Source organism: Hemicordylus capensis, chromosome 1 (assembly GCF_027244095.1).
Source record: "Hemicordylus capensis ecotype Gifberg chromosome 1, rHemCap1.1.pri, whole genome shotgun sequence".
Taxonomy (NCBI): domain Eukaryota; kingdom Metazoa; phylum Chordata; class Lepidosauria; order Squamata; family Cordylidae; genus Hemicordylus; species Hemicordylus capensis.
The window spans coordinates 75,725,292-75,984,620 of NC_069657.1; the positions used below are offsets into that span (position 1 = coordinate 75,725,292).

Consider the following 259,329-nt stretch of genomic DNA (forward strand, 5'->3'; position numbering starts at 1 on the left):
GGCATTCTCATAAATTCAGCAGCTAAAGTTTAAAATTCCCTTTTGAACTGTGGGGCTCATTAATAATAATTTATAGCACATTGTGTGTCTTCAGAGTGCTTTACATAAATCTCAGTGGCTGACATCCTGACTAAATTTACTAGATGAAGTCTTGTTGAAATGTAGTAGTCCTTTAAGAGGAACTCTTGACTAGTACTACTAAATATTATAGTCAGGAAATATATCAGTCAGTAATCCATACAAAAAGCCCTGAAACAAGATAGGCCACTAATCTTAGCCATTGTTTGCAGATGACTGGCTGAGGCAGTGGTAGCTTCCTTAAGGCCAACTTGTGAGCCTTAAGCTGAAGTGAGATTTTAACCAGGAGGTTCTCTAGCTCATTACACCGCCTTTCAAGTGTGTCACCTCTTATCATTATGAATGTTGGCAAAGGTGACTAAATGGGTGGCTTCACATAACCACTGTCAAGTCAGTAAGCTGGGAACCAGAGGTTCCCAGCAAGTGCATGCTCCTGGTGGGCTTGTCATCTGAAGCTGCCCAAGTCCAGTTCCTGCACCACGTTAACAACGTTCTCTGAACCCTACCCTGATAAGGAAGAATGATGGGGCAGCTATGAGAGGCAGGCAGGTGAGGCAGCCATCAGGTGTCACCTGGGTAGTGGGAAGCGGAGCAGGATGCTCTGCACTTGCCTCCTCTTTGCACACCTGTGCCTGAGGCAGTCACCTTGCCTCATCTCATGGACAAGCTCCCCCTGGACAGCACCCTCCTCATGGACAAGGAAAGCCAGAAGGCTTTGAAATCACACTAACAAGGAAAATAAATTATTAAATAAAGGCCTGTTTATTTCTCTGGTGATTAATTTTCCTTAGCAGTTGTCACAGGCGACTAGAAGGAAGGTAAGAAGAACCAGAGAGAGGAGATGCTGAGGTAGATGGAGCCTTCATCCTTACACTAGCTAAAATTGGGTCGGTTGAATATTCCACACAAAGACTAATGTTGGATTTGTAGGCGTGATGCACCTTATACTTCATCATCCCAACTTGATTTGGAAGGGGTGATCCTGTATACAAGGGTCTCTGTGTCCTCACTAATGGAGCAGTGGTTGGTGCTGGGTTAGACTGTTAGGCACAAGCTAGTGCAGTTGAGAGAGCGGGCAAATGTTAAAACTGGAAGATTTGTGTCCTTTCCCTAGATGTGTGTGTGTGTGTGTGTGTGTGTGTGTGTGTGTGTGTGTGTGTGTGTGTGTGAGAGAGAGAGAGAGAGAGAGAGAGAGAGGTATTGTTCAAATTTCACCTTACTTGCACCTTCTATATAGCTGAGCCTGGAGTGAGAGTGCATGCTGCCTAGCCCTAGTAATGTTACTAATTAATTAACAGGCTCTCAGGGATAAAAAATACTTAAGCTGAAACAGGCACAGAGCTCCTTCAGGCAGGTCAGAAGAGGGTTCATTATGTGGCACAGCTGCCACCTTCTCAGTTTCCTGGCTGCTAACAGGAGTACATTGACTTGTGGTGAGCAGAATATGATCCTTCCTCTTTGTGTCTGTATGCCATTCCTTTCTCCAACCTCTTCCTGCCTATCTGGTCTCCAATACTTACTTCTAGGAGAGACAGCACTAATAACCCCATAATCTTTCTTACCTTTACATGAAAGTGGTGTTCCTGTCTCTTACTAGGCAAATAATAAAACTGTATTTCCATTGTTAGATCAGGTTCATTTTAAACCAGCTGAGAAAAACTCTTGCCATTATATGTGAAATGAAGACACCATATATCAAGTATAAATTTTTGCTGTCTCTCCATGGTCTTAAATAATTTGATGTATGGGCTAATAACTGTATTCCCTAATTAGCTTTGAAAGGTAATAACATTCTTCATCCCTGATCTAATCTGATGAAAGTGAAGTCTTACAGTGGGGTGGAGATGACATACCTGTACCTTCTCTTACAGATATCAAATCAATGAATGGAGATTTGGATGCAATTAGTCTACCATAAGTAAGATACAGAAATAGAAAACTCAGGTGTGTGTATGCCCTAGAGGGGGGTGAGCTACCCCATACATGTTTGCAAGATGATAGTAAATGGCGATGGAAATGTAGTGTTTCCTTACAAAAGGCCACTGTAGTGCACTGATTTTAAGAATGACCCGCCCCTTTAAATGATAATGCCCAAGGTGGTAGGTTGGTTACACATTGGTTCCTAAGGACCATCCACAAATGGTCAAAGAAAAATCAGCCTCAGAATAAAAAGCATATTATTAAGAACCAATGTAGTCCAATGGCCATTTGGAAAAGTCTTGTCATCCCGAATGATAATGCCAGAGTAATGGGATTGGCTGAATCATGTATCCTGCCTTCCATATCTCAGAATAAATCTGTTAAAACGATCCTTCTGATTGTTGGCATTTAGCTGCCTGCTGAGGTTTGTTTGTTAATTTGTAAAAGTGGCAATATGTACACTATCTCCCTGTCTCATAATTGCACGGGATTTATCATAATCCCTTGCATGTATTTAAATTTAAATAGCATGTGAGATGTGGACCACTTCCCTATGTAATTATACAGTTGTGGTACAGCATACCAGGAAGCTGGATGTGTGCCATGACCCCAGATCTAGACCCCCTCAATGCGAGGGGATGAAGCAGGGTGGGAAGACCCTATGACTCATACTCTGGGTTGCCGCTGGGAACCCCCAGGAGCAGGGAAACCCAGGGCAGCACCTCCACCACAACCCAAGGACACAGCCCTGTTTTCTTTCTCTGACTTGCAGAAGTTCCCTGGGGAAGTGTCAGAAAACTGGGCAAGGTATCTTTGCCTTCCCTAGAGAAGGAGTGGGGCCCATTTATTATGCTGGGCAGCAGCCATAAAACCACCTGTCTGCTCCAAGTACTGTAGCTGTTGGAGCAACAGCATCCCTAGACTCAGATCTTGCGGATTCCTGCTTGGAGCTAGCCAAGGTCCTGACCCCTTCTAGATCCCTGCCTTGGTTGACACCCCAGTTTGTCCTAGATAGAACAAATACTGTGTTAAGAAAAGCAGGGTTTATTTTGTAAACATTAGAAGATTAGAGTTAGGCTCAATGCTTAAAACCATTGTGCTGAATTTGTCTAGCTCCTGAGTATCCCCTATACTTTCAATTTACACAATATATTAAGTTATCATTTCTTAAAATACATTCAGAGAGGCAGATCTCTGAAATGTTTAGAAACTGACAGTACAGAAATAGACATCTACTCTTTCCTCCCCACCTTTGTAGTTGTGGATTTAAATGCAACAGAGAGTGATTCTGGCAGCTACAGGACAAATCTAATTTAGAGTGATTAACCTGGGAACACAGAGTAATCTGTGCAGTCTCTCCATTAGTTTGCAAATTATTATGAAGAACTGAAAACAATAATTATCCTAATGTAAACAGCCAACAATGACAAGCAATCACAAATGTCTGGAGAAATTGCTTTATTAACTACAGAGGCCTTCCACATTTTTCCTTTTAAAAAGATTACTTTTAATTATTAACCAATAAATAATAATAAAATATATTTTAAGAAGAAAACACAAGATGAAAGCAGACTTGTATTATAAGCTTCAAGTGAATATATATATATACACACACACACACACACACACACACACACACACACACAAACACCAGAACAAACTTGAGACATTCTCAAGTTTCTGCACCTCAAACTAATTTAAAGGGATAAAAGAACAAACCCACACAGTTAATTTCCAATAACACTAAGGGCATATATGCACTATGAATTTGCAACAGTTAGTGGTCATGGCTTTCTTAAAAGGATACTGGGAATTGAAGTTTGGTGAAATGCTGATAATTATCCATTGTGGTACCAAGTGTCTCCTTGAACTACAAAAAAGGGCAGCTCCCCTATGAGGCAAGGTGAGGCGATGACCTCAGGTGGCAAGTGTGCCAAGTGTTGGCACCTCGCCCCATCCTCCACCATGGGCTTCACCCACCTGTCTGGTGCTTCAGCCCAGCCTCAGCTTTTTTTCACCCTCAGTGCCTTGGCCCCTCAACACCCCACCCCATCTTCCTCACGGGCTCTGCCCCTGCCTTACTGGCCCTGATGTCACCTCTCTTCCTCCTTGCCACTGGCCTCATCTTTCAGGACACATCACTGCTTAGTAATGTAGGCCAGTGGCAGGACAGCATGCACAGAGCTTGCATTCAGCAGTAGCCTTTCATATCCGGTACTACTATTGCTGCACCAACAATTCAGTCACTTGCGCTTACATTATTGCTCCCCTCCAGCAACAAACGTTTTTTTAAAAAACAAGTTTGTTGCTGCATTTGTGCAGCAGTGACAACAAGGAGAGGCTGGGGGTGGATGCAATCTAAGCCATGCTGCCTTGCTGCTGGTCTACATTACCAAGCTGAGGCATGCCCCAGAAGAGGGCAGAAGAGGGGGAAGCATCAGTAGCAGGCAGTTCTAGTCCAAGGAGCAGGGGAGTTACAGGCAGCTCGTTGCCATTTGCCTCAAGTGGCAAACAGCAATTAGCTGGTGCTGATTACAATTACTATTGAAACTTGTAAGACAATAGTATTACTACAACAAGAAGTTATTATTCATAACTTGTCTATCATGAAAATGTTCCCTTTTCCTACAGTTTCCCCTCACAATTTTATCTTAAAAACTTCAATGTACTAAATTTTTTTTAAAAGATGTTTTCTGTTTCCCACCAGAAAAATACAAAGATTGGCCCTGATGGATTCTGATTCTAATTCTAATTTACCCTACACCTAAAACAACTGGACACCTCATCATGGGTGTCCACAGGAATTTTTCAGGGGACGGGGGACAGAGAGAGAGAGAGAGAGAGAGAGAGAGCACAAAGCAACTGCTCCTCCACATGAATCCAACCATGAATCTGGAGGGCAGGCTGCCCTCTTTGTCCCCCGGCAGATACTCATGTACCTAACATAATAAAATCCCTGCCTACAGGCTTACAGTCTACTAGATGTGGCATACAAAAAGAGAAAAGAAGAGATTGGGAGAGTATATTAAAGACATGCCCATTGAAAAATATACTGTACAAGGGAAAATAAGTTTCCTTTTCCATCCCACCGTTGCAGCTGTGGATTTAAATGCAACACAGAGTGAATCTGGCAGCTACAGGGCCAATCTAATTTAAAGTGATTAACTTGGGAACTTACTTGGCAGTTGCATAACAGCTATTGTGCACACAAAGCAAAAGGTGTCTGTCATACAGCAGAATGGAAAGACCAAGTTGATGATGATAATATACAAGACTAAAGTTTTGAATCAGGTGTCTGACAAAAACCTGTTGCAATGCTCTTGGAATATGGTCCAGTCTGGTGCTGACCTATTTACAAAGGGTTCGGACATAGTAGCCCTAAGTGCACACAACAGAATTCTGAAGTTTCAATAGAATTTGCAATAGAGTTCTGAAATTTGAATGGGTTGACTAGAACTAGACAATCATTTTTGTTGATAGCATTTTGAGAGAGGCAGCACATCCCATGGTGTAGCTATATATTTCTTGTGTTCCATGGACACTTTTAGTCTAAGAGGTTTTGCAAAATGTGTTTACCAGAAGTGAAGGTGGGATGAGTGTAGACATTATGAGTGGGAATTCCTCTTTCAAATTTATTTATTTTATTTAAAATATTTATACTCGGCCCCTCCAGTACATTACTGCTCAGGGCGGCTCACAACAAACTGTTCCAACTGTTTCCATCTCTGGAAAAACACAACTCAAAACGGTAACTGTGATAATTCTGCCCCCATATGATTCTTTTATTAGAAACCTCCTTTATAGTGGTTTGAATGAACCCATTCACCCAACCTTCCTGTCCTACCAATGTTTGTTTCTGCTCCTCCAATGAAAATTTCTCACTATACCCCAGGGCTCCTCTACCCTTAATAGATGTACAGAAGTGGGGATATCAACAAATCCACCATTGCTCACTTCTGCCTGACAAACTGCACCTGCTGAACTTCCCTCCTCACCCACACAACTACTAAAAGTACAGGAGCCCTGGTCTCTTTTACACCTGCTTATACCACTCACAGGATTATTTTGAGAATGAATAGGGAGAACTGTAATGCAATGGTAGGTGCTTTCGAAATTATTAATAATGTGTTCCTTCTAGGCCTTGCTCTGTTCCCTTAAAACCATGATTGCCCATGGCAATCATCAATATACTCTAGGGCTGAATTAATCCTCCTCATGAGAACGATTCCGTTTCTGTTTATCTGTTGACAACTGGAGGTCGGTCTTTCAGCAGGCAAGTCCAAACAACCCCACTTTTACCTAACAAAAAAGTAAAGTATGTGCCTCATCCCCACGCCCCTGCCTCCAGGAGCTTGTGCTGCACACCAGACAGACTCTAACTCCTTCAAAAGCAAAATTCCTGTAAATTGTTGGGACTCTACACATCTCTAAGCAAACAAACAAGTCCACCAGCATAATGGGGCAAAGTGGGGAGGGGAAGGTCAGCTTTAATATTGCCAATTTACAAATTAAAATGCAACTCGGAATAAAATATTACACCCCTTGGCCCTACAAGTTTCTTTGTACCAGGAGACAGCAGACATATGAAAGAAGCCCATTCCTAACCTCCAACCTGACTATTACAATGTTAAACTTTTCTTCGCTTGCTAACCCTGTACGACTATGTTATATGTATAAGGATGTTTTCAGATCGTAGATACCCATACGTACTGTCACACATAGCACCTTTCCCCTGGAACACCCCACTGCTGCCCTTTCAAGCCAGACGTTGAGATTCTGCAGGCTGCCCTAGTCCATCACAAACCTGGGTGGCTTTGAGGATCTACTGTGGGAATCAAATGCTAAAACGTTATGCCACCCACCCAGCCCCACATTAGGGCCACCTGGATGTGCCCACCAGAATACAGCAATAAAACACTGCAAACAGCCTTATTTAGATGAACATAATTTTTAGAAGGAGAGAGCAATGGTGAATAAATAAATAAATAGTTTACCCCTTCTCATTTTGTCCAGTCTATTTTTCTTTTAATGTGTACATGATTTTAATATGCAGTTATCCTGACCTAATTACATCAAAATACAGTGACACGGTTTTAAAACATGCTAAACGCCTCAGAGCTTTGGTTCTAATACCAAGTATTTTGAATCGCTATGGCAACAGAGATTTAGCCTGAATCATAATAGAATTCCTATCCCTGGCCTGACACGGTTGCAGCACCTAGTAGATGCGACACTGAGGCTGATGTGACAACACTCCCTGCATGTCTCAGTTAGGCATCAGGATATTAAAGCATTGCAAAATGAGATAAGCACAACAATAGCACAGTACACATGTTTTTTGAGGGAACAATGGCTGATTGTGAGGAAATGGTCCATCTTTCATCTTTGAAAATCACAAAACCACACAAGCCCATTCCTCTCAGCAGGTCAATGTCAAGTTGGTTCTTTTAAAAATATATATATATTTCCTGGTATATACTTTGTTTAGGTTTCTTTTCACAGGATTTTGATTTCTGACAGAAAGATGCAGAATAACAGTAGAAAATATTCTCTCGAAGTGTTGAAATTCAGAAACATCTCTTGGCACTGACAGTCTTGTGATGCATATACTCCGCTGCACTTTTCTTGCTTTAACTTTATCTCCATAGATGGATGTTAACCTCCAGCCTAGCCATGGATGTGCAGAAGACCTGGCAAATGCTGGTTTAGAGGTGCCAATGCATTCTTCTGTTTACTATGGTCCAAGACTTTAATTTGCTCTTATGTCTGATGTGGAAATACTATACTCCCGCAGTGTGTGCACAGACACATTTCCTCCATGTGCTGCTTCACAGCTGTCGGTTCAGCTTTTGTGCTTGCCGTTCCTTGGCCTCAAAGGCAATTTTAGTGTCCTGAAGCTGGGCAATGGCCTCTTTGGCTTCCTTCAGGTCCTGGCAGATGCGCTCATACTTCTGAGCCAATTCCTTGTTTTCGCGGCGCAGCTCCTGAACCACTTGGTTGACTTCTTCTGTTTGTTTGGTGCAGTGAATTTTTAGTTGCTCCACTTCAGAGAGCATAATCTCCATGTTTTTCACAAGCGCTTCCAGTTTCTCCCGAGACATGGTGTCTGGTCCGTTCCCGTTCACTCGCCCAAACCCAAACCCAAACGGAATAAAAAAAGCCACCTTGTGTGATATAAAGTCAGGAAGCCTGGAGCTCACACTCTTGCTGTCTGTTTTATACAACCTGTCCCGTTCCTCTGTCCTGTTCCTCCTCCTCCTCTTCTCTAAAGTGTTTCTAATCTTCTTTGCTGAGATAATCTACTTATGTATACTGCAATGCAGAAATCTACTAAAGGGCTGAACACTCTGAGGTAACACATGTGCTGCATAGCAAAATGTTCAAAAAGTGTGTGCGTACGCACCACATATCAGACACACGTCAGATTTACCAACCTATTAACTGAACATGTTAAAAATGGCACACACATTATACAATCTAGCCACAATTAAGTAAAAAATTTACATTTTTTATTTCAGTGAGACAGAATTAAGCATTATGTCCCATTACTGTTAAGTCCGACTGAAATACATGAAGCTCAGAAGTTCTTAATTTTGGCTGTATTGTACTCATAGTTAGGGTTATATTTATTCTTCACCACTGTAAAAAGTTATCCGTTCCATGATAAGCAATTTGCATATTGTACATCAAAAGAAAAGAAGGCCTGTTAAAATGATGAAAGTTGGATATTTCCTTGCATAATATTACCCCAAACATAGTCTTCAATTTATATTATTTGTTTGGATGTGTGTTATCCTGTGTGTTCAGAATAGGAAATTATCCATGGGATCTTCTGTGGCTATTAAGTTTGTTTGTTAAGTATATTGTTTCCTGGACATTGTGTTCCTGCCATGAAGGGCCTTAACTATACCCATAACATGATAACTTGCTGCTTTCCCTTTGCCTGGGCCTGGGTGTGAAATTCAGACAGTCATGGTACCTACATTTCTCTTTAGCATCTTTGTCCTCTTCCTTTGTAACATTAACTTTAGGGCACTGGCTGTTCTGGGTAATAATTGGCACATGACATCAGCCTCCAGCCTCCCAGTATCCTCTAGGCTTGACTACTCAGTGCTCTGGGAATTTGTAACAGATAGAGCAGTACATGGTTTATTTATTAGAGTTTTTGATTGTCAGTATTTCACAGCTTATACCCTCTGAAGGCCATTCCACAGCTTACCACCTGCAGACACTTTCAATAGCAGTAGAATCCTCTAGAGTCCAATTAATATACAGCACTCATGGACTAAGACAGTGGTTCCCAAACTGGGAGCCTTCAGATGTTGCTGAACTACAGCTCCCATCATCCCCAGCCACAATAAATTGTAGCTGAGGCTGATGGGAGTTGTAGTACAGCAACACCTGGGGGCTCCCAGTTTGGGAACCACTGGACTAAGACACAGCAGTCATAGCATAAGGGTATGGTGGACACTGCTATCTCCATTAAATATCCACATAATTCTAAGATGATGCTGTGATGTAGCAAGTGCAGGCTACTACAAATAAGCCGGCTACTCTCATTGCTTTGCCGGTTAATCTAAAGATGAAGACCACCTCAAGAACAAATTGGCGTGGAGGCCTATGAGGCAGTAGGTAGATAGTCCACACACCTTTTGACCACACTCTGCCACCAAGCTGGCTCTCTCTCTCTGTGCAGCTCCAATTTATGCGTGGTGACTTGAAAGCAAATGGGCTGGTTTCAGTATAGGGGTAACAATGGAATGAACTCCCAGTCTAGTGCTTTAGGACAACTCTTACTCATTCACTTTGACAAGATTTTAAGACCTCTTTTAATGCATAGGTAAAGCAGATCAAAACAAAGTACAACAGACTTGAGCAAATCCGTTTCAATGTTAAAACATCATTGTCAATCCTCTATCTCAAACAGCTGGAAATTCTTGAGATTAAATACAGCAACTGAAACTAAATAACCAATCCAAGAACAGGGGAGAGGAGGAAGGAGGAGATGACTCCACAGAAGAAATTTTTAACACTTTTATAGACCAATACATTTTGTTACATCTTTCATTCTTCCCCAACATTAATAGTTGGTTGCAGCTGTTCAATACACATGACTTCTTTAATCTTATGCCCACATCATCATCATTATATCATCTTGATCAATTTGAGCACAAGTTTTTTTAATCCCTAACAAATGATGACTGCGGAAAGGTAATTTTCACTGATCCCGCACTTCCCTCTGAGGCAGCCCTCTGTATCTCCTGAAAATGTGTCCCAGAGGCTTTTGGGACCCTTAGGGACACATTTTTGGGAAGCACAGAGGGCTTCAGAGGAAAGGTGAATTGGCAAAAATTGTCCCTTTCCCATTGTGTTTGCAAAATGCTATTTGGCACACAATGTTAGGCTGGATGTTGGCCAAAACCTTTTACTCTGGAGTAATCTATTAAGAAATAGAGTTAACTTAAGTAATGACCAGCAAATTAACAGATATAATTACTTTAAACAAAACAACATATTATCAATTTAGGCTTTTCTCTGAGAAATTTACAGTGTGGACAGTGATTTCAAGCATCATTGTTATGCCTGATCAATTGTAGCAACAATCTTACACATTAATTAGACTATTATCCTTCCCATCCATGGTTTTTTTAAATATATAAAATGAAATTATAATATTATTTATCTGCAAGCTTGTTACTGTAATTGTGGGGCGGGGTGTATGCCCCTGGCCCCTGAGGGAGGAGAGCCCACTGGCTAGATGACAATTTGCTCTTTCCTCTCCCCCCACCCTGCTCCCAGCACCTCTCAAAAAAAGAAGGTGAGGTTCAGGGGTGCATCTTCCCTTATCCCAGGGTCCACTCCAACCTTGCTATGCCCCTGTTTTTCTGAGCTGCAGGGAATGGGTTAGCAACAAAGTTGTTGCTGTATATTATTTTGGAGAGTCAGATAAATAGAACGTAAGATGTCTCACTTCCTCAGAGTTGAGCCTTTCAACACTTCATGCTCAAAAGTAATACCTCTCCTGCTTTATACATGTGCTGTCAGGATGATTATGTGCATGCATGTGTGTGCGTTTTGTTTTTTCACGCACACTCTCCCACACACATGCAGTCTCATCTCACACCTAGTGCACTCTTGAAATATCTTCAATCACCAACCCTTTACAACTGCTCACCAACATTCTATGCTCTCTCGACCCCTCTTCTCTTGTGGAATGCAGCAGGCCAATTGTGACAGAATACCTTACATATTTCTGGATGCTCTCCCTCTGAGCTCAGTCTTCTAGGTCAAGAGTGGGAAGCTGGATACGTTACAGTTTCCATATCACTCATTGCCCAGACCTTTTCAAGACTATGAAGAGAACACTTCATGCTTGCTTTCACCCCAAATCAATTAACTTGTGAAGAAGCTCCCATGTTTAAAACTGTACATCAAAACTACCTCTAAAGGCATCACAAATATGAAGACTCTAATCCACAATGTTCCACCACTGCTCCAGTCTAAACAAACTCAACATGTTCAGTATTTGGCACAACTTTGTAGGATAAGTGGTTCTACAACTGTGGAGCAGCAGAACACATCTGCATTAATCTGGCTCATGCTATCTCCCCCAGACCTTTAGAGGATCAATATAAACCAAAACCAATGTTATGGTTTTTGCTTAGAACAGGAGTTCCCAACTTGTGGTCCCTGAGATGTTGCTGAACTACAACTACCATCACGCCAAGCTACAATTTATTGTGGCTGGAGATGATGGGAGTTGTAGTTCAGCAACACTTTGAGGACCACAAGTCGGGAACCCTGGGCTTAGAATGCCCAAACCTTTAGTGTACAGTATTTATTGTTGAGCAGAGCATCCTGTATGCCAGTAGTGGACTGAGAAGAAATAGATTATGGCATTTATACTGGGCATGCACTAGAGAATATAGACACCATAGTCTTCTTCGCCCATAGTAATTTATACTAGACATTTACTCCTTTTCCAAAAATGCACAGTAGTTATAACGTGACAGAACTGGTTTTGGTGAAAGCACCAATTAGCAACTTTGCTTTTTCAAGTCCACAACTGGTTTACCATCATCCACATAATTACATTTAAATTTTTAATGCTGACATTAACATTCCTGCCAACTTTCTCGCTGAGTGTGCATCTCAAACCGCTCCTCTTGTTACCTCTTCTACAATTTTCCATCAACAGCAGCCAAAACCACCTGTTTATTTCCCATCCACATTCCTGTCTTGTGATGTGCTTGGGCTGACAAATAACCAACCGCATTATACCATGTTTACTTTCCAAATGCATTTTAAAAGCATGATGTCCCACGCTATCTACAAACATTTAGGATTATCTACATTATTGGTTAGATATTTGTGCTTTTGTATAGCCCATTTCCAACGGTACAAGTGCTTTGCATACATTATCTCAGAAGATTTGTTCTAGTTCTCATGCTTGCAAAGACAAGTTTTGAACATGTGGTAACTGTAGTGCTCATGAGGCAAGCAGAAGGTTCATGTGATGTGAGCTCTCTGACAGAATTCAGTAGCCTTCTGTGACAGACTTATAGTGTTTTTGATTTGCAGGTTCAGAAGTCATACATGCTCCAGGTCTTGTTTTCTCATCTACTGATCTCATAGTCAGGTATCATACAGGCACATGAGAATATGCAGACAATGAGGCGAGTCTCACGATCAGTGGGACCCGCCGAAATGAGGTCTGCAGGGAGAGCGGACTTAGCCTGCTCTCCCCGCAGATGATCGCCCACAGAGCCCTGAGTGGCCGAATCGGCCGCCCACACGACTGCCGGCTCTGTCACAGAGCCGGCCGAGGCCGCAGGGATCGGGGGCCGCGTAGCCCCAGAAGTTCCAGGATGCCCCACACAAGTGTGCGGGGCATCCTGGAGAGACTCCTGAGCCTGGGAGGCTGCTTGCAGCCTCCCAGTGGGGGTCTGCTCATATGTCACCACGACGCGGAGCCGCGCCGTGGGGGCACACGATCCGGAAACCCAGGGGTCATTAGGGAGGGGTCATTAAGAGGGCTAGCTGTCGGGAGCTGTGCGGCTCCTGTTGCAGCACACGACTGCCAAAAAGCGGGCTAGGGTTCCCGTAGCCTGCTTTTTGGCAGTCGTGAGAATCGCCTCCATGAGATTTTATTAGAACTAGCACTTCTGTGGTGGTGTTGTTGTTGTTTTTAACTATTAACAATAGCCATGGGAGGGAGGGAGCAAATACTTCTCAGGATTGTAGTGGGAGGGGAGCAAACTTTAACTCTCGCTTCCACCCTACTTTGGTCCTGATCTGGACTGGGCCTCCCATGGGCACCGAATGGGAGCTTTCTTCCCAGAGAAAATAACAGTCACATGGCAGGGCAATCCTGAGTGGGACCATGGTGATGGGAAATAATTAACCCCTCCTTTGTAATGGCACTGTCTGATCCTTAACCCTCCACTTCTATTTACAGTTTTTAAAAAACAACCCCATAACACGAGACATAGTGCTGATTGCACACTTCTTGTAATGTCTAGTTTGACCCTAACTTTATTGTTTGCATCTTCAATACAAACTGGGTCTCTATAATACCAGACTAGGTAGGTAAGGAATAGAAAGTGCAGGTGGGGGTGGGAGTGGGAGTGGGGGGACAGGGCCAGAATGTAGGTTTTAGAAACCCCTCATAAAGCTATAAATTCTGACTATAATATGTCACAGCTCTGCTGTTCTGTAACTATATATGTTCAGTTCCCATTTGTTCAGATCTATGATTTGGGTGCCAAATAGAGATGACTGATCCAAATACTTATGGCTAGCCAAATAATGTTTCTGAATCAAACATTTTCAAGAAAGAATTCATTTCAGAATTTAAGGCCCAAAGAATGCCTGCTGTAGTAACTGGGGCTAGAGATGCTGCCTGTGAACCTTGGTTTGCTGTTATGAGCATCTTGTAGGAAGATAGGAAACAAGGGGGGAAATGCTGATACATCAATACAAGTGGGATAACTGCTCAGGGTTGGGAGCCCCTAGGGGGTGTGGAGGCCAGGGGAAAGAGCATTTCTGCATGCAGGTTAGCTGTAGCATTCAAAGTGTGTTTTCAACATGGACCTGGGTGAAGAACAACATGTTTATCTCAGGTCTGCCCTATGAGACCTGGGACCCCTTTGGAGATGGAAGATTATTATTATTATTACTACTACTACTACTACTACATTTATATCCCGCCCTTCCTCCAAGGAGCCCAGAGCGGTGTACTACATACTTAGGTTTCTATTTCACAACAACCCTGTGAAGTAGGCTAGGCTGAGAGAGAAGTGACTGGCCCAGAGTCACCCAGCAAGTATCATGGCTGAATGGGGATTAGAACTCGGGTCTCCCCGGTCCTAGTCCAGCACTCTAATCACTACACCACGGTGGCTCTCAAGATGCTGGCTGTAACGCAGGATGGGGTCATGCTGAGAGCACACCTGATCTGTCATCACAGGAGGATGTCCCAAGGGTGTTCCTTAATCCCTTGAGAGGAGTGGTCATCTGAATTACCCCTCTACTTGTGCTCCAAAACTTAGAGCACTGTAGAGGGGCAATTCAGATGAGCCTCACACAATTAAGGAGTGCCCCAACAGCTCATCAGGATATCCTCCAGTTACATCAGGGCAGGCGTACTCTCAGCACAACCCTATCCTGATCGTGTGTTGCAGCCAGCATCTCAGCCACTGATTTCCCCCTCTTCATTCATAATTTGTTCTATTCTAAAAACAAGATTTCATTATTTAACTGGAAGTTATCATGCCACACACTGAAAAAACCTCAATTTAAGACAATTGGTGGGAATAATGAATCCATGCTTTAGGCAGGATGAGGCACTCATTGGCCCCACCCCGGAGAAAGGCTGTGCCTGCCTCTTTCTCCTGACTGGTGGCTCTAACTTTGGCAGTCAGATCCAGGGGCGTAACTACCATTAGGCAAGGGGAGGCAGTCGTCTTGGGGCCCCACTGCCTCGAGGCCCCCCCTGAGGCACATCACATGACTCCCCACCCGCCCATGTTGCACCCCTTATGAATTATGTTGAGTCTCTTGGAGATCGGCAGGAGCAGAGAGTAAAAAAACTAGATTCAATGTGAACTAGATATTCACCGTATTCATAATGGGGATGTGAGTGTGAGTGCACGTGAAGTGTGTTTGTGTGTGTATATCAGCGAGGGGCCGATTTTAAAATCTTGTCTCTGGGCCCACTCCAACCTTGCTATGTCCCTGGTCAGATCTGAATATTTTTCAAAGGCTTGCAGAAGGGAATGGATGTCTTTATATGGAAAGGGAGGGAGCAAGGAAGGGGGAGAAAACCATAATGAAAATATATGTCCTCAGTGCCCTTGTAGAATTGTTTGTGCTGGCTGCAAGCCCAGACCTTGTGTGACATAGCAAGCAATGGAATAGGTTGGGACATGTTGCAACATTATGAAAGAACAGTGCTTTATGGGCGAAGATTTCTTCCCAGCATCCTTTTATTAGGATACAGCATAAAGAGAACATTGGTCAGAGATGGTTTGATTAGATCTTCAGATTTGATATGGTGTGTACACAGTTTCTAATTCGAGCTTGAATTCATTTTTCATGTAGGAGTCTGGCATTTGGCTGAAATATATTATTTTCTAGTTTGTCAGATGTAGTACACAGGTTGAACATAGAGGGAATAATCTATTTCAGAGTGGAAGGATTGCTGTTGATGATGCAGAAGATTTAATGCACTCTGCATATTAGGAGGTGCTGTACAGAGCACAAAGGGGAGAGAGAAAGCATCTTCAAGACCAATCTTACAGCCCATTAACTTGAGGTTTCAACATACCAAAAAAAAAAAAAAGCTAAATGAGATTAATGCTGGAAATATGTGAATTATAGCACACCTGGGCAGCAACAAACCCTCAAAAGAGGAGAGAGATCCAACATGATAAATTAACTGATGAGGAGAAGGGAGATATTCTAAACAAAAGAAGACATTTCATCAGGGGGTGGCGGAGACGGAGACTGAAATTTTTTGTGCTTTATAACATATCACTGGGAACAAATATAATTTACCCAATAATCATTGCTTTTATAACCAAACAGTATAAGACTTTCAGGGTATATTTTCCCTGATACTGCTAGGTTATAAAAGCAGTGATTATTGGAATATCAGCTTTAACTCAGAGTACCTCTGGCAAAGCAGGGAAGTAACTTGCCTAGGGAGCAAGAGGCTGCTGGTTTGAATCCCTGCTGGTATGTTTCCCTGACTATGGGAAACATCTATATTGGGCAGCAGAGATATAGGAAGATGCTGAAAGGCACCATCTCATACGGCACAGGAGATGGCAATGGTAAACCCCTCCTGTGCTCTACCAAAGACCACCACATGGGTCTGTGGTCACCAGGAGTCGACACCGACTTGATGGCACAACTTTACCTTACCTCTTACCACTGGTTTTGATTTGATTGTTGTTTTATTATTTTAATAGTTTTAAGTGGTCATATTGTATAATGTGAAAATTTAAATGCCACAGTTCTAACTGAGCAAATAGCCACTTCTTAAAAGTGGCAGTTCTCTCTGTTTAGCAGGGGGATAGCAACTAGCCCTATCCATCCGCAGGGCGCTTTCCAGATTACATGCTGCAATGGGGTAAAATGCTTTGGCTTGGCAGGAAAACAATCCCCAGAATCTCAGGCTCCTACAATGGGAAAATACAGCTATTTTTCTGCAATGGACTTGCAACGTTGTAGCACTATAACACAAAGATAAAATCCAAAATAAGGTATCGGAAATATGAATGGCACCTTGCTGTCAGTGCAGGGACTGCGCTGTCACAACAAAGGAAGTACGGAAGCACACTTAGCAGATCCATAGTGACCCGGTTGAAGGGTTTAATCTGGAAAGCACCCAGCATAGTATCTCTCCAGTGGCTGTTGCTGTTTCTATCTTACTTTTTTTTTTAAGATTGTGAGCCCTTTGGAGACAGGGAACCATTTTATTTATTTATATTTATGTAAACCACTTTGAGACCTCTTGTTGAAAAGTGGTATATAAATATTTGTTGCATTCGCATTCTAGTAATACCTTTATTAGGACCGACCAAAATATTAAGCAAGACCCCTTTCCCAATCCACATTGGGCAAGCTGTGCTGCAATTGTGTTTTAGGACTGAACATTCTCTAAAATAAGCTCTGAGAAAAGACAGGACAACACTGGAATGCAACAGAGTGGCAATGAAATCATCTGCAGGGGCCTAATGTCCTCTGGACAAAGGGGGACAATTGTCCCCAGACCCACAGGGTCTGGGGGCCCATGGCCCCTCGGCCAATCTCCCTTGCCTGCTCACCCTCTCTCCTGCAAGCTGCTGCAGCTCCTCTCATATCCACCTCTCAGCTGTTTGGTGGGTGGGCAGGGCTTCCAGAGAGGCCTCTGTGCAGGCCTCGCTGAAGCCTGAGCTCTAGTGCTGGCTGGCAGGCAGGCAGGGAGGAAAGAAAGGAGAGAGGGTGGCCAGAGCTGGCCAGCAGAGCTCCCCAGCCTTAGTAATGGAGGTATGATGCAATTTCCTTTTTGTGGTTATTCCCCCCCCCTTCTTGGATATTTAAGGATTGGCTTGCCAGAGGGCTTTGGTATGGGGGGGTGGATGTAGGGCAGATTGAGAAGACTCGGAATATTTTATTTGAAACAGATTGAAGAATTTGCTGGTGTATGTGTAGGCACACACACACACACACACACACACACACACACACCCCATCAAAAAAGTCCTATTGTTTCATGGCAGAAAATTACAAAAATGTCTGGAACTGAAGCCCCGTCTTAGACCATTATTCTATCACACCCCACACACCCCTTTCTGCCCAAGCCTTTAAATCACCTGGAATGACTTGGCATAGGGCTTTGATATTGAGCTGAGATATAGGGCAGGGTGGGAGGAATAAGTATATTTAAATTGAGGTGGATTGGACAAATTGTTGGTATTTAATTTTTTGTAGTTTGAAAAACCATCAAAGAAGTCCCATAAGTGGCTTGGAAGTGAAAATGTACTTCCAGCTAAATGTGGTTAGATTTGCTGCCTGAGGCTGCAATTCTCCACACACTTACCTGGAAATAAACTTGACTGAATTTAGGATTCGGATTTCTGAAAAAAACTCACACTGCATGGTTGATAGTCTCCTTTGTTAATCAGCAGCGAGGGGCCCATTTTAAAATCCCATCCTCAGGCCACTCCAACCTTGCTATGCCCCTGATCATCTGGATTCTTTGTGAAAACAGAGTGAATGAATTATGTCAATGTTGGAGAAAACAGCTAGTGCGCAAGAAACCCTCCAGCATGAAACTGGAAAAATAACTTTCAAGACAAAAAAATAAAGGGAAGCGATAAAGCATTTAAGCACAGTGAAAAAATGGTACTATGACTAAATATAAAGAAGACTAAACTAATGACAACAGGTACAGCAACCAGCGTCCGAACTGATAATGAAGACACTGAAGTGGTGGATAGCTTCTGCCTTTTAGGATCAAGAAATATGCCGCAGACTAGCATCTGGTAGGGCTGCAATGAAGGCCTTGGAAGGGATATTTAGATGCCATTATGTGTCTATACTTACAAAGATTAGAATCGTTCAGACAATGGTTTTTCCCGTGACACTCTACAGGTGAAACTCGAAAAATTAGAATATCGTGCAAAAGTTCATTAATTTCAGTAATGCAAATTAAAAGGTGAAACTGATATATGAGATAGACGCATTACATGCAAAGCGAGATAAGTCAAGCCTTAATTTGTTATAATTGTGATGATCATGGCGTACAGCTCATGAAAACCCCAAATCCACAATCCCAGAAAATTAGAATATTACATGAAACCAATAAAACAAGGATTGTAAATAGAACAATATCGGACCTCTGAAAAGTATAAGCATGCATATGTATTCAGTAATTGGTTTGGGCCCCTTTTGCAGCAATTACTGCCTCAATGCGGCGTGGCATGGATGCTATCAGCCTGTGGCACTGCTGAGGTGTTATGGAAGACCAGGATGCTTCAATAGTGGCCTTCAGCTCTTCTGCATTGTTTGGTCTCATGTCTCTCATCCTTCTCTTGGCAATGCCCCATAGATTCTCTGTGGGGTTCAGGTCAGGAGAGTTTGCTGGCCAATCAAGCACAGTAATCCCATGGTCATTGAACCAGGTTTTGGTACTTTTGGCAGTGTGGGCAGGTGCCAAGTCCTGCTGGAAAATGAAGTCAGCATCCCCATACAGCTCGTCTGCGGAAGGAAGCATGAAGTGCTCCAAAATCTCCTGATAGATGGCTGTGTTGACCCTGGACTTAATGAAGCACAGTGGACCAACACCAGCAGATGACATGGCTCCCCAAATCAACACAGACTGTGGAAACTTCACACTGGACTTCAAGCATCTTGCATTGTGTGCCTCTCCATTCTTCCTCCAGACTCTGGGTCCTTGGTTTCCAAATGAGATGCAAAAGTTGCTCTCATCAGAAAAGAGGACTTTGGACCACTGAGCAACAGACCCGATCTTTTTTTCTTGAGCCCAGGTAAGATGCTTCTGACGTTGTTTGTTGTTCAGGAGCGGCTTGACAAGAGGAATACGACATTTGAAGCCCATGTCCAGGATCCGTCTGTGTGTGGTGGCTCTTGATGCACTAACTCCAGCCTCAGTCCACTCCTTGTGAAAGTCCCCAACACTTTTGAATGGCCTTTTCCTGACAATCCTCTCCAGGCTGCGGTCATTGCTGCTGCTTGTGCACCTTTTTCTTCCACACTTTCCCCTTCCACATAACTTTCTATTAATGTGCTTTGATACAGCACTTTGGGAACATCCAACTTCTTTTGCAATTACCTTTTGAGGCTTTCCCTCCTTATGGAGGGTGTCAATGATGGTTTTCTGCACAACTGTCAAGTCAGCAGTCTTTCCCATGATTGTGATTCCTAATGAACCAGACTGAGAGACCATTTAAAGGCTCAGGAACCCTTTGCAGGTGTTATGGATTGATTAGCTGATTGGAGTGGGACACCTGGAGCCTACTGTTGAACCTTTTCACAATATTCTAATTTTCTGGGATTGTGGATTTGGGGTTCTCATGAGCTGTACGCCATGATCATCACTATTATAACAAATTAAGGCTTGACTTATCTCGCTTTGCATGTAATGCGTCTATCTCATATATCAGTTTCACCTTTTAATTTGCATTACTGAAATTAATGAACTTTTGCACAATATTCTAATTTTTTGAGTTTCACCTGTATGGATATGAAAGTTGGACTTTGAACAAGCAGAACAGAAAAAGTATTGACCTTTTGAACTTTGGTGCTGGAGAAGATTTTTGAGAATACCATGGACAGCCAGGAACACAAACAATGGGTCATAGAACAAATCAATCCAGACTTTTCACTTGAGGCACAAATGACCAGGCTCAAACTATCATACTTCGGACACATTATGCAAAAACCGAGCTCCCTTGAGAAGTCCATAATGCTGGGAAAAGTTGAAGGAAAGAAAAGAGGAAAACCAGCAGCAAAGTGGATGGACTCGATTACGACAGCAATCAATGCACCTCTGAGAGACCTAAAAGGCCAAGTTGAAGACAGATCATCCTGGAGAGAATCTATATGGTTGCTAAGAGTCGCCACTGACTTGACTGCACTCAATCAATCAGTCAATTAATCATCAATCAATCATCAAAGCATTGTGCATTGGTAGGAGGGCATAGTATAAGAGCACATTGGCATGGGTGTGTGGCTTGCTAGTGTGCATCTGTTGGTGCAGTATCTGGATAGATTAGAACATCCATGGTTTGAGAACTTCTGAACAAGAGTATATACTGGAATACAGGGTACAAGGTTTTACTAGTTTATACCAGTGATGGGCTATCCAGACATTCTGATAACCTGTGGAATACTGGAAAACTTGTTGCTCATAGGGATGTTTCAGCGATTATGACTACAAAGCAGTTTCAAATGTTAATTAAATTTATTGATCAGCAACAGGCACAGGACAAACAAATGTTCACACAATACATAATCAGTTTGTCAGGGGTTCCCAATCTGTGGTGCTCCATATGCAGCTGAACTATCCCATCATCCTCAGCTAAAATTTATTGTGGCTGGGGATTATGGGAGTTTAGCAACATCTGGAGTACCACAGGTTGGGAACCCATGCCTTATGGTATACATTGTCACAAGAATGTCACAATGGCTACTACGTTAAGTTTATTGTTGTAACCACAGTTCATAACACACATATTAAAGCATAATATAACAACTTAAAACAGAATAGCTAATACATCATGCTTAAAGAAAAGGAGATGACATAATATGACAGTAAGAAACATAATAACTATCTAAACAACATGCATGAAAATAAAAAGAGATATAATCCTACATACCGAACTGTAGTTACAACTCTGTAGGTACAACTCAAATAAGAGAGCTAGTCCTGGAACTACATGCAAATATATATACTTTTTAAAATTTTAATTAAGCACAATCAGTTCATGCTGTTACCTCTCGTTTTCCGGCCTTTCACATAATCTACCTCTGATGATTCCAAAGGGGATAATCAATGACAGCTTCCTCTCTGCATACGACTTCTCATCACATATTACATCACCACAAAAGTGACAGGTAATATACTCTTTGCCCTGTATATGTATATACAGCAATCAAGAGACAGGAGGTCCATCTTTGGTTCTGGGTGAGTGGCCTGATCCCCATCATCTGCCATCTCTGCTATCTCTTCTTCCCCCTCTCCTTCTCCATGCAAAACTTAGTGTGCACTGCTGGCAAACTTCATCTTCTCCAATTGATCTGGAAAAGAGGTGGCAGCAGATTTTGGGCTGGAGTGTGTGTGTGTGTGTGTGAAATAATACTAGTGTTTTCTTTAAAGCGTGCACATGTGCACACACCAATGTTCTCTCTATGGTGTGTGCATGTGTGCACACTCACATGTTTTTTGATGTCCACTGAGTCAGTGTTAGATCTTGCTCAGGTTGAATCAGGTAAGTCCCACTCTGAATTCACATGCGCACACACTGTCTTAATAATGCCGCCCAAAACAAAACAAAACTCATTAGGTGCACAGATGGTGGGGGGAGAGAGAACACTGGCTCACACACACTGGTTTTTTTTAACTGTCTGCTCAGTTAATTTTAGATCTCGCTTGGGTTGGATCAGGAAGGCCCCATTCTGAATGCATGTGTGCGCACAGCGCTTTGATACTGTCGTCCAGAACAAAACTTATTCTCCGAACAGATTAAAACAATTAAAGGGAACATTGCATGGCAACTGTGACATCATCAGGGCCCATGTTGTGACATGAACAAGCCCTACCTCTTGAATCTGAGATTTGGGGATGTCTTTGACCTGGCAACTCTGTCAGGAGATCATCTCCTAACAATAGCTCCTATTAACAGACTTCAATGGACCATTCTGTCCTATTAACCAGGAACATAGGAATTTGCCATATACTGAGTCAGACCACAGACCATAAAGAGACCTCAATGGACCATATACTGAGTCAGACCAAGCTCAATATTGTCTATCCAGACTGGCAGCAGCTTCTCCAAGGTTGCAGGAGAGAATCTCTCTCAGTCCTATCTTGGAGATGCCGGGGAGGGAACTTGGAACCTTCTGCTCTTCTCAGAGTGGCTCCATCCCCTGAGGAGGGATATCTTACAGGGCTCACACATCAAATCTCCCATTCATATGCAACCAGGTGGACCCTGCTCAGCTATGGTGAAAAGTCATGCTTGCTATCACAAGACCAGCTCTCCTGTCCCGGTCATGGTCATGTTCTGGCTGACCATGAACAAAAGGCATGGTCAGCCAGAAGCCCCTAGCATAGTTCTCTGCCAGGGTCACCTGCCTCCAGTATTGACTTTGACCTTTGACTATCCCACATTCTATAATCTATGACCCCCTTATGAGCCTCGAGGTCTTATCATAGGATGCCACATAAAGGAGACTTTCCTTCCATCCACATCTCCTTGAAGCAGCACTGGAGCCGTGTCCTTGCACTGGTCAGCTTTGCAGCTTTAGAGAGTCAGAGAGCAACTGCTAGAGCAGGGGTGGGGAACCTTGGCCCTCCAGCTGTTTTTGAACTGCATAGGAACATAGGAAGCTGCCATATACTGAGTCAGACTATAGGTCCATCTCGCTCAGTATTGTCTACACAGACTAGCAGTGGCTTCTCCAAGGTTGCAGGCAGGAATCTCTCTCAGCCCTGTCTTGGAGATGCCAGGGAAGGAACCTGGAGCCTAGATGCTCTTCCCAGAGCGTCTCCATCCCCTAAGGGGAATATCTTACAGAGCTCACATCCTAGTCTCCCTTTCGTATGCAACCAGGGTGGATCCTGCTTAGCTTAAGGGGACAAGTCATGCTTGCTACCACAAGACCAGCTCTCTTCCCATCCCCAGGCTAGGGATAGTAGGAGTTGTAGTTCAAAAACAGCTGGAGGGCCAAGGTTTCCCACCCCTGTGCTAGAGGAACAGCATCAGTTGTTGTGGAAGAAAGGAGCCTTGCACCTAAGCCTATATGCTGTTTTGCCAAAGCAACATGTTATAAATCTTCACAATCTTTCAAGGAGGGGCCATTTTGGCAAAAATTTTTTTTAAAAAGTTCAGTGTGAGAGCAGTTTCCCACTGTGGTGATTTCTGCAAGGGCCATACTTTCCCCATCACTAGGTGAGGGTGGGGCCTTCAAGAGAAACAGAGCTCTGCCAAGCCCTAGCACCATCTTCGAAGGTGCTCATGAACAGCTGGGGAGTGTAGTCCTTCCTAGTGCTTTCCCCATAGTCTCTACTGGGAAAGTGCTGGGGGGGACTACACCTTCCAGTGGCCCCTGCACACTTTTCAAGATGATACTGGGGCTCGAGGCTCTGCTTCCCTTGAAGGAGCTCCACCAGTACTGGGGGAAGCATAGCACTGCATGATGGGTATGATCATGTCCACACAGTGCCTGGGAGAAATGTGTAGAGTATTTGGCTTCAACTGAAACTTTGCACAGGTCTAGTAAACAATTAGTCAAGGAGCTGCACTTAGGGTCAGTGGGAGCCGCCACTGGCTCCCAGGCAGGGAGATATACTCCCAGACTATTTTGCGCCCTAGGCAAGGCTAAGTACTTGTACCCCCCCAAAAAAAATTTCAACTTCGATTTCCAAGAACAGATGTTTTGTAGAAAAAATTAAAAGCACAAAACTTGAAACTGCTAAATTTATTTTACATTGCAAGAATAGGTAATACATCAATTTTTGATGATCTTTCTCAAATACAAAAGAAAATATTTTGGCACACAAATAATTTTGATTGAGTTCATACACTCTGCGCCCCTCTGAGGTCTGTGCCCTAGGCGGCTGCCTAGTTGGCCTAATGGTAGCACCGGACCTGCTCCCAGGCATTGCAATGAAGAGCCCTGTTTTAGAGTCAGTCCCTCTGAGTATTGTAGACTATGTGCAACATGTACTCTCTAGGGGTGTGGACACACAAATCACAGTAAAGTGCTGCGAACAGGGCCGGTTCAAGTGGTTCAAACGCAAACTGGATCGTCATTCAGGAAGGGGGCCTGATCCACAATCGAATCAAACCAAACCCGGTCTGAAGCAAACCAGTTTCGCAGTGGCGCCAGGGACGGCAGCAGTGAGAGGCATCTTTCAAAGTAAATGAGAAGATCCTTACTAGTAACTGGAAGCTGACGACAGCAGCTTGGCTGGGCTCTGGCACTCACTGGCCTCCGTGCTTGCTGGGTGGGGAGTGCCACTGCTACAGGCAGTTCCCAGGTACCATTAAGGATCTTTTCATTTACTTTGAAAGATGCCTCTTGCCTCGCCCACCCCCGGTCCTGCCCTCACCCCTTTTGTCCCCCCAAACCTAGTTTTGGAGACCTAGTGTTTGGTCTGAATCACAAAACTCATTCAGGGCACATTTTCTGTGATGATGAAAATACAATGGTAACATTAATTGCAGCTAAAATACCAAGATTAGTTGAAGTTCTAGACAAAAAAAAGTTTGTCTGTGTGGATGATAGTGATTGCCTGATTAAAATTACTGGCGGTTGTGCAGCAGTGATGCTTGGTAACTGAGCTTTCTTACATTTCAGTGTATAGTCTATATAACAGCTTGAAACATCATAGCAAATAAACATGTTTCAGTCAGATATTGAACAATTAATTTATAAAGGCTAATCCGTCCTGCTCCTCTGTCAGTAAATATCAACTGTGTAACAAACATCTTGCAGTGTTTCCATATGATGCTGAAGCTTTGGCCAACTTTGATCCACATAATAATTCACACATTCTAAAGATAATATCTTGCAGCTCCAGAGGCACAACATCTCAAACCATTTTTATAGAAAACAGTGCCAAATGCATTTTACAGGTTAAGATTTTTGGCACTGGGGCATCTTTGCTTTTGGAAATACGAATCATGTTGAGTCATATTTGCTATTAAGTTATTAGACAGCCATGTGTCAGTGTTTAGAGCAGGGCTGCTCAACTTTGGCCTTCCTACAGATGTTGGCCTATAATTCCCATAACCCCTTGCTATTGGCCACTGTGACTGAGGATTATGGGAGTCGTAGTTCAAAAACAGCTGGGGGGGTCTAAGTTGAGCAGGCCTGGTTTAGAGCGTTGGACTGGGCCTGGGGAGACCTGGGTTTAAACCCTCACTCGGCCATGATGTTAGGTTAGGTCTGTTGCTTTCTGTCAGCCTAGCCTAACACACAGGATTGTTGAAAGAGTATAATCCGAGGATAAACTTGTATACTGCCCTGCATTCTATGGAAGTAAAATGGAATAGAAGTGTAATTAGGAAGAGCAGCTTCGAGTTGTAGGCATGGTCAGATCACACTGCTACCTCTTGCTTTTGAGCCTCTCACAGAACCTTTGATGATTCCAAAGTAGATAATCGAGGACCGCTTCATCTCTGCAGGAAGTGAGATTAAAAGGGTTTACTGCTGCTATGGCAACAGCCAAATTCTACTCTTAAAATAGTTTGGAAACTGTAGCTGATGACTGGAGCTTACGTATGACTCACCTAGAGGATTCAGCACCAGTGACCTAGAGCTCTGTGGTTCATATCAAACAAAGCACATCACTCTGCATTCACTTCCTTTCCTAATGCATTTTTTTTCTGTAATTATATATTTTAGGGAAGGAATGCTTAGAATAGAAAGCTGAAATCTAGTGCAGTGGAACACTTTTGGGGTGTGTGTGTGTGTGTGTGGCACATCAGGCCCAGAGCTATACAACTCACTACAATTAAAATGAGGTTTTGCATAGATTCCTGGTTTGCCAAGCCAGCAGCGATCATTTCCAGTTTGAAAAGCAGAGTGTGAAAAATGGCTAAGACTGGAATCCTAAACCTGCTTACCTGGACACAAATTCCATATCCTCTAATGAAACTTGCTTCCAGCTAAACGTGGTTAGGCTCAAGATGTGTGACTGCAATTGCTCACCTAGCCTACATATAACAAAATTGGCTGCAACAACCAAAGATCAGGGAAATGTATTATGATGAATAATTTCTTAGTACTTCAGTGATGCAAAATGCTTTATAGCTTGTATTTTGCCTGAAGATTGCGATCATTCTAGTATTATATACAGAGATTGCTTGCACATTACAAACATTCCACTTTTTGCATCAGGTTTTTGGGCAAATGTGAAATAATTTATATGCCCCGTAACTTGCAGCATTCCACCCCTTAATCCTGTGGTAAGCCCTGCTGTCTGGGAAAGGCCCTGCAGAAGGCTTGGCTTCTTCACTGCCATAATCTAGCAGTTTCTGCCTCTTCTATGCTGCAAAGATTCCAGCTCGGTGGTTTCAAGCTTTCTGCTGCAGTTTGCTTGTCTCTTCATGGGTCCAGCTCTGCTTCTGTCTCTGAGATGTCTTTCTGAGTTTTACTCCTATTTGGGTCTTATTCCAAGTTTAACAACCCTTCTGCTGCAGCCAAGCCTCCTTTTATTCCCCCCCCTCCAATTTTGCTAAACAAACCATCAAAACTGCTAACTGGGCAAAGAGGCACCTTTTACCGTGGTGATTCTCTTTATTTAGCAGGGGGAGAGCAACTGGCCCTATCCACCCCCAGCACAGTACTTCCAGTGACTGTTGCTGGTGTGTGTCTTATGTTTCTTTTTAGAATGTGAGCCCTTTGGGGACAGGGTTCCATCTTATTTGTTTGTTGTTTCTCTGTGTAAACCGCCCTGAGCCATTTTTGGAAGGGCGGTATAGAAATCGAATTATTATTATTATTTATTATTAAGTTCCCTCCATTTTTTAAAAAAACAAACACATATCTAATCTAATCAAACCCCCTTTTCCCTCAAAAAATCAAACAGTAAATCCAAACCAAACTGTAGAACAGGAGCTGTGAACTTTTGACTCCTGCAACAGCTTCTTCTTAACACAGAAGAACAAAGGGAGTAAGCAAATACATATGCAATACAAACACCTGTAAAACACACACATTCCTTCACATACCTCAATCTGGGTTCTTTTGGCTCACTTTTAAAATGTACAATCATTCACACAAAAACGTGTGCATGTGTATAGACACCTGTATGCACATGCAGCATAATGTCTGAATAGGGCTCCTGTAGGGCAATTCCATTTGTCAAGTTTACCTTTAGCCAAAAGAGCAAATGCTCTCTCGGATTTTTAAGTGGTGAGGGATTAACTATTGCAGAGTACACAAATAAAGGAGGTGTGGAGTGAGTGAGTGAGTGAGTGGAGTGTGCGTGCCTCTCTTGCTAAACTCTCAGGAAGTTTGTCTTAAAGCAACACTCTCAAGATACCACACTTCTCCATCCTATGTGATATGGCATAAAGCTTCTGCCATCAATAAAAGGGTTTCCTCCTGGGAGACAGCCTTTATGATCAGAAAATGCATGCTGACATCCGTGGCAACCAAGCATAGGTATAAAACCTGGCAACTTAAATTTTCAAGTTCACCACACTTAATGAAAAATGTCTAATTACCACTAACCCGCCCCCCCCCCCCTATAAAATCTTCGTTAACAATTTATGAAAACCATGGTCCATTTTCCAAGATCATGGCAAGACTAAATTTGACAACCTAGATTTGCTAATTCAGAGCACCTTTCCCATGAATAAACAGCTGGCCCCTCCCACACCAAATGTCCACATTTCCCAGAAATCTGACTAGTCTGGATAGCACTGTGATGTTAAGATTTGAGGCACTTGAGCCCAGGCTGGGGCCAGACTGATCATGGTGGCTGGCAATAGGTGAAGGAGAAGGGGGAGGAGGACAATAGGTATCTTGTCTGAGCCCTGGGCTGGATCCTCTCGACAGCCAGACTAAGGCAGGCTTGCTGAGAGATCTCTTTTATACAGTATATGCCAAAGCAACAGTACCCCACAGGTAGTACCACATTCCAGGCCATTTACTGAACGTTATTTATTTAAAATATTTCTGTACCATCCAAAACTTTCATCTCTGGGCAGTCAGGTTTTTGGGCAAATTTTAAATCTCTGATATACGCCCTGCAACTTCACCCCTTAATCCTATGGTAAAGCCTGCTGTCTGGGAAAGGCCCAACAGGAGGCTTGGCTTCTTCACTGCCACAATCCAAAGAGAGCCTGTTTTGTAGGAACAAACTAACAAAGATTCTATCTGCCAACAGGTTTACCGTATTAGGCAGTGTTAATTACATGCTTCCCCGGGCTCAGTGGTCTTGTAAGACAAATGTACTTAAGATGTTTTGATTCCATTCTGTGTGTTGTTGATCACCACCTACACAAAAATGAATTAATGTACTCCAATTTGAAATCACTCATATATATAAACTGCCCCCCCAAATGGGAAACTCCTCCCATATTTTACTACTGTGCAATTGTAGACAGAATTTAACATCAACAGGTTGCTTATAAGGAAGCTTTTCCCATCTAGTGACCTGTATAGATTTTGACCAAAGATTACTATTTTTGCAGTATATTGCTTTTCAGTATTTTTGCACAGCCTTTGTTTTGCTTAGTTAATTATGCCTCCTGTGGCTTCAAAATAATTGGCCTTGGCAGGGTTTAACAGACTGTGAAAGAAAGCTTTTATAAAGGGATTTTATAACAAATACGTTTTTAACCTTTGCTTGCTTGTGACCATGTTTAGTAGTTGTTTTTAATGCGGGACACAGGCATTTAAAATGGAAAAGTTGAAGTCTGATCTTAGGAACACTATCTAATAAGTCTATCCCACTTTTTGATCGTAATTATGTTCAGAATTGCAATCTTTCAGTCCTATCTTATGTTGGCTTATTTGGAATTTATAGGATTTCAGTGGCTGACAGAGAGCAGCATATGGCAGGCACTCCTAATATCCACTGGCACACAGTGCTAGTCCTGTGCGATTGCATGCATGGGTACTTTGGTGCAGAAGTAATCTATTAGAGTGATGTGTTTCCACTCTAACAGAGCACTTCCAGAGCATGGGCGAGCTTCAGAAAGTATTTGCCTTTCGGGGGTAAACATGCAACAACAGCACAGGGTCGAGTGCGGTGTGTTGCCAGATGTTAGGCAAGCCTGTGGTACGCTGCTCCAGTCCAGATGATGGTCAGTTACATTTATTCTTAAACAAGTGTGCATATAGGTGGGACATAGGCTACAAACCAGAGGTGTGCTCAACATATTTTTGTGATTTGATTCAACCTCAACTCAAATAGCAAGAACACACATTGAATTGCAAATTCATGAAAAACATGAGAATCATTGATAGGGAACAATGGAGAACTCTAATCAATCCCATTGTTCCCCAAATATGAAGACAAATATTTATATACCACTTTTCAACAAAAGTTCCCAAAGCGGTTTACATAGATATCTTCTATATTATTAATTCTCCAAGATGGGCCATGCGTGGGGACGTAGTAGAAAGGAGGCAATTGGCTGACAGAGTTTGCAAGCAGAAGCACCTGATTGGGCAGTGGGGATTCCATATGCAGATAGGGAGGAGACTGTGAGAGCAAAAGCACCATGGTGATTGGGCAGTGGGGATTCCATATGCAGATAGGGAGGAGAAACCTGTGGCACTGTGGTGATTGGGCAGTGCGGATTCTCTATGCAGATAAGGAAGAGAAGCCTGTGATGGTTAAGGTCAGTTGGAATGCAACTGTTACTGTTTGGAAGGTGTTCTTGATTGTAGAGGAGAGGAATCTATCTATATATAAAAGGATAGTGGGCAGGGGTCTGCGGAGATTGGTTGACAGAATTTGCAAACAGAAGCACCTGATTGGGCAGTGGGGATTTCCTATGCAGATGGGGGGAGGAGCCTGTGGCACTGTGGTGATTGGGCAGTGGGGATTCCCTATGCAGATAAGGAGGAGGAGCCTGTGATGGTTAAGGTCAGTTGGAATGCAACTGTTACTGGTCGGAAGATGTTCTTGATTGTAGAGAAGAGGAATAGTGGGCAGGGGTCTGCAAAGAGAGGGATTGTGTGGGAGAAAAGAGCCCCTTCAGGAGAAGGAGGATGCTGTTGTGTGAATTAGATGAGGAAAGAAGATGAACAAAATCTGTTAACTCAGGGAGGGAGGAAGAGAGCGAGGAAGAAAAACCATGGAGAAGAAAGAAAGAGTGGGGAAGAGCGAGTGGAGAAGATAGAAAGAGAAAAAGAAGGGAGAAAAAGAGAGACAGAAGGAAAGGCAAGAGACGGGCCTGAGCCTGTTAGCAGTCTGAGGGGAATGAGCAGCCATGGCAGCACTAGCAGCAAGGAAGGGCCCAGTCAACCACTACTGCTGTTTGGGGCTACCGAGGTCATTGTCAGAGGGAGGCAGGCAGGCAAGGGACGGGCCTGGGCCTGTCAGCGGCCTGAGGGGAACGAGCGGCCATGGTGGTGGCAGCAGCGAGGAATGGCCCGGTCAACCACTGCTGCTGCTCCTGGGGGGGGGGGAGGAGCAGGAGCAGGGCTCGGGTGTGGGTGGGGAGGTCTCTGCGGATAAGGGCCTGCAGCTTGGCCAAGAGGCGGCAGCAATGCTGCAGCCACGAACAAGAAGGGTGAGGGAGATGGAAGCAACAGGATGGAGGAGGAGCAGGAGTGCAGCTCAGGTGAGGGTGGGGAGATCTCTGAGATGAGGGGAGCAATCAAGAACTAATGCTCAGATACTCTAGAGCAGGGATCCTCAACATTGGGCCCCCAGATGTTCTTGGACTTCAACTCCCATAATCCCCAGCCAAAGGCCACTGGGCCTGGGGATTATGGGAGTTGAAGTCCAAGAACATCTGGGGGCCCAACGTTGAGGATCCCGGCTCTAGAGCATGCAAGAGTTCCAGCACTGAAGCGGAGAGAAATAATGGGGGCGGTGAGGATGCAGAGGTGGAGGGCTGGCAGGTGAAGCTCCTCCGGCCAGAAGACGTGGGTGGATGGTGGGCGAAGCCCCGCCAGCCAGGAAGAGAAGATGGTGGTGGGAAGAAATAATGAGAGCGGCAAGGAGGCGGGCAGACGGCGGGCAAAGCCCTACCAGCCGGGAGGAGGAGGTGGCAGCAGGATGGCCTGGCCCTGGCCCGCCCACTGGGAAGAGCCGCTGTGGGGGGAGAGCGCCGAGCACGCTGCAGGGGGGCAGACCTAGCGCGAGCGCTGCGGGGGGGGGGCAGACTGAGCATGAGTGCACGCACTGCGGGGGGGGCAGAGCGAGCGAGCGAGCTGCGGGGGGCAGAGCGAGCGAGCGAGCTGCGGGGGGGGGCAGAGCGAGCGAGCTGCGGGGTCTCACAACTGCACAAATGCTCTGTGAAGGGTCAGCTAGTAAATAAATAAAATGGCTCCCTGTCCCCAAAGGGCTCATAATCTAAAAAAGAAATATGACAGACGCCAGCAACAGGAGGGATGCTGTGCTGGGGATGGATAGGGTCAGTTGCTCTCCCCCTGCTAAATAAAGAGAAGCACCACTTTTATAAGGTGGCCCCATGGTTAGGACCTAGGGACACCAAAGTGGGTTGGGTGGTAGGGCATGATGGATGCTACCTACCACCCAACCCACAAAATAAACATTTTAAAGAAGTTTAAACACATTTTAACCCCCCTCCATCGATCCATCCATCTATTGATTGATTGGCCCACTTGCCCATTTCTTTTGCTGGTTGGGTGGTAGGTAGTACCCAGCATGCTGTACCACTCAACCCACTTTGGTGTCCTTAGGACCTACCCATGGGGAACAATGGCGTAGTTCAAGTTCCCCATTGTTCCCTATGGACAAAACAAGCAGAATGCACACATTTTGCAACCCTGACTTACAAAACACAACACTGCAGAACAGAAGCACACATAGTCCCTCCCAACAGAGAACACCCTATTTTATTTATTATTTATTTATTTTACATATTTTTATACCACCCAAAATGTATGTCTCTGGGCGATTTACAAGATAAAAACAACATTAAACATATCGGCAGCCAGTGTAACTCCTTCAACACAGGAGTAATATGGTCTCTCCTAGAAGACCCAGAGACCAGCCTGGCTGACGCATTCTGAACCAACTGTAGTTTCCGGACTACGTACAAGGGCAGCCCCACATAGAGTGCATTACAGTAATCCAGTGTGGCAGATACCAGCAGATGTACCACTGTTTTGAGGTCGTTCATCTAAAGAAACGGACACAGCTGTCGTATCAGCTGAAGCTGATAGAAGGCACCTCTGGCCACTGCCTCAACCTGGGACAACATGGAGAGACTTGGATCCAGAAGCACCCCCAGACTGCATACCTGTTCCTTTCTGGTGAAGTGGGACTTCATCCAGAACAGGCAGGTCAAAATCATCTCCCGAGTTTTGACCCCACACAATGAGTACCTCCGTCTTATCTTGATTCAGTCTCAGTTTGTTATCCCTCATCCAGCCCATTACCGACTCCAGACAGGCATTTAGGGAGGTTATGCTCTCTCCCGATGATGCTGACATGGAGAAATAGATTTGGGTGTCATCAGCATACTGATAGCACCCTGCACCAAATCTCCTGATGATCTCTCCCAGCAGTTTCATGTAGATCAGTGATTCTCAAACTTGGGTCCTCAGGTGTTATTGGACTTCAACTACTATAATCCCCAACCAAAGGCCACTGAGGCTGGGGATTATGGGAGTTGAAGTCCAATAACACCTGAGGACCCAAGTTTGATTATCCCTGATGTAGATGTTAAACAACATTGGAGACAATATGGAGCCCTGAGGGACACCATACAAAAGTTCAGATTTTGAAGAACAACAGTCTCCAAGGGACACTATCTGGAACCTGCCCGAGAAGTAGGAGTGGAACCACTGCAGAGCAGTGCCTCGCACTCCCAACCCCCCTCAGATGCTCCAGAAGGATACTATGGTTGATAGTATTGAAAGCCACCGAGAGGTCCAAAAGGACCAACAGAGTCACACTTCCTCTGTCAATTCCCAGTTGGAGATCATCCATCAGGCCAACCAAGGCAGTCTCCACCCCATAGCCAGCCTGGAAGCCAGTTTGAAATGGTTCTAGATAATCAGTTTCCTCCAAGACTGTCTAGAGCTGTTTTGCCGAACACACAGTCCAAAGATGGCAAAAAAAGAATCACTGACCCACAATCCACTGCCAGCCACAGTGCCTGTGTTGCAGTAGCATCACTGGCACAAGTTGCTCTCTCACACACCACTATGACTCTGTCCTCACTTGCAACAGCTGCCACAGTGGCACCCTTAGCAGCCAGTAAGCACAGCCATAAGCTCAACGACAGCAATGTGATGTTTTCAGCCACATTTTGACTGAGTGAGGACACCTTGCAATGCAGGATGCAATGCAGAGCAGAGCAGAGCAGAGAGGGAAGCACAAAGTCATCTCTCAAGGTCAGACATGGAGCTCATCTCTTACCATGAGAAGCAGTCTTCTTTCTTCTCTTCAGTATAAACATACATCCCTGCTTGCTTGCCTGCCTGCCTGGATAACACACCATGGCCTCAGATTGGTGCCGGGCCCCGGCTGACAGCCTAACACATGGCTCAGGCACCAGTCCATATCTCATCACCAGCCATGGTGTTGGCATGCATGTGTATCTGCATATGTCAGTAGCACTAATGGGCAGACTGTGACTGGGTTTGGGGTTAGGCAGGGTAGGGTGAACTGCCAGTGGTGTTGCAGTGGGTGGGGTTGGAGTTGACCATGAATTACTCACACTCCATGGCCAACTTGGGAGGTTGGCCTTCAGGAAGACCAGCCACTCCACCATCTCAGCATCCAAGACTGAACGATGGAGTGTCACCACACCCAGGGCCATGGAGAACACCCTCTCGCACTGGACACTTCTTGGTCCAGTGTTGGCACGAGAGGAACCGTCTTGCAAGCCTCACCAAGTCCGGCTGCCTTTAGCAGACTGCTGCTAGGGGTTGAGTGTGCACTAGGAGTAAGCAGTAAGTCTTCTCCTGGTTGCAAGCCAGCCTCCTATCCTCAGCAACCAGGAGGTCCCTCCACCTGGTCAGCTGGTCAGGGGTGACTGCTTTGCCCTTCACCCTTGGTTCACATAGGAAGGACAACACACGATTTACTCAAGGGTGTCCTGAGCCGCTCCACCACTCCAGTCCTCAGCTGACCTGCCAAGGAGATTGCTTCCTCAGTGGTCAGCATGGGCTGGAGCTCACCCTTCGTCTTCTTGAGAAGAGTGGCGGGCAAAGCCTGGCTCAGTGTTGCTGTTTTTGCACACAACCTGTTCATGGCAACAAAGAATGGCTCAAGTGCCAAGATAGCCTCGCAAATGAGCACCGAAGTCCTGGTTGGACAGGTCACACACTTCCAAGCCACACCTCCTTGCCAGGGCGTGGCTGGCTGGCTGCCACTTGCAGGTGCAAGAGAAAGGTGGAGTTCCACTGGGTTGGAACATCCTGGGGGAATATCATGTGTTCAGGTAGGCCCAGCTCAAGCTGCCACTGCCGGAGTATACACCTACCCTTTTCACTCCAGTGGAAGCTAGCTGCTATCTTGTGGCACTTCTCCACAAGAGCAGTTGTGGCAGCAGCAGGATGGCACCGAGCACCTGGCCGCAGCCCCAGAAGGGCTAAGCGCACCCTGCATGGGTTCAGAATATGCGCCACACCACAGATGGACACAAACTGACCCTACTCAGCTGCCTATGTTTGCAGCATTGTCAGTGACCATGAACCTTTGGTGAAGGTTAGGCTGCCCAGACAGCCATTCCTCCACCTCTCCCACAATGGCCAACCAGATGCCACCAGGAAGCCCATAATCACATGATAGCAGTCCTCTCTCACTCCTGCTCCTCAGTAAATGGCATTCAGTCCTCTGAACCAGGGTGATGACTTATAGCCATCATTATTAATAGCCTTGACTTGTGTCCTCCATGAATTTGTTTAATTCCATGTTAAATCCATCTGAACTTTTAATCTCCACTTCTTGTGGCAGTGAATTCCATTAATTATGTGATGTGTAAAGTACTTTATCAGCCTCTCATCTCTTGCCAATCAGTTTCACTGCATGATTGTTGACTCTAGTATTATGAAACAAAAACTTCTATCTACTCTCTTCTCAACATGCAGATTTATAAAACTGAATCATTTCCCCCTTAGCCACTTTCCCCCTACCTACACTGACATTTATGATGGAAATGTAAACTTTCCTCATTTAGTTTTTCCTCATCCAAGCTTATTAACTGGAATGTGGTTTCAAATTGCTTAGAGGTTTTCATTTGTAATGTGTTTTAAACTGCCCAGAGATGGAGCTTTGGGGCGGTCTACAAAATTGAAAAATAAATAGTTGTGCTTAAGGTATACATTTTGGAGATGGGGAAAAGAGTTTCCTTCCAGGTCACAAAATTCTAAATTTACTTCCAACTAAAGCAAGTCCCACAACTTACTTGAGTCATCTAGAAGTTTAAAAAACAAAATAGGTGTACTGGCAGCCACAGAACTACATCTGAAGCAATATTAATAATTTATATTTTGTAGTGTTTATACCCATATTGATTGGATGCCCTTCAAGTTTGCATCAGCAGCTCCAGAATACTAAAAATGTTCACAAGTAATGAAAGACAATCTAGGATCCATGCATTCTTTATTTTTAATAATTTGATAAATACAGGGAAAATTGCAATAACCTATCAAAATTATATCTTATAGGAAAGGTGTTTTAAAAAGGCTTATTCACATTCAGTTCAGATTATGTACAAACCAGTGTCTGTTAAAAAAAACACAAATGCTGAAGTGTTAAAGAATCTGCTTCTTGTCCAGTTCTAGTATTTCCATTCACAGACCAATATGGTGAGACAATATCACCCCACTGTACTGATAAAGTACTGTAGCTTTCTTGAGAATGGTTTTTACATATATAGCTGCCAAAATAATTTTCCAGTAAAATTGGAGACATTTTCTTCATCAAACCTGAAATCCCCTCTCAGATATACTTGCAGTACTGTATTAGCTTCTTACTGTATAAATTAACAAAGCGACTATCATGTATGGGTATAGCACTCTATCTTCAACATCAAGATCTTATGAGCCAAAGACAACTACAACTGTGCTTTGTACTTTAAGACGACTCAGTTATTTTCAGCTAACTACAGCCCTTAAAGCTTTGGTAATCACAAGGGTTTATACAGGCTGCATCTTAAATGCCACTTGGGCCATAAGTGGCATTGGAATTTAGACATGCTTCATTCTGCATTTCTCTTTCCAGTTTATGATAAGCACTTCATATAGCTCTTAGATTTTTTAAAAAAATCCATTTGCCTGTAATAAACTCCAATAAAAGAAACAGCATTTGCACAATTCTGAAACACTCCTGTTCACACTCAATGCTTGGACTTAAAATTCAGTTAATGAGCAGTTCCTTAAATTATGTGTGCAAGATGTGAGACGGTTATCAGCACTGACAATATAACCCTGAACTACAATCACTGTGTTAAGAATGCTTCAGTCAAATTGATGGGCTTTTGGACAAGGCCAACAATATACCAAGGGGAAGTTGCCTTTTCAAAAGGGCACAGAATGCATTATCAAGAATAGCTGAGTTACTGAACTATCTAGTCCATCTTGAAGAACTACTGCTACCAAGCAGCCTCTTCTGGATTGGCATAATTGGGTCTTCTGAGATGAAGACTGAATGAATACAATCCCTTGAACCCAAATTTTGATTCCTGCTGCTGTCCACAAGCCACTTACTTTAATGCTGCCCTCAAGCTGTTAGTGGGCTGTAGTCAGTCCTGTAACATCCTGCATGATACAGAAGGTGCTCACAGTTCCAACTCTCCTGTGTTCTCTTATGTTATAGGTGGGATCAAGACCCAATGATGTAGCTTATGTAACTTTATTTAAACTTTGGTGCATTAGCTAAAAGTAGCTTTCTATCTTGAATCTCCTAACTTGAGAACTGAATAAAGCAGACTCATGTTTGAATTTTTTTGGATCTATAAGCATATCTATCCTATATGACACCAGTCTAATTTCTCAGTGAGGTGGCGAGCTGTGTTTGGGCTGTACCACTTCCGGCTGCAAGTTGGGGGCTCATGTGATGGAGTAGTCTACAAAAAAAATTTCCTCCAATTTAAAACACACACACACGTCAAGGAGAAGTGATTATTTTCTCTGACATGCTTATCTTATGTGTGGAGGGAATCCTCTTCCTCCCGGACGGTGAAATCTTCTATGTGGAGGGATTATTTTGTACGGAGGAGCATTCCATTATATGAACCCCATCTACATCTGAAGTGGTAACAGTCCCTAGATTCAGGTTTGCCACCTCACTAAGAAACTTGATGCAATCAGTTTGAGGCAGTGGAAGACTGAAATTGTGTGTTCATTCTAAGCAATTATATAAGAGTCTGTTGAAATTCACAGAGAGACTTTGCTTCTGTGAGAGCTAACAGAAGTGCTGGTTTCTGCAGACAACACTTTACATACAAGATGGATCTTTCTATACTCCTAACAATTCTGCTGAGACTCAGCTTCTAGGATGTAAGCTACTAAAGGTGATATCAGATTTTGGCAGTCTTCTTTTGTAGTTAAGTAGATTGATAGAGGGTTTTCCCCCCTCAAATATGAAAGCTGATGTGAGGAAAAACATACAATACAAACAAAATATCAACAGCTTAAGAAGCTGACACTCAAGAATTCATTTCAAATCCTACACCTCAATCAAGGTCTATTGGGAATAGTGAGCTATTATTTACACAGTGAATTCTGGCTTAGAGTAGACTGGGGGCCATTATGTGATTTTCAGTGTATTAATGCATTTCCAAATTAAACTCAAAAGGCAATTGTAAGCCACTCAATGCTATCCTATTAGTTGGGCAAGTACATCTTATTTCAACAAAAATGTTGTGATTTCTAAATGACAGCATAGTGCAGCTGACACTCCCAAGGGCACTCAAGATGAGGCAGTTGAAGGAAACAGAGTGATTTAGTCTTCCGAGAATATGTGTGTAAAATTTTAGGCCTTTTTCTGAAATAACATACATTTCCATGGAAGTACTTCTGGCATGATTCTCAATAGAGAATTTAAAAAACCTTACTCAAGAAATGGTTACCCACATGAACTTTTCTGGAATGATCCCATGAGCAAGGTCTAACAGAAATCTAGTATTTTGTTTGAAAAACCCACAGCGATGACCAACTCAATGTCAAATTTTTCACATGCATACTTCTACAAAGACTATAAGTGTCTTGTGAAGGTAAACATTATGTGGGAATCAGTCTTCAGCCATAAGTTAAACATTCTTCAAGACACAGCCATCTACAAAGGTAGTGTTTTTTAGAAAGAGAGATTGAATCTCCTGGTACTAGTATCATTTCTTGGAAAGAAGTCCAACATCGAAAGTAAAACATAATATGCTCTGGGTAAAGCTTCTCCTCATCACCTCTAAAAAGACCTCAGATGTTAACAATGGCAATTGTACAAACACAGGCTCTTCAGATAATTTTTTTCTTTTATAGTAACACACACACACACACACTTCTATACAGTGATCCTGCAAAATACTAAACAAGTATAAGCTTGAGAACAAAAGAAGAAGATGAAATCCAAACATTCATCACTTTGATAAAAAAGAAAGAATAACTAGAAACATTTTTGATAGCAATGTCTCCCATTGCTATTTTGTAGCTCTTAAATCATCTCCTTTGTCATATCTTAATATTTGAATTATATTTTTTTCCAGCACTCATAATGCTGAAAAAGAAACACCAAACTTTCAGAATGTGTGTGTGTGTATGTTGCGGGGGGCAGGGGGAGAATTCTAGAAATGGGTTACACAGTTCAGTGAGAATTAGGAATATCTTGGAATTGATCTAAACTCACTCTCATGACTAACCTGTTGCAAACAGAATCCAAGAAACATTTGGCAGCAAAATCAGAAAATGTGTGTTCTGAGCTGAAGAATGTTGGGAAATTGCAAATTCTGCACAAAGGCTATTGTGCAAGAGTGACAAACAGATTTTTTTTAAAAAAAAAATCTTACATGAAGCCCATATAGGCATATAGAGAATAACTTGCATGATTTTTCTTCTCAGACAAAATCCTCTCATTCAGAGCCCAATTGTTGCTATTTAGGAAACATTCAGCAGGATCAGAATGTAAATATTGATAGCTTGATATTTTGGATTTACCAGTTCCCTTTGTTTAACCTCATCATAGTTTTCAACACTCTTCAGCAGTTGAGGGTGATGGTGGTAGAATCACGGTGCTGAGTAGTTACATTGCTGGTGGAAACATAGGCATCTTTTGTACATATGGTCCTGTCAAAGATGTATCGCTCAGATTGCTGAAGATTTAATGTCCCATAATGCATTCAATTAAGAGACCGCTTTTTACAGAGATCTGTATTAAGAAACGAGATGAAAATTTCTCCATCCCATATTTGCTACAGTCAATATGAATGTCCAAAGGAGGTCATTTTAAAGTGTGCTAGATATAAAATTGATGGAATGCTAGCTGGTCCATAAAGGGCTGCACCAAGTAATCTGTGGCAAAATAGAAAATGAGCCCAAAGATTATAGAGATTGGAAGAGCTGGTAAGGCCTTCTTAAAAATGGCAAGGAGCAAGAGGGTAAGGCACAGGCCCTGGGGGGAAAAACACAATAGGCACAAAATTAGATAGTGGAACTCTTAACCTACAAAGTATTACAGGCTATATTTGCCTTGTCCCATGAAAAGCTACCTCCATTTGATGATCTGCAGTGACAAGCTATGTGGTAAAATGTTCTTCAATGATAATCCCTACAGGATTAGTCACACGCTTTATCTTCTTGAATGATTACTAACGGGGGAATTCCAATGTGGATAAACTGCCACAAGACAAAACATTACTAGCATGTCTAGATTCTGCATTGAATTTCCCTCAACTCCACCATTAAACATCACAGTCTGCTCTTGGTATCTACAGAAAGGAAAGTGGGGTGATAACCAGGAATCACCTGCAAAGAAAACTTATGTCATGTTTCATTACTTTCTATTACATGTACTGACAAATGAAGGAGAAATGGGAAACTATTGTAGTTATCCCATCTGTTTTTGAAGGAGGGAGGAAAAGGTAGTACATATTCATGAAGTGTTGTTCTTGCAGAACAAAAACCTGGAAGAGAGGTGATGAAGCTGTTCAGCTGGCAAGGCATACTGAATCCTACTCTATGAAACTGTCTTCTGAAGTAAGATCTCAAGAATCCTGCAATTCATTAGTAAATGTTTGGCTTTGCTATTAAGGAATGAAGGAGAAAGTTGCCATGTTTATATACTCACAATTAAAATGGCTACAAAACAGGCTAAAGTTGTGTTCCAGTCTCCACTGGCTGTTGCTGAGACTTTGCCAACTAGAACACTGTAGAAAATGAAGTCTCCCAAGCCAAGCTTAACTCCCCCTGCAGAAGAAAAAAGAGAAGTACTAAGCAAAAACAAAAAATGACTTGTCACTCAGCCTTGAAATTAAAACCACTGTATGCAGTAACTTTTGTTTAGTCATTATCCATTTCATAAGCCAAAGGAACTGATGGGACACCTAAAGGTCTGCTGCCACAATGCATTTCTTATTATTTTTGTCAAATATAATACAAACAGTATTTTCATCTCAAGCAGATGCAACTGAAGAAACCCGAGGCAAACATTTTGAAGATCAGAGATTTCAGTAGGACAATGTTACTAAAGAACCAAAACTTTTAAAAAGACAAACTATTCTTCAGAAGCTGACTGAGAAAGATGGTCAAATGCACTGCCTGAATTTAACATCTGGGAAACCCTGTCCAAACAGCAAGTGCAGGAAGCATGTGGAAATTAAATTGGGTGAACAACTTTGAGCTGCGTTGAAACAGGTAACTGGGAATTGCTTGAGAAAAAAGCGTGTGGTAGCTGTAACCAATGGAGAGAGGCAGACAGGAGACTGTAAGGGAAGGGGGAAATTGCACTGGGTTTAATTGCGTAATCAGTACAGAATACTGCCCCCCGCCCCAACCCCAGATGGTTACAATCACCACACAGTATGCTTTTAAGGTGGTTACTGCATGCTTCTTAGTAATCTCTTCCCACCTTTCAAGTGCTGTTATCAAAGATATACAGTGGTCCCTCGACTTACAAACTACTCGACATAAGTATTTTTCGAGTTACAAACGGCAGTTTTAGATCCGGTTTTAGATGCGGTTTTTTCGACTTACAAATTTTTAGATGGGGTTTCCTCGACTTACGAATTTTACATGCGGTTTCCTTGACTTGCCTGCCTGTTTACTGCCTGTTTATTCTTGAAAAGAAATGTTCCTGTGCAGTTTGCAAGCCTTACTGGGGGTCTGGGTCTTTTTTCTAGGCTCCGGAACGCATTAATCCGTTCCCAATGCATTCCTATGGGAAACCGCTTTTCGACTTACGAATTTTTCGACTTACAAATGTGCATTCGGAACGGATTAATTTCGTAAGTAGAGGGACCACTGTATATCTGGGAAATTCAGTGGAACGCAATATAACCGGTTGAAAACTGCTGTCCTATTTGATTACAACTTTCTGGCAAAAAGACAACTGTTTTCCTGCCTCGAGCGCAGACAATTTGCTTAGGAGTTGGCAGTTTTTGCTTTAAAATAATAGTTTGTCAATATGCAAACCTACATCCAATGTCCTATGTCTCTTACCAAGTTCTTCTTATGATTTTTTAAGAGACACATATGTTTTAATTATGGTATATCATCATGATTAAACTAATGTTTACGGTTCTACTGTATGAGCTGTTAGATATATTTTGATGATAATGACTGGCTTGGCAGGGCTTTTAGCAGTGAAACATTCAATTAACAGAAAACAGGAGGGTGTCTGTATTTTCATCCCATTAAATAAGACTCAAACAGTGCCTTAATGTTCTTTCAGGCCTTCATGTTACAATCATGGCTATGAGACCCTCACTCCCAAAGCCAGTGGTCCCCATTAAGTGTTCACCAGTGTTTTCATCCTTGAGTAACCTGACTGTTAGATAGCAGATGCTGCTGCCTGCAGCCCAGTACTGTTCTTTGCAAGGTCCATTTAACTGACTTAGATACAGGCGAAGTGTTTCCCTATACTCCTTGCCATAGCTGTATATTTAGCAATGACAAGGTTGCATGCATGTACAGAATCACGGTTCTGCCAATTACATACCTTACTCCCCTGCTTTCAGCTGAGCATTCCAAACTAGTGGGTGGGAGAATCTACGGCTGGGACTCAAAAGGGTTTGGAATACCCAGTGAGATCTTTGACTTTAAAAAAGCAGACCCGTATGCTATATCATAAACTGCTTTTGAAAGCATCCCCAGCTTCAAAGTGGTTTCCTATGTGGCATATGTGTGTGTGCGCTATTCAAGAAACCAAAGCCTCCTTAGGCCTGTGGAATGAGTTATGTAGTTCCTTGTATCTTGGCCTATATATCCCAATATATCCACACTACAGCGGTGGGCGAGTGTCTCAAACATTTGGTGTAGTGCACAAACTTCTTCCCTGCCTCTATCAATTTCTGTAAATTTCTGCAATTGAGGCAAGGCATCAGAGTATGAAATTAAGCCTTCTAATACATTCAGTGCTCTGTACAAAGAGCAATATACAGAATATTTTGCACTAATTACAGGTTTGGGGTAAAAACTGAAAGCACACTTCCAAGCACGGTACTAAGTCTGTAATGACAGCACCATTAAGGTCTGAGTTTGTGCTGCAGAGGGAGGGACAATGTATCTTCTAAGAGCTAATGAGCTTTCCAAGCCTTTGTATCTTCCTGGATTGTGCAGATCTAGTATCCACATGTGGGACTGAACAGAGGACAGGATGAACAACCTGCAAAAACTATTACTGCCTCCTTGTAGGCTTGATTACAAGCGAGCAGCAATGGAAGAATCTGTGTTTCATACTCGGCTACTGAGGACAACACTTGAAAACTATTTAAAGCAGAAGGCAAGATATGCACTACATCTCATCTCTCACTGGTATAAGCTTACAGTTTCATTTGAAGAGTGGCAGCCAAATGGATTCTAGTGGCACCACAATATATTAACATATTGCTCTTCAGTTTCTCAGTGTATTAGAATACTACGTGTCTCCCTCCCCGTTTCTGTCAAAGTTTACAGACTGATCAACAGCTGCTGCTTTGGCAATGGGCCCCAGTGTGCCAGATAAGTACAATCTGACAGTAGCTCTGAACACTCTTAGCTGCCTGGAAAGTTAACACATGTTTATCTGGAACTGTTACTTACTCTCCTCTGGGTCCTCACTTGCTATAGAATGACTGGGGAGAGCTTGAACAGCTGCTCGTGTTTCAGGGGTTGATTCCAGAGCCCCTATCCTATTATCCCTTTGTTGCTCCCATTCCTGATTGAAGCCCCCATCATCGGCACCAACATCTTCATTCTGGGTCTGATTTGATGCAACTGAAACACACAGAAACGCTTATGATTACAAATAAGTATAACAATGTAAGTTCCCATAGCAAATAATATGAAATAAAATGAAGATGGTTTCCTGTTCCAAAAGGTCTCACAAACGAGAGAGAGAGAGAGAGAATGAATGAGAGTGTGCAGCAAACAGCCAGACTGTGCTGTGTTGAATAAGGACAGTTGCTCTCTCCCCGCTAAATGCAAGAGAACAATGACCACTGTGAAAGGTACATCTCTGACATATTAGCAGGGTTTACTCCAATTATATTAAACATCAGGTCCACGCTTGATTTTAGATTTAGGCTGCACTCTGCTAAGAGTCTACTAAAATCTTGTTAGGTTCTGAATCACTGTTCTCAAACAAGATGATAAATATTGGAAATGTGGTCATTCTGGAGCCAATCGACTGCATCTTTTTGGACATGCTCAGCACTTCATAACCGCATAAGTTCTGGTCAGCAGTCATAGTCAGGATCAACTTTACTCTCTCATCTTGACTTAACTTTGAGCCTGTAACCATACTGTTAGGATAGATTCCTAGTAATTTGAATTTGTCAAAGGGGCAGAAAACATGGCTACAGAGAGATTTATTGGTTGCCAAGAGGCTTATTCTCCAACACTGGAAATCACCCGCTGTTCTTGGTGCAGAAGTTTGGATGTCTGATATGTTGCTAGGGAGCGAATAGCATTTTTAAAATTATAAGCCAACCAGAAATTCCCAAATATTTAGCAACAATATTTAGATCTTTTTGCTAATTGCCTACCTTTAAATTTTACCCGATGCAGGTAACAGAATCGTGGATAATGTGGCATTAGGTCAATGGGATTTGGGGGGGGGGGTTAGGTTCCCAGAGGCTTCAAAAATGTGGGGGGAAATGATAAAAAGGGGTGGAAATAATGGGAACAAAGTGCCCAACCATGCTTTGTGGGTCTACAGAAATATAGTTCCTTTGTCACCCCAAGGCAAATTAAAAACAAATTAATTTTAAAGATTTTTTGTTTTAAAACTACAACTAAAAACCATCACACACAGATACAAAACAGAAAGGAAGTCAGAACAGCTACCCACTAGAATGAGAAGGGCAGTCATCTGTCACTTCTGAAAGACTGGGAATGAGGGCGCCATGTAGGTCCTAACTGAGACAGAGTTCCACAGCCTGGAGGCAATCAGCTAGAAGGCCCTATCCTGCCCAACAAATGGGCTTCAGAAAGGCACTGGCATGTGGAGCAGAGCTTGCTTGGACTCCCTCACACGCAAAGGGGGTGGGGCAAAGGAACCATGGATCCACGGAGCCTGAGTGAGCTCTCCGGAGCTCATTTCTAGGCAGGCAGCCCTCACTGCAGGGATTACGTTCATTTCGAGGAAGTGACATGAACATTATCCCTGCAGCGAGGGCTGCCTGCCTAGAAATTAGCTCTGGAGAGTTCCCTGTGGTGGCAGCCCCCACCGGCTTGAAATTGGGGGTTTTTTTGGGGGGAGCTTAATTTGTACAGACCAACACTCAACTCCTCACGGGCCTGTGGAACGGCAGTTGAGAAACATCAGTCTAATATATGTACTGGTAGCTGGCTCCAGATCTGTACTGTGCATTGATGATATCAAAGCCCCAAACTCCAGACGATCTTCCCAGCATTTTCATGTTGATGTTGTACGACGGGGACAAGATCAAATCCTGTGGGACCCACAAGCCAGCAGCCATGAGGCTGAGCACTAGCCCCCCAACACACCTCACCTGACCCTCCAAATAGGACTTGAACTATACAAAGACTTAAAAGCAACTTTCAAGTTAACCCCGCTATGCTTATGAATATGATGGATATTTATATACCACTTTCAACCAAAGTTTCCAAAGCAGTTTACATAAATATAAACAAACTTGTAAAAAAACAGGGAAGGAGCTGTTTTTGCTGATTACCCTTCCCTCTGCAGTGCTCTGTGTGTCCCATAAATGTGTCTCTAAAGCAGGGGTAGTTCAGATGTTGCTGAATTACAATTCCCATCATTCCCGGCCACAGTAAATTGTAGCTGAGGATAATGGGAGTTGTAGTTCAGCAACACCTAGAGAAACACAGGTTGGGACCCCTGTTCTAAGTGTTATGGGACAGGGCTGCAGAAGGAACAGGAACATAAGAAAAGCCCTGCTGGATCAGGCCAAAGGCCCATCCAGTCCAGTATCCTGCCTTACGCAGTGGCCAACCAGGTGCATCTGGGAAGCCTGCAAGAGGAGAAACGAGGTGCTTCCTAGCACCTTCTATGGAGATCCAGGAAAAGAACATTTGCTTCATGCATGCAACATCATACCTTTTCTGTGTCTAGGCTCAAACAGTCTTGCAAGGCAGGAGAAATTTAGCCTATCTTGCAAGACTGGCTAAATTTGGATGCCAGCAAGGGTGACTTCCTCTGAGCTAGGAAGATAGTGAGGGAATTTATTTTGTTGGCAGCCAGCTCCGACAGTCAATAATTTAAGTTAAGATTTGTGCCTGCCCTTTGGCCTCTTCCTATTTTTTCAAGACTTCAGCCCAGTGGATCTGGGAGGGAGGTCAGTGTTGAAAGGCATTAAGTTCTGCATATCTTGTGGTTTCTCCAGGTATGTAGAAACTTTGCTTTTGTTTGCTGGTGGCCCTGCTTTGCTTCCAAACCAACTGGCACAGGGCCACTGATACTGCTATTACAGTCCTTACCTTGTTTATCATAGGTGGAGCTTTTGGGAGCTCTCTTTTGGGCTTCAGGATCTTCCTCAGCCATGTTCACCAGCCATATCATTGTTGCTGTTGGTGTAAGAGGGAGGTTCAAAGGGTGTGAAAACGCAAGATGACTACAAAACTAGGCTGGTTTCTCTGCTTCAGTGCCCAGTTATTAAGTCAGCAGCCAATCTGGCTGAAATTTTGACACATTCTAGCTGTGAAATAAAACCTTCTATTTTACAATACCGTATTATTTGCTTGAAACAATTTTTTAAAAAATCAGTTTACTTTGGTGAGGTTTGTTTTTCAAATTTAGCAGTAGCCATGTGAAGACAACAAAACAGTAGAATTAGTTTCATTAAGAATTAGTTGAAAGGAAAATTAGTGGACAGAAATCAGACCTACTTACAGGCCACATACCAAATCCAAATCCACAGGTACTGTATATTTGGTTTACTTATACCTCAATCCTAAAATAATTCGGGCCACTATATCTGCATCTGCATGCAATGGCAGAAAGAGATAAAGCATAATCCTGCACTAGAGAAATAGCTGGTACACTCCATCCTAAAAAGAAACTGACAGAGTCAATAGGTATAGTTCTCCTAAATCACTCAGACACATTTTCTGATTTTCAGTGGCAGTGGTAAATGAATATCTTCAGAAATGCTGTAAACTGAGCAATTGTTTCTAACCAAGAAGTTTGGCCTTAGGTTCATTGTACTAGGGAAGCACACTATAAATATGATATGTTAGATTCTAAGTGGTTCTTGCACAAACAGAAGGCAGTTTACCTTCCCCCTTGCAAATATCAGCACCCCATACCATCCCGTTCCAGAGGTCTTTCAACCTCCGAAGTAGATTTACTGGGAGATGGTGGAGGGGGTTGCTGTGTTTAATGAGTGTGTGGTGAAGTTTGCTTGCATGAGATTCCTTCCACTTATTTTATTTATTTAAAATATTTATACCCTGCCCCTCCAGTACACTACTGCTCATGGCAGCTGACAACATTATACAATAAAAGTAATAAAATTAATCAAAGTAAACAAGTTAAAAGTCAGGTCAAAAACCACAATCAGTATTAAATTTCAAATTAAAAGTTAGTTTAAAAGCTAAAAATTAAGAATTATAAAGACTAAAAACCAAAGAACCTACCAGATATAACCAAAGACGGAGCATTAAAAAGCCTCTTTAAAAAGATGTTTGTAGTTTTTTTAAAGACACTGAGGAAGGGAGCATGGCTAAGCTCTTCAGGGAGGGCGTTCCAAAGCCGAGGGGCCACAACTGTAAAGGACTTGTCTCTAGTCCCTGCCAAGAGGATCTCTGTTAGTGGGGAGGCCATGAGCAGGGCCTGAGATGATGAGCAGAGGGCCCTGGCAGGTTCATATGGGTAAATGTGGTCCGACAGGTATCCCGGCCCCAAGCCGTGTCGAGCTTTAAAGGTCAAGACCAGTACCTTGAATCTAGCCCAGAAGCGGACCGGTAACCAATGAAGCGGCCGCAGGATGGGTGTGATACTCATGAAGTAACTTTCACCCATGAGCATCCTTGCAGCAGCATTCTGGACCAGCTGAAGCTTCAGAACAGTCCTCAAGGGCAGCCCCACATAGGGTGCATTGCAGTAGTCCAACCTGGATGTTACCAACACATGAGTGACTGACATCAGGTCTGACTTCTCCAAGTAGGGTTGCAGCTGGTGCTCTAGCTATAGTCGGTAAAAGGCACTACTGCACACCGCCGCCACCTGCACCTCCAAGGACAACATCGGGTCTAGAAGCACCCCAAGCTGTGGACTTTGTCTTTCAGAGTGCGTGTGACCCCATCCAAGACCAGATTTACCTCATTACTCAGATGATCAGTTCTACCAACCCAGAGCACTTCTGTCTGATCTGGATTTAGTTTCAGCTTGTTTGCTCCCATCCACTCCAGAACATCCACTGCCTCCCTGCTGACTTAAAAGATAGGTAGAGCTGGGTCTCATCAGCTTATTATGCCAAATGCATCCGTTTCCTGAGATGAATGACCTCAAAACAGTGGTACATATGGTACATATGTGGTGCATATGCTGGTAATCTCTAGGCTGGAATACTGCAATGCGCTTTATGTGGGGCTGCCTTTGTACGTAGTCTGGAAACTGCAGTTGGTCCAGAATGTGGCAGCCAGGTTGGTCTCTTGGTCATCTAGGAGAGACCATATTACCCATGCTGAAAGAACTACACTGGCTGCCGATACATTTCCGGGCAAAATACAAGGTGCTGGTCATTACCTATAAAGCCGTAAACAGCTTAGGCCTTGGGTATTTAAGAGATAGTTAATATCTTAGAAGGCAGAATCAAGATTCCATCCAATCTGATCAGGACAATGTAGTGGGTCGAAACCAACAAAATGAAGTTCAACAGAGACAAATGTAAATTAGACAAGAAAAATCAAATGCACACATATGGAATGGGGGAGACCTTGTTTGGCAGCAGTACATGTGAAACAGATCTAGGTGTCTCAGCGGATCAAGAGTTGAACACGAGCCAGCACTGTGATGCAGCTGCTAACAAAACTCAAGCAACTTTAGTCTGCATTAACAGAGGCATAGTGTCCAGATCACAAGTAATAACAGTTCCACTCTGTTGCTTGCCAGACCTCACTTGGAATGTTGTGTCCAGTTCTGAGCATTGAACTAAAGGGCACTGATAAACTGTTACCTTCCTCTGAACCCATTCCAAAGATGGTAAGAGGTATTGAAACCAAGTCCTATGAACAACTGGAGGAGCTGCGTATGTTTAGCCTGGAGAAGAGAAGACTAAGGGGAGATATGATAGCTATCTTCAAATATCTGAAGAGCTGTCACTAAGAAGCAGCAACAGAGTAGTTCTCTGTTGGCCCTGAGGGCAGGACTAGAACCAATGGGTTGAAATTACAAGGAAGCAGATTTAGACTAGACATCTGAAAGAATTTCTTAATTGTAAGAGCTGTTCAACAGTGGAACAGTCTGCATCATGTGTAAGTGAGTTTTCTTCCAGTGTTTTCAGAGGCCAGGCAGCCATTTGTCAGGGAAGGTGTAGTCATTTCCTACACTAAGCAGAAGACTGGAGTAGAAAACCTCCAACATCCCTTCTAACTCTATGATTCAATGGAAAAGCATTTACAGAAGTGTTGTTGGGCTTGATCCATTTCTTTAGCCATGTCAAACAGTTTTAGTCTTCCTTTTCTTCCATTTTCAACAGCACAAATTGTTCTTTTTATCATGGGGCATCTTATACAGCATGTTTCAAACTTTTGAGCTAGCAGAGATCAGTCCCAAGAAAATGAAAACATGATACAGAGCTGTGCATCTAGCATCACACACTTCAGCAGAAAATCAGATGTATCATTTAAAAATGTCCCTAAATTGGAACAGACATCAGATTACAAATCTTAAATACCTACATGAATAAATGAGTGCTGGGAACAAAGTTTCATTTCTTTCTTGAGCCGTTTCAACCAGCATACGAAGGGGCCCTTTAGGACACAATACAGCAACCATATCTGAAAGAAAGACATTGTAGTTTAAAAAAAATTAAGAAAAACCCAGAAAAACCTGCATTTTGGCAAAACGTTTTTTTAACCAATACTGGTAAAGCTTAGATAAACCATTCTAAACATCAGCTGGTCTAATAAATATAGCACCATTTGCCTGGTGTTTTTTTGTTCTGCAGGCTATGAAGTTTTGGTCTATAGTTTTGGCTACAAGGATCAGTAAAATGACACCACAGAAAATTGGACAGAATCCAGCACAGTTTAGCAGTAATATGACCTGTGTATGAACAACTAGTTATAAGTAGAACTAATTAAGCCTACTTTCTTCTTTTAACATGGTGACTCTTACCTAGGAATCCTCCATCAGGTGCTGTGAATTTGGTTTCTAACCATCTGTCAGTATGTAGATTATAAAGAGATTCTGTATATACTTTGAGCAGCTGCCATCTTAAATTAACATGGCAGATGGGGATAGAGAAGTAAAAAAGAGACAACCCCCCCCCCCCCAATGTGCTCTATGAATTTGGTTTGTATTGGACTGGTGTAAACACAAGATCATGCACACACAGTAATTTTATAAGCCTGCTTCCCTTTGGAAATAGGCTAAAAGCCAACTCATCTCATATTCAGACTAATATTGCATTTGTGAAGGACATTCTGCTTGTACAAGAGGTGGTGTGATTTTCATCAAAAAATAAAGGAATAAGAGAAGTTCTAAATGGAGTGCACAATTCAGCCACACGTTCAAGTCTCCCTCTAGAATTCCTATGCTCTCTTATCAGGTTGTCTTTACAAAATCGACATCTAAACTAACCCTGTGGTAATGAGTCAGGGTTTTCTATAGCGTGAGAGGCCTCTGCAATTTTTAGTGATTCCTCCTTTCACTCTGCAACTGCCTGTGTCTCAGGAAATTATATTCTTATAAGTCCCCCAACGCTCAGGGACATAGTTTCAGGATGCACAGGTGACTGCAGAGGGAAGAGAGAATTGATGAAAATCGTGCTTCCTGCCCTGGCATGCCAAGATTTTCTGACATGTCAGCCTAGGCTTAGTTGGATACAGGAGGACCTAGGCAAACTATTTCCTAACACAAAAATTAATCAGGAGTAATTGCAATGTAACAGCTTGAAAAATTGTCAACTGCTGCTGAACAAAACTTCCCTGCTGTAAGTTTTATGCAGATGCAAATGTACATTTCCACGCAACTTGGCAATTTTCCTTGGGTTGAGATAAGATGCTACCGTATTTACCTGAATTTTACCATATTTATCTGAATAGAAGTCAATCCTGAATTTAAGATGACCCCCTTAAAATATGGGTTAAATATAGGTTATACCAGTGGTTCCCAAGCTGGGAGCCTCCAGATGTTGTTGAACTGCAACTCCAATCAGCCCCAGCTACAATTTATTGTGGTTGGGGTGATGGGAGCTGTAGTTCAGCAACATCTGGAGGCTCCAGTTTGGGAACCACTGGGTTATACTGAAGAGGACCCTGAATTTAAGACAACCTCCCAATTTCTAGCATCAAAGAACTCAGGAAAAACCTAGTCTTGGATTCACAAATACAGTAACAGTAGTTGTGTACATTTTCTAAGGTTTCTGTATGCAACAGATGGCTTTTCAGTGTAAAATCTGAACTACGAAAAAGAGTTCCATGATGATACTGCCAATACCACAATCTTTGGACATGGAGCACTGACAATCTGTGTTTCTTCACATCTTAAGTAGCATATTTTATAAGGTCACTTGGATTATCTAAACAAACACCATTTGAGGAAAAAGCACATGGCATTCACAAACCTGTTCTATAGTGCATAAATCTTGAGAGACTGCCAAGCTGCCTGTTTTTACTTGAAAAGCTAAACCATATATGAGCTGGTTGCAAAAACTAGAGTTATTTAGCACTAACCAAAACATTTTCCCCTTTACTTTTTGCCCTTTATTATTGAACTAGCTGAACCCACAGAGAGCATCTGCGAGATAGTACACTGAGCATCCCCCCTCTCCCCCACCACATCCCTCTCACCCCCGCTCTCCCCCCCCACACTTGGCCCTCACCCTTGGCCTGTCGGTGGCCACTTCTCCCCCCACATCTCTTGCACTCCCACTCTCCCTCCACACATCCTTCTTGCTCGTGCTCTCCCCCACACAACTCGCTTCACTCGTTCTCCCCCCAACTTGGCCCTCATCCTTGGCCTTTCCTTCGGTCTGCTGGCAGCCACTCCCCCTCAGCCCGCTGGCAGCCCAGCAGCAGCCGCTTCTCCTCAGGGCACTGACTGGCCTGGCAACAGCCGCCTCCTCAGCCCGGGCCCGCCACTACTTCCTCCCGCCTGAAGCAGGTGGGGTTTCTCCCAGCTCCCTGCCAGGCCGCTTCTCCCCCCACTGCCACCGTGCCTCCTCCTATGCCCACCAGCTGCCTCCTCCGGGGTGGCGGGGCTTTTCCCGCCACCCGGCTCCCTCCCTGCCTGCCAGCCAGGGCAGCCATTTTGGGGTGGCTGTGCCGCCACCATGTCGCCTCCTAAGTACGTTGTCTGTCCTGTCCTGAGGAGCAGCTCCGCCGCTGCCTTTTCATTGGTCATGGCTGCAGTGGGGGTGTGGCTTGCCAAACATCCCCACACAGTTCTCTCCTCAATTGGCTGTAAGAGAATTAAATATATAGAGGAGGAGAAAAAACTGCCATGAATTAAAAAAACAGAAGGAAATTTTCCCTTACTTAAATTGGGCTCTACACACACACACTTGGCTATGCTGATTTAGGTTTTGGTCACCTTAGCAACAGCAATAGCACTTACATTTATATACCGCTCTATAGCCGGAGCTCTCTAAGCGGTTTACAATGATTTTAGCATATTGCCCCCAACATTCTGGGTACTCAGAATGTAGTACCTTGGGACTTGGCTGCTCCAATGTGTGCCATTCTGCAGTCTAGTACAACAAAGACATCCCAGCTCCAATCAAGATCAGACCTGCGAGAGTTTGCACAATAATTTTCTTTTTTTTGAATGAGAGCAATTTCCTAAGGTGCAGCCAGCCCCAATCCTACACAGCAGTGGTTTACAAACTATATTCTAGGGAATCCTGAGGTTTCCTGAAAGCTCAACTTGTCTATCATGACTGATCTTCCCTGCAACGTGCAATCACATGAGGGAATTGGATGTATTCAATGGACACTCGTTTTACACAGACTATAGTGATAACCTGTGCACAGCCTGGAAGACTCCCTGAAATCCTCTGTAACATATTGCACTTCCAAGGCAGATGAACATAGAAAAGGATTTCCTGAATTGAAACATTTTAAAACCACCAGTAATCTGTGCCAACACAAGGGGGTAGATGAGTTGGGAGGAACTTTGCCGGTTTGAAAGTGCATATTCTACAGATTCAAAAGATGGGGGAGTGCAGAGTTTTTTTTTAAAGCTCTTGAAGAGCTGGGACTTTACATTATATTTCCTTTTAAAAAGAGCAACATAAGCACTTGTGTGCTCACACTTTACATAATAATAAGGTAAAAAGATCACTACGTGCCCTTACCTCTATAAACCAGCACAAAATGGCATTAATGCTAAAGCACTAAATAGCAAGCCTCATATCAGATGACAACCATTCCACCATTCTGTTGCTGTTCATTGGGGATGAACAGTCCCTACATACTACCAAATCAAAAACTGCACATGTGTGCACTCCTACCCTTTCCTGCCCAAATAATCATTCCCATTGGGTTTTCCACACTAGGAGAAGCCATACATTCATCCAATGGTGGCTCTCCCTTACAAATCTACAAAGTGGAGGTTGATGCAAAACAAAAAGCGGTAAATTCCTACTGGTTAGGAGGGACTTTTCATACCATGTAGTCATTCCAATTAGCACTTACATTTATATACCGCTCTATAGCCGGAGCTCTCTAAGCGGTTTACAATGATTTAGCATATTGCCCCCAACATTCTGGGTACTCATTTTACCGACCTCGGAAGGATGGAAGGCTGAGTCAACCTTGAGCCCCTGGTCAGGATCGAACTTGTAACCTTCTGGTTACAGGGCGGCAGTTTTACCACTGCACCACCAGGGGCTTAAAGAACATCTGAATGCCTGTACAGTAATTTTGAATCAAACACTATATACATGGTGTGGGATTAGGACTTCATCAGCTCACCTTTCCCTCATGACGAAAATCCCTGTCTATCATTTGACTTAACGTTTGCACAGGGGTCTATATGCACAGTGTCCAAAGATCACTTTCTGGTTTTTCGTTAGGTTGTTTTGTTTTTCTAATATTTATAGTCTTAATCTTGTAATGTTGATCTATTTAGATTTTTGTGAGTTGACTTGGGCACCTATTGATTAGGTGGACAGGAATGATCCATCCATGTCACCTATACATATCCATTTTGTGATGTACAAGTTTGTATGGACTAACCTTACGCACATGAGGCTCTTCACACACAGGCCCCAACACAAATGTTAATTGGAAGTAGAACAGGCATGCCATTGGGGAGAGGGAGGGATCAGACGAGGCTACATTAGATACAATCTTCTACAACATGTGCAGATTACATGGGGCTAAAGTGTATTCCAAATTCTGTAAGAATATCTTTTGAAACATGGTTCTACAAAATGCTTTAAAGTATAGTATGCTACATGAGTGTTGTTCTGCAACAGTCATATTCTATACTCAGAGCTTTAAAGTGGAAAGAATGATTTTCTATCACACGGAACCATTTCAATTTGCAAAAACAGAATCATTCTAAGAATCACTTTGGCCATTATGCAGATAGGTCCAAAGACTGTTTTTGCACAAACCAACAGGTGGCATGAAACAATAGAAAAATTAAGTGGATTATCAACCGCAAACAAATCTTAATTACTAGATCTTTCCTGGGAAAAGACAATGGGGCAAAATATATTTTGCAATGACTGCATGACTGGAAACTTTGGAAATTTCCTCTTTCTAATTGTGTTAATTACAAATTTGTTTTGTAAATCTAGAAGACACTCATGTTTTTATGGACTGTAGCAACACCCAAAAACCAGAACACTGTAAAGTTATATTTTCTTTGTCAGAGATTGGATGTAGGGAATAACATGCATCTTCTTTAGTATCTCTTACCCTATTTCACCAGAGACAGACTTTACTGCCTAAAGTTTCTATATGGATTGGAGGCAAAGAAAACAATAATGTGAAAATAAACCATTCTTTACTTATCACAGAAAGATACACACATGAAAGCATAATCAACAGACTCTCAATAGGAGTGCTCTCATATCAAAAGGACACATTAAACAGTCCTACACTAGATTCAAATTGCTCAGTACTTTTGTAAGTAAAGTGCCATTGAGTACCAACATAAAATTGGAGAAGAAAAGCAGAACGATAAGCCATGGTTGTTTCTAGAATAGTATTTGGCTCCAGGATCTTACCGTACAGAGAAATTGCTGCCAAGATGAGCCAGGTAGTCCATTCTGGAAGGTATTTGATGAACACCAGGGCCATGAGAGCACTTATCATAATGAGATAAGCTTGCTGGACCCGGAGAGGGCCTTTCCAATGAATGCTGATCATTCCCACCACACCAAAATTCCAGATAATAAGAGCTAGGGTAATGTAGTCCATGGCAACATTATAGGTCTTAAAAACCTCCCTATGTAACAGACAAAACAGATTCTAGATGTTACTCAGACAATGGTTAAGAGAGAGGAATCAATGAGAGCAATAGTTGAAGACGACAATTAAGTCTGCTTTTTGTGTGTGACAATCTCTAAAGCAGCCTTGTAATTTTAGCTCCGAAAACTTACCTGCCTGTAAAAAAAAAAAATTATTCAACTGCTTTTGGTGAGGTAGAGGAGATTAACCCTTCTTGTTGTGGCATTTGTGGGTTTTGGGGGGGGGTTACACCTTTAAGGAGAGGTGCAACTTCAGCAATGCTGATAACATTTCTGTTAGCCAACTCCTGATAGTCACTATTTTGATTTTCCTCTAGAATGTACCAGGAAGTGAACCTATGACATGATGTAGGGCAACTTCCTGGACCTTCTCCTACCAACTGGTAGGATTCAAGCATGAGGAATGTTGTTAGCATTTCACTGCTTCTGCTGTAGCCACTCCTGCCTGCAGAGATGTGGTGTGTGTTAAAAAAAAAAAAAAGCAAGCCCTCACAATACCAGTCTCCTAAACATAAAATTCCAAGTTGCCAGCGGCAACCAGGTGAGTACTTAAAGAGAAGACTCCTCTCTAAATAATATTTTAGTCCTAAAAAAAGAATGCACAAGCCACACTCCCCTTGGTATTCTTTATTCCTGATAATTTTGGAGGTGGTTCTTCTTACAAGGGGCAAATACTTGATAATCCAACAAAAGTAAGTGCTTCTGCTTACTGACTTTAACAGCAATAAAGATCAGGTATTTTGCAAACTTACCCTAAATAAATGAATGAGAAGAAGAACAGCAGAAAGAGCGAAGAAACGATAAGCCACCCATGGATCACCTGAAACACAAACACATCAATACAGATTTCCTTGTCAGATCTGACATTAAAAATTACCACATTTCAAAAGTGACTACTTGAAAGAGACCAGATTTCAGAAGTGAACATTGAGCATATTGGTCAGGATCCAAAAGGTCACACACAGTGTTCCATGAAGGCACCGGGAATTTTTTTGTTTCCCTCCCTAATGCTGTCACACTGTGCCCTCAAAAAGCTCCTCCTAAAGATTGGTATCATGGAGAATGGAGGTCTCAGGGAAGGACAACATCATTCCAAGGAAGAGGGAAACACTCCCTTAGAAGGGATCCCTTCTGTGGATGATGAGCCCATAGCCTCTCACACAAGCGATACTCCTCCAGAGGGTATGGGGCCTCATAGTAGTGGGCGATTCTATCATTAGGGGTATAGATAGATGGATCTGTGACCTGCATGTAGACCACATGGTGACTTGCTTGCCTGGTGAGAAAGTTGAGGATGTCACGCAGCCTCTAGATAGGCTGTTAGGCAGTGCTGGGGAGGAGTCAGTTGTCGTGGTGCACATCGGAACCAACAGTACTGGGAAATGTCGATGGGAGGTCCTTGAAGTAAAATTTAGGCTGCCAGGTAGCACATTGAAGTCCTGGACCCTCAAGGTACCATTCTCAGAAATGCTACTTGTTTCACGTGCAGGGCCAAATTAACAAAATCACCAGGACCAGATGGCATCCATCTGAGAGTCCTTAACGAACTCAAATGTGAAATTGCCGACCTCCTTGCAAAAATATTTAACTTTCCCATACAATCAGGCTCTGTGTACCAGAGGACTGGAAAGTAGTCAATGTAACACTGATTTTCACAAGGGGATCCACGGGGATTGGGGAAATTCCAGGCTGGGCAAATTGATGGAAAGCATTCTCAAAGATAAAATTGTTAAACATATAGAAGGACAGGCCCTGCTGAAGGAGAACCAGCATTGCTTCTGCAAAGGCAAATCTTGCCTCACCAACCTTTTGGAGTTTTTGAGAGTGTCAACAGCTGTGTGGATAAAGGTGATCCAGCTGACATAGTATACTTGGACTTTCAAAAAGCTTTCGACAAAGTTCCTAATCAAAGACTCTTGAGAAAACATAGCAGTTTTTAAATTAAATTAAATTTAATTTACATTTTATATCCCGTTCTTCCTCCAAGGAGCCCAGAGCAGTGTACTACATACTTACGTTTCTCCTCACAACAACCCTGTGAAGTAGGTTAGGCTGAGCGAGAAGTGACTGGCCCAAAGTCACCCAGCAAGTATCATGGCTGAATGAAGATTTATGTGATAAGGAGACAGGTTCATGTCTGGCTTGGTGGTTGGTTGAATGACAGGAAACAGAGGGTAGGTATAAATGGACAGTTCTCTAAATGGAGAGAAGTAAGAAGTGGGCTCCCCCAGGGATATGTACTGGGACCATAAATGATTTGAAAGTTGGGGGAAGCAGCAGGGTGGCCAAATATGCAGATGATACCAAACTATTTAGGGTAGTGAAATCCACAACAGATTGAGAGGAGCTCCAAAAAGATCTCTCCAAACTGATGGAGTGGACAACAAAATGGCAAATTTGGTTCGATGTAAGCAAGTGTAAAATTATGCATATTGGAGCAAAAAACCCCAATGTCACATATATGCTGATAGGGTCTAGTTGGCGACTGACCAGGAGAGAGATCTTGGGGTTGTGGTGGACAGCTTGTTGACACAGTGTCGACACAATGTGTGACAGATGTCCAAAATGTCAGTTCCATGCTTGTAACCATTAGGAAGAGAATTGAAAATAAAACTGCTAATATGCCCTTATACAAGTCAATGGTGCAGCCACATTTGGAGTACTGTAGGGGTGGTGCATGGAACTGATTACGGTGGTTTGGTTTGATTTTGAGCCAGCCTGCTTGTCCACAAGCCAGTTCAAATCATACTGGCCCCCAGTTCGGTCCGAGGGTTGAACCAGTTCAAGGGAAATGTTTGTAAAGGGGAATCTGATGAATTCCACTTTACAAGCAAGTGGGGGCGGGGCGGCCCTGCCTGCCTTTAAAAATACTCCTAATAGGAGGCGGCGAGAGGGTACTAAATTTCCCAGCCGTCAATTTCATTGGATAACCTCTGATTCTAGCATGGTGTTAGAGAGAAAAATTTGTCCACTCTCTACTCCATGCATAAATGTATACACCTCTTTCATGTCTACCCGTAGTCTCTTTTCCAAACTATGTTGTAGCCTTGCTCATAAGAAAGGCGCTCCAAGCCCCTGATCATCTTGGTTGCCCTCTTCTGCACCCTTTCCAGTTCTACAATGACTTTCTTAAGATACGGTTACCAGAACTGTATGCAGTACTTCAGATGTGGCCACACCACAGATTTGTATGAGCATTTTTATTTTCAATCCCCTTCTTAATGATCCCTTGCATGGAGTTTGCCTTTTTCACAGCTGCTGTACACCGAGTCAACACTTTCAATGAACTGTCCACCACGACCTCAAGACCTCTCTCCTGGTCAGTCACTGACAGCTCAGACCCCATCAGTGTATATTTGAAGTTCGTTGCCCACTCACCCAGTTTGGAGAGATCCTTTTGGAACTCCTCACAATCTGTTTTGGATTTCACTACCCTAAGCAGTCTAGTTTAATGTGATTTGCAAATCAAGCCACTTTGCTGGTTATCCCAACTTCTATATCATTTATGAACAAGTTAAAGAGCACTGGTCCTAGTACAGATCCCTGGGGGACCCCACTTCTTACTTTCCTCCATTGTGAAAACTTACCATTTATTCCTATCTTCTGTTTCCTGTCCTTCAACCAGTCACCAATCCACACATGAACATGTCCCCTTATCCCATGACTGCTAAGTTTGTTCAAGAGCCTTTGGAGGGAAAATTTACTGTATTACTGGAACTTTCACTAGTACTACTTAGGAGTTACTCTGAAGGACTTCTAAATTTCAATAGGAGTTTCTCTAGTAAATTTAGTCAGGATGTCAGCCACTGTCATCAGGCCCCTATGCTTCCTACAAAGCTACTTTCAGGAACTGGATAGAAATGAATAACTGCTAAAACTGGATGGAGCTCTACTTATGAAAGAAGCCTCCCCAAATTTTTGGCAAATCCCCCCCTCTGAAGCATCTCACTACACCCCATTCCTGGGTGTTCCCTGACAAAGTTCCCTTGTGCAAGCTTCCTGCTGTTCATTCAAGGTCTGGATCCAACCTGAGGGCTACAGCAGTAATAATAATTTAAACCTAGGTTTCTGAGAAACAACCTCATGAACTACCTTGTTGCTGGCACAAAAACTAAAAAATAAGACATGGTTATTTGTAGATCAATAAGACAACAGAAAACAGAGCTATAGTAGATTTTATCCCTATGGTCCCTTCTACACTACACTAGAACATATACACACACTAAGGAAAATGTTACTATTCAAAAGGTTCACTTGCAATAGGTACTATATTTTACACACCCATTCCATCATTTGCCTGTGTCACATGTGCATTTCACAATACACTTTACACAAAGACAAAAAGTTGTCAACATACTTCATAACAGCATGTCAAGGGACATCTCTAGAGTTTTGATTAAAGTATTCTCATGTCTCACTTGACAACTGTATCACACTAATTGATTTGTTGCTATAGATTCCAGTTTGCCTAGCAAGGCTTTTGAATAAAGCCTTGCTACCAAAGTTATCCTAACACAGAGAAAGAAATGTTGGTCTTACCATGAAAAGTTTTTTTCACAGCCGAGGAGGTCATCCTTCAATTGTATGGGTTGTGACCGAGTATGCTCTGAAGATAGGACCAATCTTAAAACTGAAGGTGTGGCTAGCTTCCTGCCTGGGAGGAGGCAAAACCCCAGTTCCAGGACTAGTGAACTCAATAAGATGGAACTAGTCACTAGTTCTGGGACTAGTGAACTCAATAAAAAGGAACTGTTGCCTCCAGAAGTTGCCTCCAGCCCGAAAAAGACTCTTGGCCCCCCTCAAGAGAAAAGAGCCAAATGAAAATCCCTGGGTGGGCTGGATGATCTCCTCAGCTGTGAAAAAGAACCTTTCATGGTAAGACCAATGTTTCTTTTTCCACAGCCCGAGGTCATCCTCCAATAGTATGGGACATACCCAAGCAAATCAAAGACGGCGTTTTAAGCTGTGAGCCCTTTGGGGACAGGGATCCATCTTATTCATTTATGGTTTCTCTGTGTAAACTGCTTTGGAAACATTTGTTGAAAAGTGGTATATAAATATTATTATTTGTTGTTACTGAATTAGACTACTTGTTGGAGAACAGTATGCCCAAGGGCGGCTTGAGCCATATGGAAGGAAGTGATCTTATAATGTTTAATAAAGGGTGTGATAGAAGACCATGTAGCTGCCCTGCAGATCTCCAACAGGGGAGCATTAGCTGAGAAGGCCGCCAAAGTAACCACACTGCAGATGGAATGTGCTGTCATGCCACAAGGTATGGGCAACTTGAGAGCCTCGTAGGCAAGAGCGATGCAGGATTTAAACCAACTAGACAGGGTGACCTTGGAGATTTTACTGCCCAGGTTGGACTGGCAGGACATGAACAGAAGGTCAAAGCAGCGGATGGCCTTGGTTCTACGAAGGTAGATATGTAAGGTGCGCCGAACGTCAAGAGAGTGCCATACCCACTCTTTAGGGTGCGTTGGAAGCACCACGTCCCGTGAATGACAAAAGGTGGAATTCACCTTAGGTAAGAACGTGGGAATCTGCTTCAAGATGATGCCATCAGGCTGAAAAATGCAGAGTTCCTTGCAGACCGAAAACACAGTGAGTTCAGAGACTCTACAGGCTGAGGTAAATCGCCAGCAGGAAGGAGAGGAAACGGAGGTCGACCTCCAAGAGTTCAAATGGGCTCCTGGCGAGGGCACTGAGCACCTTGTTTAAATTCCAGGATGGGGATCTATGGATAGTAGGGGGAGCTAGGTTAGTAGCTCCCTTGAGAAAACTCCAAAGATGAGGATGCAGCTGGGAGAAGTTTCCTGTAGACAGATGGAGGACCGAGGAGAGGGCTTACATTTGTCACTTCAGGGTACTGGGGCGAAGACCCATGTTAAGGCTGGCTTGTAGAAAGGAGAGAATCTCTGGCACGCTGGCAGACCGTGGGTTAACATGTTTTCTTCATGCCCACCTAAAGAAGGCAGCCCAGGAGACATGGTACATGTGGTTTGCTGATGGCTGCCTAGAGGCTAAGATGGTGTCTTCAACTGATTTGGAGTAGCCCTTACGAATTAGGAGTGCACACTCAACCTCCAGGTGGAGAGTTGGGGCTACTGGGGTTCTGGATGGAGGATGGGTCCCTGAGAGAGAAGATCCGGCCATTGGGGCAGAGGCCCTGGAGAATGAACCAATATTTGTTGGAGGTAGGAAAGAACCAAGGCCTCCACGGCCAGGACAGGGTGATGAGAATCAATTCTGCTCTTTTGACACTGAGCTTTTAAATGAGTTTGCCTAAGATCGCCATCGGGGGAAAGTCGTACAGGAGGCCTGGTGGCCAAGGAGACTTCAGGGCATCTCTGGGGAGTGAAGAAGGTGGTTGTGAGGGAGGCGAACATGCCCACCAGGGGACTCCTAAAGCAGTGAGTGATCTGAAGGAAAACCTCCAGATGTAGGGACCATTCCGCTGGGTCTATTGCCTGACAGCTGAGCCAATGCGCTGGGGAGTTTGCTATGCCCTGGATATGTTCCGCCACAATGGACATGAGGTAATCCTACACCATTTGAACTACTTGTCAGCTTCAGTCATGAGGACTCGAGAATGGGTACTGCCATGGCAACTGATATGTGACTTTGTGGTCATGTTGTTGGCTCGACCTAGTACATTCATGTGGCAAATGATGAGAACTGAACGAGAGCCAGGGGTACTGCATGCAGTCCCAACCAGTTTATGCTCTGGAGTTTCTCATAGGGTGTCCAAGTGCCTTGAGCATATTGGCCCTTGCAATGAGGGCCCCAGCCCAGGAGGCTCTCATCCATTGTGACTAAGATCTGGTCGGCACGATCAGGGGCAGGCCCTGAAGCACTGTGGAAGATAACCACCAGTGCAGAGAGAGGCGAACCCTTGGTGGAAGGTGAATTTCCCTGTGAACGCAGGCCATGATGTCCTCCTAGAATGGGAGCAGGCACCACTGGAGGGGATGGGAGTGTCAGCATACCCAAGGGTTGCACTCCTGACAGGCTATCACAGACCCTAGCAGTTGGGCTAGGGTTACCGAGTCTGTAGATTAGCTGTGAAGAAGAGAATGGATGAAGTTGCCTGAGAGGTGTAGAATACTGCTCCCAGATGTTGGAGCGTTTGTGACAGAATGAGGTGGCTTTTCTAGTCATTGATGAGAAAGCCGTGACTCTCCAGGGCTGAGAGGGTCTGTTGAACCACCCTTTGTGCTTGGTGGAAGGACGGCAACCTGATCAACAGGTCGCCCGTTTATAGGAGAATATGCTGACCACCCTGAGGTGGGCGGCCAGCGCCAACATCACCTTGTTAAAGACCCTCAGGGCCGAAAAGAGACCAAAGGGGAGGGCCCTGTATTTATAATGTAGGCCGTCGTAGTAGAACCTGAGGAAATGCTGATGAGCTGGCAGGATTGGGATGTGGAGATAGGTCTCTGCAAAATCAATGGAGGTCAGGAGGTCTTGGGGGACACTGCTTCTCTGATAGTGTGGAGAGACTCCATGTGGAACTTTGGTTTGTGAATGAAGCGGTCGAGACATTTCAGGTCTGGAGCTGCCCTCCATGACCTGCCCTTTTTTGGTACCAAAAATAAGAGCAAATAAATGCCTAGCCATAACTCGATTGACAATACAGGTTAGATTGCTTTGATCTGGACCAGGTAGTGAATGGCTTGAATCACCCCAAAATGTTTGTGCGGATCCCTCAACTTCGGGGATCTGGTGATGTGGTCTAGAGTGGGGAGGCTGAAAATCTAAGGCTTAGCCTAGAGTTGAGGTGGAGAATACCCAGCAATCCTGGTGGTGGCTTCCCACTGTGGGTAGAAGTGGAGAAGCCTGCTTCCCACTGTGGGGTAGTCATTGTTTACGGGGGGGGGGCTAGGAGGAGGGGGGAGGGACAGCCTCTGGGTGCTCCTCCCCCACCGCTGCTGCCATTGGCTGTGCCAGGAGGGGTGGTACGCGTTGCCCTGAACCTCCCTGGGAGAAGAGGCAGACCCCCTAGAGAAAAGTTGGGTTAATGAACCTAAATGGCCTGAGGAATGAGCCCCACTGGCTTGTTAGAAGTGGGAGCAGCCCATTCAGCCATCATGACCTCTTTGAAGAGAAAAGGGAAGGGAACAGTAGCAATGTGGGTAGAGTTGGAACGAAAAATATTATGATCAAGCAAAGACCTAGATTGAGCTACATCTAAAGGAGCAACATCGCACGCTCAGCCTTAGAGAGGCTCACTTCAAAATCAGAGGAAGAGAAGATGCGTGTGGAGGAAGGAATAGAAGCTGGCACACTTATCAGAGAGTTCTCCCTCCTCCTCATCAGATGGAGAGGCATTGTTAGCATCACTTAGGACTGCCTCGTGGTCGGATATAGTAAGACGAGTCCTAGAAGGATTAGCATGAACCCCAGCGAGGACTGCCACCAGGGTAGGAGGAAGGGGTCTGGCAGGAGGTGGCGGATTAGATGGAGATTGGATAAGAGAGGGGAGCTGGATGCTTAGGGGAAGGGGCCCTCTCAGATGATGACGATAGAGATCGAGCCCTCCTTTTTCTCTGTGCATCCTTGGGGCAAGGTTGAATACGGCCCCTTTCATTACGTGGGATCAGCTGCCACAGTGGGCTAGAGGCTGGAGATGACGATCTGGAGTGATGCCAATTAGCCCTGGGTGCACAAGGGAGAGAGGGAAGAAGGTAGAGGGTTGGATGGCAGAGTAAGCTGAGCTATGATAATGGAAGTGCACTGCCGAGTTTATAAATTCCCCAACGAAGCCGCAATATCTGGCGGGAATGGGTCCACGCCAGGAACGGGAGAGGTCCCCATGTTTAAAGGTGGCTTAGGTGGAACTCTCAGCCCTGCCAGTTCTATGGGATGCATGGGCTGCTTGGGTACAGGAGATGCCAGGCGCAGAGTAAATGGCGTTCCGCAGGTGGTTCTCAACCAACGTGGCCAGGAAGGCAGGAGGCAGAGTTAAAGGGGGTGGGAGGGGAGCCGCCAGGAGCACAGATGCTCCCCTTTGACGTGAGGCTCCAAGGTAGGAACAGGCAGCTCGGCAGGAACGGACTCCATTGTAGAGGCTGAAGTCACCATCACTTCCTCAGGCATAGTGAGTGGAGGGATCGGTGGCTGCAGAGGCAGACTGCCCTGCTCTAAGGGCTGAGCGATGTCACCCTCCATGGGAAGTGGCAAGCGGTAAGGGAGACACTCCTGGCAAACTGCTTGTAGCAGCAGTCTCTCACTCAGGTAAATGGCAGGAGCCAGCACCGAGTGTTTCTTTAAAGATGACCCGGTCGGCTCTTTTGCAATGTCTACATGTCTGGACTTCTTCTTGGCCTTTTTGTGAGCCTTTTTTGAGGCTTCCTCAGCTCTGCTGTGGGCTACCAGGGGAAATGCAGCACACTCCTGAACAGGTGAAGTGGAGCGGGGTTGTTTGCCACTATAAGGAGGGTCTTGGTGATGGGACCTGCTTCTGGATTCTGACTCTTTGGAGAGAGAGCCCTCCAAGGGGGCTCTGGTGTGAGGATGCAGTATCATGCAGCAGAGGAAACAAGCTCAAGGCAAAAATGGAAGATAGATAGATAGAAACTTTATTTATGGCCAATGGCCAAAACAGCAAAAACGGAAGTAAAAGTAAAATTCGGCCCAACTGGGCCGAATGGAAAAGAAAAAGTGCGTCTAAAGTTTTTAAAGATAAAATTCTGACTTCCTTCCCACCTTGGCACAATGCTAAGATAGGGGAGGAAGAAAAGAATACAATTTTAAGTGAAAATCTAGCCAGTAGAATAGACATTTAGTGAAGGAAAATGAGAGCTATTTTACAGACCTGTTTACCAGAGAAAGACAGGATCGGAACTGGGGTTTTGCTGCCTCCCAGGCAGGAAGCTAGCCATGCCTTCAGTTCTAAAATTGGTCCTGTCTTTGCAGCATGCTCGGTCCACAACCCATACTATTGGAGGATGATCTCCTTGGGCTGTGGAAAAACTGATGAGTTTTAGTTCTGGTAGAACAACAGACTTCATTCAAATAGACTGAAACCAGACAATACAAACAAAATAAAAACCTCTCAAACAAAACAAGCAAGCATAAACTGAAGGGCTGTGACCTCTTATGGTTGAAGCAAATAGTCATCGCCCCAATGCAACTTGATAAATACTTCCTATTTCCAATAACACATGCTCATTCAGGTGGTGACCAATGGCAGGCAAACACGGCAGAGATGTAGGCAATCCCTTCCCCTCCCCAGCATCATGGTCTTGTCACCCAAATAGCAGCTTTCAAATGAAACAATGTGTGTTCTTGTTCGTCTGTCTCTTTCTATAGTTTCAAAGTCAGATCCGGTATCTGGCAATTTTCATTCCTGTTTTTAACAGATTTTATTGTTTTGGATAGTTAGCATGCATGCAACTCAGCCCCCAATTTATACAGTCAATGAAATACTTGCCTAACACTCCCTCCCCCACCCTTTTCCCTTCTGATAAGCTGTATAAAATAGAACATGACAAAATATTATTGCTTTCCCAGAATCAAACCATTTTGAGGAGGAAGTTTGGCAACAGCATGCTTTATTTTAAAGAATCGACTATGCAGAGTCCTGTTTGCTTGCACTGGTTAAAACAAACTGAAGAACAGACGTGTCTTTGTCAAATGCAGGATTCTCACCACAACAAAGGACACTTCAGAGAAAAGAACCTCAGCATGCAGGTTCTTGGATTTTGCAAGATCATCTGCAGAGTTTTATACTAGCTTCAATTAACTGATTTCTGGATAAGATCTGACCCTAGCTTGGCCAAGACCAACATACAGGTGAAACTCAGAAAATTAGAATATCATGCAAAAGTCCATTAATTTCAGTAATGCAAATTAAAAGGTGAAACTGATATATGAGACAGACGCGTTACATGCAAAGCGAGATAAGTCAAGCCTTAATTTGTTATAATTGTGATTATCATGGCGTACAGCTCATGAAAACCCCAAATCCACAATCCCAGAAAATTAGAATATTACATGGAACCAAGAAGACAAGGATTGTAGAATAGAACAATATCGGACCTCTGAAAAGTATAAGCATGCATATGCATTCAGTACTTGGTTTGGGCCTCTTTTGCAGCAATTATTGCCTCAATGCGGCGTGGCATGGATGCTATCAGCCTGTGGCACTGATGAGGTATTATGGAAGACCAGGATGCTTCATTAGCGGCCTTCAGCTCTTCTGCATTGTTTGGTCTCATGTCTCTCATCCTTCTCTTGGCAATGCCCCATAGATTCTCTATGGGGTCAGGTCAGGCGGGTTTGCTGGCCAATCAAGCACAGTACACTGTATACTTTTCAGAGGTCCGATATTGTTCTATTCTACAATCCTTGTCTTCTTGGTTCCATGTAATATTCTAATTTTCTGAGATTGTGGATTTGGGGTTTTCATGAGCTGTACGCCATGATCATCACAATTATAACAAATTAAGGCTTGACTTATCTCGCTTTGCATGTAATGAGTCTGTCTCATATATCAGGTTCACCTTTTAATTTGCATTACTGAAATTAATGGACTTTTGCACGATATTCTAATTTTCCGAGTTTCACCTATACAAGTGCCTTTTCTCTCTCCAGGTAGGCAGAGCAGTGAGTCAATTCTGTATTCTGCATTCTGCTAGGCTTGCAAAAGAGGACCTGCATCTTCTCTCTGAATGCAACCCTAGGCCTGCTTCAGCTGTTGTTCTAATGGACAGATCTCATGGTTATCGTTTATAGTCTGCCAAATTTTTCTCACTAGAAATATGTACAAAACTGATACCACATTCTACATGTAAGGTGTGATTGTGATACTGAACACTCAGCTTCAAGATCAAACTTACATTATGGGCAATTAAAGATTACAATTGGCTAGAATAACCCTTCAGCTAACAGGCATTTACATATTTCAGTAGTGAGATTTAGCTTGGAATGGTTATTTTAATCCAATCATACATTTAGTCTCTTCCTAAACAAGACTACTTGTTCAAAGCACAAAAGCCTATCACTGACAATTTAGATATTTATGGTTATCCTGAAAGAGTGAAATCTCTGAAAGAGTTACTTAGGTTTTGCAATTATTATTTGATGCTTCTCCCTCCACAGCTTTTTAACCTCAGTTTTTAATTTGGGCAATTGTTCTGGTTCTTTATACACTGCAAAACCAAAACATTCCAAATAAGTTGTTAGAAACAGTAGTTTCTTGTAATGTCTGAACCAGGCCTCTGTGAAATACACATCTGAAAGTTTCAGTGTCCTCCTGTATACAATATGGATAGTTCAGTAAACTTGAGCTCACCTTATAGCACCTGTATTTATAAAGCACAACCAGGATTATGGTCATGATAACAATGACACTGATCATGATGGAAGCATTAAGAAAAGAATTCAGAACTCTTTGTCCAACTGTTTCTGTATCTTCAGAGAATGGCGTATAGATGCTACAAGACAGAACAAATGAAAAAATGAAATTTGTACCATATAAATGTGATTTTAAACCCTGATAAGTCTTTCAATTAAGCATATCTAAGGTACATTTAACAAATAAGCAGTTTTTAAAAATACTTGGACTCATTCTTCTGCTAAGTTATGCCTTTATACATACACCATCTAGTGGGTATGGAATGAATTACTACTTCATTCAATGCTGCAAACAAAGCCAAAGCCACAGACATAGGAAGCATGGAGACGCTAAGTCAGAAGTGTCACGTTCCTTATTCAATCAAGGTTTTCAAGTCTAAAGGGCTGCAACTCTGGTAGCAGGGTGTGATGTTTTAATACATCAGAGGTGGTAGGAAATAACTTATAGCCAAAGCTTGCTTTCTGCAATAAACGTTAAACAAGTCACTATGCTGTGGTAACAAAACTGGGCCCAAAATGAACAATTTGAGTTTGCAGAATGAAAGCTCAGGTTAGTTATTTATACAGAGTATCAGGCACAGGTTGACTTTGGAAAGACAACCTCCGCTTATCTGCAAACCAAAGAGGGCTAAGAACAATGCTTTATACAGTTATCATAAGAATGAGAGGTTTTAAGTTGTCCTTTGCTTCAAGGAATATGACTGAAGGTCTAACTAGATGTTGCTCTGTGTTGAACAGGTATAAAATGATGGGTGGGTAAGCACACTTTAGAGAGAAGTGTCAGGAAAGAAAGATGCTGAACCCTGAAGTTGTCCCCTCAGCTCCTTTTCTTCCACTGAGGCTTACTTTCAGTCTTAGAGCCAAGCAGCAGCTGCGGGAAGAGGAATTCACAGGCGGGGGAAACAAACAAGAAAAGGTTCAGTACCCCTCTTTCTCACCCTTTCCTGATATGAAATTGCCCTCACATACCCTTCTGTTTCATCCTGCTTGGTGGAGACCAGTATTCTAAAATGTGAATCCACTGCTGTCACGTCTAGTCAGACCTTGAAAGATCAGTATAATAGCAGAGAACAAAGGAAAGAATCATAGGATATGAAAAGCAAAAGGGGGAAAGAGAATTTGGTACATACAGCTGTCCATCGTTGCGTGTATAAAAGCTGACAGACTTGATGGTTGCAACAACTACCACCATACACAGTGTGACAGGCACAAAAAGCATAATCACATGCTTGGCTCCATATTTCAGTGTCAGCTCCTCCTCATCGTCGTCATCTTGTTCCACCACTTGCCGAGTGCTGGTTTGTGGCTGCCCGTTAGACTCTGAATCAGGATTATTGCCGCGCCTTCTATCGCTGTTCTCATGACGCCGTCTCTCCAGGTTGTCATTCTTCAAATACATATATTTTAAAAATCACATTTGCATAAGGACTTGCCTGCCATGTGCTCTTAATTACAAAAATTAGGGCCCAGAGATCTGGGATTACTTGATGCTGAAGCATTCCTAAAACTATGTGGGTGGATCTGATCAGTGCCTAGAATGGAAACCACTTGGAGTACCATGTAGGAGTGGACAAAAGAGTAATAATAAAATTTTAAAAGTCTATTACAAAGGGCAACAAGTGGCACCTGTTGGTGGTGTCATATCTAGGCAATTAGATCTGTGGCCAAGGCAGGCCACTCTAGTACTGGGTGAGTAAGGGAGTGGGTTGTGGCTGCTGACAGCAATACTACAAAAAATAGTTTGCGATGGGTTAGATTTTAGTTTCATTGCTTTGGTGCACTTTATTTCGATTTGTTAGCGTAGCAACCATTTAGTGAATTGCAGTACTGTGCCTAGGGTTTCAGGCAAGAACCAAAGCAGAGGGATTCGAGACTGGTAAAAAAGCAGGTTTGGATTTATCCTGCATTCTGCTTCCACTGCCCCTATACTTGCTCTTCCTCCCATCATGTTGTCTACCTATTGCCAGAGGCCATTTTAATGGTAAGGAGCATTTGTGCCAGTTGTAAAATAACTACAGCCTGCTAATAAGGATGGTGCTTCTGTTAAGTGCAGGTACAGTAATATTAATGTTTATGTTATTTTGGTGTGTGGCAGTAGCCTCAAATACTATGAAGCATAATTCCTTATGCACATCTGTGGTGTTTCCAAACTTAGTTAACACACTATGTGGATAAAATAATTCCAATTTATAGAGGAAACACTCAAATCACACCATTAATCCAAATGCAGCAAAATCTCTAGAAAAAAGTATGAAATTTGACACTAAACCTGTGCTGGTAGGAAACAGAAGCAGTCTTCAGTTGTGTATTATTTAGAGAAACAATGAAGACATCTGTTAATAATTTCAAAGAAATTTCTCAAAGAAAGAAGTGCTATTTAGTTACACTGACACCTAAAGACATTCAACTGCAAATGTTTGAGGCTGCTTCTTAAGTGGAGAGGATTTTGTTCATGTATAAAACCTATTTTATAGGGATGTGCAAAAAATTTCGGGCACAGAACGATCTGTGCCCGAAACGAACAATTTCGGGTGATTCGGGGCCGAACTGAATCACCCCCGATGTCCCCCGATATTTTTCGGGCACGAGCCAAATCACCCGAATTTCGGACCCGAAAAATTCGGGTGATTCGGTTCATGGTTGATTTTTGGCAATTTTTTTAAGTTTTAGTGACTTTGGGGCAGTTTGGGGGCATAGCATGGGATCTGGGCAAAAGGAGTGGGGTGGGCTGGTAGTGCCTAATGGGTGCAGGCTACCACCCCAATTTCAGGGGGATTGGGCAAAGGGCTGATTTTTGGTAAATTTCTGAAATTTTCATGTCTTTGGGGCAGATTGGGGCAGAAAGTGGGGCCTGGGGCAGAATAGTGGGGTGGGGTGGTAGTGCCTAATGGGTGGAGGCTACCACCCCAATTTCAGGGGGATTGGACAAAGGGCTGATTTTTTGAGACTTTTTGAAGTTTTAGTGACTTTGGGGCAGTTTGGGGGCAGAAAGTGGATCTGCCCCAAAAGAGTGGGGTGGGGTGGTAGTGCCTAATGGGTGGAGGCTACCACCCGTCCCCAATTTCAGAGTGATTGGGCAGAGGGGTGAATTTTGGTGAATTTATGAGGTTTGTCTTCATAAGGTGAAGTGTGCTAAATTGATTACTTCCCCTCATATTCATAGTAAGTGTGAAAAAGTGAAAGTGGGGTCACGAGAGTTGTTTAATTGAAAAAAATCTCATTTGCTATGATAGAATGAGAATTCACACCTCAGAAGTTTTTTCTGAGGTGTGAATTCTCATTCTATCATAGCAAATGAGATTTTTTTCAATTAAACAACTCTCGTGACCCCACTTTTACTTTTTCACACCTCAATTACTATGAATAATATGAGGAAGTAATCAATTTAGCACACTTCACCTTATGAAGACAAACCTCATAAATTCACCAAAATTCACCCCTCTGCCCAATCACTCTGAAATTGGGGACGGGTGGTAGCCTCCACCCATTAGGCACTATCTACCAGCCCACCCCACTCCTTTGGGGCAGATCCACTTTCTGCCCCCAAACTGCCCCAAAGTCACTAAAACTTCAAAAAGTCTCAAAAAATCAGCCCTTTGTCCAATCCCCCTGAAATTGGGGTGGTAGCCTCCACCCATTAGGCACTACCACCCCACCCCACTATTCTGCCCCAGGCCCCACTTTCTGCCCCAATCTGCCCCAAAGACATGAAAATTTCAGAAATTTACCAAAAATCAGCCCTTTGCCCAATCCCCCTGAAATTGGGGTGGTAGCCTGCACCCATTAGGCACTACCAGCCCACCCCACTCCTTTTGCCCAGATCCCATGCTATGCCCCCGAACTGCCCCAAAGTCACTAAAACTTAAAAAATTCGCCAAAAATCAGCCCTTTGCCCAATCCCCCTGAAATTGGGGTGGTAGAGTCCACCTATTGGGCACTACCACCCCACCCCAAAATTTTGCCCCTGGGCCCCTTTTTACCCACCCGAATCGATTCGGATTCGGATTAAATCCGAATCCGAACCGAATCAAGGGTGATTCGGGTGACCCAGATTCAGGCACAAAACAGAACAGGGGTGATTCGGTTCGGGTCCGAGCCGAATCACCCGAAAACCCGAATTGCACATCCCTACTATTTTATACTGTTGGTTCTGAAGTGGAACACAACAGGTTGCTCACCTGTAACTTTTGATCCGGTAGTGATCCGTTGTAGCCCTGGTGGCGCAGTGGTAAAACTGCTGCCCTGTAACCAGAAGGTTACAAGTTCAATCCTGACCAGGGGCTCAAGGTTGACTCAGCCTTCCATCCTTCTGAGGTCAGTAAAATGAGTACCCAGAATGTTGGGGGCAATATGCTAAAATCATTGTAAACCGCTTAGAGAGCTTCGGCTATAGAGCGGTATATAAATGTAAGTGCTATTGCTATAAGAGTGGGTTCTGCATCTGTGTGGAACCATTCGGGCAGAATTGACTAGCTCCTTGAAGCCATTAGCCCCGCCCCTTGCACATGGTTTGTTTCCTCAGTTTGGGCAGGCTAGTATTTTCTCTTCAGTTCCTGGAGGATTGACATTGGAATCCAACGTCTTATGGAAGCAGTGTACATTTCTACAAGCTAAGTAGTGTCTATTTTACTCTTCAGATATACGTTTTGTCACTTCGCATACTGCAGCGGGGCCAGAGGGAGGATCTTGTGACTGCAATGGATCACTACCAGATCAAAAGTTACAGGTGAACAGCCTGTTTATCTGGATTGTGATCTGTTGCACTCTATAAGAGTGGGTGACAAATGAGCTGTCAGTCTGGAGGAAGGTATAGTATGCCAAGGTAAGACCCTTTTCAGTATACCCCTCCCGAAGTTGGCCTGAGCTGAAGAGCCAAGGACCAAAGCATAACGCTTGACAAAGACATGCTCACCAGTTTGCTGCAGTGCAAATGTCTCAGCTTGATTCCTGCCAGGTGGGCAGCAGAACTGGCATACGTCCTAGTAGAATGAGCCCGTATGATTTTTAGGAGGGTCCACTTTTTGATTCTTGTAAGCCAAAAATATCAATTCCACGATCCAGTGGGAGAGTCTCTGTCTTGATATCTGGTAGCCTTTCATGTTACCTTTGTAACTTACAAAAACTATTTTTGTCTTTCTGTAGGGCTTGGTCAGTTTCAAGCAGAAGAGGAGAACATGTCTTACATACAGGAAATGCAATGAGTGCTTGAGAGGTATCGTGGGATTCTGGAAGAAAGTAAGTAAAACGATGTCACTATTAATATAGAAGTCAGTGTTTACTTTAGGCCTGAATTTGGGGTCCAAGTGAAGCACCACTTTGTCCTCATGAAACTTAGCATAGGGGGCATATATTCGGAGAGCATTTAGCTTGCTGACATGGCAAGCCATTACGGTTGTTTTGTCCACCACTGCAGGGACATAAGAATTGGCGGTGGAATTGTTAAATACATCTGCGCATTGTCCACATTTGAACGAAATACAGACAGAAACCAAAGTTGAAGATGGAGACATAGTTTGACGAAGTGCACAGTGGAGTTGCACAACACCATCAGGCTCTGTAGTTTCTGAACTTCACGGGCTTTGTGTCTGGGTTGCATCATGAAGGAGGTCACTAGTGCCTTGATGTGGAGGAAACATTCCTTGGGTAGAAATGCACATTGCAACTGTGCATCGAGGATTGCTCTTATGTTGTCTATGCTCTTGAAAGGTTCAAGTATGAACTTTGTCCAGTTGACCTGAATGCCCAGATCCTCGAGTAAGCTCAGGACTGTTGAGACTTGCAAAGCTAACTTGTCTTTTTGTCTTCCTGCCAGGAGCCAATCAACAAGGTATGGAAAAATGGTTGGGCCATGCGCCTGAAGGTGAGCCATGATGATGGCCATGCATATTGTAAATACATGGAGTGCCGTCACCAATCCAAATGGCAGGACATTGTACTGGTAGATGTGATGTCCCACTGTAAACCTTAGAAATTGTCTGTGGTTGCATTGGATTCCGATGTGGAAGTACACGTCCCTGAGATCCAACACTGCGAACCATTCCTCCCCATGGAGAAGAGGAAGGATGCTCTGCAGTGTTACCATGCAAAACTTGCGCACATCCACATGATGGTTCAGCCACCACAGGTCCATGATTGGATTTAGTCCTCCGTCTCATTTGGGAACCTGGAAGTAGCAGGAGTAAAACCCTGCCACTGATCTGTCCACCGAACAGGCAATATCACACACCGAACAGGCAATATCACACACAAGTCTGAACTTCCTCCATCAGTAATGGGGATGCAGGCGTGTACTTGATCCCATTGAATGCTGGTAAGGTCTAGAACTCGATGGCATAGCCCATTTGGACTATGCAGAGGACCCAACGGTCTGATGTTATGCTGCACCATGCAATGGCATGATTTGCCAGCCTGATGTTGGAGGTGGCTAGGATGGTAGTTTGGGGAGAAGTCAATGGTGGTGACTCCTGGGTGAGGTGAATTGGTGGAGTGACCCCATTGATAATAGATACTGGCTTTTGGAGTCAGCAGGTTTGGGGTGCTGGCCCTGTGAGGGCCTAGACTTTTGGTTGAAAGGATTCTTTCCAAAATATTGGTAAGGCTTGCATAAGTCTATCTTGTTCATCTGCTTATAAGAGTACTGCTGTCATTGGCGGTACTTAGAAAGGTATGATTGGGCAGGTGTCAAAAATGTTTTTTGCCGTGAATTTTGATTTCTTGATGGACTCCATAGTGGAGTCTGTAGTTTCACAGAAAAGTCATTTTCCATCAAAAGGGTCACTCATGCATTGGTAACATCCAGATTGGACTACTGCCATGCGCTCTATGTGGGGCTTCCCTGGAAGACTGTTTGGAAGCTTCAGCTGGTTCAGAATGCTGCTGCAAGGATGCTCGTGGGTGCAAGTTGCTTCATGAGTATTACACCTATCCTGTGCCAGCTTCATTAGCTACTGGTCCGCTTCCGGGCTGGATTCAAGGTGCTGGTATTGACCTTTAAAGTCCTACACAGCTTGGCACTGGGATACCTGTCGACCGCATTCACCCATATGAATCTGCTAGGACCCTCCGATCATCATCTCAGGCCCTGCTCATGACCCTGCCACTAACAGAGATCGGGTTGGCGGGGCCTAGAGACAGGGCTTTTCCGGTTGTGGCCCCTCGGCTTTGGAACGCCCTCCCTGAAGAGCTTCGCCATATTCCCTCACTCAGTGTTTTTAAAAAACATCCTAAAACACACCCTTTTAAGGAGGCTTTTAATATATCATTATTATTTTGATATATCCGGTAGGTTCTTTAGCTTTTTATAATTTTCAGTTTTAATTTGAACCTAATAATTGTTTTTAATTTGAATTTTTTTTTAAAAAAAAATTAATTTTATTACCTGTATCTGTGTCTATCTTATTGTTGTAAGCTGCCCCGAGCAGTATTGCATTGGAGGGGTGGTGTATAAATATTTTAAATAAATAAATAAATAAATAAAGATTTTCTACTCTGTCTCTCATGTCTGGCTGCAGTGCAGTGGAGCGTAGCCAGGTGTGTCTCCTTAATGCAATAGCACCAGCTAGGGTTCAAAACTCAGTTTCTGCCAGGTGTTTGGCATTGGATAACTTGTCAAGTGAGGAGAGTTACTTTGGTGTGAACATCATTAAATTTTGCCAGGAATTCTTCCGGCGAGAGTTTGGCTTGCCCCTGGAATAGATCATCCCAGAGGGAATGGGTGTATTTGGTAAAGCAGGCAGTATAATTAGTGATTTTCACCACTAGGCAAGAAGTAGAATAAATTTTATACCCTATGACATCTAATTTATACCCCTCTTTGTCCCCTGGAGTGGTGTCATCTCCCAGATTTGGAGGAGGATGCGCAATCCTCCACCACCACATTTGGGGTGGGTGGGTGTTTCAACAGAAAATCTTCTTCTTCTTCTTGAATTCTATATAAATTCTCCAGTCTCTTGGAGGTCGGAGCAGAAGTTTGTAGAATTTGCCAAGCAGATTTAGCTGCCTTGGATATAACTGGCAGCATGGGAAGGTGAACAGATTGGGCTGATGCAGTGGAACTGAAGAATTTATAGACAGGATCTTCCATGTCTAGAGTTTGCTTCTTCAGTTCTAGTCCAAGCGTCGTTGCCATTTCAGATATTTGACAATGGTACGAACACATTTCTTCATTTGGCAAAATGTTATCGGTGGATACCACTTTGAGAGGCGAATCATCAGGGTGGTCAGATGAACTTGAAGTTGACGATGTAGATGAATCAGATTCATAATCTTCTGTCAGTATCATGGTTCATGGTCCAGAAGGGGCAGGAATCTTCTTCTTAGACACCATTTGAGTGGTGGAGGAAGTTATGTCCAGGACTACAATCTGTGTTGGCTGGCTCTTTTGAGGTCAAGGCACCTCCATGGTCTGACTGGAGATGCAAGAATGTAAGACAGGATGCTTCGGTATTGTGTCAGTCTCCAAAATTGGAAGAGTAACCCGAGTCGATATCAAAGTCACAGAAGGAGCCGGCAGTGGCAATGGGGTGACCTACGTTGATATCAAGACTAACGTTGCAGTCCTCCAGGCAAGTCTGGAGGAGTGACTTGCATGGCCAGTAGAACCATCAACGTCGACAGTTGTCATCGAGCCTTCCAAAGCTTATAGTCCTGATAGTATGATGCAAGTCCAGGGGAACGTATATGCGTTTGTGCTGCATGTCCGCAACCCCCTTCACGAATCAAGCCCTGTGTAGAGACAGTCTCTAGCTGCCCTCCAGACATATGGACTAGAAGGCTGCAGTGTCAAAAGGTGGCTAGCCACAGAATGGAAGGGCTGAAAAGCAGAAGAAGTTGAAGTGCTTGGCATCTTCGGTATCGTGGAAGTCACACCATCGTCTTTGGTGTCAAGACCGCGGCTCAAGAAACTGTAGAAGGTTGAGCTTGACAGTGTACGTTTGCCAGAGTCTAGCATGTTTAATAGTTGCTGGGCATCACCCAGTCCCAAACTGGCTCCCATGTTGTCGTCTTTGACATTGACCCTGAAGGAAACTGGTGAGAGATGCAAAGCTTGTGGAGTCGGGGTGGGGGGGAGCTGCCGGTGAAGTCAATTGTATTGGTGTCATGGCTGGTGAGAGCAAATGCTCTCGATGCCGGATAGATGCCATGGCTGGTACCATTCTCGATGTCGAGGTCGATGCTGACGCTCGGTGTTGAGCTATTGGTGATGGATGATCCAGAACCATGACTTCTGGGGTCGCAGGGCGAGATCAAGACATCGTTGGTGCTGACTGGAGTGTCATCGGATTGAGTGGCTCGGGATGTGGCTCCGATGACGCTCCAGTCGGCACCAACGATGGAGGCTTCCTCAGTTAGTAGACCATGTGCTCTTATCCTGATGTTTATTGTGTGGTGGTGCCTCTCTGGTACTGGAACCCCGATGCCTAGACTTATGCCTTCTACAATGGGATGAATCTGTAGGCGGATTTGGTGTTTTAAATGTCTTGGTAGAAGCTGCCGCGGAAGCTTGGGTTGAGGATTTAGACTGCGCGGCAGCAGTTCCCAGCTTTAGCATTGTACTCAATGTCGACTTCGACACTGTACCCAATGTAGAGGGCATGGGAGCATCAATCCGAGATCTCAGTACTGGGGTGCCAGGGTGGAGCACTTCATCGTAAAGGGCAGCTCTTAGCCATAGTGCTCTATTCTTTCTCGCTTGATGAGAGAAATTTAAACAAATCTTACAGGTGGAGGTGTTGTGTTCTTCCCCCAAACAAAGCAAACACAAATCATGATCATCTGCTGATGGAAGTTTAGCATTGCAGCAAACACAGTGCTTAAAAGTATTTTTCTTATCTATAACGGGATTGAGAAATAAGGGGGAAAATACTCAAGTACGAATGAAATTCAAAGCCCAATCCAAGGTCGTAACCGAATTAACCGTCCGTCCATCTTGACTAAATTAAAAGTATTTAGAGTAAGAATTGTCTGGCCCAGTCTTAGTCGTTACACATAATAAACTAAACTACTCTTCCCTCCCCCCCAACACAGAAATTGTTCCGGTCTGAGGAGCTCACTGTCTAAGGTGCCGACACAATGGCGGTCAGCAAGGAACTGAGGAGAAAACGCTAGCCTGCCCAAACTGAGAAAACACACCACGTGCAAGGGTTGGGGCTAAGTACTTCAAGGAGTTCGTCAATTCTGCCCGAATGGTCCTGGGCAGGGGCAGGACCCACTCTTATGAGTGCAATGGATGACAATCCAGATCTGCATTTATACACTCATACCCTCACAGAGCAGAAAAAGCTGAGGCAGGCTTCAGGTCTTTACACATTTAGATAAACGTACTGAGAAAATGTACTCAAGGCTGCGGTTTAAAACTTAAAGAGGAAACAAGAGTTAAAAACAGCTACTTGGAATGTCTGCTTCATCTGAGCAAAGGTGCATTTTAAATTACATGAGCAGTTGTGCCAGAGTTTTGCACTTTGTTCTAGCAAGTAAAAAACAAATCTCTACCTGGTTAGCATTAAAGAGATCACAGGGCAGAGATGGCAACTGCAATGGAAGTAAATTCCTCCATTTCATTATTCATGATAAACAAAAGCCTTGAATGAGATCTGAACCAACTCCCTGCACAGATCTCATTGTAGGCAAGTGTGAATTGTGTATCTTCAAGGTAAATGAGTAATATCAAAGATAAACAGCAGCTGTGGTAACTTTCAAAGAAAATGGTTAATATCAAACCCAAACCTAAAGCAATAGTTCTGAAGGTGTGGAACATGGGTACTTCCTGGGTCAGTGCTTTAGCACAAAGGCATGGCGAAGCTGGAGTAGGCCCTGGGACAAAAAGTGAAGACAGATCCCTCCTTACCACCTCCTGCAAAGAGACAGGAGGGGGGAAGAGTAAAGAACAATGTTTCGTTCAGCTGGCAGGGTCCCTCTCCTTTAGGGGCTCAGGGGCATTCACCTCCTCCGGCCCCCATTCAACTATACTATAGCTATGCTCCTACTTAGCACCTAGTTGGAATTGCAGGAGGCAGCACCTGGAAGTGAACTACTGTGTCAGGTAGGGCTTTGCAAATCTTGCTGCATTATGGACTTTGCTAACCTTTTAATGGCCCCGGAATTATGGAGGAGTCACTGTAGATTCAATCTGGATTCTTGCAGAGATCTGGTTGTAGTAAGTGAAACCCTGTGCAGATTTTTAGTCCTACATTAGGCTGTAGGATAACTAAACAGCTGGCACATGAAGACAATCTTAAATAACTCTCAAGGGTGACTGCCATTATGAAGAAAGTTGCCAGGGGCATCAGGGGACTCTCTTGGTGAGCCCAAACTTTTGTTTCCATGTGCATTAGTCCTCTATTCAGAAATGCTTTAATTTAATTTGAGATTGGATAATGAGTGTGTTACCACAGTTGCCATCTAGAATGTGGAAGTTTAAGAGTAACTGAAACAAGTCATAATATATACGTTAAAAGATGTACAATCTTTAAGAGCATGGGTACAAACATCTTCGGCAACCAGAGCTCTGTTCATGAAAAGTGCTTGCCCCCTGTTTTGAGGAACTCCCCTGTAGCACTGCAGCTCCTCACTCCACCTCCCATGTCGTTCCAAATCCTCAGGAAGCTGCAGTAGAAAGGCAGGCAAGACAGTTTGTTCAAGAGCCACTGCACTTTTGCTACTCAGAATCCAACCCAAATAGCTTCAATATTCGGAACTGACACCCCTGCTAACATTCAAGGCAATGCAATTCACACTTGTGTGCAATGAGTTGGTGAGAAATTACAAGCACTTGCCATCTCAGGTGCCAGGAAATTAGAGAGCAATCTACAAGGAAGGTGACCTTATAGCCTGATCCTGCATACATCTGCCAAGTGCCATCATCTAGACTAGCCACACAGACTGGAAGCTATGTCCATGCATTAATTCCAATTTTTTTTAAAATCTAGATTTCAGCTTCTGTAGCAAGGATATTGCTGTTTAAGTTTCACAAATATTGAAACAGGCTGCAAAATGTTTACAAGTTCTCTGTGTTAGATTCCGTTTCACCTTTGTTATTCAAAACAGTTGCTGTTATTGTAAAGCCTATTCTGACTACACACGGGGCAACACTGTCAGGTGCACTGCTGCCACTAAAGAAGCATGACATTCCCTGCATAATGAACAACAAAATTACTGTTAATTCCAAGGAGAGAACTGTTTGTGAAGCCTCAGATTCAGCATGCATAGGCTCCTGATGGGATCAGTTCACCAAGACAAGATTAAATAATTTTAAATAATGTCAGTGTTAAATAATTTCAAAAAGAGGGCGCTCAGAATGCATTTAGCTCTCTGACTACAACAACAATGCAAGTATACCTCAAAACCTAGCTCTGGGATTTCAGTTTTCCCACATTTACCAGATAATCAGCAATAGTCCTACTGCTAAAAATTTGGAAAGAGTCTCATTAGCTTAGAGGGTGAATATTGGGACTGAGCTCTTCTCTCTCTCTCGCCACAGTTGCCATGTCAGGGAACAGTATCTTGACAGCAAAGATTACTGAGGCTTTATCACTTGGCCACTGAACCTCCCATACCACTTGTGACAGGGGAAACAGCTTCTTCAGATGCACAAAGTGTAATTCTCAGTTCACAGAGGTGTATATACATATACATGGGCACACACAAAGAATTTAAAGGTGGCATTAAAGGGCTCTCGGATGGAAAGGTACAGTGACCATTATTATGTAAGATGCAACCTGGTATGCTAGGTTACTGAGACAGAAACAATGGTTTGCTATTAGATCCTGAATGGGTGAGCCCAGGCCTGTGAACAATGAGACCAAATGGCTATGGAATGTGAGAGGAATGATGGGCAGATGAGCTAACCAGCTGCCTCTTTTCCTTCCCTAGAAAAATGAGGAGCTAGGACGGAAGGCAACCCTTAGCTCACCTCCATTCCTAGGTGATGGTCAGACAGAAAAGGAAGGTGAGTGGATGGGTAGTGTGTGTGGGTTGGGAATGGGCTGGGCTCTCTTTCCCCTCATCACAGTGCAGTACAGCTGACCCTGGAGAAAGAGGAGGAGAAAGCAGTGGCGGTGCCAAAGCAATTTGGACAGGCAAGTCTGCCAGTTCCTCTACAACCTTAGACACAGCAGCAACCACCAGGACTCCCTGTCTCAACGACGTGAATCTGGGTTGCTGCCATCGCCGCCGCCTCCTCGAACCTGTACAATGTCATCTAACAAAGTCTTCCCCTTCTGTGGCAAGGGTTGTATAGCTGAAACACTGTTGCAAAAAGCTCGTAATTTACCAGTGTTGTAAGGGCAGTTTGTCTCAACTTGAACACCATAAAGTCGAGGACTGCCTGTGCAAGGGAAGGGATTATAGGTATGACCACTACCAATCCAACAACTTTACTAAAATTTGAACATGCAGTATAAGTGAAAGAGTTTCTTATGTCAACTCTGTTATAATTGCAATTGGAAAATCAATTTTTTAATACACCGCTTTTTAACAAAAGCTCTCAAAGCAGTTTAGATGGGAAAATGTAATGGTTCCTTAAGTGGTGCAGTGGGGAAAATGCTTGACTAACAAGCAGTAGGTTGCCGGTTTGAATCCCTGCTAGTATGTTTCCCAGACTATGGGAAACACCTATATCGGGCAGCAGCGATATAGGAAGATGCTGCTGAAAGGCATCATCTCATATTGTGCGGGAGATGGCAATGGTAAACCCCTCCTGTATTCTACCAAAGAGAACCACAGGGCTCTGTGGTCGCCAGGAGTCGAAACTGACTGGACGGCACACTTTACCTTTATCCCAAAAGAACCTTTTGATGCTTCTCTGCAAATACAGTGGTTTTTAAAAGTGAGAGCTAGAAAACTTTTACTGTACAATTCAGTCTCCTGTTTTTAGCATAATTTATTTCTTCCAAGGGCAGGATTCAAAGTGCTGTACACACACAAGAAGTTTTCAGGCCTCTTTTCCCACAACAGCTCTGGAAAGCCAGTCCTGAACAACAGGGGACCTTTAGGAACAGCATCCAACACAGTAAGCGGACTACAGCTAGAAATGAAAACGAAGGATATTCCTTTGTGTGCACAGAAGTACTTTAGATTAGGGATGTGTACGGAACTGACTGGCCCAGTTTGGTTTGAGTCTGGACCAGACTTGAACCTGATCGGGCCAATTAAGCCCAGCACCTGCTCGAATCCCCCTGGTTCGGTTCAGTCTGGAGGGCGGGGTCGTGAGTTTGTTTGTTTTTTAAATTTAAGTCACTTACCCCCTTCGGGGGAGTTCCTTGAGGCGGCATGGGTGTGTGTGTCCGCAGAGGTTCCCCTTCCCCCCCACCGCCCTCCTTTATTGCTGCCAGCAGCCCGTTTGGCTGCTCTTTTGGCCTGTTCGGGCCTTTGAACTGAGGTGCGGCGGCCCTTTTGGACACCGCTACTCCTGCACAATTGGCCTCCACGAGGCCTGGGTCATTGTGCAATTGTGCAGGCGTGGTGGCATCCAAAATGGACACCACGCCTCAGTACCTATTTCTTAAATTTATATATCTGTTTGGTAATCAGGAACAGATGCACTTTAACTAGCATTATGTTTAGTAAGAGAAGAAAAACAAACAAATAAAAGATGCTTCATGCCAAAATATTCAGAATACCAGAAATCATGTAACTAAGCAGAACAAATCTAAGCATAATTTTGTTTGAAATTACAAAGAACATTTTGTAATGTTCAGCAAGAACATTTTGCAAATATAAGGGGCTTTATATCCCCCCCTCATAAACTGATTTATCCATTATAAAAATATATGTATAATCCATATTCTAGCATACAAAAGAAATTGTCTCTTACGTACAGTATTGGTCAGATGGTTGTCAGGGAGGTTTTCTGTCAGATGCCCATGCTGGATCTGTGATAACTGTGCAGATAATTCTGTCATTGGGACTTTTTATTCCACAAGCTTTTCTCCTTCTTGGGACACTGCAACTGTAATTTTTTTAAAAAGAGAGATGTTCTGAAAAGCTATATTCTTTATCTTATGCTGAACTGAAATGAAGTACCTTTCTTAGCTGTTGGCTTTCTAAACAAGAATGAAGAACAAATGGTTTTGACACAGATATAGTGTTGCTTCATCACTTAGCTACTGTTTGGTGACCATGTCACAGGCTCGTCGGTCTCTTGCTTAGGAACTCCCTCCCATTTTGGAGCCTATTTCAGTCTGTGCTACATCTGCTCCAACGTTAAAGCTGACCATAGTCAGCACAGTGTTTGCAATCATAATCAGAAGTGGGTTTTAAACTGTGGTTTGGTGCCAATTGTGGTCACTGTAACATCCATCAACACAGTGTTGATCAAAGCTTGCTCCAAACTGAAGTGGGAAAGATGCCCACACAAGAGGGGAAGAGCACTTGAGCCCACATGTGCTCCCTATTGCTTCAATCATAGTTAAGCAACTGGGCTGCATTAAAGTTGCACCAGGTCAATATGTCCTTGAAAAGTGTATGGTGATAGTGCTGAGAGAAGGAACATGCATGTGTGTCTAGACCAGGGGTCTCAAACCACAGTCAGCCTACAACTCCCATCATCTCTAGCTACTGGCCACTGTGACTGTGGATGATGGGAGTTTTAGTCCAACAAGAGCTGGAAAGCTGCAGATTGAGACGCCTGGTCTCAACAAACCAATTACCTGCCCTCAACAGGTTCTTCTCACACCCCACACCACAAACAGGGACACTGATTTAGGACTCCAAATCATAGATATAGAGGCTTCTCAAAAGAGTAATGACTACGGATGTCATACCTTCCCTGGTCATAGCCAGGGAGAAACAGGTGGCTGGGATGGCTTGAAAAAGGGTTTGCTGTGTAAACAAGGGCTGTTACCTGTGAAATAAAGGCAATTGAAAAAGAGGAAGAAGTTCATATAGAGAAAAGGAGAGTGGAAGACCAGGGCCAGGAAGCCAGGGTGTGGTATACAAGGATCACAGAGTCAATGATGAGGCTGTTATAGCCAGACTCTGGAGTAAGCCTGGAAGGTAAACTGAGGTTGAAGGAAGGTGAGCAGCTTTGGGAGGTGAAGGCTGAGGGTGCTGGAACCCCTTTACTTCCATTCTAAGACTTAGCTAGGCCTGAAACCAAAACAGTAAAGGCCAACAGAGAGGCCTTCCATTACAATTATCTTATGGTTTAGCATTTGAAAGAAGCCAAGTGACATGTAACATCTGGTAGTTGCATTGCTATGAATGTTTCCCTGAATATTATAAACATCCCTCTAAACCAGTTACTGCCACTATTTAACACAGTGTGCTGCCTACTGCACAGAATTTAGAATAATAAGTTTGAAAGCTATATGAGACAGGGATGGAGTTGAGAAGGTAACTGAAACATCAATGAATGTTTCAAATATATAAAACAGGGAAGGTGAATCCAATAGCAGCAGAGATGTGAGTAAGGTGAGGTAAGGCTCGTTCAGGAAAGGTTCTGTGAAGACATTGGGTTCTGGAGGAAGGCTTAGATGTGAGAGAAATGGCTAAATATGAGATACTAAATGTTCCAAGCATGAAAAGCATTATGCATGAATCACAATATTTACATTCAATCTGATGCATGTTTACTTGGATGTACCTCTCTTGCTGGAACTCACTTTCAAGCCTTAGCAGTCCCAAGGTTAAAAAGAAAAAAGAAAAAGAGTACTGAATGTGGCATATGAGAAAGGCATTCAAGAGTTGGCTCTAGTCTGTGCCAGGGATGTTCAACTGGGTGTATGCAACTCCCTGGGGATATTTTAGAGCCCTGTAGTGGGTGCAAATAACTCTCCCTGACTCGCTAGCATCCTGAGCTGTTGGTTTCAGGCTGGAGGACTCATCTTACAAGCCGAGACCACGAGTCCTCTCCAGGAGGGGTGGAATGTCAGGTAACAGACATCCTTGTGACTGACCTATTATCTATTTATTTATTGCATACATTTATATCCCACTCTTCCTCCAAGGAGCTCAGAGCAGTGTACATGGTTATTTTTATCCTCACAACTACCCTGTGAGGTAGGTTAGGCTGAGAGAAACACGACTGGCCCACAGTCACCCAGTGAGTTTCATGACTGAATGGGGATTTGAACTCAGTCTTCCTGGTCCTAGTTCAACACTCTAACCACTGTGCTATGCTGACTAGCTATGTGCTCAGGCTCAACCTCACCCCTCCCTCTTCTCAGAACTGACTAGCTAGGAGCTTCAGCTCAACCCACCTCTCCCTCAGATGAACCCAAAGGTCAGCAGCTAGGCAAATGCTGGCAGATGTTCAGAGAAATCATTTGACTTATTGCAGAGCCTATCAGTCAATCTGAGAGAGGGGTGGGTTGAGTTGAAGCACTTAGCCAGCCCGTTCTGCAGAGAAGAAGGGTGGAGCGCAGTCAGGCCATGGGCATTAGGGAAGCGCAGAACCTGTTCAATTGCAAACCGGATTGCCATGAATCAGGCCGGTTCAATTGTGAACTGCTTCAAATTGGTTTGAGCTGGTTTGTCAAACCGACTGGCTCAGCTGATCAGTTTGACTGAACCAGCTTACATACCTGAGGTTCGGCCTGAATTTAGATCGAACTGAGCCAAACAGTCCATGCACACACCTAATGGGTATGCTGTAGAGACTTGACCACAATGCTCCAAGGCACAGGAAGAGGAAGGAAGCCACAATGTGGCAGGCATTTCCTTTTGTTTGTCCAATTCCAAGGCATTTTAATTTGGCTTGACAAGATTTACCTTGCTTGCAGCTCAAAATAAAGACTAATTTACTCCTGTGAGAGTACTCATGACTAATTTGCTCTATACATGAGCCACTGACTATCTCATAACTCTCATAATACATACATTTAAATGTATGCATGTATGTATTCCTGAGCTGAAGCTTGAGAAGGAGGTACACTTATTTTTTAAAGGGTTAAAACCCCAGTCTAAAGATCAATTCGAATATAAAGTATACATTAATATATTTGTTCTCATATCAAGTTGAATATGTGAACACAGAATCAAAATCCAAAAGAACAGGGAAAATAATCTCAAATGCTCAAGAGAAAAGCCACAATTAATAAATGAAGCCAATACACTCAATTTGGTACAAAATTACATTTTATCCAAAAATGCTTTGCAGAACCAGAAGCCGAAAGAATGATTCTAAACTTTCATTTATGCATTATCCAAGTACTAAAGTAGTTAAAACTAGAGCCACTGGAATTATCCAATTAAGAGCTTGATAGCACTCAATTTAGTTACAACTAGCCACCTGAGTCTCTGATACCACTGGTCATAAACTACACTGCTCATTACACCTTCTGTTGATGGTACAGCCCATTTGACACTGAGAAAGAAAATGGTATTTTAAGGCAGGAACCAACCAACCAACGGAACCAAGGGAAAAGATCTGATTAATTTTCTACCCATTATTATATTTATATCTCGTGTATTGAAAAAGTACAGAAGCACTTCTTTATCATCATGAACAGATGTTCCAACAAGACTTTAGTGAAGCAAGCAAGAATGACAGTTCCTAGAATGTGGGCTTATGAATGTGAATGTCCCTAGATCAGCAGGCTGGGTGATACAGCCAATATCCTTCCTTCTCGCTCTCACAAGCTTGGCCAAGCTCCATCCAAAGAATGCCCACAATAAAGAATTTCACAGAACTTGGACAGTTGGCTATTGTTTTGCACTTCACCAAAACCTGCTGAGAATTACAATATCCCCTCTGTTTCAACTTCAATCCATATGACACATAGATGGAATCTTCTTAACTTTCTAGTTAAGTAGCTTTCATGGGGTAGCATTAATAATCACAGAGAGAAAGGAAAATGTACAACTACAGCATCTACTATTTATTCAAGTTTATACTCTATGCATTAAGCCCAGGGCAGTAACCTTTGAAAAGGAGTAACATGTAAGAAAATTATACTATGAAAAAACAGAGAGCTAAAGATAACTCCATATTTATCCACAGGCATTCAAGGCCAGAAAAAAAGACTGACATTGCATCAAGGAGTACAAATCAAGGGTAGCCAATCCCCTCATTGCTCTCTCAACCTTCTTAAAGGGGAAGTTGTCAGCAAGGCATCTCAGGAATTTGCTGGAGATTTGATGCTTATCCGAGTTTGTCTCCCAACACATATTGGGGAGTTGAAGTAGCACATCAGCTAAGTATTGCTTCCTTGAAACACCTGTAATTTCTTTCAAAAAAGCATCTTCTACCACCTCTCTTTGGTATGGTGATTCATAGTGGATTCCAAATACAATGTTTTTATTTCCTTCTTCAATTATTTTTATCCAGATGCTCTCCACTGAGGTAACATGTTCACACTTTTGGATTTCTGTGCAGGTGTATACATTTGACATAAACTACTCTCCCATCCTCTCTGCTGCATCTTTTTTTTTTTTTTAAAAGAAGTTATATCCTTTGGTTGCTACTTTCCAATCCTGGGAGCCATCTCACCAAATAATAATTTTATCTAAGGTTGCATTCATTTTCCTGTATTAGAAGTACAAACTCATTTTATAGATATGCATAAATATGTAAAAGTTTTCATACTCTGCGACTTAACATATAGCTGTTGAGAAGAACTGATATTATGCTCTAATCTAGCTACTATTTTATTGTGGAGTTTGCTAGGCAGCTCCACAATTTCCCCAGTTCCTGTAACACTCAAGTACCTGTCTTCAGTCATTATCTTTGCATTTACCTTCATGCTTTTGACTCAATCCCCACAGGACCTGATCAGGCTTGTTAAACTTCTGCCATATACACTTTTCCGAGTCCTTGTGAGGTGCATCCCATCAGTAGCTTCTCTAAGGAAGCTTAGACTGTAGTTGCAAAAACCAGAACTCCCCTGCTGACACTATCTGAGTAGTTCACTTGAAGTATTCTTCTCCATCTTTGTAGCCCTCTTATCTTTTTAACAGGAAGAATGGATAACACGCTTGAGTCCTAAGGTCCTTCAACTTCCTTCCCAGAACCTCACAGCCATTTAGAATACATTCATAGTGTGCCTGACAGTGTCATGTGTTTCCACATGAATGAGCAAAGAGAGATAACGATCACTGGGCTTGATAAGACTTGGCAATCTGTCATATCTGTGGCTGTGGAGACAGTATATTTCACAAGCTAGCAGTCTGAATGGTATATAGCTAACTAAGTTGGGAGTCACCAACTGCCATCACTCTTCTCTTCCTGCAGCTGATGATGGAGTCACCTGACTTGAGGGATGAGAGTCTTCCTTCTTACCAGATAGTAGCCTGCTACAGCTGCCTTCCATCAGGATACTCAGCGCCATGTTTATTGGAAAGATACTGAAAGCAATTCTTAGTTCCAGTGTTCAGAATATGTTTTGATTCTCCTGCTCATGACAGCCACTCTCTTCTGTGCAGTTTCTTCTACTTTACTGCTCCTATTTTCTTCCTTGATAATCTCTCCTTGCTGCAGTATCCCATGTCCTTTCCAACAAGTCCTCTCCAATGACACCAAAGTGTGGAAACTTGTAGCTTTGGTCCTCTTACCTTCTCTTTCCAACAGAGCAAACATCTAACACTTACATAGGTGTAATTTATGATGCAACAACACCACCACGGCAAGCACAGCATGCACATTGCAGGTCCCCATCACAGAGTCCTCACTGTCCATTTTTAGCCTCTCATTTACATCCTAACCTCCACTTTTACAGACGGAGTGGCATAACCTTTGCTTCTTCCTTTGTTCACTTATTGCCTGAATGTTGTCAGAGCTCCTGTGACATGGTACTGTTAAGGAGATATTTTGCCTTTTGGCCCACTAGCGGAGAAAGCACAGTGGGTGGCAAAAAGCTCAAGTCCCGGTGAGCTCATGGTGAGCTCTTATTTTTAGCAGAAACTGCTAGAGAATACGCAAGCAAACTGCTATTACTCCAGATCTTAATCATGAGTATGCAGTCACAAAGACCAAAGGAGGTGTACCCCTTCCCTTCTGAAGCACACAATTTGTCTGGTTGGGCTTAAGTATGCTTAAATGCTACATCAGCAGGATCCAAACTTAGCTTCAGGCTATAGTTGACCATTGTGTTGGCAGTAACATTAACCAGAGTTCCTGTGCAGTGTTCTCTTATCAGACATTCTTTAATCTGCAGATCACTGAAACAAAATGACAGGAACACACAATCTACTGCTTAACGGCAAAATGGTTCATACCAAAAATCCTGCTCTGTTTCTTAAAATGAAACAGGAGAAGTAGCCATTAAAGAAGGAATTCAGACTGCTACAATGGAGCATTTCATTCTTCAGTTACTTCCTATTCAACAGTCCTCTGGTTAGCAGTAGGGATGTGTATGGAACCAGGTGGGGGAGAGTACACTTACCCCTCCCCCCGCCAACACTAGAATTCTGAAAAATCCCTCGGGGCGGCAGCACACCTCCCTGCCACCCCTTCTTCTTTGGCCGGAAGTACCAGGTGCACACTGGGTGCGCTTGTGCATGTCAGATGGGCTTGCATGTGATTGCGATGTGCACACGCACCCAGCATGCGCACATGTGCCCAGTACTTCCAGGCACTTCTGGCCAAAGAAGAAGGGGCGGCAGGGAGGTATGCTGCCACCCCACGGGATTTTACAGAACTCCAGAACTTATCAACCCAACACACATAGAGCTCATTCTCATGATCAAAAACAAGGGTTTGAAGAGCACCCAATTAGGGTAGGAGAACCATGAGTACTCCTGTCAGTCAGTTGTGCATAGGACATGGGAAGGATGGGCATGGCCAGCCCTCATTCTATTCACAGCATTTTATCGAAAAGCTGTCCTACCCAGCTCCCTGATCCCACACAATCACTCCTACCTTGATCTTAGCAAACACACAACTGCCGATCCTCAGAAGTTCTAGTGATGTAAATTGATTTATTCATAGGTAAACGTGCATAGGACTGCAGCCTAAGATTGCACTATTGAACTCAAAAGAATCTGCTTCTGAGGAAACATGATTATTATCACACAACATAGATGCAATCCATGGAATAAATCTCATTTAGCTCAGCAAGACCTCCAAACACAGTTCCTTGAGACTGGTCTGCAGTTATGAGAGTTACAGCACAATTGCAACACTGAACTAAATTACACATGGAAATAAATCAGTGTGCTCAACAGGGATTACTCTGTAGTAACTGTGTTTATTATGTGCTAAATTCACCTTTTAACTATTAGATTTTAAAATGAGCCCTTAAAAGCAAATAATTATGACTTATGGTAAGCACACCCTCTAAGTTTTGCAAGACAAAAGAGTTACTCCCCCTCAAACAAACCTCCCCATCTCTCTTTCAAAAACCAAGGACAAAAAGAAAAATTTCATTTCTGCTGCCAGTAAAGACAATGCACAGCACTACACAGCACATTATTCCTTTCTGATGTAGAAGCTTCCTCAATACTTTTGTAGAAAGCTATTAGTACTGGATGCAGTAATTCAAAACAACATTTAAAACTGTTGCCTTTATGTTAAGTTAGAAAGCATGTTTCATATGGACAAGAAGCAGCCAAGCATTTTTTTTTTTTAAATGAATGGTTCTCTGAAACTGGGACAGTGTAATGTTGTAGCAAAGGAAACGATACACTTTTTCAGACTTCACCCCGACGAGAGGCAGGGTCAGCACCAGGGTTACCACTTTGATCCTTTAATCTAGGCAAGCAGAAACTCAATGCAGAAAGCGTTGACTACAATAATCTCTATGCTGAAAGAAGCTGCATCTGACGGGTTTCTTCTATAAGTTACAGAGCAGTTAGAAGTACAGAGCCTCTTATTAGGAAAAGGGTGGCAACCCCAGCCTGCGCCCAGCAATCTCTCTACAGATTGGTCTTTTCTGTGTAAACACTCAAGAACGTTTAAATGATCTCAACACCTCTTTCCCAAGAACACAAGGAAGTGGTCCAAGAACATAACCCCTTTTCTTCTTTTCCGGGCATGTCACACGTGAAGGGAACATTCTAGTTCAAGTGAGAGAAGGGAAATGAAGCAGGCAGTTATTACGCCAGATCTAGAAGCGCACGGCGCAAGAACAGGACAAAGGGGCCATGGCTACTTCAAGGGAGAAAAGAGGAATCCGTAAGAGGACCCTATTACACCTCTCGGGAGAGAAACACTCGTGCAAGGGTGGGAGGACACGACGAGAGCAGCAGCAGCAGCTCCTGCTGCTACCCCGGGAGAAAGAGAGAGTCCCGAGAGCCACCCCCTTTTCCTCCACACGCTCTCACGCCTCTCCCAAGGCCATTTCTTACCTGCGCCTTCAAAGCCGGTCCCGCCGGTTTGTTTCCCTTCAGCCCCGAATTCAGAGCACACAGCCCACAACAACCCCCACCCCTTTCCCCGACGCTTCCGGGCCAGGCTCCACCCAACCCCTTCGAGGTCAGCACCTCATCTCCGCCTGTTCTCTCGCCCGTCGGTCTGTGCGCTTGCGCAACCGAATGAGGCCTATCCGAACTTCTCTTTGGCAAGCGGCTACTGTCCATCAAGAGAACGCGGGGGCAGAGCCGCCCCACCCTTGCTTAGGACGGAGGCGGGGAAAGGCTGACACGCATGCGTAGCGTGAGGCTAGCCTCCGGTGAGAACGCCTCAGCTTGGATAAGATAGCGCGCCTGTAGCTGCGCAGTAAACGTTGAACAAGCAGCAGCCTTAATGTTTTTGTATTTTCTAGTGAATGGCTCTTTTGTTCGTTCTGAGGGTGTGCTTCATGTAAAAAGCAGTGTCAACTCTCCCCACCCCAATAATCGTTTAGCTTCCATTCTGAATGCAATCCTGCGATATGCTTCTGGAATGGTTTCCTACAGAGAAATCTGCGTTTGTTTTCTGAAGGGCAATTTTTGAACCTTACTAGACACTTTCCACCTATGATAGAGCTGTAAATCAGCTGCTAGTGCCAACTGCTAAGCCATTCAGGATGAGGGTGAAGACTTTATCTTGTTCGCTCAACTTATTTAGTAATTGGACCTACCTGGTGAACCAGTCTTCGTTCATCATACAGATGGATTAATTAAAGTAATTAAAGTAGTAACTTTAATGAAGCAACATTGTAGAGAAGTTAGAGTCAAGAAGTCAGTCTAGTAATATTGGTACTGGGACTAACCAAAATGACAAAAAAGCAGGCGCATCAAGCTTTTACATTTTACAGAACTCTTAAAGAAACTGGATCATGGATCCTGCTGCCTGCCCTTCCACCCAGCCCCCAAGGGAGGGGACAAAAAGTGTATAACTACTTGATAGAGTGCAGGAGCTTTGCAGACTTGCGTGGATTAGCCTCACTAAATGCTAGCTGCTGGTTTTAGGATGAACCCAGAGTGACACATCCCCAACCGACAGCATGGCAAAAGAGTTCAAGCAAACTCAGAAGTTTGTTACTAAGTTGTCATTTTTAGCTGATTAGAATAAAGGTCATCAGGACTAGGATTTGTGTTTATTTTAAGCATGTGTATGTACATCTAAGCTAGGGCAACCAGATTCTTTTAGGGATGTGCATGGAACTGGCAGCAGCTGGTTTGACCCTTTAAGGTGCAGGGAGGGTGCTTTTATTCCCCACCCCACTCCGCCGCATTTCCCCCACCAGTGTTCTTAAAAGATGGTCCTGCGGGGCAGCAGCACACCTCCTTGTCGCCCCGGTGCACGTTGGACCGGAAGTGCCCAGTGCATGTGACGTGCGCGCGAGCATGACATGCTTGCAGGCACCAGTCACTTCCGGTTCAATGTGCTCCAGGGCAGGAAGGAGGTATGCTGCCACCTCACGGGACAATCTTTTAAGATGGTGCCAGTGGAGAAAAGACCCCCCCCCCGCTCCTTAAAGGCACAACCCCACCATCGAACTGGCTGAACTGCCAGTCCTTCAAACTGGTTAAGAGGTCCATAAAACGGCCTCCGAACCAGTTTGTGTACTTCCCTAGATTCTTTCTCCTCAGAAGGGAGAGTATATGCTTTCTGCAAATAATCAGAACACACCACTGAATTTTTCTTCATTACTTTGTTACATACCATTACCTTTAACCACAGCTAGGTGTAACAGTGTCATAGAAATTGTATGATTCTCCTTCAGACCATTCCTATTTTCACCTCTTCTATCACTGCCCAACTCAACAGAATTATATCTATAATGCAAGTATCATTACTTAAAAGCAGGCATCAAAAATTACTTTTGTTCTGATAGATATCCATGATTACTTTAAAATACACAAGTTATTTTCTAAATCTACATCATATTACGAATTTTCTCTATCCATTTTTGATACCAGCTTTAACAATGCATTGATTCATAACATTACAAGGAATGAGTAGCTGAGTCACTCTTGCAGTAGCAACCTTAAAACTCTCTCCCAGTTTGCCTTTGCCAAAATATTTCTACCTCTGCACATACTGAAACAGAATGCTACATTAAACCACCTACATATCCACTGCTTCCTGAAATCAAATAGAAAAAGTAGACACATGCACTGAGACATCATTCAAAAAATCCAAGTCCAGCTCAAATATATACATTTTTAATATCTGAAATATTTACATGGTGGAACCTTTATATGATCCCATTTATTAAGAACAGTTTTTTCAGATGTCGTTTTATAATGCAAGGATTTAGTAACTCAGGGTCACAGTTATGCCTTCTTAAATAAGTCAACCTGTATCCTTCAGGTAAGAGATATTAGAGGAACAGTATTTTAAAAATTGAGAAAACTGTTGCTTCCTGGAAAGTGTTTATCCTGCAATAGAAGACCCATAGCATTCAGTCTTTTTTAAACTTGTGTATGAGATTAAAAAAATGCAGTTTACAGTACATTGTTATTTATACCACATCAGCATATGTATAAAACCCATACAGAGTAAGAGGGCAGGAAATATTACCCTCCATCAATCCAACAGACACAGCTTACAGTACAAAAAAGAATAAAGTCACAGCTGACTTGATGGCTTACATAAGAACAAATTTCTCCATTGTTTGAAAACATATGATTTGATATTGTAAACTGTTGTGCTACTTACATCTTTAAACCTTTTCTTTCCATAAGTATCCCTAACTGGCATATGAATTTTCTTTTAAATTAAAAAAAATATTTAAAATGTCAGGTTTACTGGGAAGGCTAAAATCAAATTTGTGTACTAGTTACCCTTGATTTAAAAAAAGAAGAAGAAGAAGACAAAAACAAAAACCCAAGTATGAAATTCTGTCATCAGCTTAACTGAATAAAAGGCCTCATGTAATGAGGGAGTCGATGACTTTACAAGGATGCCCAAGCTGATGCAATTTCACCATGTTTTACAGGTTCATCTAGAAATAATACAACATCCAACTAGGGAATGAGTCCACATCCATGCAGATGAAAACTGTATGCCAGCAAAATGTCTCCCATCCATTTTTAGAATTCTAAAGTTTATTCCAATTTTTAAAAATGGAGAAGGGAAAGAAGAGGTTGATACATGTACATAAAATTCAGTTATTTTGGGTATGTGGTAAGCGCAGATGTTTTCCAAAACATTGGTCTTTTTAATATTTACAAGAAACAGTTTAGAAGATGAAGATCAGAATCCATGTACAGCAGCTGCAATTTATAAACCATACCTGTAACTGTACGTGACAAATGAAAAACTAACAAGGCAGGAGTCAGATAATTACAACCAAGGAAGCTTGAGAAGTGGGACCTTAGTGTAACAAAGGATGAAAAAAAAATTCACATTTTCTACATTTAAAAAATACAGGTTGCACAAATATCTCTGAGGACAGAGTAACTTCAAAGTTCTCCAGTGATGGGAAACAAAAATTGAAATGAAGCCCTAAAAACAAAAAAGATTCTTTATTTTACCAGACCAATCTTTTTGGCTTCTGTTTCATATATCAATAATCTCCACATTTTGACTATAAAAACTTCAGCTTCTTCGTCTAACACCTGCAGCAACAACAAAAAGGGGGAGAATCAGATCACAGGACATGAACAGGTAGAGAGATAAAAATTTCAATTCTTTGAATGCATCTGCTGGAAGCACGGAGCTTGTTTTCCATATATTTTGAAAGAGTTTAAAAATTCTGAGCTTGGCATGTTTTGGCTTGACTTACCATAGCAACATCATCCAAAATGCTCTGTGGTGAACTATGAGCCATAACCTGAAAGAGAGAAATAAAAACTCACAACACAGCACTCAAAAGATTCTGGGAAAAGTGTCATGCACAGTTTAGGAGCATTATCCATATAATAGCAAAACTCTAGCGAGATGAATGCTGAAAAAGCATTCTTAAATCCCTCAAAAGCAAGACCATACATAGCTTTTAAATTTCAAACACTTGTGTTTCTTGGAACTCTTCAGCAAATAAAGTAGTTACTTAGCCTCCATACTGAATTTTTTTTTAACATGCCAAAAAATGCCTTCTCTGTTTCTGTTCTAAAACCCTTTTTCAGTTCTTAGCAGACAATCCAATACTGGTTGAGTTGAGGTAGAGGACAACTGCCACCTGTGTTTCACTCCCTCAACATTAAAAACGAAGCTCTCACACTCCGCTGCCATTGTTAAAGAAGATCCTGGTTCCCAAACAGATTACCAACACAGAAGTCTCTGATAATGGGATGCATGTCCAACAGCGGCCAATTGACCCTGAGCTTTTCCTGATGCCATCAGTTTAAAAACAAAAACCAGAGAGCTGCTGTACATTTGTGCATGGCACACACACGCACACTTTGTTTCCCGTGGGTAAAGGTAAAGTGCGCCATCGAGTCGGTTTTGACTCCTGGTGACCACAGAGCCCTGTGGTTGTCTTTGGTAGAATACAGGAGGAGTTTACCATTGCCTCCTCCCGCACAGTATGAGACGATGCCTTTCAGCATCTTCCTAGATTGTTGCTGCCCGATATAGGTGTATACCAGCGGGGACTCGAACTGTCAACTTCTGGCTTGATAATCAAGCCATTTCCCCACTGCACCATCTTGTAAAATGGAAAAGTGTAACGTAATTCATCCAAAGGGCAAGATACCCCCCCCCCAAGATGTTAAGAGATCATTACCTTTGAGCAAACAAAGTCAACTAGAGTAGCTTCTTCTTCACCAATATATTCTATTATTTTCTTGTTGATCCATGGTCTAATTCTACGTTCCATTAAAGTCTAGAACAGTAAGGGACATCATTTCAGATAGTCACTACTTTTCTTGTCCTTGCACCATCCTCCCCCTGCAGCTTTGCTTACAAGCCTAAAACCAGCCCCTAGGAGCAATAATCCAGTATTGAAGCTGTAAGCTTTAAAGAATTTAGATCAATAAATATGCCAAGTAAAACCTGAATTGAATAAATGAGAAGCTGCTTTTATTTGGTGTGGGTAAACAGGTGTATTGTTTACATATTTAAAATATTTAAGATGGCCTTTCATTTTAAAGACAATTGGTAACTTTTAAAAATAATTTAAAATCTTAGTTTCTTCAATATCTTAAAAAGGTACTTAAAAGATGATCTGGAATTAGTTGCATCTCTTTTGACAGCAGCTAAGAGGTCTATTGCTTCAGCATGGAAGAAAATTTTCCCTCCTCCTAAATTAGATTGGCTACTGTGTTTTGAAAATTGTTTTTATGGTTAAACTGACCTATTATAAAAATTCAAATGAGATCATATATAAATTTGTGCATAAATGGATTCTATTTATTCAATATTGGAATGGGATGGTACAAGGTTGTGTATATCCTTACCATTTATTCTCAATGATATTTTTCTCATTAGTTAACTGTTTGAATATTGACAGAAGCTATATGAACAGAGGAAGCTGCCTTCTACCAAGTCAGACCATTGGTCCATCTAGTTCAGTATTGTCTACACAGACTGGCAGCAGCTTCTCCAAGGTTGCAGGCAGGAATCTTTCTCAGCCCTATCTTGGAGATGCCAGGCAGGGAACATGGAACCTTCTGCATGCAAACATGTGGATGTTCTTCCAAGAGCAGCCCCATCCCCTAAAGCAGCAGTTCCCAATCAGGGTTCCTCCACGTGTTGCTGAACTACAACTCCCAGCATCCCCAGCTACAATTTATTGTGGTACTCAGGATGCCTCTGAGTACCAGTTGCAGGGGAGTAACAGCAGGAGAGAGGGCATGCCCTCAACTCCTGCCTGTAGGCTTCCAGCGGCATCTGGTGGGCCACTGTGTGAAACAGGATGCTGGACTAGATGGGCCTTAGGCCTGATCCAGCAGGGCTGTTCTTATGTTCTAACCCTGGTTGGGAAGCACTGCCCTAAAGGAAACATTTTACAGTGCTCACATGTAGTCTCCCTCTCAAATGCAAACCAAGGTGGACCCTGATTAGCAAAGGGGACAATACATGCTTGCTACTGCAAGACCAGCTCTCCTCCCACAATTTTTCTATGTTTATAGATATTTAATCGACTTTAATCAGTTAAATATTATTTAACTGGTTGCTAGCCCTCCTAAAACATGACAGCCAGGATACAGAGGACAACACACAAACATGAGGAGACGTATACATGCAGCTGGAACTGTGCTTGCTCTTTCCAACCCCCCACAGAAGGTTTTCTGCTAAGGAAACAAACCACTTTGTAAACTGAATGGCAAGCTAGTCCTTTTGCCATTTAATGGTGTTTTTTTAAATTTCATGTGCACACTGAAGACTTTTACTGCAAAAGTTACACTATTCAGTTATATGGTAGGAATTGGACCAAGGCACATATGGGTCAGGACTAAAAATAAAGGCTTAGTGAGGGGTTTCTTTCAGAATTTTCAATAACTATTGTCAACCATGATCCAAAAGAACAATGAGAAGATGTTTACTAAAGCAAAGCAGGCCCTGCACTACACTGACTATTCATTGGTCAGTGCCAAACCATGAGGGCTGACAAATTAACATAATGAGCCATTTTGCAGATTTTGTAACATTTGACACTCACTGAATCCACAATAGACCAATCAAGAGGATAAGCAAAGAGCTCTGGTTTGGCTGTAGGGATTTTCTCAATTAGACTCTTAATATGTTTACGCTTTTCTTCTGTATTGACGCTGCCTTTGGAAGAGCCTTTGTCCTCATCACCATAATCCAAAGGCACCAATTTCCTTTTTCGGGGCATGTCATCACTGTCTTCATCCTCAAATTTATTGAATACACTGTCCACAGTAAGTTTCTTTCTCTTCACAGCATTAGGCTGGTTGGGACTATTACAGGCACCTGCAATATAAAGGAAAAGGTTTATTCCAATACATTTAACACCAGTTAAATATTCTGGAGATTCTGCTGATTCAAGGCGATTGATTTAATTCACAATTAAAAGCAATAAAGTGTGAACATGTAATTTTAAAAGAGGTAGAGTGTGGAAAGATTTGTTGTAGAGCAAAGGAACCAGGATTCAACCGTTTATCCTATTCTGCACTTTGCTACCAATTTATTGTGCTGCCGCCTCACTCACTTTCTGTGCTCTCAAATGGATCAATACTATTACACACTGGAGAGGTTGGAAGGGATACAGGGAGAAGCATATACATCTGACTTGGAGAAGTTCCCTGTGGCAAGAGAAGCTTCTTAGCTTTTTGCCCTCTTCAAATCCTTAAAGGGGAAAACAAATGAATAACAAAAAACAAACTTGCCCAGTTTGAGGCTAAGTCCTATTTTAGGCCTATATTCTTCTGGCTGCTGCTGATCCGGTGAATTTTCATGTGGGATAATAATGCCACAGGGAGATTCATCCCCAGGGGTGTTTGGAGTTGCATTGCCACTTGCAGATGAAACAGATGGGGCAGAGCTGATGGGTCGAAGTGTTGGTTTAAGGCAGGGCTTTTGCTCCGGCTCTTCTTCTTCCTCTTCTAGTTCTTCCCTTTTCTCTTCTTTCTCTTGCTTTTCTTCCTCCTCTTCCTCAGATTCTGGCTCCTGTTTGGTTTGTGGCTGTCTACGTCTTTCAGCCTCTTGTTCCATCTGTTGAACAAGAGGGATATTCTTTCATGAAACCAAAATCGTAACCAAAAGTGTAGTCTTATGAATATTTTGGGTAAAATGAACTCAATAATTAAATATATAAAGCAAGCACAGCTGTTCCCATACACAGATAATCCTAGATAATACATGGCAGTTTTTTAAAGCTCAATTTTATTTGGATTTATAAGAAATAATCCAGATTAACAAATACTGTGATACTTATATAAAGAGACTCTAAACTGTTTTTCACATGAGCAGGAAGAACCCAGGATTTGTCAATAAACAGATGAGTCACAAATCTCTAGTTTACCAATACCCAACATGGTCTTCTATTACAAGAAAGCTAATTCACTTTCCCTTTGTCATTAAAAAAAGAAAAGAAAAAAAGAGTGCCTTACCCTTTGTAGTTCTGCATCTGGATCTGGATGTCCTTCTGCTAGAAGGCGTTGCCTGATTTCTTCCAGCTCTTCCTTTTCTCTTTTCCTATCCCGTTCATCTGCTTCCATTTCCTTTTCCCTGTCTCGCAATCTCTTCTGCAGAGCACTTCCCCTGTAACATATGTTCACTTTAGGTTTACAAATTTTTGCAGCAGAAGTTTCTCAATTAATATTTAAGAAAAGCACACTATGAAGTCTCATGTTTCATTCTCTAACCTCAAATAATGAATTGCTCTGTGCTGAACAGTAGTCATCCACCTATTTCTTGCCACTTTAACAGAAAATGCCATCAAAGAACAGCAATTCTTTAATCAGGGAATTAAATACCCTCTCTGTATTTATCATAGCATTAAAATGATTAACAAGCATATCCTTTCAATAGCAGCCATGAGAAATATAAAGCCAGAGTGTAAGAGCTACTTCAGTGCATATTAAACATACCTGTAATATTTTGGATCATCTCTGTCATCATCATAATCTTCTAAAAATTCTTTCAGACGTTTAGCTTCCTTTGCCTATAAAAAATGAAACATTTAACAACTGTCACCTTATATCTGCTTAGTTCTGGCAGTATTTTTCCAGTTCATCATCCTTGCATAGAAGCAAGCAAATAGAAGCTCTTCTCTACCACAGAATTACTAAAGAATGGCAACCTCCTTTTGTCCTAAGTGAGTAATCATTACTAGTTTGCTTTCCCACTGTCTGATAGAGTTCTACTCCCTCACTAGTTACTGAACTCCCCTTGGTGCACTGTTAATTTCTCAGCCTTTACTGGTCTTTTTCAATCTCTCATACATAGAACAAAAATACAGCAATTTGAGGTTACTATCAGTGAGCCAGGGTTTTTGAAAGAGGGAGCTGAAATTTTAGCTATAAGTGCAAATTCATCTGCTTCAAGAAGACCGAAAATTTAAGCTAGGATCGAAAGAACCATATAACATGTTTAGTGGACCTAAGACGACTTTGGGCATGTATTTTTCAGATAGCACCTCTCCATGTAATGTGAAATTCTATTTCTGAGATTGAGGAGACTTAAAAAAACCAGTCTGTGATTAGAGGAGAGCTGGTCTTGTGGTCGCAAGCATGACTTGTCCCCTTAGCTAAGCCGGGTCCACCCTGGTTGCATATGAATGGGAGACTAGAAGTGTGAGCACTGTAAGATATTCCCCTCAGGGGATGGAGCCGCTCTGGGAAGAGCAGAAGGTTCCAAGTTCCCTCTCTGGCTTCTTCAAGATAGGGCTGAGAGAGATTCCTGCCTGCAACCTTGGAGAAGCCACTGCCAGTCTGTGAAGACAATACTGAGTTAGATGTACCTATGGTCTGATTCATTATATGGCAGCTTCCTATGTTCCTAGGTAGCTTTTGGGGTTCAGTTTGGCTTGTTTTGAACAAAAAAAGTCAGAAATTTCACTAGGCACACACACCTAAATTAACGTTTTAGATCTCAGTGTCTGTTTTTACAGAAGCAAAGTATTGTGGTATTAGAAATCTGATATTGAGAGATTTATGAATTTCAGTTTATTTATACTGATGACCTTCTCTGTGGCTGCCTCATGGCTTTGGAACTGCACTCCCAGTCAAAGTAAGAACTTTCTCATCTCTGATTGCTTTTAAAAATATTCTTCAGACATAACTGTTTTTTCAGGCTTTTAATTAAAATTAATTTAAAGCTGTTTAATTATTTTACTTTGAATTATTTTTAATTGTTTTAATTCTGTGAAAATGTGTTTTTTTTTAATTACCATCCTGTGGGTTCAGATGGGCTGAGCAATCTAAACCTTCCACTTGGATATAGAAAGAGCACAGAACAGGTTTGCCAGGACTGTTTCACATTACCAGCAGTCTTACAAAGCGAATGCCTTTTAAAAACTATTTCACATGAAGATGGTTTAGTTTAGAATACTCAAGATAGCTTTTTTAAAAAGTTTATGTTCTGAATACTATACACTGTAAACCAAAAAAGCTAACAGCTATGTTGGTCCATTAGAAAAAAACCCAAACCAGTACAGCGGTACTACTACATCACTACTTTAATTAGGGCAAGCAAAGTCAAACTAGCCTTTGAGTTTCATGCAACATTCATTAGGTTTCTGGTCAATACTCCCACAAGTGGGGGAGGGGGGAAGAGGAGAAATAAAAATAATGCTGGTGGCAAGAAGTTGTGTCTGCAATCTGAAGACAGTGATTCAGGAAACTCCTTGTAGACTAATCTGATTACTATGGGTGGACTCACACACAATACAAGTAAGGTTGCTGCAGAATGTGTACAGGAGCTGACTTCTGCTGTTGGGACAGCTATGCTGAAATAGGCCATGTTGTCATGTTCTGCCCTACCTGCAGTTCCGAAACCAACATCTGTAACCAAATCTTAGTTACAGATATAGAGTTCAGAACTGCAAGTAGGGCAGGACATGCTGACATTGATGGGTTCGGATTACATGCCCAATGTTGCCATAGCCATCCTGACACAGGAAGTTGGGATCTTGCGAGCACTCTATAGCAGCCTTACTTTCAGCGTTGTGTGTGAACCCACATATTGTGCCCAATGAAAAAAATCACAGTTATACCAGGACAGAGAAGACATAGGCAGTCTCTTTTTGAAAATATATTTAAAAAACACAGGTTGCTCACCTGTAACAGATTATCTGGAGGTGTTCCGTTGTATTCATAAAGCATGGGGTTCTGCACCTGCGCAGGGACCTCGCAGACCGACCGACTAGCTCCTCGTGCCGTCCACAACTGCCCTGCACGTGATTGTGCTTCCGTTAAACAAGGCAGTTGGGGCGTTTTTCTCTCAGTTTCTGCAGACCGCCAGTGAAAGCTTCCTTATTGACAATCTGTTCTGAATTCTTTTGTTGCATTTCCGGCCTTGATTTTGCGAGGAGGCTGGGCAGGTATTATGAATACAACGGATCACCTCCAGATAATCTGTTACATGTGAGCAACCTGTTTATCTGGATCGTGATCCATTGCATTCATAAAGAATGGGTGACTAGCTAGCTATCCCCCTTGGCGGCGGGTCATCAAGGCAGGACCCTCTTAAGAACACTCTGGCCAAACTCTGCATCTTTTGTTTGCTGAATGTCCAGTGCATAGTGCTTCACAAATGGATGACATTTTGTCCAAGTCGCCGCCTTACAGATATCTGGCATTGGCACCCCTGCCAGATTCGTAGCCGAAGCCGCATACGCTCTCGTGGAATGGGCCTTGATGGAACTCAGGGGTTCAACCCCCTGAGAGTTATATGCCATCCTTATGGTTCGCGTTATCCACTGGGAAAGACATTGCCGTGTAACCGAAGCATCCTTTTTATCTTTCCTCTGTAAAGTACAAACAGCTTGTTCGTCTTCCGAATCGGCTTGGTGGCCTGTAGATAGTGCAGCAACGCTCGTCACACATCCAAGGAGTGCATGCACTTTTCTAATTGTGAGTGAGGACTCTGGAAGAACGCAGGTAGCACAATATCCTCATTTATATGAAAGTCAGTCACTATCTTTGGCCTAAAACCCGGGTCTAGGTACGTTACGACTTTCTGTGGGTATATCTGGGTGTAAGGCCGATCAGCGCGCATCGCTGCCAATTCGCTTACCCTTCACGCCGACGTTAAGCGCAATCAAAAATACTGTCTTTAATGTAGTTATCCTCAACATGGCCTTAGCCAGAGGCTCAAACGGTTGGTCTGTCAGGGCATTTAAAACCAATGTCAGGTCCCACTGTTGCAAGGGCCGCCGCCACGGTGGGAATAAGTTATTTAGCCCTTTCAGGAACTTTTTTTCACGTGGGATGTGAAAAGACTGTCGTCCCATCCCAACCTCTATGCTCTGATGAGATTGCTGCTAAATGCACTCTGAGAGAGGCGTTCGCAAGACCAGACATTTTTAGTATAGTCATACAGAGTAGGACTTGTTTGATCAAAGCTCTTCTTGGGAAGAACCCCCGTTGTTTTGCAAAGATCTTGTACCTTTGCCACTTACTTGTATAATTACGTCTGGTCGACAGTTTCCTATTATTAAGCAATATTTTGTTCAGTAACCTATCTGCCAAGCTGTCAACTTTAGCGTGTCTAGCTGCAGGTGCAGTATCATTCCTTGGGCTTGGCTCAACAAGTCCAGGTAACTTGGAAACTGGTGGTATTGCCCGTGGGGTAGCTTTAGTAGGAGTGCAAACCATGGTTGCCTGGGCCACCATGGCGTCAGCAGGATCCCTCTCGTTCCAACCCTGAGTATTTGCGACAGCACCCTGGCTATCAGTGGTTATGGAGAAAACATATTGAAGTGACCTGTGGTCCAACAATGCTGGAATGCATCGCCTAGAGAGCCCTTGCCATGTCCTGCACGTGAACAAAAACTCCGACATTTTTTGTTCGCAGCAATCGCAAACAAGTCCATCTCCGGCCAGCCCCATTTTTGAAAAACCGGCTGTAGGTAACTCTCGTTTATCTCCCATTCGTGATGTTGGCTTTGATGCAACCTCCGGCTCAGGTCGTCTGCCTGAATATTGTCCTCCCCCTTGATATGTTGTGCTGTGGGCGTTACCCCTTATGTAACGCACCAGTTCCATGTCCGTTGGCTCAGCTGACACAGGGAGCGGGACACCGTCCCTCCTTGCTTGTTTAAATAAGCAATGGCGGTTGTATTGTCCAGATTTATTTGCACCATCTCCCCTTTCAGCCGGGGTCTGAAGGCTTTCAATGCCAAAAACACTGCTAGTAGCTCCAGGTAATTTATATAGCAATAGCACTTACATTTATATACCGCTCTATAGCCGGAGCTCTCTAAGCGGTTTACAATGATTTAGCATATTGCCCCCAACATTCTGGGTACTCATTTTACCGACCTTGGAAGGATGGAAGGCTGAGTCAACCTTGAGCCCCTGGTTAGGATCGAACTTGTAACCTTCTGGTTACAGGGCGGCAGTTTTACCAGTGCACCACCAGGGGCTCATTTATATGCTTGCATTTGCTCCTGGGTCCACTGACCCTGTACTTGGTGACGGCCACAATGCGCCCCAACCCCAAAGGGAGGCATCCGTCGCCACCCACCGCGTTGGTGCCCTGGATTGGAACACTATCCCCACACATAGATTGTCGTGCTGGGTCCACCACTGGAGTGATTCCAAGACATGATCTGGAATGAGCAACAACTTCTTTTGGCTGTCTAGGTTCGGGCGAAAATTCCATAGGTACCACAACTGGAGGTTGCGCATATGAAGACAGATATTGGTCATGGTCGTGTTGCAGGACGCCATTAACCCTAGCATCCTCTGAATGGACTCAGCTGGTTTTCGTGGCACTCATTTGAACAAGAACACCAGGTCTCTGACCTGTTGGTATCTGGACTCTGGCAAATAAGCCTTCTTTTCTTCCATACCCAGTACTGCCCCTATGTAATCCACTGTTCTTTGAGGGACCAAGTTTGATTTCTTCCAATTTACATTGATCCCTAAGGTGGTCAGGAACTGTAGGACAAGGTGTATCTGCGAAAGTAACTTTTCTCTGTCGTTGTTCACAATGAGCCAGTCATCCAAAGATGGATATATCACAACACCCTTTGTTCTTAAGAATGCCACAACTGCCATCACCTTTGTAAATACATGTGGGGCCGTAGAGAGGCCGAATGGCAAAACCACATATTGGTACGCTGTATCGCCCACCGTGAACCGAAGGTACTTTCAATGCTTTTTGCAAATCCCCACGTGGAAATAAGCATCTTTCAGATCTAGAGTGACAGCCCACTCCTCCTTCATAACATTCCTTGCAGAGTAATCATCCTGAACTTCCTTGTGTCTATATAACCATTTAGATCTCTCAAGTCCATTATTGCCCGAATCCCCCCATCCTTCTTGGGGATTTGGAAATATCTGGAGTAAAACCCCTTCATTCTGTCCATCCACTGCACCTGCACAATTGCGTGCTTTTCGAGTAGCACTTCCACTTCATCCAGTAACACCTGAGTTGATTTGGTGTATTTCACACCCTGAAAAGGTGGCAAAGCTTTGAACTCTATTGCGTAACCAGAGTTTATAATTTTCAGTACACATTTGTCTGATGTTATGTGGTGCCATGCTTGGGCATGGCTTGCCAATTCAATGGATACATTGGCTGTCACGAGGCTGGTGTTGGGAGCCTCGAGTACTGAACTTGGTGTTACTATGTGCTCGTGCTGTGGATGGACTTGAACTTCAAAGAGACTGCTTTGTCTGCTCTCTGGATGGTTTCTGGCCTTTGATTTCTGTTAATAGGGCTTATTTCTTTGGTAAGGTCTATTCTGCTTTCTATACTTCTTTCTATCCTGTCGATAAGAATAATGGTTCTGCTGTCTCCCATAGGTGCGACTACGGGATTGCTGCCCTGTTGAAGTTGTAGCCGCCATGAAGAACTTAGCCGTGAATTTCATCTTTTTCCACGATTCCATCGTGTCATCCATAGACTCTGCAAACAATCCTTTTCCATCAAAAGGTAAGTGCTCTATTTTATCCTTCATTTCTGGTTGTAGGTTTGTTGATCTGAGCCATGCATGGTGACGTAAAGATACAGCCGTGGCCATGGCCTGCGATTCAGTTTCTGCCAGGTGCTTAAAAGTACTAAGCAAGTGCCTACTGATAACCGTTGCTTTCTCACAGGTCTGCACCAACGCCTTCTGGAAATCATCAGAGGACATTGACGGCGAGTCCTGGAAGAATACATCCCAGAGGTGGTGCATGTTACGCGTCATACAAGCAGAGTAATTCGCTATCTTGACAGTGAGACTAGAAGTGGCATACACTCTCTGACCCAGAACATCAAGCTTTCTACCCTTCTTGTCAGCCGGGGTTGTGTGTCGCTGACCACCTTTTGAAGACGAGCACTCCACCACTATCGAGTTCGGGACTGGGTGCCTCATCAGGAAGGTGTTCTCCTCCTCCTGTATCCGATACAAGCCTTCCAATTTTCTCGAAGTAGCCATAGACATCTGTAGCACTTCCCATGTGGACTGTGCTGCCTTTGAAATCGCCGGTAACACTGATAGAGACACAGGGTGGGTAAGCTTTGCTTTCATCATCATATTATAAACAGGATCCTTAAGATCCAATTCAGGCAACTTAATCTCGAGGCCCAAAGCCTCTGCCATTTCCAGTATCTGAGCGTGATACGCTTTCAACTCCTCTGTGGGAGAAATGGAAGTTTAGGTGCCACTTCTGCGGGGCGGGGGGGGGGGGGGTGTCAGGCTCCCTAGGTTCAGGTATGCTGTCCCCCTCAGTGTCAGATCGATAAGAGGTGTCCGTGTCACTACCCTCTGGCGAAGTGTTCTGAGTAGAAACAGTGCTCCAATGGGCAACAGTATTTCTAGGGGCTAGACCGCTTGGAACTGCAGACAATGCCCTTGGCTTCTCTTGCAAAACAGTCCTTGGTGCTGGGACAATGGACAACAAAGGTTCTGATGGTAGCTGCTGGTCTCTTGGCTGCTGCAGTGGCTGAACTGGTTGGTGATGTCGTAGTTCTTGCTGCACTTTCCAAACTTTATACTCTGCGTAATCTGGTAGGTAAACCACTTCAGGACTTTGGCAGAACCCACAAGTGTGTGTGATGCGACCACCTCCCATCGCCGCGGCTTTGGCTGAATAAGTCGGGTAGCCCACACCAGAGCACGTAAAAATAGGCAGTGGCCTTGTGAGATTGTGTCGTTCTGCTGCCGGGGCCATCAAAAGTTTAATTGGGCTCGTCGAAGTGGACACTAAGCGACTTGATTCCTGTGCCAACGTCTGTGCCCTCACAGGTGACAGAGAAGGAGTTTTTGGCACCTTAGTAGTAGCCAAGTGCTCCGCTATCTCTGGACCAGTAAAGCCTTGGAAGGTTGAACCCGATGGTGTGCCTTCACTAGATTCAAATAGTGCCATCAGTGAAGTTCTGGCCTTGGGTAATGCTACCTCTTCATCCAATGTCCCCTCTCCAAAGTCCATAAACTCCTCTGGGCGATAAGTACTTAGAGGCGTTGCTGCTGGAGATTGAATGGGGGTCCGTGCTGGAGTCAAGTTTATCGCAGAACGATGTTGCATCAAAGGCTGCACCTCTTTCGACGTGGTAGCTGTCAATACCAACGTGTATGGTGCCTTCAAAGTCGAACACTACATCGTAGCCGTACTCAGTTCCGAGATAGGTACCGAAGCCCCTGCCGATGCTGATCCTGGCGCCGATGTCGATCTTGGTGCCGCCGTTAATGCTGACCTCGACGCCGAGGGAGAACCCTCGGATGACAGAGAGCTCTGCAGCACCCAGGGCGATGGCGCCACCTTCAAAATGGTATCCCAATCTTCAGCCTCTGTTTGCAAATTAGTAGGCGAAGGCGTTCATGTATTCGAGTCTTTATGATCTTCTTTCTAGGTGGTGACAAACCGCTCTCCTCATCTGTGGAGGAGTAACGAGCCTTCTTGTGCTTGCACCATTTCTTCTTTACGGCCTCCGGCTGCTTGAACTCTTGCTCCGTAGTGGCTTTCGACTGCGTATTTGCAGAGTCCACTAACGAAGGCACTGCTTCACAAGAAATCGTCTCACTCGACACCGACCTCGATGCCGAAGGTCTCGGTGTTGGGGGTCTGAGTATGTCTTCATAAAGTGCCGCCCACAATCTCAGCGCCCGATTCTTTAGAGTCTGCTTTGAGAAAGAGCAGCAGATCCTGCAATTGGCTGGGTTGTGATGTTCTCCCAGGCAGAGCAAACAGGTGTTGTGTGTATTGGTAGATGGTAATTTAGCACGGCAGTTAGTACACCTCTTAAATGTTGTCTTCGTTGCCGGCTTTGACGCCATAGTTCCCAATCAGCCCGAAGGCCAACCTGCAAGGTAGAAAACTCCTGCAATTCAGGAGAGACTCACTGATTTTCATATTTATTAGGGAATATCCAGAATCCGTGTCCTTAAATACAGTCCGAAGTCTATTACCAGTACATTTTCCTAATCCGTTCCGAGTCTTTACAGAAGAGTTTTTATTTTAAATAGATATTTCGAGGAGCAAACTGATCCGAGGTTTAGATGCAATGGTGGTCTAAAAGAAACTGAGAGAAAAACGCCCCAACTGCCTTGTTTAACGGAAGCATGATCAAGTGCAGGACAGTTGTGGGCGGCAAGAGGAGCTAGTCAATCAGTCTGCGAGGTCCCTGCGCAAGCGCAGAACCCCATTCTTTATGAATGCAACGGATCACAATCCAGATTCAGTGGTTATTTAAATTTCTCTCCAAACCAATTCGAATCTACAGGAGGGCTGCACAACTTTGGCCCTTCAGCTGTTTTTAGACTACAACACCCATCATGCCCATCCAGTAGTCAGGGATTGTGGGAGTTGTAGTCCAGAATAGTTGAATTACAACTTGGCAGTCCAGAGCTGGGGAATCTGCAGAAGGACTGGATTTGTGCAGTCCTGATCTACAGGCTCCTTGTGAGACAGACCAGAAGAAAAAATCATAGCAGCCATATTAGCAAAACTACAGATTCATTTTCAGTTATGCACTAAAGAGTCTGGTGCCAATCAAAAGCATGACTGACTGTTCATTTTAAAATGAATACCTGAGAAATGCATAGGCTGTAGCTATAAAACTGCTGAGCACTTTGTGCACAGAAGACTTTTCCAGTTTTCATTATTTATTTGATGACATTCTGCTTTAGGCTACTGAATGTCAGCACAGGAATCCTGCCATTCAGGAACCCAATGAAAGAATTACACATTTTAATGAATCCTTTACCATTTCTCTTCGTCTTTCTTCTTCTCTCTCAGCTTCTTTTTCATATTCCCTAGCTTTCTTCCGTTCTCTGATCTCCCAGTTTTTAAGACGCTGAAACAAAACAACTATTTTAGAAGAACTAAAATATAGTCTGCCTTTCCATTTCAGAAGAGCAAATTTTCCACCCACAATTTAAAATATTAACTATGCCAGTCTAAACTTCTCCAATGAACTGGAGAAGTTCTGCCAAATGCTCTGAATCATGTTAGAAAATGCTACCAAAATATCAGAATGCAGTATGTGAGTGTGTGTGTGTGCACACACATACTCCACTTAAGTAATAGTGTTGGTTCCTAAACACTGCAAGCAGAATTCTGCTCACCAATATTCTTGTTCCAGCCCCCTGCACCCACTTTAATCACTCCCGATGTTTGAGGGACCCTCAGAAACTGTGTTGTCTGTAGCTGGGGACAGTAGTCAGCAGACATAGGAGACAACTCCACCTCAAATTGAGCAGAAGTCCCTTCTACTTGTGCCAGGGTCACTTTGGATCCAACCCACGAAGCAGAAGTGCCTCCCCAGATACCTCTTGATAAGCTGCTTCCTTTTCACGTAGCTTTCTTTCCAGTTTGCGCCGTTCATAGGTATCTTCTTCATCCTCTTCTCTATCCCTTTTCTTGTCCTTTTCTCGTTCTCGCTCCCGTTCTCTTTCCCGTTCTCTTTCCCGTTCCCGCTCTCGCTCCCGTTCCCTCTCTCGTTCCCGCTCCCGTTCCCTCTCTCTGTCTCTGCTCTTCTCTCTATGGACAAATATAGCAAGAAATTATTGATGCACACAATTTTCAATGTTTATTACTGCTGATAATAAAGATCTAATGAAACTACTTCTATAATCTATATATAGCAATAGCAATAGCAATAGCACTTACATTTATATACCGCTCTATAGCCGGAGCTCTCTAAGCGGTTTACAATGATTTAGCATATTGCCCCCCAACATTCTGGGTACTCATTTTACCGACCTCGGAAGGATGGAAGGCTGAGTCAACCTTGAGCCCCTGGTCAGGATCGAACTTGTAACCTTCTGGTTACAGGGCGGCAGTTTTACCACTGCGCCACCAGGGGCTCTTACACAAAACGCTAAGGACATATGTGGCAAGCCCCACCTCTGCTTCAGCCGTGACCAATGAAAATGTGGAGGAGGGGCTTGCATGTACAACCTTAGACCAAGGCGGGAATGGCGGCAGAGACAGCAATGACAGAGCGCAGCGCTGGTGGCAGAGAGGGTGGCGAAAGCTTCTTCTGAGGGCCCACATTTCTGGGCTCTCTGAGAAAGCCCCCAAATGGGCCATAAATGGCCTGACCTTTCATTTGGGCGGCAGGCTGGCCCACGGAAGGAAGTTTTGCTGCCATCTCTGCTATCAATGCCCTGTCGTCGCCCGTTGTCTCCGCCACCATGGGGTAGGAAGGAGGTTTCGCTGCCTCCTCTGCCATCCCAGATGGCAGGGGGTGGGGGGAAGCGGCACAAGGAGCCAGATCAGTGGCGACAGGGAGAACTAGCATGCAGATGCTCTGTGCTGGCCAGCTAGTATGATCTTATATTGACTGATACTTGTTTAAGCCATCCAACCCCTGAAGAGCAGGATTCAAACTAGCATAGAATTAGTATAAACACCTTACCCTTGTAGAGTAAGGTTTTCTGCAGAGTGTAAGAGTGCTCTGCAGTGAGAAGAATCTCTGTTCTAGGTTAGTTCTTATGCTAGTGGAAGATGTTGCATAACTACTAGCAGAAGAGAGTGCACTAGGAACAAGTTCCACTTTTCTCTTACATAATCCCATATGTATCCTGGAGAACTGCTAGCAGTTCCTTCTGCTAGCAGTTGCACAAAATGTTGAGACACACATTTTCTCGCTCTGGTAGTGCAGTGCTAATCTGGATTCTGCAAACAGTGATTTGAAGCCAACCTTAAAGAAATAGAACTCCTACTCTTCTGTCAAATTCTTCATGCTAGCCATTCTTGCTTATGAATAGCCAAACAAATTACATTTTGAACAGAGACAGAGTATAAAACACCTGCTAGCTTTATTACTACAGACACCAGTTTCTCTATAGTTGGCGGTGGCTGTATTGATGGCCAATCCATACAAAGTTGGCTGTGGAACAATACATCAGTGTTTTCCAGTAAATAAATATTATTTAACACACACAGCTTGCCCTGCCCCCATGATTTACTGTTCACAGATTGTATTCAAAACTAATTTTGCTTAGAAAAGAATTATTAGCAAAGGCAGTAATAAGCATTTATTACACAATATTAATAATTACCTAGATCTGCTCCGATCTTTATTGCGGTCTGAGCTCCTTTCACGGTCTCTGTCCCGATCTCTTTCCCTGTCCCGGTCTCTGTCTTTAGTGCGGTCCCGATCTCTATCCCGCTCTCGTTCACGCTCCCGTTCTTTCTCCTTCTCCCGTTCACGCTCCCTCTCCCTTTCTCGTTCACGCTCCCTTCTCTCTCTTTCACGCTCCCGCTCCCTCTCTCTTTCACGCCGTTCTTTTTCAATTTCTTGTCTCTCTTTCTCCTTTTTGCCTTTTTCCTCCTCCAATTTCTAGAAACCAAGAGGATTTTCAAAGTTAATTTGTAGCTAGAGTCGGAAGCCCCACCCCACCACCACGCACAACACCCAAGGCTGGTAGTGAGAATATGAAAATCACCAATAATTTAAACTAAAACTAAACAGTTTGCTTTCAGCTCACAAGAATGAAAACAAAATCTGTAATCATAAGGCCAGATTTCGTGCAAAAGGCATACATCTAACATAAACCAGCAATCTCCAACCATCAAGAGCAATGCTTGCCTTGTATATACTGATAATTACATTGCATTGCCTATAAGGGTTCATAGATGAACTGACCCCAAAAAGAGAAAAAAAGAACAACTCCAGCACAAAGAAGATGAACTTTTTGCTGGCAATTTTATCCTGCTCATGTAGGCAGATAATTTAGTAGGATGCTTACAGGGACAAGACAGCTAATTACTCCATATTGTAGCAGATCAATTTCAGACAGGGATGTAAATATACTCTCAGCTGCATGGTAGTGCATGTGACTGGAATTGTTTAGAGGGGGGTAAATCTTCTTGAGCACTGTGCTTGCCACTGCTGCCCCCTATGACTTTTTTTTTTGAGCATCCATTGCTAAAGTGTCAGATTCTAGAGAATGGGATCCTCAATTTACTCTTCATAAAGCAGAAAAAGACTGAAAATTACACATAGAAGACAGACTAAAAGGTTATCCAGTACAGTTTTATTGAATCTGTTTAAAAGTGCACTTTTAATTGAAAAAAGACATGCCTATGACCAATCTCCTATGAAGACAATAGCAAAATAAATATCACTAAAATGATAGATAAATCCATCCTTGGAAGCAATTGGTGTGTGTTAACTTACAGATGCTGTGCTAGGACATGGACCGCCAACACTGGATTAACCTTGCCTACAAGCTATATTTCTGGGAGGAAGAGCAAGTACATGGTTCACAAATAAACCAAAAAAACATAAGCCAAATATCAGCCTGATGGATGCCAGAATATTATGGGCATGATCCTTCCAAATCCAAGTGCTATGCCTAAAGAGATCTACATAGGGCATATCAGAGCTCTGTGTTCCCTTCCCTCCTCACTTGGTGCATACAATCAGTGGAATTATGAGCAACGGGAGGCTTGTGTATGGTGCCCAAACCCCTGTTCCAGCCCACTCCCTTCACTCAATTAAGAAATGCAATCTGTTCTCATTTCCAGACAGAGTGGAAGGAGATGGTAGGATCCAGGAGCCATGCACAAGCCTCCCATCCCTTATCATGGCATGGTGGTGACCATGCCCCAAAGGAGAAGGAAGAGAGCACCGCTGTGTCTTATGGAGATACTTCTGTGCCCAATATGAGGAAGGATTATGTCCTAAATATATTTCACGCAGATTAAGCAGGGGAGAAAGAACAAAATCAAATCATACAGGTTCACCCCATTTGGCACCATGTTTACCACCACTGCACTAAATCAAACTGGAACAATAAAGTGTGCATATATTTCTCTCTTTCAACAAAGAATTTAAGACAACTTTAAAACAATCTTACCTGTGACAGTCTTCTGGTATGCACTCACGGACCAGAGAACCAAAACAGGATTACAGTAATAAAACTAACAAACAAGAGATCAATATATCTAGCCACCCTATTAAATGATACCAGCAGTGAAATATAGGCAAGATGGTGTTAGATACATTGAACTCACAGAAGGAAGAGGGTACTCAAGAATGGTAGAACAGCCATTTTGAGGAGGAAAAGGTGAAAGTATAGATAGTGTGGGAATGCGGCAAACTAATTTCTAAATGAAGCACTCTCATAGTATAATTTCATCTAATGTGGCATATTAGTGTATGCTACATCAACATTCTAACACAGAACTTACCTCAAATGTCATATACTTTTATAAGAAAGTTTATATGCTGTCATGATTGATACTTACAGATTATATTAGTTGTTCCAATAAAAAAAAAGTCTGTGCTTAAGTTCCTGGAATTTTCTCCCCTTAATTTTCTTTTGGAGTAAAAATTGTAATAATTTATCTTGACTGTGGCATCTTAAAGACTTTTATTTTTAGCTTGTCTTTTCTTAAAAGGCAATGAGAGTGCCAATCACCATAGTCCTTTAATAGTGAAAATTTTAAGTAACAGGCTGCTTCCATGGAAACAAAAGGTACAAAGTAGGAAATGAGATGGGGAAAAGATCAAAGATATGCTGAGGTAATGGGCAAAGAGGATAGGTAGGGGAAAAACCAAAGTCTTACCTTGGATTCTCTTCAGACTCATCTGTACTGTAAATGGACACCCCCTGCAACGCTGATACCCTAGCAGTCTGATTACTGTTTTGTAAACTCTAACCAAAAAACATGCAAAGGTTCACTGTGCTCATTAGCCAGCCCCTTTTAAACTTCCCACCCAATATATGAAATGGCCATTTTAAAGTAGAATTAGTTGCATCTAAGTTAATCCAAAATATCCCCCCAATAAGATGGATCAAAAGGCAGTAAAATGCCTAATTGCTTCTGAAACAGTGAAGCATATTTTGACTTTTTTTTAAAAAACCATATGATTTGTTTATTGTTTTAGCAACTTGTTGGGGCTTGGAAATAAGACTATGTTTCACCACTGACCAGTTTCACACATGTTCTGGAACAGTTATCCTCAGGTTTTCATTCCCAAGATATATTGGAATATTTTACATTGCCAGCAATGTACATCCATTTTTGCTTTAAAGTTTATATATGTAAATAAGCATGACCCTGTAACCAGAGTACATTTCACCATTTTGTACCTTCAAACCATTGCACAAATATTATTAACCAACAAAAACACACTCATTTCAGGGATGAACACTTCACTGGGTGTGCAGTACTCCAGCTTTGCTGGGCAAAATTACTATTTCCTTAAAAGCTAAACATCAAGATACAGTGCATGCATAGATTGCATTTCACCACCCTTACACCACCCCCTTCCCAACCAGAACGCATTCACAAATTCATATTACAGAAATGTCTGCAGGTGGGAACCCTGAGGTAAGATTTACTGTGCAAACACATTTCCAAGCCAGTTACCCCTTTGCATATTTTTTTGAGGGGGCATCCATAAATAATAATAAAACAGAAGCTCATACTTACATCCTATTCCTTGTTACTTTCCAAGCTGTGTGTTTCATCTTGCATTAGTCACCATATGATCTCTATCATAATGGTGGGGGTCAATGAATAGATTAGCTTTACGGGAATTTACAGTTCTTCCATGCATCTAAATTTTGGTAAAGTCTGGTAACCACTAGCCTACTTTATTTTACCCCCATTCTCATCTCATAACTAGTAATTAAATCTTAAGTTTAAATTAAGCATTAGAGCTCAGTGAAACACTGAATTTGAATTATGTTTTACAGCTGCCTATTATGGGAGCCAGAATATGTTTTATATGACAACCCAGTTTAATTATTTGGTCGGATGTCAATGATTTTAACTGCACTGGATTAAATTTTTTTTTAAAGCAGGGTAGGAAGTTATTTTTAATGTATTCACATTAAGAGGGTGCATTGTAATGCAATCATTAAAGTTTAAAAATACAAAATATTAGACCACTTAAGTAGGATTTTATCTAGGGGGTGGTGTTGTTTTTGGATACACATTATGCCTGCTATAAAAAAGATTAAATTATAAGGCCATGTGCTGGTAAATTTTCTAAATTTAGGAAAGGGAGGGAGACTGGATTTTGTAAAACCTATTTTCTTTTTACAAATTGCAAAAACAAGAATACTACCTTGTGTGTATCTCTGAATTTACTGATCTCCCGGGATATCAGGTCCCTTTTGTCTTCTTCCATTTCTATAGCATTTATATCCTCCTACAAAAAAAAAAGGGGGAAGGAGGAACAAGAGAAAATAAATGTTAAAACCCATCTGTACAGGCACAGGAGAACCAAAAGAAAAGCTGAAGGTTAGATGTTTTGTACCAGTCTCGTAAGAGATAAATAAAGGCCTTCTGAAGTACCAAACCTCACAGTCTGATGTTAAATGAATGAAAAAAAAAATCAGATGGACACGAGTCACAAATCTGGTAACTAGCAGTAAACATAGTCATTGTCAAAGCCTACAATGTAAACGAACCTTGGTGATGAGTGGATAAGGTATCAGTGGGGCCACTGGAAATCTGCGGAAAATCTGCGGAAAAATCCACGGAGATTTTTTTTTTAAAAAATAGATTGCACACTACTCTGGAAAAAAAAAACAATGTTCTGTATGTTTGTAGAATAAGCAATATTGTATTGCTGTGACCTTAGGTCTTTGACTCAGCAAAATTAAAGAAGAACCTCGCTAATTCTCCTTTTACTGATCTACTTTTCAGCAAAGGTTTAAGTGGGTGCCACCTCACACGGGCAAGTCTTCATTTAAATTGGAGGACATTAGCATACTAGGAAATCTTGCAAGCTAAACTATGCTTGTTAATAAGTGGCCTGTACCTTTTGTGGTATTTTAAGCCTTGTTTTGTTTTTCACTCGCTAATTCGCAAAATTCAACAATCTTTAAAAGGGGATTCCCAACAGTTACTGCAAATTAGCGAGGTTCCCCTACATCTGAAATCAAGAGCAGGATTTCATTTGCCATTTCTTTCCCCACACTCTTGAATCTCCCACATTATCCCTCATCTTGTCAACAATCAAACGGGCAAGGGAACCAGTAGTAATTATAAGCATTCAATAAAGGGCACATCAGTGCTTCAAACCCAGCATTACATGGCACTCACCCCAATTTGTTGTTCTCCCCCAACATGCATAGAGCTTTTAGAGCCCCTTTCCTTAAGAGATGAGCATGGCACCTCACCCCCTTACCCCGCATCTGCATCCCTACAAATCAAAGATGCACTTCTCCCTTCCCAAGAAGATTGTAAGAGAAGGGCATGGTTATATGGCTCTTTGTTCTCATAAACCATGCTAATTTAAAGTTCATCCACGTCAGCCAGCTCTGGCCGTAGATAACCCTAAACTAACAATTTCAAAGTAGGACCAACATGCAGTTCTTGTAAGCAACTCTGTTAACACTCAGACCTCTCAATACCATTGCATGCTTTTTTGTTTATATACATATCACCAGCCATAGCATGGGTGAAACTTTAAAAAAAGAGGGGATAACTTGCCTAAGAGGAAGCAAGGAGTGTAAAAACTTTGGTGCAAGGCTCAGTTAACCGGAGGCTAAAAACAATGCAGGGAGTTGCATTCGCTCCTGAAGTGAGAATCTTGTTTTTTGCACTGCTCTTTCAACACTCCACCAACAGCCACAGCTGTTCTACTGCCTGCCAGCAGTATAGTGTAGAGAAGAAAATGAAGCTTAAGACTGAAAACCCAAACCAAAGTTCACCTCTTGCTACAATTGAAGTTGGCAGGTGTCGCAGCCCATAACTGAAACAATTTGTTTCCAACATTTTAGTCAACTTTACTACTACTATATCTTTGCCAGAGGAAGTTTCTTAGTACAATCAAAAGCAGATCATCCACTAAAGGTGGATTACAGCATCTTCTGCAAGCTTTTACATTTAAAAAAAATGGAAGTTGGTCTAACAGCCAAATATTAGTAAACCATTTCATACAACAGCATGGTTTCCATTCCTCCAGGATAACAAAGCTTTTTAGCTATTCGCACAAACATCATTAAAATAGGACAGTGAGGCAGGTTCAAGGTGCTAGCAATCAGCCAAGTTGTGACTTCAATACCAGCACCAAACCCCTATGACCCAGAGACTTGGGTCATTCACAATGTCAAACATAACAGGCCCTATTTTTAGGGTCTCAAAAGCATCACCCTGTCACAGAAAACAAATGTGTAGTGACTTTAATACATGTATTTTACAAGGGATGAAAGGCTGAATCAAACCTGCTGAGATTCAAACCTGTAGCTTCAAGAAGTTTAGGCACTGCGACCCTGGTGTATACACACCTACAACATCCACAGAGTTTGGCATCAAGAACTGATTTAATTTTTCAGTATGAAACATAAAAACTGCTGCTAACATCAAGGTTTGTTGATTTGAGTTCTCATCAGATGCTTTGAACTAATGTATTGACACAGAGTTTGGCCCTTATGTAAGGAGAGATGAAGTAAATCTGTTTGTGTCCAAAATCAAAACACATACGTCCTCCTTCTTTTCCTTTTTCTTCTTCCGGGGATGAGAGTCAGATTCTTGAGAGGGGGCATTGAGCTCGCTGGAATATTCCCGTATTAATACTTCAATGGCCCCTTTAATTAGCTGGTCTCTTCTCTTTGCTTCTTCATCAAGGGCTTCTTCATCATCTGTTGTAGATTCTGGCCTGGAGTTCTAGGAAACAACAATGTTTGAAGTCAAGCATATGGGACATAATGGAAAGCTACATTCACTGGAAAGCTCTGCTACACATGAATAGCTCTTGGAAGTGTTATGTGCAGATATACTTAATATCTTTCCAACCAGTCTTTAACCACAAGTTTATTTCTGTTTTCATAAAGCGAGTACACTGGAATTACAGCAGAAGTTCTACAAATCTGATGAGTGAACATAGATCGATATCACAGTAGAGCAGGGGAGATAGCTCGAGACTGGAAAAGGATGTTGGGAAGTCACAGAAAGTGCACACAAAGCCAATATGCAACTTAGTTCTCCCTAATTTTCACAAGGCACTGACACTTCAGCAGCTCACTTCTGACTGTCATCATTATCAGAAGCTCAAAGTTACCAAAGCATAACCAAATAAAATTAACCACTGAAGCTGTGCCTTGAGCCACAAGATTAGGGCTTTTAGTTTTGTGCAGTACAAGTTCTTAGCTAAAAAGACTCCTAACCCTATATTTATTGTCTCTACAGAAATTAAAACACTAAGTATAGATTAACATTATGGTTTTATGTGGTAAGTGCAACATGCTGCGAAGTAATTTGTAACATCCATCATTATTTATTATATTTACAAACCTCCTAACACCTAACTCTCAAGGCAGTGTACAGAACTTAAAACAAAAACACGCAATAAAAACAATTATTTTTTAAAAAAATTATAAACTTTTTAAAATAGTTCTAGCGAAAGGCCTGAGAAAAACAGGTGGGTCTTAAGTGATTTTTTTGAAGGCAGCCAGGGAAGCTCCTGTATTGATAGAAGCACATTCCAAAGCCCTGGGGCAGCCACAAAGAAGGCCCAGTTCTGTGTTGCCCCCAAATGAGCCAGTGGCAGCTGTAACTGAACCTCCCCATGTGATCTCAGAAAGCAGTGGGGTTCCTCATAAAGAAGGCACTCTCTTAACTACCTGGTATGAGCAACCATGGAAATCACCTATTCAGAATGGCCTGGTACTCTTTAGTGGTGGGTGGGGAAGCACTCAAGGCCACACTATATAATTCCACCCTATGGGCCACTTTACATATTACCAAACTCCTATAATATGGCAGAGGAGAGCTGGTCTTGTAGTAGCAAGCATGACTTGTCCACTTAGCTAAGCAGGGTCCGCCCTCAGTGAATATGAATGGGAAACCTGATGTGTGAACACTATAAGATATTTCCCTTAGGGGATGGAGCCGCTCTGGGAAGAGCAGAAAGTTCCAAGTTCCCTCCCTGGTGGCATCTCCAAGATAGGACTGAGAGAGATTCCTGCTTGCAACCTTGGAGAAGCTGCTGCCAGTCTGTGTAGAAAATACTGAGTTAGATGGACCTATGGTCTGACTCAGTATATGGCAACTTCCTACGTTCCTAATATGAAGCTGCCTTACACCAAGCTGGACCATTGGTCCATTTAGCCTAGTAATATCCACTCTGACTGGCTCCTGAGGGTTCTAAAGCAGAGGTCTTTCCTATCACATAGTACACAATTCTTTAACTGAAGATGGCAAAGATGACCTTCTGTGTGCAAAGTATATGCTCCAAAACTAGAATCCCTCTTCACAAGTGTATATGTATCATGACCCTGCATGCCTCTAAATTGCTGTTATGCATATGCAGCAATTGGCCCATGTAAATACTGTCACACATGTATGGGAATTACTTAATTTCAGTTCTCCAAAAGAGGCCCATGTCACAATTTGTGTGAAATAGCCTTTATGGAACTAGCCTTAAAAACTGCAAGTATACAAACAGTCTACAATCTTTCATTTATATAAAACAGTTTTTATTTGCTTCTCCACAGGCTCAAGGTGACTTACAATTGCAAATCTAAAAATCAAAGAAATAGTAAACCACAAAAATGCAATAATAAAACGGAACAGATTTTAAAAAGAAAAAAGAAATGGGCAGCATCTGGACTAGTTAGTCTTTACTAAAGACCAATGAAATCAATGAGACAAGTTAGTCATGACTAACTTAAGCCCCATTAATTTCAGTGGGACTTAGTAATAACTTAGCCTGGAAGCTGCCCAATATTTGTTCTGGTTTCTCCTCACAGTTAACTAAAACATCAAGTCATTCTCATCCCCATTTAGCCTATTAACTTCTTTTCACAACCTTGCATTAAACTCTTGCTAAATATGAAACTATAAAACAAATCTCACCTGAGGATCGAAGATGGGTGTGTCCAGTCAAACGTCAGGTAGAAGGGTGGGAAAGGGAAAGGAGCTCACTGAGCAGCAGCAGCAGCTAAGAAGTAGGGGCAGGAGGAGGGAGGGGATTTCAGCTGGAGCAGAAGCTGTCATGTCAAGGAGGAACAAGCTGAAAGACCTAGAAGGTGGCGGCGGCTAGGGGATATTAGAAGAAGTTAGGGAAGCAGAAGTGCTACTCATGGAGGGACATTAACTCAATCCAGATACTGTGGCCTTGTTTATCTTCTTGAGAGTTTAAAATAAAACTGCATTTTTTACTTAAGAACAAAAAGAAAGTCTTGAAATCCTAGCTGGAACATCAGAGCTTTCTATTTGCATGGCTCTATGAAATTGTTCTCTCTTTATAAAGCACACCTCCAGAAGTTGGGTTCTAAAAAGAAAAGATACTTAAAGTACAAACTTTGCAGCTGGTAGGAAAATACCAGAATGGAACAAGTTTTAAGTCAATATATCTCCTAAAGGTGTGTTAATGTGGTTCTTCAGAGACAAATTAAAGGGTTAAATTAAAACCCTTTAATTTAGGCAAACTAAAGGGCAAATTAAATAGGAAAACTAAAGGGTCAATGTGGTTCTTCAGAGGCAAATCACACTCTCCCAGTGGCCATTCGTTCCTCGGACTCCATCACGGCTTTTAGAAAGCTTGTAAAGACTTGGCTTTTTACCCAGGCTTTTACATAATCGTTTTTACTGCTGCTTCTGTGTGTTTTTACCTGTTGTACTGCTTTTATGTCTGTTTTTATATGTTTTTATATTTTTTTAGCTTGATGTTTTTATTGCCTTTTCATTGTATGTTTTAACTTTTGTAAACCGCCTTGGGGTTGTCTTTTAACGAAAGGCGGTATATAAATGCAGAAATAAATATAAATAAAATAAAATAAATAAATAAATAAATAAATAAATAAATAAACGAGTTGCTAAACTGTATGCAAAATGGGAAATCCATCTAATAAATGCTGATTCTATTTAAAACCTAATTTTTATTCACAATAAAAATTTTGTAATCAAATGCTTTCATTTCTTGTAGAAGCAGAATACACCTGTGCAACAGATGCTGAGAAAAAGAACCACACATTTTTCACAATTTATAGTATATAAGAAAGAATGTGAGAGGATGACTATGGGAAGTGTGTGTGTGGATGATTCACACTCAGTCAGAAGTTCGAATATGTAAAATGGGTAGATGTAGATGCTTAGGGATATATCCTGACTTATTCTAGCAGAATAAAGCACATGCAGGTGGACTGCAGATTTTCTTGACCACACAATAATAAACTGCCAGGGCATAACTGGAGTGAGAAATCCCTCCCACTGGGCAGCAAGGTGTTGACTCATAGCCTGAGATCTGGAGCACATTCCCAACAGGATGGGTCTAGCCCTTTAAGAATTAAAAAAGACCCCATTGAACATTGTTGGTCCAATGGTAACTGAACTCTCATCAAGTGCTGAGCCAAAACTTTGGGCACCAAAAGTCTCCTGCTTGTTTTGCAGACTAGTTCTGCTGTTTGTATTATTTTTGGGACTTATCAAGACCCAGTAAATTTAGAAGTTTCAGGCAGCAGATGGCCTGTGCTCTCAAGTATGACCTTTATTGCCTCGCTCGGAAATTAAGTCAAAGGCAAGGTGTCAAGTGAACTTTAATTAGGCTTGCAGAAGCTATAGCAGAGTATAGCTGCCTTCAAGGAAATTGCTCTTCTATAGAATTTATCTGTAGGTATGCAAGACTGCTAATAAATTATACCATGAGTAAAAAAGGCACTTTACTAATAATCAAAGAGCATCTGCCACCTTCACATTATTCGGCTAATCCCTGGCCACAGAGGTTTTGGCCTGATTTCTAGCAACTCAGGCTCAAATTAAAGGAGGAAGGAAAAGAGGAGATATGGACATTCACCGGCAAAGCCCTGCCCTGTTTTGTTGTAAACAGGTGCAGAGTGGGTAAGAAGAACTTTTCTTTTGGTTTTAGTCAGTTAAAATTGGTGAAGGGGAACCAGCAACAAAGGACTCCTATGTAACAGTGGGCAGGTTTTTTTCTATAGATTCTCTGAAGTTACATCATGGGAAAAATTGAAAATCCTCAAATATTTCCATTGCTTTATGTGGATTTTTTAAACCTTTGTTTCCTGAGATTTAAAAAAAATTGTAATTCACATGTCAGTAGTGAATTTAAATACTTTTTTTTGAAGGTTCATAATTTTTGTGGACTTACAAGGCTGATGATATAAAGCATGGTGTAAGTTGATTTGTAGTCTGTAGCTTGGGCTTACTTTTTTGATTGATCTGCTCTTCATGTTTAAAGTTCTCTGCCATGGGTTTCCTGATTGTCCTTGGGACTAGACTCATTATTCTCCATTTGTAAAATGGGTAAGTGTTCTAAAAGCTTAATTCCTTAATAAATATGTGCATGTGTGTTTTATACATATGATTTGACACATAATATAATATGTGACTGGGCTCACCTTATCTGCTCCACATGCATGCTCCCACTTTGTGATTGCCACAGTTATAGCTCAGACTACCACAGATTAGGTTGATCGTTGGTGGCCTGTTATCACCTATGGATCTACTGCTTGGTAGCAGGAGAATTGTACACAAATGCAAAGCTGTACATCTAAAGTGAACAAAATGTTTTTTGTGTGCTTTGCCATCTGACTCTACATTTGGGGTCCCACCCAGATATCAGCATTCTGTATTTCACAAGTTTGGAATCCTACTCTGGGTTAGCAATTTTGGAAGTGGGGGTGACGGTACCCCCTTTATTTTGTTTTTGGAGATGGTCAGATTTGACCCAGGAGCCTCAAAATGCCGACCTCTACCTTACATCAACCAGTAGAGGAACTACATTATAAACTCAAGTAGAAAATGCAGTTTACTGTCTAGTGGGGAATTTAGATGTTTTCCATTCACACTTCTGATCATGAACATTAGAAACAAAGGAACACTGTCGTACTCATCTTCAGAAGAGGCATAATAGTCAGCAGAGCAGTTTAAGCAGCAGCAAAGAATAAGCACAACAGGTGGAAGAACTATGGGTGCATAATTCCAATCCCGTTTGCTTATAATTCAGCTGTTTCCCCTGCTAATTTAGTATAGTCACATAAAGCATACATACCCCATTGGAAGCCCTCTTCTTTGCCTTCCATTCATCTAGCTGAGCCTTTGTCTTGGCATCAACTTTTACTAGCAGTTTCTTCTCTCCAATCTGGAGATCATGTAGCAATCTGAGTGCTCGTAGTGTAGATTCTGGCTCTTTATATTCACAAAACCCAAAGGCTAGAAATGAATCATTGACATTTTGTAGTTACATATGCACACACAAAAGTACACACAGCAACCCTGAATGTCAACTATTTCAGTAGTGGTGAACCTCATTATCCGCAGGGTTCCATTCCCGCAGATTACCATGGGTAGTGAAACCGTGGATAATGAGTTATTGTAGTCTATGGGGCCATGGGGGTAAAAAAATTGCTGGAAAGTCACCACAGAAATACAAAAGTGGGCCAAATAAAATGCCCTGCTGTGCTCCATGGGTCTCCTGGCATTCAGCAATGGCCCCTGCAAAGTTCCAAATGAGGGGGGTCACAGATTTCCCTCATCCATTTTTCTCACGAAATGAGCCAGAAAATGGCTCCTGCAGACAAAAATTGGCAGCCGAAAATGACCTCCTTCTGATCTTGTAGGAACTGCAGATACATGGGTTTTAACCCTCTCATATCCATGTATAATGAGGTAGGGTGCTGTTTTATGGACTGTGAATAAGCAAAACCATGATTAACAGAACTGTGTTTAGCGAGGTCCACCTTTATTATGTTCCCTCCCTGGCATCTCCAGATAGGGCTGAGAGAGACTCCTGCTTGCAGAGAAGCCACTTGCAGTCTGTGTAGACAATACTGAGTTAGATAGACTAAAGGTCTGACACGGTATAAGGCAGTTTCCTATGTTTCTATGTACATTTTATGGATCAAGCTTCAAAATGTACACCAGGACCCCAATAAAAGCACATTTCAAAATATTTGTAAAGCTTCACCCCAATCTTCTATATCTACATAGCTGCAATAGATGGGCTCTGCCATGACTTCAGTGCTACAGAGCATATAGTTCACATCCATAATGTGACGCTGCCCTTCAGCTGAAATCCTAATATTGCTAGCCAGTTACTATCATATTTCACAAAGGGAACAGTGTGAGGGAACAATTCCGAGAGTGCTTCTCCAGCAGCATGTCCAAGTTTCCTGGGGCCACTGTGGGGAGAACCGGGCCTTTGCCACAGCCCCGTCAGCCAGGACAGTTCCTGCCCCAGATGGGAGAACTCGGCACAGAGCTCCTCCTTAGCAGACAGCCTGCGGAATCTGTGGAAGGAGTCTCTGCCACATCCCCCACTCCTCACCAGAGAGCGGTGCCTGGTACCATTATCTGCTAAGACCATTTGAAACATACCTAGTTGTAGAAAAGTTAGGATAGCAGAAGCACACCCTTCTGAATCCTGCCACCCACATCTGGTGGTATTGGGAAGAGACTACTAGCATAGTAGCATCATCATACATCACTGTACCTTTTTTTATCTGGGCTTATAGCACAAATGGTCCAGTCATATAAGTTACTTTGCCAGCCAATAAGCTTACTTATTCTACCAACCAATACACTTAACTGGCAGGACCATTCCTGCTTTAAGCTGAAACAAAAAAGATTAAGCATTTGCCACTGAAGTATGAGCACTTCAGAAATATTAATTAAAGTGTACATCTCTCAATTTATACAGTAAATGGCAAAAGTCTATACCTTGAAGTTTTCCAGATGCTCCTTGAACTCTCTTCCAACTCAAAACCAAACCACATTTCTGTAAGATATTGTTTTAAAAAAAGATTTAGGCATAGTTTCAAAACATATTAAGGTGACAAGAAGAAAACAGCCTTTATTCATGTAAGCTGTCAATGTATTTTGGTGTTCACTGAAAAAAACATTCTAGTTTATTTCAGACTGGATTTTAACATATCTTTAATGACTGTAGCACTTCATCAAGTACTCTGTTTTCACAACTCAGCTGCTTGTCCCTACTTCCCTGCTGACTAATTGATAAAATGCTACTCCATGGCAAATGCAAGTTTCTTTTAAAACCTGTTTTATTATCTCTCAACAGGGTTCATAAAAACTGATGGTTTTAAAAAGATGTTTTGATCATTTTAACCTACTTTCCAGTAGGCTTATGAGATTACCTGGCACTCTGTGTGTATATCCATGTGTCCGTCCGTGTGCCCACCCCCATCAACTTTGCAACACCTGGACCAATATGAACCAAATTGGGTATAGTTGGGACACCTCAACAGTGTAGTTTGTGATGTCATCCACCCTGATTCAAGATGGCAGGCGCATAAACTTTTGAGGTGCAAGTAGGCTGACTTATGAACCGCCTAACTGATTTGAACCAAATTTGCTATAGCTGTATGGACACATAGGGATGCCCTAATTGTGTGGTGTGTGATAAGGTCATCCACTCCAATTCAAAATGGCAGCACGTGAACATCTGCAATGCAAGCAGGCGAATTTGTGGACTTCCTAACCCATTTGAACCAAAATGGGTACAGCTGCAGTGAGTGACACATAGGGACAACTCAATGGTATAGTTTGTGATGATGTCATCCACACCAATTCAAGATGGCAGACACAAAAACTTGTGTAGTGCAAGTGGGCTAACTTGTGAACTGCTTAACCAATTTGAACCAAATTCGCTACAGCTGCAGGGATGCCGTAATGGCATGGTGTGTGGTGATGTCATCCACTCCAATTCAAGATGGAGGCCACGTGAACATCTGTGGCGCAAGTGGGCTAACTTGTGAACTACTTAACCAATTTGAACCGAATTTGCTGCAGCTGTAGGGGCACATGGGGAAACCTCAAGGGGTGATGATGTTAACCACCTCGATTCAAGATGGCGGACATGTGAATGTTTGAAGTCCAAATGCACTAATTTGAGGACTGTCTAACCAATTTGGACCAAATTTGGTACAGTTGTAGTGAGCGACACACAAGGACACCTCAATGGTGTAGTTTGTAATGATGTCATCCACTCCAATCCAAGATGGCGGACACATGAACGTTTGAGGCACTCTGTTCTTATGCTAGTGGAACAGCATGTGCACCAGCACAAGACTAGTCTGGATACCATTCAGTATTTGTTTTAGGCTTCCCAACATATCCAGAGACCAACAATCACCATTGGAGCTAGATTTCTGGAAATTTTGGTCATTGAAAAAAACCCGTTTTTTTGTTTTAAATGGGGGGTAGGATAGAAATATATGCAATACATTTTTTAGTGCCCTTTACAGGTCTAAAGCCACACTGTTTCTTTAGGAGCATTTATTATGTATAACCTACACTGCTCACAACATTGATCATGTTTGTATACTTTATTCAGACAGTTAGTCCAAATGTAGTAATTTACTTTTAAATGTTATTTAATTTTTGTTCCAGATGGACTGCAATCTGCTGAACTCTAAATACAGCATCCCTGTAAGCCAGTTTCTTCTATTTTCAACATCAACTTTTTGCCTGCTTCTCAAACTGTCAAAAACTATTTGAGAAAAGCAGGCAAAAAGTTAATGTTGTAAACAGGAAAAAAAACTGGCTTATCATACTGTGCAATGCCCCACCAACTGAAGAGTGGGACAAGCACATAAGAATATAAGACCAGCCCTGCTGGATCAGGCCCTATCTAGTCCAGCATCCTATTTCACACAGTGGCCCTCTAGATGCCTCTGAGAGGTGAGGGTACGCCCTCTCTCTTGCTGCTGCTCCCCTGCAACTGGTATTTAGAGCCATCTTGCCCCTAAGCACATTCATTCGAGCATCCCCAAACCATTTTCTCGCTTCTACCAAGCTTGCAGAGGCTCCATCACTACTAACTATTGTATCATCTATTGTGACTATTGTGACGAACCTCCCATTATTCCCAATGGGAAGCTTTTGGCTGCAGTGCCGATGCAATTCTAAGGAGCCATCAAACTCCTTTGAGCTTGCTATTTGCTACATTTCTATCCTGCTCTTCTTCCAAGGAGCCCTCAGTAGAGGAGAGGTTTGGAGATGAACGGAATGAATGTGTGCACCCAGCTCTTGGATCAGTGGGACACTGTGCTATATCTAAGCTCTTATCAACATTATAATAAAACAAAGTTAATTATGCATTCTGGATATCTCCTCCAATGTCAAGCAAATACAGAAAACACTTTCAGAAAGAGAGAAAAAAGGGGAGGGGAATACAACTTTGTCACATGGAACTTGGTCTAATCAGTCTCATTTTCTGAGCTACCACTATCAGCAGCTCCTGCTTCTTCTGATCCTTCATTTTTATCACCTTAATGACTTGTGAAAACTGAATTGCCTGGATTGAGATGAACCTCTCTCCTTTACACGTTTGTTTATTTCTTGATCTGGTATATTTCAAAAAATAGACCAATTTCTTTCCTGTGCTACAGAAGATGGAGGAATCAGCAGCAAGCAAGCAAGAAGCTTGGGAGCGTAAAGGCCAGAACACCTTTCCTTATATGAATATATTTGAACCAATTTTCTTAAATATTTATTCATAATTCCAAAATAAAATTTCATAATCCATTTTTTTTCAAAGGGGGTGGGGGAGAACACAAATACGTCATTGGAGAGGAAAACAGGAAAAATCTGCCTCCCCACCCCAGGTGAATTTTTTGGGGCCTTGACATCTCTACTTGGAGCCCATATGGGTAGTCCTGTATTTCTATTTTATGCCCTCCAACTACCTAAGCTCAGTAAGGTGTTCAAGCTCTCAAATTATGAATATGTATGAATCCAATCAATCAAAAGAGCATGGATGTATACTTTGCACCTCATTGCTATTTTGCCCTCAATTATCCAGTCCTTGATTATGGAAAGATCCAGACAGTTACTGCAGCTGCACCCTCTTCTTGAAGAGGGCTCTTCCCTCTGTGGCACATGGTTTGGTAACCTCTAGGCAAATGTTATGCTTTCATGTGGGGCTGCCTCCAAAACTTGCATGGAAACTACATCTGGTCTAGAATGGAGTTGGAGAGAGGCAGGTCTTTCCAGGAGTGTAGGGAGGTGCTGTAGGCAAAGTTGAAAAGCCTGTTATGTGCATGAAAATCTCTTTGGCATGTTGTACTTTGGCCAGTTTTAAATCAGTATAACAAATATAAAGAGAATCATTATGTAATGCAAAAATATCTGAATTAATATATGGGAGGGTGTTCTAAAAGGCAATTCCACTTACAGCAAGAAGTTGTCGTATAAGCATGTCTGAAGCCTTCTCAGAAATGTTGCCTACAAAGACAGTGGTAGTAGGACCACTGTTTTCATCGTTTTCCTTATTCTTTAGACCTGGATGTTCTTTTCTAACTCCCATGTGTTTTCCAACCATTGATACAGTGGTTGGGACTAATACCTGAAAATAAGAGGAAGAGATACCCATTGTGAAATTTCAAGAGAAAAGGGGCTTTAGAACAACTTTAACTTATTTATTTAAAGAAATACTATCACCTAGAAATATACGAGCAGCTCATTATCAACATACTAAGTCTACAATAGACAAGAAATGGAAATAGAACAGTGGCTACCATCCAGAGCAATGCTAGAGGAAGGCAGACTTAGAGCAACTGTTGGCTCCTGCTGGGGCAGCCTGTTAAGCTATGGAGGTGCCCTTGGCAATGTTGTGAGCTGTAGCATGGGATGCTGCAAGGGGCAGGGCAAAAGCCAGGTGGAGCCCTGCTAGTGGGAAAGTGTCTCTGTCTGACACCCAAGATCTCCTCCCTCCCCATCAAGCCACCTACATCGCATTCCAGGATCCCTTGGCATTGGTTTTTGGGGAGCTTTGACCACCTGGTTTGGAAGGAAGCAATGGTTGCGCTAACTCTGCCATTTGCAAGCATCGCTCTGGATGACAGTATATTCTAACATACCAATTATCTTTCATGCTTCAAGTAGTACTGCAATTAAGGTATCTAATAACTTGTAAGAATTTGCCATTAAATATTTTTGCCTGAAGATATTTCTTACAGAATAGTCTGGCAGCCTATTTCAGGCAATTTCCTAATGAGTTGATTCTACCTCATGCAAGGTTAAATTTCAACACCTATGTTTTAAAAAGAAATGCAGACAGGAATTTTTTTTTTTTAAACTAAAATGCCCCTCAAGTGTAAATAAGAAACTTTGTATTAAAATATGTTACATTGTTACGGTCTGAAATTTCTAATGTATTCTTTTCATCACAGAAGATATGACCCTAAGAGCAATAGCTTTCTCCTAGATTAAGAAAGTTTGATTAATGAGACTGAGCAATCTCTGTACATGACAAAAGCAGGAAATACCATTAGGACCACCTACAATATCAAAGTTGCGATCAGCAAGCTTTTAGGCACTCCAGAACCCTTTCATCAGGTAGTGGGGGGCATAGACATGATGGAAAGGACCTGAAGGCTGAAGATATTTAAGATGTTAAGATGGAACGCAGTTTATAGGCAATTAGATATTATCATCTTGCACAGAAAGCCACTGAACAAGTAAGAAACCAATGGCTGTGACTTTATATTTTGAAAATATAAACCGCTAAAATTTGCATTTTCAAAATATGGGAGAATAGCCCTTTGTTTCTTTTTTGTCCCAACGGCCTTTTTTGCAAGCTATCGTCTCACACCTACAAGTGACTGCTCTAAGTCAATTGCTTATAATTATTCTATGGTTAATACCTGCTGCATTCCACCATAACAAATTTGACAAATTGCAAACTTTGTAATCTTTCCATCATGCTCACTTCCCCCATCTTACTGGTTTGCTGAACCCTCTTGAAGAGAATTTTGGGGAGATCCATGTTCCTTCACAACTTGGGCTCTTGCACCTGCAAATCCCCTGCAACTGGTATTGCTGCTCACTACTGTGCAATTTTCTTAGATTGTTCTAATAAAACATTACTTGTGTGTGTGGCTTTAAAAACATGATTTTTGTGAGCAGATGTAACCCTAGCTCCCAGCAAGCCATGGACAACAATCTGTAAGATAGCTTATGTAAGAACGTAAGAACAGCCCTGCTATATCAGGCACAAGGTCAATCTACTCCAGCATCCTGTTTCACACAGTGGCCCACCAGATGCCTCTGGGGAGCCCACAGGCAACAGGTATGTGCTTACCCTCTCTCCTGCTGTTGCTCCCCTGCAACTGGTACTGAGAGGCATTGTGCCTCTGAGGCTGGAGATGGCCTACAGCCACCAGACTAGTAGCCACTGATAGACCTGGCCACTATGAATCTGTCTAAGCCCCTTTTAAAACCATCCAAGCTGGTGGCCATCGCCACATCCCAGGGCAAAGAATTCCACTCCATGCATAATTGTATACACCTCGATCATGCCTCCCCTTAGTCACCTCTTTTCCAAGGTAAAGAGCCCCAGATGCTGTAGCCTAACCTCATAAGGAAGGTACTCCAGGCCACTGATCATTTTGGTTGCCCTCTTCTGCACCTTTTCCAGTTCTACAATGTCCTTCTTAAGATACGGTGACCAAAGCTGTACACAATACTCCAGATGTGGCCGCACCTTAGATTTGTATAAGGGCATTATAATATTAGCATTTTTATTTTCAATCCCCTTCCTAATGATTCCTAGCATGGAATTAGCCTTTTTCACAGCTGCCACGCACTGAGATGACACTTTCAATGAGCTGTTCACCACAACCCCAAGATCTCTCTACCGGTCAGTCACCAACAGCTCAGATCCCATCAGTGTATTTGTGAAGTTGGTGTTTTTTGCCCTAATGTGCATCACTTTACACTTCCAAGTTTATGCCTTGGAAGCTTCCAGATTATGCCTTACTTTTCACTTCCTCTTCCCCACTCTGGTATGAAATACCACCTCTCTTATTGGTTTTAACAGTGACATCACTAGGGATGAGCAGACAGGTTCTATGTCAAACCGCTTTGGTTCAACTGTTCGGGGTCAAACCAAACCACCCCGCTTGATCCAACCCCGGACCAAACTCTACTGGGGTCTCATGAGTTTGTTTTTAATTTTTTTAAAAAATTGTTTTTAAAATGGCCATTCCAAAACGGCCACTGTGCCAAGGGGGAAAGGCCAAAGAGTGGCTGAACGGCCAATTTCTTAAATAAGGGAGGCGAGCGGGGGATGGGGGAACCTCCATGGGGACACCCCCCACTTCGGACAACTTCCCCAGAGGAGATAAGTGTAATTTTTTTTTAAAGAAACAAAATTCCTCACAAACCCTCCCATCGGACGGGGGGGGGGAGGGTTCCGAGGAGGTACCAGACCGAACTAGCCTCGAACTGGACCAGACTCGAACTGGACCAGCCAGTTCTGTGCACACCCCTACTTATCATTGTATATACACCACAATGTGAAACATATTTAACACTAGCCAGGAATTGATTATCTCTAGACCTTTTTCAATCTGCCTTTTGCCCTGCGTTTGGGACTGAAACTGCTTTGGTTGCCCTGGTTAATTTGGTTGCCCTGGTTCTAGTCAGGAACTAGACAAAGGAGTACATCCCTACTGGGTCTGCTGGACATCTCAGTGGCATTCAATACTATAAACCATGGTTTCCTTCTGGACTACCTCTCAGGTGTAGGGATCAGGGGCGGTGAATTGGAGTGGTTCTGGTCCATTCTTGGGATAAGTTCCAGAAGGTGGTGCTGGGGGACTTCTTGGAATCTGGGATCCCGCAAAGCTCAGTATTGTCCCCCATGATGTTTAACAACTACATGAAACCGCTGGGAGAGGTAATCAGAAGGTTTGGACTGAACTGTCATCAATATGTAGACGACACTAAGTTCTACATTTCCCTGAGACCAAATCCTAGGGAAGCAGTAGATGTGCTGAACTGGGGGCTGGAGGTGGTGATGGGCTGGATGTAGGCTAGCAAACCAAGGTTAAATCCGGACAAGATGAAGGTACTGCTGGTCAGTAGAAAAGTCAATTGGGATAAGGCAATTCAACCAGCTCTGGCTCAGACTGTACTCCCCTTGAAAGAACAAGTGCATGGCTTGTGGGTGCTTTGGGATGCTCAGGTGGAGGCAGTGGCCAGGGGTACCTCTGCACAGTTCAGCTAGTGTGCCAGCTGCATCCCTTTCTCGAGAAGGCAGATCTGGCCACGGTTACCCATGCCTTAGTCATGTCATGGCTGGATTACTTTACGTGGGACTGCACCTGAAGAATATTCAGAAATTTCAGTTGGTGCAGAATGCAGCTGCCAGGGTTCACTCTGGAACTGCTCGCTCGGAGCATATTACATCTATTTTGAAAGAGTTGCACTGGTTGCCAAGTTGTTTCCGGATCCAATTCCAGTTGCTGGTAATTACCTTTAAAGTACTTAATGGTTTGGGCCAAGGATACCTGAAGGACCTGCTCCCAAGGGTTTCTGCCTGCCCAACAAAGTCGTCATGGTCACAGGGGCCTTTGCTCTGTGTGCTGACGTTGAGAGAGGCTAAATTGTCGTGCACGTGGGACAGAGCCGCCTCTGTTGTTTTCCCCAGACTCTGGCATGCTCTCCCAGTGACTGTCCACTCTGACATCTGTGTCTGCTTTTAAAAAACTAAAAACATTTTTATTTGTTCAGGCTTTTACCCTTTAGGGGCTACCTGGGGTCTCAGCTCTCCTGCTTCAGTTTGTTTTTTATGGTGGTAGGGTTTGGGGGGGGAGGGGTTCTATGGTTTTTACTGTTTAATTGGTTTTAAGGTTTCAAATGTGATTTTTTATGGAGTTTTATTGTATTTTAACTTTTGTAAACCACCTTGTGATGCCTTATGGAAGAACTGAACAATAAAAAATGGCTTTGCAAACCCTGACTGATCTTGGGCCCTGTTTTAGTGTTAACTATGGTTAGCATTGTTACACATGTAATAAGCCACGGTTAAAGCTAATAAGGAGATGAGAATTCGTGACAAAGAGTAGGGAACGCTGCATTTTCGCAGCTGGCTCTCAGTTTGCAAATCATGGTTTGCAGAGCACCAGTGCTACATCTGCAGTGAAGAGGAGATTAGTAGAACAGCATTTACAGTCAACAGTACTTTATATTATACTTACAGTTGGTGCAGGAGCCATAATACCCATTGGCACAGGAATCATTGGAGTACCTGAGAACATTAAAAGTTGTATTAAATAGTTTCAAAGCCAAAAAAAAAAATTATCTTGCTCCAAACAAATATTTAGTAGACAGAACAAAAAATTAAAGTATTTCCCATTAACACATGCTGCAAATGAATTCAGATCCAGTTCAAATACTAACTTGAAAAGTGGACGGGTAACCAGTTCAGACATTCTGAAACAGTTTTGAACCTGTTTATATACATTTCATGTAGAATAATATAAAACTCTTGACTAATGTAACTCAATAGATATGCATACAATAGCTATTTAATTTAAGAAAAAATGATTATATATTATAAAATAAAGGGTCCCAGGGCATGGTCTGAAGACGGATGATACAGTCACCTTGCTGAAGCTAAGCAGGTCTAGGTCTGGTCAGTGTCTGGATAGGTGACCACCTGGGAGCCCCATGTAAGCCACCTTGAGTTCCATGATGGAAGAAAGGCAGAATATAAATGTAACAATATACTTTAAAACTGTTTATTTCTGATTGCATAAAAGGGGTTTACAGATGAAATACATGCAACAGAATAAAAAATAGCAAAATAAACTAATCATTATTGAATCATGTATTTTAAAACAGTTACCATTTTTTGTGTTTAGCGATTGGGTTATGGTGCAGGTTCAAGGCAACCAAGAGATTTATGTTCAGGTTCATTGCACAAACCTTTCTGAGCTGGTTTAGGGACTCTGGTTCAGTTTGACTCCCTGCTCATCAATGTAGCAAAATGCGGTTGATTCAATAGGGTTCTGATACAACTTACCAGGAGGTACAGGTGGAGGAAAACCTGGAAACTGTGGAGGTGGAATTCCAGGTGGCAGTGTTGGGATACCCATAGGAGGGCGATTCAAGTGAGGTGGAAAAGACATTTTTTTTAGCAGTAACCTAGAAAGAGAGAACTAATCAGCTTCAACACTATTTCAAAACTTTGTTGTATCCCATGTTGTCTCAAATAGATAATATAATTAAAACAAGTAAGAATATAAAGTCACCTAGCTCAATGCTAGGTATCAAAAGTCAGCTTACAAAACATACCTTACATACCTCATGAAAATAGTCAGGCTGTGGATCCAAAGATTCACAGAAATCCCTTGGGCACTCACAAAAAATACAGCTCAATATTTCAAATGAGATAACCCAGATTTGTAAATAACTATGCTTTTTGTTCATTCCTCTTTCAGGCACAAAAAGGCTAACATATGTTGGGAGGTGGGCAAGCAACTTGTGGATTGATTTGCAAGGCTGAGTATACATACACACACACCTGGCTGATAAAATAAATAAATAAATCACAATGTGTGGGTTTAGGCATCATGTGGAATCACAGTTAAAAGTTTGTTTCTATGCAGTGTCTTCAATCCTCAGGAGTATGTACACTCTCCCTTCCACTGCCCACAAACTGGAAGAATTATACTTCTGACTGCAGAAACAAACCAAGATCATGATGCCCAAGCCATCCAATTTTGGTTTCTTCTAACCAACTCCCTTGAAACAAACAGAGATTTGAAATCTACTTAAAATCTTAGGTTCAGATCTTGGTTTATGTCCAGGAAGTTGATTAGAATAAACCAAGATTGGTCAGTTGTTTGGATGTCACAAACAATCTTGGTTTATCAGTGCAACTGGAAGTACAATTGTTTCAAATTGTATACAAGCAGGGGAAGGGAGTGTGCACTCTCCTGAGGCTTGGGGACATTGCACTGACCAAGATTTAACCATGAATCTCCATGACATCTGAACCCATCCAATGAGTCTCAGGGAAGAAGATGCAGGAAGGTTTGTTCTATTTGTATACATCATAAGTGTCACAAACAAACGAGAGAGAGAGAGGTTCTAGACTAGATATGTAGGGCTTTGAAGATCAAAACCAGTAATCTGGTTCAATTATACCAGAGTGGTGCATTCTAATGAAAGAGCTAAGATTAAAATGATGCAGGTAGGTAGGTAGACTGGGATTTCTATGGCATAGTAGTCATGTCATATGGCCAATGCTATATGGTGGACACAAGAGACATTTTGATATTAAGAAAGATTAAAGGGTATACTAGTACTACCTGGACATGTGGACACAAGATCTGGCAATTGGGCCAACAAGAGACAGATGAATGTATCTGCCCTCTACCTTGCCATACTAAGATGCCTGTTCAGACACATATGATCCAATCCACTTAAGAAAATTCCATTTGCCTATTCCTCTTTTAATGGTCTAACTAGGTGCCTATCAGTATTTATACTGAGAATTGACTATGTGGATGCTGCTGCACAGAGTTTCCCAATTCAAATTCAAGTGGTTCTGTTTCCAACAAAAGAACAATTCTGTAACATTTATCTTGTCTCTCCTTCTAGAAGGACCACATCACTTTGTCTACATAGGAAGCAAAATTATTCTGAGTCAGCAGCAGCTCTCCAGGCATGGGTCTTTCCCAGCCCCATCTGGAGATGCAAGGATTGAACCTTGAACCTTCTGCGTACAAAGCTGATGCTCTACCACTGAGTGACAGCTCACTTTTGAGACAGAGATCATTATTCCAAAAAGCCATTAGCAGCTAGCAAATATAGCAAGGGCCACAGGTCTACAATGGTTTACTTTTGGAGCTTCTGCTAGGTATTAAATACCCATAAGACACATCACTTTTTGTTCTATTGAACAACAGATTAATGCAATTCTCTGAATTTTTATTTGAAAATTGCACTGAAATCAATTGTCTTAATCTCAAACAACATTGGGATTAGGGTGTAAGAGATAGTATACTTGTCAAAAATATAAGCCTATGCTCATATTTTTAAAGTCTATGCAACTTTGAAATATGACATTTGAATCTAGCATCCAGAAGCTGCCAAGACCCCCAAAGTTCAACACAGAAAGATGCCATTTCAAGTCATTGAGGCATAAAAATGGAATTTGCACAACCATCCTTTTCAGAAAGAGCTTTCTTGTAACCTGGCATGGCAGTACATAGACGGAACTTCTTGCCAGCACAGCTCTCCTTTACACATATGATGTTTCCCTATTTGCAAATTATAAACATGCCATTAATCAAGAGCAAAGAAACTAAACATTCTAAACAGTCCAGAGTTGCAGGATTCAGAAAGTGTATGTTTTGAACTTGTGTAGGTGGATATGTCTGCTAGGGAATTCTCAACTAAAATTCTGCCAATCTAGAATCAATTGCAACTTTCATGTATTAAAAAAGAGTGCAGCTAGTGCCATCTGCTCATCGCAGAGTCACCGATTAAAATAACTTATGCCATTGACATAATTTTACATCTGTATTCTAGGATCAGTATAGAAACTATGTACTAGCCTATAACATCATATACCAGATTGGAACATGCTTTGCATTCTTAAAGTACCATGCTTTGCATTCTTAAAGTACTCTTAGAGTGGAGGGTTCATTCCCTGACCCCTGAATCGACTGGGTGGGATGGACAAATTGCCTAACTAGATTGCAAATGCGTAAAAACAGTAGAAACAGAAACGGGGGCGGACGAGTGGTGGGTGGAACCTCAATTTTTTGGGAGGAAGGCAGAAAGCCCTTCTGTTTGGTGTGGAAAAAGTGAAAACTTGGTACAATCAGAAACCGCTCCATCAATGAAGCATAAAATAATTTAAGAGTAATATTTAAAACTTCATCACTGCTGTCCTTCGCTACTTTGGAATAGCAACCAATAAATATTTAAAACAAGCCACCTCCAGCCTCAAAGGCAGGATGCCTCTGAGTACCAGTTGCAGGGGAGTAATGGCAGGAGAGAGGGCACGCCCTCAACTCCTTCTTGTGGCTTCCAGCAGCTTCTGGTGGGCCACTGTGCGAAACAGGATGCTGGACTAGATGGGCCTTGGGCCTGATCCAGCAGGGCTGTTCTTATGTTCTGTTAAGCCATCTACTTAAAAAGCAGAATTAGACATTTATACAGTACATATGATGTAGACATATATATCATTGCCATATCTGATGAATGGGGCTTTGTCACAATTTTCTAGATAAAATTCATTATTAGCCATGAAGCTCACTAAATAGCCTTTATCAGTTACACCTCTCACACTTTGATCAATCCCACAAAGTTGCAGTGAGTATATTTACAAGAAGTAAGATGCTGACTAGCCTGTCCAAATTTTTAAACTGCTACAGAGCTCATAACGAACACTGTCTTCCAGAGCAGACAGGAATGGAACGGGGATTGAGCCCCTACTTAATAAGGAGCCAACTTACTGAAAGATGTGATTGGTTCCTGTGTCTCAAGAGCATGTGATGGACAATAACCCTGTGTTGAGGATATCTTCGCTATGTCTGAGAAAAAAAGCTGTATTGTATCATGATCTGCCCTGAACCTTTGGGATACACCTGGAGATAAATCTAAGCATATTAAAACAAATGAGACCGAATAATGGATGGTATCCTAAACATTTGCAGTAGGGATGTGCAAGAATGGGAGGACGGGGGGGGGGATTACCTTTAAGGAGCAGGGAGGGTGCCCATCCCACCCACCCCCGGTGCTGGGCTGCTGTGTACCTCCTTGCAGCCCCAGTCAGGGTTGTACTGAAGTGGTCAGTGTGCACCGGTCACTTCTGGTATGATGCTGATCGGGGCTGCAAGGAAGTACACAGCAGCCCTGTGCCAGCATTTTTGGGGGCAGTGCTGGCGAAGGTAACCACCCACCCCCCACCGAACCAGTCCGAACACCAAACCTCCAAACCGGTTTGTGCACATCTCTAATTTGCAGCACAAGCAGAAGAGAGGGATAACTTTTCCTCCTTTTGTTGGTCGGCCCTTTCTATTTCATCCTGCTCCCGAGCTGCCACCCTACCATTGCAAACCCTCAGAAGCAGGTTTTCAGGGACACAGAGGACTGCGGAAGGGGAAATCAGCCAAGGTCACCCCTTGTGCAAGCAGAACCTGTTCCATCTGCACTTAGGATACAACTCAATGTTTTTTACTAAGTGACTCTCAGCAACTGTGAGGATTTAAAAATACCTGCAAAACAATATCATAGTAGATATGTTTCACATATTGTTTTCTGAGCCTAAGAGATCCAACCAAGCGATGAAGTGACTTTCAAAAGGGAACTACAAATACGTCAACCACGTGCACCAGCCCCTGGCTTCCCATATTATTGGAAATTCTGTATACTGGATATAGACCAAATAAAATTTGAACTGAATTTAATTGAAAATTCTGTATCTCTAGTCAAGAGTAAAGAGGTAAGGAGCATTTCATGAGAGGACTAGCAGTCTTTGGTTGAAATGAACAGCATTTGCGAGTATATTATGGCATAACTAAGAGTGGACTGCAGCAAAGAGGCCAACAAGGAAGCAGCTGCAGAAGTTTAGATTACTAACAAATACATATAAACTTTTTAGTAGTAGAAGAATATGGGATAGGGATGATTTTGAAATAGCAACAGCAGGACTTAGCAAGAGCCTAAACATGGAAGGGGAAAGTGTTGACTCCTGAATGCTGCCTTGAAAGAAAGGAGAAGTTTCAGACACAGAGTTAAGTGTGAGAAGCAAGTAAGTTGTGGATGAATATATTAAAATTCCTTTGCCATGTCCAGATTTGGCTGCTTATACGTTAGATATTGGACTGAATAGATGATAAAAGCTCAAGGATGGAAAAACCTGGATTCATCCTAATTAAAAGTCAGTTCACTGGGACTCCTGTTGGTGTACCGATCACACCGCTGCCCAATTGAGTTCCTAACTGAGATGACAGACTTGGTCTAAGCTTGGCATTGGGAGCCCCCCAAGCTTGTGGTCATGGGGGACTTCAATGTTCACTTCAAGACAAATTTGTCTGGGGTGGCTCCGGAGTTCATAGCAGCCATGATGACTATGGGTCTAGCCCAAGTGGTCTCGGGACTGATGTGTGTTGCTGGATGCGTGCTTGATCTGGTATTTTATTCTGATCTGTGGGTGGCGACTCCTATGATTTCCCCATTGTCATGGACAGACCCCCACCCCCACCAGCTGGTTAAGGTTGGACTTACAACCATGTCCCGCCTATTAGGATGGTTCACCTGAGGTAATTGGATCCAATAGGATTCCAAGAAGCCTTGGAAGGATTTCGTACTGGCTCTGCTGATGATCCTGTTGATGCCCTGGTGGAGAACTGGAACAGCAAACTCAACAGAGTAGTACACATGATCGCTTTTAAGAGTCCTCTCCTACCTACTTCAAAATCGGACCCTTGGTATATGGAAGCACTACAGAGGCTGAAGACAACTAGAGCACAAATGGATAAAGATTCTACTTGAATCCAGCAGATTGCAACATAGAGCACATTTGAAGATCTATTCTCAGGCAATATATTTGGCAAAGAAGCTATTCTTTTCTGCCTGTATTGCAGCTGGAAGCTCACGTACAGCGGAATTGTTCAAGGTTGTAAGAGGGCTAGTATATGCCCCTCCTCCCTAACTGGAACTATAAATTACCCACTGTGACATGAATTCTTTGTGGATAAAATCACTCAAATTCAGGTCAACTTAGACCCCATAATTTCTGCAGTGTTTGATGTAAAGGTGTCCAGCAACAGCTCTTATGTGGTTAGGCTGGATCAGTTTCAGTTTGTGATTCCTGATGATGTGGACAAGCAGCTTGGAACAGGGCAGCCTACCACCTGTTCTCTTGATCCTTTCCCAACATGGCTTATACTATCTGGCAGGGGGGCTGTTGTAGAAGGCCTGGTAGAAATTATAAAAGCTTCTCTGAGGGAGGGCAGGATGCCTCCTTGCCTTAAAGAGGCAATCATTAGACCTCTTCTATAAAAGACTGAATTGGATCCCTCAGAGTCAGGCAACTATAGGCCTGTCTCAAACCTTCCGTGGTTGGGCAAGGTAATTGAAAGGGTGGTGGCCTCCCAGCTACAGGCAGTCTTGGAGGAAACTGTTTATCCAGACCCATGTCAAACTGGCTTTTGGGCAGCTATGAGGTGGAGACTGCCTTGGTAGGCCTGATGGATGATCTCCAATTAGGAACTGATAGAAGGAGTGTTACACTGTTCATCCTTTTGGGTCTTTTGACAGCTTTCGAGAATATTGGCCATAGTATCCTTCTGGAGTGTCCTACCTCTCAGGCAGATTCCAGACGGTGTCCCTTGGAGACGGCTACTCTTCAAAATCTGAATTTTTATATGGTGTCCCCCAGGGCTCCATATTGTCTCCGATGCTCTTTAACATCTACATGAAACTGCTGGGAGAGATCATCAGGAGATTTGATGCAGGCTGTTATCAGTATGCTGATGACACCCAAATCTATTTCTCCGTGTCAGCATCATCAGGAGAATGCACTACCTCCCTAAATTCCTGCCTGGAGGTGGTGATGGGCTGGATGAGGGATAACAAATGGTACTCATTGTGCAAGCTCGGAACTCGGGAGACAATTTTGATCTGCGGGTTCTAGATGGGGTCACACTTCCCCAGAAAGAACAGGTACGCAGTCTGGGGTCGCTTCTGGATCTAAACCAGAAGTGTCCCAGGTTGAGGCAGTGGCCAGAGGTACTTTCTTTCAGCTTCAACTGATACTCCAGCTGTGTCCATTTCTTAACTAAACTACCTCAGAACAGTGGTAGATATGCTGTTAACCTCCAGACTTGACTATTGCAATGCACTCTATGTGGGGCTGCCTTTGTACGTAGTCCGGAAACTGCAGTAGGTACAGAATACAGCAGCCAGGTTGGTCTCTGGGTCATCTTGGAGACCATATTACTCCTATACTAAAAGAGCTACACTGGCTCCCAATAAGTTTCCAGGCAAATTACAAGGTGCTGGTTATAACCTAAAGAGCCCTAAATGTTGTAGAAGATACCATCTTCTTCGCTGTAAGTCCCACCACCCTTTAAGATATCTGGAGGGGTTCATCTGCAGTTGCCACCAGCTCATCTGGTGGCTACGCAGGAATGGGCCTACTCTGTTGCTGCCCTGAGACTCTGTAATTTGCTCCCTGCTGAAATAAGAGTCTTCCCATCTCGGACATCTTTTAAAGAGTCTCTAAAGTCCCCCTTTCCACCCAAGCTTTTTAAACTGGACTGTGGTTTTAAATTGTTTTAAGGCTTTCATTTTTAACCTGCTTTATGTTGTTGTAAACTGCCCAGAGAAAGAAGTTTGGGGTGGTCTGCAAATCGGGGGGGGGGGGATTAGACTGCTCAAAGTGTGAAAAGAAAATTATGTTCAAAGCGTGAAAGACTGCACAAAGTGTGAAAAAGAAAATGAGTTATGTGGAGGTTCTCCATGGTGCAAGAGGGGTAAGGAGAGCTGGTCTTGTGGTAGCAAGCATGACTTGTCCCCTTAGCTAAGCAGGGTCTGCCCTGGTTGCATATGAAAGGGAGACTTGATGTGTGAGCACTGTAAGATATTCCCCTCAGGGGATGGAGCCACTCTGAGGTTTCAAGTTCCCTCCCTGGCTTCTCCAAGATAGGGCTGAGAGAGATTCCTGCCTGCAACCTTGGAGACGCCGCTGCCAGTCTGTGAAGACAATACTGAGCTAGATAGACCAATGTTGGTCTGACTCAGTATATGGCAGCTTCCTATGTTCCTAAGAGAGAAGGCCACAGATAATGTAAAGAAAACCTCTAATTCATATTTTCTTTCTAACTTGTTGAAATAAATAATCTTCGAGACATATCAAACAACTGTACAAAAGTTTTAAAACATCAGCAGAAGTTAAAACTCAAGAGAGTCACAACTGTGTTGCAACACTAGATTCCCATCAGCAATCCCACAATACTGAATACAAGTTGTGCAAAAAATATTTGCAGTACCATCACCCATAGCACAGAACACAAAGATTGAGGGGAAAGTCATTTTGACATACCTAGAAAGAAAGTTATGTTATATGCATAACAATTATTTAAGGTAAGCCTATGCATAACAATTATTTAAGGTAAGCCTATGCATAACAATTATTTAAGGTAAGCCTTCCAGGGCTAATCTTCTCTTCTGATCATATATTTTATCTTTCTTTTACAAAATATGAGTAATGTAGTCAGTTATTGTTGCTACTGCAACAATTATTATAAATCTAGATGCACTACACTCAAGATTTTGTCTTAATTTCTTATAAAAATGTTATCTAACATACAGGTGGACAACCTAAGAGCCCCTGGACACAAAACAAAGACAGATGATTATGGGTAACTAACTGCAACATACAGTCAACAAACAGCACACTGAGTGTTAATTTATCATGAGTGGTCCTCTTGAGGTTGCAATCCCACTTCAAAGGAACTCTCATTGGTAATTCAAGGAAATACTATTAGGACTGAAAAGAGATTTTAAAAGCATACAGCGGAGAATATCCATCAAGAATGTGCAAATCTGTCAAACATCCTATGCTCTTAGTCACAATAAGGCAAAATAAATTGCTATGAAATACATAATCAAAATAAACCCAAGCCACTCTTGGGCTTCATTACTATTCATGTAAACTACTAACATGAGACTATTTATAGGCTTCTGGAGTTTAGAAATAGAGGTTTTAGGAAAAACAATCAGTGAGCAGCAGCTTAAACTCAGGCCATTGCTTAAGGCAGACGAGAGAATGGTTTACTTGAAAGTGTTATCTTACTAATGAGCTAAGGGAAGCTCATTTGAGGCACCAATTAACACATCCGAAAAGCAACGCGTGCCTGAGGGGGTGCTCGGTCTAGGGAGCCCACCGGTCTACGAGGGCGCACAGGCAATGCTCTTCTAGATGCTGCACGCAGCGAGCAATGAACATGCGTGCTCGAGCCAGCCTTATGTGCGGCTCCCCTCCCAAGCAGCAGAGATGCGCTCCCAGCAGCACCGATTCATTCTAAACGGACTGGCTTGCAGGTTGCTCGAGGCGGACATTCTCCCAAGCCCCGATGCTCCAGCGCTCCACAGTCCCTTCCCGCGTGCCATGAAGAAGCAGCGGCGGCAAGCCCTACGCACACACAAAACGTCCCCATCACTCCTGCAAGTGCCACGGAGAGCACGGATCTCCGCGCCCTCCCCCCACCCCCACACCGGGAGACCAAGAGGGACCACAGTCCTCTCGCTCCCGCCGCCTGGCTGTGGTCGCGCCCAGAACTGTGGGTGTTGCTCTAGGTCACCAGGGCCCCCCTAACCTCTCTCTCCTCCGCCCTTCCTTTCTAAGGATTAGCGGCCCGAGCTGAGCCCACCTCTCACCGCAGGCGCTGGCCGGGGAAGCGAGGCCTATCCCTCTCGAGGCCGCTTAGACCGGCAGGCAGCTAGGCCGCGAACGCACCGCACAGAGCTACAGGCGCCGTCGCGTTACGTGGCTGATCATGTGAGCAACCTCCTCCGAGCGCCTTTCGTCAGAGGACCAGCCCGCCTCTCGCTCCCCTGACCATAGACATAAGAATAGAACGTCCACGCTGGACTCCGAAAGAGCGGGTTGTCTAGGAATATATTTTGCTTCTTTTCTACGAACGTCTATGACTAACTCCCTTTTCCGGAATGGACTCATGAAGGTAGAGTTGCACGTACTTATTGACTTCCGGTTTGACTGGGGAGTTTCATTTTCCCTGTTGGAAGGGGGAATTCATCTTGTTTAGTTTTTAGACGGAATAAGATTTGAGATAGATCATGAACTATTGCTTTTGCTTCCACAGTTCGTCCTCCCAATGTCAGCTATGCGAATTCCTTCTGTTTCTCCGAAAAGAACAACAAAAATGGGGTCAAAAGGAACCAGGAAGTCTTGGCTCTAGACAATGGAATTGTAATTCCTCTGAATACCAAAGAGTGATATCTGCCAGAGCGGGCAGCATAACTGGGCGTGATGACTCCGTCGCCCTCTTTGTTGTGGGCAATCGATACCACCACATGATATTCGTCTGAGAGCCGCCATCTTGAGGTCAATGCTGGGATTCTCGCCATGGAATCGTTACCGGCAAAGAAGCTTCTTTTTTCGCATCCACATTCCACACCCTTTCTATGTAATGAAAAGCAACATTAAGTGGAGTTATCTGGGCTTCCTTGTATTGAAAAAATAGTTGTGGTAAATGCATACCGCAGAATTATCTGGACCGCCGGCTGGAAGGCTGGCTACCACCTCCATAATTTCATGGGCGTTACTGACCTTGGTAAAGCTATGGCCGCGCAGCACTATGGTGTGACCCAATGCTAGTTAGTCCAGTAATGGTGACACAATGCTTACAACCCCTTAGGGTAATTTGGTAGGCAATACCAGTTGCAGGAGAGTAACGGCAGGAGAGAGGGCATGCCCTCGCTGCTTGCTTGTGGGCTTTACATCTAGTGGGGCCACTGTGTGAAACAGGATGTTGGGCTTGATAGGCCTTGGACCTGATCCATCTGGGCTGTTATGTTTTTTTATGCATACACCCAGGGTAGAAGCTGGACTTTTGTGGATTGCTTGCATTTCAGGATCTCTTTCCATAATAAATCAAAAGCTTATGCATAGAACTTTCCCCATATGTTTTGTAAAAGTGGAATTTTGTGTTTGTGTCTGTGTGTGAACAGAAAAGAGAGCAAGCACATAAACTTGAATATTTTGCCTTTGGTTTAAAAAAACACATATTTGAAGAGGCAAAAATGCTTCTGAGGTTAGAAAGAGCAACAGCTTGAAACAAGGAAAAAGGAGGGCGACAAAAGTATATGATGTAGAAATCTAAATCGCAGTGCTAGTGTTTCACTAAGGATTGCACTCTGAACTAAAATTGTGTAGGCCTTGGGTTAGGGCGGTATAAAAATGTGCTAAATAAATAAATAAATAGGGTATATGCTATGATTTGATTACAAATTAGTTATCTATCTGCCTGAGTTTACAGGTCTAGGGAGTAAGCACCATTGAACTCACTAGGATATACCCTTGGGTAAACATGTCCATGACTGAGCTGTACAGTTATTAAAATATGATTAATACCTATGAACTTATAGCTAGAATACTCAGCCAGTTGATGCTCTGTTTTGTGCTACTAACATAGTGTTGGGCACATTGCCAAGCTAAAAGGTGGTAACTTCAATGGAGCAGGTGTGCTATAGATATTTTAATTTAAATTAAATACATTTTAAATAATAACAGAGGGAGTCGTACATATTGGGGTACTTGTCACTATTTTAAGATACCATGTATGATATGTAGTGGTATTACCACTTTTAAAATCACATTGGTTGCATTATATATAGGTTCTATAACTTTATTCTGGGGAAAGCTTCAGAGACACAGAAAAAGATGCAATCATGTTGACTTTTGGAAACACCACTACAATATAGTTGTTAAACGCATGACTCATGAGCCATTAATTCACTATGTAGCCTAAAGCAAGGCACATATCTTTCAGACTCAGCTGAGACTAGGATTACCAGCAGTAACCCTAGCCTGAGACCCCCATATGTAATATGGGGATAAGATTGGTCAACTTCATTTAAAGCTTACTAATGAGGCTCAGCAGGGAAATGCTTGACTAACAAGCAGAAGGTTTCCGGTTTGAATCCCCGCTGAAACTATATTGGGCAGCAGCAATATAGGAAGGTGCTGAAAGGCATCATCTCATACTGTGAGGGAGGCAATGGTAAATCCCTCCTGTATTCTGCCAAAGAAAACCACAGGGCTCTGTGGGCGCCAGGAGTCAAAATCGACTTGACAGCACAATTTACTTAATGAGGTAATGCATATGAAGTTCTTGAATACTCAGGTGTGTGTGCTCTAAATAAATACATGTGTTCCATAGGGAGCACAGGTAGGTAGTATAAAGAAATTGTGATGCTGCAATCACATTCGTTCAGCAGCAAGTGTATTACATTGCAGCCTTAAATGCAGAGTTCAGAAAAAAGTATATATATATATATATATATATATATAGTTAAGTTTGTTAAATCATCCTCTTGGTTTGATAGCTAGTTAGGCATGTGTCGTGCTCAAGAGTGCTTATTATCTTGTTTGTTTGCAGTAAACCTTATCAAGTTGTTAAAATGCAACTGTCTATTCTCATATTATATTATCCTTGTCTTCTCCCAAGTCAGTTAATAATGAGTTGTAAATGTTCTTAATATGACTGCAATGAAGTTGCAAAACAATAGCAATATGAGTCTAAACAATAAGTAATATTATTTAGAAAAACATACGAGCCTTCCCGACTATCAGAACTTTGTGATTGGAATGTGTGTCATCCTTGTGACGATAATTAACAGTATGTGGATGTATAGTTCTGTATGCTGAATGGAAGAGTAACCTGGAAAGCAAATGAAGTTTATAGCTTTATGGAATATTGTTTTGGCAAATCAATAACTTGTAGGCTCCCCTGCCCTTCCCTCTCACCTCACCTTTTTGTGTGAGGTGAGATACTGTAAGTCACTATTACTCCTATTTTAGAGATGAGGAACTGAAATATAGTGAGTTGCCCAAGGACATTTCATTAATCTTCCTGATCATACTGGGATCATACTTGCTCTTGTGTATGTGTAGCTTCTAGTTAGAGCAAAATTTGAATTGCAGCATATATTGCATACTGTAGAACATATCAGCTCATGACAAATGCTAAGATGTACTATTTAAACTGAGTAGTTAAGTATATTAGCCACCTAATGGTGCAGTGGGGAAAGTAACTTGCCTAGGGAGCAAGAGGCTGCTGGTTTGAATCCCCGCTGGTATGTTTCCCACAATATGGGAAACACCTATATCGGGCAGCAGCAATATAGGAAGATGCTGAAAGGTATCTTCTCATACTGCGTGGAAGATGGCAATGGTAAACCCCTCCTGTATTCTACCAAAGAAAACCACAGGGCTCTGTGGTCACTAGGAGTTGCCACCAGCTTGGCGATGCAACTCTACATTTACCTTAGTTAAGTATCTTCGGCTTTCATTCTGATAATACGTATTATCCCTGCAATTGTACTGTTATGGCTGCTGACAGACTTTGTAAAGTACATGGCTTGCTAATAGTCCAGAACTGGATGAAATTCCCTCAGTAGGAGCTACTAGTTTCCTGAATGGGCAGTTCACCTGCAGGATTAGGATCTGAGATTAGCTGCTCTGCATCTGCATATTTGTCTCTATTTGAATGGACAGCCGGTTTGAATGGACCTGGAAAGAAAGAGTGCTAAGAGTTTAGGGAGTTAACTGAGCTGAGGTGCAGCTTTGGAGGAGATTGCAGTAGCTGCTTTTGGGGAATTTGATGCATAAATTAACCACTGTTCTGTCTGCTTTGAGGAACATACTTGCCTTTGCTATGCTCTGTGTGGATGGATAGATAGATAGTATAAGGGCCCAGCGTTCTCTCATCCAAAGCAAATTGAACCCTGTAGCTCTGCCCTTAAAACTTCTTACTGCTCAGAAATAGGGGGCACATAGCAGTATTTAGGATTGGGGATCAGGGAGCTGGTTAGCAAAATATGCACTGATGTGTATTGATGATAATTAATTAAATCTGAAATTCCTTTCCCAGAAGCAATGCCATTGCAGTTAATGGAACTAATTAAGTTGTTTAAGGCCTTTTAGTGAAATCAAGATACTATGTTTGAAGTATTTATAGTTTTCTAAAACTGCAGTTATTATGAACATTTATACACATTTTGTTAGTGTTCAAAGCTATTATTTATTATTTATTTATCAAATTTGTACATCTCCCCAAACTTTCATCTCTGGGTGGTTTACAGAGACATAAAATGCTTGACTAGCTTGGGTGAAGAGGTAAGTCTTCAGTTGCTTTTTTAGTTGTCAGAGATGGGGAGGCTCGTATTTCAGTAGGGAGCGCATTCCACAATCTCGGGGAAGCAACAGAGAAGGCCCATCTCCATGTGGCCACCAGAGACGAACTGGAGATTGGACAGTTGCTCTCCAGAGACAAACTGGAGAGCAACTGGAGACGAACCTCTCTGGATGACCAAAATGAGTGATGGGGCTCATAATGAAGAAGATGTTCTCTTAAATACCCAGGGCCTAAGCCTTTATAGGTTATAATCAGCACATTGTATTTTGCCTGGAAGCCTATCAGCAGCCAGTGTAACTCTTCACAGGAGTAATGTGATCTCTCCTAGATGACCCAGAGACCAATCTGGCTGTCGCATTCTGGACCAACTACAGTTTTCCACACTACATACAAAGGCTGCCCCACATAGAGGGCATTGCAGAAGTTAGTTAAGTCTGTAGGTTACCAGCATATGTACCACCATTCAAAGGTTGTTCATCTCAAGAAATGGATGCAGCTGGTGTGTCAGCAAAGCTGATAGAAATCACCTTTGACCACCACCTCAACCTGAGATACAAGGGGGAGGTATAGGTCCGGAAGCACTCCCAGACTACGTACCTGTTCCTTTTGGGGAAGTGTGACCCCATCTAGAACAGACAGATCAAAATAGTCTCTGGAGTTCCAACCCCGCACAATAAATACCTAAATCTTATCTGGATTCAGTCTCAGTTTATTATCCCTTATCCAGCCCATCACCACCTCCAGGCAAGCATTTAGGGAGGTTATGCCTTCTCTTGATGATGTTGACATAGAGAAATAGATCTGGGTGTCATCAGCATATTGATAACAGTCTGCACCAAATCTCCTGATGATCTCTCTCAGCGGTTTCATGTAGATGTTAAAAAGCATTATAGAGACAGCATGGAGCCCTGAGGGACACCATACAAAAGCTCACATTTCAAAGCGCAACAGTGTCCAAGTGACACCATCTGGAATCTATTCCCACCCCCAACACTCTGACATTCTAGGATACTACGGTCGATAGTAGCAATAGCCCAGAGGGTATATGAGAAACTTAATTTCTCATCCTCTTCCATCTATTCCTTTGCTTCCACTCTTTTTTTTAGCTCCTAGGAATGATAAACAGATCATTTGGCCCTCATTTGGGTTTAAGTTTCCCCCACCACCCAAATAGACATTTTGAAAAAGCAAATGTGTGCACAATGATATTTCAATAAAAGGCAAACTGAGAAAGAATCTGTCCTGATGGCTATAGGCTACTTCCATGTTCAAGGCAGGGTGCCTCTGAATACCAGTTGCAGAGGAACATCAGGAGGAGGAGAGGGGTCATGCCTTCATCTTCTAATTGTGTAGCTTTCCAAGGCAACTGGTGGGCCACTGTATGAAACAGGATGCTGGACTAGATAGACCTTAGAACTGTGACATTGACAAGGCTTTCCTTTCAGAGATAGATGATGGTGATGGAAATGACAAAGAGAGGCAGAGTTTCACACAGTCACCAAGAGCATGTCTTCAGAGTAGGCAAGACAATAGTGCTGTGCACTTGAGTTCACATCTAAAAGCTTCATGCTGCTATTGTGCTGGAAGCTGAGAGTGTCACAATAAATCAGCTCTTCAAAAAACAAAACATCATCTAAAACAATAATCAATAAGGCAATAGGAAAAACAAAGAATGCAAATTTTGAGAAGCCTCCTTAGGATTCTCTAGAAGAAATGACAATGAGCTAATGGTATGGATGGAGAAAAAGGCTAGTGTAGAAGCACCTGTTATCTTACATCATGAGAGCCTTAAAAGGTTGGAACTGGTCTAATTGAATACCGCCTTCTAAGACAGGATAAGAGACTGACGGGTGATTTCTAAACAAAAGAATATGACAGCGATCTTCATTATTTTTCAAGAGGGGGCCACTTTTCCAACCAACCCAATGTTCAGTGTGAGAGCCATTCCCCATTATCCTGACCGCGGCTGCCGCCAGCGGGCCCAGTCTCCTTGCGGCCACTGCCGCCACCATCGGGGCCAGCCGGCCCGCCGCGGCCACAGCTGCCTTGTCCGCACTCCCGCCGCGGCGGCCGCCGCCATCAGGACCAGATGCCCCCATGCGGCCACCGCTGCCTCGCCCACACTGCCGCGGCCGCCGCCATCAGGGTCAGTTGCCACCGCCTCCGGCCTTCCTTCCAACATGGCTGCCCGTGTCCCTGTGGCCATATCTTTCTCGGTCGTTCTGGGCATGTGCTCTGCGCATGCCCAGAACGGCCAAGAAAGACAGGGGCCGCAAAATGACATGGGATCACAATCAAGCCTTTTATTATAGAGGATTAGTGGCCAGATTCTGTTATGCTATTGGAATAATCCCCCCGCCCCCAAGTCCTGCTATGCTGGCTCATCATGGCGGGGGGGGGGGCGGGTTCCTGGGAGGGATGAGTGAAATACTCCGGGAGGTATACTCCCAGTAGGGTCACCCAAAGTGTGCAGCTAAAGCAAGCAGGCACCTATTTTGGGCAGCAGCGATATAGGAAGGTGCTGGAGGCAATCACTCAGTGACAACAACAAAGGCATCATTTCATACTGCACTGGAGAAGGCAATGGTAAACCACTCCTGTATTTTACCAAGAAAACCACATGGATAGACAAAATAGAATGATTGTCGATGTAGTGCTGGATGATGGGCCCTTCAGTTTGGATGGTACTCAGCATGCTACTGAGAAAGAGCTGAGAATCTCTCAGAGTTTCTCTGAGATGGTTTGTTTGATGTGATTAGACTAAAGCCTTTTGGATGTCTAGCAGCTGATGTTGCTATGCGGGAAAATAAAATCTAAAGCTGCAAAGACAGAATTACAATGGGAACGTGGAATGTAAGAAGCATGAATATGGGAAAGCTTAACACAGTGAAAAGATGAAATGAATCGACTACAGATTGACATCTTGGGCGTCAGTGAATTAAAATTGACTGGAATGGGACACTTTCAGTCAGAAAATCATACCGTTTACTACTCAGGACATGAAAACCAAAGAAGGAACAGTGTTGCTTTCATAGTCAGGAAAGATATAGCAATGACAGTACTTGGGTACAATGTGGTCAGTGACCGACTAATATCAATTAGATTTCGTGGACAACCCTTCAACATGACAGTTCTTCAAGTCTATGCCCCAACAACCGATGCAGAAGAAGAGGAAGTTGATGAGTTTTATGCTCAAGTCCAGTCTGAAATTGACAGGACATGCAAGCAAGATATGGTGCTGGTGGTTGGAGACTGGAATGCCAAAGCTGAAAAAGTAAGGAGGAAAACACAGTCTGCCTATATGTCCTGGAAACAGAAATGAAGCAGGAGAACAACTTATTAGTTTCTGCCAAGCCAATGATCTCTTCATTACTAACACATTCTTCAAACAACCAAAGCGGCACCTATACACATGGACATCACCAGATGGAATACACAGAAATTAAATTGATTACATGATTGGTGCAAGGAGGTTGAAGAGCTCAGTTATAACAGCAAGGACATGGCCGGGGGCCAACTGTGGAACAGATCATGAACTGCTCATGTGCAAGTTCCAAGTCAAGTTAAAGCGGAAAAACAAAGCTATCCAGGCTCCCCAATATTATCTTAAGAATGTACCCACCATTTTCAAGGAGAACATGAGGAACCACTTTGAAGTTCTGAACCTCATTGATAGGGAACCAGAGGAACTGTGGAATGAAATGAAACAAGTTGTTAAGGATGAATGTGAAAAGAGACTGCCAAAAAGACTAAGAAACAGAAGAAAGCAAAATGGATGTCAGAACAGACATTGGAAATTACCCAGAAGAGGAGAGAATCCAAAGTCAAGAAAGAGAAAGACCTCAGGAAGGAACTTAATAGGGAATTTCAGGAAGTTGTTAGAAGAGACAAGGAGCAGTACTACAATGACATCTGTAAAGACCTTGAGGATGGAAATAGACACTGAAAAACAAGGAAAGTTTTCCAAAAGATCTCTGAACTCAGAGGGAGGTTCCAACCTCGAACTGGTATGTTAAAGGATGCCAAAGGACAGATAGTAACTGATTCAGAGCAGATCAAACAGAGATGGAAGTTGTATACTGAAAACCTGTACAGCAGGGATGTCAGCATCCAAGATACTCTAGAAGATATTCCCTATTTGCAAGTACCTTTAGTATGGGAAGATGGTTAGATCAGTACTCTGGTCATTACCAAGTTGGAAGGCTACAGGAATTGATGGAATAGCTACAGAAATATGGCAGGCAACAGAAGAAGAACCAGTCAAGGCTCTAACCAAACTATTCCAGCAAATTTGGAGAATGACGCAGTAGCCAACAGATTGGAAGGGGTCAGTCTACATACCCATACCAAAGAAAGGCGACTTAACAGATTGTGCAAACCATCGCACAATATCCTTAATTTCACATGCTAGCAAAATAATGCTCAGGATCATCCAACGCAGATTAGAGCCCTATGTGGAAAGGGAAATGCCAGATGTTCAAGCTGGTTTCAGAAAATGCTGAGGAACAAGAGACATTGCTGATGGACGCTGGATAATTGAGAAAGCCAAAGAATACCAGAAGGAAGTCAATATGTGCTTTATTGACTACAGAAAAGCCTTTGATTACTTTGACCATATCAAGTTGTGGAATATCTTTAGGAAAATGGGCATCCCAGAACATCTCATTGTTCTCATGAGAAACCTATACACACGACAGGAAGCCACAGTCCAGACGGAACATGGTGAAAGAGACTGGTTCCGGATCGGCAAAGGAGTAAGACAAAGCTGTATACTCTCTCTTTCTTTATTCAGATTATATGCTGAACATACTGAGAGAAACTGGATTGGAAGATGAGCATAGTTTTAAAGTTGGAGGAAGAAACATCAATAACCTACGCCAGGGATTCTCAACGTTGGGTCCCCAGATGTTATTGGACTTCAGCTCACATAATCCCCAAATAAAGGTCACTGGGACTGGGGATTATGGGAATAGAAGTCCAATAACATATGGCGACCCAACGTTGAGAATCCCTGACCTACGCTACGCTGATACCACTCTGATAGATGAGCATGTGGATGATCTGCAAGCTCTAGTCATGAAAGTCAAGGAGCACAGTGGAAAAAATGGGACTATAACTTAATGTAAAGAAGACTAAACTAATGACAATGGGTACAGCAACCACGCTCAGAATTGGCAAAGAAGACATTGAAGAGGAGGATAGCTTCTGCCTTTTAGGTTCTCCCGTCAACAGTAAAGGATCCAGCAGTCAAGAAATAACCTGCAGACTAGCACTTGGTAGGGTTGCAATGAAAGCCTTGGAAAGGATATTTAGATACTGTGACATGTCTACATCTACAAAGATTAGAATAGTTCAGACCATGGTTTTCCCCGTGACACTCTATGGATGTGAAAGCTGGACTTTGAAGAAGCAAGATAGAAAAAGCATTGACGCTTTTGAACTTTGGTGCTGGAGAAGACTTTTGAGTATACCATGGACAGCCAGGAAACAAACAAATGGATCATAGAACAAATCCATCCAGAATTTTTACTCGAGGCATAAATGACCAGGCCCAGACTATCATACTTGAGACACATTATGCAAAGACCCAGCTCCCTTGAGAAGTCTATAATGCTGGGGAAAGTTGAAGGAAAGAGAAGACGACAACGACCAGCAGCAAGGTGGATGGACTCAATCACGACAGCAATGAATGCACCACTGAGAGAACTTAAAGGCCAAGTTAAAGACAGATCAACTTGGGGAGAATCTATCTATGTGGTCGCTAAGAGTCGACACTGACTAGACGGCACTTAATCAATTGGTTGGAATTATACTATGCAAATGAAGATAAAATGATGTGGCTGAGAGTAGTTTTGGCTAGCCAGATGTTTTAGAACAGAAGCAACATGTTCAAAAATATTTCTTGCAAAGTTACACAGCACATAGCCAAAAACTGTTGGATTTGAAATGTTTCGGAAGTTTGGTATGAATAAGAAACTAGGAACCAGCTTCTGTATTGTTCTTCTGAAGTAGGGTTCTTTTTTCTTTTATTTTTGCCTTAAGTAATCCAAATATTTCCATCTGTAGAAACACATTGTGGTTTCAGGCTCCCGAAAGTATGCACAGTATGGTTATCCAGAATTCGTGCTTAGGGAGCTAGAGTGTAGTAGGTAAATTCTGGCAGTTCTGCTTATAGTACCCCTGATGACAAATTTGACTGACAGTGGTGATTGGTTTCACTTATAACGCAGGTCTAGCATTAGGCTGAGAAGTTCCTTTTAACATATTGCAACTTGTGAAATCCAAAATCTTTGTAGTGGGCATTCTAAAGAAGTCACATGACTCTCCTTCCAGTAATGGAAACTCTCCCTTCCTGTGTTAGGAGTGTTAGTAAGAGTTGCACAAAACAAGGTTAAAAAGAGGCAGACCTCTTTGTATTAATAATAATAATAAATAATAATTAATATTACTTAATACATTTATATACTGCCCAAAACACAAGTTCTCTGGGAGGTTTACGGGACAATTAAAACAGCCAAAAAAGATTAAAACATTCAAATTAACAAATTAAAACACTTTATCTGTAAACCAGAGAAAAAGATTGCTTTGGGATGGGATTATGCTGAGTTGTCAGGTATAGACTCTAACGTATAGACTCTAACCTTAGCAAAGCTATATACAAAACACAGCAGCAGCTCACAGCAGCTTTCACTTCCAGGCATGCCAAAGTACACACTAATAGCCTTGGGAGCGAAAGCTAATACGCCATAAATGCCAAGAGCTCACCTCCATTTGAATGTTCCTATCTTTCACTATTCCTCCCCATTACACAACACATTAATCCACATTACACTCATCCCACCCCTGCCCTGTCTCCACCCCCCTTCTACTGCTGCTTTAGCTCGTCAATGTTGGGAGCTCAGGGACTTTCGAAACTACATCTCACAGCATGCAGTGCGTATCGGCTCGGCTTCTTCCCGCTGTGCATGTGGGGACATGTAGTCCCGTTCCCGTTTTGAACAGGTTGAGGTACCAGGCTTAAGCACTACAATTCCCAGAATGCATCTAATCTCCCTCCTTCCCCGTTCCACCACTCACCTTCCTGTCTTGGATGAGAAAAAATAACCCTGAAGTTCCCTGCGATCAGCTGATCAACACTGACAACAAGGGGAGAAGGGGGAGAAGAGCTGGAGATTGGTCTTGACTACCTCCACCCCTGTGGTGCCAGGTCTGCAAGGTGGGGCTTGGACACATCGGGAGTTAAACTAATCCTGCACGAGGGGGGAAAGGAACTCTCCCCACTCCTTGCAGCTAACAGGAGGAGGAGGAGACTATGAGCCGATTCCTTAGTCACTAAGACTTGCAGGGAGGAAGAGGAAGACGAAGGTGCCTACTGTTTTGTAAACAATAGGTTGGGCTATTAGAGCCCTTGTGCTGGGGTCTGTTTTGTTCCGAAGTACGGTTTGTTGTTTTGTTTGTTTGATTTTCTGCCTCCCTTCCCCTCCCCCCTACCACTATTGTTTATAGGAAGGTTGACTGTTCTGTTAGAAATAATATTTAGTATTTCGGTCTTTTCCTATTCTTGTTTACAGTAATAAGTAATTAGTCAACTCACTAGGTATGTATCTTGTCCTTATTCTGATTATACTCACAGGGAAATATTTATTGTGGTTCAGGGCAAGGTTTTGTTTGGAAGCTATGGAGCCACAAGTGTAAACAGTGTAGAAACGCCATTACTTTGACACACACATTCACAAGTGTGTATGTGTGCGCGCGCACACACACACATGCTATACCTTGTGGCATAAATATTGCAGTAAATTGTGTTTAAGGTAAGTGGAGCTATCACTACTGTAAAACAAACTGGTCTTAGTTTGTAGAGTCTAAGAACATCTAACTTTGACATGAGACACCCTGATCAGATTTGATTACACAAATGAGTTCCAGTGTAATAAAGGTCGCAATCTTATGCTTACTTACTTGGGAGTAAGTCCCATTTAACTCAGTCAGACTTAATTTGAGTAAATATATGTAGGACTGGGCTTCTTACCTGTTAGTTTGGTGAAGGCCTTTAAAGCTACTTTTTGTGAGGGACTCAACATAGCTCATTTTTCAGATATATTTGCAACTAAAATAGTCTCTGTGTGAGCCAGCATTGCTATGTGCAGACGAAGAAGTCTCTTATTTAGGCCAGAAGCAGATCTGGGAAGTGCCTGCAAGTGCTCTGCATTTTGAAGGTGTTGAAGTGTGCAAGGAAAGCAAAGGACTTGCTAATATTGTCTGAATTCTCCATTAATCCTTTGGTTTTTCTGATGTCTCTTTCTTTTTCTTCTTTCTTTTCTAGGTGTTTCAGGGCAAAAATCTGGATGGCATTTTAGCAACACATCCAACTACTTTTCTTACACGTATCTAAATTAGTTGTGACTTTAAGCCCAGCATTTAGGCTTGTCATTAATTGTGGGAAGCTGCAGTGTTTACATTTTATTTTAGACAAACTGCACTGTGCATATTATGAAAACCATTGTTGGGGGCGGGAAATAAGACCAATACTGATATATATTTTAAAACACACACTGACTTTTGCAGAATTTCCTCCATGCCAATACTGATTTTAGACCATTGCAAAACCAATGTACATACTTATTAATAGTTAAACTGATTGTATAAAGCCAACGATAAATATCAAAAAATGAGTGCCCAACCTCCAACAGCAGATAAAGGACTGAATACCACCCTTATGTGTCAGGAAAGCTATGCCTGCAGTGGCACCGATGAAGCCACCTTTGAGTGCGATGAGTGTGGCAGCCTGCAATGCCAGCGGTGTGAAGAAGAACTGCACCGGCAGGAAAGGCTACGCAACCATGAACGGACCCGTATTAAAGCTGGCCACGTCCCATACTGTGACTCCTGCAAAGCTGCCAGTGGGAGCATCCTGCCGAGCAATACTGCAAGCTCTAGACAAAGAGCAGCAGTAAGGTGCCAGGCATGCAAAATTAACTTATGTGTAGAGTGTCAGAAGAGGAATCATGCTGGTGGAAACAAGAGGAAACACCCCATTACTGTATACCATGGTGGAAAGACCCATGAACAGGAGGAGTTGGAGGGGATGGATGAGGAGGCCAAGAGGAAGAAGATGACGGAAAGTGTTGTAAGCTTCCTCTTGGTGGATGAAACAGAAGAAATCCAGGTAAGAGCTGCTATGAATTTTGAAGTGGATAGGGTGATGAGTAGTTCCTAATTAGCCAGTCAGATCTGCTTGGCTTGCCTGAGGGGCCTAAGAGCTTTTGTTGGCCTTCCTTTCACCTCACCTCAGCCCAAAATCCACTGGACTTCACTAGCCAGGCTGTTATTGATCATTTCCTGAACCACTCTTAAATTAAGTATATGTCTCTCCTCAAAACAATGAAGTTTTTTCCTTCTGTGCTAATTATAAAATGGAGATGATTTAGTCTTATGAATAATTCAAGTATAGGATACAAGTAAAAACTAAATAAGTATCCATTGTTCCCAGGTACTAAATTTGAGGCAAAGAAATTCCAGGGCCAAGATATCTTGCTTTCCTCCAAAATAAACTTTAAAGCATATATATATGTGTGTGTGTGTGTGTGTATAAGAATTTATCATAAAACAACCATTGATTAGAGTTGCTGGAAAATTCTGTAGATGAAATTGCATGACAGTGATATTGTTGCTCTAGAACAGTGATTCTCAAACTTGGGTCCTCAGGTGTTATTGGACTTCAACTCCCATAATCCCCAACCAAAGGCCACTGAGGCTGGGGATTATGGGAGTTGAAGTCCAATAACACTTGAGGACCTAAGTTTGAGAATCCCTGCTCTAGAATGTAGAACTCTGATTTAATCCTGGTTTCATACAATGTTCTTGCTCTAGTTGCATACTCCCCACTTTGCATGAGAAGGGAGAAAGGTTTCTAGTTCTAATCCCGAATTAAAACTAGGATTCGCCAGGACACTTGAACCCAGTGAAGTTTCGTGCCCTTAATCAAAGAATTTGCTTTTGGTCAAGCAATCTACATGGGAAGTAACTTACAAACACTAGGCCAATTGAGATGTCATACAGAACCAGGGATCCACAAATTTAGGCTTAGTTCACTAGCCAGCCATTATTTTTGGTTGCCAAGAATCCCCTATCTTCTCCTTGATTCTTTTTTTGGCGTGCAGGCAGAGGGCTTAGGAGAGAAGTGGAAATTCTGTCATTTGCAATGGGATGTGGAGATCTTAAGAAACAATGGGAGCCCACGGTTCAGGAAGAATTCCTGCTGTTTCATACCTTCTCAAAAATGGCAGGGGAAATAAGACCTGGTGAGGAGATGTGTGGTGCTGGGTGTCCTGCATGCCAGAGGGCTGGGGGCACTTAGTTTTGTAGATGCTTGTACAGAACCATCATCTTTGTTCTGTGCGACTTTGTCAAGCCTTGGGGATACGTGCTCCCCCTTCCCTTGCCTGTGTGTGACTTGGAAGAATTCTGCTTCCAACTGTGGTTAGAAACAAACTTAGACTGCTTACAAAAATATATTCAAGGTGGCAAGAGAGTAATTGCACCCACACAAGACTGCGTATGTGACAAGGTGGAAGGTTGATGCACCCAAGTGCTTATTCTGAGTTTTTGTTATCCTAAATTCCCAGTTTAGAATATGACAACAGACATGAAATGTCTTCATGACATTTCTGACAAAAGTGGCAGTAGTCCATTGTTCCAAATCTTCAGTCAAACCATCTGTGTTTCCAAAAGGAAAATGGCAAAAGCTTGTCTGCACAAGGAAAAGGTCAAAGTAGTCTCTGAAGTGACAGCGTACACTCATCAAATTGTAGCTATGGTCTGATTCAGATTTTATGATCTCCAGGTAGAGGCTACTGAAAAATTGTTCTGGGTGGTGGGAGCTCTGGAGGTGCTGTAATGTTTCGAAACTGTTTGCCACATGGTTGCTTGGAATAAATAGTTCTGAGTCGGATACTTTGTTTTGGCTAGGCAATCCACATGGTAAGTAACTTAACAAATATTGGGCCACTTCAGACATTACACAGAACCATAATTGCATCTTGGCATCATGTGATATTTCCAAGCCTTGGGAACACACGTTCTCTCCTCCCCTGCCTGCACATGACTTGAAAAAATTCTATTTCCCACTGTGCTTAGGAAAAAAACCTGAGATTGGTCATGTCTGAACCAAGCAGGCGTGACGTATTCTAACTAACTTCCTTGAAATAAACTGAGATGTGAACCCAACTTGGAACCTTGGGTTTAAATCAAGGAAGTTGTTAGAATAAACTAAGATTGGCTGATTTGGATGTAACACCCGATCTTCATTTGTTTCTAATTCTGGTCAGTAGTACATGTTGTCTGACTTGCACGTGGGCAAGGGATGGTGAGGTTGTTCTCCTGAGACACAGCAATAATGTGTGGAACTAAGATATAACTATGGTTCTGTATAATCTGAGCTGGCCTATTATGACTTTGGCACAACCAGTGCACCTTAAAGAAGTGTGTTTTGGCAGTCTCCAAATGTAAAAGTGCCTTATTTTTTAATTACATTTCTATACCACCCCTTCCTTAGGCTCCTTAACATTTGAATCTCTTAACATGGCTACTTTTCTATAGTTTGTTGTTACGTATTTACATGCAAGTTGTATGGCAGCAAGTGGCTGATCTTTCCTGATATCACAATAGGAAGAGACATCATGACTTCACTTGTTGCCATTGGCTTAGTTGCAAAGCAGCGGTCTTGGGCCAGAACTGCCAAGGGTCCTGACCTTAGAATGTGAATTCCAAGGAATTTGAATTCCTTAGAATTTGAACTCTTTTAAAATGATGCCTGGGGAATAGCTGACAGGAGCTGGGCAGTATCCATTTTGGCAAATGCCATCCTTTAAAGTGCGAGGGTGCAAAGGATTCAGATAAAACAGGAGGGGACAGGGCAGAACCACATTAAGAGCAGACAGAAGGCTGTGCCAGCTGCTCAAAGAGTCCAAAGAAAGATAGCATACACCAGGTAAGAGATTCAGCGTATAGCTGCTTATATGCCAATGCCAAAAGCCTCCGAGTCAAGATGGGCGAGCTGGAGTGCTTGGTTGCTAACACAGAAATAGATATAGTGGGCATAACAGAAGCGTGGTGGAACAGTGAGAACCAGTGCGACACTGTTATCCCTGGATATAAACTCTATAGAAAGGACAGGGAGGGGTGCCTTGGAGGTGGAGTAGCCCTATATGTTAAAGGGCTAGAATCTAACAAGGTAGAAAACCTAGGAGGACCTTCTTTCCGCTTCGCTCCAAGCGGCAGGGAAAACGAGGAAAGAAAAAACGGCAAAGCAAGGAGCGATCCTCCTCCTCCTCCGGTGCAGCCAGCCAGCCAGACATGCGCGTGCGCAAAAGGCTCCGTGAAGCCTTTTGCACTGAAGAGGGAGAAGGGGCGGCAGGGAGGTATCCTGCCGCCCCAATTACTACAGACAATACGCGAGGTGGAGGGGGGAAAGCGGCGGGAGGGGTAAGTAAACCCTCCCCTGCCCTTAAAGGAACCCCCACCATCCAAACTGAACCGGCCAGGTCCAGACCGGTCCGGACAGTCTGGAGGCCTTTAGAATGGCCTCCGAACCGTTCCGGACCCATCCCTAGTGGTGACAGCCAGCAACCTGGTGGCTTTAAGAGGGGTTTGGATAACTTCATGAAGGAGAGGTCTATCAACGGCTACTAGTTGGAGGGCTATAGGCCACCTCCAGCCTCAAAGGCAGGATGCCTCTGAGTACCAGTTGCAGGGGAGTAACAGCAGGAGAGAGGGCATGCCCTCAACTCCTGCCTGTGGCTTCCAGCAGCATCTGGTGGGCCACTGTGTGAAACAGGATGCTGGACTAGATGGGCCTTGGGCCTGATCCAGCAAGGCTGTTGTTATGTTCCATTAGAAAGGTCTATTAGAAACTTCTATAAAATTAAAATGTCTTTAAGTATTGCCTGCATGAGTGCAAATTAACTGAGTATTTTTGGACTCTTTGGATGGAAACAAGCAGCTGACTTGGTACTTTGGATTCCAAATGTTAGCTCTCAGCCTAATTTCTACAACTACTGAACGGGATTCAAACTAAGCACCATTGTGGGGGGAAATGAGCAGAGGTGTATCAAGGGAAAATAGCGCTTAGGGCAAGCACTGAAATTGTGCCCCCTATCCAAACATCTGACACCCATCTTTCAAATAACTTTACCATAATATCAGCTGAAAAATACAAGTCAAGCTTGTTCATCTTTTAATATTTCAAAAACTATTTAGCAGTGGATGTAGCCAGACAAAAAAATGCTGGAAAATGACAAATTTCAGTATGCTGGGGCTTATGAAATACCCCAAAACTATGTGGAGGTGTACTTGGAAAACTAAACAGAAGTGCCTGTCTAATTCTCTACTATGCATTGTAGCATCACTATTACATAAGTTTTAAAAATAAATGGAGAATTTGACTTTTCCCAGATGCTCTGAAAATAATTAAAGGATATGCAGAGTAAACTGTGTCACTGCTTGGAATATATTCTAGTATTTCAGAAAGACAGTTAAAATGAGAGAAAGAGAGCAAGCAACTGCTAGTGGGCCTTAATAGTAGGGATTTCACACTGATTCAAAGACAAAGACAAACTCACCATTAATAGCCATATTATTAAGACATCACATTTAACTCACTTATCACAAGAAGCAAAGTAAGAGCAAATGAATACAATCCTAGCTCATAAGCTTCAGCTCAGTATTCATAAGCCCTGATTCTCTGTACATAGTGCCAAACTGTATATGTGTACTGTGACATATTATATTAAATTTTATTTTTTTAAAACCTGTAGCCCCTTTGGGGGACTTCCTAAAGGCCGTGGGGGAGTGTCTCCAAAGGTTCCCCCTCCCCCTGCTGGCCTCTAGGGCCTCGCAGGGACCATTTAAGCATGTGTGGTGGCCATTTAAAAAATTTTTTAATGGCCACTGAAAACAAAATGGCCACCGTGCATGCTCACAGAGGTCTTTTGAGCATGCATGGTGGCCATTTTGTTTTTGGGGGCCATTTTTAATTTTTTTTTTAAAAAAAATGGCGCCCCCCTTCAAGTGGCGCCCAGGGCACATGCCCTGCCTGCCTTACCCTAGATACGCCCCTGAAAATGAGACAAGTTTGTCAAGATGAACTTAAATCCCATTACTTTCAATGGGACTCAAGGATGATCCTGTGTGTGTGTGCAAAAATTGTTTTTTCTCCCCTCTGTGCTGTGTACTGAATCTTTTTCTCCAGGGAGTGAATGCTGTTTTCTGGGTCTCAGCAGATCATGGCCGTTAATCATCATTCTTAATCATGTCATTAGTCAGCCTTCCATAAAAGGAGTTGATTGACCTACTTGATGTAAGAAAGGCGAAGAGTTTGAAGTTCAGGAGATAAACAACAAACTTCGAGAGATGGGTTATTTTATGAAGTGTCCTGCCAAGGTCAGGCACTTTAAGATTAAGGAAACTTACTATTGTCAGATCTTTTGTGTTGACATTGAAATACTATGTGATGAAATTACTGAAATCCCTCTCCTTTCCTGCTAAGTACTTGGCCTTTGTTTTTGGTAGAACAAGCATTTTCTTATTTGATGCCTTCACTTCATGCCTTGATTCCTTGCTTGGCTAAAATCTTTGTGGTGAAGTCAGACATCTATTGTCAGCTTCCCTGCTCAGTGGTAAAGGAATAATTTTTTCTATTGTATATTCAAATCCTCGTAACTAAAGCTTTGGCAAGTAGAAGAAATAATTCTGCAAGTTGACAAATGGCACAAATGCAAAAATGCTTCTGTGATATAACAATAAATAAGCTTAGTTAATAGGGAGTGCTGTCTAGGAACATAGGAAGCCACCTTCTATACTGAGTGAGACTTATTAGTTCATCTAGTTACGGTAGTGTCTGCTTACTACATGAAGGGACTGGAATATAAGACCTCTCATTGAAATTCATCACATCTCATTACAATTGGTTCCAATAAAAAAGTTGGTTTCTTATGCAACAGATGTTAACTCTTGGTTTTGACACCAGTAAAGGCAAAGAGCTCCACCCAGTGGCTTGGTTCTAAGACTATCTGCAGTTTCCAGCATTGCTTCTAATTATCAGTCACTGTCTGTCATGGCAGTAGCACATCTGTTACTTGTTCCATTTTCCAATAAACAACATCATGGCAGTGAAAGGGGATCCCTAACAATTACAGTTCCCCATTTGCAACCAGGAAAACCTCACAGCAGCACAAGAAGGTTCTCTCCCTCCAGTATCTACCTTAATTTAAATAATGCACTTTGTGGAGAATTGCCAACTCCCCCTCACACCCCCAGTCAGGTCTCCTGTGCTTTTTTTTAAAGCTGCAAATTATATTGGGAAGCGCCTTAAGTGGCACAGCAGGGAATGCTTGACTAACAAGCAGAAGGTTGCCGGTTCGAATCCCCACTGGTACTATATCAGGCAACAGCGATATAGGAAGATGTGAAAGGCATCATCTCATACTCATACTGCGCAGGAGAAGGCAATGGTAACCCTCTCCTGTATTCTCCAATGAAAACAGGGCTCTGTGGGCGCCAGGAATCGAAATTGACTTGATGGCACACTTTACCTTTTAAGTTATATTGAAACTAGTATGTAAAGCTTTTCCTATCAGTTCTGCTCCAGACCAAGAAAAGCTTTACCTACTAAATGTTGCTAAATCTACAGGAGCTGCCAAGAAAAAAAGACTGGCCATATTTCTAAGTGAGAGCTGTTATCTCCTCATTAAAGTACAGGTCAAGGTGACACTGCAAATAGACATGAAAGCATAAGGCCTGTATCCCCCATCCCTCCCCCACTGAGCATTTGAATGAAGTCTGTAGTTTTCAGTCCTATGCACACTGGCTCACTCCTAATGGAGAACTCTATGTCAAGTAGGTAAGTAATTGTAATGATGATCTGTGACAAAATGACTTGGAATTGTGTGTGTGCGTGTGTGTGCGTGCGTGCACAGATAAGATTAGAGTAATATTTACTACTTATTCTCTCCAAAGAGAAGGCTGAATGATTAGTAGATTTTAGGAGTGTTAAAATAGAGTGAAAACCAATAAATCAACTTTTGTTTACTCAGGGATTTCCCACCCTCTTGCTAAGTTTAGCATCTTTAGGCGGGTTAAGAAATGTGCTTGTGGGTTAGTTTCCACCCATTCCTCAGCGTCAGTTCTAGGAAAGCATGCTTCACTCCCTAGCAGAATTTTGACATCTTGTGTCCTTGAAATAAAGATGAATATTGCAGTCAATCTTAAATATTTGAAGATCAAGTCTAGTCAGGAAACTAGGACACCTTTTAATTTAATTGTTAATTTACTTTTTTCAGCTAGAAACTTAAACAAAGAGATTCTACACATTGAAACGTGAAGATAAAGCAGGGCAGCATTCATTGCTGGTGATTTAGTCCCTGTAGAAGTGTGCACAACTAACATTTATGTGACTGAGTGGAGGGAGAGGTCACATCTGACATAGCTTTTTAACGCCACTGTCTAAAGATTGTTTTGTCCTGGATCATTAAAATCAGAGGAGGCTGAATCTGGCCTTTGGTTACCCCTTGGTAGCAAATTATATAGCTAATGCAGCCGGATCTATGTATGTATGAGAATCCTGTAGTAGCTGAATAGTAGTAGAATAAATTCAAAACGTGTGGGAAATCATATTTTTAATATTCCTCCATGTAAAATATTCCCTGCAAGTAGAAATTGAGCACAATGAGGAGAGGACTGAGCAGAACTATTGTGCTAAGTTTCTACTTGCAAGGAAGAGTATTAAATGCAATCTGAATCCATTCTACTATGTCAGGACTCTACCACAGTTTGGCTGCATGTGTAGTTCCAGTCTTTACATCACTAGTCTGGATGTTACAGATTTTGGCATTTGGACCCAAAGGGAAAGTGTGTAAATTGGGCCATTTAATAAGGACTGTAAATAGATTATTTTAAGATATTTCTATCCTATTACAAGGGGAGAAGCAGAAATTTTAATTTATTCTTTGCCACTAATAAATGGCTCCACAGACTTTTGCATGGGGCTAACATTTATGGAGTTGAATGTACTAATTCAGGATCTTGTTTGTTCACTGACTGATTGCAGCTGGAAATTACTAGTGGACAGATTGATAGAACTCAGGTGAGAGAATGAGGTAATTTTGGGTGGCAGGCACCCATGGCCATCTCCTGGTACTCAGTTTTGAGATTCTTCTGAACACAAGCCCAGAGGATATGGCTGTACTTTCTGTCTGGGAGCCATCATCCATACATTTTGTCAACTTAAAGCCTGATTTCTTGAATGTGCTTTATATTATTCTATCCTTGAAGGCTTCTCAGGGGCTGCAAGTGAACCCAGATGTGCCATGGCTTTTTGTGGACATCTAGGAGCAGTTAAAAGTAATGGTTTTGGTTATACAGGGTCAAATGATTTGAGCCATATATATCGGAGAAGCTGTCTCACTGATGATTTTTCTTTTTAATGAGCTGAAAATTATCTCTTGATGGCAGTGTTTTAAGAACAGAGAGCAAAGTCCCATCAAGAAAGGCCTTATTTTCTTAGAAGATGCTGTGTAGCTATGGTGCTCTCTTCCCTTGAAAGTTTGCCAAAGTTCAAGTTTTACAAGTTAAAACTGGTGTCTCTTGGGCTACAGGTCAGGTATCTGGAGTGGCACTGGTTCAGCTGTTGGCTTTTCCAGTTTCAGGATCTTAAAAACAATATTTCCTTTTTGTTGACAGGTGGCGAATGAAGAAGAATTTATCCGGAAACTGGACTGCAAACCCGAACAGCACGTAAAGGTGGTATCTATTTTTGGGAACACTGGAGATGGCAAATCTCATACCCTTAACCATACTTTTTTCTATGGCCGTGAGGTCTTTAAAACATCTCCAGCACAGGAGTCTTGTACAGTAGGGGTTTGGGCAGCCTATGACCCTGTACACAAAATGGTTGTGATTGACACAGAGGGTCTTCTTGGGGCCACTGTAAACCTTAGTCAGAGAACCCGGCTGCTTCTGAAGGTCTTGGCCATTTCAGACCTCATCATCTACCGCACACATGCTGACAGACTTCACAATGATCTCTTCAAATTTTTTGGAGATGCTTCTGAGGCCTACCTAAAGCACTTTACCAAAGAACTGAAGGCAACCACAGCCCGTTGCGGTCTGGATGTTCCCTTGTCCACTCTGGGTCCTGGAGTCATTATCTTCCATGAGACTGTATACACACAGTTACTAGGTGCTGGTAAGTAGATGGAAATGGGATGAAATCAATTATAATGTGGATAATTTGGTATAGATATGCAGCATGACAGCCAGAGCTCATGGAAGGTTTGGATTTGAATCTGTGCAGACAGAGCACTTGATATTTGGTGGAGAATTCATCATTCCGAGATTTCCAATTTTGAAATGTTTTAGTCCTTTTGTCGGCAAAAATAGCCTTGAAAATGTATATATACCATACCCAGTGACATTTCTGAAACCAGAGGTAGGTTTAATTAGGACTTTCAGTGGCAGGAAAGTGGGCTTCATTGCTCTCTATAGCTCCTTGCCTTTCTCCCCAGGAGTAGCAGAAACAGAATAAATTATGCACATATAGGTACACCTGCATAATGTATCTTGATTGTATGTTGTGAGGTTATTTGCATTTGTTTCTTTTTTTTAAGATGCAGGGTGTGCATAGCCCTGATATCTGTCACTGACTGAAATGAAAAAAGTTCCACCTGGTAATGCTCAGCTGAGGATGTCTTGCAGCACTGACAGAGGTCAGTGGAGCAGCCTAGAAATTGACAGATGCAGGGACTCGTGTTTCATTTCCTGTATGTAGGAAATATGCAACCTCTTTTCCCAGAACATATTCCCAAAGCAGGGAATGTAACCAATAAAACAGTCAAGCAATCAATGGCTGAGATGACAAAATAACCATTTCAAATAGCACTGACAAACAGTAATTGCAATTCTGACTGGCATATTCAGCAAATGAAAGCTAATCTGAATGAAGAGGGCCCTTAAATGGACCAGGCTTCTGGATTTGGCAGACTGCTTGTGGCAAATGGTTCCACCATCTTGGGGCTATAACAGAAGAAGACCACCTGGCCTTCAACACTGATTTAATAGTAGGCAGAGTTGTAAACACATTTTTGTACATAAGAAAAAAATTTGTACACAAATAGCATTATCCAGATTTGGATATAAAACTTCCCTTGCCTACTGTACACCATGACAGTGTATGGAGTATCTTGTTACAGAGAAAGGAGGAGTTTTTTTCCTCTGTCTTCACCTGGCAGTAGATATTTTGTCTTGTAAAATATTGGTAAGTAGTGTCTGTGTTGTTACAGCTGCTATATTGACAATTCTTCTTCTTCTTCTTCTTCTTCTTCTTCTTCTTCTTCTTCTTCTTCTTGGCATCATGTACTTACGGTCATTTTATCATCCATTCTGTTTGATGTATATACAAGGCTGTTGTGCAGAGATTTGTAGTGAGTTGGCAAGAGTATAATAAATGTGCCCTACTGTAGGTGTACTCCTTCCCCTCTGGCTCCTGCAGTCTTGGTGCTTACTTAAGGCCATTTCATACATCGTAGCACAAGAGACCAGGGTCTGCCGCTCAGTGTTTACGCTTCAGGTACCTGTAACTATCCCAGCTCTTTGGCTTAAGGGAACCTGTATGATATCCCGTATTTCCAAGCATCTGTTTGCAACACTCACACTTTCCATTTTTAGGTGGTCACAAGTTAAAAAACATAATGGGTATCATCTAGACGTGTGTGTGAGTGAGTGAGAGTGAGAGTGAGAGTGAGAGTGAGAGTGAGAGTGAGAGAGAGAGAGAGAATGGAAGATGTTCTACTTATGTAAGGGTTGTGTGTGTGATTTTTTTCCAATCCCACCTTTGCTGTGCCCCTGAAAATATGTTCCTGTGGATAGGGCGGGGGACAGGCCCTCAGGTATGTATTATTATCAAGGGGCATAGAGGGCTGTAGAGGGAAGGTTTGGTGAACCACCACCCCTCATGTGAGCAGAATATTTTCCATTTATGCAAACTCTAGCCTAGATGCTGCACAATGTATGCATGTATGTATTTGATTTATATACCACCCTTCCAAAATGGCTCAGGGTGGTTTACAACAGAATACAACCAATTAAACATTCAAACAGCTAAAAAACCTGGAAAACCAGGGCAAACATTTAAAACAGTTTACAGAAGTTTAAAAACCCTGGAAGGCTAGGCCAAACAGATAGGTTTTAAGGGCTCTCTTGAAGGTCAGTAAGGAATTAAGATTACGAATTTCTGCTGGGAGTGCATTCCACAGCCCAGGAGCAGCTACAGAGAGGGGCCGCCTCTGAGTCACCACCAGACAAACCGGTGACAACTGGAGACGGACCTCCTCAGATGACCTTAGCGTGCGGTGGGGATCATGCAGAAGAAGGCGCTGTCTAAGATAATTCTGCATAAGTTGGCAGAAGTGAAGCATTCATGGGGCTACAGTTTCTTTTTAATCTTAACATTTGTGAGTAAGTTAAACTTCTTATAAGAGCTGGATGATAAATGTCGTATCTCAACAGCAAGTTTACATCCCTAGGTTTTCTATAAACATCTGCTGAAATCATCTATCACAACATCCAATGAATTAATCTGCTTATCACATGATGATTAAAATTTGATTGTTGCGTGTTTAGTATCCAGTAATTGCTCAAATTCAAGGGATGGATCCAAAACAATTCATGGCATAATAAAAGTCTCTCCCTCTCTCCTGTTCTTGGCGCCCCTGAGCTTTTCTATACACCAGAACTGCAAATCATCTATTTTATGATTTCAGTCATAGTTTTATTTATGATTTGTTATAATATTAAAATTATTATAATTTATTATGGCCCTAAGGCCTCAACAAAAAAGCCAACATTTTTGTTTGCTAGTGCTAATGTTAGTACCAGTATGGTGCCAGTGGTGCTATATCCCATTCACCTGTAGCACATGGGGATAGATTAATGCAGCCAGATGGATAGCCTTGCTGGAAAGGGATATTGTTTACATTAAAAAAAACAAAACACATCAGTGAACATATTCTGCAGCACAATAGTTGGGGGGAGAACAGAACCTCCAACAAACTGAACACAAAAGAAGAACTAAAATTCAGGCAAAAAGGTTCAGCAAAGGGCAGGACTGTGCCTTGGAGATGGCCTTACTAGCTGATGTTCAGCGCAAACTTCTTAGTTGTAGTGCTGCTGCTGTAGTGGTTCATTGTGGAGTGTTCTGCCTCTAGAATACAAGGTAAGCAATTAAAGAGGAAAACAATTTTTAAAGAAAAAGATCACAACATGTTATGGAGGGAAGGAACGGTTGTGTCTGCAAGAACAATGATGTCAATAGGCACTGTCCGATTGCTTGCCATGACACTCACACAACACTGGTCCACACAATACTTGTAATTGTTGTGAAGGGACTTGTGGAGGGGGGGTGGATGATGGAAGGAACAGCATTTCTCCGCCACAAAATAAAGCTCTGTCTTGCTGGGTGACTTACGCACAAAGTGCTGTTTTTTTAATTGATCCATGTTTTTGTTTTCCAAAAAATGATGTACCTCTTGGCCCCCTAATCGTGGCAGCATATAGATTGCATTTTTTGCTTTCCCCTGCTCCTCACTTAGCCATGACATTATCACATGAAACAACATGAGAAATAACAAGAACCAGCCTTCTGCCTGACACTTCTGCACTTTAATTCACTTCTCCACTCTGTATGTATTTGGTGGTGAACCAGTGAAGTTGCCTTGTCCATCTAGTCCGATATTGTCTACTCTGACTGGCATTGGCTTTCCAAGGTCACCTGCTACTTGACCCTTTAAGTGGCGATTCCAGGAAGTGAACCTGGGACCTTCTACATGCAAAGCATGTGGTCTGTTCTTCAGCTGTGCCCCCTCCCCACATGGACTTATGGGAGACAGGAATCTTAAGCCATTTGTAGGGCATCTTCCATAACACGCATTTTTAGAACACACATAGTGAAACACAATTCTGGAAGAAGTCCTTAGGAGCCTGTTTTTAGCCACTTCCTATGTAAGTAGAGATGGCTATCTCATATTTTTATGCGTATGATCAGATCTTAAAAGATCATGAACATAATGTATCTCTGGTAAGAATCACATTTTAATAAGCAATTGTTAATATACTGCTTATTTGTTTAACATGTTTAGATCATCCTTCTGAGGTACCTGAGAAACTTATCCAGGATCGGTTCCGGAAACTGAGCCTCTTCCCTGAAGCCTTCAGTTCGATTCACTACAAAGGAACAAGGACTTACAACCCACCAACAGATTTCTCTGGGCTCAGGCATGCTGTGGAACAGCAGCTAGAAAATAATACCACCCGTTCTCCCCGCCCCCCTGGAGTGATCTACAAAGCACTTAAAGTAAGTTCAGGGCCCGGAAGCACTGTTTTTATTTGCTTGCTTGATTTGATGGGTTGTTTGTTGTCCATTTTATATACTGCCTTTCATTAAAATAATCCCAAGGCGGTTTACTGTATATTTAATTTAGTTTAGTTTGTTACAGTTGCAAACCAGCACAACAGTATATTTAAAACAATACAAAGATATTAAATAATTAAAACAATACAAATATTAGATTTCAATATTAAAAATAATACCAATCTATTAAAGTTAAAAGAAGCATGCACAATGAAACACTAACACACAACAACATAGAAAGAAAATAGCACTCATCTAAAAGCGCTGTTTTTACTTGCTTTCTGAAAGCCGTTATGGATGCTGAGGAGTGGATGCTTACTGGAAGAGCATTCCCAAGCCTGGAGGCAATGACCAAGAAGGCCCTGTCCCGTGTGCATGACAACTGAGCCTCCCTCATAGTCTGTACATGGAGAAGAGCCCCCTCCAATGATCTTGTCAGGTGGGCAGAAACCTTTGGGAGCGGTCAGTCCTTCAGATAACCAGGGCCCAAACTGTTAAGGGCTTTAAAGATAAAAACCAGCAGCCAGTATAGCCCTTTCAGAATGCGTATGATATGGTCCCCGCAGGCAGCTCCAGATAAAATCCTAGCTTCTGCAAGAAGCCCTGCAGCAGAGCGAGAGACCACCTGTTTCCCAGACAGCCCCCAGGGTGAGAGAATGGTGTTGGCTGTCTGTTGCTGCTGCTGTTGAATACCTGCCTGCAGGAGAGGGAAAGGGAGAGGGTGAGACCATCTGCCAGCCCCCTGCCTGACCTGTGAGACTGTGGCCTCTGGCAGTGGCTGCTCTGCAGGATTAGGGCCTAGGAGTGACTCAGCAGTCCCTGCTTTCCATCTGACCAGGGTGGTAATCTCTGGGCCTATAAAGGGCCCGCCACCAGCGGGGTGACACCAAAGGAGGTCGCCCCTTTGGGGACAGTGAGGGCGAGGGCCAGCTTTCCTGACCCAAGAATTCACATGTGGGTAGGTATTTAATATGGCTTCTGTTTTAATCAGTTCTGAGTGCTTTTGTTTTAATTCTGTTTATAAATGTGTCTGGGCTTATCTGGGGATGGGGAGACAGGGAGCATATTCACTGATCATGAGGCGGCAATTCTGGTGGCGGTGAAGAACAGACGAAGTGACGGCAGGTGAGTGGGCCATTATCGGGGAAGGGGACTTGGAATTAGTTGTTTCCCCTTCCAGCTGTCCTGCCAGCTCTTTGAGCTTGGGGAGCAGTGCCAACCAACCTTGGAACCTCACCTTGCTCTTTTGTAATGCCAGGTCGGTCCAGAACAAATCAGAAACCATCCATGATTTGATTCTGGATGAAGGCACCGACCTGGTATGTATTACAGAGACCTGGCTGGGAGAGGCTGGGGGCCCAGTGTGGTCCCACTCTCTTGAGTGGGTGAGGGACCATGGGCGGGGAGGTGGAGTGGCTGTGGTCTATAGGAATAACCTTTCCCTTACCAGGATCCCTGTTAAAGTGTCAGACCATATCGAATGTGTGTACTTAAGTTTGGGGACCAGGGATAGACTGGGGCTTCTGTTGGTGTACTGATTGCCCCGCTGCTCAACAGAGCCCCTAACTGAGCTGACAGACTTGGTCTCGGGCTTGGTGTTGGAGTTCCCCAGGCTTGTGGACTTCAATGTTCATTTTGGGACCAATTTGTCCGTGGCAGCTGAGGAGTTCATAGCGGCCATGACAACTATGGGCCTATCTCAAGTGGTTTCGGGATCAACACACTTTGCTGGTCACATGCTTGATTTGGTCTTTCACTCTAATCAGGGTGGTGTTTCGTGGGTGGGGAATCCTGTGATTTCCCCATTGTCATGGACAGACCACCATCTGGTTAAGGTTGGACTCACAATCACTTCCCACCTTCGCAGGGGCGAAGGACCTATTAGGATGGTCCACCCGAGAGGTTATTGGATCCCATAGGATTTCAAGAAGCCTTGGAGGGATTTAGTGTTGGCTCTGCTGGTGATCCTGTTGATGCACTGGTGGCAAATTGGAACAGCAAACTCACTGGGGCAGTAGACATGATTGCTCCTAAGCATCCTCTCCGACCCGCTTCAAAACTGGCCCCTTGGTATACGGAAGAACTACGGGGGCAGAAGCGGCGAGGTAGACGACTGGAGCACAAGTGGAGAAAGACTCTGCTTGAATCTGACAGATTGCAACATACAGCTCATTTGAAGACCTATGCTCAGGCAATACGTGTGGCAAAGAAGTGATTATTTTCTGCCGGTATTGCATCCGCAAGTTCACTATCAACCATAATATCCTTCTGGAGTGTCTGAGGGGGTTGAAAGTGGAAGGCACTGCTTTGCAGTGGTTCCACTCCTACCTCTCAGGCAGGTTGCAGATGTTGTCCCTTGGAGACTGTTGTTCTTCAAAATCTGAACTTTTGTATGGTGTGCCACAGGGCTCCATATTGTCTCCGATGTTGTTTAACATCTACGTGAAACCGCTGGGATCGATCATCAGGAGATTTGGTGCAGGGTGCTATCAATATGCTGATGACACCCAAATCTATTTCACCATGTCAGCATCATCAGGAGAGGGCATAACCTCCCTGAATGCCTGCCTGGAGTCGGTGATGGGCTGGATGAGGGATTACAAACTGAAACTGAATCCAGATAAGACGAAGGTACTCATTGTGTGGGGTTGAAACTCAAGAGACAGTTTTGATCTGCCTGCTCTGGGTGGGGTCACACTTCCCCAGAAGGAACAGGTGCACAGTCTAGGGGTGCTTCTAGATCCGAGACTCTCCCTGGTGTTCCAGGTTGAGGCAGTGGCCAGAAGTGCCTTCAATCAGCTTCGGCTGATACACCAGTTGCGTCCGTTTCTTTAGATGAACGACCTCAAAACAGTGGTACATCTGCTGGTAAACTCCAGTCTTGATTACTGCAATTCACTCTATGTGGGGGTGCCCTTGTATGTAGTCCGGAAACTATAATTGGTCCAGAATGCAGCAGCCAGCTTGGTCTCTGGGTCATCTCGGAGAGACCGTATTACTCCTGTATTGAAGGAGCTACACTGTCTGCTGATATATTTCCAGGCAAAATACAAGGTGTTGGTTATAACCTATAAGCCCTAAACAGCTTGGCCCCTGGGTATTTAAGAGAACATCTTCTTCGACATAAACCCCACCGCCCATTGAGATCATCAGGAGAGGTCTGTCAGCAGTTGCCACCGACTTGCCTTCTATGCTGCTGCCCCGAGGCTTTGGAATGCGCTCCCTAGTGAAATAGCCTCCCCATCTCTGACAGCTTTTTAAAAGTCTTTAAAGACGCATCTGTTCACCCAGGCTTTTAATTAATATTGTTTTAATAGTTTTAATGCTATTTTAAAATATTGTTTTAAAAACTTTAAATGGTTGTAATGTTTACAACTATTTGTTTTTGTTTCAACTAATGTTTTACTATTTCTGTTTCTATTTTGTTGTAAACTGCTCAGAGACATAAGTTTTGGGTTTGGGGTAGTATAAATATATGTTAAAAATAATAATAATAAATTTTTGCATTAGCTGCAGTTTCTAAATATTCTTCAAGGGCAGCCCTACATTAATTAATTAATTAATTAATTAATTAATTAATTAACTAACTAACTAACTAACTAACTAACTAATTAAACATTTATATACCACCCAAAACGCCCTTTACAATACAATAAAAACAACAAATAAAAAGGTTAAACCATTACAAGAATTCAAAATTTAAAACAACGTTAAAACTACTTAAAACCATCAAACTATTAAAACAGTATCTAATTAAAAGCCTGGGTGAACAAATGTGTCTTGACTGCCTTTTTAAAAGTTGTAAGAGATGAGGAGGCTCTTATTTCAGCAGGGAGCCTGTTCCAAAACCTCGGGACATAGAGTGCATTACAGTAATCCAGCTGTGATGTGACTAAGATGTGGGTAACTGTGGCCAAATCTGCCTTCTCAAGAAAGGGATGCAGCTGATGCACTAGCCAAAGCTGTTCAAGGGCACCCCTCACCACTGTATCCACCTGGGCATCCAAAAGCAGAGCCAGATCCGACAATACCCCCAAGCTGTGCACTTGCTCTTTCAAGGGCAGCGCAACCCCATTCAGAACTGGTCAGATTCCCTCATCCTAACTGGCTTTTCTACTGACCAACAGCACCTCCATTTTGTCTGGATTCAGTCTCAGCGTCCTAGCCTACATCCAGCCCATCACACCTTCTAGCCCATGATTCAGGATATCCACCACCTCCCTAGGATCAGATAGGGAGAGATAGACTTGAGTGTCATCTGCATATTACTGACAACTCAGTCCAAATCTCCAGATGACCTCGCCCAGTGGTTTCATGTAGATGTTAAACAGCATAGGGGACAAAACTAAACCCTGCAGGACCCCACAGGCCAGTGGCCAAGGAGTTGAGCAGTAGTCCCACAGCACTACCATCTGGACCCTCCCCCAAAGAAATGATCAAAACCACTCCAAAGCAGTGCCTCCAGTCCTCATACTTGAGAGGCAATCCAGTAGGATAGTATGGGTGATGGTACTGAATAATTCTAAGAGGCCCAGCAGAATCAACCAGGACCCTCCCCCTCTCTAGTTCCCAGCATAGATAACCCACCAAGGTAGTTTCAGTCCTGTACTTGGATGAAAGCCAGATTGAAAGAGATCTAGATAATCTGTATCATCTAAGACCCTCTGCCTTTGAGTTGCCACCCTGTGCCCAGTCACCTTGCCCAAAAAAGGAAGGACTGAAGCAGAAGAAGGTGGCACCCAGATTCTGTAGCAATCTCCTAGTGGCAGGTGGCCATGCTCCAGATTGCAAATTCTTCTAGCCTTGTTGTTTTTGGACTGAAGGCAATCCAGTTCGGCCTTGCCATAAGGCAGGATCACCCCCTACATCTGCCACCCATAGATCAGTTTCCAGAATCTAAAGCAAACAAGCAAAGAGCAAGAGCTTACAAGATGCACTGCACCAGTCTTCTGGAGCAGGCAGTCTCAGAATATTAGAGCAAGCATGTCAAGCCACATGCTGTCAGAGAAGACCGGCACCCATCCACCTTCACCTCTAGGATTCAAGCCAGTCTGACCTAAAGGGGCAAATGTGCACGAAGTATGACTAAGAGCAATCTGGGACATTGAGAAGCTCACACCTTGCACTGAAATCTGCTTTTGATGCTTCCATGTGCCACTGCATGCCAAGCTTCTGTTGTTAACCAAACTAGGAGGAACTTTTGGGTTTGGAGTAAGTGAAAACAATACTTTATCAAGCCCATGTAACTTTAACACTTTCCTTCTCTGCCTCAGTGAACTGAGCTTTGTATAGCTTCTGTGACACAGATGTTTAGCCTCTGAAGCTAGTAATGATAACTCGTGCACTATAAATGCATAAGCAAGACAGGGCTAAGCTACTGTAGTACAATGGAAAGGTCCATATTGTTGCCAGGGTAACTGAGAGTCAGGACATGGTCTCCCAGCAACAACCCAGTCTCTGACTTGCCTTGGTTTTCTTCAAGTTTCTTTAAATAGGAAGTGTTTCTTTTGTGTGTAGATAGCAAAGATGTGACACCTGGAACTAGTGGAGGTCAGGAGCACAGCTCTTCAGAGGACTATGTAAGAGTGAGGAGCTGATGGGGAAGGTGTATGTATGTTTCCTGTGTATTTCCAAATGAGGATGGAGGAGGAGAGAACCACCCCCACCCACTCTCTTTGCTGTGACATCTTTTCTTTCACGTATCACTACCCACCACCACCTCCAGCCCACAGTTGCCATGTTTTTCTATAAAATTGGCTCAGTGTGTCAAGGTTATGTTTACCCATGCTGTTAATGTTCTATATTTATCTATGAAATATGTATTTATGAATGTTGTGTTATGAATTATACAAGTTTTAATCATGAGATAAGTCCTTTTTATGGGAGGTGCCCATTCTAATAATATGCAGTTGCTCTTTCCATGTTGGGTTGCTATCTCCAGAACCAAAGAGGGACTTAATAATTGTGTGGCATGGAGTGGCTTGTACAGCTACAGCTTTCTTCATCAGACATAAGAGCTCCTTCTAACTCCAGGCACCATCACCTATGTACCCTCTAAGGCTTCCAGGGACTAATTCCAGATTTTTGCCACTTTTATATTAGTATTCTGCCCTCTCCACCCCTTTCCCCACAGAGTGGTTACAAAACCACCAGGGAAAGTTTCTGCTAAGAAACTAAGAATCACTAAGAATCACCCTCCTGCAATGTTGCAAATAGGCTGAGAATGTAGGAGTAAGTTATTTGCTTCCCCCCTCTTGTTTGAAAGACTGAATGGATGAGCAACATGGCTAGAATTCCCAGCTCCTAAGAAATCTGACTGTGTTTCTATCCTTGTCCAGAATTTGTGTCTGCAAAGCTGAAGCTTACCCCTAAATTGTTAGTTCTGGTGTTAAGAAATTGCAAACCTTTCTTTGGGCCTCTGAACAAGAGCAGTTTTAGTCTTTCTAACCATGTTACTTTTCAGGAGTGGGGACTTAGTTCTTACTTTTTGTCCCTGCTTGTAGCAGAAATGCTATCTAACCTCCACACTTCCAAGCATTGTCTTTAATTGCTCTGAGACAGGGAGATTATTGATGGAGATGAAAGTGCTGCATATAAGGAAATAGGCAGCAGTTTGGGGTTAGAAGGTAGCAACTGTTAATAGCAAAAAAGGAAGAGGGAATGATAGATTATCATGCTGTGTGCTCCGCTCAAGAAAGCAAGCCACAGCATTAGTGGGGAAAATAGCAGTCTCTCAAGAGGTGTGTGATCTTTATCTTTCTATAAAACTGATGTTAATGTCTTTATAGTTCTACACTCTGTGTTGGTTTCTCTCTCACTTTTACAGGCTTTGAGTGATCGGTTCTGTGGTGAGATCCCAGATGATCAGATGGCCCACAGCTCTTTCTTTCCAGATGAATATTTCACCTGTTCTTCTGTGTGTCTGAGCTGCGGGTACGTGGATATGAAGCACCCAATTTGGGCTACAGTGCCAGAATATACTTATGCCATAAAGGTTGCATCACAGACACCCAGGATATTATCAGTTTTTGATGGGGAGTTCTGAATTATTATCTGAATTTAATTGGCACTTTCCCAAAATCTCAGTATAATATCAGTAACAGCAGGCTCTACTGCGGGATTAAGAGGGGTGAAGTACTTCAAGTTATGGATATTTCAAATTTGCCTTTAAAAAGATGCAAAAAATTGACTTTTTAACACCGGACATAAATCAAGCTAAGCTTCAATGAGCAATGAAAAACCCAAATAATCTATGGAGTGTTCCCTGATAGCTCACAGGGACTTTGACTTAAAGCTGGACAATATGTGAATGATACGCACACTTGCCCTTCTATGGTTAATCAAAGTATCATCGCCATCTGGGAACACTCGCTCCAGGTGGTGATAAACTGGTTGCCATTATGAAGACTAGCAAACCTCTTTTCAATGAGGCTGTAGCTCAGTGGTGCAGCAGAAGGTTCCAGCTTCAATCCATGGCCTCTCCAGGCACAGCTGGGAAAGACCCCATCTGAAACCCCGGAGAGCCACTGCTGGCCAGTGTGTATGACCAGCAATAGAGAACCAGTGCTGGTTAGTGACCTAGATGGGCCAATGATCTGATTCTGTATAAGGTGTTTTGCTGGGCTTACCTATGTACCATGTCATTCTAGATGTAATACAAAACCAGGGTTTAGCATATTGTGCATGAGCCATATGTGCTTTGGGACAAACTTTTCTGTTTTGTCTGAATACGGGAAACTGGTTTGTACAAGCAACACAAACCAGGATATCAAGCAATAGGAGCCCTTCCACTCCCTAAAATGTTGCCAGAAGTTGGGGTGTGGGGACTATTACAAGATGAAAGCTTTTACAAAAAAGGCTCCCTCTCCCTTGGCTCAGTTCTAGTAATAACTGATATTATACTGAGATTTTGTCTTGTTGCCAACCAGTCTACCCTGTGCTTTATTTTGAAATGTTAGGTGTGGATGTAAGAACAGCATGAACCATGCAAAAGAAGGAGTTCCTCATGAAGCCAAAAGTCGCTGTAGATATACACATCAATATGATAACAGGGTGTTTACCTGCAAGGTGAGTGGAGCAAATGAAACAGAGCCTCAGGTATTGAAGATGAAGATGAAGAAAACCCATAAGGTCTAGCCAGTCTGTACAATCTGTGACTGGCTAAGCTGAATGCTGTCCATTGGCATGAATTGTGCCTTGCCAGGTGCTTGAGAACCTGTAATGGAGATTAGTTGCAGGTTTTTTAAAATGAATTTTAAATTTAATCAGGCTAACTCCTTATTTCTATGCCTAGAAACCCCGTTGTATACATCCTGTGGCAGGGGGTGGGGGGAGTGTTTAATTTCCTGTGTGGATGACTCTGTCACCCAGTAACAGAAACCTACCCCCACACACTTATTACATTTTTCATCATGTTATTTAGGCGCTGTTAATTTCGTCTTGAGCCCTGTAAATGCTTGGAGGAGTTCCCTACTTTCTGCTAGACCTTTCTACCTTTCCTGACTAATGACTCAACACTTAAGAAACGCCTTGTTCAAATTCCATTCCCCACCCCTTTTCACATAGAAAGTGAAGACTTTAGAGCGGCTGTTTCAAACCTGGCCCTGTATCATTGTGTCCAATGCATATTGCCCCAATTCAGAAAGTGGGTTTGGCCATCCCTTCTCCCTAGCAGATCATTTCTGCCTGTTAAAGTGTGGAGACAGGAAATTCAGAATGATTCCTTTGACTCGAGAGCTTCCAGTTGAACTGAGCTAGCTATCATTGATGGATTAAGTGCCGTCAAGTCGGTATCGACTCTTAGTGACCACATAGATAGATTCTCTCCAGGATGATCTGTCTTCAACTTGGCCTTTAAGGTCTCTCAGTAGTACTGTCATGATGGAGTCCATCCACCATGCTGCTAGTCATCCTCTTCTTCTCTTTCCTTCCGTTTTCCCCAGCATTATGGACTTCTTGAGGGAGCTGGGTCTTCGCATAATGTGTCCAAAGTAGGATAGTTTGAGCCTGGTCATTTGTGCCTCGAGTGAAAATTCTGGATTGATTTGTTCTAGGATCCATTTGTTTGTTTTCCTGGCTGTCCATGGTATCCTCAAAAATCTTCTCCAGCACCAAAGTTCAAAAGCATCAATACTTTTTCTATCTTGCTTCTTCAGAGTCCAGCTTTCTCATTCATAGTGTGTAATGGGAAAAACCATTGTCTGAACAATTCTAATCTTTGTAAGTGTAGACACATCACGGCATCTAAATCTCCTTTCCAAGGCCTTCATTGCAACCCTATCAAGTGCTAGTCTACGGCGTATTTCTTGACTGCTGGATCCTTTACTGTTGATGATTGATCATAAAAGGCAGAAGCTATCCACCAGTTCAGTGTCTGCATTATCAATTCTGAGGCTGGTTACTGTTCTCGTTGTCAATAGTTTAGTCTTTTTTACATTTAGTCTCATTTTTTCACTTTGCTCCTTGACTTTCATTACTCGAGCTTGCAGATCATCCGCATTCTCAGCTATCAGAGTGGTGTCATCAGCGTAGTGCAGGTTATTGATGTTTCTTCCTCCAGCTTTAAAACCACACTAATCTTCTTCCAATCCAGCTTCTCTCCATATATGTTCAGCATATAAATTGAATAAATAAGGAGAAAACCGAGTGTCTTGTCTTACTCCTTTGCTGATCTGGAAGCAGTCTGTTTCACCTTGTTCCGTCTGGACTGTGGCTTCCTGTCGTGTGTATAGGTTTTTCATGAGAACAATGAGATGTTCTGGGACACCCATTTTCCTAAGGATATTCCACAACTTGACATGGTCGATGCAATCGAAGCCATAGAGTGGTGAAATTCCTTTTCCTTGCTGCTTTGCTCTGAAAGAATATGTGACAGGCTCCATTTTGAAATGGGCTAAACAAAAGGATGTTTGGAAAACCATGTACATACATCATGGTTATAAGATATGGGCCAATAGTGTAAGAGTAATCTTGTATTTTTCTCTATTCACCTTCTCTGCCACTTCTAGAAATGCACTTCTCTGTACTTTCATATGCCTTGTAAACTCTTGTTTCCTTAAATAAATTCAGGTTTACTTACTATTTAGATCCTGTGGCTTGTGGGTTTCCATGTCACATTGAGTCATACTTCCTGATTTTGCTCATCAGATAAAGTTGGGATTCTTTTTATAAGATTGTAAGGAATCTGTAATGGCTGGAAACATCCAGTCTGTTGGAAATATTTGTAAGTCTTGACCCTTTGGGGCCTGTGAACTGGCTGGGGTCAGGACAAGAAATTAAAAGCAACAAACCCTGGGCACCCCCTGCCAGCTGTCACACAATCCTTGCATTTTTGCAGTCCCGGGCAGGCATAAATAGGAGCTTTATGGAGCCCCTGGTGAGTTGCGTGCTGGTAGGTCACAAGTTCTGCAGGTGTGAGCTAGAAAGAACAATGATTTTTCCTGACTTGTTTTTTGGGTTCTTTACAGTAGAATAGTAAGTTATTTTTAGTTATTTCAGTTTTTCATACAAAAGTCAAAATTGAGGGTTTCCCCCTTTTGGAAGGAGAAAAAAAATAGAGTTTACAGGAAAGCACAAACATGTTCTTCATGTGCAAACGGGATTTGGACTATGGGTTTGAAAGAGAAGCCCTTTTAATCGAACTCTTGCATTCCAGGCCTGTTATGAGCGTGGGAATGAGGTTAGAGTGGTGCCAAAAACGTCAGCTTCTACTGACTCCCCTTGGATGGGCCTTGCCAAGTATGCCTGGTCAGGGTAAGTCCAAGAGCAGTGGAACCTTAGTTCTTTGCCTTGCCTTTCTTTATTGGCACCTATGCCTGTCACTTGGGGCACCCTTTTGAGCTACCAGCTCTTCTTCCTTCCTGACTGCAGGTATGTAATTGAGTGCCCCAACTGTGGAGTTGTGTACCGTAGCCGACAGTACTGGTTTGGGAACCAAGATCCTGTGGACACTGTGGTCAGGACTGAAATTGTGCATATCTGGCCAGGGGTAAGTCTGGTTTGAATGGAATGATTTATTGTCCTCTTTAAAAAGAAATGGAAATGACCAGTCCCGGTAGGTGTTCTCTCCCTCCTATGTTAAATAACCCCATCCTGAAGTTTCCAGAGAGACACAAGAAAGAGACCTTGCATGTCTGGATGTTTAAAACTAAGTTTGATACCACCTTGCTGTGGCCTTTGGGACATGCATTAGAAAATATAACAGAGATCTGCTTCCCAGCTACACAGATATTTGATACTAGTAGGCGAGGCCCATCATTGACCAGGCAAAGTCATTTTGTGTGGATTGCACTGCTAGGGAAGTTCAAGAAATGAAATCCAGGAGGCCCTCTAGTATGGCGGAAACCGTGATATTGGTGTATGTGCCTCAATCCCCCAAATGGGGCTGCATTCTTAGCTAAACAATCCATTCTTGTGGCGAGAGTGGATGGAGTAGCCTCCGCAGAGGGAGTGGCTATTTAAACTTTAAACCTCTGCGAACATCAGCTGAGAAGTACAGGGAGGTACAAAGTTTCAATAGCTGCTCTCCCTGCTTCTCAGTGGACGTGCTGAGAGGCTTAAATAAGTGGTACAAGAGGTGAGAGTAGATGGAGCAGCCTGTGCCCCCCCTCACCACTTCTTTAAATCACCCTGTATGCCAGTTGAGAAGTGGGGAGAGTGGGTATTTAACTTGTATACCGGTTTAGTTAGGGGGGTAAAGGTGTGATAACTAAATTGGTGTATAGGGAGTTAGCCTGCTTTGAATGGGCAAAATCACTATTAGAGGGCCATTTGTATTTGTCACAGAATGTTTTATTAATGTGCTTGCAAAAGGGAAGTATAAGAACAGTTTGAAATTTGTAGGATTCCAACTTCAAACATTATTCATTTTCTTGATTAATTAACTTTTATGGTAAATTTGAATCTGAGAAAGAAGAACTACTTCTCTTTGACATGAAGTTATTTTGGAATTATTGATCTGATTGTTCAGTGTTAAAAATCAGTTGAGAGCAATAACAGTTAAAATTATGATTATATGATGATTATATTCAGAATTTCTTCTAAAACATAACAAATTATTTCAACCTGCCCCGCAGCATATTCCAGTGTAAATAGTAGTGCATTGAGCTAACTTCGGAGGCAGGATTGTTTATGCAAAATTTGGTATCTGTAGATCATCGGGAATTTATTTTGCACCAACCAACCAACTCCTCAAAATATATAATCAGTATTCCTCCCAGTATGCACTTCATGCAATCTCCTTACCTCCCACTAAAATCCAACCCAGTGTACTTAGGCCACTGATTCTGAAGCAAAGAGTGAGCACAAAGGACAAAAATTTTGGGAACTTTTGAAAGAACCCAGGTACAGCCATCATTTTGAGGTTCTCACAAGAAAGCTACAAGAAGTTCTTAGATGATCCTGGTCAATAATGAAAGTCTTATTTCCTTGAAGTGTATCTGATTGCATCAGTAAACTATCCCAGTTCTCCAGGTAAAAGGTAGCATATATCTCTCTAATGGTTGCTTTTCATCAAGAGCAGTATGTTAACAACAGGCAGACAGGCATGAGATGCCCATTGCACCAAATTCCTGTTTTGTTGCAGACGGATTGCAGTCTGAAGGACAACAACAACGCTGCTCAGCGCCTCATAGATGGGATGAATTTCATGGCACAGTCAGTGTCTGAACTGAGCTTGGGACCCACAAAAGCAGTGACCTCTTGGCTGACAGACCAAATCGCTCCGGCCTACTGGAAACCCAATTCCCAGATTCTGGTATCTAGCAACCACCATGCTGATGAGAGATCCTTCTTCCCCCTCCCCCACCCGCCACTGCACTTTTCTATATCCAAAGAGAGAAAATGGTGGCTCAGTTTGATGAAATGGATCTTTTGCATTGTACAAACCTGTTGCCCTAAGTGTTGTGAAGTATTGCAAATTACCACTTGCCTGGGAAAAGTAACAATTGTTTCCAGGAGACCTAGCAAGACCACCGCTGTATGCAGCTTCCCAGATGAGGGCTCTCGTTCCCTCATCAGAAACGGGGAATGAAATACCAAGTGGGGTGGGGGTGGGCGGGCAATCTTAGGAAAAAGAACCCTCCTCTGAGAGTGGTGCATGGAACTCTCTTCTCCTTTCCCCAAATAATGTGAGGGAGGGGATTAGATAACTTCATGAAGGACAAGACTGTCGGTGGCTATCAGTCATGGTGTCTGCATGCTACCTCCAGGTGTAGAAGCATCATACCTCTGAATACTTGTTTCTAGGAAGCAACTGCAGGAGAGATCTATTGCCTACATATACCATTTGTGGGCTTTCTAGAGGCATCTGGCTAGCCACCTTGAGAACCAGGGTGCTGGACTAGATGGACTTCTGGTCTAATCCAGCCAGGCCCTCCTTATAGTCTTAAATAGCTTGGCACCTCCTGTCTAAGGCTACATACCGGGTTGTCTCCTGCTGCCTTCCTGGAAATGGGGGAGGAAACCACCCACACTGGCTGTTCCTAGAGCAGTGCTTATCTTAAAAAGGGGCCTTGTTCTGTACACAATGTGCCACCTGGTTGGACTTGCCCTTCTGCCTCAGCTACTCCTGGGGAGAGAGGAAAGAACAAGAAGAGAACCCTGTTCCTTCCTGCCATTGCTTTCCCTAGCCTGGTACTGCTGGTTGGCTACACTCACTTTTTCTCTCAGCTCCGAAATTAGCAGCTGTACTGTGAACACCTATGATATAGCTACTAATTCTGAGCCTGACGGCAAAGTGAAGCAGGCCATCATGATTGTTCAAAGAGGTTACCTCTGGGACTGCAGTAAATCCTGAGAATTCCTTCACGTCTGTCTGCATTCCCCAGGATTCTCTCATGAGGCTGGGCTGTTGGTTTATTCAGAATAGAGTCATCTGCCTTTAGGGACACATTTGCCCCCAATGATACTGCAAACATCATACTGTTCCCATTGGCTTGGTCAATTGTGGGGTTTAGGATATCCCTTCACCCTTCTTTGGCCTTTCATGTATGCCAGATAAGAAAATTGATTGTTCTTGTTTTCCCTTGTCTTTTGTTCAGAATTGTAGGAAGTGTGGCATATCATTTAAAGAAAATGACACCAAACACCATTGTCGGGCTTGTGGAGAAGGTTTCTGTGATGGCTGCTCATCCAAAACCCGCCCTGTCCCAGAACGGGGTTGGGGGCCCACACCCGTGCGAGTGTGTGACAGCTGCTATGACAGTAGGGGCATTCAGTTAGGTAAACCTGCCCTGAACATAGAAGGTGTGTGAATCAAGGGGGGGATTTATAGCTTTCTTCACAGTTTTGAATCCTTGTCACTGTTGCCTTTGTGATCTCTCTGCTTAGAGAGGGCCAAACTAGATTAGATGTTGGACAGCCATGACAGGTCTCTCAACTCTTTCGATTTCTCTTAAAAGCAGCCTGGGGGAACAAATTGAATCAGTGCTGGGGGAGGCTTTTTAAAACTCTTTCCCCCCATCTTTTTTTCTTGCATCTAAATGCAGCCCAGCCACTTTCTATTTATCCCATTAGGGGGGAAATGAATGTACCCTTATGCTTTCTCTAATAAAGCAAATAGGTGGGATGGGATTCAAGATTGGGGAAACAGTACAAGAGGGAAGGGTTATTTCCCCCTTCTGCAGTGCCACAGCCCTGGTCCAATTCAGGCCTGTGGACATTTCTGAAAGAATTCAAAAGGAATGGGAGATGAGGTCCTGATTCTTAAATGTCTCCTTTAGTTTGGCCCTGACACTCATCTTGGCCTCCAAGCTTTATTCTTAAGCTGCAGCCATAAAATGGTGGTGATGGGGAAATAAATAAATGTGTGTATAGATATCTTACTAGCAATAGACATAAGTAAGTGATGAGGGTGAATGAACTGGGACTTTGCCCTTTTCTATGCAGTTCCAAAACGGTTCCCACCTCTTATTAAAAAGGGTGTCCTGATTTTGATGATTGTCTAGTTTTAACATTGAGGAGACTTTGTCTTTTATGATATTCCAAATGTCCACAAACCAGTTTCTTATAGAGATGTGACCTCTTTTTCTCCAAACCAATCCAATTGTGAATCACGCAACAGTTGCCAATAGGCTAAAAAGTTCGTTATTTGAAGTGTTAAATGTATCTTGAAGAGGTAAATCAAGTTAATGGTTTATAGATCAAGTGGTTTATTACAGTTGATGACGGCAACAATCTGTTTATGAATCCTGAGCCAAAATTTAGAAACAAAGGGGCATGTCCACCATTGGTGGAAAAAAATTACGTTAACTATCACATCCCTTCCAGCATTTAGATGAATTTGATGCTGCCAAATTGGCAGGAGCAAGATGCCATCTGGTCAGTACCTTGTATATGTTTTCCTTAATATTTAAGGGAAAGAATTGCACAGAGTTAGAGTTCCAGTTGGCTCCATTTAAGGTCATCTGTTTCTCGATCAAGGTCTTTTCCCTATCTCAATTTGTATAGCAATTTAACTTTGCAGTTTTCCATAAGTAAAGTATTGTATATTCAGGCTAAAATCCCTTTGTGTTTAGCATTTTCACTCATTATTGATTCAAAGAAGGTCTTAGGTCTGTTTAATATCGTTATTTGTGAATTTGATACTATGAGGTGTAAAATTTGTAGGGATGGGAGGGGGGATATTATACCACTCAGAAGAATAATCAGAGGGCAAAATCGTGGGATGCATGAAAGAATAGGCTGATTTCCAAAATTTTCCAATGCATTTAGGAGAGCAGTATTCAGCATCTACTCAGCATAATCAGTCTCTTGCATCTTACTCTAGAAGTAATGGTCTTGTAAGAAAATGTTCAACTCAGGTTTAATGGTCGTAGAGAAGTAGAACTTTATTCTGAGTAGCTTCTGAGGAACAACATTTTCTATTCTCATTCTAGCCCTTAAATTGCTCTTTTGATAATATAGACTTCCACTATTGCTGAAGATAACAGAGTTCTAGATACATACTGTGGCCCTTCAAAGATATTGAAGTTATGCTCTTGCATATGATTCAAAATGGGGGATAATGTTATGGGGCTTGTTCATATAATCAGAAATAACTGAACTGATACTGAATTCTGAAACAACAACCGTAATATTTAGGGAAACTTGGGGTGAGTACAGACCTAAATAATTTCAGCAGTAAGCCCATTGTGGAAGCATTCTCACGACATTTTTGTACATGTACAACCTTCTCCCCTGTTCTGGCTTTCTGCAGAAGCTGGATTTGCACAGTGCCAATTGGCTAATTTAAAAAAAAAAAGTAGAGTTGAACACACATTTAAGAAGATAAACACCCAAGAATCTTGAGGGGAAACAACCCTGAAAACCCAAAGAGACATTCTACCTGAAACGGTGGGGGTATAGAGTTGAATCTGGAGTCTGTACACATGCCATTATAGGAAGACTGGCAAAGGGAAAACAGAGCTCACCCCTTAGCAGAAAAACCTGCAAGTTGGTTGATCCTATTCTGCTGAGGCATCAATTTCTTTCTAAATTGAATAACACTGTCTTAGGCTGGAGTTTTGCTTTTGGTTTTGAGCCCTAGCTTCTGTCATGCAGCTGTGCCTGAGGCTCCAACAGATGAGGAAGGAGGGACTGTGATAGCCAGGAAGGTTGGTGAAGCTGTGCAGAACACTCTTGGAGCTGTTGTGACCGCCATCGACATCCCATTGGGTGAGCATTAATGATTGATTTAGAAACCTTTCAGATTCAAAGGACAGATTCAGTGTCAGGTAGAGATGTAACATTTCCAGAAATGTTGAAACCATGGAATACATTCTTCCTGTTGGGTTGCCCCCCCCCCAAATTCTTGAAAAATATTCAATTCTTGTTTCTGTATCACATTTAAGCTTACTTTCCTGTTTTAAATACACAAAATGAGCCATGTGGGACAGCATCATGGATAGGCAGCTCCCATGTGGCTGCAACTACATTGTGAAGGGGGTCTCAGTTACAGTGTGCCTTCTCTAAGATAATGCAGAAACTGCTTGAGCCTTCTCAAATGTAATGATCCAGTTGCTTGGCGATGGTTACTTGTGTTGGTCCATGAGCAATAAATCAAAGAGGGAGGCAGTAGGCCCACCCAAGCCCACAGCACGCTTTATGGGGTTTTTTTGGAAGAGAAAGTTTGCATAAAACTTGAACGTTTCTCATTTAATCTCCAGTACAACAAATACGATAGAAAGCTCTTGTATTGTACTTATTGGGACAGGGAAGATGTTGGTCTCTTGTACCTCCATGTGTAGGTTTGTGGTGTCTCAGGTGTGCTCAAATAATACAAAATTTGGGATGTTCAGATAGTAGGTGTAAAGAATCTTTGTGGTTGCTGCTGGCCCCCACTTGGGGAGATGCCACGAGAAGCCTCACATCATGCTGTATCCTCTGGAGCTGGTTCCTGCAATGATTGTCCTAAAGCAGGCCTGCACAACATAAGGCCCCAGGGCCACATTCGGCCCACAGCAACTATTTTACTGTCCCGTAGGTATCCTGCAGCAACACAGGAGCTGGAAATTGCTTTATAGTGCCATCCTGTGCATGCTTTCTCAGAAACATGCTCCATTGGTGTGCCCAGTGGGTCTTACTCCCATGTAAGCATAGCTAGCATTGCAGCCTGCAACTAGCAACAACAATTTAGGGAGAGGAGAGGACTTGGCATTTGTTTGGGGCTGGCATGCATTCTAAGGGCTCCACTGATTGAGCAGGGACAGGACCTATCCTCTAAAACTATGGGTCCATTGACGGGGAATAGATCCACAAGTAACTAATAAGATTTTTAATTTTAATGTAATAATGTGCTAAAAATTTGACCTCGGCCCCTGCACACCAAGTTGTGGATGGTTTCCAGCCCACCAGGGCATTTGAGTTGTGCAGCCCTGTCCTAAAGCATGAGCAGAGAAAGTTTTTCCCTAGTGAGAATGTGTTCCTTAAACTTTTAAAAACTGATAAAGCATCCTATATGTTGGCCTTAATGTATCTTGGTCGTCACTTAATGAGTTCCTTGGACAAGCTCCTCTTTGTTAGCAGTGAACAGACACAGCATTATGGGTTTTTCTAACCCTTTGCAGGTCTTGTGAAGGATGCTGCCAGACCGGCTTACTGGGTGCCCGACCATGAAATTTTGCACTGCCACAACTGCCAGAAGGAATTCAACATCAAGCTCTCAAAGCACCACTGTCGTGCCTGTGGCCAGGGCTTCTGTGACGAATGCTCACACGAACGCAGAGCTGTCCCTTCTCGTGGCTGGGATCATCCTGTCAGAGTCTGCTTTAATTGCAATAAAAAGCCTGGAGATCTTTAACCCCAGCTTCCTCTTTGGGTCCTCCGTAACACCTTAGCTTCTCAGGGTTAGACAAAACAAAAACAAAAGATCACCCTTTTTAACCTTTCACAGTCAGAGTGCATGCTTCTGATCTCTGGCCTCTTTCATGTGCAGATTTCAATAAAATTGTTGAACAGCTAGTTTAAACAAGCCCTACAGGGCTTGATTTCAAACCAGACTTGAAGTTTTGGGGTGTGTGGAGAAGCTTGCAGATAAATGAGGAATCCAAAATCCAGTGTATTATATACCAGTTAAAAATATGTATCTCTATATCTATATAATTTAGTATGCTAAGAATGCAGCTGGCTGATGAAGCATTGATGATTTACAGGTGAATGAACCAAGCAAAGGTGAATTTGGAACTGTTTTCTGAAGTGCAATGGGTCAAATACATCGCCTCCTGAGTGCCTTGGAATTCTTATGTGTGACACATACATCATAGATTTAGGAAGATTTTGATCCTCTATGGTTTGAGAGGACCATATTATGAGGTGGTCCCTGGCTTTGGATCAAGAGTCTTGGGCCTCTTGATCCAATTCCCTGCAGCTCCAGCACCCATATTTATTTTACCCCAACCCTGCAGATTTGTTAAGGCCTTGTCATTCAGAGCAAATAAGTTTTCCCAGGGCTGAAAGCAGTGATAGACACTGAGAGGAATGCCCCCTCTTCTTGGGAGTTGATCTGTGCAAGTATGGATCAAGTTTGTACTGCTGCAGAAAGGAGTATAGTGCAGAACTTGGCAGGGTACAGCACTAAATGCAGTTGGCAGTTTAAGGAGAATAAGCTGAAATAGACCACCTCTGGGTTCTGTGCCATCAGCTGTTTAAGCTTCATTTTGGGCTAATAAAGCCTTAATCACCTTGGCCACATTTCTATGTGCTTGGGTTTCCTTGTGGTGGACTCTTATTTCTCCATCAGAAATTACTAGTCAAAGAGCAAAGGTAAGTACCAGGTAATTCCTGCACCCTGCAGTTTAGTGTTTGCTTAGTATCTTTACAACTGGATTTCTTTCGATGATCCCAGGTATATATTCCGAGAGGTATCTGTGTGAACTGCACTTAAAGCACTCAAATGAACCAAACTGGAAAACAGTGATGTTCTTCTGAGCTTACGACAGATGGTATTGGGACACTTTTTTAAAAGCCCTGCATCGAACCACTTTGAGACATTGATCAAGTATAATTATAGCGTTTGACTTTTATATGGATCTCGGTTTCCATGATAACATACAAGAAACCATCAAGACACTTAATCAGACTGAAGAATGAATCCCTTCCTCCTATTGGCTCCTATGAGTATGGCACATTCCCACAGCAGAGATTTGTCTTCACTCTTAATGGCATGATAACTTGGCACTGTTGTTTCTCCCGCCTACTGAATATATCATATCCCTTGCTGACTGAAACCCTATTTTAGGATTGTATTAAATTATGTGATATAAAGGACTATCCCTTTTGAACAAGTGAGCTGACTTCTGTGTACTTAGTCTCTTGCTCTGTCATGGAAAGGACGTGACAGTGGATGATGGAGTAGTAAATTCCTGCTATCTGAATTCCACAGGGATTAAATGTGTATTTTGTAACTAGAAGCTGACAGTTGTTTTTCAAGGGATAGGTGTGGGATAAGGGTCCTCTTGTAGAGATCTTGCAGCCTAGGTATTGCACTTTGAAGTGTTTAATTTTTAACTCCGTGGTGGTAAATACAGTTGGAACTTGTTTGTAATCCATGCTGTGTGTGTGTGTTCTCCATGCATGTAGCTATTTTACCATGTTACTACACAGACAGAAACCATCCCTGACATTCCTTGTATAAAATCTTCACTTGTAAAGCTTCTGTTCCATTGATTTGTCTGGGGTTTTCTTTTGTTACCTCAAAACAAACTTGCTGCCTCATTCTTTTAAAGCCAGACATACAATGCATCTAATGAAAGCCTTACAAGTTTTAGCAACTGTACTGTCATGTGTCTTCTAAAAACTGCTTAGTAGCTGTGCTTGAAGATGGGCATCTTCAGATGTTTCATATGGCTTAGTCCCTAGTACTCTGACAGTAGGGCTGTTATATTCCTAGTAATCAGTCTGCCATTATATGTGGCAGGCAGAAACTTGTACTTCCATATTTCAGCTATGACCAAGAAAGGCAACCTGTCTGTTTTGCCTGTAGTTACAATGAAGTTCCTACTTTGATAGCTCTATTTCCTGCTTGCTTTGCTATTAAAATATTAGAAAAAGTTAATGTAGATCATTTTGTTTTCAAGACAGAGCAGACAGATGCAAGCTAATGGGGTTCCCAGCTGCTGCTGTAGAAAGGCCCTCCTATTATCCCTCAGAGTACTAACAGACAATTGCAGCAGAAGCAATAGGTGGACTTCAATTCTCCATAAATAGCTTGTGGCACCACAACATACCCAAGATGGCAACAACTAGGCTGTTGACAGTAATTTGAAACAATCTCTTTGAAAAAGAAATGGTAGATTTTTTAACACACCACTCTTAAATTTAATCTGCCATAGGCAACCTGTAAAAAGGGACCTGTTTAAGGAAATCTAGCCAATACCAAAGATACCCATTTCAAGTGAGCCCTTAAGGGACATGCTTAAGAAAACTGCTCAGCCATGGAACAAGAGATTATGGCTTACAAAGGATATTTTTCTTGGTAAAAGTCAATCCGTGGAAGTTTGCCACAGCCTTAGGTTTTATCAGCTCTTTATAAAAAGAGACAAGTGTATTGGTACCTGATTAGTACTGTAAGGGTGTCTACATTAGTACTGTAAGGAGCCCCTGGTGGCACAGTGGTAAAACTGCGGCCCTGTAACCAGAAGGTTACAAGTTCGATCCTGACCAGGGGCTCAAGGCTGACTCAGCCTTCCATCCTTCCGAGGTCGGTAAAATGAGTACCCAGAATGTTGGGGGCAATATGCTAAATCTTTGTAAACCGCTTAGAGAGCTCTGGCTATAGAGCTATAAATGTAAGTGCTATTGCTAGGACAGAAATTAAATTTAAACAAATTAAAGTTAGGAACATGCTGCTCAAAGTCTTGAGGAAGTCCTATTTGCTACAGAAGTGGCCAGTCTTTGCCATTATAGCGCAAAGGACTTTGCTGTTCACTCAAAAGTCAAGTTTTGGTCAAGAAGTTTTTCCAGAAAGAAATTCCCAGTCCAGCTCAGCTACAAAGAAGCTTTCCCTGATTTACATACTTTGCAATTCAAAAGATACAGTTCACATAGCTTGGCTGCAGATGCAATTCATTGCTTTTTCCAGCATCCAGTGCTGAAAAGACAGACATTTTCTCTTGATGAGATATATCTTGTGTTTCAAAGCATAAACAATTCAAATTTTGACCAAATACCTGAAAATTCCTCTTTACCTTTCCGTCAGAAACAAGGAACACATGTCAGTTACCCAAAGTTGCATTTCATGAATAAATTTGTCTTTCCACTGTTATATTATCCTTTTGGTGAACCTCCAAGCACAAAGAATCCACATTTCTTGATGTAATGCTAGATTCCATATGAGAGGGGTACCCCAACAAAACATGAATGTCCTCAACAAGCAATAATTACTGCAATGTCATGCTAACAACCTTATGAATTTCAAGCCAAAATGGTGCAATAAGCAGACAGGACCAAAGAGAACTTGGAATGTTCCCGATTGGGCTACTGTGCAAGCGTGAAGCCCATATGTGTGGGGTACAGTGATTGCTTAGAAGAACTACAGCTCTTGGGCAACAGCAGACCCTCCTGGAGTCTTTGTCTCTTACTACTGGTAAGCATTTCTAATGATTTCTGTATACAAGCCAAGTTGTATGGCAGTAACTGAAGATTTTCAGTCTAGAGGCAAAAAACTGCCATAAGAGGGATTTCCCCTGTCCACAGTATCCATAGTCTATTTGGAACGGAAAGCAAGATTCCTGAGGCCTGCTTTCACTAGGAGTGATTTTACCAGCCATGTTACAGCACTCTTCTATTTCCATTTAATGTTTAGGCAGGTCTTATAAGCCAATGATCTTCACTATTTTTCAAGCAGGGGCTATTTTGGTTTTTTAAAAACCTTCTCTTTGAGAGCCATTTCCCACTGTGTTGATCTTCACACAGTACTGCATTTTTCTCAGTGCTGGAAGGACCTTTTTAACAGAAGGAGCCCTCTTTTAAGAGCGATATGGGAAAAGCACCGGGAAGGGCTATATTTCCCAGCACTCCGTACACACCTTCCAAGATGGTGCAGGGACATAAAAGGGCCCAATTTTCCTTAAAGGAGCACCACCAGTGTTGGGCAAAGTGCAGCACTGCATGGTGTGTCTGGTCCCCCTCCACATAGTGCCAGAGGGCCTGTGCAGAGTATTCAGCTGAAGCTTCACAAACCCCAACAAATGGTCTGGGAGCTGCATTTAGTGTTGATGGGAACTACTACTGGCACCCAGACACTGCAATGAAGAACACAGCTATAAGCTGTCCCAGAGACCAGTTAAAAGAGCAAACATGCAATATGGAATAGGTGCAAAGAACATCAGAGGACAAAACCAATTAAGTATTCCTCAATCAGTTCATTAGGACTTTATTCACAATCCTCTAAGAAAACTAGAACTAAGAAGGTCCAGAATGCTAAAGACTAAGAGAATCACAATCCATATGACAGCAATAATTTAAGGACAACTGGTACATTTTCCCCCTTAGTCATTAAGGAGAGTGGAACAATCCATGTCTCTGGTATGCAAGCAATATGGATCATCTGCCTTATAGGAAAAATAATAGAGATCCTGTCTGACTGCCATGAGCAGGCCAGGGACCCCTCGGGTGCCTCCAAGTTGTGATGAGAATACCACACTTGGGATAGAGTCCATGGATGATGGATATGGAGAAGGGATAGTCCGTAGCAAATGAGCATCTCTGAGACTCCAAATTCGTGTGTAGCAATCCTGACCCACTGAGGAAGAAAAAAAGCAATGCAAATCAGAACACTTATACCCATTTAAAGAAATACTTTTCCAATCTTAGGGTCTTTCCCGCTCTCCTTTTCTCAAACCATATTGCTAGGCATGCCGGCGTCATGCAGGAGCAGCTGGGAGACGGCCCTTCGGTGCCCAATCAGCTGGGGAGGAGCACCGTGATTACAGAAGTGAGGGGAGGAGGAGCAGGTATGGACCTGCTCTTCTCTGTGTTAAATGGGCTGTGTAAGCCCTTGGTTTTAAAGTAATTGTGCTGTGATTTGGATGCAGAATCACGTTTTGAGCACATCCCTGCGGGAAACCACCGAGAAACTCTAGGTTGGGGCGAGACTATATACAGCCCTGGAAACCATGACCACTGTGCATTTCAGTTTTCCATAATCAAGACCACCTCATCTCCACAGCCTTTGACCTGTTTATACCTCCGTTTTGTGTGCAACCACATCATACCTGCTGTAAGAAGTTCTTCTTCTTCATTGACATGCAGAGGGAGAATGGCATGTTCGTTGTGATGACCTCTATATTCTTTCACACATTTTAGTTTTCTCAGGTCCCAGAGTTTCACCTGCAAGTAGACAGAGGAACAGAACACACACCCCACTTCAGTCAGAGGGAAAATGGCACTAACACAAATCTAATACTGACCATTTTTTACAAAAGAAACCCTCTCATTACCTGGCCTGCCATGTCAGCAATCATAAGGTACTGCTCAGTCTTCAGAAGGTTGACAGATGTGACTGCAGAGTTATGGAAGAGACGGAGAGCTTTCCAACCTTGCCCTTTATGGCTGCGCTGACGGACATCAATGCTGAAAACTTCCCCTGATCGACAGCCATTATACAGCACAGGAGTCTAGAAAAGCCAATTAAATCCATTTAATTTCTTCAAATAACCTACAGCCACCTTCTAAATCAGTCCTTCTATTTTCAAAGCCACTCTGCTTGTTACAGTTGTACCCTGCCTTTCATCTCAGGATTGTTTCCCCTCCCAACAACTTTGAGAGGTAAGTTAGTGACTGTCTCAGAAAACGTAGTGAATTTCATGACAGATTTTAACCCTTTGCTACAGTAAGGGGTTGGTAGACAAAACATACAGAGGAGACTAATGGTAAGGGGAAGGTAACAGGGGGAGCAGGGCCATTCCATCTGCCTTGCTGGGACTCACCATCTATCCCCTTTGCCTCCTGTGGACATTCCTTGGCTGCCAAGTTCCTGCTGGCTGGTTGCCAGCCTCCCAGACTGCTGAGTCGTTCCACCTGCTGCCTGTCCTGGGAGCTGCTTGTGTGAGGAGTGGCTTCTGGGGCTTGCAAGCTTAAAAGCAAGGAGAATTGCCAAAGGCATGGCCGTCGGGCCACCTGTAGGCAGCCGCCAAAGGGGGTTGGGTTGGGCCAGGCCTCTTGCAGACATGTGTTTGGGCTCTCTTGAGTGGGATAGTGCTGGGGGTGTGCCTAGCAGTTCGGGGGCAGCTATTACTGTAGTGGTGGGTAATAGAAGAATTGCCGCTGGCAGAGCAGCTGGCCGTTACAGGGGAAGGGGAATCAGTAATTTAGTAACTGTTTCCACTTCCAACTGTTCTGTCAACTCTTCGGCCTCGGGGAGCAGCTCCAACGACCCACAGAATCTGGCCTTGCTCCTCTGCAATGCCAGGTCAGTTCAGAATAAGACCGAAATTGTCCACGATTTGATCGTGGATGAGGGAGCTGACCTGGCATGTATAACTGAGACCTGGTCGGGGGAGGCGAGTGGTCCAGTGTGGGCTCAGCTTCTCCCACCAGGTTACTCTGTCGTGGAGCAGGCCAGGAGAAGTGGGCAGGGGGATGGAGTGGCTGTGGTCCATAAGAATACCTTTTCCCTTACCAGGGCCCCTGTGAGCCAGCTGTCTTATGTTGAGTGCATATTTTTGAGGCTGGGAACTAGGGATAGATTGGGGATTCTGTTGGTGTACCGTCCACCCCGCTGCCCAACTGACTCCCTAACTGAGCTGACAGAGCTGGTTGCGGAGTTGGTGTTGGGGTCTCCTAGACTTTTGGTGCTGGGGGGCTTCAATATCCACTTTGGGGCTGGCTTGTCTGGTGCAGCTCAGGAGTTCATAGCGGCCATGACAACTATGGGCCTATCCCAATTAGTTTCTGAACCGAGTCATGTTGCCGGCCATGCACTCGATTTGGTCTTTTGTTCGGATCAGGGGGTGTTCCGTGGGTTGGGGATCCGGTGGTTTCCCCATTGTCATGGACGGACCACTACCTGGTTAAGGTTGGTCTCACAGCCGCAATCCACCCCTGCAGGGGTGGTGAACCTATTAGGATGGTCCGTCCAAAAAGGCTGCTGGACCCAGTGGAATTTCAAAAGGCCTTGGAGGATTTTGACGTTGGTGCAGCTGGTGATTCTGTCGATGCTCTGGTAGGAACCTGGAACAGGGAACTCAACAGGGCAGTAGAGACTCCTAAGCGTCCCTTCCGACCTGCTGCAAAAATGGCCCCTTGGTATACTGAGGAGCTTCAAGGGCTGAAGCGGTTGGGTAGGCGGCTAGAGCGCAAGTGGAGGAGAACTCGGTTCGAATCTGACAGGATTCAGCATGTTACCCATTTGAAGGCTTATGCGGTGGCAGTGCGCACAGCGAAAAAGATATACTGGTCTGCGCGCATTGCAGCTGCAGGTTCACGATCGGCGGAGCTATCCCGGGTTGTGAGGAGTTTGGTTTCTGCTCCTTCTACTTCCAATCAGTCCCCAGAGTTGCTCTGCTGTGATGCCTTTAATGGGTTCTTTGCAAATAAGATCTTCTGTATTCGGGCTGACTTGGACTCCACTATTTCTACAAGGTCTATGGAGGAGGTGTCCAGCAATCCCTCTTGCAGTATTAGATTGGATCAGTTTCAATCTGTGACTCCTGAGGATGTGGACAAGCTGCTTGGGGCGGTGCGGCCTACCACCTGTTCTCTGGATCCTTGCCCGACTTGGCTGCTTCTATCTAGCAGGGAGATTGTTGGAGATGGCCTAGTTAATATCGTAAATGTATCACTGAGGGAGGGTAGGGTGCCCCCCTCTCTGAAGGAGGCAATGGTTAGACCACTCTTAAAGAAGCCTTCCCTGGACCTCTTAGTGATGGACAGCTACAGGCCAATCTCCAATCTCTCTTGGTTGGGCAAGGTGATTGAGAGGGTGGTGGCTGACCAGCTCCAGGCAGTCTTGGAGGAAAATTATTTAGACCCATTTCAAACTGACTTTAGAGCTGGCTATGGGGTTGAGACAGCCTTGGCCGGCCTGACAGATGACCTTTACCGGGAAATCGACAGAGGGAGTGTGACTCTGCTGGTTCTTCTGGATCTCTCAGCGGCGTTCAGTATCATTGACCATGGTATCCTTCTGGATCGCCTGGGGGAGTTGGGGATAGGGGGCACTGCTTTGCAGTGGTTCTGTTCCTATCTCTCAGGTAGATTCTAGATGGTGGAGCTTGGTGACAGCTGCTCCTCAAAACAGGAGCTGTTATATGGAGTCCTTTGGGGCTCCATTCTGTCACCAATGCTTTTTAACATCTACATGAAACCGCTGGGTGAGGTCATCAGGAGGTTTGGTGCTGGGTGTTATCAGTATGCTGATGACACCCAAATCTACTTCTCATTTTCATCTTCAGGAAATGGCACTCATTCTCTAAATGCCTGCCTACAGGCAGTAATGGGCTAGATGAGGGATAACAAATTGAAGCTGAATCCAAGCAAGATGGAGGTGCTCATTGTGAGGGCTCAGAATCTGAGGGGTGAGTTAGACCTTCCTGTGCTGGATGGGGTTACACTCCCCCAGAAGGAGCAGGTGCGCAGCTTAGGAGTACTCCTGGACCCAGGCCTCACCCTGGGATCTCAGGTGGAGGCCATGGCCAGGAGTGCTTTCTATCAGCTTCAGCTGATTAGACAGCTGCGCCCATTCCTCGAAGAGGATGACCTCAAAACAGTGGTGCATCAGCTGGTAACCTCCCGGCTTGCTATTGCAATGCGCTCTACGTGGGGCTGCCTTTGTATGTAGTCCGGAAACTTCAGTTAGTTCAGAATGCAGTAGCCAGATTGGTCTCTGGGGCAACCCGGAGAGACCATATGATGCCTGTTTTGAAACAGTTACACTGGTTGCCGATATGTTTCCGGGCAAAATACAAAATGCTGGTTATTACCTTTAAATGAGCCCCTGGTGGCGCAGTGGTAAAACTGCCACCCTGTAACCAGAAGGTTACAAGTTCGATCCTGACCAGGGGCTCAAGGTTGACTCAGCCTTCCATCCTTCCGAGGTCGGTAAAATGAGTACCCAGAATGTTGGGGGGCAATATGCTAAATCATTGTAAACCGCTTAGAGAGCTTCCAGCTATAGAGCGGTATATAAATGTAAGTGCTATTGCTATTGCTAAAGCCCTGAACGGCTTGGGTCCGAGATCTCTTAGAGAGTGCCTTCTTTTACATGATCCCCACCGCACGTTAAGGTCATCTGGGGAGATCCGTCTCCAGTTACCACCGGTTTGTTTGGTGGCGACTCAGAGGCGGGCCTTCTCTGTAGCTGCTCCTGGGCTGTGGAATGCACTCTCAGCAGATATATGTAATCTTAATTCTTTACTGACCTTCAAGAAAGCCCTTAAAACCCATCTGTTTGGCCTGACCTTTCAGGGCTTTTAATTAGTTTTAATTGTTTTAATGTTAACCTGGTTTTCAGGGTTTTAATTGTTTTGATAGTTTAATTGTTTTTTAGATGTTTTTAAATTGGTGTTTATATTTGTATTTGTTTTAATTGTTTTTAATGATTTCTGTTTTTTAATTGTAAACCGCCCTGAGCCAGCTCGGAAGGGTGGAATAAAAATCAAATAAATAGATAGATAGATATTATGCAACTATAAGCCCACCTGACTGGATTTATAGACTGCAGTAGTGCAGTGGAAGTGGGTAGGTCACTATAGATGACCAAGAAAAATTTAAAGCCGCTCTCCATTTGGGAACTGTTCACACATGGCTGCTCTTCCCTTTCTTCCTAATTTTTGCTGTCAATATTAACCACATTTGATACCTCTGTTCAAAGGACTGCATATATGCTTTTAACTGGTAATTGATTTTAATTGTTTTTATTTTGATGTAAACCACCCTGAGCCATTTTTGGAAAGGCAGTATATAAATCAATTAAAATAAAATAAAATAAAATTTATAATATCAGGGGATGCTTGACTCTCATACCTGGGTGGCAAACTGCTGTGCTAAGACATCACTACTGGTGCCAAATGTTTGACGATGACCCGTCACTGCATTGGTCACAAGAACCCGTCGACTTAAACCTGAGGGAAAACACATTATTAAGAACCAACTGAGTAATAAAAAGGTGGGAGGCAGTAGGGAAGGCCACCTCACCTGTGCTAAAGCAGTTCTCAGCTTGAGGATTCAGACACCAGGCACAGGACCAGGCTGTGGAGATCTTGAAGCTGCACAACATGCCAGGTTGGTCTCCTAAAAGGAACAGGGAAGAAGCTGTTAGACAGCACTAGGAGGTAGAACATCATTTCATACAACAGCTTTGCCCTAGAAATGTACTGTATCTTTATTTCATTATTTTAAAAGGTACAGACTGATCATATTTCATAGCAGAACTTTAGAGGTAGTGCTCTTGTTTAACATTAGAAGTGAGAAATCACAGAAGACTTGCATGATTAAATAAATCTGCATTTTGCTATTTTTCTAGTCACAGAAGTCGCTTTGATGATTTTCCACAGTTCCACATTTCAGGTGTCACACAGCTCATGGAAGCAAGTTGTTCATGTGAACAATTACTTGTATGAGAAAACTTATAGTTGTTTGTGTGAACTGGCTCATATGACAATAGTGCAGGTTAAAACCTGTCCAAACATTTCCAAATGCTTAATTGCTACTCATCTCATACAGACTTCATGAGAACATATTCAATATGGTTATTATAAATACAAGCTTCTGCTTTGAGAGCCCTGCAAAGTAGAATGGGACATTGGGCTTACCTGTGAAGAGTCCTTTCTCAATGTAATCGGAGACCATCCACTACCTTAGGGGTGTTTCCCATCTGCCCCCAAAAGCAACAGGAAGCTGAAACAGCTAAAAATTTCCTTGATGAGTCAGCAGTCCCCAGCTCTCCAGTTCCGACTGCGTGGTCGAAGGATGCTGCTACAAAGCCTGTTCAACCTCCGGAGAGAGTTCTCGAACTGAGACGGAAGCACATTACTATGAAAAGAGACAGCTGAAAACCTGTCTGAAAAGGAAAGGAAAAACTGGTCGAGGGTAACCACAGGTACCAGGACAACAGGTACGAATATATGGGGGTATCGAGTAGCGGCTGGGTTGCACTAGGTGCCTTGGGCCCCCGCTGTCTAAACCGCCTATACCTAAGACTACCTCTATTCTGGTGGCCTAACTAAACATATATACAGGATGGGTTTTTGGGTTGTTTTTTTAAAAAGCTAACTCCGCTTTGCCTGGTTTGTAGGTGTCTTCTGTTGGGTGGGAAGGATGGTCTCCGATTACGTTGAAGAAGGACTCTTCACAGGTAAGCCCAATGTCCCTTTTTCCAACGTAATCAGAGACCATCCATTTACCTTAGGGATGTACTAAAGCTCTTGCCGGCACCTCCCAGGTGGGTAGCGGAAGAAAAGGTAGACTACCTGTTGGAGAACTGTGTGGCCCAAGGCTGCCTGTTCTGTGTGAAAAGCAGAGATCTTGTAATGTTTTATAAATGGTGACGACCAGGTTGCAGCTTGGCAAATGGTCTGGAGTGAAGCCCTGGCTGAGAAAGCTGCAGACGTAGACACGCTTCTCGTAGAGTGTGCTGTGATGTTTTGCAGGACCGGAATCCCCAGTGTGTTGTAGGCTAGGACGATGGTGTCTCGAATCCAGCGTGATAGCATGGCTTTTGTAACCTTATTCCCCAGCATTGCGTGGCTGAATGAGACGAACAGGGCTTCGCATCTGCTGAACGGTTTTGGTCTGCCTGATATATATGCGCAGTGCCTTTCTGACAGCTAGAGTGTGCCATGCTTTCTGCTTAGGGTGCGTCGGCTTGGGACAGAAAGATGGTAGCACCACTGATTGTGAGCGATGGAAAACTGAATTCACATGCATCCTTGAAGAGAAGTAGCTGGCCACTTGTCGGAGACCACGCCGGTCGGAGGCCAGCTACTTCTCTTCAAGGACGCATGGGCAAAGGCCACTTCTGACAAATGGGTACTCCAGATGGTCACCAGGGGTCTGTCCTTGGAGTTCGCATCCAATCCTCCAGACACATTCATCCCCACACCTGTTCCAGGTGCAACAAAGAAGAAAGAACAGATGGCACAGGCCATTGAGCACCTGCGTCAAATCAGGGCAATAGAAAGAGTACCCAGGACAGAAACAGAGCAGGGTGTGTACTTGCTGCTCTTTTTGGTTCCAAAGAAGGATGGAACTTGGCGTGCAGTGCTGAACCTCAGGCCATTGAACCAACACATCAGGAAACGCTCCTTCAGAATGGAGTCTCTCAGGACAATCAGTCAATCAGAGAGGGGGAATTCCTGGCATCAGTGGACCTATCAGAGGCCTACGTGCATATCCCAATCTGTCCAGAGCACCTCAGGTTCCTCAGATTCTTCTTCAACGGACACCACTTCCAGTACTGAGCAATGCCCTTCGGGGTCTCCTCAGCGCCCAGGGTCTTCACAAAGATCATGATGGCACTGATCGCATTCATCAGAACTCAAGGGATCAGCATCCATCCATACTGGATGATCTGCTCATCTGATCACAATCCCTGGAAAAGGCCAGGGTCGGAGGGCTGGCCTCCGACCAGCGTGGAATCATTGTTTTCTTTGTTGGAGGAAGAGGACTGGAACTTCTTGTTGAAGAACTGTCGGTCCGCTCCCCAAATGTTGCCAGTAGGGACGACTTCCTGACTTGTGGTTAGGGTATCTATAATCCCGAAAGGAATTGCTGGAGGAGTACTTGGTTGTGTGAGTGAGGTCCGAAAATTCTTGGTTGGCGGGCCATGACGAAAACTCCTGTTGAGTTCCGGCCTGGCCGTCGGCATTGCCTTCTTCTTGTCCTTGGTTTCTATCAGAACCAGTTCCAGGGCACCCCCGAATAGTTTGGACCACTTAAATGGGGCTGACGCTAGGTTGAACTTTGACTTGGAGTCCACCTTCCAGTGTTTCAGCCACAGGCAGCGTCTGACCGCAACCGCCGATGAAACGGACCTGGAAGCCTGCTGAATGCAGTCCAGGCTGGAGTCTGCCATGAAGACCACCACTTTAGCCACCTTGTTGATTCCCTGGCATAGCTTTGGGTTGTCAGGGGGGACAAGCTGCGCCAACTCCTTGGCCCAGAGGACCGTGGTTTTGGTGAAGATGGAACTGGCTGCCGCTGCCCTAACCACATTAGCCGCAGCTTCGTGGGTCTTCTTTAGTAGTGACTCACATTTCTTGTCCTCTGGAAGCTTTAGGTGCTCCTCCCCCTCCTTAATAACTATCGCCCCCAAGACCAGCTGTGCGACCGGGGAGTCCACAACGGGGGTGGGGTGGGCGCAACATATTAGTGATGTCCCTTGGGAGTGAATACAGTCTATTGTACAAGTGGGCCATTGATTTGTCAGAGAAAGGGGTGTTCTACTCCTCTAGGACTGCGGGAGGGGGAGAATCTGTGGAAAGGGAACTATGGGGTTGGATCTGGATGTGGAGGGGAACACCTCCTGATCCAGGCCCTGGTTGGCGGGTGAGGTCTCTAGAGGGGCCACAGCATTAATTATTATTATTTATTGTTTACACAGTCAGACAGGTGTTATTAACTGGTTTGTTTTATCCAGACATCGAGTCCTTCCCAAGGACCTGGGATGCCAGAATTTTATTGTCAATGGTTATAGATATCGTCGCAGAATATAGGCTGTTCCCAGTAAAGCTGCTTTTTGTAATTGGCTGATGGTGATTTCTGTGGCCCCTATGGTGTTGAGGTGCTCTTCAAGGTCTTTTGGAACTGCACCCAGGGCGCCAATTACCACTGGGATTATTTGGGTCTTTTTCTGCCACAGCCTTTCAATTTCAATTTGTAGATCTTTGTATTTGGTGATTTTTTCTATTTCTTTTTCTTCTATTCTGCTATCCCCTGGTATTGCTATGTCGATTATTTTGACTTGTTTTTCTTTCTTCTCGACTACAGTTATATCTGGTGTATTGTGTGGCAGATGTTTGTCTGTTTGTAGTCGGAAGTCCCATAATATTTTTAGCAGGGGCAAAGAGGTGCGCCTTGCCTTGGCTAAAAGGACCTCCAGATCTGAAGATAAGAAAAGGTGGGTGGAGTCGGATGTCTGGTGTGGGACATCCTCTTCTTATGAAATCTCCCCCTCCTCTGTGTCAGATGATGAGGTGTCTGAGTCCCCAGGTCCCTCAGGAACCCTATCTGGGTTTGGATCCGTTCCCCTCTGGGCGCCAGTTCCCAAGGGGTCCCTGGGTTCTGTGGCATAGGAGCTTTAGGCCTTCCTGTACCGCCTAGCGGGGCTGATGGGGCCTTGTCCCTCCCACCCCCCCTGGGGAAGGGAGGTTCTTTTGGGGGGGTCAAACCCGAAGAGGAGGAGGGGGAGCAGCGGCGCCTCCTCTTCCTTGTCCTGGCGGGTCGTGCCCTGAAACGGCCCCTCTCTCCCTCGGGAATTGCCCCCCTTCTGATAGTTGAGTCTGGGGAAGAATAGTCACTGCTGGAGTGAGGTCTGTTGTAATGGGGTCTGTAGGTCGCCCGCAGTGGGTTGACCTCCGTAGCTAGGGCAGGCAACAGTGCTCTGAGCTCTCTGGCCATGAACTCCCTTAGCCATTCCTCCCCACTCCACGAGACTGGGTGGACCGCCATGTCATCCCCCGGCATGGGATTACTCATGGCTGTGCCGTCCTCTGCTCCATTCTCCGCGGTGGTGGCTGCATAGGTGGGTAAGGGAGGGAGCCGATTGCCCCTGTTCCCCACAAGCACAGCATTCCGGGAGGCTAGGGGCAATGTTATGGCACCCGTTGTTGGCTCAGCCACCCCTCCGTTCTGCCTGCTGCAAGAGGCTTCCATCCGCTCCTCCTGGTGAGCTAGCAGCTGAGGCAAGGGGATCCTGCAGGGCTGCTGGCAGACTGCTTTCAGGATCAGCCGTGTGACCTGCTTGTGTTGTTTTCGATGAGTCCTGGCAGAGCCGCTCTTCTCCGCGGCTTGTGTGGTGCGCTTTTCCTTCCTTCTTTGCTCTTTTGCGTGGTGTGGCTCTTGCCCACCCCCACCCCCCCGGGGAGTGCTTGCCTTACTATCGTGGAGGCCAACGTCCTCCCGGTTCTCCTGCCAAGGATCCCCCTCCGATAGGGAGCCCATTTGGGCTTCGGCTGCATGGGCTTGCTCCATGTGCGCCCGGCTGATCGGGCTGTGAGGATGGGAGGCGGGGGATCAGATGAGGAGAGAGAAAAGCGGAGCTGGAAAAGCGGAGAGTAGAGAAAGCACCAAAGGTGAAAAGATAGGGACTAAGTTGCAAGAATGAGCTAAAGAGCAAGAAACAACAGTAAAAGGGATTGAGATTTAAAGAAGGTTGGGAGAGCTGTCTCCTTTGCTGCTGATCCTGAGGTGACAGGAAAAGGAACTGGAGAGCTGGGGACTGCTGACCCATTAAGGAAATTTTTAGCTGTTTCAACTTCCTGTCGATTTTGGGGGCAGATGAGAAACACCCCTAAGGTAATGGATGGGCTCCGATTACTTTGGAAAAATGGGTCACATTTTCATTACACATCCGTTTTCAAACAACATAAACAAAAATAACCTAATAAGAGTAGAGATGCCTTATTTTTAAACATACTTAAAAATAAGCTTAAATCTCTTTGTCAGGGAAGCCTCCACTTTGCAAAATACACACAGCTAAGCATTAATATGTACTTAGACAGTCACTGGAGGGCCTGAAAAACACCCCCCCCCCATTAAAGGATTTCTGTATGCATAACACTTCACCCAAAAGATGCACTCTACCTGTATTGGAGTTGCTGAACAAGGATGCTGGAAGCAGGCTGGCACAGCCTAGAGTTTCTGCAATGCCCATGAGGCACAGCTTGATGGAGGCAGTTAAGGATATTAAAAAGACAAACATCTCTCACAGGAACAGAATGTGTCACTTAACATCGGCCTGAGAGACAGATATGTCTCTGCCACAGCAGCACAAATAAATATTTAACTAGAAAACAGTAGCATTCAGACAAAAGGACACACACACACACACACATTAACAAAACAAGCCTCATGGGGCTTCTTTGAAGTGATTACTTCTAGTTTTTCACTGAAACCAAGGCCTACCAACTTTGATCCCTGTTTAGCGCAGATGCTAGCGACAACTAGAAAGAAAAATAAGACTAAAGAACAAGAAGTGTTCTCATTCTTTCCACCATAAAAATGATATGAAAGTGGGAAAGCAATGCAGGCTAGAATTAAAAGGTTCTTTAATTTAGAATAGAGAACTAGTACCCTGTTTCCCCGAAAGTAAGACCTAGCAGTAATTTCTGATGTACCGCTAATTGCCCTAGTGCATTTTTGGGGGCTAAAATTAATATAAGACACTGTCTTATTTTCGGGGAAACACGGTATTTCTGAACTTTTCAAGAGCAGACAATATTTTAAAGTCATTTTCAGTATTTGCCATTTCACCCCTACAATATCCCAAATGACTTGTGGCAAAGAGATATTTGGGTACAAAGAAACACTTTTGCTTCCAAGGCACTTTAATCTGGTGCATAAGCCCTGCATCAAGTACTACCATATTTACCCAAATAGAAGATGATTGAATTTAAGATGACCCGCCCGCTCCCTCAATGTCTAACATCAAAGAACTTGGAAAAAACAGTCATGGATTCAAGTAAATACCGTAGTTTCCCTCAAGTATTTTATCTTCAGATCACTCTATTAGCTACTACTAATATTACTCTAGGATTGTGAAATGCTATCTTCCAATTGCTTTGAATCACTTTATATCATGATCCCCAATAAGAATCTTTTCCTGTTTTATGTTGCAGACTTGCGCAGGGGCGGGGGGGGGGGATTTATAATGGTTTCCCAAGTGGGGGGGGGGAGTAATTTTGCATTCCATACTACAAAGTAGCATATTTCACATAATGTTGGTTTTCTGATGCACACTCATTAATGTGAGTTTTAACAAAAAGGATATAAAACATGTGAATCTGGATGACTTAGTGAGGCCCAACACACAGAATTGACCTTAAAAAGCAAAAAAGACAGATAAGGCAACAGGATGGGACAAGGGAAGTTGAACACAACCACATAAAAGGGAAACGCTAGTGAGGAAGCTGTCAGGGACCAGGAAAATAAATAACAAGACATCCAAGGTGATAATATTTTGGACTGAATCTCAAGAGGGAAATGTATCCCTTTCTTATAGATAAGTAGGTCCCTTAGTCTTTCAGGATTGTTTCTGACAGCATGCAGTCATGTATTGATTTTTTGTTGAAAAACAGTATATAAATATTAATAATTTAGGACACTGAATTTTGTCTCAGTTTCTACTCAATGACAAAAGGAAAAAAATTACATCAACAGCAGAACCGAGGTATTTCCTAGTGTCCTCATTTTGAATGGATCTTTAAAGCACCGCAAAAAGTTATCTGATCCAGAAGACACATGATGCATGTTACAGCCCAGAATACAGCTATTAGAAGCACCACTAAATGATGCACAGTATTCTATAGCCTATGGGCAACAAGGGACATCTGCACCATGGTTGGGGGAAAGTTGATAAAAAAAGGACACAAATCTCTTAAATGAATAGAGAGTTAGTCATGACTAAGCCCCACAGAAATAAGTTAGTCATGTCCCATTGATTTCAATGGGGCTTAGTCATGACTAAGTCTGGATCCTGTCCACTTCATAGTCCTACCACTGTATCTAGCGAAAAACATGGCCAGTAGGAATTAAATCTCAGAACAGGTGAGCAAGCTGATAATATCCCACTAACCACCTTTTAGGTTGGGTACTACTCAATGATTATTTTAAACAAGCCAACAATACCTTCAACATACCATCAGTCTGGACAAATGTGTATTGATAGCTTAAATGTCAGAAGCTACCATATATCAAGGCTAATCCTGTTAGCCATTCAATCAGTTCCATTTTGATTTAAGTAATATCTCTGCTTAAGTAATGAACATATTTCAGCTTATTCAGAGTAGAACTTTCCTTTCACAAAAAAGAAATGAAGCTGATCATTGTAAATTCCACAGGGATGTGCATGAACAGGTTCAGAGACCCTTTTATGGGCCTCCAAACTGGTTCGGTGGGGGGTGGGGGATAGCTGTAAGGACCGGGGAAGGCACTCTTACACTCCAACCCCACATTTCCCTCGCTGGCACTGTGGTCCCGTGGGGTGGCAGCATACCTCCTTGTCACCCTGGTGCACGTCAGACCAGAAGTACCTGGTATGTACATCATGATGTGCGTGCAAGCACACTGTCCACATGTGCACCGGGCACTTCTAGCCCAACGCGCACCGGGGTGACAAGGAGGTATGCTGCTGCCCTGCGGGCCTGGTTTAAACCACAGCAGTGGCGGGGGAAAGAGCACCCTCCCCAGTCCATAAAGCTCTCCCTTCACCTTCAAACTGGCAGTTGCCAGTTCCATGCACATCCCTACAGGCAGTCTCCTACAGCTAAATTCCTCTCATTTGCCCTGTCCCAGCCCAGTCCCCTGCAACGCTGTAAAGTCCAATTAAATAATTGCCTGAAACTATTAGATATTGTACAAGGTTTATCAAGGAGACAAGAATCCTGACTGCAATAGAAAGAAAGACAGACTGAATTGATTCTAATCTTAAACGACATCCAGAGAAGTACCTTGCGGTTTGTGAAATAGAGATTATCATACATCTCCACAGTAAGAGAATCTTTCCCCAAGCCACTGAGGTTGACAATGCCATATTTACATCCTCCATGTTCCACATCATTCACAGTGAATATTCTCTCAGAGGCAGCGTCCGCCTGTAAAAGCAAGAGACATGAATTGCTCTGAAGTGGTATAAGTGGTTTGTGTGGAGAGGGCCCATCCAAAAGGCACTAATGATAACTATTTCATGCACCTCTCAAAAGGACAAGCCAGTCACTGCAGATATCATGAAAAGATTAACCCCTGCCGAGCATTTGCTTCCACTCCCTAGGTTCCAGCTAGCAGTTGCCATTCTTCCAAATGCCACACAAGGAAGTTGTCTGCTTACAGACGTTTTCCACAAAATAATCCTTGATATAAGATCATGTTTCAATCCCAAAATAAAGATGACACTGAACATAATCCGAATAAAGAAGCTCCCAACATACCGCTATCAGTTTAAAGTTGTTGCTTCCAGAAACAGAGGAATCTGGGCTCTCAATTTCTAATTTTCTTCTCTGCATACAATTTACCTTTAATTCATGAATCAGCCTACATCAGAAGAAGGAAGAGGGGAAGAGAAATCTGATATTCAATGACGGGGCAAAACTTGTATACACATCCAAGTGCTGCTTTAAGTTAGGGGTTTTTTGTTCCAGTCTTCCCAAACTTGTTAATTCCCACTAAGGGTTTAATAGTAGAAATCTTAGAAGAGTTGCACTGCCAAGATTAATTGTTAACAATGAAACAGAAGAGTAGAAGCAACAGATGTTTTTAAAAAATCAATTTTAAAAATCTTTTAAATTGTTTTATGATGTGTGTTTTATTTTAATATAAGCTGCCCTGAGCCACTTTAGGAAGGGCAGTATATAAATTGAACAAACGAACAGAATGATTAGCTAAACTTAACTCTAAAATCCACAAAAGTTACTAACTCCAAGCATTCTTACGCACCTGCTTATGAATGTCCATCCAATGAGTTTTGGTTGGGTAGGCGCGAGTTTGTTGGTGCCAGTGGGACTTTTTAACACTGTTCCTCTGTGGACAATTCAGCAGTACTTGAAGCGCCAATAATGTTCCCAGCAGCTCGCCCCAGCAGCTTTCCCCCTGCCCCCACAGCCCCAATTGTGCCTCGTGCATTGTAGAGCAAAAGAGAGAGAGTGACCAGCACAAGCTGTTAGCCAGGAGCACTATCAGTGCTTTAAGAGCTGCTGAAGTGAATAAGAGCTGCTACCCAGAGGTACCGTATTTTTAAAAAATTAAGGAAAAATCCCCACCGCAACCAGTTGCCTTGACGTAATTTCTTATTGCCTATGACAATCAGGCAAATACTTAAACACAAGGCTATAATAAAGGCCATTATAATGTATACAAGAACTGCATTCCACATTTATAAAAACACACTGAGCTGGAGAAAAATCAAATCTTTAAATCAGATTTTGACCTTAAAATGCCTTTGGTAACTATTTCTTCCAAGGAGTTGCACAAAATAGGTTTTGGTTAAGGGTAACTGCAAATCAAATAGTTATAGAGAGAAAGGTTTGTACATTCATCCTTTAAGTATGTACAGTTAAGATGAAATATGAAAAGAGCCCAGAAGCAATTATGTATCTTCAGCAGGCAGGCATCTGGCTTCCCTTTTCAGTCTATTTAGTTATGCTCTCTTTCCTACCGGGCTGCAACAAATGGTTAAGGGCAAAGATGCAGAAGAAAAAGACTGCAGCATAAAAAAAGTTTAAATCTTACCTGCAATAACTGTTAGAGCTAAACAAACCTAACTGCCTCTTGCGTAAGATGATTGAGGAGTTCAGGCCAGACCTGGATGTTTTCTATTTAAAAGGGTAAAAGAATTCAGTCATGTTTCTTATGCTAAAAGAATTGGTTATTTATTTTGTTTGTTTGATTGATATGGATATAAACTACCTAAAGCCATTTGGATTGGGTGGTATAAATATGTACTAAATAAATAAAAAGTGAAAGAGATCCTCCCTGTACAATCATATATTTACATTCACCAAGTATGCAGATATTGCACAGTCTTAAAGCCCTGTGCATGAAAACAAAATCAATCATTTAAGATTTCTATTATCAACTTGCATATTTAGCAATGAAGAAACTTTTAAAAAGTTAGACATGCTTAGGAAACTAATTTGTTGTAGTGTGTCTGTGCTTGAACATGGTTATAAGATTTATTCTAATTTAGAAGAGAGATTAACATCTTACCTTCATGCGTTTCTCCTCCTCTTCTAACAGTCTCAGCCTTTGACACTCCTTCTCTCTGTGCTGAATACTCTCCTTGGTGAGAGGATTGCAGTTGTTATGCCCAGGAAGTAAGCGGAAATAGCGGTTCTTTTCAGGATCATAATAAAATCCTGGTAATTCTTTAAAAGATATAAAACACAGCCAGATTCTGTCAGCAGGGAGCCTTTTGCCTTCCCCATAATTTTCACCACACAGCACAAACCTTTGTGGAATTCATCCAGATAAAACATGATCTTAAAGAGGAGATCTATATCTAAGAACATAAGAATAGCCCTTTTGGATCGGGCCCAAGGCCCATCTAGTCCAGCATCCTGTTTCACAAAGTGGCCCACCAGATGCCACTGGAAGCCTACAGCAGGAGTTGAGGGTGTGCCCCCTCTCCTGCTGTTACTCCCCTGCAACACATGCTGCCAGGTGACTAGGTGCAATTAGTGTTATCAGCTGAATAAGAACACCACATTTCAAGTCTGGGTTTACCATGCCCTAACATTTTAAACGAGGAGCCCTTTTGAATCCAAGATGGCTATCGTTAATGGTAAAAATAAAAGTATGAAATTGTGAAGCTCTTTGAACATTAAGAACAAAATAGTACCACTAGGCAAATTGCTTATCATTCCTCAAAAAGACATTCCAACTTTTGAGTATACTCCTGTAAGAAATCTGCTGTTCCAGCCATGACTAACCATGGCATGGATGTCAAGCTGTTGAATTATTTAATCTAATAAGAATCCTAGACATCAATGGCAAGACTGTGCAGGTGCTTAGGGACACCAAGATGGTCTTATGGAAGACAATGGCTGATATCTTGAATGGATGCCCTCAGAGTCGGCAGTGGTTTCTTAAGAGGCATTTTACCTCTCAGGATCTACCCATTTCCATCAAGTCACTCTCCTGGTCCTTCACAACTACAGACAACTCTTCAGCTTTCTGAGGGTTCTTATGGACACATGCATGGACATTTGGGAGGAACAATGAATGATATAATGCCCTGGAGCATCCAAATTCTGTTAGAAGCACCGATAGCTTCAATCAGATTCATGTTGCCACACTCCTAGCATTATTAGAAGGCACAGAATGTGTCCATCTGGCACTGATCTGTTTTTCTCTTATGGCTGGAAGGAGAGAACGCTCAGGGAGACAATTACTATATGTAATAAGAACACCATTCACAATCTCAATTCAACGCTGTTCGAGAGAGTGCCTTCTTCTTTATGAATTGGGGAGGTCCGGTTCGCCACCGGCTCGCTTGTTGATGACCCCAAACCAGGCCTTCTCTAGAGTTGCTCTGAGGCTCTGGAACACACTCCCAAACTAAGTTAGAATCTCCCCATCTCTGCTTGTTTTTAAAATACATTCCCAGACACACCTATTTCATCAGGCTTTCAGTTTGTGATGTTTTAGGGTTTCAAAGTTTTATTTATGGTAATTTTAATCGGTTTTACGTGATTTTTAGGTTTTAACTGCTGTTTGTTAAGTTGTAAACCGCCCTGAGATTTTATATGGGGCAGGATAGAAATGTGTTAAATAAATAATAAATAAATAAAACCCAAGAAAGATAATGCTGGTTTTGCTCACACCACTACTCAGTCCAAAGAATGAACTGAGCAACAGAGAGTACAACAGAGAGCCCCTGGTGGCGCAATGAGCCCCTGGTGGCGCAGTGGTAAAACTGCCGCCCTGTAACCAGAAGGTTACAAGTTCGATCCTGACCAGGGGCTCAAGGTTGACTCAGCCTTCCATCCTTCCGAGGTCAGTAAAATGAGTACCCAGAATGTTGGGGGTAATATGCTAAATCATTGTAAACCGCTTAGAGAGCTCCGGCTATAAAGCGGTATATAAATGTAAGTGCTATTGCTACAATTCAACAAGTAAGTGCTACAATTCAATTCAAAAATGTAAGTGCTACAATTCAACAAGTAAAAGAGAGATAGTTGAGGGCTGGTTCTTATTATACTTTCTCCCTTATGCGATTAAAAGGGGATGTGTTGAGAGCATGCCTGTTGTGACATCTTCTGCGGGCATCCTGATGCCACCCCCGCACCATGCCCCATTGTTGCACAGGGATGCTGTTCATCCAAAGAGCAACTCTACATATAATCACAATACTAGTTTTTGGGTTGCACACAAAGTAGCAATTATTAAGTGAAATATGAAGTGAAAATATGTATCTAAGGTCTGGAATTTATGCAAGTACTGGGAGCTTTCATAACACATGAATTCTATAGTTGCTCACCAGGCACTGGAGAGTTCTGGCACACAGATGATGTAGAGGGGGTCTCAGTTTGGCTTGTTCCTGGGTTCTGAGAGTTTTCCAGTTGTTCACGCTGGTATCTACTTTAAAAAGCATTAGAAGTAGGAGAAAATTATATAAGATGCCATACAGTTGAAATAATGAATACAGGAAGCTGCCTTCTACCAAGTAAGACCATTGGTCCGTCTAGCTCAGTATTGTCTACACAGACAGGCACAGGTGGTACAAGGGGAATAAAATGCATAAGTACAAAATATAGGATTAAGAATGAAATAGAGTCAGGGGGGAAATGCAAGGAATGTCATTACCCTGGGCAACATAAAGCTTCCTCAGGGCCAAAGTTCTGCCCGCTTCTTATGCTTTATAATACCCTTTCACATTCTTCCAGTTTCTATAATGCCACGAGCAAAAGGCTAGATAGGTGAAGGGAAGGCTCCAGCCCCTTGCCCCACACCTTTCCAATCCAAGCTTCACTACAGCTCCCCTACTTCCTTCCCATCCCTTTCTTGAGTGTATTCCTGTCTCTCCCCCCACCCTCAAAACTCTTCTGGCTGTCTATTCCTCCCCCTTAACTCTCTTAACGCACCAACTCACCCCACTCTTTTTTTTCAAACTCCTGGTACTCCCTGCTTCACGCCCACCCCCATAAGAGTGCAGTGCTTTACACTTCTCCAAGGGAATAAATCACAGTTTTTCATTTATATAAAAGAAAGCAAAGAAATGCCCATTAGTTTAACACTTGGCAGTTCCAGTCACTAAGAATCAAGCCCACGCATCCTATACAGCTCCATCCCGAGCTCTGTTTCTTGCTCACTAAAACATGACAGAAAGCTGGGAAATCGCTTAGAGAGACTTTGACAGCTACTTTATTATTGCATCAAAAAATCCCCAAATATAACTGATGTCAGCACTCTCTAGTTACCCTCTGACTAGGTCCGCTGGCTGGTCCCAGACATGCTTAAAATTAGGATTGCCATGTTATCTTCTCTGTACTGTCCAACTGTGCTTGATTTTTCTCAACAACTTAATTGTTCATGTTAGGACCAAACACACATTGATGTTAACCATATAACACATTCCTGATGCTTACCATCCACTACTAAATAAGGTTGAACGCCAACAATCCATGAAAGGTACATATGAAGCATCTTCCTTGCAAGTTAATTTCAAGAAACCACTAAGCACCGGTAGCAGTTTGGTCAACTAAATCAATCTCTGCCTTGATAACTGTTGCAAGATTTTTAGAGTTATCTTGCAACAGTTACCAAGGCAGAGATTGATTTAGATACTGGTACAAACTAAGTCTTCAAAGGACAGTGTGCAGTTCCACTTTGAATACTACATTCTCCTGCCATTGAAACAGGAGAAGTTTAAAAAACAGCAGTAGTGTAGTAGTTCTTGCATTCTTATTCAACTACTTCTCATTTGCCTGTAGAGCTCCTTGTGCTACAGTAACCTCAAATGGCAAGTTTGGATTCCCACGCCTTTTCCTTCCCCTTTCTAGCATGGAAACACCTTGATTTCACTGACTGCGGTTCAAGTTCTGAACTACCTGTAAAAGAGTAATTTGCCATTTTATTCACATCACATCCCTGCTTCTCACAGGCTTTTTGTAACAGTTGAGCAGACTGATTCCCCATGTACTCCAGAAATTATTTGAAGAATCCAGATTATTTTGTCAAACATCCACCAGATAGCAAAATAATGCAGCCTCTGCAAATGGAGTGGAGTATATCAGGCCCCTAGCTCTGCATCACGAGTCTTTCCCCCAACACTGCCTAACTTACTGAGGCAAATGGTAGGAAGGATACATGGCAGATAGGATGGGGCCATACTGCAAAAGATCCACGTTCGGTCTCTTGCATTTCCAAACAGGGAAAAGACTCTTGTCTGAAACCTTAAAGATCTACTGCTACTCAGTGTATACAATATGGAGCTAGATGGACCAATGGTCCAACTTGGTATAATGCAGCTTCCTGTGTGCCTATAAGGTGCTGAGGGACATCCTCCAAGAGACCTTGTATGTTGTCATGAATACACACATCAATGTCCAGAGAGGACAAGAACCATGGATTGCAAATCCTTATGCTTATGTGCAGCAACCACTAGACAGCACCCCAAGGCCTAATGGAAGCCTCACCACAGCACACAAAGCAGGATCTCCCTTCCACCCTCTTGGTGATTTAGGATAGGTGGGTGACTGAAGGAAGATGATGCAGTGAAAGAAGCCAATATGGATTCAGGGATATAGTCTAGACTCCAGAGGGATTTGGATAGAGAAAAGGGGGGCAGATGCCAGGAAGGGGCTTTGTAACACCTCCCTCTTGGGATTCCAGCCCATCATTGGTAATTACTAAATTAAACATGGAACAGAACCAAATAATACATTATCTTAGAGCACTATTCTCAACAGTGCTTGTATAGTTGACCATTCTGAAGCTAATATCGTATGGGAGACAGTGTTCTCTCTAATAGAAAATCCCAGATGTTCTTCTTTTTTTTTTTTTTTAAGAATTTTAATTTTCAAAATAAAAAGTAGATAAAGGAGAGATACAATAGTATTCGAAAATATCAAGCAATACAAATTTTAAAAAAGGAAAAGAAACAGCAACCTCTTCCCACACTTTTCACCACCCATAGTTTGATAACTAAATAAACAACCTAACATTTCATAATTACAGATATGATAAAAAGCCAGTTCTATTGAGTAAAAAAGAATCATTTCTATAAGAATGCCAAGTTAACGAACGGAATAACATCCTTTTCTGCAATGTTTTATGCCATTTTTACCTTGTATACACAAAAGAACATAAAACTGAATAAAAAAGCAACCTAACATTCCATAATTACAGATAAGAATGATAAAGAAACAACAGCAACCAGTTCTATTGAGTAAAAAAAGTCATTTCTATAAAAAAGCCAAGTTAACAAACGGCAAAACACCCCTTTCTGCAGTATTTTATGCCGTGTTTACCTTGTGTACACAGAAGATCATAAATCAAATCCCGACATTGGGAACAAATGGAGACCTTGTTGGATGTTGTAATTTATAAAAGGCTCCCAAACAGACATAAATGACTCAGAAGAGAGACCCTTCTTGTAAGATGAGATTTTTGAAACTGATGCATAATCCCATGGCTTCAAAAACCAGTCATTTAGAGAGGGAATCACAGGTACCCACCAGTTTGTGGCGAATATAATCCTTGCTGCGGTAATCATATATAGGTATAACTCATAAAATCCCAGATGTTCTTGACTACAACTCCCGGTATTCTCAGCCAATCCCACTGCAACTAGGGATTCTGGGAGTTGTAGTCAACATCTGGGATTCCCTCTTACAGGGAACACTGATAGAAGGGTGCTATAATTTTAAACATTTGTGATAAATCTTTAAGTAGCCCCATCCAACCTGAAGTACCCAAGTTTAAAAGGCAGAAAGTTATCACTTGCCTTTCTGTACAAGTCCAGTGGTTGCGTACTCTATATGGCTGGGAATTATAGGTCTGCCTGCTATTATTCTGTACATGATTTTGTCTGCCCCGCCAACAGTTTTTCTTCATTCCTGCAATTAATAAACATAAAGCTCACACAGAATTCAAATGCTGTAACCTATGCTTACAAGTTCACAATATTAAGTTAGCTAGAAAAGAAACTGTGCAATTAATTCTGTTTGCTCAAAGGGCAAATTTGTTTTGTACGCTACATGGAAAATAAACTTTTTAAACTAAGAATTGTTTCAAAAATAGTTTGTGTGAACAACATATGTTCTTGGAGTTACATTAAAAGTAAACCCAAAGCACTAGCGGTCCCTCTAATTTTTTTCATCTCTGTGCGGAATGAGTTTTGTTCTGGGCAGCAGTATCAAGGCAGTGTGCGCACACATTTATTTATTTATTTAAACATTTTTATACTGCCCAAAACATATGTCTCTGGGCGGTTTACAACAAAATTACATATGCATTCAGAGTGTGGTCTTCCTGAATCAACCTGAGCAAGATCTAAGATTAACTGAGTGGACATCCAAAACTTGTGAGCACACACACATGCACACGCCTTAGAGGGAACACTGAATTCTACCACTGGGCTAGCAGAAGCAATTGGGCTTGCTTAAAGTAGCTCTTTGGATCCCCCAATAATACATGAAGAGACAGATACACAGCTAGTGTTCCTGTCTCCTTATTAGTTTTAAAACTTTATAATTACTAAATGTGTGCAGTTTTGCCATTTTAAAAAGAGAATTGTTTATTTTGATGTATGCCATCTTGCAGTATACATAAATATTCTAAATTTTAAAAAGCTGAATTAAACAAAGGATTTTATAAAATAGGAATGATTTTAGATCCAACATCATGAAAAGAAAAGGCAGGGAAAGCCACAGCTGAATACATCGCTAAAAAATAAATAAAAAGCTTCAAACACCTAATGGAAGTAATATTAACATTATCGTTAGATTCAGAGAACAGAACAATAAATCTCTTTCAAAAGTAATGGAGCCTTTCACCGGAATATTTGAAGGCAGGAAGGGAAAAAGTTATTAATATAGCTTATTTACTATCGTGCAAAAATGTGGATCACCACCTCTGATTCACAAGATGCATATCTACACATAAAAGCTCTTCCAAATGAAATACAAGGACACACGTTTCAGTAACATTTTTCTTAAATCGCAAACATAAGATCACATTTCAAATACTTATACTGCCAAGGGAGCGAGAGCAAAGTAAAATCTTTGTAATGGAAAAAATCTGCCTGCCCTCTCCTACCACATAAACGCCAAACCTCCTTCCTCAGACAGCCTAAGTGTGTGTTACCGTGCGGCCCCTGAATCTACCCCAGCCCATTTGACTCCTTCCGCTTCCGGTTCCCTCAAGAATCGCTTCCGCTTCTAGAAACGACGAGGGTCAGGTCTCTTGAACTCTCTTCCACACGTTCGACCATCCAGCAGATGTTGGACCACAACTCCCATAATCCCTTACTATTGACCGCTGGGGATTATGGGAGTTGTAGTCTAAAAGCGCTGAGACGTCGAAGGTGTGCAGCCCGGCTCTGGGCTGCCCTACTTCAACCCCTTTGCCCTGGAGACTTCAGTGTGGGTGGGCACGTAAAACACAACCTACCTGACAATTAACGACCCAAGTCTCACACAACAACCTAGTTCTCCCTTCTCAGTTTTTCGCAGCAGCTTCCTCCTCGGTATCCTTAATTGGTGGTGCCCCGCCTGGAGTTTTTAATTGGTCAATGTGGGTGCCTATCACGTGTCGCCCTCGCCCCGGCTGGCCGGGCTGGCCTGGGCAAGGCAACAAGAGAGCGCGGAACTGTGCTTTGATGTGCTGAGATTGCTTCGCGCAGTCTTGCTTCTTTGACTCACTGGACGGCTGCCTGCCAGCCAATGAGGTGCTTGTGAAGGCAAGAGCAAGAAGTGGGGCTCTGTTTAGCAGCGCGACAAATCAGAGAGCGGTTAAGTCAAGTTAGTGGGTGACAGATTAATAGAGGGAGGGTTTCCCACTCTCTGTAGTATGAAAGGTCCGTTAGGCTAATTGGACTACTGCTCATGAATTTCTTTAAATGACTAGTTTCCCTTTTCTAATAGATGAATAGAACTGCCCCACTCTTGGCAATTATTATTTCATTCCGACAAACAACCTCCTGCTAAACTTGTGTTCAACTGCAGAACACCTGTGCATATTTCATAAGGTAATGTAGGTGAAGTGATTTAAACTTTCTAAAGTGCTGTAAAACTGTAGAGGTAAAATTTTAACACAATTATGCAGAGCACTGGTGTAATATAGTGACTTTTCAAAAGCCATTATCAATTTTGGGGAAGCATCTACCTTGTAAGTACACATCAGGCAGAAATTCATCAGGTGTACTTCTAGCCAGTGATTGGGGGACCTGCACTTGTAAACACACCTCTCCCCATCCCAGTATCATGCTGGAATTCAAAGGTAAAGTGGATGCATGGAGCCTAATTGGTAAAGCCAATAAAATTAAAAATTAATAGGCCAGATAGTATCTGCCTGAAAGTCCTTAAAGAACTCAAATGTGAAATTGCCAACCTCCTTGCAAAAATATATAACTTATACCTACAATCAGGCTCTGTATGGGAGGACTGGAACGTATCCAATGTTAACATCAATTTTCAAAAAGTGATTTGATGGGGGATCCAGGAAATTACAGGACAGTTAGCTTAAAGTCTGTGCTGGGTAAATTGATGGAAAGCGTTTTCAAGGACAAAATGGTTAAGCATATAGAAGAACAGGCCCTGCTGAAGGAGAACCAGAATGGCTTCTGCAAAGGTAAATCTTGCCTTACCAACCTTTTGGATTTACCTTGTACCTTGAGTGTGTCAACAGGTGTGTAGATAAAGGTTATCCAGTTGACATAGTATACCTAGTTCTGTCAATGGAGAGGGAAGTAATAAGTGGGGTCCCCCAAGGATCTTTACTGGGACCAGTGCTTTTTAATTTATTCATAAATGATCTAGACGTTGGGGTAAGCAACGAGGTGGCCAAATCTGCAGATGATACCAAACTATTTAGGGTAGTGAAATAAAAAACAGATTGCAAGGAGCTCCAAAAGGATCTCTCCAAATTGTGGGATGGCAAATGCGGTTCAGTGTAAGTGAGAGTAAAGTGCTGTATATTGGGGCAAACCCCCCAAATTCACATATACACTGATGGGGTCTGAGCTGTTGGTGACTGACCAGGAGAGGGATCTTGAGGTGTTGGACAGCTCATTGAAAGTGTCGACTCAATGTGTGGCAGCTGCAGAAAAGACCAATTCCATGCTTGGAATCATTAGGAAGGGGGTTGAAAATAAAACTGCTAATATTATAATGCCCTTATACAAAACTATGGTGTGGCCACACCGGGAGCACTAGGTATTGTTCTGGTCACCATATCTTAAGGAGGACACTGTAGAACTGGAAAAGGTGCAGAAAAAGGCAACCAAGACGAACAGGGGCCTCCCTGGAGCATCTTCCTTATTAGGCAGGGCTATAGCACCTGGGGCTATTTAATTTAGAAAAGACGACTGAGGGGAGACATGATAGAGGTCTATAAAATCATGCATGGTGCGGAGAAAATGGATAGAGAGAAATTTTTCTTCCTCTCTCACAACACTAGAACCAGGGGTCATCCAATGAAACTGATTGCCAAGAAATTTAGGATCAAAAACCAACATTGCATTTTTCACACAATGTATAATGAACATATGGAATTCTCTGTCACAAAATGTGGTGACAGCCAGCTGCCTGGATGGCTTTAAGAAGGGGTTAGATACATAAACCGCCTAGAGACTTGTGTTTTGGATGGTATACAAATGTGTTAAATAAATAAATAAAATAAATTCATGGAGGACAGGTCTATCAATGGCTGCTAGTCTTCGGGCTATAGGCCACCACTGTTCCTTCTAACAGGGATTCCCAGATGTTGTTCACTACAACTCCCAGCATCCCCAGCTGCAATGGCCTTTGGCTGGGGATTATGGGAGTTGTAGTCAACAACATCTGGGGATCCGTGTTAGAGGGAGCACTGTAGGCCACCTCCAGCCTCAGAGGCAAGATGCTTCTAAATACTAGTTGCAGGAGAGTAATAGCAAGAGAGAGGGCATGGCCTCAGCTCTTGCCTGTGGGCTTCTCAGAGGCATCTGGTGGGCTACTGTGTGAAATGGGATGCTGGACTAGATGGGCCTTGGGCCTGATCCAGCAGGGCTGTTCTTGTGTTCTAAAGCCAGAATAATATGTGGACAAGATTGTATTCAGACTTTATTGCTTGTATGGTGTGGAAGTTGAGGTGACCACCTTGACTTGCAATTTCCATGGTATTTTGAGCATGAATGAAAACTGTAAGCACTTTCTCTCATATGTAAACCAAAGAGTTTAAATATGAGAGGAGAGGAGAGCTGGTCTTGTGGTAGCAAGCATGACTTGTCTCCATAGCTAAGCAGGGTCTGCCCTGGTTGCATATGAATGGGAGACTTGACATGTGAGCACTGCAAGATATTCCCCTCAGGGGATGAAGCCGCTCTGGGAAGAGCAGAAGGTTTCAAGTTTCCTCCCTGGCTTCTCCAAGATAGGGCTGAGAGAGATTCCTGCCTGCAACCTTGGAGAAGCCGCTGCCAGTCTGTGAAGACAATACTGAGCTAGATAGACCAATGGTCTGACTCAGTATATGGCAGCTTCCTATGTTTCCTATGAGTTTATATAGGGAGGTGGGGGTGGGAGTGGGAGTAAAAGTGCAACCAGAACTTGGCTATGGAATGGAAGAAGTACAGTCAGTTAAGTGTATCTAATTATTTAAAATACTTATGCCCTGACTTTTTCTGAAGAAGTCCTACAATAGAAGATTTAAATTTTTTTTTTTACAAAAGTTTCATTTAAAATTATGTTATGAAAACTCCCACCGATCAAGAGCAGGAGTTCAGAAAACTTGTTTATGTAATGTTAAAATGTAGGTAAGACAACAAATTACCTATGTACATGCTTCTATAATGATAAAATTTTCAATTATATTCAAAAAATTAAACATTTTAACACTGGTGAATAAACACTATCTGTCTTGTCAATCACTGCAATAGAGATGCCATCAGATACCGTGAAACTGGAAGCAAGAGAGGACTTTTGGATCCATGCATTCAGGACACTATTATTTACATTTTATATCCTGCTCTTCCTCCAAGGAGCTCAGAACAGTGTACTACGTACTTAAGTTTCTCCTCACAACAACCCTGTGAAGTAGGTTAGGCTGAGAGAGAAGTGACTGGCCCAGAGTCACCCAGCAAGTATCATGGCTGAATGGGGATTTGAACTCGGGTCTCCCAGGTCCTAGCCCAGCACTCTAACCACTACACCACGCTGGCCCTCTTGGAAGGGAAGTCTCAGCTTCCAAGGCAGCAATGATATGTCTGCAGCAGCCAATCCTAGACTGTTGAACACTCCATCATGAATGTTCTATAACTGACTGCAGCTACAGTACCATGCGTATAACATCATCAGAGCAGTTGAAGAAGGTGGAAGCCGAAAGGTCTTTCACATTATATTTTTGTTTGTTAATAAACAAACTTATACTAATCTTTTTGAGGAACAGCCTCCTCCTTGGATCCATAAAATACATATGTGGAGTTCTGTTTGCAGCATTAAAAATCGTCATGTCTGTCTCTGTGTGTGTGTGTCTCTCTCTGTGTCTCTCTCTCCCGCCCGCACCTCTCTGTCGATATAGAGAGACCTCAGTTTGCAGGATGTATGTGTGTGAACATGTACACACATACACACCCCTGCAAAGTGAGGATGATACTTTATGTATGAAGTAGACTATGTACAAAGGTCTAATGCTCCAATAATTTGGTTAGTCTTTGCTACAAGGTTCTCCATTGTTCTTGCTGAATAAACATGTTTATGATTGAGCTTTAAGTGATGCTATGTATGACCCGTTCTATCCCCCACATTCCTTAACATTAGACGCTCCCAGGCCATTGTGAGTAGAGGGTACTGGAAACATCTGGTGTTTCTGTAATGTTTTTCAAAATTGAGCATAGGGGAGCAGGAAGACAGCCAGACAGTCTCTGAAGCAGCATTTGCCCCCCCCCCCCCGAGGCTCCTCCTAATCAGCCAACTGGCTACAAAACCTTCCATTCTTTCTCCTGCATTGGTTACATTCCTCCAGCGCTAAAACGGTTTCCTGTGGTCCCTGAGGTGGGGTGTGTCTTGTAGCTAGTAGTCACCAACCACCAATGCATAAGTAAGCAACTTTAGCAATTTGCTTTGTAAAAGTTCAAAGAAGCTTCTTTGCAAGAGTGGCCAGTTGCTGCTTTGCCCCATGACCCTGGTGGGGGCCACCCCACTTTCAGAACTGAAACTTGGAAGCTGGGGTGGGTGGGGAGGAGGGAAGGTTGCCACAGCCTCCTCTTCTCAGCTTGCGCTTCATTCAGTCTTTGCAAAGGGGATGGGGAGAGCTGCGCTCTGCAGGAATCAGGTTGGTCCCGAAGAGCTGCTATTGCAGCTCCCTCATGCCTCAAGGGTTGCATTTTGCTGCCCTGCTGGTGCCCCAGTGATCTGCCTCAGGCAACTGCCTCATGGCAGGACTGCCCCTACTCCTCTGTTCGCTTGATCCAATTAAATTCCATTGGGGATAAAATACTGCACTTCTATTCTTTAGATGTCTTGGAAGTCTCTCAATAGCCCTAGTCACACATTATTGAATGCAATGGCGCTCACGGTTACAGCTGGGAAAGTGGGGCGGAAATCCTGCTCCAAAGTTGCCACTCACTGCCAGTATTCCCCGTAACAAGGATTTCCAGATGTTGTTGACTACAACTCCCATAATCTCTAGCCAAATGCCATTACCTGCTGGAAGTTGTAGTCAAGAACATCTGGGAATTTCTGTTACAGTGAATGCTGTTCACCGCCTCCTGTCGGGTGCTCACGGTTATGGTTCTGTTGGCCTGAAGGAGGAAGTGCCGTAACCGTGATGGCCAAAGCTACCATGAGCAGCAGCCTTGGGCAATCCGCTCATGGAAGCACCAGCCATCACGATTACAACGCTTCACACAAATGGCAGCATCACTGTGACAACCCGGCAGGCAGGGGTGAGTGACAGCTCCAGGGCAGGATTTCCTCCCCACTTCCTCAGCTGTAACCGTGAGTGCTGCTGCACTCATTATTAACGTCTGAAGGAGGCTAATGCTATGATTAGTATGACCACATAATTTTTCTAGAGCATAATTTGTGTTCAGAGTATTTAACAATCCATTATTTTAGGCAGCAGGTGAGAGACCAGGAATTATAGCAGAGGCTATAATTGTGCAGACTTCCAAATTGTGGCCATGGCAATAACTTGCCCAGTGAGTTTGTGGCTGAGTTGGGATTTGGACCACAGTGCTTCAAAGTGAAAATAAGGCCCACTGCACAACACTTCGGAGGAGGACATAAGTATATCCCTGGTGAGTAATTTGAATCTCTGATATATGAATGCGTTTCATTCTTCTGCTCTCATAGACTAGTAGGCAAATTAATTTCTTGTTTAATATTCCTGGTCACACAAACTGAGGATGGGCTTAATCCACTGGAATTTGTGTTGCTTTGTATTGACGTTGGGTGTGTATTGCCTTGAGGAATTTTGGTCATCAGTTAGTCATGAGTCATGATATAATTAGGATTACTTGGCATGAAAGGTGCAAGACATGGCCTTGGAAGCCAGAATTATATTGGGCATGGTACTTTTTAAAAGTGTAAAAATAGTTTTTAAAAGTGACAGCTATGCTGTTCCTTCAGGGGTAAAATTGGTTTTGTGTGTTTGCGTCGTGTTTTATCATGAGCCTAGACTGTTTACTCTTACAGGAAAGTAATCCAGGCTATAACCTGAGTAAATTTACAATATATTGAAGGCAGTATATTGAAGGTAGCTATGTCCCATTAGGGGGGAGAAATCTGCAATCCAAAATAGAATAATATTTTTGTTGTGACCATCTTTAAAGGGCACAAAGAACGAGCACACTTGCTAGTCACTGCTTAAATCAGGCCCAGTGATAGCATTTCCCTGCTTTGGATTGTGGGGACAGTGGTGGCGGACACCCTGACTCATGGAGAGTGTGCTGGAACTACAGCGGCACAGCAGGAGCCATTGTACAACTCCCCCAGTCCGCTTGCACTCAAGCTGTGGTGCAAGAGTGCTCATATACCCAAGTGCTGCCTGTGCTCTGAAAGTATTAGCACTCTTACACAACAGCATGAGTGTAAAAGGACTGGGGGAGTTGGGCAAGGGCTCCTCCTGCATCCCTGCAGAGCCTGCTAGCGCACACACTTCATTGGTCAAGATGTCAGCCAATTAAATCTTAATGGTTTCATATAAAGATTTTTATTTTGATCTAATGAAATATTTGACTTTCAGTGTAGCAGCTCTGTGTTCGTGCTGCGTCCCACACTGGGCAGACATTTGCCCCAAAAGTTAAGCCTTGGTTACCAGAGCAAACAGACCGTCAGAATCTAACTGCTGAATTTAAATAAATAAGATCCAGTGAGAACTTCTGCATTTCAGCATAAAATTAAATATTGTTCTCGCAAGCCCGGGATGTCACTACCCATTCCAACCAGTAGAGAGCAGCATTGTATTAACACAAACAATGCATACTTTTTCATTGACAAATCGTAATGGACAGCACATATTTTAAACAAATTGAATTGTAAGCTTGTCAAGCAGTGTGAGTTGGGGCAATACAGACATCTCTTTGGAACTTGAATTTCCTCTCATTCCTCCTTTTCCTTCAAATTATTTATGTATTATTTCTCTATGTAAACCGCCCTGAGCCATTTTTGGAAGGGCGGTATAGAAATCGAATGAATGAATGAATGAATAAATAAATAAATAAATTCACTTATTTTTCCCTTCTCAGGAGGACATAGCTTTAGCTTGTGACCTCTCACTCCACAAATTAAGGTAGTTAAATTGCCAACTCCAGGCACCTTTGGACCATTTCATACAATACATTTTGTATCTGAGGAACAGATTCCCAAAGAACTGCAAGCTTGTTGTATGCATTACTAATAACTTAAAGGTAAAGTGTGCCGTCGAGTCAGTGTCGACTTCTGGTGCCCACAGAGCCCTGTGGTTGTCTTTGGAAGAATACAGGAGGGGTTTAGAACATAAGAACAGCCCTGCTGGATCAGGCCCAAGGCCCATCTAGTCCAGCATCCTGTTTTGCACAGTGGGCCACCAGATGCTGCTGGAAGCCACAGGCAGGAGTTGAGGGCATGCCCTCTCTCCTGCTGTTACTCCCCTGCAACTGGTTTACCACTGCCATCTCCCGTGCAGTATGAGATGATGCCTTTCAGCATCTTTATAACTTACTGTGTTGTTAATTCTTTATAAGCCTTCCAAGCCAGTCCTAACCAGAGTAAGGTGTGCTTTCGCCCCTTGATTTCAGTGGGCTTAGGAGCGTGCACATGCCTGAGGACCACCCAAAGTACTTCATAGCTAAAACTCCTGATCTCCGTTCAGCTATATTTTAGATATTGTAAACAGCCCAGCAGTATGCTTTACTTTGTCTTGCTTGTCTTTTGTCTATTTTGTGAATATCTTTACAAGTGTGGACCTTTGTGTTGTGGGGCGGGGGGGGATACATGGGGGAATTCACACATCAGAGGAAGCGGGTCCTTCGGGAAGGCCCACTTCCCTCCTCCCTTATGTTTGTGAGGAGGCAGTTTCTCTTTCAGCTTAAAGCATGGGCTCAGGGGTTTGGGAGTAAAAATTGAGCTCTGGGACTTTTTCTGCCCCCTTTAGGCCCTAGGGAGGCCAGCCACTTGCTTCCTTTCAGCCTTTGAAGAAACTTCCCATCCCAGCCAGCTGATGATGGCCCATGCCTGCACACACTCTGTTACCATCATACTCAAGGGCAGCACACATCTGCAGTCCTCACCTTTCGCTATGGGGGTGGAGGACTGTTTCAGCCCACTGGCATTTTTCTCCAAGGGTAATCATCTCTGCCATAACCTCACCCTCTCCCTGCTCCCCTGTTTTGGCTACCAGTACATTTACACACTGAACTTCCATTTTGCAAATACAGGGAACCTTTTCCTGTATTAAAAATTAATGTCCCCCACCCCACCCCGAAAGACCACCACATTGGAACATTCTTGAATATTGTCTCTACATTCAACTTTCCAGCTATTTCTGTGTATAGCATCTTGTGTATATTTAGTGTGGCAGAGTCTCTGTCAGCTACTGCATACAGTAGATTTTATCCAAACTCCACAGGCAAACACTCCATTCAGCGATGTTGCTTGATGAACATATTGCAGATTGCAGCCTGTTTTCCCAGGCAGTAGCAGCATGTTCTTCCAGGCAGCAGGCAGCAAACCCCCACAGTCAATCCCAAGGCACCAGCAAGCAGCCAGGTCTTATTACTAAATCCTGGCTCTGGTGGAAGTGGGGGCAGATTCAGCTCTGTTCTTCATTTGCATGTTCCTCAGCATCTGGATGCAATTCTTCCATCGCAGATGTCCTCCCTGGAGAGATTGTTTTCCAAAGGAGGAACCCCAGCCTAATCTATGGCAGGAAAAGAGCCAGCTAACTGATAGCTAGTAAAGCTCTCAGACACACATGCCGATGAACGTAATGCTGGTTTTATGGGAGAGAGTAAATCGTATGGAAGCAATCCTCTCAGGGCTGTGGCCTGAACTACTCACATCCAGCCTCCTCAGGCTTGGATGTGTTCCATCTCGAGTGATCCGTCAATATTCCTCTCCCCACCATTCTACTCCCAAACATCCTTTTTTAAAAAACTGTATTTTTATTGAACTTATGGGAGTTGAATCTAGTGTAAGTTACATGTATCTTCTTGGCCTCTCTATGTTGATATTACATAATGTTTTAATACTGCTTTTGCTTCCACTTAACCAATTAATGGAACTCCTTGATCAGATTATTCTTCCCCCTTAAACACTAGGGATGTGCAGAACCTGTAGGGATGTGCACGGAACCGGTTTGGTCTGCTGGCATCTGAGCCGGTTCGAAGGATGGGGGGATTGCTTTAAGGGACAGGGAAGGGGCTGCCTACCTATCAGCCCCCACCCCACCACTTTCCCCCCTCTGGGGCTCTCCAAAATAGCGGGTGTGCTGGGCTGCAGCATTGCTACTTGCAGCCCTGATCAGCATCGCCAAGTTCATGGCCGACACCCATATGTGTGCTAGTACATGCACAACCCTAAGAACTGGTTTGCTTGCGAACCATTTTAAACCAGTTCAAGCTTGTTTGTTGAACTGACCAACCCAGCTGATCAGTTTGACTGAACTGGTTCACTTTGGTGTGGTTTGGTCCGAATTTGAACCGAATTCAGACTGAACCATGCCAAATGGTCCATGCACACTCCAATTAAACACATGCATAACAATGACAGTCTATTAATTTTATCAGTACTTCCCTTCAGGATAAGATATGCAGACCCTTCATTAACATTAGCTTGAAGTGTACATGCTATACTGTTTTGAGAAGGAAATTTGATTGGACAAGAAAGTCTTCATCACTAGATCACTTTGCTCCATCACTTTGCTCCATGCTCTGGCATCTATGGTTATCTGCCATTGGAGAAAAGATATCAACCGTGATGTTGTTATGTGTATATGAACACACACCCATTGTTAGGAGTTCAAACAATGGCACCTATGCATTTGGATAGATGAGTACAGACTCTGTAATATAGAAACAAGTAAACAAACAAACAAGTATCCAAACAAGTAAATATCAAAGAAAGAGCAAATTTGCATTTTCAAGGAAACTTCAGTAGTCAAATTTTATTTACGGTCTTAGACCAAAACATCAAGGAAACTTTTTCCAGCAAGAATTGTGCAGAAGATCAAAGCCACATAACAGAAAAAATGAGAGCCCTGTGTAAATTCACTGATTTGTGTAATAAAAATTACACAATAATTACAGTGTGTAATACTTCCATTGCATCTTTGTTCTAACACATTTGTATCATCATTCACATACTCCCCATCATATGCTCACCCATTTGCACTACTCACATGCTGTATTACTAAAACATATATGCTGCCATTCCTATATCATTCTCAAAACACAGCCTAGTAGAATTAATATTTCAAGAGTGAGTTCTGCTAAACCACCATCTATCTCTAAGTATTGTGTTGTGGATAGTATTATTATTATTTAACAGGTGGCAACCAATTAACAGTTGCAACTAATTAAAACATCTATAAACTTTAAAATCAACAGTTAAAATAGATAAACTGATTATAATTTAAAATTAGGTTTAAAATGAACTAAAAGCAGGTGTGTCTTTAGTGCTGTTCTTAAGGCCAACCGGAGAGGGTGTGGCTCTTACTTTGCCTCTCTGCTGCAAACAGCAGCTTTAGAGGGTGATTTTTAGCAGAAAATGTATAACACATAAGTGAAGTACACCTTGAAGACAACCCTTGAAAGAATAGTTTTACAGTATAAGCAGACAGGTGAAAAGGAGGACAGCACACATTGTAGTGATGAAGAGTCACAGCCATTTATTCAAACCTATTCATTCATTCATTCATTTTAACATAACATAACATATTTTTATACCTCCCAAAACTCATATCTCTGGGCAGTTTACAACAAGCAAACAAACAAACAAACAGAAAAAGTTAAAACATTAGTTAAAACAAAATAAATGATACAGTAAAAGTTAAAGCATTAAAACAATTTAAATTTTAAAACATTTTAAAATGATGTTAAAACTGTTTAAACAATATTTAATTAAAAGCCTGGGTGTCTCTTTAATAGATGTCTCTTTAAAGACTTTTTAAAAGTTGTCAAAGATGGGGAAGCTCTTATTTTACCAGGGAGCATGTTCCAAAGCTTTGGGGCAGCCACAGAGAAGGCCCATCCCCGAGTAGCCACCAGACAAGCCAGTGGTAACTGCAGACGGACCTCTCCTGATGATCTTAATGGAAGGTGGGGTTCATAATGAAGAAGACATTCTCTTAAATACCCAGGGCCCAAGCCGTTTAGGGCTTTATAGGTTATAACCAGCACCTTGTATTTTGCCCGGAAACTTATCGGCAGCCAGTGTAGATCTTTCAATACGGGAGTAATATGGTCTCTCCAGAATGACCCAGAAATCAACCTGGCTGCCACATTCTGTACCAATGGTAGTTTCCGGACTACACACAAGGGCAGCCACACATAGAGCACATTGCAGTAATCCAGTCTGGAGGTTACCAACATATGTACCACTGTTCTGAGGTTGTTTATATCAAGAAACAGATCTACCTGCCGTATCAGCTGAAGCTGAAAGAAGGCACTTCTGGCCAGTACCAATTCATTACATGTTTTGTAATAGTACCTTAAAGCTTAATATACACCTCATATGCTAGAAGGCTAGGTCTGGTGATATTTATGTTAAATGCTGAAAATTTGAATATGATCAGGCATCTATGTTTCTGAGGGCTAGCCCTGTCTTCATGGGATAGGTGTATACTCAGATAAGTGATTTGCATATAAATAATGTGTTAGAAGGTTCCAAGTTCCCTGCCTGACATCTCCAAGGCAGGGCTGGGGAAAATTCCTTCTCCAAGGTAACCTTGGAGAAGTCACTGCCAGTCTGTGTTGACAATACTGAACTAGATGGACCAGGCAGCGTCCTGTGTCCTTATGTTTGCTACTAATCTACATTATCATACCAACTTTTAGATGTAATGATGTGATGTAGATGCAAGTACTTGTATGCACAAGTACTTATTGAAATATAAACATGCACCAGCTAAGGAAACACAAATCAAAGAGTCAAGAACAGCATGCTGCAATGAAGTACCACAGTTTATCTTGAATTAGATGAGGCAAAACATACAAGGAGGCAAAGGGTTCACCTTCCCTGATGTTTGAATTTTGGCAGGGATGACATTGCCATACTGCAGTTACAAACAGTGTTTGAGTAGGTCTTGATAAGGCAGTTTAGAGATGAAGTACTCCAGGTGTGGCTGCACCATAGTTTTGTAAGCACTCGCTGCTCCACTAACCTTGTTTAAGGGGAGAGGTACTTTGGGTTGTTTGCTGCCGGGATCCACACAGCTCCCATGGCAGCAGATGACCAAGAGAAATCAGGCTAGGCTCCCTTAGCCCGATTTCTCCTGGTCGTAAGAATAGCTTCATTGACTCTGAACTGAAAGACAGATTCTGTGACAAAGATTACTTACAGTCAGAGGCGCTCTTATCCCTGGAATTTTGGGCCGAAGTCCAGGGTCTCCACAACCCCTCGGGGCCCCCCAAATCCTTTTTAGTCTGTTCCAAGCAGTGTGGTGGTGTTAAAAATGCGTTAAAAATACTGTGGGGGGGTGCGGGGGCTCCAAAAGCCTTTAGGTCCAGGCTCCAAAATTACCTAGGTACTCCTCTGCTTACAGTCAGCATGTCAAGGAATGATCATCTCAGGTGATGATGTGGTTTTTGTTAAGAGTATTATTTGATGTCACTCCAGAGCATTTTTACAGAAAAGATAAAACTAGAAACTTTTGTAATGAAAATGATTTGTCAGTTTGATGAGCATCCAGCAAAATCGTATGGTTTGTCTGATGAAATGTACTTAACAATCAATTTGCTTTTTCAAATAATGTATTTTATTTTGTATAATGGAAAGAAAGATGCACTATTTCATGTAATGAATGTTTTATCTGTCCATGAGACCTGCAAGAGTTAAAAAAAACCCACTGAAGTTATAATAATGTCCCTCTACCAAGTAATTCAGGATGCTCAGGCTTGGTGTGTTTGATCTTTTTGACCATGAAGAAAGTCAAGGATTGGTGAGAGCTGCAATATTGTTTCAGTCTTATATCAGGAGATTTCTGAATGTCATTCTATGAAGCCCAAACTATCCAAAGCTACAGATTGTTATGGTTCCAAATCATTCATTTCTTGAGATCAGTCTTTTACAGTGACATCATAATAATGCCTATATGAAAATGCTGTTCATTTGTGTCTTATGCTATTTGGATTTAAGGGATAGTGAGGATTTGCTCTCATCTCAATGACTGACAATTGTTCCTGCAGATGACCTCCTTCCTTGCACCTGCATTAAATGTTCAGCAGATCATCACTGAGTATGACAAACAACAACAGTCTCTTGCTGTACCTTCTGTACATTTCAGAATGTGCACCAAAATGCAATACTGACTTCATGTATTGAATATATTCATAATCCACACTGAAATATTTCAGGGTTTAAGTGAACAACCAGTTATAACATTTTGGTCTGAAACAAAAGAGTTTCCATTGGACCAAAAAACCAATAGCATCATGTACAAAACTGGGGAGCTAAGGCAGTGATACATGAGTATTCAGTACCTGTGATGATGTTTGTTTATTGATGATTAATGGTGATGTTTGTTAATGCATTTATTTATCATTAAATTTGTATACCACCTTTCATTAAAACAATCTCAAGGCGGTTTATAAAACATGTAAAACAATATAGGATTATTATTATTATTACATTTATATCCCGCTCTTCCACCAAGGAGCCCAGAGCGGTGTGCTACATACTTGAGTTTCTCTTTCACAACAACCCTGTGAAGTAGGTTGCCCAGAGTCACCCAGCTAGTGTTATGGCTGAATGGGGATTTGAACTCGGGTCTCCCCAGTCCTAGTCCAGCACTCTAACCACTATACCATGCTGGCTTTCCACGCTGGACTATAAAACAGTTACACGATAAAAATATTAAATTAGATTTGTATTTTTATATTCCAGTTCAAAGTTTAAAACACATGCATAATAGGACCATAAAATATAGAGCAGCAGCAACAAAAACAACACTCATATAAAAGCCTGGGTAAAAAGCCAAGATATTGTTATCTGCCAAATGGCCAAGAGTCCAAATGTCTACCCAAGGTGTCCCTCCAACCTATCACCTTCCCTTTTATTTATTTTTATTTTATTTATTTATTTGATTTCTATACCACCCTTCCAAAAATTCACATCTTCCCTTTGTGGTCCCTGCTCTGTTTCCCTCTGGATACAGAAATCCATATAGGAAGGTATACTGCCACAGAGCTCGGTAGGAAAGGTGACACATTTAACTTGGTAGTGTTAACACATGCCTCCTATTTCTACCTTTGCATTTCCCCAAAACACCACTGGAGGGTGATAACAAGCCAGGGTGCAATAACACAATTGTCCCAAATGATATTTTGAAGCCCCACTCCTCTTTTTAATACACAAAAAGGGAGACTATGGGTACCCTTTCCAAACTTCTACACTAGTTAGTTTAACTGGAAAACATTGTAGTGATTTCTGCAAAATGGAATCAGCCTGAGATATGTGGTAGCAAGAGGAATAGACATTTCAGGATGTATGTGTAAATGGATCTAGAGAGATCATGGATATATTTGCTTAAGTTATCTGTTAATACTTCACTTTTTATGGTATACAGTTGTGGATGTGGGAAGATAAGTTGAAAAGTTGATAGCAAAGTCACATGAAAATCTGTTGTATATGCTAGTGTTGAGTTTTCAGTGGACATTCTTGACAGTGGGCATCTTCCTTAAGACTCTAACTAGCAATCCGGAATATTTGTTTTCAAATTCAGTGATTTTTGATTAAAATAAATTGTTTTATGAATCCTACGGATTTCTGCCACTTCTAGTTCACATCTCTTTTCCAGTTGTGCTCTATAAATTTTTGTAGTCCCAGTTCCCCGTCCCCCCCACCATGAGCTGCTTCCAGTTACTAATTCCCACCAGTAATTCTTTCCTGATCTACCTGGCCTGGTTCTTAAGAGCAATGGCTACAAATAGCATATATTTGTCATGGCATCCCACAGAAGTGTTCAAGACGTATTGGGGCTGGAGCTGATTTTAGAATTATTATTATTACTATTATTAATTTATATATTACTTTTCAACAACAACAAAACCAAACAGTTCTCAAAGTTGTTTGCATAGAAAAAAAAATAGGAAAATGGTCCCCTGTCCCTAAAGAGCTCACTCACTGTCTAAAAAAAAAAAAAACATAAGAGAGACACCAGCAACAGGCAGCCATGGGAGGGACAGTGTGTGTGTGTGTGTGTGTGTGTGTGTGTGTGTGTGTGTGTGTACAGGTACAATTGCTCTCTCCCTGCAAAATACAAGAAATACACCACTTTGAAAAGTTCCCAGTTACAGGGGCCGAATGAAGGCATCCTGATATTTGCCAATACCTCTAGAAAGCTAACAAATAAAAATCTGCCATAACACCTTAAGTTCAAACTTTTAAAATTATGATATCAGCTATTTCCCACAGTGTAGATGTTCTTGTGCTGGCTACAAATTGGCACAAGATTACTTTATAAATTTATCTCATTCTTTCTTTTGATGGATCTCCTGCAACATAATATCTGGCTTCCCTTACTAAAAAAACATTTTTCATTCTGCACCTTTTGACCAGATTCTCCATGCCTTTAACATTAAACGAATGAAAAAAATGCTTGCATACTCCATTTCAAAATGAAATAAGTGTTGTATCATATTTGACTTAGGATATGATTGATACTACAGAGTCTAGCTACTGACTGTGCTGCTTAGTGACACGTCCCTCTTAATATCCAGAAGAAGGGAGTTCTTGCGGAAGGCTCATGCAAGAACTGCTTATGGGAGTTATTCTTGGGCCATTCTTGTGATAGTTCATCCCACTATTTTCTGCTTGCATCAAGGTGGTCCCTTCCTACCCTTCCCTCTCTTTCCCACTGTCCCTCCCACTTTCATCACCTGTAAGGTGCTTAATTTCTGTGCATACGGAGAAAGAGACAGATTTCCCTTTTTATTTAATTTTGTTCTTGTGCAATACTGCATTTCCAGTTTACTGCAATTCCAGCTGACCAACTTCTGCAACATTGCACACACACACCCCCACTTGCCCTCAATTTTTCTCAAAACTCTAATGGAACTTGCTTGGAGCTTGGATGGAAAGAAATAAAGTACTTCCTTGTTCTCTGGATTTCATTGCTGATGTTCCTGAAAATCCTGCTGAATTATTTCCCTTTCTAGCCGCCTGATTGTCCCCCTCTAATGACCTGACTGCAATCCTATACACACTTTCCTGGCAGTAAGTCCCATTGAAGTTAATGAGACTTGTTTCTGAGTAATCATGCATCAGTTCTGCTGCTGGGACCACTATTTAATCCCTTTAAAAAAATCAAATTGCTGCTCTTTTGCACACTGGAGGTGTGTGGAAATAAGTGCTATAGTGAAAAGTCTCTCTCTCTCTCTCTCTCTCTCTCTGAATGCTTGTGGGGAAAACCAACTAGATGGAGGAGGAGGTGTTTCATTAGGTATTACAATCTGGTGAAGAGGGCACGGAGGCTGCTACATTCAGATGTCTTTCTCTGATGCTTTGGCCATAGACTAAAATGGGAAATCACTAAATGCTCGTAGCTGGTTTCTTTCTTGTCAAAACAGGAAGAAAGCCAGAAGCATGGTAGACCTTTGTGAGGCCATTATACAACAGGATTTTCAACCAGATAGCTCAGAGGTTTTTTTTTTTATTCAGGCACACTTTAAAGTTTTGGGGCTCGACTTTTGGCTGTTTAAATCTTCCCTATCCGATCTTGTAGGAGTGAGAGTAAATAAGGTAGCAAACAAAGACTCCTTGGACAGGGGCCCACTCCAGCCTTGCTACGCCCATGTCCTTGGAAGTGGCAAAGGCTGTCTCCTAGTTCTTTGCAACACTGAATCTAGAGCAGCAGCAACAATCGTTTGGAGGGAGGGAGAGGGAGAAAAGTTCTTTCTCTAAAGGCTAAAGAAGAGTGCTATTGTGCAAGAATAGAAGTAAGAAAAAATTAAAGGGAATTGAAGATTGTCCTATCAGTCAAGTGGCCAGTGGGTGAGAACCAGAAGAAACGTATGCTCAGGTGTGGAGGTGAGGGGGCATGTGAGGACGAGGAATGCCGTTGGGAACAAACCCTCCCCTACCTAGCCACCTATGCATATGACCATTTCGCAGTGGGTTGTGCTATAGCCACCCACACCTTTTCCTCCTTGTGCAAAATTTTGCACTGTGCATTAAAGTTTGCAGCAATGGGGGAAATTGTGGTAGCACTGCTTGTGGAATCATTGCTTCTGAACAGTGGAACTACTTTAGAAGTCTGCAGCAGTCCCCGGACAGAGTGTTACATCCCTGTAATGCTGTGCATCATACAAGCCATTCTTCTTTCATGGATTAGATGGCTATTTGTGGGGGGAAATCTGCAAGGAACTATATGAAATCCCAGGAATGTCATCCATAGGAATCAGTGAAGAAGACTGGATATATCATTGTCTGAAAAGACTTTTCAGCTATCGATCACTGGATGGAATTTCTCCTAGAAGAGGTCTTGCACTAACAGCAGCAAATATTTATATACTGCTTTTCAACAAAAGTGTCCAAAGCGGTTTATATAGCAAAATAATAAACAAACAAATCAAATCAAGATGGCTCCCCGTCCCCAAAGGGCTCACAATCTAAGAAGGAAACATAAGATAGACACCAACAGCCACTGGAGGGATGCTACTGGGTGGATAGGGCCAGTTGTTCTTCCCCTGCTCAGTAAAGTAAATTGCCACTTTTTAAAAGTGCCTCTTTGCCAGTTAGCAGGAGAGTGCATCACACAAAGCCCACAGGTGGATAGCAGGGGGCTGAGAGAAAAGATCTTAAACAGCTAACAAGGCTCTTTGCATGATGCTTCAGTTGGAATGTGGGCCAATATTGCCACCTTGAGGATAACAAGGGATTAGCATGCTTGTAAATTATTCTCAGCCCCAGGCTATAGAGAAGTTCCAGGAGTGGCTACATCATTCTGTTGCTGCAAAGGATTGTCACAGTCTAAGAATATTATAGAGTCATGAAAAAAGCATCCTTTCATAATGTGTTGCATGGTTCTTTCTTTCTTTTTTGGTCTTGTTTGATATATGTGACCACTTGCACAACTTGTGTAAGCCAATCTAGGAGTATTATCTGCTTCAGAATCTAAAGAGGGCAGTAAGACCTCTCCTCCATTTCTAGGAGAAGTCAGTGCTCACATGTTTCCTTATGACTAACTGCACAGAGATATTGCCTCTTGTGTTTGACAAGAAGTATCTCTAGGGAATCTCAGCCTCTCTAGTAAGACATTCTGTGTAGACTGTAAATGCTTTGCACCTCCAGAAGTTATCAGAACATAGGTCTTGATCGATCTGCACCTGTTCTCAAGACATCTAAAACTTCTAAGCCTTTGATTTAGTTTTATTTAAAAGGATAGCACACAAAACAAACTAGAACATGAAGCTTTGAATTCTTCATGGGCCTGGGTGTCGCAGCCTGATGCTCTCTCTCAAAACCAGAATCAGATACAGGAAGAACAGGCAGCATAGACCAACGTTCTAAAAATCTGGCCATACCATGTCTCCTTTGAGATCTTCAGTCTCATGGATTAAGACATTCAAATCGCAATGTCTATTTTTGAGATTTCTCAACCTGAGTTATATCACATTAGTCATTTTTGTCAGATGCTGGACTTGATATTGGCACTTCAGGCCCAAGTTCATGGATATGGTGTCTGTTTTCCCTATCTCACAATGTTTTCTTCACCTCCAACTTTTTCCTCATCTCTTTTACTCAAGGGGTTTGACTTTCTAGCTTCTTGGTCACCCAGTTATGCCTCATTTTATTGTAACTGAGAAGCAAACTCACCTAATGGATCCAAACAATCCAGTTGAGTGGCGTCTTGGGAACTGTAATGCTCTTTGACATTGTGGTGGGGCCTTCTTCTTCTAAGACAGGGCTACACAATCAAAGCTCCTGTCAATGTTGGACTACAGCTCCCATCATCCTTGACTATTGGCCACTTTGGTTGGGGATGATGGGAGTTGTAACCCAACAGCAGCCGGAGGGCCAAAATTTATGCAGTGCTGCTCTAAGAGAACCAGTGTCATGTCAGATTTGTCATTTGGTGTCCACAGTATTTATAATTTGGCAAGGACTGCTGCATTCCCCAAATGTGTACATGCTGTCTTGTGTAAAGTAAAGTGTGCCATTGAGTTGGTGTCGATTCCTGGTGCCCACAGAGCCCTATGGTTGTCTTTGGTAGGATACAGGAGGGCTTTACCATTTCCTCTTCCCATGCAGTATGAGATGATGCCTTTCAGCATCTTACTATATCGTGCTGCCCAATATAGGTACCAGTGGAGATTCGAACCAGCAGCTTTTGGCTTGCTAGTCAGGTCTTTTCCCATAGGTGGCTCTGTCTGTCTTGTGTGCTCGGATCAAATTAATGTGCTGATTCAAGCCCTTTTCTCTGGCAAAGTGGAGAGCCCTGGTATTTTGCCACCATCTTGCCTGACAACAAGCCACACGTTCTCAATAAACACCCCTGCTAACTGGGACCATTAAGTGGGCTGAACAATGAGCTTAGGTCACATAATATAAAGGCCTGGCATGAAAAGCGTGGTGTAATTTTGCTGTATTCTGCAACACCTGATAGTGTTAGGGAAATGTCTCAATTCACCTGCACTGAGCTGCTATAATCCATGCTATAATCCATGCCATATTTGGTCTGAGGCTGCTAAGGACATGTGCAGATGGCAATACAAATTGCTTTGAAATGCACTTGTGAATAAGGTGAGAGCTTATTGAGCATCCAGATTCTCGTTGTCTTTTCCTGCAGGATCGGGTGGGGAGGTCACATGAGCAGCAGGCTCCTGGTGCAATTGCTGCAGCTCCACTTGCTGGCCAGCACTTGCTTTCCACGATTAACCCACCACTTTTCAAACTACTTTTATGGTGAATGTGAGTTATGGGAGGTTGAGGCAGGGGCCTCCTGCATGCCCATGTCCATGCACTGGGGACTCCTTGTGTTGTCCTCCTTCACCTGGCAGACTGTAATCTACTGTCTGGATATTACTGAATCAGAAAACCAAATTCATCTTTCTTCTCCAAGTAGAACTTCTTTTGAAAATCACAGCAATATCTTAGCAACCCACCTAACCTTCCGTAGGTTCAGATCAGAATGAAATGCACTGGATTTGTAGTAATTAAGGTGGGTTCAGATTACAGCCATCATTGCTTGTTAGTTTGGAAACCTGAAACCTTTAGTAGTCATAGGTACAGCCTCTTAATCACACACACACACACACGTGTGTGTATTAAACATATCACTAGTGAGGTCATTCACACAATCAAAAACTGTTCTACCCAGGTTTGGGAGCTCTGTGTGCTCCCAATTTTCAGTTGTAAGAAAGCAAGGTAGGAGGAAAACCTGGGTAGCTTTTCCTTCTACCTTGCTTCCACACAATCATTTCTACCCAGATTTTCCTCTAACCTTGCTTCCGCACAACCGAAAATTGGGAGCACACACAGCTCCCAAACCCGGATAGAACTGATTGTGTGAATGACCTCAGTAAATCACAATGTGACGTGATCATCCACATTTATCCAAAGGAATTGCATAGCTGCCTCTGCCTCTTCTGTTCCCTTCAGCTCTGTTCATCTATATCCTGTCTGGTATATAAAGACTCTCAGAGGCATGCTGTGACATCTTTGCAAAGCACTTCAAGGATAAAATCACTTACATTGGCTGTAACTTGGATGTCTCTATTATAATAGGTCAGTCAATGAATGTGTCCAGAGCCTCATCTAATCCTATTTTATTGGGTGAATTTCAGTTGCTATAGCCTGAGGATGTTCAAGGTTCTTGGACAAGTGCCACCTGTGTGCTTTGGACTACCACCCGTGTGTTTGACCTTTGTTCTTCTTGGCTCATAACACAAAATAGGGAGGTACTAACTGGCTTAGTCTCAGAGGTGGTGAATGGTCCCAGCCACCTTGAAGGAAGCCACTATGAAAAGGCTGCTCAGAAAACACAACACAAGAAGAACAAAAAACCTTCCCTGGACCTGGAAGATTATAACAACTGTAAATTGGAATCCTACAGAGGTAAAAACATGTGTGTGAGAGAGAGTTTTAAGGGGTAAGTGACTGGCAAGGAAAGGGTTAAGTGCTCATTGCAAAGGAGAAGAGGCTGTCCCTCAATTCATCAATGTTGTAGTGCTACACAGGAATCCAGGAAGGGTTGTTTTCAGTGTTGCGAACTGGGCTATTGCCAGGGTTCTTTTGAATATAATATACTTGCATTAGGATTTGGAATACAAGTGTAATTCCCATGTTCCATAAGTGCAGGCAGTGAATGAGTGAGGGGAACAGCTGCACAGCTTTGGCACTGTGCTTTGCATGCTGACCCTTGGTGTGTAACCTCGGTACTCTGGAAAAGCAGAATCCATTTCAGGCAGTGGGCGTTTGTTTACCCAGGGAAAGCATTAGGTGGTGGATTGTTCCAAATGTAAAAATAGAGTGAGGAGTCTGCAGCATGTCCAAAGCTAGGGCAGACTTCATTAGCAAGTGCTTTTCACCTGTAGAAACTGCAAACTTAAATCAGCTGCAGTTGTCTCCCTCAACCCCAGTATGCAGGGAGAACGGCTGCCTAGCACTCCCGCCTGTGAAGGCAGCAAGCCACCTGCCCAGCTGAGGCCTTCTCAGCCAACCTATAGCCAGAATGGGTTAAAATTCAAGTTTGTCCTGCTGGCCTAGAGATATGTGCTACCACACTTGCTCAGACCCATATCCAATGTGCCTGTGCATCCTTGGTTAGGAACACACATGTGGGAACTGTACTTTGCAATGAAGGAAAATTACTAGAGATGCTAGGGGAAACCCTTTCCGTACTGCAGCCGACTAGTTGGGAAAACATTCAGCTATCTGCCTGGTAGAGTGAATCTAAAATTACTAGCACCAGATCTGCAGGTGTGAATATATGGATCAGATCCAGACCGTGTGGTGTCTCTCTAGAGTACCTCCAAAGGGCAAAGAGAATCAGAAACAGGAATTTTTGAAAGGAACATTTATTTTGTACAGGCAGAATGCAAAAATTGGATATTTGGCAATATAGGTGATGGCAGAAATGAAGGCTGCTGTGCTGGGGGGGGGAGAGATGGGGAGGGAAGAGGCTTGGAGACCCTCACAGCTGGCTACAAGACTAAAAGTGGGAAGTTCTTAATTAATTAATTAATTCAATTTCTATATTGCCCTTCCAAAAATGGCGAAGGGCGGTTTACACAGAGAAATAATAAACAAATAAGATGGAACCCTGTCCCAAAAGGGCTCATATTCTAAAGATAAATGTAAGCTAGACACCAGCAACAGTCACTGGAGGTACTGTGCTGGGGGTGGATAGGGGCAGTTACTCTCCCCCTGCTATATAAAGAGAATCACCACGTTAAAAGGCTCCTCTTTGCCCAGTTAGCAGGGGTTAGGGTTAGTAGGAAGGGGGAGAAAGGGGGAAAGAAAGATGATAGCAGCTTAATACTCTACCTAGTTCCTGCTGTCTTGAGAACAAGGCTAATAATAATAATAATAATTCAATTTCTATACCGCCCTTCCAAAAATGGCTCAGGGCGGTTTACAAAGAGAAATAATAAATAAATAAGATGGCTCCCTGTCCCCAAAGGGCTCACAATCTAAAAGAAACATGAGATAGACACCAACAACAGTCACTGGAAGTACTGTGCTGGGGGTCCATAGAGCCAGTTACTCTCCCCCTTCTAAATAAAGAGAATCACCATGGTAAAAGGTATCTCTTTGTCAAGTTATCAGGGTTAGCTAAGTGGGTGGATCTCACTGGGAAGGAACCAAAGTTCTTCACTGCAGAGGAGGATGGCTAGACAAGGAGGCCCAGGCCTAACCAAGCCACTCCCTCCCCAACCCCACCCTCACAGCAGCAATTCTCTCCCCCGCCAGCTCTGCCAACTTTTCAAGGAGCAACTTCTCCCCTAATCCCAACATTTTTTTCTCCTCATCTCACCCCACAAGCCCCCACAGACCATTTTTCTCCTTGGTGCTTTGTGTGATGAAAAGCCGGTTCACCTCCCATGCCCCACCCAGTCCTGGACTACCCCCCCCCACTTTCTCCCCTTCAATCCCTGCTGACCTCTCCCTTTGTCTTTGCACTTGGTGCTCTGAGGAGCAGGTTCATCATCGTCACCCACAAATGCGGATCTTCCCCCTTCACCTCTTCCTTCCATCATGTGGGGGTGATGGCAGCTGAAGCTCAGGCTCCTCCTTGTTCCCCTTTCCGTCCTTTAATTCCTCCGCTTTCCCTACTGTCAGGGGGTTTGGGATGGAGTAACAGGAAGTGTGAGTCCCTCTGCAGGCAGGGAGAGCAGGAAATTAGGAGACAGTGAGGGAGACGAGGAGGAGCCTGAGCGGCAGCACAACCAAGTGAGGCAGCTGCAGCCTCCAATCAGCTGCCTGAGGCAGTTGCCTCACCAGAAGGCATGGGAGGACTGGCCCTGAGGAGGCAGCTAGGAGCTGGGTGCTGTACTAGTACTGGATGCCAATGGAGCTAAAGTGCTCCATGTGCCACCAGCCAGTCCAAAAGAGCAATGGGTTCCAGATCAGTCAGGTTCAGGAGTTAGCCCATAGGAAGCCCACATCTGGAATGGCCCAATCTCAGTGATTACACCCATTAATTTCAACCCAGGGATATCCAAGGCAGCAGGGTAACCCACAAGAGGGAGGAGGCACCTCAAAGACAGGGATTCAGCACAGGATCTCAGTTACTTTACTCAAGGGAGAGGACACAGCTTGTGGCCTCACAGGGGCCTAAAAGAAGGGCAACAGTTGGGCATTGAGCATGAACCTGGACACTCAGCTGAGCAAAGTCTCAGGGCAATAAAGAGCAGATCTTGCCACCATGATCCCATGACCAAAACTAACAGCATATGAGTCTGAAAGCAGTAGTTTGCTATAGTTTTTTGGGTTCGAGCATTAACTTCAAATCTGCAAAGAGAGAAAAAGCAAAAAACAGAACAGAGGGAATTTCCAGCATAGAAATATCTGGTCATTAGAAATCTTTGCTGAGGGGTTTGAGGGAAAAGGCGGGTGGGGGCACTGTAAGTTCCACAACAAAAGAGTGCTATTATGCAAAATATAACTAGCTGTCTGGAAGTTTGCTCTAATGGCATTGTAGGGAGTAGTTTATCAGCCTTTCAGGATGTTCCTTTTGTCCTGAGCCTCCTATGTACTCCCAATGAAAATTTAACTCAGTTTAGGGTGCAAGACCCTTCAGTGTAGGCTCTGCTTTTTCCAGTCTTATTGCCCAGACTCTTTGTTGCAAGACTTTCTTGGACCCAAAATGGAGGCTTTCCATCAGGTTTGTGTCTCTGCCTTTGGTGAACACTAAATTTCAATGCAGTGGCTGTCTTGTAACACATGATACTCATGTCGCGGTGCCAGAAGTCCTGCATTTAAATCCTGCATAAGCCCTAACAAGGTGATTGAAGAGAATCCAGGTCCAAGCTTCATCCCCTGACATCTCGGCTTGTACAAAGTATCTCTAGTAGTAGGTCTAGAAAAGACCTCTGTCTGAAATCTTGGAAAGATTCTGCCAGTCAGACAGTACCAGGAGGTTTTACAGACAGGGCTTTCCCCCCTGAATCCAATCCTGATTGGAGTGTGCCAGTCCACATTTTTGCTGGATTTAATCTGACCTCCGTGAGGGCTATCTGGGACCAGAACAGACAGGATTTAGACTCTCCCCAAATGGAGGCTGCAAATTCTGGCTTAGCCCAAGTTATGTCCGGGGTAAAAAAATCCTCTGTTTCCAGCAGCTTTTGAAAAAAACTCTGGGACTTCTGCTTTCTCCAAAGGTGTTGATGGAGGTGCTGATGTCTATGTGAAGAAGATGCTGATGGCTATGCGAATGGTCCATCTAAGCCCTCAAATTAAAATGCCTCTAATCTGCTGTGAATTCTCTCTTCAGTTACCCCAAGGCATAGAGCCATGTGTGAAAAACTCCCAGGCTAGATGAACCAATGAACATAACATAAGAACAGCCCTGCTGGATCAGGCCCAAGGCCAGGCCTGCTCAACTTAGGCCCCCCAGCTGTTTTTGGACTACAACTCCCATAATCCCCAGTCACAGTGGCCAATAGCCTGGGATTATGGGAATTGTAGGCCAACATCTGCAGGAGGGCCGAAGTTGAGCAGCCCTGCCCAAGGCCCATCTAGCCCAGCATCCTGTTTTGCACAGAGGCCTACCAGATGCCGCTGGAAGCCACAGGCAGGAGTTGAGGGCATGCCCTCTCTCCTGCTCTTACACCCCTGCAACTGGTCTAACTCAGTTTAAGACTGCTTCACATGTTCATATTTTCTTTGAAGTCTTCCACCATCTCTCTGAATTATAGCGCTGGAAATCAATTTCTAGATAAAAATGGATTATCAGGTTGGCTGTCAGGATTTATAGTGGGTAGAAAAAGGATGGGACATTGATTAAAATAATTTAGAAAAGAATTATTTACTACTACTACTACAATGACTACTATGAATATTTATGTACTGCTTTTCAACAAAAATGTTCAACAAAATTTTAAAGAAATTTATAAAATTTTCAAATATATATATATTATATGCTTTTAAACAAAAGTTTCAACAAAATATCTAAAGGAGAGGCTAGCTATTGCAGGGCCAGTAGAACTGGCAATGAACACCAGGAAATTGGTGAAGTTGTAGGCTGGAGGATGATGCAACCCAGTCCTATTCATGTTTACTCAGAAGTAAGTACTGTTGAGTTGATGGGACTTAACTCCTAGTCAAGAGATCTAGTTCTGCTATATAGCAGGGGATACTTAGACCTGAGTTGTGTGGATCAGGATGAGACTGATCTGTAAATGGGGAGTCTATGAACTCCTTTCTCGAGGCAGCTAGATAACTTGCTGGTAGGATCTAGACCAGGCCTACTCAACTTAGGCCCTCAGTTGTTTTTGGACTACAACTCCCATAATCCCCAGCCACAGTGGCCAATAGCCTGGGATTATTGGAGTTCTAGGCCAACATCTGCAGGAGGGCTGAAGTTGAGCTCTGCAGGGATGGGGGACTTCTGTCCTTAACAATGACCAGCCAGTCTCTAAACTGTTCTTACCTTTTGGGACAACAGGGATGACCCTTTCATGAGACAAGGTGAGGCGCTTGCCTCAGGTGGCAGATTACTGAGGTGCCAGCAGAGTGGCAAGATACCGGACACTGCTGCCACCAAACTGCTCTTCGGGACCAATCTGACCCTTGCATGTTTTGCAAGGAGCACCTCTCCTCACATTCCTTGCAGACCTTTGCAGGAAGCACAAGGAGAGAAGAGGAGGTTGCTGGCAAGCTGCTCTCCTCCCCGTCCTCTGTGCCACTTTCAAAGCTTACAAGGGTCAGTTTTGAAAGGGAGATGACTTCCACCAAGGGCAGGGAGCAAGGCGGCATGTAGTGCCTTGCCTCGGGCACCACAGTACCTTGGGCTACCCTTCTGGGGCAAGGTAGCAGAGCATGTGGTGGCACCTTGGTTTTAGAGGATCTCAGAGGAATTGCCCTTCCCTGTTTCAATCCAGTTTGTAGGCCAGTTTTAGGACTGAAACCACCTGGTAATTAGCCAGAAGGAGTGCATCCCTGTTGGTTCTGCTGGACCTCTCAGTGGTGTTCTGTACCATCGACCATGGTATCCTCCTGTACTGCCTTTCTGGGTTGAAGCTGTGGGGGGTGGGGGCATTGTTTTTGTTGTGGTTTCAGTCCTATATAGAGAGGAGGATCCAGAGGCTCCCATCAGAGGCTGCTGCTCATAGGAACATAGGAAGCTGCCATATACCGAGTCAGACCATTGGTCTATCTAGCTCAGTATTGTCTTCACAGACTGGCAGCAGCTCCTCCAAGGTTGCAGGCAGGAATCTCTCTCAGCCCTGTCTTGGAGAAGCCAAGGAGGGAACTTGAAACCTTCTGCTCTTCCCAGAGTGGCTCCATCCCCTGAGGGGAATATCTTACAGTGCTCACACTTCTAGTCTCTCCCATTCATATGCAACCAGGGCAGACCCTGCTTAGCTATGGGGACAAGTCATGCTTGCTACCACAAGACCAGCTCTCCTATCTTTTAGCCTCTGGGGTTCTTCAGAGCTCTATTCTGTCCCTTGTGTTTCTACATGAAACTGTTGGCAGTTGGGATGTGGTGTTGCCAGTGTGCGAATGAGACCCAGTTCTCTCTTTCTCGGTCATCTGATCCTAGGGAGGCAATGGATGTTGTGAACTGGTGTTTGTAGGCAGTGATGGCCTGAAAGTAGTCAAGCAAGTTGAAATTTAATTCTGACAGAGGTGTTTGTGGACTGCAAGGGAGCTGACCTAGGAATGGGGACCCAGCCTGTTGCTGATGGAGTTGCACTCCCTCTGGAGGAGGAGGAGGTGTGTAACTTGGGCATGCTCCTCGATCTGACACAGCTTCTGTATGGCCAAATGGCAGTCTTAGTTAGGAGCACTTTTGCTCAGTTTTAGCTTGTGTGTCAGCTGTGGTGGAACTTGTTGGAGATGAAGTTCCAATGCATCGACCTTTTGCACCAACTGTCCTAATGACCACTAGGGGCATTGGGAGTAGAGACAGTGAGTCAGGGTCTCCCTATCTGTCCCTACTCTATGACCCCTGAACTGACTCTGCAGCACTTCCTGTGCTGAGTCGCAATCCTTCCTTTCTTCCTAGAGAGCAGATGGAAACATATCTCTCTCTCTCTCTCCTTACCTATCCACTATGTAGTCCTTTAGATTAGAGATAGGTCTTTCCTGTCTAAGTGTATTTAACCAATAAATGTTAAGTGTTTAGTCATACAAGGATCTCCATGTGTTTTCTCTAAATAGCTGCAATATCCAAACCATCCTCTGCTACCTATTCTGTAACTGGAGTGTGTGCTCATTCCTTAGTGCTCTGCGATTTTTACCTATTGTGTGTAAAAATCAACAACCTCTAACAGAACTTCCTTGAGAAAGCAGATCTGGCTGCTCACTCTGGTCACATCTCGTTTGGATTACTGCAATGCACTCTATATGGGGCTGCCCTTCAAAAGTGTTTGGAAACGAAGACTGGCGTAAAATGCAGCAGCCAGATTGTTCAGGGTGGGTGGGTGGACGCTTGATTGGAGTAAAGCACTGAAATCATATGTCCACTACAATCCTACTGTTTTGGGGTTAAATTCAAGGTGCTGGTTGTTATCTTTAAAGCCCACTATATTTTTTGCCCTGGCTATCTCAAGGACTGCCTTCTGCCAAGCAAGGCTATCCAACTATTAAGATATTCAAGGAGGACTCTGCTCTTCATTTGCTGAATCTCAGTTGATGTGCATGTGGGACAAGGCCTTCTCTGTAGTGGCCCCCCCAGCTCTGGAACTCCCTGTTGCAGGAGCATGTCAGAGTGCTCTCTCCTCCATAGGAGGCTTTTAAATATCCATTTTGCTAGGGCTTTAGTGTACTGTGGGCTACTGTAATCTACAGTGAGATCAGAAGCAAGCTCAGTCTTGGTGTCGTTGCCTGAATTTGCTGGACCACAAAGAACTGCAGCATGGCAACAGCAAAAATATTAACGAGCCTTGCAGCATACGTCCTATCGGCCTTATCCATCACTGAGAATTTCCTAATAATTCTTGACAAGTCCTCTAAACACTTTCCTACTAAGATAGAGTGGTCTAGTGGGGCAAAATACCACTGACTAGGAATAGCCTAAATAGTAGCTCTTGCATCAAATGTCTCCCTCTCTCTCTCTGACAGTGCGTAGTCCTGGTAGAAGTGGCTATGTGTTAAAAGTATACGTATACCTGCTTTTTCTTTTTCTTTTTACATTTTATATCCTCCTGTTCCTCCAAGGAGCCCAGAGCAGTGTACTACATACTTAGGTTTCTCCTCACAACAACCCTGTGAAGTAAGTTAGGCTAAGAGAGAAGTGACTGGCCCAGAGACACCCAGCTAGTATCATGGCTGAATGGGGATTTGAACTTGGGTCTCCCCGGTCCTAGTCCAGCACTCTAGCCACGACACCACGCTGGCTCTGAAATGTATAATGTTTAATATATAATGTATGAAACAAGCCATATGACTTACTCCACCCCACCTCATGGTGGAGGAAAACATGTCAAGGGTCTTGGACCAATCATAGATTCCCATAGTACATTTTTTAAAATCAGCTGTTGGGATGTGGGATATAGACAATGCATGACTTGTTCTGCCATATATCCTATTGCCTGGAGTGGCACCGTTCATGCTGAAAGCATGAATCTACCTGCTTTACAAGATCTTCTGTATGTGGCACACAGTTGTCATGCACACAGAACAGGGTCTTCTCAGTGGCTGCCCCCAGACTGTGAAATGCTCTCCCTGGGGACCTTCATTCTCTTACCTCACCTCTTGCCTTTTTCTGTTTTTGGTGGCCTTCTAATGAGTCTGTCCCGCTTCATCATGCAGAGGTTTTTCATGTCTGTCATTTTAATTTATTTTTTACTAATGGGTTGTAAAATATGCAATTTTTTAATTACACTGTAAAATGCCTTGAGATCAATGGATGAAATGCAGTATTAAAAAGTGACTATGGGCGGGTTCTAATGATTGCTGGCAGCTCCATAATCTGGTAACAAGTCAGTAAAATTGTGGTATGCAACAGCAGATGCTCCTGGCAGGTGTGACATCTGAACCTGCCAAATGTGCTTACTGAATTTCTCTGCCCAACATTCTACTAAGATTCTCCACCTGACTTCCAGATCTTGGGGATGAAAGTCAGTAAAATGTCAGGCAGAGAAATGCAGTAACTGCATTCAGGCGGCTTAACATGAAACACCCCAAGGAAGCATGTGCTCTTGCATAGCAACCTTTTACTGGCTTGATCTCAGTTTATGGAACCATCAGCAGTCATCAGAAAGTGTCCTATAAATAATAGTAGCTGGGCTCTCTTGTGGGCATAGCCAATTCTTTGCCCTTTGCCATGTAAAGTGCCCCCCACAAAAGACTTAACCAATTCTGAATTGGGATGGCAGAGCATTTTCACATGTGAACGGCTTTACAAATGTGAAGGGGTGTCATGGCCCCAATACCTTGTTATTTGCATTACCAAGTGACTGAAGCAAGAAACATTTCTTAAGCACCAAATGTGAAAACACCTGCAGTCTCAAATCTGAAGGGCTTTATAGGTCAAAACCAGTAGCATTTTCTGGTGTGTTTTGGAGGCTTATTATGGAAGTGGGCCAAAATCCTACTTCCTTTATTTTAGGGATGTGCCTGAACCACAGTTTGAGCACTTTTAGGGGAATTTACCTGCCACCCTATTCATCCTGCTGGAGTGGCGCACATCCCAATAATCGCCCGCACGCCATCATGTCCATGCTGACACCGCACAGGGGGTTATTGGGATGCACGTTGACCCAGCAGGAAGCTGAATGGGGTGGTGGAGAGCAGGTAAAGACCTCCTCTCCTTTTTCTTAAAGCTCTCTTTTGAATTTCTCTACAAGTGCTTGGGGCACATCCGTACTTTATTTGCCTGATTGCACAATTGATTCAGTTTATGCTTACCCTGGAAAATAGAATCCATACTACCAAAATTTAATGGATTGGTGTAAACTGTGAGATTAAAATCAGTCTTGGAATATGTTGAGTAGACCTTCCCAGCATTGAGGCACTCTCTCTCTATATATGCACGCACACACACACACACACACACACACGGCTGTAGTTGAAGGAATTCTGTTTAAAAGAAAATGATGGCTCACCTTGAAGAATGTGTAAAGAATGAATGACTGGTGTCCATTTATACTGCAGATCTGCCCAGTCACCCCCTGCAAAATGGAGGTGACTTGCATCTGCAAGGAGGGTCTGACTTTGACATGCTATTGCCTCTGCTCTGTTAACTGACCTACTAGTAAAGATCAAAGGCAAGGGGAAGAAGAGCTGCTTATAGGCAACAATGCATGTAAGTAGTCTGCAGAGTGTCAGAGAAATAATGTGGGTCGTGATCCCGCATCAGCAACAAAACATTTGTAACATTCAGATCTTTTATTTTGAAGACCTTCCCAGGAAGACAACACTTACGGGTAAGGTATTTCTAGGGATCACTGTCAGATAATGCATTACACGAAATGAAATAATTCGTGTTTTTCGAACGAATGCCATGGTGCTTTGAAGAGACTGAATGGACCCTGCCTCCCTTGTGTGCAGGTTTGCCCATGTGGCAGTTTGGCTCTGACTCACATAGAACCCAAGGAGAAAAAGCCAGCAGCGTCTCCGTTTTAGCCCTTGGATGAGTTATGCACAAGCTTCCAATACTAATGGGTTCGTTGGCTCCTTTAGACTCGAGTTTCTGGCTGTAGCTGCACATGTTTAACTGTCGCTCTGGGCAAGTATTCTCCCTAGAACTTTTTGCCAAATGAGATTTTGGGGCTTCTCCAGACAATCACTTTTCTGAGCAATTAATGCATAGGAGATTCTCAGTTGGTGCAGAGAATCAAATTGCCCTCCCTCAAGCAAGTGCTACTACAGTGGGGAAAGTCACATTCTCCTAGTGCTGAAAAATATAGACTACAGTGTTGCTAGTAAACAGTGATGCCCTAACCCTCCTAGTTCCCATTCCCAATGCACTGGCGTTTTGTGAAAAAATGTGGCTGCTGGCTGGGCAACAAGGACGATCACACCCAGCCCTGCGCTCAGACAGGCCCCACCCTGTGCACACTGGCTGAGCAGCCTGCCCCTGCTCACTGCTCCCTCTCTGCAGGAGCAGCAACCCACCACCTCCTGCCATCACCACTTAGCCCGGGGAACACTGCAAACACAGAGCAAGCAGCCTGTGTGGATATTACAGCCCATAGCATTACTGGCAGAGGACACGATTGCTGGCAAACACTCCTGGTAAACAATCCTTGCACCATTTTGTATACCTTGGGTTGCAGTTAATATTTTATGTTTTTTGAAATGCTTACAAGGCCGAGTGTTCTCTCAGTGTAATACTTACTCAGACTTGGGGTGGATATGTGTTAAATATAATCATGCACATGAGGAAGACTACATCCACTGCCCCATTTGCAGCATTTTAGAAACCTTTTAGTTGTGCTTGATTTTTGTATCTGGCCTCTAAGAGTCTGAGAAGCCTAGAGGCAGACTGTTCATTTGATCCCCCCACCTTCTTTTCTCTAGCTGACATACTGTGCAATGTTGTGCACTCGATGGCACATAACATTTGCGCAGTTGCGCAAGAGCAGTGTGCAGCAAGTGCAAACATTGTACAGAGTTGCTCAACAGTGCAGCCTCTATATATAATGGCCGCACTGTCCCGTAACTCCATTTGTGCAATTGTGCCACTACATCCTGTGTCAATGTAATAACCCAGAATACTGAAATAATGCTTGATCCTGAGGTTATTTTACTGGCACAGTCGTCCCAGTATAGTTAAGCTGAGGAGTGTTTTCACTATTCTGCCTTTATAAGCCCTGAACATTATATTGCTTATAAAATCAAGTATATCCACCCAATCTCTCTGAAATCCTGGACACATCAACTAAGGTACAAGAGAAACCAGTCCTCCATATATGGTGCAAATCTGTTGCAAAATGGCTGATACAGCAATTTCAGTTCTTAACTCCTAAAAAGAGGTTTCAAAGTGTTAGCCACGTTTTTTCCATCACAGGTTGTATGTGAGAACTACCGGGAACTACTTGGCTCCTGGCTGCAAACCCACTTAGGGAGCCTGCCTTTTAGCCGAAAGTTATGGCTGCATGTGCACCATTAACCAGGGCTAACTGTTCCTGTGTCAGTGCGTATCTAGGGAAAATAGTGCCTAGGGCAAGCACTGAAATTGTGCCCCCTGTCCAAACATCTGACACCCACCTGATTCTCTGTACATAGTACCAAACTGAATATGTGTACAGTGACTTATATTATATTAATTTTTTAAAAAATTTTAAAAAAAATAAAAAAATTAATTTTTTTTTTAAAAAAGTAATTTAAAAAAATTACCTGTAGCCCCTTTGGGGGGCTTCCTAAAGGCTGTGGGGGGTCTGCAAAGGTTTCCCCTCCCCTCTCTGGCCTCTAGGACCTCGCAGGGACCGCGTGTGCGGTGGCCAATTTTTTTAAAAAAATTTTAAATGGCCACTGAAAACAAAATGGCAACTGCACATGCTCAAATGGCCTCTGCGAGGCCTGGCATGGCCTAGGGCCTCACAGAGGCCATTTGAGCATGCGCGGTGGCCATTTTATTTTCAGCAGCCATTTTAATTTTTTTTTTAATTTTAGAAAAATGGCTCCCCCCTTCAAGTGGCGCCCGGGGCATGTGCCCTGCCTGCCCTACCCCTAAATACACCCCTGTGCACTTGCGTGTTTTGGTGATTATGCTGGAGATTTATGTCATATCTTTCAGTCATAAATGATGCTCCAAGGCAGCTCACAATAACTTGCCTGGTGCATTGTGGGATTTCCGGGAGCAAGATGACACATCCTGGCACCCAAACATCCGTGGTGACTGTCTGGGCATGTGTGTGTGCACCCAGCAAGGACTAACTGATCGTCTGCAGGGAAGGTAAGTTTAAGTAAGGGGAAGATAGGTTTCCCCCACTGCCCATCGTTGTGAGAAAGGGCTGAATGTATATTTTAAAAAGTTTTATGTCTTTTTAGCATTCCCCAAGAATTCAGGTCCATACTGGACTGGTGCCTTTTGCTGGTTTGAAAAACACCAATCTAGTGATTTTTGAGTAACTGTTGTTCAATATCCCCATAATTACAGGGGAAACAACTAAGGGAACATTCGCTAAGAGCATAACTGAGTCTGCCCACTCAGAATTCTGAAGCCAAACTGGGGGCACTGAGAAGGCGGTGGAATGTATGAGGGGAGGGCATTGGATGTTGTGCAAAATATGTAATTAAGGGTGGGAGTTGGGGCGCAGGGGCGCTCCACAGGTGGGGCACACTGGTAATATGCCCTGTTGGCCAGTCTGAGCCTGCATGAAAGAGTTCTGAACATAGGTGCCTGATAAGGACAGTCTATGTATACTGTGGGACTTGTACAGTTACTATACTATGGAACTTGCACCATTCCTCCCAATCCCTTTCATAGGCAATTGTTTTCTCCCTCTGCTCCTTTTCTCTTACCCCTGCCAAAGTGGTGAAGCAGAGGTCCTCATCAAAGCTTGGAATTCCCTCACAAGTTCATACACCACTCCACTGCAGCCATGGAAGCAGCACTGGGAGGAAGTAGATGTCCCCAATGTCCCCATGGGCTCTGCTTCCTGCAGAAGAGGCCCTCCCAGCACTGGGAATGTAATGAGTTTCACCAGAGATGGCCATGGTGGAAGCAGCACCAAGCGGATGTGTTGGGATTCCAGAATCCAGTGAACAGTCCTTGTGGGAGGAAAGCTGGTCTTGTGGTAACAAGCATGAATTGTCCCATTTGCTAAGTAGAGTCTACCCTGGTTTGCATTTGGCTGGGAGACTACATGTGTGAGCACTGTAAAATATTCCACTTAGGGGATGGGGCCACTTTGGCAAGAGCACCTGCATGCCTGCGTGTAGAAGGTTCCAAGTTCCCTTCCTGGCATCTCCAAGATAAGGTTGAGAGAAACTACAGCATGCAACCCTGGAGAAGACACTGCCAGTCTGTGTAGACAGTACTGAGATATATGGACCAATGGTCTAATTCAGTATAAGGCAGCTTCCTATGTTCCAAGTCAACACTTTGCCCCCTAATTTAAAAAATGCCTTGTCCTTGTACATTGTGCACTTACCTTATGAATGAACATCTCCTTTCTCTAACTTCTCCCTATAAATGGTGTTTTAACTATCTCAGGCTGAAAAAGGACCTGGATGGGTTCAACCTAATGCACAAAAAACCCTCAAAAGAACCCACCACCATCTAACCACCTAGATACTTAAGTAAAAAAGGTATGCATGGAAGGTAAAAAACTATCAGTGTTGTAAATAATGGAAATATACAATGAGGCTCTTCACACGATCAGTGTGAAGAGCCTCTAGAGCAGGGATTCTCAACATTGGGTCCCCAGATGTTATTGGACTTCAACTCCCATCATTCCCAACCAAAGGCCACTGGGGCTAGGGATTATGGGAGCTGAAGTCCAATAACATCCGGGGACCCAATGTTGAGAATCCCTGCTCTAGAGGGTTTGCAGGGAGAGCGGGCTTAGCCCACTCTCCCCACACACAATCACTATTGCAGCCCTGGGTGGCCGGATTGGCCACCCACATGACTGCTGGCTCCATCACAGAGCCGGCGGGGGATCGGGGGCTACATGGCCCCCAGAAGTTCCAGGATGCCCCGCACAAGTCTGTGGGGCATGCTGGAGAGACCCCCGAGCCTGGGAGGCTGCTTGCAGCCTCCCAGCTGGGGGTCTCCTTGTATGTAGCTGCAGCGCAGAGGAGCAATACACAATTCTAAAAATGGGGTTAGTGGAGCGCTCGCTCCGCTAACCCCATTTAAGGGGAGGGGTATTTAAGCAGGTTACCTGCTTTGGGGAAACAAGGCTCGCCTGCGAGCCTGGTGGTTCCCACGATCCATGGAAAGTGGGCTAAGCTCCCTTAGCCCACTTTCCACTGATCGTGAGAATACCCTCATTATCTCTAAAAACCATGAGATGGAATTGTAGTATAGAAAAACATTTAATCAACACTCTCATATAACACATTATAGACAATGTGTGAAATAGTAAGAGCGTGTGAAAAACATGAATATAAAACCACACATTAGTAGAATAATTTTCCCCCCAATCAGCCTTGCTGCCAAGATCCTCAAAATGAATATGCAAAAAGTATCATGACTTGCAGATCAGTCCTCCACAAGTCAAACTTTCCAGTAACTAGAAGTCCTGTGTGAATTGAAGGAAAGTCCAGTTGTCCTTAAATCAGATGATCATATAAAATTCCAATTATGGGGCACTGACCTCCACTGCAAGCCACATATAGGGAATATATTTCCTTTTTTCTCCAAACGTGCTTTGGCCTATAGTAGGCCTTCCTAAGCGGCACTATTACAGGAATCCTTGTAGTCCCCAAGCAGCAGCTATGCTCTCATATGGAGCCAGCTGTTTAGTTTGCAACAATTAAAATTTCAAACTATCTCTATAAAGAATATGTTATCTCAATACATAAATAACTACATGTGAAGAATACCACTAATACAAAAATATAACCACCATTATCATCCCATCATACAAACACATATATGAAGCATGCATGTTTATAGCTTCTAAGTTTTTAACACAACTTCATTTACAAGAAAGTCCACTCTTCCTCTCTCCAACCCCCACCCCAGACTCATAACATAGTATATAAAATACTAAAAGATAAAATGCACATGATAGTAAGAGCAGACATACATCAATCCAACCATGCGGATAGTATTTATACTCAGATATATTGACATGATGTATCAACATGCTAGCTGTTCTACGCTCATATGAATATATTGAATATCCCCATGACACCTCTCTAAAAAGAAGAGACCCCATATGCACTTACTATACACTTGGCTATTCTGCCAGCATGGCCATATACTTATGCCCCCCAGTTTCAAGGGTGTGGTCCCACCTTAGTAGGAGAAGGTTTTAAATACTTAGGATCCAGATAAAATCTCTTGGAAGCTTATATCTGATCAAATTTCCTCCTTAGGACCTAATTCTGAGGCCCCTTAGTTCCCTCCTGAAAGGTTTGATTAACAAAAAGTGGGATGAATCCTGAAATATCTTTGTATAGAGTGCTGGGGATGTCCACCCCCAGCACAATACCTCCAGTGACTATTGTTGGTGTCTATCTGATGTTTCTTTTTAGATTGTGAGCCCTTTGGGGACCGGGATCCATCTTATTTATTTAACCCCTGCTAACTGGGCAAAGAGGCACCTTTTACCGTGGCGATTCTCTTTGTCTAGCAGGGGGAGAGTAACTGGCCCTATCCACACCCAGCACAGTACTTCCAGTGACTGTTGCTGGTGTCTATCTTATGTTTTGTTTTAGAATGTGAGCCCCTTGGGGACAGGGAGCCATCTTATTTGTTTTTTATTTCTCTGTGTAAACCGCCCTTAGCCATTTTTGGAAGGGCGATATAGAAATCGAATTAATTAATTGATTGATTGAGTGATTAAAAACTTCCCACAGATAAGGGTTTGTGTTTGTTTGTTTGTTTGTTTGTTTGACTTTCCTTTCCTTGAGGGAGCCAAGCCCAGAAGACAGCTACCCATTCCATCGGTATGTTCTGAGCGCCATTTTGGAATCCAAATCACACTTTTCTGGCCTCTGTGCAATTGGCCACCATGTGTGCACTGAGGCCAGACATGTGCCATTTTGGATTCCAAAATGGTGCTTGGAACATACTGATGGAATGGGGTATGGCCCTATCCATCCCCAGCACAGTACGTCCAGTGACTGTTGCTGGTGTCTATCTTGTGTTTCGTGTTAGATTGTGAGCCCTTTGGGGACAGGGATCCATCTTATTTATTTATTATTTCTCTGTGTAAACCGCCCTGAGCCATTTTTGGAAGAGTGGTATAGAAATTGAAATAATAATAATAATAATAATAATAATAATAATAATTATTATTATTATTATTATTATTATTATTATTATTATTATTATTATTATTATTTCTCTGTGTAAACCACCCTGAGCCATTTTTTGGAAGGGCAGTATAGAAATCAAATAAATAAATAAATAAACAAATTAATTAATTAATTAAAACCCAGCACAGCCCTTAGTGACATGCCCATCTGAAACAATGGACAGAGATCTACATTATAAGGCAACCCTCCAGCGTGGTGTAGTGGCTAGAGTGCTGGACTAGGACCAGGGAGACCCGGGTTCAAATCCCCATTCTGCCATGAGACTAGCTGGGTGACTCTGGGCCAGTCACTTCTCTCTCAGCCTAACCTACTTCACAGGGTTGTAGTGAGAAGAAACCTAAGTATGTAGTACACCGCTCTGGGCTCCTTGCAGGAAGAGTGGAGTATAAAATGTAAATTTTAAAAAAAGTCCCTAGGGGCCCACATTTTTAGTGTATGTATACAAAAAGGTTCCCTTCTCAATAGCCAGTTATCAAGGTTTTTATTCACAAATTTGGCCCTTTCAAAACTATATGTTCTCTGCAGAGGTGCTCTTACCCCTGGACCTTTGGGACCTGGTCCATGGCCTCCAAGGTGGGGACACCTACTGCTGCCCTAGTGCTGATTCCACTCCGCTTAAAATGAGAATTATAGCCACACCATGTGTGCGGCTGGGCTGTGGGGGTGAGCCAAGCAGGCTTCCCCCACCCCCCCTGGTGGCGTTGTTGGTGGGCGGAGCAGGAGCAGCCACTGGACTTGACCGTTCGGTCCAGCGGCCCTTGAAAACTGCGAGGAAGCTCCGGCCCATTATGAGCCCCTGCTCATTAGAACAGAGTGTCACAGGCCCGTTTTAGTTTTACCCATATATACTAATGAGCATGGACATTTGATCACATAAATAACTCTCTTAGTTTGGCAAGTAAAAAAATCCTGAAGTGTATATTCCTGCACATTAGGAGAGTATTCGAATGAATGAAGTTTAACACCATTTGAACAGACACTACAATTGCCGCAGTGGAATTGGCCTACTGGCATATCCCCATTGTTATGACCAGCCATCAATTCTGACGGATTATCCATTTTACTGTGTACTAAAAAGTCCTTTATATTTTTGCCTTGTTTGTGTGCAAACATTGGAGGTCTCCTGCACCTAGGGGTATCTCTCAATAGGTGCCAATGCTTTTTAATTATACCTTCAATACCATTCGTATGCATCCCAAAAGTAATTGGGAACACCATTCTATCTGCAGACACAGAGGCATTCTTATTAGTCACTAGTAGGGACACCCTACTAGTGGCCTTAGCCTGCTTAATCACCTTATATGGGTATCCTCTTTCCAATAATTGTCTCTTCAAGATTAGGGCCTGCTTCTTAAAAGATGAAAGGGTATTACAATTTCTACATAGACACAACATTTGAGAGAATGGTAAGTTGGCCTTTAAAGTCCTAGGGTGGAAACTATCATATTTAAGCAAGGAGTTCGCGTCTGTTACCTTCCTATATACATCCATATTGAGGTTATCATTGACCTTACTGATCTCCACATCCAGGAAATGTATCTTATTATACCCATATAGCAATTGGAATTTTATGGTAGGGTGATTATCATTTAGAAAGGACTCATCCAATTATCTCTTATACAGTACAATAAATTGGACAAATCTATTACTGTAATTTTGGGCAGAAGCGTTGCATCAGCATAAACACCACACTGAGGGGAAGAGGCTGAATTTTCCCAAAAACCCATCAGAAACGTGCATTGCTGTAAACGCCGCAGCTAAGCCAATTAAATACAGCCAAGAAAAGGTGGGGGAGGAACTCTGTTGCTTCAAGGCTTTCTCCACAGCATGGAGCCTCTCATCAGTCAGAGGGCTCTGCTGTGCTGCCGCCACATCTCCTTCTCAGTGGGGAAAGCCAGGCTGGTTCGTTTGCTGCGGCTTCCGCCCCCTTCCTCTTCCCCCAGCTTGCTCCTCTTCTATCTCTCCTCCTCCATAGCAGGCTCAGACTGCCCCACAGGGCAACAGGGCATATACCTGGTGTGCCCCACCCACAGGGTGCCCCTGTACCCCAACTCCCAACTTTAATTACCCATTCTGCTCAAAACCTGGCACCCTCCCCACATACATTCCACTGCCTTCTCAGTGCCCCCAGTCCGGCCCTGCTCCGTAGCCTGTGGTGCGCCACTTTAAAATGGACTCCTCGACACTCTTGGTCCCTTTCCACCCCTCCTCCTTCATGGCCTATGTTGCCACCTTAAAACAGACTGCTGAACCCACCTTTAAATGAACTGCTGAGCCTGGCCTGGGCTCGCTGAAGTGTCATCCTTGTGGTCTCCGCAGCCACTGCCTCCTCTTCCTCGGCAGCCTCTTTCGCCTCTATTTACGAGTAAATGCCACACCCAGGGTAAATGCCACAGCCACCTTTAAGCAACTTTTAAAAACGTACCCGACACAGTGTCTCTACCCAAAATTATGGCATCTTTTAAGATATGGGACTATCCGGCTGTTCAAAGATATCCATAAAGAGATTTGCCAGCTCTGGAGCAAAGTGGCATCCCATCACCACCCTTCATACTTGCCAATAGAAATGATCTAGAAATTGAGAGAAAAAATGTACTTAAGAGCTATGGTAGCTAAATCCTTAAGAAATGCAGTCATCAGGACAAGAGTGGATTTCTTGTCTAGCACAATTTCTATAGTTTGTAATGTCTCATCCTGTGGTTTACTGGCGTACAGGGAGACTACATCAATAGTGACCCAAAATAGTGAGGCGAGGGTGGTAATATATATATCTTTTGAGATGACTGAGAAAATCCATAGTGTCTAGGATAAGTTGGTATGTTGGTAACAAATGGTTTCAAAAATGATTCCAGGTGTACAGCAATTGGTTCAAAGATGCAGCCACATCCCGAAACCATAGGTCTTCCAGGTGTTGTAAACTAAACACCTGGTCTTAGTTGTTGCAAACTAAACAGCTGACTCCAGATGAGAGCATAACTGCTACTTGGGGACTACAAGGATTCCTGTAATAGTGCCGCTTAGGAAGGCCTACTATAGGCCAAAGCACGTTTGGGGGGAAAAGAAAGCATATTCCCTATATGTAGCTTGTGGTGGATGTCAGTGCCCCATAACTGGAATTTTATATGATCATCTAATTTAAGGACAACTGGACTTTCCTTCAATTCACACTGCACTTCTAGTTACTGGAAAGTTTGACTTGAGGAGGACTGATCCACAAGTCATGATACTTTTTGCATATTCATTTTGAGGATCTTGGCAGCAAGGCTGATTGAAATTTTTTTTAATTCTACTAATGTGTGGTTTTATATTCATGTTTTTCACACGCTTTTACTATTTCACACATATTGTCTATATCAGTGGTTCCCAAACTGGGAGGCTCCAGATGTTGCTGAACTACAGCTCCCATCATCCACAGCCACAATAAATTGTAACTGGGGCTGATGGGAATTGTAGTTCAACAACATCTGGAGCTTCCAAATTGGGAGCCACTGGTCTATATTAATGTGTTCTAAGAAAGTGTTGATTAAATGTTTTTCTATACTACGTGTCCATCTCATGGTTTTTAGAAATATTGTATATTTCCATTATTTACAAGGTTGATAGTTGTTTTTTAAACCTTCCATCCATAGTTTTTAAACTTAATTATCTAGGTGGTTAGATGATGGTGAGCTCTCTTGGGTTTTCTTGTAACTATATCAGGACCACCCTGAAAAAGCACAAATGCAATTGAGCTAATGTGGGTTACCAACTTTAAACCTAGAATCAAATGATTGTGTGAACCAGGCCTGATTCGTATGAGATTATTGGAAACTGCTGGGACTAGGAAAATGTAGCTAACAGTCTTTCCCTCCATGCAAGCCTCCCCCATTACACTTGTACACATAACAAGCTACTGATACTTTGATCAGGGCTGTGGCGGTGATGCACCACATGGCAAGAGCGCCCGGCTGAGGGAGGGATCCCTCAGTGCACTGCACTCCTGGCATGGTGGCCTGAGGGATGCCAGAGCTCTTCCTCCTCTGGCTCCGTGCTCTGCTGCTTGCTGCAGCTCTGATTGTGTGCTGCAGCGAGTGGCAGACCCATTATATGAGTAGCCTCCTCAGTCAGGAGCCTGCCTTCCCACCAGCCCTGCATGGTGCCTGTGTTTTTGGTCGAGTGCACGACCTTATAGAATGTGTGTGAATCTTTTGCTGATTACTTTTAACCATTAAAGGTGAAAAATTAAGAAAAATTCCCATAGCATTCCCTCTTCCCTACCGCCTTTAAAAACAGCAATTATGGTCATCAAATGAGTTCATGTGAGTCTTGGTACAAGACATCAGTACAGCAATTTCCTGTGCCTTTGCTACAATTTTATTGGTGTTTTGTGGATCGTTCTGGATGGTCTCATCAACTCTTGACTGGGAAATGTGGGACCTAGACAT

General features: G+C 43.1%; 4 protein-coding genes and 1 long non-coding RNA gene across 22 annotated transcripts; 2 read left to right on the plus strand and 3 right to left on the minus strand.

Annotated features, from left to right (window-relative positions):
- The first annotated feature begins 17,459 nt into the window (after nucleotides 1–17,459).
- LOC128339587 (uncharacterized) lies at nucleotides 17,460–43,676 on the plus strand. Its single transcript, XR_008313105.1, has 3 exons — nucleotides 17,460–17,532; nucleotides 40,512–41,250; nucleotides 43,174–43,676. It is a non-coding gene; the product is annotated as an uncharacterized LOC128339587 (long non-coding RNA).
- Nucleotides 35,991–91,432, minus strand: PSEN1 (presenilin 1). Its single transcript, XM_053283766.1, has 11 exons — nucleotides 91,254–91,432; nucleotides 82,847–82,977; nucleotides 69,161–69,417; nucleotides 67,969–68,110; nucleotides 56,420–56,487; nucleotides 55,425–55,645; nucleotides 49,921–50,019; nucleotides 46,498–46,584; nucleotides 43,636–43,809; nucleotides 40,685–40,803; nucleotides 35,991–40,009 (listed from the first exon to the last, which is right to left on the minus strand). The coding sequence occupies exons 2-11, from the start codon at nucleotides 82,928–82,930 to the stop codon at nucleotides 39,854–39,856; spliced, it is 1,407 nt and encodes a 468-aa protein (XP_053139741.1). The 5' UTR covers nucleotides 82,931–82,977; nucleotides 91,254–91,432; the 3' UTR covers nucleotides 35,991–39,853.
- Nucleotides 91,433–93,475: 2,043 nt separating this feature from the next.
- On the minus strand, nucleotides 93,476–143,559 carry RBM25 (RNA binding motif protein 25). Of its 3 annotated transcripts, none has more exons than XM_053283326.1 (19): nucleotides 143,427–143,559; nucleotides 134,047–134,168; nucleotides 133,220–133,269; nucleotides 128,410–128,580; nucleotides 124,935–124,992; nucleotides 123,268–123,428; nucleotides 117,738–117,920; nucleotides 115,718–115,771; nucleotides 115,372–115,455; nucleotides 111,347–111,627; nucleotides 109,610–109,820; nucleotides 109,045–109,134; nucleotides 99,774–99,847; nucleotides 99,294–99,444; nucleotides 98,571–98,895; nucleotides 97,880–98,154; nucleotides 96,002–96,100; nucleotides 95,063–95,110; nucleotides 93,476–94,895 (listed from the first exon to the last, which is right to left on the minus strand). In XM_053283326.1, the coding sequence occupies exons 2-19, from the start codon at nucleotides 134,150–134,152 to the stop codon at nucleotides 94,803–94,805; spliced, it is 2,514 nt and encodes an 837-aa protein (XP_053139301.1). In that variant the 5' UTR covers nucleotides 134,153–134,168; nucleotides 143,427–143,559; the 3' UTR covers nucleotides 93,476–94,802. The 3 variants fall into 3 exon arrangements, with proteins under 3 accessions (XP_053139301.1, XP_053139300.1, XP_053139302.1); XM_053283325.1 differs by having other exon boundaries at nucleotides 143,420–143,552; XM_053283327.1 differs by lacking the exon at nucleotides 115,718–115,771 and having other exon boundaries at nucleotides 143,420–143,552.
- Nucleotides 143,560–143,599: 40 nt separating this feature from the next.
- Nucleotides 143,600–190,527, plus strand: ZFYVE1 (zinc finger FYVE-type containing 1). 9 transcript variants are annotated; one of them, XM_053283330.1, is made up of 13 exons: nucleotides 143,600–143,731; nucleotides 143,873–144,196; nucleotides 156,252–157,094; nucleotides 165,665–166,169; nucleotides 170,116–170,330; nucleotides 177,214–177,320; nucleotides 178,346–178,454; nucleotides 181,042–181,139; nucleotides 181,257–181,374; nucleotides 182,971–183,141; nucleotides 184,427–184,631; nucleotides 186,927–187,040; nucleotides 188,432–190,527. In XM_053283330.1, the coding sequence occupies exons 3-13, from the start codon at nucleotides 156,597–156,599 to the stop codon at nucleotides 188,662–188,664; spliced, it is 2,373 nt and encodes a 790-aa protein (XP_053139305.1). In that variant the 5' UTR covers nucleotides 143,600–143,731; nucleotides 143,873–144,196; nucleotides 156,252–156,596; the 3' UTR covers nucleotides 188,665–190,527. The 9 variants fall into 9 exon arrangements, with proteins under 9 accessions (XP_053139305.1, XP_053139306.1, XP_053139308.1 ...); XM_053283331.1 differs by lacking the exon at nucleotides 143,600–143,731 and having other exon boundaries at nucleotides 143,772–144,114; XM_053283333.1 differs by lacking the exons at nucleotides 143,600–143,731; nucleotides 143,873–144,196 and adding an exon at nucleotides 145,785–145,885.
- A 2,693-nt stretch (nucleotides 190,528–193,220) lies between these two features.
- Nucleotides 193,221–217,303, minus strand: DCAF4 (DDB1 and CUL4 associated factor 4). 8 transcript variants are annotated; one of them, XM_053283343.1, is made up of 14 exons: nucleotides 217,128–217,303; nucleotides 215,461–215,572; nucleotides 211,993–212,090; nucleotides 209,721–209,878; nucleotides 209,244–209,326; nucleotides 207,947–208,049; nucleotides 207,470–207,613; nucleotides 205,792–205,841; nucleotides 204,606–204,685; nucleotides 198,999–199,094; nucleotides 198,828–198,925; nucleotides 194,303–194,479; nucleotides 194,078–194,192; nucleotides 193,221–193,605 (listed from the first exon to the last, which is right to left on the minus strand). In XM_053283343.1, the coding sequence occupies exons 2-14, from the start codon at nucleotides 215,568–215,570 to the stop codon at nucleotides 193,352–193,354; spliced, it is 1,566 nt and encodes a 521-aa protein (XP_053139318.1). In that variant the 5' UTR covers nucleotides 215,571–215,572; nucleotides 217,128–217,303; the 3' UTR covers nucleotides 193,221–193,351. The 8 variants fall into 8 exon arrangements, with proteins under 8 accessions (XP_053139318.1, XP_053139314.1, XP_053139319.1 ...); XM_053283339.1 differs by having other exon boundaries at nucleotides 211,993–212,093; XM_053283344.1 differs by lacking the exon at nucleotides 217,128–217,303 and adding an exon at nucleotides 216,822–216,949.
- Between the last annotated feature and the right edge of the window lie 42,026 nt (nucleotides 217,304–259,329).

What these genes read in the sequence shown, in the direction of transcription:
- ZFYVE1 (XM_053283330.1), top strand. Translation starts at nt 156,597, where the DNA reads ATGAGTGCCCAACCTCCAACAGCAGATAAAGGACTGAATACCACCCTT. An exon ending in TTGTGCATATCTGGCCAGGG is followed by an intron (nt 181,375 to 182,970) that starts GTAAGTCTGGTT and finishes GTTTTGTTGCAG; the next exon opens with ACGGATTGCAGTCTGAAGGA. An exon ending in ACCTGCCCTGAACATAGAAG is followed by an intron (nt 184,632 to 186,926) that starts GTGTGTGAATCA and finishes TCTGTCATGCAG; the next exon opens with CTGTGCCTGAGGCTCCAACA.
- PSEN1 (XM_053283766.1), bottom strand. Translation starts at nt 82,930, where the DNA reads ATGACAGAATTATCTGCACAGTTATCACAGATCCAGCATGGGCATCTG. An exon ending in ACAACCATCTGACCAATACT is followed by an intron (nt 69,418 to 82,846) that starts GTACGTAAGAGA and finishes ATGTATTTGAAG; the next exon opens with AATGACAACCTGGAGAGACG. An exon ending in ACACGCAACGATGGACAGCT is followed by an intron (nt 68,111 to 69,160) that starts GTATGTACCAAA and finishes TCTGTCTTGTAG; the next exon opens with CATCTATACGCCATTCTCTG.
- RBM25 (XM_053283326.1), bottom strand. Translation starts at nt 134,152, where the DNA reads ATGTCTTTTCCACCTCACTTGAATCGCCCTCCTATGGGTATCCCAACA. An exon ending in TCCTCCACCTGTACCTCCTG is followed by an intron (nt 133,270 to 134,046) that starts GTAAGTTGTATC and finishes TAATGTTCTCAG; the next exon opens with GTACTCCAATGATTCCTGTG. An exon ending in CTTATCCACTCATCACCAAG is followed by an intron (nt 115,456 to 115,717) that starts GTTCGTTTACAT and finishes TTTTTTTTGTAG; the next exon opens with GAGGATATAAATGCTATAGA.
- DCAF4 (XM_053283339.1), bottom strand. Translation starts at nt 215,570, where the DNA reads ATGAAGAAAAACTGTTGGCGGGGCAGACAAAATCATGTACAGAATAAT. An exon ending in CCAGAACTCTCCAGTGCCTG is followed by an intron (nt 209,879 to 211,992) that starts GTGAGCAACTAT and finishes TATCTTTTAAAG; the next exon opens with AATTACCAGGATTTTATTAT. An exon ending in AGGAGGAGAAACGCATGAAG is followed by an intron (nt 209,327 to 209,720) that starts GTAAGATGTTAA and finishes CCTTTTAAATAG; the next exon opens with AAAACATCCAGGTCTGGCCT.